This window comes from Perognathus longimembris, chromosome 9 (assembly GCF_023159225.1).
Source record: "Perognathus longimembris pacificus isolate PPM17 chromosome 9, ASM2315922v1, whole genome shotgun sequence".
NCBI lineage: Eukaryota > Metazoa > Chordata > Mammalia > Rodentia > Heteromyidae > Perognathus > Perognathus longimembris.
The window spans coordinates 4,800,744-5,089,101 of NC_063169.1; the positions used below are offsets into that span (position 1 = coordinate 4,800,744).

The 288,358-nt window shown below is 43.5% G+C and overlaps 3 protein-coding genes and 2 long non-coding RNA genes across 7 annotated transcripts; 3 read left to right on the top strand and 2 right to left on the bottom strand.

Moving 5' to 3' along the window:
* Positions 1 to 48,589: 48,589 nt before the first annotated feature.
* Positions 48,590 to 205,807, bottom strand: Bckdhb (branched chain keto acid dehydrogenase E1 subunit beta). 2 transcript variants are annotated; one of them, XM_048353645.1, is made up of 10 exons: positions 205,639 to 205,807; positions 197,815 to 197,892; positions 196,332 to 196,400; positions 167,796 to 167,929; positions 167,497 to 167,652; positions 163,582 to 163,690; positions 152,735 to 152,832; positions 150,177 to 150,287; positions 93,041 to 93,127; positions 48,590 to 48,738 (listed from the first exon to the last, which is right to left on the bottom strand). In XM_048353645.1, exons 2-10 carry the CDS (start codon positions 197,876 to 197,878, stop codon positions 48,598 to 48,600), a joined length of 969 nt encoding a protein of 322 aa, XP_048209602.1. In that variant the 5' UTR covers positions 197,879 to 197,892; positions 205,639 to 205,807; the 3' UTR covers positions 48,590 to 48,597. The 2 variants fall into 2 exon arrangements, with proteins under 2 accessions (XP_048209602.1, XP_048209601.1); XM_048353644.1 differs by lacking the exon at positions 93,041 to 93,127 and having other exon boundaries at positions 205,639 to 205,768.
* On the top strand, positions 73,869 to 83,431 carry LOC125357026. The gene is made up of 3 exons (XR_007212046.1): positions 73,869 to 73,881; positions 75,769 to 75,771; positions 82,498 to 83,431. It is a non-coding gene; the product is annotated as an uncharacterized LOC125357026 (long non-coding RNA).
* LOC125357027 lies at positions 127,259 to 136,138 on the top strand. Its single transcript, XR_007212047.1, has 4 exons — positions 127,259 to 128,134; positions 130,481 to 130,483; positions 133,199 to 133,211; positions 136,128 to 136,138. It is a non-coding gene; the product is annotated as an uncharacterized LOC125357027 (long non-coding RNA).
* LOC125357781 (proline-rich protein HaeIII subfamily 1-like) lies at positions 203,006 to 205,679 on the top strand. Its single transcript, XM_048354700.1, has 2 exons — positions 203,006 to 203,092; positions 204,543 to 205,679. The coding sequence occupies exons 1-2, from the start codon at positions 203,006 to 203,008 to the stop codon at positions 205,677 to 205,679; spliced, it is 1,224 nt and encodes a 407-aa protein (XP_048210657.1).
* A 29,963-nt stretch (positions 205,808 to 235,770) lies between the features above and the next one.
* Ttk (TTK protein kinase) lies at positions 235,771 to 269,636 on the bottom strand. Of its 2 annotated transcripts, none has more exons than XM_048353647.1 (22): positions 269,537 to 269,636; positions 267,968 to 268,119; positions 264,590 to 264,812; positions 263,837 to 263,943; positions 260,241 to 260,384; positions 259,667 to 259,781; positions 259,454 to 259,526; positions 259,267 to 259,361; positions 258,377 to 258,464; positions 257,039 to 257,159; positions 255,113 to 255,252; positions 252,112 to 252,245; positions 251,433 to 251,550; positions 248,361 to 248,450; positions 244,443 to 244,600; positions 244,171 to 244,322; positions 242,899 to 243,023; positions 240,882 to 240,959; positions 238,794 to 238,970; positions 238,349 to 238,433; positions 237,824 to 237,921; positions 235,771 to 236,045 (listed from the first exon to the last, which is right to left on the bottom strand). In XM_048353647.1, the coding sequence occupies exons 2-22, from the start codon at positions 268,104 to 268,106 to the stop codon at positions 235,965 to 235,967; spliced, it is 2,541 nt and encodes an 846-aa protein (XP_048209604.1). In that variant the 5' UTR covers positions 268,107 to 268,119; positions 269,537 to 269,636; the 3' UTR covers positions 235,771 to 235,964. The 2 variants fall into 2 exon arrangements, with proteins under 2 accessions (XP_048209604.1, XP_048209603.1); XM_048353646.1 differs by having other exon boundaries at positions 252,112 to 252,248.
* Positions 269,637 to 288,358: the final 18,722 nt, after the last annotated feature.

The following is a 288,358-nucleotide window of genomic DNA, read 5'->3' on the forward strand; positions in this document are numbered from 1 at the left end:
TGTCTGACTCGAGTCAGGAATGGAGTCCAGTCACCCACAGGTTTACTCGAAGGGACTGGCTAACCCTAACACTTCTGCATCACGTGTTCATTACCGTTCCAATGCTCGCATGGCCGCACTTGCATTTAATTTTCCTATTCCCTCTGATCCCACGCGTGACATGCTTGAATGAGTCTCCATTAGACATCTTATGACCGAAGGGACCTCCGATGGCGTGAGGCCCACGTGATGTGATGACAGGCTCATGAACATATATCAGAATGAAGTCATTCAGACACACGACGGTTTCCATGATAGTCACCAGCTTAGAAACGTATTGGTAGAGAAAATTGAATTTTAATGGGAAGTGAGGGTGTGACACAGAAAAATTATAAAACAAACATGACCCTCCATTGGCCTGGCCTTTAAAATCTGAGTAATACACATTTACACGTGGTCAAAAAGCCTATATATCATTTCTTGGTTCATTAGTTGATAAGCCAATTTGGAACATGAACAATTCTGAAGCTGATCCAAGAAGGAAATTGAAATCCACAGCCCCACTGACTTCATCAGGGAAACCGAAGGCCACTGGACATGTTGCTGGCAAAATGTGCTTTTGGAGTCCTAGTTTCTTTGTCACCAAAGACAGTGTTCCAGTGATGAGGGTTCAATAACACCATGAAAGAATTGTAACTGCTTTGAACTAGATTCTTAATAAGTAGACTTTGACACAGTGGAGAGTCCTTTTCCAGATTCATAGACATACAATTAGCATCACGTTGTATGTTCGGATGTTTTAATATAACATACTCTTGTAAAATTCAACATAACCATCATCCACATGCTTATTTTTGTAGGTCCATGAGGTAAGGGCATTGAGATTTCTTCATACAGAAACTTTTTTTTTTTTTGAGGTAGAGGTTCACTGTGTTGCTCACGGGGTCACATGACCTTCCTGTTTCAGCCTCCCAAACCACTGGAGTTACAGGTACACACCACCACACCTGGCTCTGTGATAGAGTTTATAAACATAATTTAGGTGATAGCTTCCTCTCATCTTTTCTATCACTATCTGAACTTCTGTGCTGGAATGAGGCCTAGTGGTAGAGTGTTTACCTAGCAAGCCCTGGGTTCGATTCCTCAGCACCACATATACAGAAAAAGCTGGAAATGGCACTGTGGCTCAAGTGGTAGAGTCCTGATGCTAAGCAAAAAGAAGCCAGGGACAGTGATTAGGCCCTGAGTTCAAGCCCCAGGACTGGCAAAAAAAAAAAATCTAAACGTCCATGTTCCCATATCTGACAGTCTTATTCCCATAAACTTCTAAAAGCCTGCATGTCTTTTTTTTTCTATTACCTTCCAAAACTCTATTCTGTATGTAAATAGAAGAAACATAGGTGCAATATATATACATTAATATGTATTATATATGTATGTATGTGTATGTGTATGTATGTGCTTAGATAAATTCAAAGTAGATAGAAATATATGTAAGAAGAGAAACATACTTGACTTCCTAGAACTCATCTCAGGCTGTGCAAAGAAAGCAGAAATTATCTGGTAGGAACTTAAAGAAATCTACAAGCTGTCGCCACTGGGCTTGCAGCCAAAGACTATCAACCTAGGTGCCTCTGAGACTTTGCCATAGAAGCACACCATCATGCCAAACTACAATCCCTAGTGTCCTCTTCTCGCGCCTTCCTGCTTCGCTTCCACCCCTGCAGTTCCAGCCAGGGCGTGCAGACGGGCTTCCTGCAAAACTGCAGGGGCTTGGCCTGGCCCGCCTCACCCTCAGCGAACTGAGCATTTCCCGCACGAATGCTCACAGACGCACGTGCTTCACTTAGACACTTGCTAGGTGTGTGATCTGCGCCAGAGAGGAGTCCTTGTCCCTGCCGGGAGATGGCCGGTCTAGGCACCCACCTGAGGGGCTCCGCCTGCCCCACGGAAGAAGGCATGGTGTCAGAGATAATCCGGAGGCTAGGCATGAATATCACTACTGATGCTTTATTATATACTGAGTAAAGGAAGGGCACGGGGCAATCATTCAGAGAAATCCTAAGGGATTCGTTCTGTTGGTTTGTTTCAACACTGCTTGACAAAGCCAGGTGGATCACTGATGACTTGGTGACGACACAGTTCCAGCTGTCAACAGCAGTCCAGATGCTGAGGCAGACAGAGAGAGAGAGACGGGGGACAGCTGAGATGCCCAGGTATTTTATGGAGGTAGGCGCACAGAATTTTGGAAGGCACCTGAGACCGTGTGACTCAAAAGCGATACACACACTCATGTGTATAGACAGGTACATATATACCCATATACATAATTATATATAATAGTATCTAGACTATGCACACACATATATAGATAAACACTAAACATCTTCCTAACTAAGGAACTACTTAGGAGGAGAAGGAAAAAAGGGAAACAAAAAAAAGAAAGAAAGAAAGAGGATGAATACTTTTGAAATACATGGCAAGCATGTATACATGAAAACACCATAAAGAAGAACCTCAATGAAATCGGCTGACCATTACAGGGATGTGGCGGGGAATGAGAAACAGTGAGCTCTGTGAGGGGGAGGGGGCACCGGTGGGGGGATGCTGGGATAACAACAAAGATGAGAGAAGTTGAACAGGGTCAACACAGATGGTTTGCAAGTACAAGAACAGAACAGTGAAACCTGTTGAAATTGTTTTGGGCAGTGGAGAAGGGAGACGTCTCCAAGGCTGAGATTGATGGGAATATATTGCAAGCATGTGCGGCAGTATCAAGCTGAGGGAAAGTGGAGAGGAGGCCTCCCAGGACCGTGAGCCGGAGGAGATTACAGGGACTCCACCGAAGCGGAAAGGCGAGAGCTGTCTGGGGAAAGGAGGGGCCCAAGGGAGCAGTGGACGGAAACTGGGTAGAAGATTCCAGGCCTCGGCAGAACATCTGGACAGGGATCGGGGCTTACGGATGCGTGCTTTGTGCAGGTGTCCTTGACTGTCTCCATTTAATTGTTCCCAGAGCAGTGGGGAAAGTTTGGTATTATGGGAAAGAGCTATAAAAATAAATGAGCTAGAGGGCAACAGCGGCTCCTGCTTGTAATCCTAGATACGCAAGAGGCTGAGAGCTGAGGATCAAGGTTCAAGGTCAGCCAGGGCAGGATAGTCTGTGAGATTCTCATCTCCAATTAAGCACCAAAAAAGCTCAAGGCTCAGCCTGGAGGAAAAAGCTGAGGGACAGCGTCCAGGCCTGAGGTCAAGCCCCGGGACCCACACCAATGCATAAATACACAGACAAACAAAGAAAAATGAGCTAGCATGCACTCAACCATATGGCATACAACTTACATACAGTAGTTGTTTTACTATTAAGCCTTGTTTATGCATGGAATGCACAGCAAGGGCCTAGAGAATCCAATCATTTTCAGACTTGAAAAACAATTATTGAAAACTGTAACCTCTCTGTACATCAGTTTGACAATAAAACTTTTTTTAAAAATCTACCATAGACTACTTTTGACCCTGTTATAAAACAATTTTAGAAACATGAAATCATAGGCCCTTAAATACATTAATGTCCGCTACTGAATTGTCATCTGTGAAGTTAAATCAATTAGATAATTTCCAATATTCAATTTTCCCAATATCTTGTTCTTCAGAATAAACCATGATTTCATCAAAATATGCTGTGTGTCTCTCAACAGGAGGAAAATAATAATAATAATTTTAAATTTATGAAATAAATGTATAAAATTTGAAACCAATTGTTCAACGCCATTTTACATATTTCAAAACTATTTTGAATATTACATCCTTATCTTTCCTAAGCCATATAGTTAATAATTGTACATTGACTCAAAACTGGATCATTCCATTCAAAACTCCTTTTACTTCAAATGTCCCCTTCAGGTTTTGGCAGTATTAGGGATTAAACTAGGGGCCTCTGTTTGCTAGGTGAAGAGAGGAGAGGAGAGGGGAGAGGAAAGGAGGGCAAGGGCTGGGAGAGGAGGAGAAGACAACAGAAGGGGGGAAGGACAGGAGGGCAGAAGTGGGGAAGGGATGGAAGAACAGAATACCAACAGTCACAATTTGTGTATGATCCATTTATATACACTGGAAAATTCCCAAGAAAGAGAAAGAGCAAAGGACATATCTTAATAATTCTAAGTTTTTCTGTAAAGCTTCTATCTAGCAAATTTGAAAGCCTAAAGTTTATCCCCACCCTGAAACTACTTGCAATCAATGAAACGGTCCCCTTGTTCTGATTTGCTTTCTAAGATTTAAGTTGTGTCTACATTAAATGGTATTAAGTCAATGAAAATTATGTGTCGGGTAGCACTATACTTCAGATGGCAAGTTATACATGCATTAAATTGCCATGAAATATAAAAAAAACAATTATTGATCATCAAAGTATAAGAAAATTAGCTCAGTACTAGTGACTCACACCTATAATCCTAGCTACTCAAGAGGCTGAGATCTGAGGATCAGAATCTAAAGCCAGCCTGGGCAGGAACGTCGATAAGACTGTTATCTCCAATGAACCTTTGGGGTTTGATCTATCTATCTATCTATCTATCTATCTATCTATCTATCATCTCTATCCATCTCTCTACATATGAATCATATATTCAAAAATATATTCACATATTTGAAAACCAGAATCTCAGAGGCAGAAAAATTAGAGTGTAAGCCAACCTGGACAGAAACACTTTGTAAGTCTCCATCTCAGTCAATGAATGAACACAGTCATGTGTGCCTGTAATTCCAGCAGCACTGGGAAGCGTTCGTGAGAGGATTTCAGTCCAGGCCTGACAGAGCATAAGGTGGGGGACTTCATCTCACAAATGACCAATATTTTAAAAAGGACTCGAGTGGTACAGCACCTACCTAACAAGTCCAAGGGCTTGAGTTCAAACACAGTATTAACTAAAAATACAAATCTCAAAGCTTTTGGTTGCACTTAGCTCGCCCACTTGCTTTGTCTGGGGGTGAATTTCACTCTCAATCCGTTCCTTTTCCCCACATCTCCTTGTGAAGGACAACAGCTTGTGCGTGAGTCATTTGAGGTCGACAAAGTCAGGAGAGTCAAGCGTCCCTTAATTGCCAAAGAAAAAGATGTTGTCAAACCCACACGCAGATTGAACTCAGATGGACAATGCTTTAAATTCTGAGCAGTTTTTCACTGTGACTGGACAGCCTAGTGTCCCCTCAAAACGCAATATTTTCCAAAAGGGTGTGGGGCCGGGGAAATGCAGCCGAGCAAAGCCTCCTCTTGCTTCTCACAAAAGAGTTCAACAAAAACGGCTGTGTAATAACAAAACCATAATTCAGACCAGATTACTCCAAGTATGTTTACCCATATTGAAAGCTCACACATAAATCCAATTGAGGCAAATACGGGACCGTCAGCTCCTCGCTCCTTCGTCCTCCTTCCTCTTCCTCCTTTCCACGATGGGCCAGTGGCACCGCCAGCCCTCTACATGGTCCCGCGGGACTCGGGAAAGCTGGCGTGGCTACTGAGGACGCCTTCGCCGCGCGCTGCTCCCAGCTAGCACCGCGCAATCCCGAGAGGCTCCTGGCACCGCTTCAGACAAATCCTCCCAAGGTTCATGCAGAAGAAGAGGCTTTGTGGAAATAGCAAGTCCTCTTGGCAGTCAGTCCCTCGCCACTGACAACCTTGATTTCATTCCCACCAAGTCGCGGAGCATGAGGTTCCAACGTTCTGGATTCCACATGAGTTCCCAGAGTCACGAATTGTGGAGTTAAGTAGTTGTCTGGCTACATAGACAGTGGGTACAAAACACCTCCAAGAATCGTGGAAAGCCTGTCTGTCCTAGAATTGATTCAGGGGGCAGAGCGAAGCCCCCTGGGACACTTGCAATGGGCTTTAGAGCCTAGTTTGTGACCGTTACCGCGTCCAGTCAATTGTCCCCCATGTCTCCCTTAGTCCTCTATCCAGGATGGATGGAGCTATGGAGACCCAGTGCCTAATGCCTCCACACAAAGACAAGGCCATAGAACCACCTGCTTGGCCTGGGTTGTAACTGAACAAATAAGTAGTGCACTCTGTGTGTATCTATTGAGTATCTGCCTGTACCGAGTTCAGGGGGAAATGTTAGGGATGAGACACTGAAAAGGTAGACTCCCTTCCCAAACAAGTCATGGTGGGATACAGGTGAGTAAATCAACATGGAAGATATTCTCATACGTGCCACGGAAGATATTCTCATACGTGCCAGCGATACTGTAGCATTTATGTGAGTCGGATATAGATGTGAAAAGAGCTAACATGATGTGTGGGAGTCAGGCAAAGAGGGAAGAACAGATGGTTCCCACAGAAGGAAAAACAGACAAAAACCCCAGGGAAAGGGAAGAAGACACCCCATTCATAGGAGGATGGAGTGAACAGGAGGGAGAAGAATTCCAGCCTCAATGAATGCTGTGGATCTGTAGGGGTTGATGGATGTCTGGAAAGAGAAAGCAACAACAGAGAGGGTTCTTCTGGGCAGTAGGCATGCACATCTGAAATACCACGACGAGTTAATACACATTCAACGAAATGAATGACAGGCAAGTAAACCAGGCCCCATTGGGAGGGCAAGAGGGGAGGAAAGCCCGGGGAGAGAGGATGAGTGGAGATGAAAACAATCAACGTGATCTGAAGCTAGGACAAGAGGAGCTGTTGGGCTTGGGGTGTGACGTGTTTAAGAAAGTGGAGTGAGTGGCTGGGGATATAGCCTAGTGGCAAGAGTGCCTGCCTCGGATACACGAGGCCCTAGGTTCGATTCCCCAGCACCACATATACAGAAAACGGCCAGAAGTGGCGCTGTGGCTCAAGTGGCAGAGTGCTAGCCTTGAGCGGGAAGAAGCCAGGGACAGTGCTCAGGCCCTGAGTCCAAGGCCCAGGACTGGCCAAAAAAAAAAAAAGTGGAGTGAGAGAAGGGAGGGAGACAGAGGGAGACTGGTCAGGATACATTGCACATGTGTGTGCATGGTAATGGCCCCGTGCAAGCTATTTTACATAACTCAAACATGCTACTAATAAACAATAGACTATCCCATTCAGCAGCTTCAAATATCTCATCTATATTCTAGTATATTGGGTACAGAGAGAACGTGAAGACAGCGAACGCTAGGGAGACTAAACAATACGTAAATAAATATTTTACAGGAACACGAGTCTCTGGGACAAGTGTCTTCTGATTCTCACCAGTGTGAACTTGGTAGCGATGGAATTGTCGGGGGGCTCCGGTCCTGTCGAGCTGCTGGGCGGAGCTCCAAAGCCTGAGGAGAGGAGTTGGGGAGCTCTTGGGGCCAGGGCGGATAAGCCAGGGGGAGGAGAGAGGTGGAGACAGACGGAAGGACAGAGCGCTGGACATGGAGGAGCTGAGGGCGAGCGCGAGGCGGTGTCAGTCACTGAAACGAGAAGGTGAGGAGAATGGGGAGAACGGAAGCGAGGCAGGGAGCAACGGGCTCACTCGCACCTGCGACCCTCGGGGAAAAATCTCGTAAGGCCAGGTGCTGGTGGCTCCTTCTGTAATCCGAGCCACTCGGACGGCTGAGGCCCCTCAGACGGAGCCGAGGATGGTGCTTCAAAGCCGGCCCAGGCAGCAAGGTCCACGGCACTCCATCTCAAGACTGTGTCTCGGGCGGTAGAGTGCTGTCCTTGAGCAAGAAAAGCTCAGGGACAGCAGCGAGGCCCTGGGTTCAAGCCACCAGGCGCGCGCCCCCCTCGTCAGGAGCGAGGAAGGTTTCGACCTCTGGAAACACAGACTTCCCGCCCTGTGTACAGTGGTTGGTGCCCTACGTGTGTGACATCACCAAGAGACTGTGCAGGGTGTATGACATCATCAGGTCAGGACAGGAGGACAGGAACACCAGCTAGGAAGCTGAGCTCGAGCAAGAGCACAGGCAACTTGGGGGTCTCGCCGCGTTCCCGAGGTCAGACGGCAGAGCAGGCACGCAAGACAAGGCCTGCAAGGAGTTGGCTTGACTCAGGGCAGCCGCCAGCCAAGCAGGCCGGGCCTGTTCCAAAAGCCTTATCTCCGCCGACCTTTGATTTGCTCAGGAGCGGAGCTCATCCACTAACACCAGGAACAAATCATTCCTCCTCTCCCAATGTACCGCGTAGGGCTTAGCGCGCCAAGTGTCTCCGACTTCAATGTGTTCGGAACAAACTTTAAAAAAACATCAAAGTGAGCATTCTCTATCAGGGTCTGTTTTATTCTCCGCCCCCCCCCCCCCCATCAAATAGTGAGCCAATTCTTACGCAGCCTTTTGCTCAAGGATCTCATAAATGCATCCACCGTTTAGGGTGGGGGTGTTTCAGACAGCTTTCCTGCTGTGTACCCTGGAAACGAAGGTCAAACGCAGGCCACTGGGAAATATCATTTAAGCAAGCGCTCCTGCCCTAGTGTTCATATTTGCAATAGCCGTTCTGTAAACAAAGAATACTTTTATCAGAATTTTCTGTTGAGGGACAGCATGCACAATTGGATCAGTGGTGTATATGTGTAAGCTCTGATGAAGAGCTACCTCACACACACTCGTGATCAGTCCTGCTGATATCCCAATCAGAAAAGTTAAACGTGATTCATTTCCCAGAAACGTCAAAGCCTCTTGTTTAAATTTTTTTCCTCACATTTCACTGACAAGGGCTAAGCGTATTTCTTAACATTTTTCAAGTACAGAAGCTACCGAGTTAAAATCATTTGTACTTCATTTCTCAGTATGAAATAGCCCTCAGAAATGATGGGGGCTCGTGAGAAATGAATCATCAGCCAACGTTTTTAACCTAAGTTCCACTTCTGCTAAGAATAGATGAGCTTTATCTATTTGGGATGGCTTGGGAAACAACTAATGCATCCAACTTGTCACTATGAATTGGGATCATAGAAATCATCAACAAATGTAGTTACATAAGCTTGAAATTCAACCTTTCAAAGAAAGTCAGTAGGAATACTGGATACATATGTGGAAATTAAAATGATGCAATAATTCAGCTTCCACAAAACCCCACATGCCAACTGCCCACAAAATAAAGCACACACAGCAATCCAAAGAGAACACATATAAAACGTCAGTAGAGTTTATTGTCTTAACAATTTCATTACATTACAGACATTTACTATGACATCTACCACATTTTTTTTACAATACACCATCGTTGGTGATGACCATCCTGTTGTTGTATAGTGGATTTCTAGCTTCGCCTTGCTTGACTAAATCTTTGCACATTTAGTAGTTTAAAATTCCCCCGGGCCCTGGTAATGGCCATTCGTGTCCTCAATTCCATCGGTCCAGTGACTTGAGGTATGTCGCTTATGTAGACTCGGTGTATTTGTCTTTCTGTGACTGGCCTATTTTCTTTTGCATAATCTTCTCAACTTTCATCCATCTTGTCTCATACTTAAGCAGTTTCTTTCTTTCTGAGAGTGAATAATATCCAATCTATACTGCATCTTCTTTAGCCATTCACCAGTTAGTAAACTGGCAATTTTTACATCCTGATTACTGTGACCGGGCTGTAATACACCTAAGTGTATGAATATCTTTGTATATGTGTATGTCTGGGTGTGGCTGTGTGTGTACGTGTGTCGATACTGGGTCTTGAACTCGGGACGCATGCTCTTCCTTAGCTCTTTCACTGAATGCTTGAGCTGTATCCAGGTTTTTTCTGGATAATTGGAGATGGGGATCTCATCCACTTCCCTGCCCCGGCTGGCTTCGAAGCAGATCACAGCTTACTGAGTCGCTAGGAATACAGGCCTGGGCCATCAGTACTCAGAGCAGTGCTAATACCTGTGTAAGACCGAGATTCCAGTTCTTTCAAGAAACACCTAGAGGTGAGACAGTCCATTAAGGATCTGTTTGTCTGCCTTTCTGTGTTTCTTCTTGACCTTCTTTCTTTTTTTTTTTTTTTTTTTTGTCCAGTCGTGGGCCTTGGACTCAGGGCCTGAGCACTGTCCCTGGCTTCTTCCCGCTCAAGGCTAGCACTCTGCCACTTGAGCCACAGCGCCGCTTCTGGCCATTTTCTGTATATGTGGTGCTGGGGAATCGAACCTAGGGCCTCGTGTATCCGAGGCAGGCACTCTTGCCACTAGGCTATATCCCCAGCCCGCCTTCTTTCTTTTTTAAAAAAAAATTTCTGTGGCCTGGGGCTAGTGCTTTAACCCAGTATCTGGGCACTGTATCTCAGCTTCCATACTCAAGGACCGGGTACTGTGTCTTTGCTTTTACACTCAAGGATGGGTGCTCTACCTGAGATCCACATCTCCACTTGCAGCTTTTTGCTGGAAATAAAGAGTCTCCTGGACTTTCCTACCCAGGCTGACTTTGAACCAAAATCGTCAGACCTCATCTCCTGGGTAACTAGAATTACAGGTGGGAGCCCCTGCGCCCGGCTGACTCCCTGGCTTTCTATCACACAGTCTTGACAGATGAAGCCCCACGGGCTTCTAAACGTGTTGCTCAGACTCCTCGAGCCGGTACCTGACCAAAGCAGGATTCCGCCCCTCGCTCCAGAGCCGAGGTGGTGGGCCTCCAGCTAGATTTCCACAGACAGCACCTCCTCTTCCAGCCGCTAGACAAGAATCGAAACTCCAAGAGCGCCGCTGCACCTCTTCCAACGTGCACGAAGCCCACGGCCACTCCTGGGTGCCCGGATACCTGCAGCACCTTTTCTTTTTTATTTTTTTTTTAATTATAAAACTGATGTACAGAGAGGTTACAGTTTCACACGTTAGGCATTGGATACATTTCTTGTACAGTTTGTTACCTTGTCCCTTATACTCCCCTCCCCCCTCCCCCTTTCGCCCCCGGAGGTGTTCAGTTCACTTACACCAAACAGTTTTGCAAGTATTGCTTTTGTAGTTGTTTCTTTTTTTTTACCCCGTGTCTCTTGATTTTGGTATTCCCTTTCACTTTCCTAGTTCTAATACCAGTATACACGGTTTCCAATATACTCAGATAAGATTACAGAGATACAATCACAAGAAGGTGATACAAGAACATCATCAATAGTAGAAACTACAGATACACATGGGATGTTGAAAGTAGTTACAACTGTGATATAACAATCATTTCCATAAAATGGAGTTCATTTCACTTAGCATCATCTTATGTGATCATAAGGGTATAGCTAATGGGCTCTTGTGATGCTCTGCTGTGACTTGCCTAAACCTGTGCTAATTATTCCCAATAAGGGAGACCATAGAGTCCATGTTTCTTTGGGTCTGGCTCACTTCACTTAGTATAATTTTTTCCAAGTCCTTCCATATCCTTACAAATGGGGCAATGCCATTCTTTCTGATAGAGGCGTAAAATTCCATTGTGTATATGTGCCACATTTTCCCGATCCATTCGTCTACTGAGGGGCATCTGGGTTGGCTCCAGATTCTCGCTATGACAAATTGCGCCGCAGCACCTTTTCTTCAAAAGTCCTTTCTGGCTTCGTGCTTGGCCCAGGGAGTGAAACTAGGATCTTGCAGGCTGACTTAGTACGCACCCCTCCAAGCCAAGAATAACCGAAGCTTCCCTTCGACGTTGCGAAAGTATGTGGAAAGCAGGAGCATGCCCCCCTCCTTGCCACACACTTGGCCTTTGCAGAGCGGCGTGTTCCACGCCTTCCTTCAGGAAGCCTCCCCGAGGTGGCCCTGAGCTGAGCCTACGCGAGGGGCCCAGACACCCGAGAGAGAGGAAGACCACACCCCTTCTCCTAATGAAGACGGCTTTCGTGGGAAGGCCGTTCCCATCCTGACACTCCCGGCGTCGATCGACAAGCTCTGCCAATGACTCCCCACTGCAAGAAGAGCGGCGGAGACACCAACGCGGCGCCTTGCACGTGGGGAAGTCCTTCGTGTGTCACGGGAAGACGCAGATGGAGACAGAAGGGCTGGCTTCGGCGCTCCTGGCCCCGGGCCCTTTCCAGTCTTTGCAGTTTGTGCCGCATCGTAGGAAGAGCGCGGGTACAAGGGGCCGGCAGGGAGGTAGCAGAGCGTGGGAATCAGGGCCTCGCACGCTGGATGTGAACACTCCCAGGCCTCAACCAGGCTGAGAGCTGAGGATGGCGGTTCAAAGCCAGCCCAAGCAGGAGAGTCCTTGAGACTCTTACCTCCAATGAGACAAAAAGCCAGAAGTGAAGCTGGGGCTCAAGGGGTAGAGTGAGCAAAACAGGCTCAGGCACAGAGCCCAGGCCCTGAGTTCAAGCCCCAGGACCAACCTAAAAACAAAAAAAGTCACTGAGTAGCCAGCAGCCCCCATTGAACTCCTCCAGTGGGGCCCCCTGTGTCTCAAGGGTTCTGGTGAGCCAGCACCTTGCCTGCAAAGAAGGCTGAACTGGAACACTGGCCCAGGGCTTGGCCAGGGCCAGCCCCTCTCCGCCACCCCGAGCTCCCGCCACGAACCCCACACCCCACCTGCCTCCAGGCGAGCCACTGCGCTGAGCTGACTTTCTCCTGGCTCCTTTCCTCCTGCGGTCTTGGGGTGCACTCTCGGCTACGCCTTGCAAAGGGGATGTGGGGGGGAAGTTCGTGGAGTGCATTCCCACTAAAAGCTCCAACTACAGGAGAGAGGAATCCCCCCAACATACTCACAGAGAATACGCACGCTCGGGTCCCCCCAACATACAGAGAATAAGCACGCTCGGGTCCCCCCAACATACTCACAGAGAATAGGCACACTCGGGTCCCCCCAACATACTCACAGAGAATACGCACGCTCAAGTCCCCCCAACATACTCACAGAGAATAGGCACGGTCGGGTCCCCCCAACATACAGAGAACAAGCACGCTCGGGGGGCCGAGCTGGGCACACCTAGAATCCCAGACTCTGCGGAGGTGGAGATTCCGGGACCATGGTGCGGGCTGGGTTCGGGCACGAAGCTCCCGGGGGGGGGGGGGGGCCGGGGGTGCACCCCTGCCCTTCCCACGGCAGGGAGGCCCGGGGGGAGGAGCCAGGCCCGCGTGTCCACCCCGTGAAGGGCGAACGCGGGGAGCCCAGCGCCTGCTCTGCCAGGTCACGGCCAGCGGGTGGGGCGCGCGTGACCCCCTCCCGGGGCTGGCGCTGCGCTGGCCCCGCGTGGGGGGATCAGCGAGACAGGGACAGCAAGACCCCCGGGAAGTGGAGAGACCGAGGCGGGAGCACCTGCCGGGCGAGCCGCAACGCCACCACAGCTGTTGAAAGCAGGACGAAGCCTCTCACGGCGCTGATGGCATCGCATGGCGGGTTCGGACCCGGCGCCCAGCGCGCAGCCCGGGGCCTTCGGGGCGCACGGCACCCCCTCCCGCGGGGCGCTGCACACGTGGAAAGGGGGCGCGGGCCACGCACGGTAGAATTGCACGGCTGGCAGCTCACGAGCCTCCACCGCGATGAGGACGGGGGGGGGGCAGGAGGGGGGGACGCACCCCCTCCACCCAGCGGGCAGCCGGCCCGGCTGCGGTTATCCTTTATTCCACACGGGTGACGAGACCACCGTTCCACAGCCGGGCCGGCGCGGCGGCGCACGTCTGCAATCCCAGCCGCTCAAGAAGCTGATCTCAAGGACGGCTGTTCAAAGCCACCCCGGGCGGGAAAGGCCCTAAGATCCTTAGCTCCAATGAACCATCAGAAAACCAGACACGGAGCTGCGGCTCGAGGGGGTGGAGCTAGCCTCGAGCGGGAGGCGGGCAGGGAGGCTGGAAGCACAGGGAGAGGTGGGGAGGAGCGGGGCAAGTGGAGTGCAGGGGGGGGGGGGACGAGCCGGAGCCACACCGCACATGGACCGCGGGAACCCCGGGAAAGGCCCGAAGGTCTGACTGGACTCGCAAAGACCTTGGCTGACCTTGCAGGGCGAGGCTGCTGATTCTGTGTGGTCCAGCGGAGCCATGTGCACGCATGCGCCTGCGGTCTCCTGGGCCTTCTCCTCCCGGGGACCCATCTGGCCAGACAGTCCCGGCCGCCAATGGCTCGCAGACGCCCTCGGCTCCATCCAGGACGCTGAGGAAGATGGGGGGCCACAGGCCTGCACCCCCCACTCTGTTATTTGTGTTCATGAGGCTCAGCCCATTTCCCCACCGTCCCCCCACACGGCCTCACTGCGCGCAGGGCAGGGCTTCCGCGGGGATCTGGATCCCGGAGAGGAGTCGCAATGCCCTCCAGCTCCGTGACCGCACTCGCCTCAGGAGCGTGGGGCCAATGGCTTATCAGGCCGCCGAGGACAAAGGATCCGGGTGACTAACGGCCAGTAGAAAGAACGGCGACCCAGAAGCAGCCTTTCTGGAAAGATGGGAGCCGGAGGTGAAGGTTCGCGCTCAGGCGCCGGTGCGGTTACGTCGGATGCCAGAACCACCTTCCACCATGTGAAAACGGACCCGAGATGGGGCAGAGGCGCCTGGAACCCAGCCCGTCGAGAGGCCTGTCCTGTGAAAGCCACGCAAATAAACGCACTCGGCCGGACAAGGCTCCTTAGACAAGGAAACGCCAAGCAGAGCCACGCCAGCCCACAGAGCACCGCAAAAGGAGAAGCGACTGGGAGACACCTGCTGATTTTTCAATTACTATTATCTTTAAGAAGCTGTACAAAGGGGTTCCAACTCAACAAGTCAGCTTACAAGTACAATGAACTTTGATCAATGTCACCCCTTCTTCCATTGTTCCCTCCCAACCCCACCCTTCAGCTCAGCTTTCCTAATTCCACTTGCATATGTATCTTGAAAGTTATGATTGTAGTTAAAGGAAGAAATTCAGAAAATGCAATAATCTATTGACATCTTTGGGAAAAAATGAGAATGTCCTCGGGTTTGTCTGATGGCCTCCTGCTCCTTTTGCTCTCCGTCTAGCCCTCTGAAACATCGCCAATCCAGGGGCGCATTCCCTCCGAGCTTTGCCTCTTGCTCGGGCAAGGGGCTTACCTAAGCTGTTTAACGTTTTCAGGAGGCCTGGACAGACAGAACCATGTCTTACCAATCATTAATAATGGTCTTGTCATTGTCTTCGGCCATGAAAAGTGAGAGGCGACATATAGCACTTCCCGGCAGGTGCTTTGCGGAAGGAGACATGAAAACGAAGCACGCAAAAGCAATTCGCTTTTGCTATGTTCACCCACCAAACTTGAGGGAGTGTTTGTTACTGTAGCATAACTTGGCTTGTCCAAACAGACACCCACACGCATCGTGTCTGTCAGTTCAGGAAGCCTGGTGTTCTCGTTGTTAGAGGCAATACCTGATAGACGCATCATCCAGTGCGAATTTGTACAGTTAGACATCGACCACAGAGTGCAAATAGGCTCTTGCGAGCTTCCGTTTCCGTCAACTTCCACCACATGGTCTTAGAATCATAATCTTTCCTTTTATTTTTCTCTTTGTGCTCGTACTTAGATTTGCATCCGAGGTCTTAGCTCCTTTGCTCAAAGCTGGTGCTCTGCTACTTGAACCAAGTATCGGTTCTCCCCTTCTGTGGGACAACCCTCCTCCCAGCCTTTACCGTTTGATTTCTAGAAAATGTATTTCCCACTCCACGGGAGCTGGGCTTGCTCTAGACTTGAGTGAACTCCCAGAATGTGAATGGATGTGCTCTCAGCCACCCCTGGAAGACTTGAAAGACATCTCCGCCTTCCTTCAGCGTTCTGCGATCTCCCTTCCATCACCACACCATGGCACAGGGTGACTTCCTTGGTTTCAGAGCTGGGTGGAGAGAGGGCAGACCTGGCCACTCCCGGCCGGGAGCCGCCCTGTGAGTCCCCTGCATCTGTTCGTTGTGGTCGCCCACTGAAATGTGGGGTTTGCTTGTTATCACAGCAGTGCTGATTAATATGCATTCTAAGGCAGATATTAAGAAAGCATAAGAGGCTGGGACTATGGCCTAGTGGTAGAGTGCTCACCTTGTATACAGGAAGCCCTGGGTTCGATTCCTCAGCACCACATAGATAGAAAAAGCCAGAGGTGGCGCTGTGGCTCAAGTGGCAGAGTGGTAGCCTTGCGCAAAAAGAAGCCAGGGACAGTGCTCAGGCCCTGAGTTCAAGCCCCAGGACTGGCAAAAAAAAAAAAAAAAAAGAAGAATCGGACCGATTTTCAAATGTTGTTATTACATTTCATTGCAGCAGGAGCTGGGAATAACAGAAAGGCACAGGTTTGGCATCGAGACGACATCAAAAGTTCACTCTGTGAATTGCTTCACTTTGGCAACTATGCAAAGCTTTCCCCTGTGAACTTATTTGTCCATGGCCCATTGTATCGGAGCAGTGTTTCCCACCCTCTCCACTCAGTCCCCACTGAGGCTCAAAAAGACGATTGACTCTGATCCTTTGAAATACATGATTATATGAGACTCCATGAGATCATTACAAGACTCCAAATAAAGAAGCCAAAAATAAACTCATTAGTCACCATTGAGATCACTCTGGCACCAACTCTCTCCCTGGAAACTAGGGGTGGGGGAGAAACTCTAAATATTTCAATATGAACTATTTTTTCAATAAAAAAAATGGCACTGGTGTATCAGGGAAATTGTTCTTTACAGAAAAAAAAAAAATCCAGAAAGTAAGCACTAAATGCATGGTGATCCCAGTCTATACCCGTGCTCTGACTACTAACCCGTCATAAGTGAAGCATTTCAACAAACAAGTCTTCACAGATCCAAGAGCCATTTGGTGAAAGGTTTACAGGAAGACGCAGGTTTACAAGGCCCAAGGTTTTAGTTACAGATAAAAAGGGAAATACCCATGCGTACTAGAGGATCGGATCCTCCGTGCTGTTGTCTCTAGAAGAAAAGTGGACTTATGCCCCAGGGGCAATCAGCAACACCGCCATGTCTTCCTCTTCCTCGGCTCACTGTCCTGCCCCTCTTTTCCTCCTTCCACAGAGCTGCCCTTCTCTCCCGACTGAAGCTTCCCAACTTCCTCCAAGCCCAGGTCCAGACTCCCGCCTCGCTCCCAAGTCCCTTCAGTCTGGCTCCGCCTTTCATTGTTTTTCATTCCCCCCCCCTTCCCCGCTCCTCCCTCAAAGAAACTATCTTTCCAGATCACTAAAATTCGTGATTCGCAAACATTTCTAGTGGGGTTACCAATTACCCGTATCTCAATCTGGAAAGTAAATGAACGCACAGTTTATGTTGGCTGCTAGCAGTAGCTAGCAGGGGAAAGCACTTGCCAATCTCAGGCATGCTTCATCAGTCTTAAGTAAGTAAGTTCCAGTTTAGCTGGCCCCAGTAGGCACATCATCTTTCAGATGGCCCAATAGATGGGATCGTACGCAATTGCCTTTGATACAAGTTGTCAACAAACTTGAATGGGTTTCAGGTAGACAGACAGTCAATAAAGAAATTGATAGATCAATAAAAATAAAAACAATTGATAGATCAATGAAAATTGGAAAGATAAATAAAAATTAGGAAGTCTATGAAAAAATATGATGGAATGTGACTTGGCACAGCTTATTTTGAATGGAAAGAGAAACAAGGAAACAAAGGAATTATCAATTTAACTACTCACTGATGACGTGAATTAGAAGCTTTTTCTGTTTTCACTCCTACATCTTCATGTTTCATTCTCTGGAACAAAGATGGGACATTTTGGTGTATGTTCACATCCAAGGAGATGGAGGTAGACCCAGCCATTTCCCTTACCTTGTCAAGCTGCAAAATCAGCTGAGGCTCAAAACCAGCCCCGACAGAAAAGTCCAAGAGACACTTATCTCCAATTAAGCAGCAAAAAGCCAGAAGTAGAGTTGTGACTCAACTAGGAGAGCACCAGCCTTGAGTAAAAAGGTCAAGTAAGAACTGGAGGCCCTGAGTTCAAACCTCAGTACCAACACACACACACACACACACACACACACACACGCACACGCACACACACACACACGCACAGATTCAAAATAGTTGAACAAAAGTTCACCCAGAAAATGCCACTGAGGGTAATCCCAGCTTCTTGCATGCCTGCTGAAATGAAAACAATTCATTCAACTTTATAATGCACCCTTTAAAAGATATCCGTTGCCCGACCTGGGCTCATTCATTAAGGAGAAGTGTGTTAGAAAACAGTTTATCCTCTGCTTCACGAGAAGTGAACATCAAGAGTATACTGATTGGAGGCCAAGGTAGCAAGACCCGACATTAACAAACACACTCATTCTCCTGCCCAGGAAGGAAGCGAGAGGAAGATCCTGACCCGAGGACTCCGGGCCAAAAACAATGGCAGCCCACCTGAGGAACCATTCAAGCTGTGGTGGGGCCTGAGCCGGTGGGAGAATTGTTGCTTAGGAAGCGCAGTCGCCAGCTCTATTTGTAAAGCCCGAGTTCAAGCCTCAGTATAGCCAAAAAAATTCTCAAAAGAGGGAAAGAGAGAGAGAGAGAGAGAGAGAGAGAGGAGTGATAGGCAGATAGATGGATAGATAAATCAGACAGATAAAATAATAAAACTTCTTAGCCAAATATCCACCTAGTCTGCAATCAGTGGAAAGGAACGTTGAGGCAGGAGCAGGGGCCTGGCGACGGACACTGGTAGCTTTCTCGGTGCCCCTTCAGAGGTGACCAAGGGGCTTCCGTGTGACACAGTGGCCTTCGCCATGCCCTCTGTCCAGCCCGGCTCTGCTGATTTCATTTCACGTTCTGGAAGTCTCTGCACCCCATGGTCTTCATGCCCCAGTCCACAGGGCGGTGTCGCTGCATCACGCGTTCACTCCCAGCCTCTGTCTTTGCTGTGGGGTTTCTCTTTACCACTACAACTGCCTGTGTCCACATTACTCCCAAATAAAGAATGTTCTGGAAAGGTGACGCTCGGCGGGGGGGGGGGGACCCCCTTCTGCCACGTCATATTCTATTAGGGAGTTCGGAATACGGAACTATCCTCCGGAGATCTGGAAGCGAAATTGAGCGAAAGCGTTTTGACTCTTGGGGTCCAGGGCCCCAGGATCTCAAAGGCGCTCTCCGCCCCCCGCCAGCCGCCTTGGGTTCCATCAGAGGGTGGGTGACAGCGCAGGCGTGTGTGTCTTCAGCAGAGTCCCTCTGCACCTCTCCCTCTCACAAGGCCCCGGCCTGAAGCCGCACAAGCCCAGAGCCTCGCTCCTTCCTCCTGGCGCGTCCCCACTTCAACTCCATCCTCCTGGCAGAACCCACAGAGCGGCCGGGGACACCTCTGCTCCGGGAGACGACAGGGCTGTGTCCCCCGCGAGCCTCTGCTCCAGGAGACGACAGGGCTGTGTCCCCCCCGAGCCTCTGCTCCGGGAGACGACAGGGCTGTGTCCCCCGCGAGCCTCTGCTCCAGGAGACGACAGGGCTGTGTCCCCCCGAGCCCACGCCCGAGGGCCAGTGCAAAGGAAAAGGCCTTAGAGCTTCTCTCCATCCCACTTTAAACAGCCAAAGCTGCATGTGCATTTTCCTTGCATTCTTTCTAGAACAATCTCACACTGGAGACTTCTAACCTGGCTAGAATTTTGCCTGCATTCCTTCTGGAACAATCTCCCATTGGGGAATATTAACCAGGTTAGAATTTTATGTTCTTGCCCACACTGGATCTAGTTGCATTATATGCACATATAGCAGCTTTTGCTTTGCTTCTCTGGTTTTGTCTTTGGAAGCAATCCTCAGTAATCTCAAACACTGTGTTCAAATGTTGCCTCCTCCGTCATTCTCAACTTAGACAGTTTTTTTCCCCCTGCACCTACTTTGCAACACCAAGGCATTTTGGTGGTGTGGGTTACGGTGTGTGTCTGGTTATAAATGTTTCACTAATGGTCTATGTGGCCTATTCATTGAGAGAAATCTGTAGCTTATTTCTCTTTCTTTCCTTTTCTATGCAGGGGTCCATGTATGCATTGATGGCATGATTTCTTTTTGCTTGGTTTTTTTTTTTTCCTTTTCTCATTTAGAAAAGTATCTTTAAGTGGTTGCACAAAGGGCGTGGTTGCTTTTTCCTAAGGCAATGCGTTCCTTTTCAGCACTGGGGCAATGCAAACTTTGGGTTGATATCACTGCTGTACTGAATGCTTTCCCAGATCTGTCTAGAATGATTCTTGCCAAGTGTTGGTATTTTCCAGAGTAGCCTGAGGAATAACTTTTGGGTGTAAGCTTCATTTTAGTTTAGTTCAGTCAAATTGTTTTAACATTCCCTCCTCTACCATTAGATCAGAAAAGGAATCGTTGGGTAATATTTTGGGAACCTTACTGGTTATGAACACTTACAATCACATTTGATTTGGTATAAGTGAGGTTGAGCTTTTTATCCTCTGTAGTTGTATAAAGCGGTCGCACTTCAGCAAGTTCATTTGTGAGTTAAATGCCTCGTGTTGGGTGTCATCCCTTCCTTCCTTCCCCCATCTCTCCCAACTACCTCCCTCCCTTCAAGCGACCTGGTTCCATCTTCACCTCCATATTCTGAAATTCATGACTGTACTTGCCCATCCCTTTCCTTCACCTACTCCCACCTCTCGAACTCACCCCCCACCCCAAGTTCCAGCTTCCTGCTACTCATTCTGTTAGGCTGTAAATTCATGGCTCAGGGGAGTTGCCCGCCCAAATCTGCCCCTGTGTACCCCGTACTAGAGCTCAGACATTTCTGTTTGAACTTTCAAACCTTGTGAATCCTGTTGTCTCGGAAGTGCCCACTTCATAACCCGTCCTGGATGAAAACGCAAACGTACTGCACAGCTTTTAAAAATCCTTCCATGGTTAAAATAATGATGTAGAGTATTACTATAGTTGAATGCTTTTTGTTTTGGGAAAAGAAGGCTGACACCATTGTTCTCCGTGTGCATTTACTTAGTTGCATGAACTCGGGGTCTCAAGCTCTCATTTGGCTGTGTTGCCCAAAGCTAGTGCTCTAGCCCTTGAGCCACAGCTTCCCTTTTGGCTTTTGGCAGTTCACTGGAGGTCAGACTTTTCCGCCCAAACTGCCCTCAAATCGTGATCCTCAGGTCTCTCCCTCCTGAGCAGCTGGGGTGACAGGCGTGAGCCTCCCGCACCCGCTCGCTTGCCATCCCTGAAACAGGACATCTGCGTGTTGGCGGGTTTTCCTGTGATTAAAAGCCAGTCCGGCTGTTTGCAAGCAGCCTTCTTTGCCCGAAGCAGCCTGTGCGGGACGTGCCAGCTCGCTAAGCCGGTGTCGTCTCCGGATTGGAAGCGGCCATCCCTAACCACAGCCCCAGCGTTCACCCCCGAGGCCCGGCCGCGCTTCTCTCCACCAGCCCCACATTCACAAGCAACAGAGCCACCGCGGTCTCGCAGAATGGCCAAGCAAATGCCCCGAGAGTTCCAGCATCCGTCATGGTTTCCATTTAGATGTGGATTTCTTCCTGAACCGGAGCTTGCCTTTTAGATCAAGTCTTCATTTCTTTGAAGCCTGCGGTTTGGAGATGATAAATTCCAGGACAGCACCGGCAGCTGCCATTCTCCATCGACTCCTCTGCTACACAGATTCACATCCAATACGTTCACTGTTCTAGAAATCTCCATGTTACGGTATAGCGTTGAGGCGAGGCGTCAGGAGCCGCCTTAAAAAGCCAAGTGAGAGAGAAGCGCGCTACGCTGGAAAACGCTGGCTCGTGTCACTCTATGACCTTTGCCCCAAGTCCCCCTGCCTGGCCAGAAGAGATGCACTGCCGTCTTCTCCGCCGGCCCTGGGGTCTCGCCTGCCTGCCCAGTCGCCTGGGTGCAGCCCCCAGAAGACACAACGCTCGTTGTATCCGGGTCAGCATCTGGCTCCTATTATATGTTGGATACTGCAGATAATGAAGAGGTTCAAAGACAAAATTGCACTCCTATCTCAGCATTGGTTTCTCCTCTGATCTCATGCACGCACACACACACACTTTTTTTTTTACTTTTGCTCGTTGTTGTATAACATGTTTTTCTTCTTACCCCATCTTCTTACTTCCCCATTTCAGAACATTCCCCATCTTCCCTAGCAAGGATCTCATAGTACGGAACGTTTGATAATTGATGGAACCCTTCCTGTCTTGGCCTGTTCATACATTATCCTAACACCAAGCAACCTTTGACATGCATACCTTTTCATTTGTAGGTTTTTGTACATAGGCCCATGTCTCTGTAAGGAAAAGAAGAACCCAAAATATACACATGGCTTTATTTTCCACATACATCACCAAGTATTTTCCAAAGATCCATGAATAGTTACATTCCACATTGTGTGTAATTCCAATGTTCCTCACCAACAGTGGAAAATAAATGAGAACTCCTTGAATCATAAATATATATATATATATATATATTTCTATTAAGATGTATCACTAGACAGAGAAGGAACATTTTCAAAGTCTGCGTGCTACTAAAGTCTCAAAGCCGCTCAATTTGCAATATATCCAGCACATATAACTAATGAATTGGAATTAAACTGGGAGGTACCTGCTCTAAAGGGAGATGCAAAGAGCGTGCCTTGCTGGATCATTCTGTCTGGTGTTTTGGTGTGTTGGCTTGCTTGTTTTCAGACAGGGCCTCGAAGTGTAGTCAAAAGCGGGCTCACGTTCACAGCCTCCCTGCCCCCGAGGAGACGCCATGCCAGATGGCTGAACGAACCCTAAAGGTGGTGAAGATGGGCTCTCTCTCACGCCACAGGCCCGAAACCCACAACTCGGCCTCAAGCGGTCATTCAGAGACTCGGGCTCCTGCCCTCTCCCCGATCTCCATCCACCCCAGGGAAGCCAGGTCACCCTCCCCGGAGGAAAGAACGCTGGGGCCGCTCACCTCGCGGTACCCTCTGGGCCCGGTGAGCCACTTCTGCGCTTGCTCGGTGACCACGGACTTGGTCACCCAGCTGCGAGGGAGGCTGGCAGCCGAGGTCGGGCTCAGGAGCGGGTCCCCGCCGCAGCCCCGAGGGCGCGGGAAAGGAGGGCAGGCTCGGGGACGGCACCCAGGCCCCGCGTTCAAGCCCCGGGGCTGGCACAAAATGAAAATGTGTGCAGTCAGGTGACCAGCAGCACATTGCCATGCGGAGCAGCTCCTGAGCCACTAGCTCATTCCTGCACACTGCTGGGCGAGCCGTGGATTGGATAGCTACCATTCGCCTGTGCACCTATTGCAATTCATCTGGAGGATTTCTGGATTTGTGGCTGTGCTTGGAACAGTCACGCGTGGGGCTTAGGCTTTAAGTCACATAGAAATCTTTCGATAGCGTTTCCTTTTTGCCTGTCCTGGGGCTTGAACTCAGGACTTAGGCACTGTCTCTGAGCCTCTTTGCGCTCAAGGCGAGCACGCTACTACTTGAGCCGCAGCACCGCTTCCAGCTCTTTCTGGGTAGTTCATGGAGATGACTCTCGGGGACTTTCCTGCCCAGGCTGGCTTCAAACTGCAAACTCAGATCTCAGCCTCCTGAGTCGCTAGGACGGCAGGCGCGAGCCAGCAGTGCCCGGCTTCGAGAACAGCGTTCACCTGTTTGCCTCCATCTTGGGCCGCGTAAAGCAAGGGACGACGTCTCCTGAGGTTTTCCAGACTGTCACGCCTTGCACCAAACACAGAAAAGCAACACTTTCTAATGGCTTCCATGCATCTCCTTCATTCTCTCAGAACACACGAGCTCTGTGCAAAAGGCCCGGCTGCAGAATTTTCTCTTTTTAACTCTTTCCATTATCTTTAAGTAATCGTACACAAGGGGCTCCACGCCATGCCAGTCGCGGGCACGATGCCACCCTGCCATCCCCCCCCCCCCGTCCCGCCCAACTCCACGCGTCCCCGCAAGGGACCTGCGTTCATTTTCCCACGCGGACCTCGAGCAGCACGGCTTTGCCCCCTCTCCTCTCCCCGTGCCTGTGCCCCTGACCTCTCCTTTCCTTCCGTGGTGCTGGGTGGTTGAACCCAGGGCCTGGTGCCGGCGCCGCGGGTTTCCCACTGAGCCACACTTCCAGCCCCCGGGCCACCATGGGAAGGAACGTCTAAAGGAAGCGAGGTTGTAATGACTTCACATCCCGAGGGCAGCCAGGAGGCCGGAGGAGAGGCGGCTCTCGAAAGCACCTGCGAGGGCGCAGAGGGGCCGGGACCCGCAGCTCCCTACGGGGCAAATCCACGGTGAACAAAGGCCTGCCTTTCACTTCCTTGCCATTCCAACACTACTCTTTCAAGACCCAGGCCCTGCCCCCCAACACCCCCCCCCCCACTTCCCTCTGGTTTTCTGGTGGCTTGATGGAGGTAAGAGTCTCACAGACTTTCCTGCCGGAGCTGGCTTTGAACTGCGATCCTCAGGTCTCAGCCCCCTACGTAACTAGGGTTCGATGCCTGAGGCACAGGCGCCCAGCCAGTCCCCTTCTTTTTAATCTAATGCTGGACGTCTTCTAACAGGGAGACCTTCCAAGGGAGCCAGGATGGAGCCCGCCCATCTCCCGCCCCTGTGGCCCAATTCAAATCCAAGTCCAGGTGCCTCCGCCGAGCCGCAAAGGCACCTGCTCTGGGGCTCATCCGGTCCCGACCCCACGCAGGTGGGCTTCCCTTGAAGCGATTAGGGTACTGAAACAAAAAGCTACGTGGTTCCCGACTGTACGTTCACATGGCGATGCTGACACTTAAAATAATGGCGTCCCTTGTAAACGCACGGGATGAACATAGTAGAATCCGCCCTGTCACGCAAAGGAAGCCAGAACGCCGCATCCGCTCCCAATGGCTGAGCTGGTCAGCCACCCGAAAGAGCTCCTAGGGAACGGCTTCCATTGTCTCCGGGCACCAGCGGAGCGCATTGCCTTTCCCTCCTACACACCGTTCCTTGGGTAGCAGACGCTTCAAAGCCCGAAGTGAGGCGGAAGCCAAATGGGAAGATGGTGACGAGAGTCACCTGACAAGGCTCTCCGTTCTTTGATTCTCAGAGGCATATTAATGGCCAAATTAATACGGTAATGTTGGAGGATCGCGACTCAAAGCCGGCCTGGGCAGAAAAGTCGTGAAACCCTCATGTCCGATTAAAGAGCAAAAAGCCGGAAGTGGAGGTGTGGCTCAAGTGGTAGAACATCAGCCTTGAGCGAAAAAGCCAAGTGCGACCTTACGGCCCACAATGCAAGCGCTTGCACCAGCACATACAAACACCGCAGTGACACAGCTACGGGCACTGTCCCTATGCTGCGACACGCGTTTCCGTCTCCGCCACGGCTGTCCACGGTCCACGGCATCGGCTGCTGACAAGGCCACGCATACCTTCATGAACAAAGCAGGGCAGGAAATGCACAGGATGGGGGGGGGCCGGGGGGGGGGAATGTGGGGACACCCAGCTCAGAAGCACCTGAGGAGGAACAGACACGTTTAACAGCGCATGCGGGGACACCAGCTTTGACTGCATTTGCTTGTTTGTAGATTTTTGGCTGCTGTGCCTACAGGACCAAGCTCTGGGAAAGACTCGAACTGCCCCCAGACGCACCCAAGCAGCTCTGGACGTAGAGATCCTAGGAAGCCCGTGCGCTACAATCACACGCTGCGAAAGAAAACAGTTACACTCTAAAGGAGACGCAGAGAGGCCAACGTGGACAGAACGTAGAGCGCCAACGTGATCAAGAGACAGAGAGCACACTGTGAAGGATTCCGGTGAAAGGAAACTTCTGGAAAGGATGCCACGCTGGGAGTGATGGGACACACTGAACGCCGGTTCCTCGAGGTAGCCCAGGAGGAGTGCGGACTGAGGACAGCCGGGGTAAAAGCACAAGCCCCTACCCGCAAAGAATGAAGAACTCAAAAGGGCTGGGAGCGTGTCTCAGGTGGAACAGGATCTGATTAGCAGCCAGGAGGTGCTGAGTTCAAAATCTGGCTCTGCCTTTACAAGAGAGGCAAAAGGCGTAATGAGCAAAGAGGCTATCAATACTAGTTGCTTATGAATTAAATATAATTACAAGGACGAATTAAATTACAAATGTAAATTAACATTCCCATAATGAATACCCTCGACACCTTTCAAGAATGAAGAAAATAAACGTTTCTTTCCCTCCAGTCCGTGAAATCCCTAGCAGATGCCACGGACTGGCAGACGGCTCTGTGTCAGGGGTCGTTCAGGGCCAGCGGGCGACCCCTCGCACTGAGCGTCCAGTTCAGGATCGCCGACCACCTCCACCACCACGGGGCCCGGAGGTTCGCACGCGATGGGAAAGGGCCACGGGATTGTATCGCCACATTTGTATGGCCAGGTCTGAAGCCAATGTGGATCAATCCTTCATATCTTTTATTGGCAAACTGTGACTGCCTGGACATATTCACCTTCAAAAGGGGCCGAAAACATTGTCTACTTGATCTCTAAGAGAAAAGTGAAACAAATACTGTGACCTCCTAACCAGTGTCCAGAACACGAAACCCAAAAGACCTACAGAACGAAAGCCATGAGTGATAACCAAGTGGGAAGAGATGAGTGAGACAAAGAAGAACCTAGTGGAAGGAAACAACAATACGAAAAATTAAGTTAATTTTTAAAAAAAGAACAAGAGATTCAAAAGAAAAACCTAAACAGGCAGAATGTCAAGAAGATTTATGAAGCCTGCCTAAGACACAGAAGAAGAAGAAATGACCTGAAAACAGCAAAAAGCTGTGGGGATGAAGAAAAGGGACCTGAGGGCGGGCATCTTCATCTGTGATTTCAAGATTGCTTTGGGGCTGGGGAATGCAGCTTCGTGGTAGAGTGCTTGCCTAGCATGCACAAAGCCCTGGGTTCAATTCCTCAGCACCACATACATAGAAAAGGCTAGAAGTGGCGCTGTGGCTCAAGTGGCAGAGTGCTAGCCTTGAGCAAAGAGAAGCCAGGGACAGTGCTCAGGCCCTGAGTCCAAGCCCAGGACAAACAAAAAAAGATACAGGGGGCACTGGTAGCTCCTGCTTGTAATCCCAGCTACTCAGGAGGCTGAGATCTAAGAATTACAGTTCAAAGCCAGCCCAGGCAGAAAAGTCACTGAGACTCTTATCTCCAATAAAGCACTCAGAAAACTGGAAGTGGTGCCGTGGCTCAACTGGTAGAGCGCTAGCCTTGAGCTGAAAAGCTCAAGGACAGTGCCCAGGCCGAGTTCAAGCCCCATGACTGACAAAAACAACAACAACAAAGAGATAGATGGGCCAAAGAACAGAAAGGCATTCCTCAAAATAAAACCATGTAAATATGGTCCACGCATCCTTGACAATGGGCCAGAGATGTGAAATCCAAAGACAGGAATATTTTCACTAAATGTTCTTCATCAAATTTAATATCCTCCTACAAAACCATGAAATGAGACTCATATTTCATAGATGAAAATCAATTCAGGGCTGGGCGCTATGGCCCATGCCTACAATCCTAGCTACTCAAGAGGTGGAGGTTCTGATTCAAAGCCACGCCTGACAGGCAAATCCAAGAGGCTCTTATCTCCAATTACCTGGTGAAATACTGTGAGTGGAAATGTTTCTCGAGTTGTAGGGCACTAGCCTTGAGTAAAAATCAAGCAAACAAAAAACAAGCAAGAGCTCAGTCCCCAGCACAAGCACACACACACACACACACACACACACACACACACACACACGAGGATGGATAGACAGAAGAGAGACAGATAGATAGATAGACAGACAGATAGATAGATAGATAGACAGACAGACAGACACATACCTACCTACATACATACATGATAGATACATACATAGATACATAGATGATAGGCACATAGTAATAGAGATGATAGAATATAAGTATTAGCAGATAAAATGTGATTGTCTAAGTTATTTCAAGATCTATCTAAATAATTATCTTCTTTCAAGTGACAATTTTTTTCACCTTCTGAGATGTAAAACATGAATGGGAAAACTATTCAAAAATCATTGGATCATTTTACAGAACACAATAAGAAATGAGTATATGTTTATGTGTGTGTGTGTGTGTGTGTGTGTGTGTGTGTGTGTGTGTGTGTGTGTGTGTTGGTACTGGAGCTTGAAACTTAGTACCTTCTGCTCTTACTTGGATTTTTCACTCAAGGCTAGTGTGCTACCACTTGAACCATATTTCCACTTTGGACTTCTTGCTTGTTAACTGGAAACAAGACGCACAGACCCAATGCTTAGAGCTTGGCTTCTTGAATAGCTAGGAAGATGGATATTTGGAGAAAATAGTAACTTAGATATTATCTCTCATCACAAACACAAAATATAGTGAGCACTTAAATATAAAATTTGAATCTATTAAACAGTTGAAAATTATTTTTGAATTAATGAGCTGCATTACTCAGGAAAGAATTTGAACTACAGTCATTTGAAAAACTCTTGAAGTAGTTAGGTAGTTGCTTACATAAAAATTCACTTTTCTGTATGTCAGAAACCAAATTGTTCATAAACTGAACAACAAAAATACCAGGAGAACGCTTAGAAAACAAGCATAGAGTTACTAATCTTATTATCTGTCAGTAACTCTTATAACTATCACTAAGAGAAACGCTTTTAACATTCTTTTCTTTTCCAAGACTTGGTAAAGGACAAGAAAAAAAATTTACTAGGGAAGAAAATGAATTGAACATATGGACAATAGTCGGCTACAATTGAAGTCAAAGCCCTGCGGCTCTAAGTATAAAAAGGATGACTTTTCCGTGCGTGAGGTTGTGAAATGGGAAGGGGAATGGTGTCTCGAGTCTGCCGCTGGGAGCACAGGGCAGCCGCTCCGCACCTGCTGCGGGGGTTCGAGGGCAGCTTAGCATGCTTCCTCTGGGTCACAAATGCTACGCACATTAGCTTCCACTACAGGAACTTACCCGCGGACACGGTCGGAAGACCAAGATGAAGGACACTTAAATTGGATGCAACCGACGCCTCAAAACCAATAGTAGGGACCCCAAATCCTTTCCTTTCACTCTTGGTGCTGTTCGTCTAAAGGAGAAGAGAATAAACACCCAAAGCCACCGGCATAGAAATTAGAGCCAGGAAGTAGCACCCTCACCTCGCGGCAGTGACCAACGTGGACAGAAACGAAGGTGTCCCCTGCCCCTGCTCCTCTGTGCCCCAGGGACTGGGGGGCTGTGGGCGGGCAGGGCGGGAGGGCGGGAGGGCGCTGGGGAAGGGAGATGGTGGAGGGCAGGGGTGGGCAGGGGTCGCTCACCACCCCCACCCCCCACCCCCACCCACCCCCACCCCCCACGTGCACGCTCAGGCTGCCAGGTGCTCCTGGAGGGAGGGCAACCCGCCCCAGGCCCAGTGCCCGGCCCGGGCGGAGCCTTCTCCCCGCCAGCCTCCCTCGCCTTCTCACGCCCCACGCAGAGGGACACACGCGCTGTCACCAGCATCACCACCCGAGGAACGCGGCCTGCTCTTTCACTCCGACCTCCAAATGACAAAGGCACCGGACAGACCAACGCGGACCCTTAGCAAACATGGACCTGAGGGGAACACGGAGTCGGGTCGTCATAAACCCCTGGGATGTACATGGTTGTGTCCATCACACAACGATCAAACACAGAATGGTAGGGAAACCCAGATGGAAATATTAAGAAAAAAAGACTGGGGGCTGGGGATATGGCCTAGTGGCAAGAGCACTTGCCTCGTATACATGAGGCCCTAGGTTCGATTCCCCAGCACCACATATACAGAAAACGGCCAGAAGTGGCGCTGTGGCTCAAGTGGCAGAGTGCTAGCCTTGAGCAAAAAGAAGCCAGGGACAGTGCTCAGGCCCTGAGTCCAAGCCCCAGGACTGGCAAAAAAAAAAAAAAAAAAAAAGACTGCAAGGCATTCTAACACGGAATGAAAGAATGGATTAAGCACTATGAGAGGGAACTGGCAACAAAAATTCACAGAGAAATTATGACTACAAGTCTGCCCTATTTGTAAGAATCTCTTGATTACATTTCATCGACGGACACGTTAGTTCTTTGTGCTTTCTAAAGTGAAAGATCATTTCACATTAAACGCGGCTGCTTTCTTTCTTTTTTCTAAATGTGTTTTCAAGATAAGGGAGATTTTTTTCCAGGCACTGGGGGAAAGAAGGAGAGCTAGAAAGTGTCTAATGCCTTTCGGGGCAGAATGGACTTTTGAGTAGATATAAAAGGTACAGATAAGAAGAGCAGGTTGATTGCTTTAGCAGAGCATCTACAGGGAAGTCGAATTCAAGTAGAGAGCACAAACATCGACTGCTATCTCTATGGGATTTTCAGTTAAGTGCATGCAGTAGTAATTAAAACAGCATGGTATCGACATTAAAAAGATAAAACAGATTCATCAAACAGAAGGGAATAAAGAACCTACACGCAAATCCTTTATTTTTTTCCATCTGATTTTCAACACAGATGCTAGTACTAAGAGAATTGGATATCGACCTGCAGAAGAATGGAGCAGATCCCTAACCTTCCCCAAGTGTAAAAGTTAAGTCAAAGTAGATTGAAGATTTAAATGGAAGACTTAAACCTATAAAACTATTCTAGGAGAACATATGGGAAGTGCTTTGGAACACTGGACTTGGCAAGTATATTTGGACAAGACTCCAAAAGCACAGGAAATAAAAGAAAAAAAAAAAAAACCCAAAACCCCACCAACCTGGGATTACATCAAACTACAAAGTGTCTGCCCTGGAAGGAGATGATCCTCACAGTGAAGAGACAGCCTGCAGAATGGAAGAGAGTCAGCTTCACGCTGTACAGCTGATAAAGGGCTCATGTCCAAAAGGTGCAAGAAATGCCCAAAGCTCTACAACTGACAATGATTTTTTTTAAAAAAAAAAGGCCTGTTTAGGGGCTGGGGATATAGCCTAGTGGCAAGAGTGCCTGCCTCGGATACACGAGGCCCTAGGTTCGATTCCCCAGCACCACATATACAGAAAACGGCCAGAAGCGGCGCTGTGGCTCAGGTGGCAGAGTGCTAGCCTTGAGCGGGAAGAAGCCAGGGACAGTGCTCAGGCCCTGAGTCCAAGGCCCAGGACTGGCCAAAAAAATAAAAAAATAAAAAAAAAAGGCCTGTTTAGAATTAAATAGATAATTCCCAAAAGAAGACATACAGATAGCCATCTGGTATGTTTTTAAAACATGTCCAATATCACCAGTCATTGGGGAAATACCACAAAACCACAAGGAGAAATCATTTCACACGAGTAAGAATCATAGTCATTAAAAACTCACGTGTGGAAGGTAAGCGCGAGTGAAGCTGTGGAGAAAGCTTATGTCAAACACTTGGGGGACGTGTCACCTAGGGCCCCCCTAAGAAAAACAGCACTGGGCATTGAAACTACAACTACTAGAACAGCCCAGCACTGGGCATCCACGCAGGAAAGTGAAATCAGTTGTCAGAGAGCCAGGGCATTGCAGCACTGCTTCCCATACCAAGAAATGGAAACAACCAGGACATCCATGCATCAACTCATGAGTGGAACACACACACACACACACACACACACACACACACACCCCACCCTTCTGCCACGAAAGGAATGCGGTCATGTCAGACGCAATGATACAGATGGGCTTCAGTGAAGTCAGCCAAGCCCAGAAAGACACGCGTACTGCCTGATTGTACCAATGGGCGGATTCTACAATGGCCGATCTCGTAGAAGTTGATGTGCATGGAAGTGACCTGAGGGGGAGGGGAGGGGGAGGGGGAACTTCAGAAAAGCTTGGCACATTCAGGTAACAGCAAGAAGTCCTGTTAGGTATTTGCCCACAAGGTTGCCTGTGTACAATAACTCTGCACTGTGCACTTCAAAAGCTGCAAGAGAAGATTGCGAAGGCTGTCACACACACACATACAAAAACAAGTGCTCGAGGAGACAGATGTTTAGCTGGATTTGAACGTCACACAGATAGGCGGGCGCCAGTATTTCATCCCTGTAATCCTACCTACTCCGGAGACGGAGAGCCACTAGATCAAGGTTCAGAGACAATTTAGACAGAGACGCCCACAAGACCCTATCTCCAAAATAACTAACAAAAGGCTGAGCTGGATGTATGGCTCAAGTGGCAGAGCACCAGCTGAGTCAGCATGAGGCTGAGTTCAAACCCCACTACTGCCAAAAATATGGACACATGCACGTATGGACGACCTTCCGTTTCTACCAGGATGCAGTTTGGGATGGAAAGGTTGATTCTGGGGTTTTTCTTGGATGTGGAAGCTTTCTGGGCCACTCTTAGAAGCCACATGTTACTTTGGCATTGCTCTGAATTTATAAATACAAGCAGCACATTATTTCCAGGGTCTGGGCCATCTGAAATAAGTAAAAAATCACCCTTGGTGTTGCAGGCGGTTAATGACTTCAATGAGCCCAGCCAGTCAAGGAAACAACTCTAGTCTCTCTACAATGCTGAGCCTAAAGCAAAGATGACTAGAAATGGAACAGAAGGTCCCACAGAAAAACAAGAACTGACTTGAACCTCACTCGATGGAAATGAAATATCATCATGAGCTTTGAAATTATCCAAACCCCTATCTTTCTTTATTAGTTCTGTTTATCTGTTTTAAAATTGCTGATGTTTTAAAAATATGTTTTGGCCTTTACTAGGTCCTAGTTTAAACGGGGAAAATGTTAGAAAAACAGCACACATATTGCCATTGTATTTATGGCCTAACCAGAAGTGGGAAGCAATGGAGGGATGAAGACACCATAATTAAAGTCCAGCAAATTATGATTTCTGTAAGAAAGAATGCCAATAACAAGACAGCAGCCAATGGGGCTTTGCCGTGGGTAAAGTCTGAGGCCCACTGCTGAAGTTTCTCACACACACACACACACACACACACACACACACACACACACACAGAGAGAGAGAGAGAGAGAGAGAGAGAGAGAGAGAGAGAGACTCCTCTGGAAATAAAAGTTAATAATGAAGAAATGAAAGCACCACTTATTTGGGAGTGATTAAAAGGCAAAATTGGTAAATATATAACTATAAACTCTACTGAAAATCCTACCATCCCTTTAAGTCATTCCTGTGAACGCTGCTGGGTAGGGCTGAGTAGAAGTGGGCGGTTTGGTATTCCTGTCATTCCTTACCTCTGTCCAACACCTTGAAGACAAGTCACAACGAGTTAATGGGTAAAAGTATAGCAAAGTCAATGACGATTTGGACACCTCAACTCCGAGCAGGCAAGTGTTTTCATTATGATTGGCAGCCATTGCTCTTGGGTGGGAGGAGGATTGCTCTGTGCTGGTCCACACGTGCAGACAATGCATGCCGGCCATCTCCCTCTCCATCGTTCTCCCTCCCCACTCAGCCTCTTTCCGGAATAAGAGCAGCAGCTGGCACTGCAGACAATCAAGCTTTGCTTCTTAACCAATCCATGCCTAGAAGCAGTGTTCCAGTGTGGTCCGTAAGTCAGAGTCCATGAAGCTATTATCAGACTATCTGGATTATGCGCATGGCAAGCCAAATGACTGAGAATTTTGGTTCCAGAAACCAAACCAGGAGAACAGAGTTAGGGGACAATGTCGATTGTATTTCAGATGAGACATTCAACATGCCATAGGCGATTCAGAGCCCAGGAAGAAGCGGGGAGCAAGACAGGTAGATGAAGTCTAGGAAGAAAAGATGGCGATAGACCTAAGCGTGAAACTGGCCAGGTAGACGCCATGGAACCGAGAAAGCACAGAGTCCAGGGCCAGCTTCTTACAAGGTCGCTGCCTTACCAGAGGCCAGAAGGAAAAATGTCCTGTGATTGTGCACTGAAAACCTGCAGAACCAGGAGCGGACATCCTCCTCTCCAGCGGCGCCTTGTCTCGGGCATTGTGTTATAGTAACAGAACGCTGGCTAACACAGGTGTCAGCTGAGCTCTTTGCCACAATCCTGATTGCTTAATAATCCTACCTGTGAGCATGTGTCCCGTAGGAGAGTTGTAGAATACAGTGAGCTGTGTACATTAAGGGGAGCAGTATGTGTTGGGCAGATGTGCACAATGCCTTCCTAGTCAGGTGCTGCATTCATTATGTTCTCACTGTGGGTGGCAATCCAGTGAGACATGGGGTAAGTACAAGGAACACAGGAAAGCACGCGTTCTATCTTAATGTAACAGCAGGAAGGGCAGGGGAAAGGGCTAAGAACCGGGAGAGACCAGAGCTTGCTGGTCTGAAAGTCAACAGGGGCATCGTAAGAAACGTGGATGGCAGGAATGCCTCCATGTTCTTTCTTGACTCGAGTGTTCTCTGCAGAGCCCAGACTCACACTGAAGATGAGGACACAGGAGAGAAAAATAGCAACCAGAGCCGCATTTCCTTCTAGTTCTTCCTCACCCCACAGGAAGCCAACAACCGCATGGGTAAAATGTGCATCAACAAGTGAACCCCAAAACCAAGACTGTTTTGTGCCATCATTCCATTCCAGTAAGGACAGAATAGGCGTTAAAAGGGACAAAAATAATAATAGTATGATTTTGCTGATTCCACAGAAGACCTGAATGCTTTTAAATGTCTGTTTAAAATTCACAGTGCACAATGTAAAGATAGATGGAAAGCTCATGCTAATAATTTATTATACCACTTTTTCCTAAAATGACATTAAATAGCAAATTAAAATGTATCAGGACAAATCAAGAACCACAAAAGAAAGAAAAAACTTTCTACTTGAGAACCACTAATGGAATGTTCTTACATTTCTGAGAGAGAGAGAGAGAGAGAGTGTCTGTGTGTGTCTGTGTGCGTGTGCTAGTGCTGGGACTTGAACTCAGGCTCTGGCTACTGTCCTTGAGCGCCTGTGTTCAAGGCTAGCACTCTGCCACTTTAGTTACAGCTCCACTTCCAGCTGTCGGCTGGTTAATTGGAGACAAAGACTCTCACAGACTTCCCTGGCTGAACTGACTTTGAACCACAGTTCTCAGAACCCAGCCTCCTGAGTAGCTAGGATTACAGGCGTGAGCCACCAGCCCCCTGTAGTAACTTCTAGTTTTTAATTGGCCCTAGGCTCCTGAATGATTGAGCCAGCCCCTGGAGAGTCTTAATCCTTCAATTACTTGTTTGAATCCAACCCTGTCGCTGGGGTGGGGGCTTGGAGGAGAGAACTTTCTCCAGGAAGTGCTCAGCGTCTGGAAGTGTTCAGGGGATTTGCCTCCCTCCCAGCTCCATTTTTCTTTCCTTCCATCCAAAGACTGAGGACTGAGAACAGATATTCATGGATGTTAAGTGGCTCCTGGTAACATCCAAGAAAGGAAGATATGGAGAGTTCTAGACTAGGAAGCTGGTTGCAAATTTCTAACGACTGAGTAAAGAGAATATTAATTCATCAAGGATAATTTACACTCTCAGAAATTGTGTTGGAAGGGAGGAAGGGAGGATGGATGGGAGGATGGATAGATGGGAAGATGGATGGATGGATGGATTGGAGGATGGATGGATGGATGGATGGATTGGAGGATGGATGGATGGATGGATGGGAAGATGGATAGATGGATGGATGGATTGGAGGATGGATGGATGGATGGATGGATGGATGGGAAGATGGATAGATGGATGGATGGATTGGAGGATGGATGGATGGATGGATGGATGGGAAGATGGATAGATGGATGGATGGATTGGAGGATGGATTGGAGGATGGATGGATGGAAGAATGGGCAAACTGACTTATCCACTTTACTATATTATGAAACAAGAATAGGAAATATTTATAAGACATCAAAAAGCTGAGACTAACACTTGAAGATCTTGTGCAAAATATTCTATGCTGAAAAACAGCAAAAATAAATTTTATCACTTGTAGTTCAATAATCCACTAGTATTATAAGTCAAAGTTTGCCTTTTTATTCTTTTATAAACACTTTAACAATGAAAGGCAAGTATTGCCAACTCTGTCTACGGAGATGGTGGTCGTTAGCAATTGGCCATCCTTGGTGCTTTCGTTTCCAGTTACAGTTGCGAACCACAGGACACGAAGCCCAAAATATGTCCTCAAGATGGAATCGTGTCGCTGGCCAGGCATCTGCCGCTGCCTGGAGACGGGAATTCCATCTGTGTCGTGGAAGACATTTCTCTTCCTAGGAAGCCAAGTGGCCCCCGTGGGACTCAGCTCTTCAACTGTGGCTTCACGAGCAGCGCGGGACTCGAGTTCCAGGCCTAGCAACAGGAAATGGCAGCTGCCATGCTCCCCCGTTCCAGGAGCAGTGCTGGCCTAGCGTGCAAACGGCCTGCAGAAAATCGACACACACCCCGCACAAGTAGGGACGGCAGCTTCACACGTCACAGGACGGCTTTGAAAGACGGCGCCAGTTGGACTGAGCTCCTTTGCCTTTCGAAGGCTTCCACGGAGGTCCCGTGAGCCCCACGGGGGGCCGGCGACACCCTCCCAGGCAGAGGCTCTCTCTCTCTGGCCCACCTTTGCTTTGAACAGGTTCGCTGATCGCACAGGAAAGCCACCGGGGAAGCAAATCATGTCCCCATGCATTGCTAACGCTTGTTCCTGTCACCCCAAGTCTGTTTCCACCCTGTGAGTAAGTCCGGGATTGCAGCTCAGCTGAGAGTCAAAGTTCGGGGCTCCCTGCGAACCAGGGGCTCCCTTGCTGTGGTGCGTGTGGTTCTAAGAGACAGGAGACAGAAGAGTGAGGGAAGGAGACGCACTGTGTGTGTGTGTAGGAGTATATCTCTATAGCTATAGATGTCGAGCAGAGAGCTGGGCTGGCTTCTCACCAGCACTTACCGGCCCAGAACCTCCGCACCCCACATGGGAGCGGGGAGCCCTCCTCCCTGATCTCGAGCCCTCGTGTCCTCTGCAGACCCAAAGCAGTGCTGGATGCAGTGACCAGCGAGGTGAGCCGCGGGGGGCTCTCGGGGGCCAGGGTTCTGCGTCAGAAGCCTGCTCTCAGGCTGCCAGCTAGCTGTTTGCCCTCCCTCCGTGGGTCCTATTCGGTTCGAGGCCATTGCACGTTTGAGTTTACTGTAACAAATAGGAATGTGTCACTGAAAAATATTCTCTAAGCCCTACTACACATGATTAATATTGATACATGAACTGGAAGCCAGGAAGGAAGGAGGGAGGGAGAGAGAAAGGGAGGGAGGGAGGGAGGGAAGAAGAGAGGAAAGGAAGGAAATTGGGGAAAGGTAAAGGAAAAGGAACAGAAAAAGGACAGCAGGGCTGGGGATATAGCCTAGTGGCAAGAGTGCCTGCCTCGGATACACGAGGCCCTGGGTTCGATTCCCCAGCACCACATATACGGAAAAACGGCCAGAAGCGGCGCTGTGGCTCAAGTGGCAGAGTGCTAGCCTTGAGCGGGAAGAAGCCAGGGACAGTGCTCAGGCTCTGAGTCCAAGGCCCAGGACTGGCCAAAAAAAAAAAAAAAAGAAAGAAAAAGGACAGCAGAAAGGAGGACTTTCATTAATCTCATGTGGTAATTTAGGATTGCAATCCCAAAACTCTGGAGACTGAGGCAAGAGGAATAGTAAGCTCAAGCTCAAGATCAGACCAAGATACATAGCTAGCCGTGTAATATATATACACACACATACATGTATGTGCATATACACCTGGAAAGAAGGTAAGCAGACAGGGAGGGAAGACTGAAGGCAAGAGCAGAGAAAAGAGAAAAGAGGAGAGGAAAGAAAAGCTGTATCAGTAAATACAAGGTTGCGCAAGTGCTGATCACCTCCATTCTGGGTTACTATCCACATTAGTACAATCTTTAGACTTCTAATCTCTCAACATTTTATGTGGAGCTTCTCAGACTTTTAATGTAGCCTGCCAATTCTGAAAGACAACTCGAAGACGCCGCCGTCTGCTTTCACTGGCTTGAGCGAGCGCTGGAGAGCATGAACTTGCTCCCACATTGCTGGTGTTTGTCCTTGGCCCTCCGCCCTCCGCCGGGCTGGCTTCTATTAAGACAGAATGCGGGCTCACGGGATGAGGTCAGCCCTTGTAGCTTCAAGGAGCTTAGTACAGGAATCCTTTTCTGCACATAAAAACCTGGGCAATTCAAAGTATTAAGGAGAATGAGGGGAACGAATTCCATGCAAAGCTCCTGGGACTCCAGACTTGCACATCCTGTGGGGCCTCTCAGTTGAAGAGACCAGGAAATAAATGTCTACGAAGGACAGGTTCTCAGAAAGGGAAACAAGGACAGTTCCTTGTCACCTAAAACATTAACCCTTGGACTCCTAAAAGGCTGCCTTTTTGAAATGCCTCCATCAACTTGCTCAGAAGTCACCTTCTGAGAAGGACGCCTTTGTGTTGGGATTCGAGGAGCTTTCCCTGGGCTCTCGGTGAACATTTTCCCCAGTGTCTTCAGCTGAGAAGCGGGGGCACGTCGGTATGGTTTGGGGTCGAGTAATTGCCATCCACGGCCTACAAGCGTGGGTAAGCTCGCCCTGAAATAAACCACCCGAGCCCAGGACGAACCTCCAAATTGTAGGTGTAAGGAGCAGAGTGGAAAATTGCAGTCTGGCAAAATAGCTACATTTAATTATGTCAAATTACATAGAATTTTTGTCTCCCTCCGAGGTGCTTGATTTAAACCTCCCTCTGAAGGCGCGTCTCTGCTCCGCGCAGCCTTCGTTTCCACTCAGCGAGCTGACAGATCTTTTTGTTTTTCCGTTTAGGAGTCAGGCACTGCCTGACGCAGTGAGCCGGCACTAAGGGAGGGCACTTGCTAGCTGGCTGGAGGGCAGGAACTTCAGATGATCCCCTGGGGTGCGCGGCCCACCCCGGCCCCTGTCGCACCTTTTGGGGGGAAGCATGTTTAGTGGAAGCTCTCCAAGCAGATTCCAGGGGACTCCTGGAGCCAGGGCTGCTGGCTGCGTGTGCTCTAGTCCAAACGGGACCCCAGGTCACCTGCCCCGCAGGCTGAAGGCAAGAGAGGAAATGGCGCATTAGAGAGCAGAAAGAGGCCGTTCAGACACGCAGCCAGTTCTTGCGTCTGTCTTCCCACCCAATCTTCAAGTCTTCCTTTTTCAAGTTTATGTATTTATTCACTTATTTGGGGCATTACTGAGACTTGAACCCAGGTCCTCACTCTCTTGCTTGGCTTTTTCTCTGAAGGCTGGCACCCTACCACTTGAGCCACGGTTTCCATTTGGGCCTTTCGCCCAACTGGAGATAAGAGTCTCCCAGATTTGTCTGCCTGGACTGGCTTCAAATCACGATCCTCAGATCTGGGCCTCCTGAGAAGCCAGGATGACAGGCGTGATGACCAGCACCTGGCCGCCATCTCTCCCAGGAGCTTGCCTAGAATTTCATCTCACTTCCACAGACCTCAGAAAAGGCTTCGTCCATATATGAAGATCTACGTAAGTCACAATGAAGCGCGGCTTTCATTGCGTAGTTTCCAGAACCACTTTTCTAGGCACGATGTGTTTTCCCCTTGGAGCAGCCCTAGCTCTTGGCCGGCAGGGCGTTGGGACATGCTTTGGGGGGGTCTGTCCCCTCCCCTGCTCCATCGTCAGCCCGCAGCGTGTGACTCCTGTGTGCAACATGGCGCCCAGAGAATGTGAGAGGAGGAGGGTGCTCGGCCCTGCGCCCTGGCGAGCAGAGCCTCGCCCGGCCTGAGCTCCGTGTGTGGGGCGTAGTGAGCTCCGTGTGTGAGGCGTAGTGAGCTCCGTGTGTGGGGCGTAGTGAGCTCCGTGTGTGGGGCGTAGTGAGCTCCGTGTGTGGGGCGTAGTGAGCTCCGTGTGTGGGGCGTAGTGAGCTCCGTGTGTGAGGCGTAGTGAGCTCCGTGTGTGAGGCGTAGTGAGCTCCGTGTGTGAGGCGTAGTGAGCTCCGTGTGTGAGGCGTAGTGAGCTCCGTGTGTGGGGCGTAGTGAGCTCCGTGTGTGGGGCGTAGTGAGCTCCGTGTGTGGGGCGTAGTGAGCTCCGTGTGTGAGGCGTAGTGAGCTCCGTGTGTGGGGCGTAGTGAGCTCCGTGTGTGGGGCGTAGTGAGCTGTCAGTGTGTGGGCGGCTGCTGGAGACACCGTGCTGCCGTGGACACCCAGCCCTCTTCCCACCCGCTCACCAGCCAGGCCCGCACGCGGCCCCGAGGAGACCCCGCAGACCCGCACGAGGGAGACCCCAGGAGACCCCGAGGAGACCCCGCAGACTCCAGGGAGGGAGGCGGCGCGCGGGCGTGGAGATCAGAAGCCGCTCGACGGTCTCTCTCTCTCTCTCTCTCTCGTGCAGAAAGCCCCGCGAAGCTGCGGCTCTGGGTGCTGCGGCAGCGTTAGCAGCTGTGTCCCCCACGCGATTCCCCCTGGGCCGTGCCGGCGCCCACCCCGCCTGCTGCACGGTCCCAAACCCCCCCCCCCCAACAGTGCAAACCATCAACCACGACCGGAGCTGGGGCTCAAGTGGCAGATCGCAGCCTTGAGGACGAACAGCCAGGCGGGATCACGGAGGCCCTGAGTTCAAGCCCCAGGAGCACCGCAAGCAAACGCATGCACGCATGCACGCATGCACGCGCACACACACACACACACACACACACACACACACCCAGAAGCCCAGGGAGAACCCGCGGTAACAGCATCCACGCGTGAGAGGCTTCGAGAAGCAGGGGCGTGGGCTGCAGATGGCTCCCGGGCTGGGAGGAGCCTGAGGTCTCGAACCACCGCTGCTGGCCGCCCTCCTGACTTCAGGGAGGCGGGGGTAGAGCCAGAGAGAATCTCAGCTCCATCTCACTCCAGCCAGCGATTCCAACTAGGGAGACCAACCAGGGGGAGTTACTTGTAATCCTAGTCTTAATATCCTTCTAAGCTAGGAAAGACAGGCTAGGAGGATGGTAGTTTTCGTGCCATGAATAGACAGTGTACTGCTCTCGGACTTCTTAGACACTTTCATTTAAAAGAGGAAATAATGGCCCAGTGCTAGGAGCTCACACCTGTAACACTAACTCCTAAGGAGGCTGAGATCTGAGGACTGCAGTTCAAAACCACACGGATCAGGAAAGTCCCTGCAACTCTTATCTCCAGTTAACCACCCATGGGCCAGAGGTGGGCTGTGACTCAAGCAGTAGAATGCCAGCCTTGAGTTTAAAAAAGATGCCCCTCAGTAGACGAATGGATCAGGACAATGTGGTGCATATACACAATGGCATTTTATGCCTCTATCAGAAAGAATGACACTGCCCCATTCATAAGGAAATGGAAGGACTTGGAAAAAATTATACTAAGTGAAGTGAGCCAGACCCAAAGAAACATGGACTCTAGGGTCTCCCTTATTGGGAATCATTAGCACAGGTTTAGGCTAGTCACAGCAGAGGATCACAAGAGCCTAATAGTTATACCCTTATGATCACATAAGATGATGCTAAGTGAAATGAACTCCATGTTATGGAAACGATTGTTATATCACTGTTGTAACTACTTTCAACGTGGAATGTGTAACCGTAGCTTCTATTGTTGATGATCTTCTTGTATACCCTTCCTGTGGCTGTACCTGCACTATCTCTGTATCTTTTCTGAGTACATTGGAAACCGTCTATACTAGTATTAGAACTAGGAAACTGAAAGGGAATACCAAAATCGAGAGACACAGGGTAAAAAAGACAAACGACTACAAAAGCAATACTTGCAAAACTGTTTGGTGTAAATGAACTGAACAACTCATGGGGGGGGGGGGGAAGGAAAGGGGGAGGGGGAGGGAGGAATGAGGGAGGAGGTAACAAACAGTACAAGAAATGTACCCAATGCCTAACGTATGAAACTGTAACCTCTCTGTGCATCAGTTTGACAATAAAAAATTTTAAAAAACAATAAAATTCAAAAATAAATAAATAAATATAAAATTTGGAAAAGAAATAAATAAAAAGTTAAAGGACAGGCTCTGAGTTCCAGCCCCAGTACCACCAGCACAGATGGGGGGAGAGGGAGAGGGAGGGAAAGGGAAGAAAGGGAAGGGAAGAAAGGAGGGAAGGAGAGGGGATAAAAAGAAAAGAGAGGTGGGAAGAAAAGAAAGAAGAAAGAAAGGGAAGGGAGAGAAGGGAAGGGAAGGGAAGGGAAAGGAAGGGAAGGGAAGGGAAGGGAAGGAAAGGGAAGGGAAGGGAAGGGAAGGGAAGGGAAGGGAAGAAGGGAAGGGAAGGGAAGGGAGGGCAGGGGGAAGGGGAAGGGGAAGGGGAAGGGAAGGGAAGGAGGGAGGCAGAGAGAGAAGGGAAGGGAAGGGAAGGGAGGGCAGGGGGAAGGGGAAGGGGAAGGGGAAGGGGAAGGGAAGGGAAGGGAAGGAGGGAGGCAGAGAGAGAAGGGAAGGGAGGGGGGAGTGAGGGAGGGAAGGAGGAAGAAAGACAGTACTCCTGAAGGCTATTTTACAGCTGTGTAGTTGTGTTTAACCACAACGCTAAGGTCTTCATACTAATCCTCCAAAAACCAAGGTTTCTAGCACACAGCTGACTGCGTACTACCCATCTTCCTAAGGAATATGACCAGCATACCATTTTCAGGCTAAAGGTCAGAATCCACTTGTTTTATGATGAAAACACTTCACATTAGCACAGTATCTGCAGCTAATTTGTGTCGCAGATAAAAAGGCGATGCCCTGTGCACAAACAGATCCAAAGGCTGGAAGTTCCCTCAAGTACGCTTTATTAGAAACATGTGCATGCACGACATATTCCCAGCATCCCAATGGACGAATTGCAAGGCTTTGAGTTGAAGGCAACAGAAACCCAACAGGAAGGCCAGGGGTGGTTTCCTGAACTCCTGGGGCAATTCCGTAGAGAAGGAAAGGAAGTGTACGCGCGTGAGGGTGGGTTCCGGGCGGAAGTGGAGCTGGCCTGAGAGGCGACGGTTCTCGAGGCTGGAGTCCGGGGGGGACGGATTTGTGCCCCCCCCCCCGCCGTGCAGTCTCGCGCTGCAGGTCTGGCTGGTCGCCTTTGTCCGTGGGGAACGCGGTGACAGTTCATTCCCATCTGATCACTCAAAACACCCTGAAGAACGGCCCGCTGTGGTCAGTTTCCATCCCTTCACCAGAACTTGCGGCCAAGGAGCCAGGTGTCAACACTGCCCCGCCTCCCGCCTGCAGGCTGTACCCCCAGCCAAGGAGGGGCGGCACGGCCGGGACGGCTGGGAAGGCGCTGCAGACGCCAACTCTTCACCAGGGACAAGAACAGAAAAGCTGAAGGCATCGAAATCCGACTCGGTGCTACCGTCCTCAGAGGAACGGTTCAGAACGAGCACTGACTACGTCCAGACACTGAGGAACACACGGCCGTCACACCAGCACACATTTGAACACGCAAGTTGTCACACAGCCACATAAACAAACACGTGCTTCGACATCTACCTGAAGCAACAGGCCTGGAACATTCCGAAACAGTGGCCTCCCCCGGGGACCAGAGGCCAGGGGGCTCCGTGGAGAACTGCTTCTCTGTCTGAAATTCTTTGAGGAATAAGCAGACCGAGCATCCATAATGCAAACATCTGCAATACAACATGCTTCAAGTCTGACACTTCTCCACCCCATCCTGTATTCTTCAACCTTACTTTTCAATTTATTTTTTTGTGCTGGCACCGGTACCTGAACTCAGGGCCCGAGAGCTATCTCGTAGCTTTTTTTGCTCCAAGCTGGCATTCTTACCACTATGACATCTTTTCTTTCCTTTTCTTAATAAAGGAATGTTTACACCACCAGCCTCCCCACATTAGTTATTTGAGAGGAGCTCTGTTGTGCCATTTCCACACATGTACAAAAATACATCCCAATCTACCTCACCTCTTTTTCTCCCTCACCCCTTCCATCTCCACAAACAGAAATCAACTACTTAGACCACATTCATCCTCATTAATCGTCTGCTGGACTCTATCCCCCTCCCCAAAGCACCAGTCTTATTCTATCATTTTTGTTTGTTGGGTCATGGGGCCTGAACTCAGAGCCTGGGTGCTGGTCCTTCAACTTTTCTGCTCAAGATTAGCACTGGATCACCTTGAGTCACAACCCTATTTCCAGTTTTCTGGTGATTACTTGGGGGGGGGGGTAAGTTTCATAGACTTTCCTGCCCAGGCTGACTTCAAGCCCCGATCCTCAGATCTCAGCCTCCTGAGCAGGTAGGATTACAGGTGTGAGCCACCAGCACCCAGCTACCATTTGTTGGTGTTTTTTTTAACGTGTATCCATTGCACCAAGACCTTTTAGCAAGTCATTCTGGACATGCAGGTTGTGTTCAGGATACCTGTCTCCGTTGCCTTCTCTTCCCTCACACCCGCCACTCTACTGATCAACAGTTGTCTTGAAGCTCTCTTCACATATGATTGCAATGTACTTTCAAATTATTCAGCCATCATTTCCTTTTCCCTTCCCTCATCCTCCTAAATAGTCCCATAGTTAGACTTGTGTGTGTGTGTGTGTGTGTGTGTACTTGTACATATCCATTGAAAGTGCACGCTATTCAGATCCAACTTGCACATGTCAGTAAAAACATATGCCACTTAGCTTCCTGAGTTTGGTTCATCTTGCTCAACATAACGTTCATCAATTCTGCATTATAGAATTTTGCACACTATATGATTTCGAGAGGCTGAGTAATAGTCTATGGTATAAATGTGTCCTATCTTGTCTATCTGTTCATCTGTTGAGCGCACTGGCTGATTCCTTGTTTAGCCCTTGCCAACAGGACTACAGTAAACATAGGTGTGCAGGTATCCTTTCTTCTCTATTAATTTACACTCCTGTGGACAGACCCTAATTATAATATGGCAGGGCCCTAAGGCAGGTCTAGTTTTACTTGTTTGAGGGGCGCCATACTGGTTTCCACAGTGCTTACATTAGGACAGATAAGAGCTGTAAGACCATTATTCCTCAACAACAGTCCTGCTCATACTCCAGCTGAAATTCTCAGCAAAAAGGGATATTGATGACACATACGTTTCCCCACAAGTAACTTCCTTGGTTCAGCTGTGTGAGCTGGGCTGATTGCTAACGAGTAAATAAGAACCCACTTTTGGAAGAGCAGGCCTGCCGCAGTGAACAGAGGCACGAGACGGGGGTGTGATGAGTTCAGCACGAGGAGGGCGGAACCGCTTGCGGAGCTGGGCCAATGGCCACATGTGTAAAGTCATTTCCACTCCCTTGAAGTAGACATGTCATTTTGTATATATGCAGATAACATGATTCCATAAAACCACGAGGCACATGATAAAATAGGGATGAAAGAAAATTATTTTCATGGGGGGAAAACCCAACTTTTCTGCATTTGGAACATTCAGCTTGCAGTGGTGTGTGTGTGTGTGTGTGTGTGTGTGTGTGTGTGTGTGCGCGCGCGCGCTAGACGTTTGAATATTTTAGTTTTCTTCTTTAAAACACTTAAAGTCTACGAATTTATGCCTGCACAGGCTCTTGACTGACGCACCTCCGCGATCTTAGACTTTAAATATTTGGTAATTGCTTTTACATTTTCTATCTGGTTTCTCTTTCCAAGATGCTGGAGTATTGGCCATGACTTTGTGATGTGGTCAGAAGACATGGTGCTTAGGAATATTCCTTTGGAAGGTCAATGTTATTTTAATTCGTGCCCTGGGATCTAATCAAGTCTTAAGAGCTTGTGCGCACTTTAAAAGCATCTACATTCTCTGTGGAGACATAAAAGCTTAAAATACGTATTTCTTCTGATTCAACTCTATTGCTTACATAGTTAAAGTATTCTATCATCTTTTATTATGATCCACTTGTATGACTAAACTGAAAGTAGAGTACTAAGTTACCTCCCACACCTGTTTTGTCCATATCTCAATTTATGAATTATTGCTTACATTTTAAAGCTATATATTTGGGATACAAAGGATTTAACTGCATACCCTTGCTATAATATACTGATATTAAATGCACATTTCCTCTTGTTTTCTATTTTGTCCAGTACAAATTGTGACACATTTGTTCATTTTCATCTAAGATTTTGCACATCTTCAAATTTTAAGCTTTCTAGATCAGCTTACTGGAAGATTCTTCCTGATGAATTAGCTGGATTTTGTTTCTTAACTCATTCTAGTTGTTGTTGTTGTCTTCTTCTTCCTCTTCCTTCTTCTTTCCTCCTCCCTCTCCTCCTTCTCCTCTTCTTCTTCCTCTTCTTCTTTCTTCCTTCCTCTTCAGTTGTGGGCCTTGAACTCAGGGCTTTGGCACTATCCCCAAGCTTCTACTCAAGGCTAGCACTCTACCACTTTGCACCACAGCCCCAATTCCGGTTTTTGAGTGGTTCATTGGGGATAAGAGTATCATGGAGATTTTTCTGCCAGGGCTGGCTTCAAACTGCTATCCTCAGATCTCAGCCTCCTGAGTAGGTGGGATTACAGGCGTGAGCCACTGGCTCCTGGTCTAGTCTTTTAACTAGGGAACTTATCCTATTACATATCAACACACGCACACACACGCACACGCACACACACACACACACACACACACACACACACATACACCTTTAAGTTTTTCCAACACACCACCAACTTGGCCATGAAAAACTAAACCGAATATAAGTAAATTAGAACATTAGCATTTGTAACTATTTTACTTTAATACTTTAATTCAGATTCAATTAATATGTTAACAATCAATTACTTAAAAAAAAAACTTTTTTATTACAGGACAAAGAGGATACACACAGCCTGAAGACAATTGGACTCTGGTTTATTGAATATCATCTGGCACCTATTTATAGACATGATTGAGCAAAATTTATAAGAGTACTGTATAGAACATTTAAAAAGTGAATCAAAAACACCCCTAATGGGAATCATTGTGTCATCATTTCTATTAATACAATAATTTTTAGCTCTTCAGCCAATATCCATGATAGTTCATTTCATAAAAATTATTTTCAAAGAGGTGAGTCTGAAGAAATAAAAAAAATTCAGAAAAGTATTTCCATATCTAGTCAGAATCTTCCTGTTTTTCTGTAAAAGAAATTACATAACAATTATAAACATTCTTTGTTGCAAACATGACTATGTTCTTTAAGAACATTTAATTTTACAGCACAGAAAAGCTTTCCTGTTCATGTTTTTAGATGTTAAGCATCTTCCTTATGTCTAAAAGCAAATGGACAATCCAAAGTTAAACCCAACATCAAAACACTACTTGAAAAATAGTGCAACGGGCACAGACATCACCTCACACAAACTCTCCGCATGCATACCACTGGGGCAGAACACCATGAGTGCAAAAGTACAGACCACCAGTCTGCTCGAAGTGTGACTTGCTGTAGAAGCTAGCTAGCTGTTCTCCCAGGCTTTCTGAGGACATCAGACAAGGACAGGCCTGCCTGTCACAGGACACTCTGGGGTACAAGGACTGACAGAGCTAACCTACAACATTAACTTAGACCTCTAACGGTACCCCCAGGACACAAGCACCGAAACCAAAGGACCTGGTCATGTACAAGCAGACCTTGTTTTCTCCGTGCGCACAAACTGAAAACACACAGGATGTGTTATTTTGAAAGCTTGCAGTGCTTCCAATTTTATTGCTATTATTTTTGACAGTTTAGATGTTCAAATAAAAGCATCAAATTCTACCCACTCATTTTGAAAACTTCAAAATCCGAGTGACGGTGACAAACAACTTCTGTCTTAAGACCCGGAAAACCAAATAATTCCTAATGGAATTTTTGTTAGAACATCCCTAATAAAGAGTTTGGTAGGTATGATTTAAAAATCAATATGAATAAATATCATTTGTAGCTCATACTAAAAAATCAATAAGCCAGCACTGTGGCACATGCCTGTATTCCTAGTCCTCAGGAAACTGAGGCAGGGGGGCTGGAAATGTGGCCTAGCGGTAGAGTGCTTGCCTAGCATGCATGAAGCTTCACCACCACATACACAGAAAATGCCAGAAGTGGCGCTGTGGCTCAAGTGGCAGAGTGCTAGCCTTGAGCAAAGAGAAGCCAGGGACAGTGCTCAGGCCCTGAGTTCAAGGCCCAGGACTGGCAAAAAAAAAAGAAAGAAAGAAACTGAGGCAGGAAGATTACAAGGTCAAGGGCTGGGCTTTCTAATGAGACTGTCACAAACAAACAAGAAAAAAAAACATTTGGCAAAACTGTTCTAGGAATGGTAGGTATGCTGGGTGCGGTTATTTGTTTTCTGGTTTGCTTTGAGTTGTTTCAAGTTTCTCTTAAAAGTTTCTGCTCAACCAATCTATTTATCAGACACTATAAAGGTAAATTTCAGAATACTATGGATCATAACATACGAAGTTGTAGCCTAAGCTAATAGTGCTTAAAGGATCGTTTTATTTATTTTATTATTTTGCTAGTGCTGGGGCTTGGGACTCAAGGTCTCAACACCTTTTGCTCAAGGCTAGCACTCTGCCACTTGAGCCACAGCACCACTTCTGGCTTTTTCTGTCTATGTGGTGCTGAGGAATCAAACCCAGGGCTTCGTGCATGCAAGGCAAGCACTCTCGCCACTAGGCCGTAGTCCCAGCCCCTATTTTGATTTTTCATTACCTCCAAATAGCTGTGCAAGGGGGTTTCAATGTAACATGCCCATTTTTGTATATGGTGCATCTTGATTGGAGCCCCGCGGGACCCGCCATCCGCCCCAGCCCTCCCCGCCCCCCCCCCCCCCCCCCCCCCCCCCGCCGGTGTGAACTCGGAGGACTCAGTGCTCATGAACACTCCCTGGAAAGTGGGCCTCCCCCCCAGCCGTCAGGACGCGCTTCCGCGTCCGGGTTCTCATCTGCTCAGCCATGTGCTCCGTGCTGGAAGGGACTTCAGTGGGTGTGCTGGGCAGCTCTTCACGGAGCAGCAGGGCTGCGTGGTGGGCTCGCACCGGAACGAGCGCGTCGCACACACGCACCGCATGTTCCACTCCGGGTCCGTGTGCTCGAGGAGGCTTGCCTCCAGGAAGAGTGCACGGCGCGTGGGGCACGCGCTCACGCACGCCTACCTGTGTGCTCAGTAGTTGATCATCCTCCGCAGGGCATCGTAGCACTTCCATTTGTCAGGGATGTAAAACGGCTCAAAAATGTGAGGGAACGGAGTGTCGTAGCCACACACTCTGGATATGGGGGCCTCTAAGTTCAAGAAACACTCTTCCTGAAGAGAAGAACGAGACAGGCAAACTTAACATGCACTTTTTATATTATTATTAAGAGAAACCAAACAGCGCAACTTACAATACTCGGGTAAAACACGAGGAGAGGAAGGCCCTGGAAGGCCCTGGGGGCTTATGCCTACGGTCTAGCTACGAAGGAGGCTGAGACCTAAGGACTGTGGCTCAAAGCCAGCCAAGGCAGAAAAGCCCCTAACGCTGCTCGTTCCAAATAGCAAGCAAAAAACAAAACAACAACAACAAAAAAAACATGAGGCTGGGAATGTGGCCTAGTGGTGGAGTGCTTGCCTCGCATACATGAAGCCCTGGGTTCGATTCCTCAGCACCACGTATATAGAAAAAGCCAGAAGTGGTGCTGTGGCTCAAGCAGTAGAGTGCTAGCCTTGAGCAAAAGAAGCCAGGGACAGTGCTCAGGCCCTGAGTTCAAGTTCCAGGACTGGCAAAAAAAATTTTTAAAAATATGAAAACTAAAAAGTTTGAAAACTTTAATGACATATTTTTAAATTTAAAGATATATATATATATCTTTAAATACATAGTTTTATTTATTTTTAAGGTAAACAGAGTAAACTTATTTAAAAGTGAAAGGAAAGAAAGAAGAGTTAGTGACAGCAAACTCTCCCAAGAGAGGGGAGACCCAGGTGTGCAAGCAAAACATATTATTTTGCAAAACAAAAATTTAAAGAATGCATATCTTTAAATACACATACAGGTATCCTCAAAAATTATTTATTCTGTGTATGTATGCATGTTCTGTGGCTTGAACTCAGGGCCTGGGCACTGTCCATTAGCTCTCTTGCTCAAGGCTGGCACTCTACCACTTGAGCCACAGCTTCACTTCTGGCTTTCTGCTAGTTAACTGAAGATGAGAGTCTCACGGACTTTCCTGCATGGGCTGGCTTCGAACCATGATCCTCAGAGCTCAGCCTCCTGAGTTGCTATGATTAAAAATAGATATTTAAAAATATCTAGTGATTGCTCAACTGATCAGGAGAGATGTACCTAAACTACTTAAGGGAATGTATTAAATTTGTGTTTATTACTTGAAATAAAAGCCTGGGTTTTAATTTACATATTACCACACTGCCTTGTTTGAGGAGACTTAAGTGTTCTTGCACCTTGTACTATTTCTTAAATCACTTGAGCAGACATTTTACCTGAAGGAATCCTGAAACCTCACACTCAATCTCTATTCCCGGTGTGATTTCTTCCCCACTGACAAGTATTTCCAATGCACACAAGACCAGCCAGCGCCCAAGGACACAAGGTGGGCATGGCCAGGCCCCTCCCCCCTTCACCCACGACCTGCTGGGCCGCACATCGTCCACCACCAAGTAAGAGCCGTACTGCCCAGCCACCAACATCTCCACAAACACCACCAGAAGTTTGAATGCATACAACTTCAAGAGTCCCCTAGGCCATCCCACAACTCCCAGGCTAACTCGAGACGACACTGGGTGGACTGTTTGCTCACTGTAACATATAATTTTAAAGCGCCTGAAATGGTCAATTTGGGATTAAGCAGATTTATTTCTTAAACTGATACAGGCTGTTTTTCCCATTGTCCCTGAATATTGATTGCTCTGTTCATCTATGAACACTGCAAAATACAGAAAACTCAAAGGCAAATAGTTCCCTAAACACTTTTAATTTTCCACCTGTTTTAAAACACTATTCTTGCAAACCGGTAACTTGGAAAGCGGGCCTACCATTAAACAGTCTGTCGTCTGCGTTGCATTCGCTGCATTAGCACGATGACTAACGCCGCTGGGCTGAGTTTCTGAGGCCGACACTGCTCCTGACCCTTCGTGAATGTGGCCCCCCTTCCCCAGGACAGCTTTAGTTCAGGTTTTATGAGACAGGAAAAATCAAATAGAAATGAAATAAAAGAGAGCAGTGAAAACCTGATTTGTGTGTGTGTGTGTGTGCGCGCGCGCGTGCCCCAGGGCTTGAACACAAGGCCTTTCATTCTTGCTTAGTTTTCTTGCTCAAGGCTGGCATTTTTGCCACATGAGTCACACCTCCACTTATGGCTTATTTTTGGCTAATTGAAGATCAGAGTCTCTCCGATGTATCTCCCCTGGGCTGGCTTGAACCACAATCCTCAGATCCCAGTCTCTAATGTAGCCAGGATTATAGGCGTCAGTCACCAGCGCTCGGCTAAAGAATCATTTCCGTCTGTGAAGTTCTACTTTATGTTGCCTAAGTCTGTGATTTGATGAGTCGGGTTTCCTTACTTCAGAAACAACTATTGTAAAAGATGTAGAATTAAATGACTGTAAAGTATTCTTAGAAACATATAAAATATACTGAAAAATCATAAAAGAAAATTCAAAAATACACCGCAGGAGACCATGAATGGGTTTTTCAATTTTATAAGGATTACCTTGACTAGTTGAAACAGTTTGAGATTCGAAGTCTTTGCTCGCGAAAGCACATTAAAAGAACCTTTAGTTATTTCTTCCTTGGACTTCAGTTAACACTTGTTCTAAATCAACTGGAAAAACTAAGCAGTTGCAAAGTTCCTTCTCGCTGCATTTGTTTCCATGCAGTGGTACTGTATGTGATTTTCTTTGAGCAACCATCAAAACTGGGCACCCTTGTTCAGACTTGGTTTTTCCATGTGGAAGCTGCATACACACACACACACACACACACACATGCATGTGTGCGGCGTGCACACAAACACACACACACAGAAAAATACTTGAATCTCATCGCAAGATTTACACATTCGGGCCCAAATTTAATCCTTCCCCAAAATACTGCTCTCTCCTGTAAAACCACATGACAGTGTGACTGCACTTGTACACAATCCAGATTAATCACAGTCATGTGCTTCTCCGGTCGTCCAAGGACACTCGTGTTTTAAAAATTCTGTGTGATGATTTTCTTGGTTCAGAAATGGTAAGTGCCCAGGAATCGAGCGAGGGTTTGGGGGGACGCGCGCGGCGTGGGGAACGAGCGGGGCTCGGCCGTTCTCTCCCAGGCCCGTGCGGGGACGGGCTCCGCTCACTGACGGTGGAACGTGGGGAGGAGCTCCGAGCAGACAGAGCAGAAGCCACGCAGGAGTGGACACCATCACTCCTCCAGGGACCTGGGGTTCACAGTTCCAGCCAGGAGGTGGTGAGAACAATCCAAAGCAAACCCCCGAACCCACGGGGGAGTAATGACGCCCTACGGTACTTTGTGGTGTGACCCGTGCTTTCACCTGATCAGGTTCCGAAAGGAAACCAGATGTTCCTTCCAAAAACTCCGTGTGAGATCCCAGACGTGACACCTGAACTGCCTTCTGAACACACCTCCATGGGACGCGGGGACTTGTGTTTTCCTAAACAGGACAACAGTTAGGTGGGCGGCTGGGCCCCTGGGTCAGAGGGGCTGGCAGGGAAAGAGGCTGGTCACAAAGCCGGGCCGTGGTGCTCCCACCTGCAATCCTGGCTATTCAGGAGGCTCAGAGGTGAGGCTCTGCAGCGAAGGCCAGCCCGGGCAGAGAGGGCCCTGAGGCGGTGTCACCTCAGATTAGTTAGCAGAAAGCCTCAAGCGGCGGAGGTGTGGCTCAAGTGGGAGAGGGCCAGTCTCGAGTGGGGAGAAAAAAAAACCAGGCAAGAGTGAGAGGCCCTAAGTTCAAGCCCCAGTGTCTCTGCATGTGCGCGTGTGTGCATACACACTAACAGCAAACTAAGAAGGGAACATACAAAGCAAAACCCAGCTGGCCCTGAGTACTAGGAGCTATACTAAATGATTTATGTAAACATAATTCAAACTGTTTATATATTAGCCATCTGGATGGCCATGCGCATGACAGCCAGAAAAGGAAGCAAGCAATGTGAACTAATTCCAAATCATTGTAATCATGGACACAGGCAAGATAAATTATCTTCATCTGCCTATTTTCCATGAAAAATACAAATTTATGTTTTGCTTTGGGTTTTGAAAACAAAATGTGGCCAAAAGTAGACAGCACAAAGAGTCTTCAGGTTTTCTCTTTAAAAAAAAAAAAAAACAGGTAAGAAAGAATAAGTACAAATTAAGAGAATTTGATCCATTAGTATTTAGGAGAAATAAAATATTATTGAGATTAAAAAGCAAGTATATTGCTTTTATTCTTACATTTTTATAACTGTAATAACTTGAATGTACACCCCAGTGCTCCTATGCTGGAAATTTAGCTCCCTCATTCCTATGTGGGTGTATCCAGAAGATGCACTTCCGGGAGCAGCCGAGGGCTAAAGCCCTGTCTCCCGTAGTGGCAGTGTTGGCTTTATTAGAAGAAATGACTTTGCTCAGTGTCAAGATGTGAGCCAAGAGCCTTCACCGAAGGCCAAAAGGGTGCCCCAAAGAAACTGGACAACCCAGCCACCAGAACCAGGGGCCAAATAAACATCCCTTCTTTACAAACTGCCCTGTCCTCTGTACTATAATAAGAGAGAGCAGGCTAAAACAATACTATGTGGTTGATGTACTGTGAATGTAGTCAACACACAAAATCCCCCCATGCCTCGCAATTCCTAAAGTCATTCCTGATACTGAAACATCGAGTCCACCCATCCACCATTAATTTACCTGTCTCCATGTCACAGGAGTTCTACCCCAGAGGGAATCACTGTCTCAGACATTCCACACGGGGCCTTCAGCCACCCTGAGCAAATTTGTTTTTACGACAACAATGGACAATGTAATTGGCATAGCATAGAATGTGGAATTCTATATGAAGGAAATTTTTGTTCTACTATGAGTTAACCTCTAAAAAGCTCTCTCCTCTATTTACAACAGTGAAAGGAAGAAAAGAAAGCAAGAGAAGATGGGGGGAATGGGAGGGAAGGAAATGAGGAAGGGAGGGAGGAAGCGAGGAGGGGAGGGAGGAAGGAAGGAAGGGAGGGAGGGAGGGAGGGAGGGAGGGAGGGAGGGAGGGAGGGAGGGAGGGAGGGAGGAAGGAAGAGACTTTAAAATTCTGTTACTGGTTTTTGCTGCTTTAAATTTTGGTACCATGTAAAAAGCATGGTTTTGTTCCTGACATGTCATAGTAGGTAGTAGCCACTAGGGTTTTTCCTTCAGCTAGAGATTTTCCAAGTTAAAGGAATCCCCTACTTATAATACAACACAGGGCATTTGAAATGATGGAGCATGAATGTCGTCATTGAAGACAAGATTCAGGAAGCAAAACAGTCAAGTCTGAGAAGTAATATCCCTTATAAGACAGTACCTGAACCTACTGAACATTTATTAAGCCTTAAAATGTGTGTTTTTTTTTTTAAATAGTATTAAAAGAAGATGAACCACTGACTGGAAAGACAGAAGAAAGACCACAAGAGTCTCTTAGACCACAAGAGTCCAGTGCTGCCCCCTAGTGGAAACAGGGGAACTTGGGCACTAATTGCTCGTTCCTGCAGGACAAAAAAATATAGATAGATAGATAGATAGATAGATAGATAGATAGATAGATAGATAGATAGATAGATCAAGGCAAAATCAGGAACTTTAAAAATAGTTAAAATATTCCCCACTACACACACACACACACACACACACACACACACACACACACACACAGCACATACTTCCCATGCCATGATACTACATATAACTCACATGGCAGCTACCAAAAAGTTACAAGAATCCAGTAGCTTAAAGGATACAGTCAGATACACAAACTTTGAAAAGTAGAGTCAAGAATAAAGACCGCACACTACCATGCTATATTCTTAAAGCAGTTGTTTCCTTTTTGTTTATTTTTTAGTTTCAATGTAATTCCAGGCTCATATTTCTTTCTAAGAACCATTTTGGAACAGTTTTTATTTTGTTCTTCTAATGACAGAAAGTTGGCTACTGCCCATTGAGCAAGACTACAGACCATCTTGAATTGGAAAAGCCGTAAGGAAAAGTTCAAAATGAGAGCAAAAAATTACAGATCTTTCCTAGCCTAGACATCTCTCCTTTCTTATAAATGACACAGGCTGATAAAATTCCTTTCTTTTTCCTGAACAAAATTATTAGCTATTTTTTAAGCAATTAATGGAAATAGTCAGAAAAGGTAGGAAACTTCCAAACACAAGTCAACATAGGCCTATGCCGCCTGTAGTGTTATGTGAGCCTCAAGATTTTGTGTTTCTACAAGGAGAAACACCCCTCCACAAGTTCATTTCAAAGTAAAAACTCACAGAATTAATTTTTAGATTATACTGCAAATAAAAAGGGCTAGCTTTGATGACAAGTAATCATGGTACTACTGTAATAATTTAATTGATGAGAGTATATTTTCTTTCATGGGAAGGAGTAAATTACGTCATATAGTAACCACTGTACAGGCATAGAATTAGTGTCCCCCTCCCCACCCTGGAAGAAAATAAATATGAGGTACATGATGTGTAAATATGCTAGCCTTAAACCTAAATCCTATCATCCCGTAGACTTTGTCAATTATTAAATAAATAAAACTACAGAGATTTTACTTCTAGTTGCTAAAGAGGTAACTTTTTAAAAATATAGGAAGACCTAGGCTAGTATTCCAAAATGACATAACTTTGATGGCGTTAAAGGCAATTAACTTAGAGACAGATATTTAGTCCCCATTATGTAATAAGGTTCGCTTTCACTCGGCTTCCAAATATTATCACAGAATATTTGTTTTAAATCTGCCATGAAAACTTGCCCATAGTTAAAACACAGATTTCAGCAGATGAAAAAAGAAAAAAAAAAAGCAACTCTCATGTCTTGAATCACGCTTTCTCAGTGAGTGAGTCAGCCACAGGCCTGAAGAGGCAGAAGGTACACAGCTCCTAACTCATTTCATTACTCAATTTTATAAATACAATGTCACCAGCATGCAATACTATGTTCGCTTCAGTTAATGGGCTTAGACATGTGCGTGTGTCCCGATCTCCACATATACGCACCTATTCATTTAATTATAAAATTAACGTTTCAAAAAGAGAGAATCTAGAATCAATAACATGCTGTCAAACCAATAGGATAAGTCCCCTCGATGATAAAAGTTATTTGGGTTTTATTTTCTAACATAATACATATGAAAAGCAAACCACAGATGCTTTTTGATATAAGGTCTGGTATTTTTTAATCACAGTTGAGGAGGTAGAGGTGGAGGCAGGTGGCAAAGGACCAGCTTTGAATGAAAAAGCCAAGGGAGACCCTCAAGGCTCTGAGTTCAAACCCGGTATCAGCACTACCATGAAAGAAAAATAACCCAAACACTATTGGGCCAATAACTAAACAAAACAATATATGGATGATACGATGTTAGCCAGACTTGTATAAAACATTACTGTAAAAGCCAAGCTATTTAGGCCAAGCTTCTAGGTGTAAAATTATAATCTTGACTATATGAAAACGTGTCATCTCTGTTACTTCACTTCACCAAAATACTTCCGTGTCTGCTGACTTTTCCAACTTCCATTTCTCTCTCTTTAAATGCAAATTACTGGTGAGTTCATATGATTCTTTGCTAAGGTTTCTTTCGGCTAGCTAGGGAATGGAACTGAATCAGAAATTAGGATTTTTCATTTAAATTCAGTTTCCATTTTTAAAATAAAAACTTCTTTTCTGAAGTTTGAAAAAAAAACATTATTTCTGCCCTAAACGAGTTCCCTGGACACAGTCTAAATACGCATAAACTGGCTTCACAATCTGCTCAGACCTGGTGTATGTGTTCACATAAAACTGTCTATGAATTGACAGATACATTGCCTGTTGAAACTAGAGTAGCAGAAATTTTTAAGTAGAAATCTAACATTAAATCAATACTTCACTTATTAATCTAGAGGTCACCGTTAACAGTTACAGAGATTGTGTCTCAAAACTAGTTTGCCAAATTTCGCCACTTTAAAAATAAGGAAAAGCGAAGTGAAACTTACTCCTGTCATTTGGAATTTTATTTAAACTTGCTTTAAAAAAAAACTATATGTTTCCCAGGGACTATACTTAAATATTTTAAAATATTTCACTCCCTTCCATTTTCCTAAATCTTAAGTTAGCAATCACCCAGGTAAAGTCAAGCAATGCTTCGAAACCATTTTGGTTTCTCAGGTTAAATCTGTGAAGGTTCGCGGCTGCTTTTCCATTTCCCCCCCCCATACCGTCCTGAGCCCAGGGCTTCGACCCGAAGAACAGAAGCAGCGGCCGCCACTGAAGACGCATCTCATTACCGCTTGCTGCAGCACACCGCGCGCATTTACTCCCACCGGCCTCTAAGATGTCTGGGGGCTGCGAACGGTGAAAGCAAGCACAGGCTTTCCATTCCTGAGATGCCCAGGGCTTAAGTGTTCACAGTTTAAAACCGTCTGGGGCTACGAGGCCGTAAAGAAGGCAATGCTCTCAAGTTTCCAGAGACGCAGAGGCTTCTGGAGTTTTATAGCTGAAACGCTTCCTCTAGGGGAAGCGAAGGCGAGGGCTGGACAGGGGAGCTGCCTCGGGACGCGGAGGCCGGGCAGCCCCGCGCCTCGGGAGCAAACCCCCTCTCTAAGGTAGGGTTTCTGGTTTCCTGGGCAGCAGCGCTCTCAAAATACTCCTGATAAGTGACTGGGGACCATCCTACCAAGAAAACTGCTTTTCTGCTTGTCTTTACACAAGGTTTTTTCATGTCGCACCACCAAACGGTGCTCTGAAGGCAGCGATCGCTCCTGCCCAGGGCGACCTGAGGACTCCTTCGTCTCCTGCCAGGAAATCCAGTTTTCAGACGTGTGCAGGGCTGAGCCAATGTGAGGAGGATTGCTAGGAGGCTCTGGAACGGCCCTACCTGGCCCACCTGCCTTTTAGTCTCAAGCCCAATTACAAACCGAAACTGCTGCTACGAGAGAGGGATGTCTAACTCTGGACCAAGTATGAGAGAAAACAAAGCAATTAAACACTTTTTAAGGTGGCTAAGCTAGTTGAGAAATCATACTTTTGATACGATGTGGTTTTTTTATAACTGTTTTTTCTTCAGTTTAAACATGTGACATTTTTGCACTGCCGTTTATGTTTAAAGGAATGTTGAAAGAGCTTGCTAAACATACAAAGGGGGGCGGGGGAGGTCCATTTTCTTCTATAGAATGACAAGGAGTATGCTGGTGTTCTGAGTTCACAGCCCTGACCTTTCAAGTTTGCTTTTGCTGAATGAATTAATCAAGGTCGTTTTCATGAGCTTAATTCTGATCACTAAGGACTGCAATTTCACTAACAGAATAGAGCAAAAATAAATGTTAGGTGTTATCATGAATTGTTATGTAAATGTGGTCAAAACTTTGACCCCCCCCCCAATACTAATTGTTAATTGAATACCATTGGTAAATTTATCTTTGAAGTTTAATAACTGAACAAATTAATAAAGCAAACAAGTCTGTGGTAGAAATATCTGATCTAAGTAAGGAAGGCTTGTAAAAGTTCTCACTATTTACAATTATTTAAAGATTTTTTTCAAAGGCCTTGGCTGGGGTGGGGCTTGGGGGAGTCCCATATATTTTCTTCTTTACTATCTTTATATATAACCTATGATTTTTGCCTTTAACAAGGTTGGTACTTCTTCAGAAGGAGGCTTTGGGTTTGAAAGTTTCATGGATTTGTGTATATATACATGTTCAGGCTGGAATTCCAAGCATCAGGAAATATTTCAGAAGCCTCCTTTTTAAATTCTTCCTGGGAAGACGCTGCGTGGTGTGTGGACAAGATGAACTCGGCTCCGTAAATCTTTTCAGTTTGTTTTGCTGTTTCAGTGTACACAATGTCTAATAAATGTGGTAAAACACAGACTCTTGACAAAGGGCTGCTTAGTGTCTGGGAGCTGGTTCTGGATACTTTGACTAAAATTAGAAATGCCTAGAGGCACTGCTAATGAAGAAATTTAGATGAGCTAAATTTATAGCTCACATAAAAAGGTAATAATCACATAGTTTACTTAGATGGACCAGAGCATTTATTTACTTAGAATTATTTTGTGGACTTACTTGATCTGAAGCACACAAATGCAGCCAGGTCCTTGTGAGTCTCACAGCACAAGCATGAAAATTGTAGTCATTTATCTATTTGTCATATGTCAAAGAAAATTCACGCATGCAAGCAACCACTGCGACACTCAAGTAAACCAGGGTATCATCCACACCTGCTAGCCTGGGAAACCGCACAGAAAAGAGTTATTCAGAGACAGAGTGATCCAAAGGCATCTGGGTTGAAAAGAAGTATTCGCACAGATACAAAGAACTGAAAACAAGACTAAAGAGTAACCAGATGACAGAATTTAATAACAAGTGCACAGGACTGTTATGTCATCTCATTTAATCCTTTCCACACCTCTGCATGGCGGGGGTAACTGAGGAATCACACCTGGCGAGGCGGCCGAGGGACGCTGGGCCGGCTGAGGTGGTCAGGGCCACAGGTACATGCCGTACACAGGTCTTTGTCTTTATTTAGACTTAAAGTGTTGGGGACTCTGCTGTACAGAAGTCAGTGCAACAGCTGTATCTGCTGAAAAGAAACTGGTACCACCATCCTGCTGATCTCAAATCCAGTCAAGATCTCTAAAGGTTTATGAAAAGGCTGGGACTTCGGTGCCTCGGGTGGGGAAGAGGATTCGGGCAATGGGGAATGGACGGGTCTCTTTCCTCAGAATCACAGTGCATTAAGTGTGCACTTACAGAAGGGGGAGAGCAACATTCCGGGATGAGGCGCCTCACATGGAAAGTTGCTTTCCGTTGATTCTCAGCAGCTCACTTAAGTGGAGGTCTTATGAGGCCACGCGAATTCAAAAGCTGATTTTGAATTCAGAAAAACCTAGATGTTCAACATCATTACAGTGAGCTGTAAGTGGAAGCTTTTCAACTATTAATATTGTGTGTGTGCGCGCGCATGTGTGTGCATATGTGCACGTGTGGGTGTCCCGGTACTGGGGCTGAGTACTGGGTACTCAGGGTCTGGGTGCCATCCCTGAGCTTTTTGCTCAAGCCACGTGCTCTACCATTTGAGCATCCACATCCCGCTTAGGAGTGGTGAGTTGGAAAGAAGAGTCCCGTAGCCCTATTTTGCCCAGGCTGGCTTTGAACCGCAGTCCTCGTATCTCAGCTTCCTGAGTAGCTGGGATTACAGACGTGATGACAAACAGTGAAGTGCTTCATTAAGATATTAAACTTCCTCATTTACATATTTCTTCACCTGTGATGAATCTACATAACTGTATGCAACTAGGCATATTGATAAAAAATACAACAGCTTTCTGATAGACTAGAGAAGTAGCTTAAGTAACCATAATTTTGAAATCTTACACCTAGTCTAACTTCAACTGGAATATTAAATTTAATACACACCTCACAGTAACATTTAATAAATAATTTTAAAGATAACTCATTTTGTAGTACTCTAATACTATAGAACAAACATTTTTTAATTAAATCAATATCTCAAGAGTAAAATTAAATTCCCTATTTTGCAATTCAAATGGCAACAAAGAAAGCCATTGCAATTAAATCTTAACTTAGAATGTTAATAAAGCGACAGCGCTGGGCCTCACTCTGTGGGTCTGACACAGGTTTCAATTCGTGGTTGCGCACTGGGGTGTTTATTAAGGAGCGGTGCCCTGTCCTCGGAGGTAGAATTGTCATCAAGTGCGCGGGCCACACACGGAAGGCTCAATCCCCACGCATGGAAGCAAATGAGTGCCAGGTGTCTGGGACAAGCACTTCAATCTGCCCTGGGAAAGTAGAACTTACGAAAAGTTTACTAACCAAGTATACATGTACCAAAGTGGACTGCCCGTAATGCTAACAGCACAGGAGGCTGCAACCGGAAGATGGTAGTTCCGGGTCAGCCCGGCAGGAAAGCCTGTAAGACTCTCATCTTTGATTAACCACCATAAAGCCAGAAATGGAGCTATGGCTCAAGTAGTAGAGCATCAACCTTGAGCAAAAAATGTTCATGGACAGTGCCTAGGGCCTGAGTTCAAACCCCAGTACTGGGGCATGTACACATGCATGTGTAAGAATGCATCAGGATTTATGATACATTCAAATTGCATCATTTTCAATGCCCAGCCCCCTCCTCAACAAGCATGCGTACATTTGACCTAACAAATCACCAAGCCACAAGGATTTTCCTCAGGTTTCCTCCAATGCTAATTATGTAGCAAATCTAATTAAATTCATATGATTCACTTCAGCAGTAGGTACTTCAGTTACGGCAGCGCTGCCAAAGGGGATCTGGAGCGCCTCTTCTCCCTCCAAAACAACCAGAGTGCGCGCCAAACTGATAACCGTTACACACAGCTGCAGAGCTAATGTACGTCTTGGCCCAGCAAATGCACTGTTCACACATCAGTCTGTGCCTCGAGCAAGTTCAGGCTTGGGACCACTGACAGCAAGCTCAAATTACTGTGACATGAGGTATATAGAGACAGAGACAGAGATGGGTATGAAGTTCTTTGTTTCATCCAACACAGCTGGGGTAGGCTTTTATATGCCCTGAGTTCCCTCTATTTAAAAATTTATACTAGCCGGGTGCTAGTGGCTCACGCCTGTAATCTTAGCTACTCACAAGGCTGAGATCTGAGGATTTGAGTTCAAAGCCAGCCCAGGAAGCAAAATCTGTGAGATTCTTAAATTTCAATTAATCACCAAAATTGCAGGAGTGGATGTGTGGCTGACGAGGTAGTGATAGCCTTGCGTGAAAACAGCACCTAGGCCCTGAGTTCAAGCCCCAGGGCCAGTACCAAAATAAAAAAAGTTTTCTTGAAGTTTACTGAAGTTCTGAAATTTTCCCAGTATTGACAAATGCTCTGAGCAACATCTTAAATCTTGTCCAGTTGGCTCAATAGCTCATATGAATGTGTGTTGGAGAACATATTTAGGGGAAAATTACCATAATATAGTTAACATCATTCCTAAAGAAAATCACAAAACTGCCATTATTATAAAGACTTTGCTTTTGTTTTTGCAATCTGTAAGAGTAGAAAACAAACTTAAGGCTGTAGAAACAAAATTTTTATTTCATTATTTCAGATAATTTTGCATGGAAGGAAGTCCTTTTCCAGAGGGGCTCTACCGAAGTCCATGGTCAATTTCCCTCCAGAGACCTTGGATCACTATGGCAACTGCCCTCCTCTATCAATACAGACAAGCTACAAGGGCTAGTATTCTGGAGGGGGAAAAAAAAAAAAAAACGCTTCCTTTTCTGTGATGATAACAACATGATCTAGTTTCAAGACTGAAATGTACGTCTTTCTTTCTGCAAAACAAACAATAGATTTGCTGACTGTATTACTGCAACAAGATTCAGCCAAAATGGTGAAACCAGTCATTGTACTCCGGTTTCAAAACCAAGTGAAATCAGTCATCTCGCAACAGTTCAGTTAGTTTGAGTGGGTGATGTGCTTGAAGTCCAGGCAGAAGAAAAACGGGTATACAGAGAGCAAAGGACTGTCAGCAGCTAAACAGCAAACGCTTCCTCCATGTTCCTGGAGTTTCTTGAAAGAAACAAACATTTCAACGGGTACATCACGGGGCGGGGGGGGGGGGCGCCCCCGCGGGGAGGTTTTATGCTCAAGTCTAGAGCTCTTTCACGTGACTACTTCTAGCTTTTTTATGCTTAACTGAATAATGTAGTTGCTTCTAGATATTTAATTCTTAATGTGCAAGGAAATAGAAACCTTGAGTTCCAAATTAAAAAAAAATATGGATTTCCTTTCTGCCCCCAAGTATCAAAAACAAAAACTCTTAATGGTATCTCATTGTAGGTATGCAAACCACTGCAGGAATCATAGAGAGCTTTCTGATATGTAAATATCTGCGAAGTGCATACATGAACAAAGTGTTAACCGATTTCAGCTTGTACTTATGTTCTGTTTCACTTTGGGTCATTAATGAGCTTAGTTACTAAATAGCCCCCCCAAATTAGCAAGATAGGAACGGGGTGCAGAGATTCTTAATGCTTAGCAATTTCGAGACACCTCTCACTCACCCACCAGAAACTACAGCATTGCCGCTACAACCACGTGTTGAAAGGTTTGCCTGACTCCTCCACACTTCTTATTTAATAGGTCTGCCTGCATTCAAGCTCCTTCCATTGTTCTAAATCCTGCTATGTCCAGACTGTTTACCTTCCAAATTCTGCTGGAAAGCCCTTCTGCAGGAAGGCTGGTCAGTTTTTTTTAAAGTTACATTTTGTTTATTTCCAATCACAGTTTTGTGGTTGTTTGTTTTGTTGTTTGTGCCAGTACTGGGGCTTGCCGGGACCGGAGTGATGTCCCTATGGTTGTTTTTTGCTCAAAGCAGGCACTCTACTACTTGAACCAAAGCTCCCCTTGGGGCTTTTTGCTGGTTAGAGGTGAGTCTCTTGGACTCTTCCGGCCTGGGCTGGCTTTGAACCGTGGCCCTCCGATCTCGGCCTCCTGAGTAGCTGGGGTGACAGGCGTGAGCCCCCGGCCCCCTGCGGAGCCTTGTCCAGCCCTCCCAGGGAGGAGGCGCGTGCGCGCTGCCCGGGGTCAGCCGCAGCCCCGGGAAGACAGTGACAGGGAGCTGGAGGCAAACTGTGTGCCCAGGGTGGGCTCTGGAAAGGGGGCCGGGGGGAGCTGGGAGAGCGCCGGGGCCGCTCGCACAGCGGTCTGGTGGGGGGAGGCAGCCAGGCCCGAGGGGCCCGGGCAGGGAGAGAGGCAGCCAGCCGCTCGAGGCACAGTCGGCGCGTCCTGCAGGACACGGGCAAGGGCGGCCACGGAGCCTGGCGGGGGCGTGGGGCGCCCGGGCGGGAATCCACAAGTGTCACCAGATATCGACGACACGCCAGTAATTAAAGAGAAATACATGACAGCTGCTGAAAAGCTAGGTGACGAAATAAGTCTAAATACGCAACACAAACAAACTTCACATCATTCTGTCATTTGAGGAAAATACGAGATCCCACAGAAGAAAATTTCTAGCTGGACACTAAAAAGGCCGTACAGAAGGTGAATTACAATTACGTTACGACGGAAAGGGCTTCACTACACGCTAGTTTGTAGCTATCCAGACTCCCTTCTTGGCTAGCGTTCAACTATCTTTTCTCTTCTTGTAATCGAATATATTTATTACTGTGTCCATCACCATAATGATAGCATCAACCCTCCGCTTCCTCACGCTGCCGCTTTCCTCTGAGTATTTCTTATGTCTCTCTCAGTGCACTTTCATTTTAAAGGCTTGCATGTTGTAAAGAAAAAGACGCATAATGGAGTAACCTAGCAACCTACACAAAGACCATATTTTATAAATGTGTCTATTGTTCCTTTGACTGCAGAGGAAAACAGATTTTCATATGCCTTATCTGACAGTAGCAGAGAAGAAAACAAAAAAACAAAAAAAACAAAAAAACTTTTCAACCCCCGCTCTGGGTTTCCAATCACCAAAGGCGGATTTACAACATAACAAATTCAGAGCAAAGACCATAATAAATTCACTACCCAGACACTGGAGATGATTATTAGGTAGTCTAGAAGGGAAGGCTAAAATATAACTAGAAAGTTTTCTGTGTACCCAATTATACTAAGTGCAGAAGAACATGTTTGGTTTTTTTTTTCCTTAATATATATTTCAATTCTGAGTTACAAAAATTCCTGTTGTTGAAAATTCTTCAAAATTAGATTATTTCTTCCCTATATAAGCACTCACTTCCTTAAAAATAATTAAAATTAATTGATGATTAAACAACTGAAATAAATTACAATTAACTATTTTTTTTAATGTTTAACCTGATGGTCCAGCCAGAAGCTGGTGGCTCAAACTCGTGTAATCCTAGCTGCTTAGGAGGCCAAGATCTGAGGATTGCAGTTCAAAGCCAGCCCTGGCAGAAAAGTCCATGAGACTCATCTCCAATTAAGAAGCAAAAACCCAGAAGTAGGCAACGGGGTTCAAGGAGTAGAGCACTAGCCTTCTGTCTTCCTTTTGTGAAAAAGAAGGATGAAACATCTCAGTACTGTTGTAGGAAAGAGAAGACTGCAGTCCTTGCCACTGTCAGGCAAATGACAAGGCGATGGGACTCTCTTTGTTCCCCTGACCGCCGGCTGCTAGCTAGCACCATGATGAAGGCAACCAAACTCCTGTGGCCAGAAGACCACACCGCACATCCTTCCGGAGTCCCGCTGGCAGAAACTAAGCTACCACGCACGAGACAGCACATGGCACGCACGAAGCAAATGAAGGTTTACCTGAAGCTTTCCACTTCCCACTCACCTGCAACGTCTCCTGAGCCTGGAGAACATGAGGACCTGCAAGTCTGTAGTCCTTCAGGACTCACACAGATGCCAACATAATTTGAAAAGAACTGCAGTTCTGAACGCTTTACAAAGCTCAGACTCAAAAGGTTGTCAGGTGACTCTTGCAACAGGAAAATGGCAACAAACAGAATATAGATCACAGAATTCGATCGTTATAGTAATGAGACCACAAAGTACTTTAAAAATGGCAGAAAATGGTTAAAACAATTCTAAAATCATCAACAAAAAGGGGACGGGTGAGTCCCCTTTAATATTTCCCAAAGGGAAATATTAAATTTTGATGTACACCAGAAAGCAGTCAACAGTGCCACTGGTGTTCCAACTGTTTAAAAAATTGATCAGGGACCATGAAAAGAAACTCGTGCTTCATCGAAGAAAAATATCTAAACATCGAAAAACTTAAATATTATGAAAAAAATTGCAAAATATAAAATAAATTTAAAAAGGAAAGGAAACTTTGAACCTTATGTACCGAGCAAATGCCAGGTCTAGCAAACAGTGCTAGTCCTAAATTACTTGATTTAAAAAAAAAAAAAAACCTACAAAAAATAGTAAAATATAAAAACAAATTAATGTTTTATAGACCCTGGGAAAAAGAATTTTCAGCAAAGTACAAAAATTTAAAGCATTGCTTTCTTTAATTTTGTAATTCTTTACTGTGGAATAGCTCAGGATGTCAGTTCTAAGTAACAGAATTGATAACTGTGCGAGGAAACATAATTTGGATTATATAATTCTTGCTTTAATAAAATTCCTTAAACAGTGAAAAAAAATCAAAAATAAATAAATTTTGATGTACAGGAAGTACAGAAATGGTGGAGAAAACACCATTTCTTTTGGAGGAAAAAAAAGTTAAGTTTGAAAAAAAATCCCTACAGTGAAATCTTAAAGATAGTCTCTAAGGGTCGAAAAAGAGAAGCCATTGCTTCATGAGAAAAAAGTAATCTCTAGGAAATGCTAAGGTGTTACAGATTTAGAGGGGAAAAAAGCACAGGATAGACTAGAAGCAAATATTTGCAAACCAAAAAGTATGACAAAGTCTTAACACATAAAATATGTAAACAATTCTCAAAACAGTTTAATTAGAAAATGAGAAAAAGATGGGGACATCTCACCAAAGAGGAACATGAAAAGATGTTTAATACGATTAGCCAATAGAAGAAACAAGAATGAAAAATCACATATTAGAACAGAAAAAGAGCGATAGTGAAGCATCAGGCACGAGAAGGCTACGGCGAAGTGGAGTTGTATGCGGCAGCAGAACCGGCAATGGAAACACCACCCTAGCAGAGCTGGCCAGTTTCCTAGAAGACGAACCATGCACTTCCCATAGGAACTGAACTCCAGGCCATTCATGGCACAGAAATGAAAATGTATGTCCCCAGAAAAACGTGCGCACAAACACGCATGACATCCCTTTCGTTACAGCAGAATACTGAAAGCCGTGCAAATGCCCCTCGACCAGTGAATGGTTTAAAAATTGCAATGTATCATACCATTCAAAATGAATCAACAATAAAAAGAAATGTGTTGCTGGTACCTGGATGGGTTCCAGGGCACTGTGCTTGGCAGAAAGAAGAAAAAAAATGTAAAGGCTGTCTCAGCCACTGGTGGTTCACGCCTGTAATCCCGGCCTCTTGACTGAGAGGTAAGGATCACAGTTTGAAGCCAGCTGGGAGAGGAAGGCCATGAGATTCTTATCTCCAATTAACTACCAAAACAAAAAATAAAAAAAAAAAGCCGAAATGGAGCTGTGGCTCAAGTGGTAGGACACTAGCCTTGAGCAAAACAGCTCAAAGGCAGCACCCAGGCCCTGAGTTCAAGCCCCAGAACAGGCACCAGAAAGCAAAAGACAAACTGGGGGTGGGAACTGCTGGGAACACATAAAACTACAGAGATGGAAAAAAGACTCGTGGAAGCCAACAGGCCTGGACTGTGTGGGTACAATAGCTAGATAAGTGTAGCATGAGAGAGTTCCTTGCGATGAAACTATCCTGCTTGGGATGTCGCTATAAAAACCTATACATGGCATAAAACTACACACACACACACACACACACTCTCTCTCTCTCTCTCTCTCTCTCTCTCTCTCTCTCTCTCTCTCTCTCTCTCAACAAATGGTAGAAACTGAAGTTCGACAGTCTAAGTTATATTCTTCTGTCAATATCAAATGTCTCTTCCAGGCTTCGATGCGGAAGTGCAGTTACATGGAGAAAAGGTAAGTGAAGGATGCAGAGGACTATTAAATACTAATTTGTTGGCAACTTAGTGAATTCCACAATCATACTGCAACTTTTAAGCCTTTTTGTAGAGCACAGACACAGGTTGAAAGCATGTTATTCTTGCCCATTGTATCTTCCATGCCCAAAGCAGTTTGTTCCTCAGGAAAGAAAATCAAGGAGGCAGAGTCAAGAAACCCCTGGGGCTCCCCTGCAGTTTGTGGGGAAATGGTAGGTCTATCTCACAGGCTTCTAAAAACTAGATGTCAAATCTAGTCCAGGTTGGGTGTATATTGGATGCTGAAGGAAAACATATTAGTTGTCTTGTTTCTTTAACTTCTACCACACTACAATGAAACACATAGAAGGACGGACAAACATATAAACAGGAGGTCATAAACCCAACCACTCATTGTCTACTAAGGAAATGCAAAGAATAAAAGACCTCTTGCTTCATTCAAAAGTCATGAAGGCGTGGCTGCAAAAATATTTTGGCAAAAACTCATTTTTTATAATAACTCCTTATGTCAGGACATTGTTGAATGTACAGAAAAACTGCCACAGTAATAGACAATTCTCACAAATCCCACGCTCAGTTTGCTATTATTATTATACATTAGTATGATGCATTTGTCATGTTAATGAACCAATAGCGGATGCACTGTGACTCACTAAAACCCAACTTTTATTCCGATTTCATCAGCCTTCTCCTTATGTCCTTTCCCACTCCAGAGCCTCACCCCAGATCCACAATCCTTCAGACTTCTCGTTTCCCTGGGATCCCCCAGGTATAACAGACTTTCTGCATTTCTGAGGCTCCTGAGAGGTTGGAGCAGTACTAGCCATGTATTCCATAGAACGTCATTCAACCAGGATTTTTCTCTCATGATTGAACTGGGGTTATGGGGATTTTGCTCAAATAATGAATCCCACACTTTGGTTCTAAGATGAACAAAATTAATTTGACAATTTATAAATCCAGAAACAGGCAAGAAGTGGTTTTCTACTCACTGTCCTGCTGAGAAACTACTTTGGGACATTAAACAATTTCTTCATAAAAAGTCACAACTAGCAAATGGATCAACTCCAACTTGTCACGCATGTTGTTCAGCAAACCATCATAAACAGGATAGTTAGGAGCTCGAAATCACAGCCTATTCAAATTCTCCTTGGCTTTCGTTCCATTAAGGGACTGGCACAGAAGCCACATAGTTTGATAAATTACCAAGTAGAAAGGAGCAGCCACACAGCCATGTGTCTGCCTGATCTGCTCCAGAAATGCCAGGAGAGGATCACAGTTTTCTACCACAAGAGCAACTCAGACGCGTTCCTTCAGACATGACACAGTCTGCCGCGGGTTGCTGCATTGCCTAAGAGTAAACATCAGTGTGACACCGTACACTGCAATGTGGTACCTACCACATTATACACTAAGCCATCACTGATAAAAGATTTTCCCTCAATTATGTGAAGCTCAAAAACAGTCATAGCATGACATAAAAATTTGCTGTATGCTATTCAAGACGATCCCTATTAAAAAAAAAAAAAAAAAAGCACCAGGAACTTGCACGTGTAAAACGATTCCTTTTTATGGAACCGGCAGTGCCTTGTGCCCCCTCAGCACACTGTCATCTCCACGTGGATCTTAAGGGTGGCTGGATTCCCCCAGTTCAAAAGCCGGCCTCCCGTGACTTGGTAAATCAAGTGTATTTCATACCCCTGACCTCTGCGTTGACTGAGGAAACCACCAACTGGGATATGATCCACTCAAGGTGAACCTAGAACTCGTGCCTAGCGCGACAGGAGCCACCGGGCCACCATGAGGACATAGGTAGCTACTGTGCGGCACCCTCCTGCCTGATCTAGGACAGAAAAGAATGTTCTAGTAGGGAAGAGGCATGGCAGGACAGGGAGGGAAGGCTGGGGAGGGCAGTGCATAAAGGAAGACATGCAACAAAATGACAAGGGAGCATCTGCAAAGTGTAAAAGCTTGCACGAACCTAAACTGGTGATACACCAATTACAGTGAAGAGTGTCTGAGACTCAGTGTCCTGTATGTTAACCTGTGTCAAGAACATGCTAGATTTCCTACCACAGCTACTTGGATAATGGTCTCATCGCCCTTAACCCTTTCACCACAAAAACTTGTCAAAACGCTAACCTGCATTTTCAGTGTTGATCTCTTACACTCCCACTCATCCTGGCAACAATTTTACCATTCAACATCAGCACATTATGAACACACAAAGAGCTTTAAAAACGGACTCCTAAATCCCATCTGCAGAAACTCTGATGAAACTGGAGTACGGTGAGGGAATCAGTGTGTGTGTGTGTGTGTGTGTGTGTGTGTGTGTGTGTGTGTGTGTGTGTGTGTGTGTGTGCGCGCACGCACACGCAATGCCAGTCCTAAGGCTTGAACTCAGCACCTAGCTTCTGTCCCTGAGCTTTCTCACTCATGGCTGGCACTCACCACTTCAGCCACAGCTCTACTCCTAGCTTTTTGCTGGTTAACTGGAGATACCAGTCTCATGGACTTTCCTATCTAGGCTGGCTTTGAACTGCAATCCTCAGCAATGAGCCTCCTGTGTGGCTAGGATTACATCATGAGCCACCAGTACCTGCCTGCTTCAGACTTTTTTAAGACCAGGAAATTGCAATGTACAACCAGGGCCAAAGTAAGTCTATGCTCAAGAACTGTGACGAATAACCTCTCAATGAATGACATCAGTGAGTTATTCTCAGCTGCCTCTACCTTAAGCAGGAATGGGGGAGAGGGTGGAGAGGCCAAATCCATACGAGAATCATTTATCTCACTCTAACACAAAGTTGGGCAAAGAAGAGGAGCAACTACATCCATCTGAGGAAATGAGCTGTAAGAATAAGATTATTATGGCTGAAATTCTTTTAAAGAACATTATTATGGCTAAACTGTGAGAAATCTAAAGGAAAAGAAATACCAGAAGAGAAATATATGCCAGATGAAATGGCAAAGAGAAAAAAAAAGTTTGAAAATTTTGCTGACCTGCAAATTCCTCACTAGTACAGAACAGACGGAATGAGGGCTGTGCACTAGAATATAATAAACCCACTTACTACTTTCTGATAAAGAAAGGTGACTTAATGAGCGGGAGTGTCTCTTAAGACTCTTATATGTTGGAAGGTAGTATATTTGTGTTTTAAAACTCCAAGCTAGGACTGGGAATGTGGCTTAATGGTAGAGTGCTCGCCTTGCAAGCAGGAAGCCCTGGGTTTGATTCCTCAGCACCACACATACAGAAAAGGCTGGAAGTGGCGCTGTGGCTCAAGTGGTAGTGTTAGTCTTGAGCAAAAGGAAACCAGGGACAGTACTCAGGCCCTGAGTCCAAGCCTCAGGACTGGCAAAAAAAATAAAATAAAATAAATGAAACTCCAAGCTAAGAGAATGGCGCTTTCAGTGAAGTTTCTGAAACAAAAACTATAATTACTAATAAAGGTCAATTTGTATTATGCATTCATTCACACAGTACTTCAAGAAATAGCACTAAGCTGGGTGCCAGAGGCTCCTGAATGTAATCCTAGATCTCAGGAGGCTGAGAGCTGAGAATCAAGGCTCAAAGTCGGCCCAAGCAATCATATCCGAGACGCTTATCCCCAAGTAACCGATAAAGTCAGAAGTGGAGGGGTAGTCCAGGCAGTAGGGCACCAGCCTTCAGCGTAAAGGTCAAGCAAGAGCGTGAGGGGCCCTGAGTTGGAATCCCTGTGCTGGCACGCACGCGTGTGTGCCTCTCCCCCCCCCCCCATTACTAGTAGAAAGCAAATTGAGGGAATGAGCCTCTGTAACACTAAGAATATTGTTACAAATAGACCCAGCACTGGTAAGGAGCACAGGGCAGGTGCATGTGTTGGATCATCGGAAGCCTGAGGAGGAGGAGGAGAAGCCTCCCTACCCTCCCTTTGGAGAGGAGGGAACGGAGGCTCCCGGGGCACAGCTAACACACGGCCGGACTAGGTTCTATACCATTATGCTCCATTATCACTTAAATTGGAAATGATTCATCAGAAACAGTTTACATAGAAAAATTCTAGGCAGTATTCTTTTTTAAGTTATGAGGCAAATTAACACAGAACATTTTAGGCAGAGATGGGGTTTTACCTCAGGTGTAAAATCCAGAGCCAATCACTTAGATTATCTTTATAAATGTCTATTGGTGATGATAGATGAGTTCTACACATGCATACGTATATAATATACACACATACATGAGTTCATACATATCATTTTATACACATAATTTTATGTATATGACTATTGAGACAATGACTCTTGGGTTTCATTTACACACAATGGTAAGTCATGAAGTCAGTCTTTTTTTGTTGTTTATTTGTTTTGTTTTTGTTGCCAGTCCTGGGGCAAAGACTCAGGGCCTAAGCACTGTCCCTGGCTTCTTTTTGCTCAAGGCTAGCACTCTACCACTTGAGTTACAGCGCCACTCCTGGGTTTTATCTGTATATGTGGTGCTGAGGAATAGAACCCAGAGCTTCATGTATACGCGGCAAGCACTCTACCACTAGGCCATATTCCCAGCCCATGAAGTCAGTCTTTTCTGGGTTAGCTTCTATCAACTTGACAATGGTACCATTATCATGAATAAAGACATGATGGCACTACCGTGCATGTGTAATGGCACTGTTATCATTAATGAGGAAATGATGGCACTTTGGTGCATACGTGTCTAACTCCTACTATCTCTTAGTTGTTATAGAATATGTGTGTGCATGTATGTTCTATCATAAAGATCTCTTTCCTTAAACAGGCGCACCTAGAAGGCAGGAACCACGATCTGTTCATCCTGGCTTCTCTTCCTTCAGCCTGAAGTGTCCTCTGTCCACCATGTGTAAACAGACTCAAGGGAATATCTGCTGACTTTCTTTATGAGTGACAGTAACGGAAATACTACAATACACACCTGAAATACAAAAACTCACTTGACTTGATGATGTATTTTCCCTACTGGAACTTGCCAATATTCCCATTTTACAAATGTAATTGGGAGTAGAGAACAATAGGAAATCAGGAAAGGAACATTTTCATGGTTGTTACTATTGAGTAGTAAGAAATCTGGAAACTATTAGATGTTAATTTCTTGTTTTATATTATTAGCATACATTATAGATGATAATGTCAGAATGAAGAAATTTCATTTAACTGATATTCCTTTTTATTAAAAAAAATTGGGTAAATTTAGGTTCTCTGAAAGTGTCTCTATCTAGGGTCAAGAAAGTACTCATGGATATGGTCAATGAAAAATATAAGCCCTTCAGTGCACTGGACATGGCGCCTTCACCAGGCTTGTAAATAAGGAATAAGCTGTCTCTGTGACGGCACGGATAACACATTGACCTTGTTCAAGTGGCTCAATTTCCCCAGCCCTCCATGGGGGGCCGGGCAGCCAGTGCTCCCGGGCAGAGAGAAATGGAACCAGCTGGGAGAGGGTGTGCAGCAGAGCTACAGGAGATCCCAACAAGCAAGTACGAGAGTGAGAGGCCTACATTCTCCAGGAGCCTTCCCCCTGATGGACCGGGAAACGGATGCTTGCGAAGACATGGTTCCTCTTAGCCTACGGTCCTTCCCACTATGGACCCTGACAAGTTTTTACCAACAAGGACAGGGCTAGCATGTGAGGTTAAGCTGTCAGCCTTAGATAAACTATATTGTTAAATTCATGATTTGTTAAAATATCTCACTTCCGTAATATAAGCTTAAGTTACAAGACAACCTACCCTGGATATTCTGTCTTTTGCAGTATATATTTTACTCATTCATTCATTCCATCAGTTTGGGGACCGGTACTGGGGTTTGAACTCAGGGTCTTGTGCTCCTGCCTGGCTTTTTCACTCAAGGCTAGCACTTGAGCCACACCTCCACTGCTGGCTTTTTATTATTATTATTATTATTGGTTAATTGGAGATAGGAGTCCAATGGATTTGTCTACTTGGGCTGGCTTTGAACCAAGATCTTCAGATCTCAGCCTCCTGGTAGCAAGGATTACATGTGTGATGAGCCCCCGGCTCCCAGCTTCTGAGTAGTTTTAATTGGACTAGTACTAATTTCATAATTTTGAGTCAGGCCACATCAGAGACATGGTGAGAAAATACCTCAGTTTTGTACATGGAGGTTTAATCAATGGTTACCATGATATCCATACTACACTTCTGCAAGCATTTCAAAAATATAGTCATTGTTTCATATGAATAAATGTGTAAGAAAATATGTGCATTATAAAGCAAGAAACAAGAAGAAAACTCTATAAGGGCATGTTTGCAATTATTCACTGACATTAACAAACTAAAATTAAAGATATAAATATCCTATGGAATTTAGTAGAAAAAAGGAGTTAATCTTATAATGACTTTATAAAAGTTGAATTCATGTTCACTGTGATATAATTCAAGTTCCCTTTTGTTCATTTGAAACTAATATAAAATGTTCATATTTCATGTATCTTTAAAGTTAACAATATTTACACGTAGCAACACTTACAGAATGTTTCCTATTTAATTGAAGGTTTATAAGCAGATGTAATGTGCCTATAAGCCAACTTTGAAAGGAGGTGATCATTTATTTCTTTCTCTAAGTATTTAAAAGAAGCTCCTTTTAATCAAAGATTATATTTTCCATTAAATTGCCATTCTTCAAATTATTTCACAAAGTTTAAAGACCATATGTACACAATTTAAGGAAAAGAGACATGTAAAAGGATCTTCCTGATGCAAATTAGGCACTATAAATTATCAGGATAGCAAAGTGCTAACTTCCACACAGGAATACACACATCCCCACATCTGGAAGTTGTATCTGCCCCTCTGCTTATGCAATATAACCAGGGTGCCACAAGTTTCCTCCGGCATCTGGAGAGAACTCCTCTACCGTGAACATGAGAGAAAATCTGGTCTGAATTAAGAAATTTATCTTGTATGATGGTGGCAGCAAAAGGGCAAGACTGATGATTAATGGTGAGGGCCAAATGTTTCTATCATTTTCTTCAATGTTCTTTGTACGGCAGCCTCTTTCTAAGAGCTTAGCATTTCCATTCACCCCAGGCTCAGCATAAGCCTGTGGCTAGGTAGGACCAATGAGAAAACTAAGGACTACAACGTGAGGACATTTGTACAAAACCATACACATAACAGGCATATAGTCTGACTCCTTAAAACCAAGAGGTAAGGAGGAAAATGCGGTGCCCGTATTCATTTCTACTTGAAAGGCTTCACAAGCTGAGCTTTTTCCACGAGACCGTGTGAACAGCGAGGTATCTTGCTGGCAGCGGTGTGCCATGGCCCCCAGCCGGTGATGTCACTGGACAGCTTTGCCCAGGTGCCTGCAGTAGACCCGAGGGCTTCTTATACCTTGTTTGTTTCCACTAGGCTTCCCGTGGACATATGTATGTTCTCACACAAATGCACTGTGTCGTAAAATGCAAATATTCTTACATCCTGCATATCTGAACAAATAACTGAATCCATCTGTAGTCTGGTTTTAGAAGCCCTAGATGGACTGTTGAGCTTCCATCACGGATGCTATAGAGAACTGCAGCGTGTCACTTGATACAGGGGAGTTGCACAGAGTTACAGAAGCACAACTGCAGGAGGAAAACACTGTGGAAAGCATCTCAGGAATAAGACCTAAGGCCACTGGGGGAAAGTAGGAGGCGACAGCCAGAGTCCAGTCTGCTAGCTGAATGCAAAGATCTCGGCCCGGAAGCTGGAGGCAGGGGCACCCACCGTCATAAGGAGAATGCTCACCTCCTTCGGGACCACAGACTCAGATGGCTAAGGAGCACAAGAAGGGATGGCCGTGGGCGGCGTAATGCCCTACCGTGTCCATTCCTCCGAATCCTTCAAGCCTGGCCACCAGGAACGTGCAGGTGTGACAAAGAGGAAGGACTCTGAGATGGGAAGCGAATGTTCTGGATTATGTGGGTGGGCTCAGTCTAATCCTGAGTCCTTAAAACTGGACCATTTTCTCTAGCTGTGGCCAGTGAACAGGCAGGTCAGAGAGATACAACAGCTCTGAAGATGAAGAGCCATGGACCAAGGAATACAGGCAGCCTCTAGAAGGTAGAAAGAGCTAGAAACAGCTATCATAAGAGAATCTTCTAGAAAGAAGCAAAGTTCTGCCCACACCTTGACTTTAGCCAGTGAGATGTATATCAGACTCCAGACCTACAGAAATGTAAGACAACAAATCTGTTGCTTTAAGCTACTACTTCTGTGGCCATTGATAGAAGAGAAAACTGAGACAAGTATCTTGAGATTCTAGATCAAGGCAGCCCCTTTTAATGGCTCCAAGTGAGAGCTGGAAGCACAGCCAAAAGAGGAAGGCCCCTCCTGAGCCAGATGAAGGAACTAGAGAGCAAGACAAAGAACACACCCAGTACACAAAGCTAATCAGCTAGTCTTCATCTCTGGAGAAATGCGGCCCGAACGCTAAACATCACCCCAAGATTCTATTCTGAGCCAACTTAGAAATCAGAATAAAAGCCACACTGTTGGGTGCACCTCGGTGGTTTCTGGCCTCCGTTGTAGTTAAAGGTCAGCAGGTCTGTGGGGAAAAACAACAAGGCCCTCCACAAAGCCCGGCCAGGCCACAAGGAATAGAAGCGGGCCATTATCGGCTAGCAGAGGAGATCCGGTCTGTCTGGTTTCTCCTGGAACCTCCATGCAAAGTCAGCGAGAATCACAAGACGAACGTGCTAGACACTGAGCTTACGAGCTTGCTACAGAAAGCATCTTGATTTCATAATGTTCTCCAATAATTAAGAGCAAAGTCACATTAATAAATGGGTCTCAATAGATGCATTGTTACCCATCAATCACTCACTTGCTAAAACCTTTTTGTGGTTGTTGGACAGGAAAAATCTGAAGGAAATGCTGAACTTTTGTTTGTTTATTCTGTGCCGATCTATGGGCTTGAACGCATGGCCTGGGCATTTTGCGTTCAAGGCTGGCAGTCTCTACTTAAGCCATAGGTCTGCTTCTTGCTTTTTGGTGGTTATCTGGAGATAAGAGTATCATGGGCTTTCCCACCCCAGCTGGCTTCAAACCATGATTCTCAGAACTCAGCCTCCTGAATAGTTAGGTTTACAGGTGTGAGCGAACAGTGCCCCGCATTATCTCTTTTTAATCTTGTAAAGAATTAGCAAAGAGCAAGAATCCAAAGTATGGCTATAAAATTAAAACGAAGGGTGTAGGGAGCAATGAGTGAGAATGTTGAAAGGGGGGGTGACTGATCCAGGTAGGTTGTATTCATAAACTGCTCTGTTAAATCACAACTCCTTTATACAACTTTTTTTTTTTTTTTTTGCCAGTCCTGGGGCTTGAACTCAGGGCCTGAGCACTGTCCCTTAGCTCAAGGCTAACACTCTACCACTTGAGCCACAGCACCACTTCTGGCTTTTTCTGTTTATGTGGTGCTAAGTAATCGAACCCAGGGCTTTATACATGGCAGGCTAGCACTCTACCATTAGGCCACATTCCCAGTCCTTTATACAACTATTTAAGATATTTTTTAATTTTTTTTAAACCATGGAGGAGGAAAAAAGAGATTGATGTAAAACAAAATAAAAAGATTATACTAAAGTTTCACTGAACATTTTGTTACATAATACAGAACTGAATTACTTTTTATATACAAACTAAATCATTATGATTTAAATAAAATCTAAGATAAGTAGAGCTTAAATTCTTAAAGTGACTGGTCTTCCAATTAAAAAATAATTCCTTGGGATTTACAAGTGCTTTAGCATCTGTTTTATGATTTAACTGCCAAACCTAATTATCCTAAATCTGAGACAGTACTACCTAGCAATGCTTACAAATTACTTCCACCATTCCAGAATCCTGAAATCACAGTCTCTGAGTGAGGCCTTAGAACTCGCCCTGGGGTGGCATCGCTGACAGATGCAGGCACTTAGAATCGTTCTTTATGGAATCTTCTATGGACCAGCTCATGCCTCTAACTTGGTGTGCAAATAGGAAGGAAGGATGTGGCCATTTCTTAGGGCATACTATGAGGCCCATTATAAACCAAATACTTAGGTTTGTGCTGCTTTATATTGATTTCAATATCTTTCTCTGAACAACATTTCCATGAATGACTATGAAGCTCATTCTATAACTGCAGTAAACAACAAGGTAAATTATAGTATTTATACTATTTCACTATTTACACTTTTGGTGAAAAAAATTCCAACTCCTTGTTGCACAAGTAAATATTTCAAATACATACACACACACACACACACACACACACACACACACACCACACACACACACACGGGCACTGTCCCTGAGCTTTTCTGCTCAAAGCTGGTACTCCACCACTTGAGTCGCAGCTCTACTTCCATCTTTTTGATGGTTAATTGGAGATAAGAGTCTCACAGATTTTCCTGCCCAGCCTGTCTTCAATCTGCCATCCTGGGGTTGCAGGTGTGAGCCGCTGGCAGCTGGACCCCCCCCCCCACACCCCTTTCAAGCTCCCTGCACAGCTGGGGTCCCAAGTGCATACCAGGCATCTCCCCCGCCCCCCTTTCTCACTCCCAGTTTTTACTGATAGAGAGCGGTGTTAATTTTCTTCGCAAGTTGGCCTCACACTGTGATTTCACAATCTCCATCTTCCTGTAATTTTTGTGGTAAGTTTTGGCTAAAGAAGTTGTATCCAAAGCATTTGGGTAAAAAGAACTTTCTAAGAACGTCTTCCTTTTCTTAATAATGGGTACTAAAGATGACTGAATAAACTTTGCTGCACGCAGAGGTGATTGTGCCTTTTAGCCAGTCAATGTTATAACTTTTACTAATAGATTATATGTTAAGTGAATTAATTCATAATTACTGGAATAAACTTGAACCCAAGATTCAGTTGTGCTAAGAGTGGTATAGCTATGTTCACAAAAGAGATTTATCTACCAGTTTCTCTTCTTAAAATAGTCCTTAACGGGTTTTGAAGTTATACTAACTTCCTAAGATAAAATAAGTTTCATATGTGATTTTTCTTTTCTTTTGGTTGATCTTTGGGCTTGAACTCAGGGCCTGGGCATGTCCCTGAGCTCATTTTGCTCAGGGTTAGTGCTCTACTACTTTGAGCTACAGCATCACTTCTGGTTTTCTAGTGGTTACTTGGAGATAAGAGTCTCCAAGACTTTCCTGCCCAGGCAGGCTTTTAACTGTGATGCTCAGATCTCAGCCTCTTGAGTAGCTAGGATTACAAGTGTGAGCCAGGCTTAATAAGTTACTATTTTAAAATGAACCATTTGCCATCACCATTATCATTCTCATCTTTAGCAAAATACACACTATTTCTTAAGCCTTGTTTCCTCTACTAGCCCTTTATGCTCATATTAAAAAAAATCTTAAAATTCCACTTGCTACATTTCTCCCATTAAATTATGAATCAAATTTAAGAAAGGTGTGATTAGGTTGACTAGAGCTATGATAATAAGTGCATGCCTCCTTTACTCTTCCCCTTTTGCACTGGTGTATACTGAGCAGCACGCAGTAGAGGGCTGCCTCATGACACGTCCACCCTCAGCTAGGAACCTGCATACTATTCAGCCCTCCATTGCTCCTCTCAAACCCCCGCTTCCCTCTAGGCCTGTGTTTGGCATCAGGTCTCACTTCTCACTTGAGCACACATCTGATCCTTGATACACCCGCCTTGGGCTTCTGTCCTAGCTGGTATTACAGGCGCACCCACTTGTGTTCACCTTCCCTCTGTGGGGGTGGGGTCTTGTGGGCTTTTCGGCTGGGGCTTCCCTCAACCAGTCATCCTCCAGTTTTCAGCTTCCCAAGTCACTAGGGTTACAAGTGGGAGCCACCAGCACCCAGCACTCTTCTATGGAAAACGTTAACTCACATTCTCTAGGTGTGTATTCTCCCACTTCTCTTTCCAGAATTTCCAACAAAAGAAAATGTGATAAGCACACCCAAAGGCTTCTAAATCTTATTCCTGATTTACACGGAGGGACACCAAACACTTAATTTCAGTTAAAAATGAAGTGTAAAGTAGGAGGGGTGCAGTGTGGAGGTGGGAAGGGAAGGGAAAGAGGGGCACATGCACTACGCCCCTGAGTGTCGCTGAGCAAACAAGTGCCTCAAGCTGGAAGTGGCGTGCGCGTGCATGCACACTTCGCAGAAGAGACGTGTCCGCTCCCTGCACTGCCTCTCCAGCCGGCTAGCGGGGCCTCTCTGCTGGGCACTGACACAGAGCAAACCATTGCACACATTTTATTAGAATACACTTTTAGCACCCATTTGACAACACAGGCGCAGGATTTGGGCATAACTCCTGTGAATTACACCGTGATTACAGAACTAAGCATTCTGAAAAGGGAGGTATAGCACATATGCACAAGTTTTGGACAACTACTGAGGACCTGAACACTACTAGGAGGATTGTGGTTTGAGGCCAGCCTAGGCAAAATGATCAGACCTCATCACAATGTTTCCCAAAGTAATTCAGCACAGTGGTTTTAATTATATAATTACTGTTAAATACATTTCGATACATGCAATGGTTTTCTAGTTTTCAACATACCTGTCACATACATGTTTCTGAGGTAGATCACTAAAGCAATATTAATTTAATATTAATGTAAATTTAAATATTATGACTACAAAAATCTATAAAAATATATTCTATTGGAATTTTTAAACAGGCTTGGGAATTATTTGCATTCTACAAACAGAACCTTTCTTTGACATATTCAACCTTCTAGATACAATAAAGAACTCACTTTAAAAAAAAAGGTTTTCATTTCCTCACAGAACAGAACAAAGCACTGGACATAACAGGCATTTTTAGTGCAGAGTAACAAAGTGGCATCCCAGAAGAATGTAAAATAAAATTTATTCCTTAGAGTCCTATTACACCTCCTTTCCACAAATAGCCATTCAGTTTCTGGAAAGTTCAAATCAATGTATGGTATCTTTATAGCACAACAAGAAAGTTGTTTTGGTTTGACTTTTGCTATCTGTTGAAATACTAGAGAGACACTGCAGTACTGGGGCTTTAACTCAGGGCACTGGTACTTGCTACGCAGGCAGTCTGCAACTGAGCCAGATAGCAGGAAAAAACTACATTCATCAAAAACACAAGCACAGCTTATTTCAACTTGAGAACTGACTGTATCAGATGGATGTAAAAATCCATAGTCACCAACGAATGCTAAATAATATTTTTAAAAGAATCGGGGACTAAAAATTAATTAATTAAAAAGAAGGTGTATTTACACAAGCACGGGCATGTTCTGATCCTAAAAGAGAAAGACACTAAGCACAAGCACTCCCCTCCTATCTCCCTGCACCCCCAAGTCTTACTCCTGCCCCTCCATGACACCGCCTCAGAATAATTTGTAAAAGGCTAGACCGGTTCACAAGCATTTAAGGAAAAGGATGCAAGAGCGTGCAGTGAAAGAGCACCCTTAAGATAAAACCCAGAGCGTGTAACACACCCTTCTGGAGAGCCCGTCCAGACACTTGCAGGCTGCAGCAGTTTTATGAACTAGATGATCCTTCGCAGGTGGCGGGCGGGCAGCACGCCTGCTCCGTGCCCGTCGGGAAACCGGCCCTCGTTGGCCTTGATGGAAATCCATCCTAAGCGAAGCATATTTCCACACGTGTTCATCTGCTTCTAAACTACTATTTTCCATGACATCCTGATCTTGGTTTTTCCTCAAGGTGTTTTTCTTTTTTTTTTTTTTTTTGGCCAGTCCTGGGCCTTGGACTCAGGGCCTGAGCACTGTCCCTGGCTTCTTCCCGCTCAAGGCTAGCACTCTGCCACTTGAGCCACAGCGCCGCTTCTGGCCGTTTTCTGTATATGTGGTGCTGGGGAATCGAACCTAGGGCCTCGTGTATCCGAGGCAGGCACTCTTGCCACTAGGCTATATCCCCAGCCCATCCTCAAGGTGTTTTTCAAACACATGCGCCCCAACGTCAGTAAGCTATTAAATAAATTCTTACGCCACAATTTCAGACCCTTAAATATCATATAGTACACTAAAAATCACATTTGCTGAAAAAAAGAAGCACACTGTAAAGGTTAACAATTCCCCACAGATCTTTCATTTGCCATTAGAGAACACCGAGATTTACCCATTTAGCAATCATTTCAAAAAGCCAGACTCATAAAAATCGACAGTTGCTACTAATAAAAAGGACCAGGATTTTTACTGATTTGAAGGCCGCTAAACAGTGTATTAAGTCAGGAGTGTTTCTGTACCATCATTTTGTGTACAATCCTAACCACTAAACACTCAATTTGTGAAATAAAGTATAGAAAACTATTTTACTTCAAATCCACTGAGGAATTATTAACATTTTGAAACCATCAAAATGACTTAATTCTGATACAAGTAGAAAATCATTCAATTCCATGACTCTTGGTTTGTCACTAAGTAAAAATAAGATACACACATAAACAAGAGCCTCCAAGAACAATAATTCATTTCAAATTCTTTGACATATTGAAAAGAAACAATAACAAAGAAAGAAGTATCATTAATCTTCACTTTTTCTAAGTTCTTGACATTAAGATACCGTTTTTTGTAATATTTTGTAACAGCATTTAAACTCAAGACCTTGTGCTTGCTAGGCAAGCACTCTACCACTTAAGGCACAACTGAAGCTCTCCTGTTTCCTGTATAGCTGGGACTACAGGCAGGCACCATCACCACCACATCTACTACTTACTCTTTGAGATAAGTCCTTTCTAACTTTTTGTCAGGGCTGGCCTTGAACTTCCATCCTCCTATCCTGCGCAAGAGCTGAGATTACAGGTTTGAACCACAGTGTCTGTTTCCAAGAGACCTAAACACAATTTATAGAAATTGCTACTGAGGGGCTGGGACTATGGCCTAGTGGTAAAAGTGCTCGCCTCGTATACATGAAGCCCTGGGTTCGATTCCTCAGCACCACATATATAGAAAAAAGCCAGAAGTGGCGCTGTGGCTCAAGTGGTAGAGTGCTAGCCTTGAGCAAAAAGAAGCCAGGGACAGTGCTCAGGCCCTGAGTCCATGCCCCAGGACTGGCAACAACAAAAAAAAAAAAAGAAAAAGGAAATAAAGAAAAAAAAAAAAAGAAATTGCTACTGAGTTGTAACTCCATTGTTACGGATCCTTCACTTCAAAATTAATTGTACAATAAGCATGCTGGATGACACATTTTCACAAAGTAGCATATTATGAGGGCAATTATACATCCTGGTTACATGGAAGAACCCGATCTACTCCAGTTGGGAAGATAAAGTAAATGCTGAACTATTCCATGTATAGTTGAGAGTCTATCTGTCTCTCTAACAAACTTTCTCTTCAGATAAACACATGAGAAGTTCAGATATTGGTGGGGATGGGAAAGACTTGTGACAGATAGACTAGCAGAAAGCGGGTCTAATTGCCATCACCCCAGCAACCAGTCCATTCATTCCTCCTTAGTATGATACAGAATCTGTCCTAATTTACATGTCAGCTCTATCTGGCATCCAGATGATGAAAGGCTCATAAAAGCACTGCAAATATGATAAAGTCACATGTAAAACATGTGACATGCGTATATCATGGAAACATAAATGTGTTATAAAAAATCTGGCCTTCACTTACCATGAAACCATTAACTATACTATAGATTATCATATCCACTTCTACTTCACCAGAAAACAAACTTTTAATAATGAGAGGTTTCACTGATAGCAAAAACCTTTGTATGTTACCCATAAACTATTTGTCAATGTTAAACCAGATGCCAACAGCTCACAACTCAGAAGGCTGAGATCTGAAGATCATGATTTGAAGCCAGCCTCAGCAGGAAAGTCTGTGAAACTCTTATCATCAACTAATCACAAAAAAAGCTGAAATGGAACTGTAGCTCTTGAAGTAAAGTTCTAACCTTGAGCTTTTAAATAAGCTCAGGTGCAGTGTCCATGCTCTGAGTTCAAGCCCCAGGACCAGCAACTTAAAACAAAACAGCCAACAACAAAAAATGCTACTGATACCTTAGAAACAACCTGTTATATAGCAAAAGCCAAGATACCATCAATAGCAGGATACCATTCAGGGTTTGAGCCCACCCATCCTTCCCTTAACTCAAAAGAAACAGCCACATGTAGAACATAGAATTCTAGCCTCCCAAGTATCTTTTTTTTTGCCAGTCCTGGGGCTTGAACTCTGGGCCTGGGCACTGCACCTGAGCTCCTTTATGCTCAAAGTTAGCACTCTACTTCTGACTTCTTCTGTGATTAACTGGAGATAAGAGGCTCACAGACTTCCCTGCCCAGACTGGCTTTGAACTGCCATCCTAAGGTCTCAACCTCCTGAGTAGTAAGGATGACAAGTATAGTATGTTATTTTAAGCTCAGAATCTCCCTGAGCAAAAATTAATTCATCATCTGCTTTCAGTGAGTACAGCTGTTTGAAAAGGGAACTTTTTAATTGAGATAACACAAGGAATGCATTTACCTACATCAAAATCACTAGTGGAGAAAGGTATAATTCATAACTTTTTAAGAGGAAATCTAAATCCCCAGGCTTGAAAGAATGCTTTGGATAACCACCATTTCAAAATCCACATTCATATCACAATGCAATTATGGTTGTGCTATTGTTTAAGAAAAAAGCTTGATTACTTTATATCTTTTGATAGGATTGCTTCGCTTTCTTTTTTTTTTTTAATGGTACTAAGGAATCAAACCCAGGGCTTCATACATGCTAGGCAAGCACTGTACCACTAAGCCCAGCCCTCTTTGCTTTCTTGATAGCTAGGTTTCTTCATTCCTTTTCTGAATCAGGGTTAATCCCACCTTCAAACAGTGAGAGTATTAAACACTTATAGAGATACAGTCAGCCACATGGTGTTTTAGTTTTCCCTGAGATGGTTGTACTTTGAGACTGTTTTGGCATGCATATGGACCTTTACAGAAAAACTATAATTCTTTCTCACCCTAGAGAGTCTTAAGTGTTCTTTGAGGGTAGTTGTGCTTATGGAGGCTTTTCTATGCTACCAGGAAAAACACAGCAATGCCTATAATAATAGATTAAAGTTAGAAAGTGAGTTTGAGTGATCAAAAATAGTACTCATATTTTAAAATCAGAAAAGGCCAGGCTGAAGCCCTGGTAGAGTACCAACAGAGTGAGCAAAGAGTTCAAAGTTCAAACCCCAGTACTAGCAAAGTGAATAATAAAGTTAAAAATAAAGTCCCTTCTTTTTTTTAACATACCATAAAAGAAAAGAATCATTCATTTCCCAATCAAATGCAAACTATCAGACATTCCTGCAAATTAAGATGACATCTTTAAAACTTACATTAATATTGATAGATCTAAAAAATCAGAACAATTATAAACTAGATGATTTGTGCTTATAGCTTTCACTTGCAACCACTAGGTTTTTGGAATAACTGTTGATTATAATTTTCACAAGGGATGAAATTCAAATTGAGTAGAAAACTCAATAGCTCAATTAGTTTAAAAACTCAGTTAGTTAACCTCTATTTTAATATCCACTTTAAACTGAAACGTGTGTCTGTGAGTGTGGACTCATTCCTGAGAAGAGACAATGTCTCTTACAATGAAACACCAACTAATTTGATCACTAAATTTAACTGTGCTAAATCACCAAGTTGAAATGAGCTTTCAACCTTAGGAATGATGCTGTCCAGCAAAAAGGCAAAACAAACCAGACAGGTTCAGTTCTGTCGTCCAGGACGGACGGGGTCATGGGTAAACTGTCTGCTACCTAAAAGCTTGCTATACAAAAACCTAAATAAATGAATTATAATCTGACAAGTTAGAATGATGTTTCATAATTAATGTATAGAAAATCAATATCTGTTTAAACCCAATAAGAAAGTGGGGAATTTTGAGTCAATTATAATTTTCTTTGAGGGTACAACTAGACTTTGATCACAGCACTGAATCAAAATTACAGCTCTTTTGAGGCCAGTGGTGGTGGAACAACTAATAGTTTAATAAAATACCAGAATACTCCTGGGAACAGCTAATAGTTTAACAAAATACCAGAATAACAAAAGCTGAAGCGTGGTTTGTCTGTCCGCGGTGAGGTCAAGGGAGAGGAGTAAAGGAAGGACGAAAGGAGGGTGGAGGATGCAGTCATAGCATTCAACGCACACATGTGGAAATGGAACCAGGGCACCGGAGGGGAGGGGCGGGGAGAGATGGGGGAGGAGGACGGAAGGGGCCACACTGATCACTCACGAGTTGGATTGAAACTCCTTTGTGCAACCACTTAAAGATAATAAAAAAAATAAAATAAAAGGAAGGTACCAAGCCATACACATCACTGGAACGTTAAAAAAAAAAAAAAGGAATCTTTTCTCCTTCAGAGAACCTATTTGACTAGGTACTTTGTGGCACTTCGAGAGTGAATACATAAATACAAGCTTCTTCCTCAGGCTCACAGGAGAAGGAGGTTTTCTACTGGTGACTTGGAGATAAAGTGTCACAGACCTTCCTGCCCAGGCTGGCTTTGAACCACAATCCTCAAATATGAGCCTCCCGAGGAGCTAGAATTACAGGCGGGAGCTGCCAGCACCTCACTTCTCCGACAGCTTTAAATATCAATAATAACTGTGAACAATGGTTCTGCTTCTTATTACGTCCCATCTGTCAAGAACTTTGTAAGGTATTCATTTGTTTGTGCAGGTCCTGGGACTTGAACTCGGGGGACCTGGGAGTTCTCCCTGAACTTTTTGCTCAAGACTAGTGCTCCATACCACTTGAATAAGAGTCTCACAGGCTCTCCTGCACAGGCTAGCTTTGAACCATGACCCTCAGATCTCAAACTCCTGCGTAGCTAGGACGGCAAACGTGAGTCATCAGTACCCAGCTGTAAGGTATATTTTCAATAGAGTAAGTGGGAAATGTTGAAGTTTATCTCCACACCAGTTAGTGGTCCTTTGTCAAATCTATTTCCTCCACACACATAAAGATACGATGTTTAGTATACTGCTCCCTCCTTTTGGTCCTTAGTTTATGCTACTCTGCAACCGTACCAAAACCACTGTGACTCCTAGCTAGTGACCACCTCGTGTGCCCTTCCTTCGCCCTGGAATACCAACCCACCTTCACTCCAGCTTTGAAGCATTGACTTAGCTGTCACATCTGGTTTAGGTGACAGTCCTCTGAATATTGTATCCTATAATTATCAGCTTGTCAGTTTATTTCCTCTAATAGATTCCAAGTGTCTGAAACAAGGACTCCATTTCTTAGACCAAATGCCTTGAGGCAAGAATGAGTGCCGATTCAGGAAATGGCCAGTGTGATCATCATGCTGAGTCAAGAATGGACGAGAGAAACATTACTGGGAACACAGGCTCAGGCAACCCAAGCTCAACAAGGCGGACAAAAAGATAGCGCTGTAATGAGAGGCACACCGAGACGATCAAGCCGAAAACGAAACAATAAAGTGTGATGTGTGTTTAAAGGAAATAATGGATAATACTGTGTCAAGAAGTAAGAGGCAAAGACAAAGGTAAGAAGACAGTTACAAAGGTCCAGAAGCAAGGTGATGCCGGTGGCCCACACCTCTAGTCCTAGCTACTAGAGAGGCTGAGCTCTGCGATTGTGGCTCAAAGCCAGCCTGGACCACCTGTGAGACTTCACTCAAGTGATCCCAATCAACCAGCAAAAGCCTAGGACTGGAAGCATGGATCAAGGAGTAGACAAAGGAGCAAAAAAGCTAAGTAGAGTGAAGGACCTGAGCTCTAAATACAGTACAAGCACCAGGAACGAACAAACACAGACACACACAGACACACACAGACACACACAGACACACACACACACACACACACACACACACACACACACACACACTGAAGAAATAGCTGCAGAAAAACGAGTTCTTCTTGAGAAGTTGATTTTGATAAACTGACAAACACTAACATACTCCATTCCACCAATCACACGGCTTCCTGTTGAAATCCTTCCATACAACCATTTAGAGTATCAGTTTTGCCTCTCCAACAAAATTAGCAAGAGGTTGGAATTTTAGTCTGATGCTCAACAGTAGAGTCAAGAGCAGCCATGGGAAGGGCTGAGTGCCCTGGCGAGGCTAGGGGAAGACAGGGCTGGCGATGGCAACTTGGTCACGCTTATACTAGCAAGCAGAGAAACTGACAAGAGACAGACCAGCCCAGGGTATGAGGATGGCAGGGGTTGAACACAGCCATAAAACAACCCCATTCATGGAGCCTCCCCAGAGAGATTTAGACTTTAATTCCTATCTGTGGCCCAGAAAGCCGTTTATACAACAGTCAATAGAATTCAAGCCTAATTGAGTTTTTTAAAGGCTGGCCTGCATCTGAATATTCTCTGCTGAATTGCTTTTCTGATACTCTGGCTCCATCTTTTAGCAAAGACAAATACTTCTCCTATTGTTTTATTTGCTGTTGGAAAATGGTTTACATCATTGCTCAGATTTTTTTTTAAATGAAATGACCAAATTGTAATAAACTTCTCATCAAATTATTATTCCAGTGTTTTTTGTGCCGATTCTTAATTTATCAACATAGGTCATGTAAGTAAATAAACATGGCAAAAAAAAAAAAAAAGCCCTCAAGACTGTTCAGAATCTTTTTCTTTCCCCACGTTCAAACTGATGTATTTAACACTTCACATACTTTGTACTTTGAGAGGCTCTCATGGCTCATGCCTGTAATCCTAGCTTAGATGTCAGGAGGCTGAGATCTGAACACCGGGGTTCAAAGCCAGCCTGGGTAAGGCTGCAAATTATTGCAAATTAACCAGCAAAAGCCATAATGCAGTTGTGGCTCATATTGTAGAGTACAAAATGTGAGCTCAAAGGCAAAGGGACACTGCACAGTCCCCGATCTCAAGTTCCCAGTACTGACACACAGACAAACACATACACAAAACAAGCAAAGAAAAACAGTATTTTCAGAGACAACTATAAACAAAATCCCACTAACTAAGCCTTTCACACTTGACAGGGCGAGAAAAGCAAAATTCCTTTCCTTGGAAGTTATGGAACTTTCCTTTTCCACAAGGATTCATGTAGTCCCTATTTAAAAAAAAAATCAAACGATTGGAATCTGATTACCTTAAAATATCCATATCGGTACGCGCCATTTCGGAGTTTTTATTCTCAGAAAAGAGACCGCACAGAAAGGATAAAACAATGGTATGGAAAGTTACCATCCTCTCCAACTGGACTCTTTATTGCAAACTTATTGCTTCCATGTGTTTGAGAAAAAGGAAAAAAAAAAAAAAGAAAGAAAAGAAAAATCCCTCAAACCTTAAAGCCAACCACAATCCCTAAAATTTTTGGCACTTTTATTGAGCATTAACTCCAGAGAAATAAATAAATAAATCGTTTTTATGATCCCACAGTTATATCACACTGAAGACTTAACTTATGTAAATGTCCTACCCATTTAAGTAATAAGGATGGTAGGTTTCTAAAATGTTTGACGACACTATGCTATTTCAAGTTGCTAAAATACCACAGATCAGTTGGCATTGACATTTCATAATGCATATGTTGAAAATTGCATTCTAGAAAATCTATGAATCAATTTGGGGATATTTTAAATGGATGACATTGGAGATTTTTTTTTGAACAGTCAAAAAAAAGACATTTTCTTTGAAAATCTGTGGTTATGTAAAGCTGAGCAAGACAAGCATGACAAAAACTTATTTTATGTACTTTTCTGAAACAACAAAATCTTTGCTTAGCCTACCCATTGAAAAAGCCAATCGGTGAACTGCTGAGCCTGTTGTCTGCATCTTTCTACAAAATCATAATGCAAAATGTAGGATTCAAAGAAGTACTTCAAGTTTCAGTATGTGTCAAATGAAAGAAAAGAAGGGAAAAGTTCTCTCACCCCAAAGTGAGAACAGATGGGAATGTAAAAACCGATGGAAAGAGACAGTGAAGCTCTGGATGGCCGACCAAGAAATCGTTCCCAGAGGGGACCACACGGAGCAGACCTCAGCTGGTTCTGCAGCCCAGATCACTTCCACGTTAAACCCACCCAAAATGCAAAGCGGTGCCGGTTCAATGCTATTTTCTTTTATTTTGCAAGCGCCGATTTATCTGTATATAAACAGTAACTTTAGTTGGAATTACTAAGAAATATGTAAAATTGCATGTGTGGTAATCAATATAACTCAGTCAAGTCAGTTTTATGAAATTTGAATTACTACATGCTATGTTAATAATAAATGATGTTAAATAAAATAAATGACTATGAAAAACGAGCAACAGGCCTAAGGAGACTCAGGATATAGACAAGGAAGAACCATCTGCTGTAAATTAAAGAGCTATGTAAATAAATTATGACTATATTTTACATTCATTCTTTTCATATTTTATCTGCATAACTAAAAATAATATTTCAGTAGTAATTTCAAAAACATAGTAGTAACACTGTAAAATATGTTCCACTATTTGATATTTAATTCGGGGTAGCTTTGAACCAAAAGTTGCCAATTTTAAAAACTTAAAAGGATATTTATTGCCTCAACTACTAGCTTCTCTTCAATATTTTTAAACTTATAATTGGATTATAACTTAAAACTGGAGTAAAATGGAATATTTCAGATTTTCAGGGGTTCTCAGATTTTAATGTACCAAAATTCTGCAATTCTACTATTAATAATCATTCTTGTAAAATATTATGAATAATTTTGCACTGCAATCCATCAGATTAGCGAAAGCTATCAACATCTTCGACAAAATGGGTTCTGTGAACCACTTTTTTTTAAGTCATTCTCACAGAAAATTTAGACTTATTTGATACAACAATGAGAATAACTCAACTCTTTCACTGATAATACCCAGATTTATAAATCATTCTTATTTATAATTTCAAGCTTCTTTTCCTAGACAACAACAAAAAAATGTCCTTCATGTATTCTTTGCTGCCACCCCAGAAAGCTAGCTTTCAGTATCTTAATGCTCCTATATCTTTTTTTTTATTCTTACAACATCTAGACAACAAAAACGAAATAGAGAAGTATAAAAATGATTGCATTATCATATTCAAGTGGTTTCAGTTTAAACAACTCAGGCTCTTGGTAACTTGACACAAGTGTCATTACAAATACAGAAGTGAGGCCAAAGATCATGCTATATGCAGCCCACTGCATCTATGTGAATACGTGCACAAAGCTCATCTACTGAAAATAAAATCTACCTCTCAGTGGATAAGTAGGAAAAAAAGTGAAAAGTAGAATTTATTATTCAGCGTGCTCAAAATTATACACAAGCTTTTTACTGGAAAAGAAAAGAGGAATTCCAAGTGTCTGGCTTTCACTCTGTATCTCCCTTATCAGTAGATAAAAGGCATAAAAAATACAAACACTTTGGGATTTTTGTGCTCATTAAATTTTACTATAGTTCTTTTTTGCCCACTATGCAAATAAATGTGAACTAAGTAAACACCGCAAACCTTTTTCAAATTCATCTTCGCATTAATAAATCTAAATTCTAATTACCTGAAGTATTAAATGCAGATTCCTCCTACACATTTTATAGTATTGTGGTTCACTGGCTGAATAATTTTGCCATGGAGAACAACTTTATAATGAATCCAAACTTTCTATCTTCCTCTTGAGAGCAAGCGGACTTTGAATAAAGAATGCCTATGTATACGCTCAACGTTTGCTCGCTCCAGATTCCTGGACCAGTTCCAGTCTGTGTGACTCTGAGCAGGCTATGCAGAGCACTGTGGATCACAAATGCTCGTTAGTGAAAGGAATACAGTTGATTTAGATCACCATTCTCAGATGCCTGCAAATACCTGAAGGCATTCTTGAGTGTCGCAGAGTGTTTCAAGGCATCTTGTTTTGGTGTTTGGATGAATCTCTCTGACATCTTTCATCATCAACTGTGACAGAGTTGCAGGATCTGAATCTGATACATTTATGATGTTTGGTGTTGGCTGGTTATAATGACTGCGTTTAACTCTTAACACAATGTTTCTCAAAAAAAGGATTCTCTAATGTATGCTTGGGACACAAGGCAGGGCTTTCCATAAACATGAATGCACATATTATACAAAACCAAGATACTCTCGATGAGGTCATCTTCCCAAGTCTTTTCCAGTTTGAAATATAAGTCAGATTCTACTGCACCCTACCAATAATTTATGGGGGGAAAAAACAAATTTTAAAGCATACTTAGACGCACTTCTAATTCTACTTACGTTCTAATAGAAATCCTTTCACAATTAGAACAAATGAAACTTTTGCTAAAACAAAACGCCGCCCCTGGCTGAAATACAGCCAGGCTGTCAGTGTCTATGCTCAGCAACCACTGCAACTTCAAATGGTTCGTACACTACGTATTAACCAGGATTCAGAAAAGATCGTTTCTTCTCCTAGCTTTGCCACTGGCCAAGTATTCAAGTGACTCATTCTTTGAACTCTCGTTTCCTACAATTTTAGTACACTAATTATTCTACCAGATGAATAAAATATATAATAAATAGTTGGTACTCACCACATTTAAAAGATACTAATTGAATAAATAGGAAAACAAAATATCTAAAAAACTCCAGTGATTGCTTTCGCTGTCAATGATTATACGTAACATGAAAATAACAGCATAATTTTCAATTAAGTACAGTTATAGATTATTTTGATCTAGTTTTCTAACACTGTTTAAATTTGCTACATAATGATTTTAAAATGTAGGCAAGTTTGCCAATTAGTCCTTTAAAAATTTATAGGTTAAGGGGGGTATGAGGGACAAGGTAACAAACAGTACAAGAAATGTATCCAATGCCTAACGTATGAAACTGTAACCTCTCTGTACATCAGTTTGATAATAAAAATTTGAAAAAAAAAAGAAATTCCAAAAATAAAATAAAATTTTCCACTAAAAAAATTATAGGTTAAAAATATTTATTTTTGAAAGGTTAAAGATATTCCTACATGTCATAATTTTATTCTTCTGATTACATATTATAATTTTATATATCAAGTTATTAAGCCACATACTGAAAAGAATTCTCTACTTATACCTTAGCAATGAAAGCACCTGACACCAGTAAAGAGAAGTACCAGGTTTGCAAAGTGAGAAGATACTCTGAATTTAAAACACATGTCCTTTTCATGCAAAACACATTTTAATTTAAACGTTAGAGGAAAGAAACTTAAAATGATGTATGTTGCATTAGGCACTTCAGAATCAACCCATTTTACATCAGTTTAGGTTTATTTTTAAGTTTGTTAAAAGAAAATAATCAGGTTAAAATTTAAAGGGGAATAAAAGTTTTAAGGGGAAAAAAGCCTACAAAAAGAAGTACACAGGAATGTTTCTTGATATGCAGTATCTTGAGAACAATTTTTTAAAGTTTTAAGTCCTTTCTACAGCATTGCCAATAATATTATAAATTTTCTTCAGTAAATTAAAGAATTATTTTTAATTACTTATTGAAATTAAATTACTGACTTTTGATAAAATTAATTTTTAGAAGGTAATAGCTATAAAAATCTAACATCAATTTCATAATCAGTGCAACTTCATAACAACCTTCACGGGTTTTTACAGAAAATGATTAGGTTGAAACCTAAGAATGTTTTCTTTCCCTGTTAACCGAGCAAATTCAACTGAAGTTATTCATTTAGTAAACTCATTTCAAACTTTCTCCTTTCCGTAAGGGATTTTTTCTACTCGTATTAAGATTTCTTTTCTAGAAGATAGAGTTACATGATTGACTGAAGGACAGTGTGGTCCAAATGGAACGCGTGCATTTGCGCAGCACGCACGAATGCACGGCCGTCAGTCACTCTTTCCTCTGGAACAGGCAGGACAGTCTCACCGTGGTCGCCCTACCTGGACAGTGGAGCTGATCTCGGAGGCAAAGCCGCCCGTCAGAGGAGCCTCATGACTGATCAGGAGTCGGCCCGTTTTCACCACAGACTGAAAAAGAAAAAGACACTCCGCTATTGAAGGGAATGTGCATCTCAAGCATACGATGACAACTTTCATTCAGTAATAAAAAGAAATTATTTAAATTCAATGAATCACACAAAAACCATTGTGCTGATGCTTAATAAACTCACAACTCCCTCTCAGCCAGCATTTTTCTGAGTTTAAATCTGTGTGAAAAAAATGTTCAATGTAGTTTATAATCCCAGTACAAAAGGAAAATGAGATTTATAATTCTATGTAGCAGGTAATTAAGTATACACCTATTTTAGGATGGGGGGGTTATGAATGAAATTACTGTTTCATTATTTCCTATCTCATTATCAATTTTTTTCTTCATATTATTACTATAGGAGTGAAAGTACTTTTTCAGTTGGGGACAATTTTACATATAGATAGCAAAGGTTTTTGGAAATGGAATTTGTGGGAAAGCCATGGAAACCCCATAACAAAGGGAAAAGATCAAGCTGACTGACACTCAATAGAAGCATCCTAAGAAAAGTAAGCTAAGGCCAGGGAATCAGAAGGGGCTGACTCTATTCCAGGAGAGCAAAAATCTGCTAAGTGACCACAGCTCTATTTTAATGAAGAAACCATCACAAAGGGATATATTCACATTGCTAAGTACAATAATAAATCCAAAAGCACACCTATGATATCACAGAGAATGCCAGCTGTGTTGAGAGGAAGAACGATTAAGATCAACAGCAAGTTGCAGCTTATAATATATTGTGCAGCATTACCACAGGGAAATGACCACTTCTTCCCTAAGTGTGTAACAATGTATGATCATCTCTCTTAGCGTCTACATTACTATTTTATGAATATAAAATTAATCTTCCAAGGAAAGATGTAGTCCATCTTAAGCAGTTATACTTCAGAATGTAAAAGGTATGGTAGCTGTTTGAGCCAGCAGATGTTAAACCCAAGATATGGCCAGAAGCCATAACAAAAATAAGTTACTACATTTACCAAGAAAATAGTGATGGAAGAACATAAAGTTTTATGAGCACCTTAATGAATTCCATCATACCTCCAGTGAAACATTACTATAGGCATTTTATTTTCTATGACTGTTCATACATTGTGCCGTTTCCATCGGTTAAACTTCAATGTATTTAGAAATATAAATAACCAAAATGTTACACAATCAACAAGAGACACATATGTTTTTAGTGTTCTCTAAAAAACATTCTTTTAGCCAAGTGCCTGGGGACCATGCTTGTGATCCTAGCTATTCAGGAGGCTGAGATCTGAGGATCATGGTGAAAACAGAAAAATCCACAAGACTCTCACCTCCAATTTAACAGCAAAAAGCTGAGAGTGGGGGCTGGGGATATAGCCTAGTGGCAAGAGTGCCTGCCTCGGATACACGAGGCCCTAGGTTCGATTCCCCAGCACCACATATACAGAAAACGGCCAGAAGCGGCGCTGTGGCTCAAGTGGAGTGCTAGCCTTGAGCGGGAATAAGCCAGGGACAGTGCTCAGGCCCTGAGTCCAAGGCCCAGGACTGGCCAAAAAAAAAAAAAAAAAGCTGAGAGTGGAGGTGTAGTTCAAATGGTAGAGTGCCATCCTTGAGCAAAATAGCTAAGGGAGAAAGCAACAGCCCTGAGTTCAAGCACCCCCTCCCCCCAAAAGTTCTTCCTTTAAGGTTAGGCAACTTAAATAATCGGAACTTTCTTATTTTTTTTCTTTTGCTTCTATTTTTTTTCTTATTTATTATCAAAGTGATGTACACAGAGGTTACAGTTTCATACATTAGGCACTGTATACATTCTTGTACTGTTTGTTACCTCCTCCCTCATTCCCCCATCCCCCCTCCCCCTTTCCCTCTCCCCCCATGAAGTTGTTCAGTTGGTATACACCAAACAGTTTTGCAAGTATTGCAAGTTTGTCTTTTTATCCTGTGTCTCTCGCTTTTGATATTCCCTTTCACTTCCCTAGTTCTAATACCAGAATATACACTTTACAACGTACTCAGATGAGATACAGTGATAGTGCGGGTACAACCACAGGAAGGGGATACAAGAGGATCATCAACAATAGAAGCTACGGTTTCACATGGCATGTTGAAAGTAATTACAACAGTGATATATCACTCGTTTGCATAACATGGAGTTCAGAACTTTCTTAACGTTCTTAACCCCAGAGCTCTGCCAAGGCGGAAGTGCTGAAGAGGAACTGGACCCCACACCTCAGCCAGATGGTGCAGATAAAAATAAGAAACTTGCCTCAAAATGTTGCTGTTATGCTAAAACTCTACCCTAGCGGTTAGCCCTATGGAATGAACTGAGAACAGCAAATGTGATGTCCCAGGACAAAAGCTCCCCCCCACCCCACCCCCGCCTCGCTCTGGGGTTCCAGCAATACGACATGTAAGAGGAAGAGATCCGCAGGCCCTCTGCAGCGAGCAGGGCAGAGCTACACAGACAAATGCACTTCAAGACCGTGGAGTATCATGCAGACATAAAAAAGGTCGAGAATATGATTCCTGAGTCCACTGCTAAAATCAGCTGCAAGACAATGCAGCATCAGTGTGTGTGTGTGAGTGTGTGTGTGTGTGTGTGTGTGTGTGTGTGGTGGGGGAGGAGGGGACGACACCACAGCAGTAGGCAAACATATGCAAACTCATTCCAAACTATTAATCACTGTTTCTCCTGCAGAAACTGAAGGAAATCTGCAGAGGGTCTTTTGCCTCTATATAATTTTAGATTATTAGAAGTATTTAAACTGACATGTTGAATTAAAAACCCTTTAAATAACTACTTAATGATAACTTTTTAAATAAATTACTCCTTAAATAAGATTGGAAGTACAGGCGTCCTTGTCGTATCTGGGTTCCTCTTGCTCAGGGTAGATGCCTACAAGTGGTATGGCTGGGTCATAGGGTAGGTCTAGGTTTAGTTTATTTGAGGACCCTCCAGACTGCTTTCCAGACTGTACTAGTTTACATTCCCCCAGCAGTGCAGTAGGGTTCCTCTTTCTCCACATCCCTGCCAACATTTGTTGTTGTCTGAATTTAGAATATAGGCCATTTTGACTGGGGCAAGGTGGTATCTTATAGTTGTTCTTTGTTTACATTCCCTTTACCAGGGATGGCAAACATTTCCTCATGTATTTCTTGCCTTCACTTCCATGTTCATTGCTGCATTGTTCACAATAGCCAAGATATGGAAACAGCCCAGATGCCCCACTACAGATGAATGGATCAAAAAAAAAAATGTAGTACCTATATACAATGGAACTTTACACAACCATTAGAAATGATAAAATAATGGCATTTGCTGGGAAGTGGATGGAACTAGAACAAATCATGGTGAAGGAGATAAGCCAAGACCAGAGAGACAAACAGTGCAAGGTCCCCCTGATATGTGGGTGTTAAATGTAAAACTCAACAATATAAAACAAATTAAACAGGACTCAAGACACCAATACACAGTGAGGCCAAAAGAGGAAAGTCTTGGGAGAAAAGCACCAAATAGTAAGACTCAAGCACCTCTTCATATGTACATAAAATAATATACAGACTTAGAAGAACCCCAAAGATGAGGAAACAAAAGACCTCTTCTGAAATTGCCTCATTATTTTTAGATGACCCTATATTCTTTACCTCATATATGGTGTATACGTGTGCACATCTGAGGGAATCTGGGAAGAGGGCACAGAATGAGTGGAACGAGGGTGAAAAATACAGCACTGGGGCCCATCAGCAATATTAGACATCGATGAAAGTGAACTAAGCCACTCAAGGGCAGTAATGGGAGGGGATGAATGAGAAAGAGGGAACAGATGATTCTCAACGAAAGGAAGGAAATGTAAATATCACCCAATCTGGAAGAAATGGTTTTATTATTGAAGTTCATAGAGTTCCTAAGCTTTGCAGATTAGAATGATGACTTTCCTCATTGTGAAGGTTAAAATGTGTACTGTGAAATATATGTAGTTACTTTTTAAAAAAAAGATTATTGGAAGTATCCTTGTTAAGTTTACAACAGGTAAAAATAAATGAAAAATCCTTGGATTAATACTGCAAGTAACAAATATGTTATATTGCAACTGTAATCTAAAAAAAAAAGCAATCTATCTATCTATATCTATCTATAGATAGATACAGATACAGATATAGATATCGATATACACCGAGAGAGAGAAAGATATAGATACCGATACAGATACATAAAAAGAGATCTCCGCCTCCTGAGTAGCTGGAATTACAGGTGTGAGCCACCAGCACCCAGCTCAGAATGATATTTTTAATAATTTAAGACTAACTTGAGAAACAAAAGCTTAAGTGTCGCAGACTCCAATAGAAGCAGGCACACTAAAATTATGGAGTCCAGTCTGCCCTTGCCACTCTCTCTGGGATCTGCCAGGACCATACCCAGCTTCCCATGGACGCCGCAAGCTAGTAGACCTGAGAAAAAAGGAACTAACGGTATCAAAGAAAGTCAAGTTCTTCAACACTTGTCTGTGCCATACTTAAAATTTCAGTTCTCAAGGAGGAATTATACTGACAGACACAGAAGGAATTTCTAAAGCACCAGGAGCTAGTAGGGAGATAAAATGGCAAGTAATCGCAGTGGATGTGTGGAAATTGACACTTAGCACAGCAAGTAAGAGAGAGTGTGGAAGAGGAGAGGAGTCCGGGTAATGACCGGCACCGGGAGCAGCATGCATACTCTCAGCGGAGGATTTCAACTTGGAAAGCACTTACGTTTCATTTTTGATTCTTAACAATAATCTCTTATTTCCAAAAAGCATGAAAATGCATAAGATAACACAGATGTTTTGATCACACTCTCAAAGAATTTTCATATATTCAACTGTCTCTAAGTACAGCTCAACACTTTTGAAATATAAAATAGAAATTCTATTTGTTATGTGGTTTTTAATTTACTAAAACTCCTAAAGATTGCTTTTATACCAGTTTAGAAATTAATACCTATTAATACTGTGATGAGTTCATTAAAATTTATAAAACTGAAGAGGACTTTACACTTTCTATTATTTGTATTTCAATTTAAGATCATGAATAAATATATAAATTATATTATAAACATCACAATATAAGTCATATTGTGTTACATATATAATATTCATATTATAAATATTACAAATACAATATAATATATTTTACACTAATGCCTGCACTGGGGCTTGAACTCAGTCAGGGCTTAGGCACTGTTCTTAACTCTTGCTCAAAGCTCATGCTTCATCACTTGAGCCACAACTCCACATATAGCTTTTTGCTGGCTAACTGGCATTGAGAGCCTCAAGAACTTTTCTACCCAGCCTGGCTTTGAACCACAATTCCCAGACCTCAGTCTCCTGAGTAGCTAGGATTATAGGTATGAGCCACCAGCACCTGACTAAAATAGAGATGGTCAACTCTGACAGGCTTTTAAGGTTCCTAGGCAAAATAACATACTACTATCAGGAAATCTCTCTAACCAATTTTAACATTTGGATGAAATTTAATAAATGTTAATACGATGTTTTTCAATAGGCAGGGCCATCAACCTTTTGAAAATAAACAACTGCAGATATAAATACTCATCATACTCTAAAAGTTATTTTGTTGGAAGAAAATATTTTTAAGTTGTCAAGTTTCATTCTGAGATAAATGTATTTCTCCACTTGAAAAATATTTTTAAGAGTTTAAAGAATTTTCAATCTGACGCTGAACCAATCAAAGCCAGGAAAGATCACATAAGGCCGGATTTTCCAAGGTCTCTTCTCTTCCAGCTTCTGCTTCTGGCTTCTTTCTGGGCCCTAGCACACGAAGCACCGAGGATCTGGAGTCCGAGGTGACAGAGGGCCCCAGGGACAGTTCAGCCAATTAAAGAATAGCTGCGAAGAACTGTTCTGTGTGTCACCTACCCCAAATCAGAAAAACAAAACAAAACTTTGCTCCTCTCAAGGGTTTAAAAGTTCTGTCAAGAAAACTTTCAAAACAGCCCCAAATGGCTACTTTTCACACTTCCAAAACATTCTTTCCCGAGCACATCAGTGAAATCCCAACAGCAAGCACACCGCGTCGCAAGCAACACCAGGACTAGTGTGGCAGGAGGATGCTCACCCGCTCCACGTTTGGCGACTCGTTCTCTGACTTTGCCCGCTGCCCACCCTCTGCACAGACATCTTGGTGTCTGAGATACCTGAAAGCCGACTTTTCAGAACACCTAGTACGATGCTCTGAGAGTGACAGATAGTGCAGAAACACCAACAGATACAAATCCATTATCACAAGTCCATGGCATCCTTTTTATTTCTTTACATTATTATAAAATGCATGTTTTAGGATATGGAAATACATTTCAACACATCCTGGAAGAATTTCGAATAATACTTCAGAATAATTCAGTTATGATAGAAGACTTAAAGTGGGTACTTTAGTGTAGCTTTTCTTTTTTAATTTGAATCGATCCTTAACGGACACACAGACATCAAAGGTGTACCTACCTGTGGGCCCCTGGGACCTTTCACCCTGCGAGCACGGAGGGAGCTCTAACAAGAAGCCACCTGGGGGAATGCAGGGCTGGTGAGTTACACACTCTGTGCAACTGATTGCACAGACTTTGGCTACCCAAACGTCGAACATATGTTTTAGTGAATGTAGCCTTTAAAGGTTTTAACACAAGCCAACCAGGAAAACTATTAAGCTGTCATTCTAGGGGGAAAATGATACAGACAGGGAGACCATTTAGCCTGCGTGCGCCTGGTAGGGCATTCAGAAAGCAATATATGTAACATTTCTTACAATCTAGAGCATAGTTTTCTCCCTTCAGATAAATGAATCTTACCAACAAAGTTTGGCAACTATTTGACTGCTGAGAAGATATGGTAAGATAGGCCATTAATAGCACTGTTAACATCAGCTATCTAAATAAAAAGCTAATGAAAAGCGAATAAAACATCAAAGCTGCCCTTTACCAGCCACTCAACTATATTAAACATATACAACTAATGGTAAAATCATAACAGACATTTCATTAATTCATGGAATATATTTAATCTATAATTATGCAATCTAAAATCATTAAGGCCATGGTATCAATCAACTTCAAGTATCAATGAAAATAGATTAGGAAAGTATTTTAAAATATTTTCATGTTTGGTTTGGCCAAATACCTTTGGCAAGTTAGCCAGAAAACCCTCATAATTATTCCCAGGCTGACAAATGCACTAATCCGTGGCTAATAACTGTTATGAATGGGCAAGACTCCACATCTGACTGGCAAATGGCTGATGTTCCACGGGAGAGATACCAAGGTTGCAAGAAAAAGAGCAGTCCACAGCTCCAGAGAAAGTTCTGAACAGTCTGATTTGGCAAGGATATTGGCGATAGGGTTACAAATATTTTAATATCGTAGGGGAGTGGCGTAAATGGAGAAAAGCTAAATCCTCAGGGCTTTATCACCCACATGGAAAAAGTAGCTAAAGGAGCAAGCAGAGCACAATGAGAACCAAATCAACTCGAGAAGAAAAATAAGCAAATAACACTGGCCCAAAAGGAAATGTTAGTTAAATTTTCAGATCTCTTCACTGATTTCCTCTTTCCTCCATTATTTATATGATCATAGTTGAAATACTCAAGAAGCTAAGAAAATCCACTAGACAAGATTAGAAGTAGATATCTTTTGAAAGCTACTTCAAAATATTCTAGTTAGCAGGGCTCCAGTGGCTTATGCCTGTTCTCCTCGCTATTCAGGAGGCTAACAAGTCAAAGGATCGCAGTTCAAAGTCAGCGAGATTCTTATCTCCAATTAACCACCAAAAAAAGGCCAGAAGTGGAGCTGTGGCTCAAGTGGCAGAATGCTAGCCTTGAGCACAAAGAAGCCAGGGACACTGTTCAGGCCCTGAGTTCAAGCCCCAGGACTGGCAAAAAAAAAGAACAACACAAAACTCATTACCAAATACTCTGCCCCTAATAAAATATATGATGTATAATTATGCTTGTGGTGCTTACTGAATGTTGTTTACATTGTTTATATTGACTCAGTAAGAGTACACAAGTACACAGTGATTTCCATAAACTGCTCTCAAGCCACCAAGAGTCTGGTGTCTTCCATCTCTTATGAAAGGGCAATAATGCTTTCAAGAACGTCGAGAGTGCAGCCCTAAAAGTTAAGTAATTACAGTACTGCTTCTCACAGAGATCTAGCCTGGCCTAATTAGTCTCAAACAGTTTTTCTACTCCATATTGGCCTTACAATAAAGTGTGAGCAGTATAAATCGTGTTTTTGTTTTTATGTACCTTTTTTTCAAATGCAGTATTGTAACAAATACAGAAAGGCAAGGATGAGTGTGAACATGAGTTTCCTTTTTATTCATGAAAGGTCAACATGTTTATAAATAAAAGCATCATACTGAAGTTGTAGGCATTATTAAACATATGAATAAATGGTACAGAAATGTGGCTTCAAAGTTTCTGGTTGATGATGTATATTTGTCTTGTTAGTTTAGCCACCATGCAAAGTATCTCCACCTCTAGCTAGACAACTTTTTTCCCTATCAAAATTGCTTTATAACTACTGAGATAGCAATTTCTCAAGCTTTCTTTTTAAATCTTTATTCTCATTTCTTTCCTATCATCTTAGAGGGAAGGGCAATAATTAAGAGTAAAGAATGCCAACTAAGGAAGTTTTAGTCCAATTCATAGAAACCAGAAAAGCCCTTTCATCATCACCTTATTTTAGCATATACGTAATTTCTCAATCAACTTTGAATGTTGTATAAATGCTCAAGGTCATCAGTTCACATTAAAAACAAAGTCTTTGGGGTTGGGGATATGGCCTAGTGGCAAGAGTGCTTGCCTTGTATACATGAGGCCCTGGGTTCGATTCCCCAGCACCACATACACAGAAAACGGCCAGAAGTGGCGCTGTGGCTCAAGTGGCAGAGTGCTAGCCTTGAGCAAGAAGAAGCCAGGGACAGTGCTCAGGCCCTGAGTCCAAGGCCCAGGACTGGCAAAAAAAAAAAAAAAAAAAACAAAGTCTTTAGTCACTCACATGAGCTAATACTTGGGGGGATGGAAGATGAGTTAACTCGGGTCTCTGAAGGGTGGTAATGTGAGTTCCCACAATGCCCCAAGGCAAAGCATGCACAGAAGAGAAACTTAGCGATTGTTTACTTAAGTAATCATAAAGCACAAGGAAAGACAGAATGCTGATATTTGTAAAATCAAGGCAATTTGTTAAAAAAAAAAATCAACACATTTGTTCCTTTCTAAAAATAACCCTGAAAAAAACCTGAATTTTTCTCTCTCCTGAAACAAACAGGAATTACGAATATCTTCTCATACTTCATACGTCTCCACTTGGCAAAGCTGGGCTCAAGTGTTGACAAAGGGGGAAATAGTAAGAGTGCTAACGGGTAGAAACTGACATCATTCCTCGCATCCCAGGCTTCATGTGAATAAAAAGTGACCCTCGCCCAAACCAAGGTCGTCAGCCAGCTACTTCGGACACCGCTGTTTTAAGCACGTATCAAGGGTACAATTTTCCAGAAAGCCAGCTGGTTCCCTACCAAGGTAATACTTCTCTAAGGAAGGATCAAAAGCATAAACACTGCTACACTCCTGTATCACCATGGATAAATGCTTTGATTTCCTAAAACCCAGTCCAATGCTATTGGAGTAAATGGATTTTTAGTCAATTACGAAACAAAAATCATGTGTAGTTCGTAATACATGGGCAAGGCTAAAAATCTTTTGAGTTCTCTTTTTGGATGTGACTCAAAAAGGGCTGCAGTAAAACTCATAGAATGTTTCAGCAAAAAAAATTTACACATTGAGTATATAGCCAAGGTGGCAGATAGATAAATTATACTAATTTCATACTTTTATTATAACTAAGATCATGGAGAAAGTTATGTATATGACAAGCGGATACAGGAAAAGTCTTTTAGTAGAAATGGTAATATTTGTCCATGACACATTCATTGGTTTTTTTTTGTGTGTACATAAAAGAAAGAAGGACACAGAGAAAGAAATCTCAGTCAAAAAGTGTAGTGCTAGTTAGGTGCTTTTCAGAAGCTTATACTTCAGGAGATCGGAAGACCTGAGGATCACAGCTCAAAACCAATTCAGACAAATCCAACAGACTCTCATCTCCAATTAACCAGCAAAAAGCCAGAATTAGAGGTATGATTCAATGTATGGGCAAAAAAGCTAAGCAAGAGCTTGAAGTCCTAAGTTCAAGTAGCAGTACACACACACACACACACACACACACACACACACATACACACGCGCGTGCGTGCACAAACTGTACTGTCAAATTTATCACTGCTTTGATAAATGGCAAAAAAAAAAAAGTCAATACATATCCTAACAAGTTAAGGAAAGGAGAAAAGAGGTGGGTTGGGGGGAATGGGTTAGAATGTTGAAAGGGGTGACATTGGTCAAAAGCACTGTATTCATAAACTGTTTTGTTGAATGGCAATTCCTTTGTATAACTATTTAAAGATAATAAAAATAGTAAAAAATAAAATAAAATAAAAACCTAACTCATTACTACTGGAATTAGAAGCTATCACAATAATAGTTTTTCAAACTATTATTCAACACTTAAAACAATTTATATGTAGATTTAAATGATTCATTTGTGATTGATTTATAATTCTGCAACATGTTATAGTTTAGTTCTTATTGACTTACTTTATTATAAGAAGCTGGTCATTTTGTTGTATCACATATGAATAAAATTATTATGAATAAAATTATTCACTGCTCATGGATGAAAATGGTTTATCACTCTAATACTTTCCTTATAGTTTCTAACTTTCATAATAGATCATATAATTATTTAAAATAATTTTAGAAAGAAGAATGAAGTGAAACCTCACCCATTAAAGTCACAAAACGATTAAAATTCTGGCATGGGTCAAGTAAAATCTTTTTATGTTGCTACAGGCAACATAAACTGGCATAAATTTTGAAAAATATTGTGGGAATATACTTATCAAAAGCTACTAAATGTGCTGTGCCTCTTGTCACATAAAATAATATTTATCTAAATGAATTCCAGGAAATGAGGGGTTTTGATTTGGTTCCCCCCCCTTCCTTATCTGTCTCTGGGAGGGTAAAGCAGGAGCAAGAAACGGAGGAACAAAAAGCAAACAAATGCAACAGTGATACTCAGTAGATAAGTTAAAAAATGAGGTATAAAACTTGTGGGCATGGATGGGAGGGAAAAACTGGGAGAGAGCAAAGGAAGGGGTGACACTGTTCGCAAAGAAATGTACTCCTTACCTGACTTATGAAACGGTAACCCCTCTGTACCTCACTTTAATAATAATAATTTTTAAAAAGAAATGTATTCATTACCTTACTTATGAAATAGTAATCCCTCGGAACATTACCTTTGTAATATGCTTTTGAAAAAAAAGAGCTACTAAATGATCAAATCCCTGGAAAAAAAAAAAGGAACTTCTAATCTGAGCCACATTACTCTCAGGAAAGAATCCAAAAGATATAACGGACAGGGTTACTAGCTCAAAACAGTCATGTGCTGGCATCTGTATGTGTCACCTGGGCCAAAAACAAGTTCAAAAACACTTAACAAACTTGTCTTCAGAGCCAGGGCCACACACTAAAAACCCAAATACTGCATCTGGACATGAGCAATTCCCTTTTTTTTAGTTTTTTTCTTTTTATTTTCTTTAAGCAGTTGTACAAAAGGGTTGGCACTGAACAAAAACAGTTTATGAATACAATGTATCTTGATCAATGTCACTCCTTTCAACATTCTCACCCATCCCTCCCTCACTCTCGATTTTGTAGGATATACACTGGATTACTGATGGCATTCTCCCTCTCTTTTCCTCTTCATTTATCTACCCTTTCCCCCTTGACCTCACCTTACCCTTTCCTGGTGTTTTATTTTGCTGAACTGACTTTCTAAAGAATTACACTACTTGCATTCTCCCTTGAATCTACTATATTTCTGCTAATACATTATTTTGCATACCTTCCAATGTATTCTTTTTTAAGTTTTTAAGCTACATCTAGCTTCCACATATATGGGAAAGCATGCATCCTTTGTGTCTCTGGGCCTGACTTACTTCACTTAGTATATTTTTTCCAGGTCTTTGCATTTCTTTACAAATGGTACACTATAATTCTTTCTAATGGATGAGTAAAATTCCATTGTGTATATACACGATACTTCCCTTGATCCATTTTGTTTTAATGCTGGCACTGGGGCTTGAACTCAGGGACTCCTTCTCTCTCTTGGCTTTGGCTCAAAGCTGGTATCTCTACCACTGGGGCCACACTTCCACTTCTGCCTATCTGCTGAGTATCTGGAGACATGAGTCCCATGGACTTTTGTCCTCAAAACTCAGTTGGGTTTCAGTAGCTCAGCCCTTTAATCCTAGCTACTCAGAAGGGCTGAAATCCAGAAGATTGAGGTTCTAAATCATCCAGAACAGAAAGCCGATGAGACTCCATCTCCAACTAATGAGTAAAAAGCCAAGCTAGGTGAGACCCAAGTAGTGGAGTACAGAGCCATTCCAACACAAACCCCAAAATTGGATCCAAAAAAAGAAAAACAAACATTAATATACTAAAATCATGCTTTCAGTACTTAAACAGGCACAAAATAAAGATATAAACTCTTTGTGCAAGAAGCTCATATAGATCCACAAACCCAAGAAATCTCAAGGCATATACCCAGAAAAGTTCATAATGACTATTAGATACCAGTGGCTCATACTTGTAATCCCAGCTACTCAGAAGGCATAAATCTGAGAACTGACCTTCCAATCCAGCCTGGGCAAGAAAGACCATGAGAATCTTATTTCTAATTGACCACAAAAAAAGCCAAAAGTGGAGCTATGACTCAAGCGGTAGAGCACCAGGCATGAGTGAAAAAGACAGGCAAGAGCAGGAGGGAGAGTTTAAGATCTAGTACCAACCCCCCCCACCACACACACACACACTGTTAGTGATTCTATTGATTTAAATCACTACCTTAGTCTTAGATTTTGAGAACATGGCAAAGTGAGGAGCTAAAAGAGACATTTTATACTGTGTGAATTATGGAGTTTTAGTATATATAATACATAGATGTATATATAAAATAACATATGTACATACTGTATTAAGCATAATCCTGATATTTTATATGTTAAAAGAGAAAGGTCAGCAAGAACCTGGACAAATAAAGACCTAATAAAGCTGGCAGATTGTGGCCTCAGCCGTGCTGGGCCTCCTCCACGCCTAGCTGCCCAGAGGCTAGGAGACAACCCCCGCCCCCGAGGTCACCTTCCAGCTGCCATGACCTTACAGATAGAAATACATGCAAATAAATACATGGGAACATGCAAATAAAGCAAAGCATAATTAGAGGCATAATGGCATCTCCTCTAACGAGAGCTTGGAAGAAGTTTGGGAGGGAACTGGAGTTATTACTTGAGGTGTCTGTACGTTAGCTTGAACTTCAGTGACAGGTCTCCATGAGGGCCACTAACTTTGTTTTTCCTCTAACTCAGATCAAAACACATCATGGATAAACACCCACACTGGCTTCTCACTGTTCATACTCCTCACCAGAAATCTGCTTAAGAAATAACCACCAACTCAGAAACCAAGAGCCACGCTGTCCTGGTGTTTGGTGAGGCTTTGCCCCTGCTGGCTCCCCAGGCCCTACTCTTGAGGCTCAAAGTTTCAGACACATCCTTTCCTACTGCACAACATTTTATTGAGCAGCACTACAAGTTAGTGTTGAACAGATAACTGACATAGCTGACTTTCTGTTTTGTTTTTAAGGAAAAATAAAGTTTCGCTGTAGGCTTTCTCTGGTGCCTTCTAAAATCATTGCTATGTCTTGTGTTTGTAAGTAGAGTCGTGCTGATTTTCTGCAGGTTACACCAATCAAGACCTCAAGTGCCTAAAAATGTGAATCCTTGGGCAGGTGAGGGGGCTCTTCCCCTTAGGCACTTGTCCTATGAGAAGGTGACCAGGAGCTGGGGAAAACAGGACTGTTGCCAGTCTCTGAATACTTCTGGACTTTTAGGGGAAACAGTTCCTCTTATAAGATACTGTGTTTTCAAGCGTGAAAGAAGAAAATTATCTATGGAAAAACATATAGTTTCATATGTATAATGTCTGTATATAACTATAAACTGTATGTGTATGCATTTGTATATATGTATGTATAGTGTATGTACCTATCTATATGGAGTGTCTATGTCTGCCTGTGTGTCTGTCTGTGTTTATAGAGGCAACAGATAGTAAAGACAAGAGAAATTAAGACAGTGAAATCTAAAGCAGTTGAACACCGGTGGCTCAGGTCTGTAATCTTAGCTATTCAGGAGGCTAGGTTCTGAGGCTTGGGGTTTGACTCCTACTTGCACAGAAAAGTTGTAAGGTTCTCCAATTCATCCCCAATTAACCAGCAAAAGGCAAGAAGTGAAGGTGTGATTCAAGCAGCACAGTGCCATCGGTGCATGAAATAAGACAAGCAAGGGTAAAGGCCCTGAGTTCAAGCCCCAGAGCCAATGTAATACAACTTAAAATACAAAACAACAACAACAACAAAAAAAGAAAAAACAGAAGCCATCAATCAGCTGGTATGGGTATTTATCCACTTATCTACAGTGGTCCTGAGTCTCAATACATGAAGTCATTTATTAAAGGGTTAAACATTGCCATTCCCCCACCCCCTTTATAAAGTGATCTCATGTCACTAATGTAAAAAACAAGTATAACTACAGGAAATTATTCTTAACAATGTAGATATTCGTATGTGTAAACAACCATAGAAACTATGAAACTGCATCAGGAAACTCCTGGATTCTGAAGCCAAACCATCCAACAATAAATACATAAATTTGAAAACATCCTTTCCTGTTACCCAGTAATTGTCTAATTAGAAACCTCTGTTTTGAACTACAATGCTATTTTTAAATATTATGTCCTACAATACAACTACATTTATTATGGCTAAATATTATCAAGCATGATGGTTTCTGAAAAGCTAACTGGTAGGAGGTGTTAACTCTACTATAGTTAGTTCAGAAAGTACACGTAAACTCAATACAAGAAATTACCAGACCTTACCAGCACCAGAAAGTACCATGCAACTGAAGCAAGGGACATGAGACTATTTTCTTTACAAAAAAAAATGTAGCCTATAAAAACACCCTTAAAAAATTGGTGATTGTTGTGACCTTAAATCAAAATGTCCTTAGATAAACAATTTGTGTGTGACATTTAAAGAAAGTTAAATAACATGAGATGGTTTTACTGACTTTGAGTTTCACAGATTTAAACTTACTACTTGCTACCAGATGCAAAGGGGATTGAGCAGTTTCCCCCTCAAAAGCAAGTGTATAACAGAGCCTCCTGCCTTTGGGAGTAAAACAAACAAAGGGCCAAACATCAAGGTGTAAGTCACTTCCTGATGACAGTCAGAAAACCAGAAGCCAGTAGTCAGATGTTCCACTGGCTTCTATGTCAGCAGCTGTCCATATAAACAATTTCAGTAAGCAGTAATATAGTTGACATTTTTATGCCCTTTGCATTTCCTCTAATAAGAGTAATGATGCCAGTGTCTCGTGCTTATCCTATGTACTCAGGAGACTGAGATCTGAGTATTGCAGATCAAAGCCAGCCCAGACAAATAAGTCTGAACAAATCTTATCTCCAATTAGCCATCAAAAAGCCAGAAGTGGAGCTGTGATTCAAGTGGCAGAGCACCAGCCTTAACAATAAAGCAAAGAAACAGGGCCTAGTCCCTGAGTTCAAGCCCCAAGCATGCAAACATACACACACACACACAATTAAGACAAAATAGACTCAGTATATTAGAGATACTCTTTATATTCAGGAAGCTAAGAATGTTCCACAAAGAATCACACCACAATCTAATGTGGGAAAATAAATTCCATTATTCTCTAATCACATGGAGCCAATCCCATCTGTTACCCACTATGAAAACTGACTGGGTTTGTTTCCTCCCACTGTACAGTAACGGCAGGATCCTGACTGGCAAACTGCTGACAGTTGTCAGAATTTCTAAAGAGTTCTGTCTGCTCTTTGTTTTTTTGTTTGTTAGTTTTATTTGTTACTGCTAGGGTGGTGGTAATCCCAAACCTAAGGAAGCAGAGACAGAAAGATTGGAATTCCAGGCCCATCTTGGATCTTGGAATCCTGTTGGCTCTGCATAGAGATAGATAGATAGATAGATAGATAGATAGATACATACATACATACATACATACATACATACATACATACATACATACACAGACAGATCTATTACAGATAGATATAGATACAGATCATATTACCATCATAGTAAATAATGATAAATTTGGGAGGAAACAAAATACATATTTCCTCTTCAGCTTTAGTTCATTCCATGTTTTTAAATACCATTTAAATTTTTTTCTAGCTCTCTATTAACTTCATAAAATTAAGTTCGGAAAAAACTCTTAAAATAACTCGCTACCACTCACCTTGTTTTCGTAACTAAGGTGTGAACTTGTGAGGAGTATGGAATGGGAGCATGCTTTTCGGATTCACTGGCAGCCATATCCGGGTCGTGACTCAGTCTTAATCATCAAATGCTAATGAGAACTATAATCTGATGGTCTCAGCAATAACACAGTTTGGCTTAAAACTGTCTCCAGTACACTCAGTTTGCCACATCACTTGATATGGACAAAAAATAAGTGTAATTTAACTGTAATATCATGAGGGACATTTTGTTATTGAAAGTACAACTTTAGAACACGTGTAGATTCTCATATACCTATAATCCCAGCTACTCAGGAGGTTATAGTCCAAAAATTGCAGTTTGAGACCAAGCTAGGCAAAAACGTCACAAGACCTCAAGGTGACCAATAAAATGCTGGGGGGGGGGGTGCCTCTCACCCCACCAACACAGGAGAACAAATGCTGGGCCGGGGGGAGGGGGGTTCTCACCCCAATAACATGGGGAGGGGGCACGAATGCTGGGGGGGGGGGTAATAAATAGGAGGCTCACAGTCCAGGACAACCTGAGTGGTAAGTAAGACACTAATTGAAAAATAACTAAAGCAAAAAGGGGTAGGACCTTGGTACAAGTGGCAGTGTGTCCACAAAATGCAACAAATTGAGAACAAAATTCAGTACCACTCCTCCCCTCCACAAAAGGAGGAATATAGGCTTTGGAATTAAGAGTTTGAATTCAATTTTTAACTGCTATGCTATCAGTAAGTGAGCACTTAAACTTCTCTGTGACTTAGTTTCCTTATTTTAAAAAAATGGAACAAAAATCCACCTTATTAGTAGAGTGGGGGTGTTGAAATGAACTATAGCAAAACCTGAGGTTTTATTATGTCAAATTATGTTCTCTGTTTACAGGAGGTTTGGGGGCCAGGTGATGAAGGCTCACACATGGAACCCTACTTACCCAGGAGGCTGAGATCTGAGGGCCCTGTGCAAAGCTGGCCTGGTCAGACAAATCCAAGAGACCCGAATCATCAAGTAGCCGCCCAAAGTGAAGGCATGACACAAGTGATAGAGTGGAGAAGGCCAAGCAAGAGCACAAGGCTCTGAGTTCAAGAGCCAATACCACCTTCCCCCAAAAGAAAGCACTCTGTGTAAGGTATTAGATATTAAATTCAATAATTCCCTCCACATTCCCTTACAAACTTAGGTGTGAAGAGAACCAACCAATCACAGATGCTGGTTATTACCAACACTATGAACAAACAGAAGTACATAAAACTACTAGTTTTCCGGGAGACTAAAGAGTATACTGAATGATATTTGAAAGTGGAGGAACAGCTGTTTTCTCCTCACTGTACATAATCGCCTTGCCTTAGAAAATAAGCATATGGCAGAAAGAAAACTCTGAGTACAGACAGCACATGGTTAATACTCAGTTTGCAAACAGATTTCTCAGAAGAAGAGCACTGCTAAAAATACTACCTTAACAGAATTCTGTCTTCCTCACGGGCCCTGTGACAGACTGTAAGCATACTCTGATATCATCTTAAGTAAGTTTATATTAACTTCCAACCTTGACCAGGATCCTTTGAGGTATAATTAAACTGCAGATTATCAGCAAAGTAAACTGTTCTATTTGCATGTACTTATCTGAGAAATCACAGGATTTGTGAAAAGCTTCATATCAGCATGAATATTTTGACAGATGAGTCAGAGTTAATAGGTTTGTTTGTAAGAAAAAAATACATAGGTCTATGTATCTACAAAAAAAACAACTTCGGCACAGAGAAGATGAAAGGGCCATTTCAAACTTTTGGAATAAAGGAATCCATGGTCCATAGAGTTAAATAATTTAAACAAAGAGACTACCTAATTAATAATAAAGACAAAGAAGAATTCTAAACTCCTAGAACAAGCAGAAAAACAGTTCTTACTAAATTATCACCTAATCATGGAGCGGAATAAGCAATCATGAATCCACCATTTAAACCACTGTGACTGAGCAGGTCTGTGGTTATCACAAAAGATGGAGAGTGAACAAAGAAGTTCAGTGACTGCCCCTTAGCCCATGAGAGCTACTAATTCAGCCTCACTGAGCTGGTTGCGTCCTCTATGCCACACTGACTCTCATGGGACTGATTCATACCCCACACACTATACCCACTCCATCTCCTCCACTCGGCACTATCTTCACCCCAAGCACAATTCTTCCTCAAGCCCCAAAGTAACTTATGTTTATGCTGGTCCTGAGACTTGAACTCAGGACCTGGGCAGTGTCCCTTAGCTGTTTCGATCAAGGCCAGTGCTCTAGCACTTAAGCCATACATACCTCCATTTGTGGCTTTTTGTTGTTTAACTGGAAATAAGAGTCTCATGGACTTTGCTGCCCGGGCTGGCTTTGAATTGTGATCCTCAGATCTCAGCCTCCTGAGTAGCTCAGACTACAGGTGTGCGTGAGCAGTGCCTAGCAAGGCTGAGTTTTAATAGTTACAAAGTGGATTTATTCATTCCTATAAGTAGCAGCGGAGGGGCTGCGTGCATGCCGTAGAGTCCTTGCCTAGCATGGCAAAGGCTCTGGTTTGGTTGCAGCACTGCAAAAGCCCCTATCTCTGTTGGCTCTCTAGATAGGACTCTTTTTTTTTTCTTTTCTCTTTTTTTTTTTTTTTTTTGCCAGTCCTGGGCCTTGGACTCAGGGGCTGAGCACTGTCCCTGGCTTCCTTTTGCTCAAGGCTAGCACTCTACCACTTGAGCCACAGCGCCACTTCTGGCCATTTTTTGTATATGTGGTGCTGGGGAATCGAACCCAGGGCTTCATGTATACGAGGCGCGCACTCTTGCCACTAGGCCATATCCCCAGCCCTAGATAGGACTCTTCTGCATCAAGATTTTTTTTTTAATCAGATATTTTATTCCTTTCTCTCTCTTCCTTCCATTTCAGTCAACCAGAGGCTTTGATCAGGGTTTAGAAGCAATGACTAGTCTCTTGGTGTGGACAGAGTGCACATAGCAAAGGCTACAATTCCTTTATCTTCCTTCCTCCTCACACTGAGTGTGGAGCTGTAGCTGCAGCCACAAATCTATCAGCAATGCAGAACACACAGTGAGAATGGGTGTTAGAAACAGGACTCGGCAATGGGTCTTGTACCACTAGGGGGAAGTCCTAGGCATCACCACCCTCCCCAAATTCAGAGCCAAGAACACTAGCAGGGTTGGGCAATGGGATCACACGTGTCGTCCTGGCTCCTCAGGAGGCTGAGACCTAAGGATCAGGCTCCAAGACCAAAAACTCCATGTGACTCTTATCTCCAATTAACTGGAAAAAAGGGGGGGGGAGGGCGGGGAGTAGAAGTGTAGCTCAAGTGATAGAGCATCAGCCTTGAGTGAAAAAGCCAAATAAAAGCAGGGGGGCCTGAGTTCAAACCCAGTACTGGCATGCACGTGCGCATGCATGTGCACGTGTGCACGCATGTGCACACACGCACGCACACACACACACACACACACACACACACACACACACGAATGCTGCTAGCAGGGATGAGAAGGGGAGGGAAGCAGCAGGCAAAGCCATAGGGAGACAAGAGGCTGTCTCTGATTTGAGGTTGCGCCCCAGCCCACTCTGCCCACAGCACACGGTGACCCGGGAATAGGGCAGGGTGTGGAGACAAGGTCGAGATCCAATGAACAAAAGCTCTGCACTCCCAGAACTCTATTTACTCTAACAGAACAAGTAGCGCTTCAGAACAATACACATACAGGACACCAACAATGTCCTTGTAAAGAATTCTTCACAACTTTACATTACCTCTGTCTCTGGGCTCTCTGTGGGGCCAGCCATGGGAAACGATGCCCCCCAACTTCACACCAACTGCAAGCACCGCGTCCTTGCGCATACCCCTTCCCAAGCACCACTCGATTCTGCACGTAATTGGCACTTGATTAAAATATTGAGTACTACATACCCTTTTTCTGTGTCTATGTTCCAGTACTGGGGCTTGAACTCTGGGCCTGCATATTGACCCTCAGCTTTTCAGCCCAAGTTTAGTACCCTACTACTTGAGGTACAGCTCCACTTTTGGATTTTTGCTGGTTAACTACAGATAAAGAGTCTCACAGACTTTCCTGTCTGCGCTGTGTTTGAACCACAGTCCTCAGATCACAGCTTCCCGAATAGCTAAAATTATAAGCAGAAGCCACCAGCAGCTGGCTCCTACTAACCTTTTATAAGCCAATTTATATATGATAAAGACTCGAAAGTCCCAAAAAGATAAGAGGAAATAAAACAAAATCATGAAGCACAAAACATAGTTCAGACCTTAAAAAAAAAGGTACATATTTGGAAATGGATCCTATACTCAAACACAAAAATATTCTTGGACCCAAAAAGAGCCAAGGAAGTCCCAAGACATGGCTTGAAATTCACAGAGAAAGGATGATGCTGCAATGTTAGAATGCTGACTCTAAGAAGATAGTAACTTAAAAACTGATCTACGTAGACACAAGTATCCCCAAGCATTGAGAAAACAAAAAGCATATGAAAGCGACACAGTGCAAAACCCCTCCTGAGAATTACCGCACCCTTGCACAGACAGAACTCAAGTTGGCAGCACACACAAGTAGGATTTCTCTCTTGGAAAAACTCAAGCAAGCAGGCCTGCTAATCACCAGGCAATGCTACCTGGGGCTCCCGTGGGGCAAACGTATGGGAGGGGTTTTGCACAGCAAAATGGCAGTGGCTATGGATCAGTCTGAAGGCTGAAATGCACACTACCAGTGCCAGTACTCCAGTGGACCTTATTACCCTACAGCCATCCGCGAATGGAGCCGCAGCAGCAATTCACCGTGGTGATTACCCAAGGAGCTGATTTAGGCACTGAGCAAGGCCACTTCGGTGGCCATTTATATTCATTTCACACCTCTGATAATAGAATTTGGAGACTACTGACATCCTTCCAGAAAGTCTTCAAAAGTACAGACAACGATATATTTTAAAGTGAGTCATCATACCTATTTTAGGAGATCAGGTTTAAATAAATTGTAAAAACATCCGAGTGATTTGGAAAAGTCAGAGCTAGAACTTTGACAGTTTATTCCTCTACCATTAATATACCTGCAACATGCCTTTGAAAACTTGATGGTTCTGTTTATAAATATACACAGAAATCATCACACCCACATTTTAGTGTCGGGGATACAACTCAAGTCTAAGCAATAAGAAAGACTGAGCACGGTAGCCAAGCCCTGGTGGCTCATGCAGGTCATCCTAGCTACTCGAGAGGCTGAGACCTGAGGATCAAAATTCAAAGCCAGCCTGGGCAGTCCATAAGACTCTTACCAAAAGGACAAAAGTGGAGGTATGACTCAAATGATAGAGTGCCAGCCTTGAGTGGAAACAGCTAAGGGACAGTGCCCAGGGCCTGAGTTCAAACTCCAATATTGGTACAAATATTTTTTTTTTTTGGCCAGTCCTGGGCCTTGGACTCAGGGCCTGAGCACTGTCCCTGGCTTCTTCCCGCTCAAGGCTAGCACTCTGCCTCTTGAGCCACAGCGCCACTTCTGGCCGTTTTCTGTATATGTGGTGCTGGGGAATCGAACCTAGGGCCTCGTGTATCCGAGGCAGGCACTCTTGCCACTAGGCTATATCCCCAGCCCCTGGTACAAATATTTTTAAAAATATATTGTACACACTACTACTGGTGAAATACCTGATTTGTATTTTCAGTTTTCCCAGTCTTACTGCTACACTCAGCAAAGCTGAAACAACTTCAGCTTCGGGGGCAGACAAATAGAGCCTCGAACAAAGATGTTATTCTTCAGCTGTGACTTTCCAAATAGAATCTTTAAAGTGAGATCAGTAGAAATAATTGCCTTGAAATCCCCCTCTGTGTTACAAGAGCTTGAGAAAGGAGTCTGTTTGTTTTGATGGCCCAAAAGCACTTGGCTTGGGACATGTAGCCGTGAGAGTTTATACGACAATGACTCATGGAGTACGGCAACAGCACAACATACCACAGAGGTCTCTCTGGCTCAAGGACAAAAGACAGAAGTTAGAATGGCTGGTAGAAGAGGTAAGGGCCAAAACACCTAACTCAGGCTTAGATGCGGTCTTATTCCCTTGATGGGCAGGCAGGACGGTCAGTAGGTGATATGCGGAGGGGATGGACAGAGGTGGGGTGGTGGGAAATTCAGACAAGCTGAGGGGGAAAAGCACTCATGAGGCTTGATCCCACCTTCTGAAATTATTGGGAGAAGCACTTGGATGGGTTTGATGGCACGAAACACCAATGGAGAGGTAGCATGGCAGGACAGCTGGCAGAGAGCTCTGTCCTTCCTTCCCTGTCTTGCTGCACTTTGGTAGAATGTCAATGGGGTCTCCAAGTGTCTCCTTCCCCATCCTTCAAGGGTGGTCTGATAGGTTTGGTCACAGCAACATGGAAAGCTGTGGGGCCAGCTAAAGCAACAGTAAGTGTTGGACGTGCTTTTATCTCACCATAAGATGCTCCAGAGGTCTCACAGCAACCAAGGATAGCATGAGAGAGGCAAGGCAGAAGGAGACAAGACAAAGCAGGAGCAGAGGAGCATGGGTTGCACAGACCCCTCCCTTCCTCACCAGTGCTCCTCCACTGAGGAGGAGCATGTTTCTACATGTCTAAAGGGGCGGGTGTGTGCATGCGCGTATACGCACTTTGTATTGCTTTTGCCATTTTCACAGGTCAGGCAATCAGGTAGTAATGCCACACAAACTCTGTCAGGGGGTTAGCAGCCAGACAAGGGAGGGTTAGCAAGGAGAGTGAATGAGGATGAATATGCTCAAAGTAGATTCCCTACACGAATGGAGATACAGCAATTATATCCATAGAAACTGTCTTAAGAATGGCAGGGAAGCCACACACTGGTGGCTCACACCTGTCATCCTAGCTACTCTGGAGGCTGAGATCTGAAGATCATGGTTCAAAGGAAAGTCCATGAGACTGATACACCTAATCAATTACCAAAAACAAAGGAAGTGGGGCTGTCGATCAAAGTGGTAGAGTGCAAGTCTTGAGCAAAAGAGCTCATGGACAACACTCAGGATCTGAGTTCAAGCCCCAGGATTGGTGAATGCACACACACACACACACACACACACACACGAATGAGAGAACAGGATAAAAGAGAGTGATAGAGGGGGCAGGTTGATTGGAACACCTGGAACATTGTACACGTGTGTGGAGGTGTCACAATGAAGCCCCTCTTATACAACTAATAACGCTAATAAGTAATCTTTAATTAAAAGAAATTTTCATATAATTCTAAAGTATGGTTCTCACAAGGGGTCATAAATGACTTTGCTTCCTTTTTTTTAACCAGAAAATATTAAGCTCTGTTCTTGTTTATTCTGCTTAACTAATACTGACAAAGAGCCACACAAAAATGGTTACACAGGCCAGTGCTGGTGACACATGCCTGTAATCCTAGCTACTCACAAAGCTGAGACCTGAAAACTGTGGTTCAGAGCTAGCCTGGGCAGTCAAATCCAAGAGAGTCTAAGACTCTCAATAAGTAACAAAAACCTGGGATGGGAGATGTGGCTCAAGTGGTAGAGTGCCAAACATGAGTGAAAAAGTCAAGGAAGAATGGGAGAACCTGAGTTCAAGTCCCCATATAAACACCAAAAAAAAAACATAAAAAAACAACCAATAAAAGGTTTGCACATCACTCTTCTAACCTAACCCAGTGTTTTGTCCATCAGTATAGAGAAATACCTTATACAACAGGCACTTGCTATTCTAATTATTCTCTTCCTATTAGACTCAAATGGAGTCTACAGTTGAGTAGAATTTAGCTGGTTTCCATTATTTCTAACAGTGTCTGAAAAAGGTAACCCAGCCAGGTATGATGGTACATGCCTATAATCCCTGCAGAAATACATACGTACATATGCACATACATACATTCACATACATATATACATACATACATACACACATACATACATGCATATACACATACACATATATACATACATAATGCATGCATTATCTACAAGAAAGGAAGCTCAAAACTCTATGAATATGTCCAGGTATCTGACTTTGTCTACTTTCTGAAGATTCTTTTTTCTTTCCCTACAGTAAAATTCTCTCAAATTTTCCTCCTGGAACCCACCCCCTAGGGTTATTTGCAGGACCTCTGTGTTCTCACAGCATCTGGTAGATAAACAGTTTCTTGGCCTTTCAGCTGCTTTCCCACTAAGATGGTCGGAAGAGCTTTCAATTCCCAGTCCCGCTGAGTCAAAGGGGCAAACAGAGTCTTAAGTACTTGACATATGTTAAATATTAGAAAAGTAGAGTCATGCATTAACATGGGCTGTCTAACTCCAGAATAAAGGTTCAATGAAAATGTGTAGAACTGGTCAGGTATCGGTGGTTCACGCCTGTAATCCTAGTCACTCTGGAGACTGAGATCTGAGGTTCTTGGTTCCAAGCCAGTCTGGGCAGGAAAGTGTATGACACTTTTTTCTTTTAATTCAAAGAATATGTATTTTTTGCTTTTAATCATTATTATATTCATATTTAACATATATACCCTTAAAAATCTTTAGATTATTCATACTTAATAAAATAGAGTAAATGACATCAGAATGGCAAAAGACCATAGTTGTGATTTAAACGTTATTTTCCTTTGCTCTTTAATAGGCAAATAAGTAGGATAAAAATCAGCAAGAAATATCTCACAATTAACAACTGAGTTTCCATTGTAGGAAAAATGGATGTCTGAACAAATGTGAACTTTCAGATGCAGTATTTTTTTGTTTGTGTGAGAAAAACTTCAGTGCTCCAATTTATTCCTTTGTGAGAAACATGTGGCCTTTGAATAGTTCAAATTTTCAGAAATTTGAGTGTTCAGTAAATATGTTTTACATAATTAAAAATTAAACAGTAGCTACATCACTCAGCATGAAGTAATACATTTTGTGGCACTACACATTTTGTAAAATAAAGAATCCTTTTGCTCTTCTAGTGGATGGAAGAATTTTAAAATGATATGCTGAGAACGACCCTCGATACCTGACTGTTAAAGAAGTAACTTACCATCCAACTGAATGCAACAGAGATGTTCCTGGGGTCCCCAAGACAAACTGGGTTATTCATGTGGTTGATTCCCCTGATATAAACACCTTCCCGCTTCCAGTAAGTTGGAGCAGACGCAGTATTTTAGAGGAAATTCACACTCTTATCTCTAATTAACCAAAAAGCCAGAAATGGAGCTGTGGTTCAAATGGTAGAGTGTTGCCTTGAGCAAAAAAACTAACGGCAGCACCCAGGCCCTGAGTGCAAGCCCCAAGACTAGTGCGCGTATGCATGTGCATGCATGCACACACATGCACGCACACGCACACGCACACACACACACACATACACTTTGCTGAATTGAATTAAACCCAAGTGTAAAATACAAGATCCACAAATCCAAATTCCTTTCTTTTGGATTCTGGCCTCAGTCAGCACATTTGAAAAGAATACCCCATGAGAATTCAGTGAACAAAAAAGAAAAACACTGTATCTTTTGTTGAAATAATTTGTTGTGTTGTGTTGCAAGCATCTTTCTTCTGCCGCCACACGCCTTTACTTTTTCCAAGATATCACTATCTTCTTGAGCCAAAAGTCATTACACTATGAGATCTTTGTCAGCTTCCATAAAGCCAGCTTTTCAGTAAAGAAGGGCCTAATTCTTTCCATGAGCTGTTAGAAAGACCTGATCTATTACTGTAATTGTACACACACACATACATAAAGAACCAGCCACACAAACACAACGCCTGTTACCCATTTATCCCTCAGAACAAAGACAATTCTGTTCCCAATTTAAATAACAGGAATATTCTGATGCCTAATTCTTTTTAACAGTAATTTATTTTTTTTTGCAGAACTATTTTTTCTTATAATCGTGTTAAGAGCCCTTCAAAATTTGATTTATGAGCAACCCCTTTGAGAATCTCTATGGGATATTACCTCAAAAGGAAATTTAATTTTCTAATGAATGTTTTTTAAACCATTCATTGCATAGTTATTTCTTCTGCTCTCACACACTTCTGACCACAATGTTTTATGACTCAAGACGCGCGCTCTCTCTCTCTCTCGCGCACACACACACACACACACACACACATTCTCTCTCTCTCTTCTCCACACCTCTCCAGCCCATCAGTCATCCCCACCCCACTCTTTCCCACACTTTAATAGTTAACATATGTTTCCTGACGTTAAAAAAAGAAAAACAACACAGTAGCCTCTGCTATCAAACTTTTATAGACTCCGGTTTACAGGCCAGGCATCAGGAAATAAGGTATTTTCTCAGATACCTTGTTTATAATCAGAGCTTGTGGTTTGCGGAAAGAAAAGGCCAAGCAGGCTGTCCATCATCTTCATAGACGTCATTTCTTGAGAGAGCCACACATAAACATAGCCTTCTCAAATCTGACCCCTTATGCTTACATCAAAAGTATTTAAAAGGCATCTAAAAAACACTTGAAGACCTAGCCCCTTATTTAATTTACCTTAGTTTAATCAATATGTATTTTCAATGTGCTTCCTGGTTACGTTGAATCTTGCTGTATTCAATTTATCTTGACTGGGTTTCTGTCTCCTCATAAAGGAGCCTAGTCTGCTGGAACTTGGAGCTCTGCATTTCTTCCTCCTATCTGTTCCTTGATTAGGACAGCCCACCTTTGGGTTCATATCCTCTGGCATTTCAGCCTCCAGGTTGGAACAAAGGAATAAAACACGTCAAGCTTTGTCAGTTGTCAGTCTCCAGCAACCTTGCAGTTCTTGTTGAGTCTCAGTATTGGACCAGACACACTTTGACTTTGTCTATTTATATATACTTTTTTCCAGTTGCCCAGATTTTCAGAAACTAGATTCTGCCCACGTTGTCCAGGTGGTCTATGTCTAGGATGTGGCTACAGACTTCAGATGCTTTCCACATCTGAGAGATTTTCCTCAAACCCCTCATTGAGACATAGAATCTGTTTCCCAACCAAGAAAGCAAGGTTCACCTCCTACCAAGTTACTTCTAATCGGATTCTATCTGAATACTCAGACTACACATCTTCCTGTGTCTTTGATTGACGGGGGTCTCTAGAAGCCAACCCAAATGTCACACGTCACCTGTCCTCTTCCGTTTCACTTGGCCTTCCCTTATCTCTGCCCCTCACACAGACTCCAGCTTATTATTACTGTACCCTAGGCTGCTCCTCAGTCACTCCTCACCAGTTACTTCCTCCTTCCCAATGCCTACTTGCTGTAATTACAGGTGAGAGTACCATGTACTATACTATATAAGTGAGATGTCTTTGAAAGAAAGGGGAACGGTTCCTGAGATACTAACTATGCTAGCCAATTTGAGATGTTCATGATGTGAACAAGGTCTGAAGCAATGGTGAATGTCTAGCAAAAAAAATAAAAACATAAAAAAATAAAGCAGGCCCAGACAATCTGAGGGCTGTCAATTTTGATAAAGATGATGACAGGTGAGAGGGTCAACTCCATCTACAGCTTGGAACTTAAGACTATAGGACAGTTGCTAACTGGTAAATGGTGCTACAGTTGAAAAGTCGTGTGTTGAAGAAGCAAGCATCATCTAGAAGCTGCTCAATGGAAAACGTAGAACCAAACAAAGACCACCAACACACAAATCTCTCTGCTGAAAAGCCATGAGAGCAGGCTGTCCTGCCAGACTCTGCGACAGGACCTCCACAATCCCACCCCTCTCGCTCAACCCACTGCAGGGGTTTCCTGAGCCGAGCCAACACCATAGATTCTGGTCATGAAGCCCAAGTCTCTAGGAGAAAAATGAACTTTCACACACCCCTCCTCAGCACTTTCTCTTACGCATGCGATCTTGCTGAGTGAGATATTCATTTGTTATCATTCTCCTAAGACCTTTTCTTCCCAAGTTCACTAAGCAGCAAGCTCTGGGGCAAGCCCCAGACAATCATGAAACCAGCCTCAAGTTCTCATTTCACGCTGACTGAGGCTACCCACTTCAGCCTCTCACCAAGCTCTCTCTCCCCTTTCGGAGGTTTTGCTCTGGCCAACTGCCCTTTCCATTACTAATCCACTACTAATACACTCATCCTCCAGATAGCTCAGGATTTAACAATAATGTTCTTCTGGACCACTAGTAGGAAAAGAAATAGTAATTCAGGGAACAAATTATATTCATCAGAGCAATTAAATCTCTACAGTATCTTGGAAAAAAATCTAACTAAACATGAGCAAGAAGTTTGTGGGGAAATCAAAACAGGGTTATGCAGAACACAAGATGGCCTGGCTCGGTGAAGAGATAGGTTATTTGTGGAAAGGAAGAATTAATATTGCCAAGAATATTTTCCAGATTCTCCAGCGGTCTGTAAGTTAGATGCAAATTTGATCAAAATCCCAATCATTTGTGTCACATGCATTTTTGTGAGATTTGTGAAGTTAGTCTTCCAATTTCTAAAGAAAATAAAAAAGATTAAAAGTGATTAAACATGTAAATATGAACAGTAAACATTTAAAACTGCTCAATGGAATATAAAAGAATACCTACATACACTTATGATAAAGAATTTCAGGGAGACTAAGAAAAAAAAATCAAAAACAAAAAAACCATAAGTGAAAAGATGAATAAATTTGACCATCTAAGTGGGGTACAGTGGCTCAAACCTATTATTCTAGCTCCTCTGAAGGCAAAGGTTGAGAGGATCGAGGTCTGAGGCCAGCCTAGGCAAAATGTTTGTCAGACCCCTTCGCAATGAACAGCTCAGTATAGCGGCAGGCCCCTGTCATCTCACCGACACAGGAAGCTAAGATCAAGAGGATTTGCTGGGCAAAAAAGTTCATGAGACTCCATCTCACCAGAACAAAGATCCATGCTGTGGGGCAGGTAGGCCATTCCAGCGATGTCGACAGACAAAAAAAGAGAAGGATTACCAACCAGACAAGGGCTCAGACAAAAGGCAAGAGCCTCTCCCAAAGATAACGAGCACAGAAGAGGACAAGAGGCATGGCTCACCAGGAGAGCACCTGCCTAGCAAGCGTGGGGCCCCCCCAGGTTCCGATCAGGCCCCAGTAGCTCATGCCAGTAACCCTCACAACCCAGGAGGCTGAGGTGAGGCTCACGTTTGTCTCCAATTAACCATCAAAAGTGGAGGTGCAGCTCAAGTTGTACATTTCCAGCCTTGAAAAAGAAAGCCAAGGGAAAACCCAAGGCCCTGTGTTCAAGCTGTAGTATTGGCGCTACTCTGTTTTTCCCCCAGTGTTACTTTCATACATACTATATAATTTAATTTTGAAATGCTTATTATATGTTATTGGTCTCCTCTAGCATAATAGGGCCAATGGCATATGTTTAGTTCTACTGGTATATCCTAACAATCTAAACAATGTCTAGTACAGTTTCAAATGTGAAGTTATATTCCATTTTTTTGAAAAAAATTGACGCAAACAGGTAATGTAATAAACTTATCAGTGCTGGGCACTGGTGTCATAGAAGTCAAGAGTCTAACCTATGCTTTTTAAACATTTTAATTACTTCACACTTTTAAGGAAAACAGGATAAAAACAAATATTAAAGGAAATATACTGATTTGTAAATATAATTTTCCCACTATTAAGCTTTTAGTTACTCCAGCTAGGTGCTTGGACCAATTTTGTCCAAAATTATCCACTGGTAACATACTGCTACTCAATTTTTAATTTAAATAAATTAAAAGTCAGTTTATCAACCACACTGGCTACCCATCAGTTACTCAGGTGTCAAGTACAGCTATGGGCTGCTGTGCTCATCCATCTAAGCAGCCTCTTCAGCACCACAGGGGCATCTAGACTATCAAAACAAATGGAGACTCTACAGTAATACTCTGCAATTCACTGAATGCCTAACAGGCTAAGGAGGGTTAAACTGCAGGGTTGAGTGTTGGCTCATGCCTGCAATCCCAGTTCCTTGGGAGGCTGGGACTGAGAGGATCACAGTCGGAGACCAGCCAGGGCAATAAGTTAACTGAGGCTCACATCTCAATCAGTGAACACGGAGTGGTGGTACATGCCTGTTATTCCAGTTATGCAGAAGGCAGAGGTAGGAGGATGGTTTTCCAAGGCCAGCCTCAAGCAAAAAAACTAAGATCCGACCTCAAAATAAGTAAAGCAAAAGGGTTAGGGATATGGCTCAAGTAGTAGAATAACGGCCTCCCAGCATGAGCACTTGAGTTCACGCCCTAGTACTGCTCCCCTCAACCAAAGTAAAAGAAGACAAAAAGTGAGAAAAAGAAAAGAACTCCACACAGACATGTTCTTTATGTCTCTACCTATTGAGAAATTCTAAATAATCCTGTGGCAGGGGAGCCTAATTAAGATGAAATGGATCCAAGCTTGCTTATTTTTATTTCTTTACTGCTTTCTGCGTATACTATTCCCTCAATCTTAACTGTGATCTTTGGCATTCTTTATTCCGCTTATTCTAGTCGACTACTGATGCTTTCTACTGTTTTTTTTAACTTATTTTTATTTGAAACAATGTTTGATCATTTGGAATCTCAATTTCCTTGCTCACTTTCTTGTCCACGTTTTATTTTTAACTTTTATTGTCAAAATGATGTACAGAACATCAGTTTGATAATAAAAATTTGAATTAAAAAAATGATGTACAGAGAGGTTACAGTTTCATACATTAGGCATTGGGTACATTTCTTGTACTGTTTGCTACCTGCTCCCTCAATTAGTTCATTTATCTGTTTGTCTGAATCTTTTTTGGAGTCATTATTTCTCAAAGTAAGCTCTTATTTATGTATTATATTTTGTCCAGAATTCCAGCCATTTACCTATCATAGGATGGATGTATTGAGATGCTTTCTAGTATTTGGAGGGGTCACGTTGCACATTTTCATGACTTGTGTTTCTACATTACAATTAGTATATATGTTAATCTGGATATCTCTTTCATCACCACTCAGAAAAGAAAAGGCAATAAACATAATGAAACCAATCATTCAAAGCCAAACCATCTATTTAAATGAGGTAGGAAACAATTGTAAATATCAGTTACTCCAGCAATTAGATTATCAGTGAAAAGGAATTAGGATTTGGGGGGGATAAAGGGTTGGTTTGGAGGGGAGGCTTTTTTAGGGAGGGGGGTGCTGATCCTGAGGCTTGAACTCTGGGCCTAGGCGCTATCCCTAAGCTTCCTTTATTCGAGGCTAGTGCTCTACCACAGCCACAGCTCCACTTCTGGGTTTGGTTTGGTTTTGCTGGTAGTTTAGTAGAAGTAAGAGTCTCATAGACTTTTCTGCTTAGGCTGCAAACTATGATTCTTAGATCTCAGCCTCCTGAGTAGCTAGATTATAGGTGTAAACCACCAATGCCCAATTGATAAACTAGAGTTTTAAAACAGTATTTTAAGTAGGATATTGATAACTAAAAAGAAGAGAAATGGGGAAAGAAAAAGAAAGTAAGCAAGGTATGAAAGAGAAGGAAAGCATATGGTATGAAGTTCTTATAAATACTAGTGAGAGAAAAGAGTAGGAGAGAAAAGGGTGGAAGAAAAAAATGACAAACATACCAACAATAACAGCTGCAGAAAGAAAGGGGAAAAGGGAAAAAGAAACCCTGTGGCTCCTCTTGCTGAGAAAGTGTATTGGATCTCCTATCTCCCCCATGTTTTATGTGGGGTGGGGTGGCGTTGGGTTGGATGTTTCCTGTTTTGTTGGGGGAAGGGTGTCTTTGAATTCAGGACGGGTTAGACTGCAAAGGTTGTCTAGGTTAAGGATGTAGCTCCATGGAAGACCACTCGCTTGCAAAGTCCTGAGTGAGATCTCTAGCCCAGATGTTGCTCAGAAATGGTGTCGGCAAGCTGAGCAAACAATAAGCAGCCATCTCCCTCCTTCCTCCCGGCGGCTCTGACTCCTGAGTCTCCTGCCCAGTTCATTCCCTACATGTGGACTCTCAGTCTCCTCTCAACTGCACGGGTGAGGAGCAGCACCACCTTCTCTGACTCCTGCACACTTCTAGCACAGGCCAGATGCCCTCCAGACGGCACCCAGGGCCAGCCAGCACTCACTGGCAGCTCTGAAGAGGGGGACTCACACACTCCCATGATTCTCATGGCCTTCATGATTGGCAGGGACGCCACCCAATCCCCACCTGTTCCCCACTTGACTTATACCAGATCCCACCCACCTGCAAGGGTTGCACACACTCTCCTGGTTTGCGGTTTTAGGTCTCTAGTCAAAATTTTCATCAACCTACATTAGTGTTGATTTTCTATGACTTGGAAGGATTTCTTAAGTGAACCTGAAAAGAGTTCCACAGTGCTGTGCCATTATAAATTTATTTTTCCGTGATATCTGTGTTTTCCTACTTTGATAGTGCTTCTTCCACATGAGTCTACTTGAGGACATTCTGAGGACAGAAACTGTATCTGAGGACAGAAACCACATTTGAGGACAGAAACCACTTTTGCTGTGTTAACCACAAATTGGGAATATTTTAATGAATTACTAGAAATTAAATGTGTTTTGTTTATCCTGTTATCATTCTAAGTGATTTGAAATACCACCTTTGTCATATGTACTATTTCTGTACACTGCTTTAATAAGTTCACCAGTTGGCGAGCCACAGTGGATGATCAAATCTGGTCACATCTGCTGTCGTGAGAAGTCAAGGCAGAAACCACATGACCCTCCTAAGATCAAACTGTTAGTCTAGGCCTCTAGAGAAAAGGTTCCATCCCTGCTCCTCCCCCGGGCACCGATCAGTTCCCAGTCACAGATTACTTACATGCCAGTATACTACATTTTAATATCAGCTAATAGAAAAACCTGTGTCTTGGCTAGTTGTGAGCATTTGTTCTTTTTATACATAGTTTCAAATATTTGGGGCAGTTAAAAAAATTAAGACTCCTTTGGGATTCAAAGTGGTGTTTTATTAAAGGGTGTTTATGTGAGACTGCATTGCATTCCAGAAACAGGGTATAGTTGATTCTAGTTTTATGGCTTTCCATAAGATTTTATTCTTCATACATCTACTATCTTTCTTATAAAATGTATTCCAACATCTTTTATAGTGTCTTTCAATTATGAATTGGATCTTTTTGTAATTTTCCACTTCTGATTATTTATTGCTAATATGGGAAAATACTATAGATTTTATAGTCATGATGTAGCAAATTCCCTTTCTTTATTTTATTTTACTTCATTCATTTCATTTTAGAAGAGTCTTCGTATGCTGCTGAAATTGGTCTCAAACTCCTACAGTGAAGTGATCCTCCTGCTTCAGCTTCCCAAGTGGCTGAGACTATAGGTGTATACTACCCCATAATGCTCTAACAGCTTCTTTGGTGAGTCCCCTGGGCTTCTCAAGGGGATAGTCACATCTTTAAAATATAATTTTATCTCCTTTTCCATACTTATCACAAGTCTTTAATTCTCTAATCTTACATCATTATCAAACTCTCTGCAACAGTGTTGATTTATAATGAGAAAAGAAAGTAATCCTATTTTGTTTCTCATCTTGCAACTGGATACTTCATAATTTTTGCTCACTCTACTTCAATCCCACCAACTTTTCTTTTTTCAACTACCCAAGAGCATTCCTGCCTCCAGCCTTGTGCTCACGCTACTGATGCGGCTGACTGTTCGTAACACAGAATTCTTTCAAGTCCTCTTTCATGAAATATCTGCTGAAAGTCAAGAACTCCATGTATATACCACAAAATTAAGAGAAGTAAGGAAAAGGGTAAGTTGAAGGGGGGTGAAAATGTTGAAATGAGTGACACTGATCAAGAGACAGTGTGTTCATAAACTGCTTTGTTAAATGGTGCTTCTTTTGCTCCACTACTTAAAGAAGTATCTGCCTAAAAAGCTTCGAGCAATCATCAGTGGTCAACCACCTCACACAGTGTTTCCATTTATGCTGCTGCGTCATTTGTCCTTCATAGTATTTACCGTGACCTGATCTGACATTTATTACTATATAGTTTATTGACGGTCTCCACAAATAGAACCTGAGCTTCCATAGAACAAAATACTTTGTGTTCTCTTCACTTCCATGTCCTCCCTATCTGAAACACATGCTTCTCATTACCCAAAGAACATGCAGAATGAACAGAGTTTGGATGGGAATGCCTTCAAGGGATCCTACTACTCACTTCAGCTGCCTTGTGGAGTATTTTGGAGCCCGGTCCTTACACTAAAGAACTATGAGGCAGGTACCAGGCTTCTGCGAGGATGCTCCACCTCCCAGACCCAGCTCTCTCGGGCAGCACTGTGGTCCGATCCCTCACATTGTAGCCCTCCAGTGTTCATTTTCTAACTCTAATCCAGCAGAAAAGAGAACCAAGTTCTGAAATGTTCTGAGGGTCCAGGAGGACCACACACAAGAAGTTCAACTCAGATCTCTGCACACATGGTTCAGGTCTAGTTTGACCAGCCACACGGATACAAAGCCCCACACGGCTCCTAGATCAACAGAAGACCGAGAGCAAAGCATGCATATACAAAGAAACTGCTGTCAGGACAAATCTTCCAGCTGTACCTCATCGTAGAAATTCGGGGCTGGTGTTTTTGGAGACCCAGGTTTAGATTGCTGCTTTCAAAAATTCCTTTAGGAAACTGATTTCTACCTATTAGGTATAATAATGTAATACAAACAATTAGATCAGTTACTAAATATTCAAGGAAATGAACCACACCTCACTGCATACTCTGCTTATATAGTCTCTGAATCTTGGAAACAAAAATTAAGTGACATTCCAAAGAGACTTCAGCTCAGTGAAGCCTTTCATTTCTATCCACACATTTTCTAAATAATTTAGACATCATGAAAACAAAATTTAAATGAACCATTGTATGTTCTCACCTAGAACTGGGAGAGGGCTTTGCATTTTCTAATGGCATGACCACATTCCTGGTCCCTTCAAGCATTTCCAGACTTTCCTGTGAGAGATCACTTTAAACGTATTCTCAAGTGATGGAACATTACATCTGATGGGGGAAGATGTCTTACAAATTTGTGTTATACATTATTTGGAAGGTCATTGCAGCTTGTTCGGAAAGCACCAATGTCATTCCAAAGGGCAGAGAGTCATGGGGGGTTGGCAACAGCAACTGCTCTCAACCCAGAATCAAGAACAGCTCTGCTTCCTGCCTTAGGTCCTGTCCTTGGCTCAAGTGAATTAAAAAGCAAAAGAACAACAGTGACTCACAGGGAGGAGATAGTGCCATCTTTAATCCAATTCCTTTACAAAAAGATTCTCAAATCAGGAAGTGGAGGTGTGGCTTGAGTGGTAGGGCACCAGCCTTGAAGGAAAAAACAAGCAAGAGCTCAAGGCCTTGGGTTCAAGCGCTAGTACCAACACAAAACAAAAATAAAAAGATTCGGGCTGGGGATATGGCCTAGTGGCAAGAGCGCTTGCCTTGTATACATGAAGCCCTCGGTTCGATTCCCCAGCACCACATATACAGAAAATGGCCAGAAGTGGCACTGCAGCTCAAGTGGCAGAGTGCTAGCCTTGAGCAAAAAGAAGCCAGGGACAGTGCTCAGGCCCTGAGTCCAAGGCCCAGGACTGGCAAAAAAATAAATAAATAAAAAGATTCTCACATCAGACTACAGGAACATTGTTACCTCAAGCACAATGTTTTTAAGACCATTAAAAACATACGATTACCTACAGGACATTATACACTCATTTAAGAATAAGTCACAATAAAAACTTTAGAGTAGAGTACAGACTGCTGAAATCTACTTGTCCAGAGGCTCAGATATGACAAGGGGAAGGCTAATTGGGCAGCAGGATTTTAAAGAGATCCTTGACTTTTGAGATATTAAAAACTAGAATTAAGTATATGTATACAAGAAACAAAAATTTTTCCAGAGTCAACATTATTCATCCACTACTTAAAAAAAAAAATCAGATGAAAAAGTGAGAACATGAATCATCAAGACTTCTCCAAAGAGTTTAAGGGCTCACTGGATTCAGCAGTCCCTCAATGTCCTCTGAAGTCCTCAAAGTCCATAGCACAATTTTCGTGGACAATATAATAACCATATTGCTCTCCCCAAAAAAGAGATTGACAGAACTTACATCTTTTGTTTAACATAGACCATCTAGAATACATATCAAATGCATTTTCGGAGCATTTTTGCTTCGTTTACTTGAGTAATCTAGGAAGCCATCCCATCGATACAGTGTATCACTCTCCTGATCTGCATTGTTTTTTGCTTTGTGTGATTTCATGTGCTCATAATCAACTGAAAGCATGGTTTGATGACCCATCTCCTCACACACAGTTGGAAGTTCAGCAGAAGCCCAGCCCTGTGTTACAGTATGTGTGGCATTAACCTCACTTCGTCTAAGCATGTACATATGGGCACGGGCATCTCATCTTATCAATAGATAAACTACCAGCAGATAATTTAAAAGAGAGGAACTACATCCATATAGCTTACAACAATGATCTTTTGCTATGGCTAATTAATAAATTAAACTCTGTCCCAGGTATGCTCTACAGGACATAAGTTGTACTGATAGAAAAGAGTACTGTCCAGAGTCAAGCCTCCCCTTGAGAGTCTGGGACTATTCCTCCATTGATAAGGGGGAGCCACTATACTAACTGAGGTATGTAGATAAATGCTAATTCAATCAAGAAATTCTTAATTACCCTTTCTTAAAGGTTGTAAACTTTCATTTCTTAATACTAGGGAGAAAAAAAAGAGAAACATCCTAATTTTATAAAGCAAGAAAGAAAATGGAAAAGGAGACTGACTCAGTCACCAAGGTCATCCAGCACCAGTGGGAAAGTCAAGTCTAGAGATTCCTCTCCATGCCTAGCACTCTGCTTTCCAACCAGAGCCTACAGCCTGCCACAGTCGAGGGGCCCACAAAAGCCAGTGTGATATGCTTAATGGTAGCACAAGAAGGAAGGTGTGTGTCAGGCTATGCTGAGAAAAGGCTTTGGCATATCTGCTACAGGAAAAAGGACAACAGCTCCAGCCGCAACTCCTTCTCACTCCTTCACCCAAACAAGGCAAGTGATCCAAGCAAAGTCGAGCCCTAATTGTATATTTCTTGTGAGAAACTTTGGGGAGACAACTGGTTAAAAAAAAATAATAAAGAGGGGCTGGGGATATAGCCTAGTGGCAAGAGTGCCTGCCTCGGATACACGAGGCCCTAGGTTCGATTCCCCAGCACCACATATACAGAAAACGGCCAGAAGCGGCGCTGTGGCTCAAGTGGTAGAGTGCTAGCCTTGAGCGGGAAGAAGCCAGGGACAGTGCTCAGGCCCTGAGTCCAAGGCCCAGGACTGGCCAAAAAAAAAAAAATAATAATAATAATAATAATAAAGAATAGGAAATATTCATGACTCACACTTTATGCATGTCAAAGGACCCAGGCTACCACCCATCCAGTCCTTCCAGCTTCATTTTCATTAGTGAGCCCAAAAGCAAATGGATCATTCCTTGATAAGATGGCACAAGGCCACAATTCAACAAGACCCAGCATGTTCTCTATCAAGATTAATAGTCATGGAAGTTTCCATGAGCTTCTTTCCCCAACGGTGGAGCTGTCACAGACCACAATTTACTTGAGATATTCTGGCTTTATAATATCCTCTCTTTGAAACACAAAAAGCTTCTCACTCAATACCCTTATGTACAACATATTATTGGAGTCGATAGCTCACTATAGCCACATTAAAAAACAAAAAAACACTGCTCACTAGATTGAATATTGATAACATGTCACTAAGGAATTACTAGACACCAGTGGCTCATGCCTATAATCCTAGCTAAGAGGCTGAGCGCTCTGTGTTTCAAAGACGGCTGGGCAAGGAGGTCCATGAGGCTCTTATCTCCAATTAACCTCCCAAAAGCCAGAAGTGGAGCTGTGGCTCAAGTGGTAGAGCACTAGCCTTTACAAAAAAAAAAAAAAAAACTAAGTGACAGTGCTCAGGCCCTGAGTTCAAGTCCTAGGACCAGCACACACACACACACACACACACACACACACACACACACACACACTTTTACTGACATAAATTAGCCAAACTTAAAGTATCATCCATATACATGTCAAAGGCTTCATTTTTAAGATTCCCTTTACAAATATATAAATTTGGTAAATGTCTGATGGTATCTAACAGAGATCACCTTGTCCTGGAAAATACCCAACGTGAGCAGTGGGTAATGGCAAAAATTATGCTTAAAACAAAACTGAAGTTCTTAAAAGGTTTCCGAAAGTTTACTTCATCACTCTAAATGTTGACTATACAACAGAGTAAGTGATTATTACCTGCCAACAGAGAGAAAATGTATAGCTCTATCATGATGATGTGAAGAGGGAATTCCAATGTTATTTTTGTGAAATAAAAGTTTTTAATCAGGGGCTGGGGATATGGCCTAGTGGCAAGAGTGCCTGCCTCGGATACACGAGGCCCTGGGTTCGATTCCCCAGCACCACATATACAGAAAAAACGGCCAGAAGCGGCGCTGTGGCTCACGTGGCAGAGTGCTAGCCTTGAGCGGGAAGAAGCCAGGGACAGTGCTCAGGCCCTGAGTCCAAGGCCCAGGACTGGCAAAAAAAAAAAAAAGTTTTTAATCAAAGAGGCAGTCTTTCACACATGCAAAATATGTCAACAAGTTCATTCAGAAACTGAAAGCATTAAAATGTCCCTTCCCAGGAGGAATATTTCACTTGGGTATATTCTACAAAGTATACACTGCAATATGCCCTACATTTTATAAGTGATACTGCAGGAAAGAACTACAAAAATCTCATAGCCACTTTAATTGTTTGGTAGGACACGACCCTCCCAGTGCATTCGCTACTAGGTGGTACTTGTAACATCCCTGAAATACATGCATTTGCTTAATACACTCACTGACAAGAAACTCACTGCCTTCTCAGCATTCCAAAACAGAAGCATGAAAAGCACAGATCTCCATGCTAGGTCATGATGGCAGCCAGGCCTCAGAAGAAACAGCCTGCTAAATAGACAGCTAGTCGGGTCTCATCTAACCAGCCATTTTTAAACCCCCTCTCGGTTGAAAAGGTCTCTGGCTATTGAGAGTCTGGCCAGGGAACACTAATCAGAATTGTGAGGAATGTGGAAACCAGCAGATTTAAACAACAGCTGAAAGGAATGATGGGATACAGTGGCTCCCCCTCCTATCCTGGGGACACATCGGAGGAACCCAGTGCATGTCCAAAACCAAGGGAAAATTCCATATCTGAATTCTTCATAGAGTACCATTTTTCCTACATACCTCTGGAACAGTATACTGACTCAATCCTTCCTTGTGTATGCTATATCCTGGTGTCTCAGTCGCTGCTATTCTCATCTTCATTAGTGTTATTATCAAGTAAAATAAGGCCTAATTGAACATAAGCACTACAATTAATATGGTCCAAGTAATCAGTGACTAACAGGTTGGATGCACGTACAGTACGAATAGTATTCAAATCATATCATGAATAACCAAAAGATGATTCACGTCCTGGGTGGGACAGAGTAGGACAGTATGAGATTTCATCATGTTACTCAGAAGGATGCACAACTTCAAACCTCTTCATGATTTCTGGAATTTTCCATTTAGTAGTTTCAGACCACAAGTATCTGTAACCACAGAAAGGGAAAGCAAAACCACAACAAAAATGGACTGTGGTGACTGGCCTAGAAATGAGAAGACTAGGAGGAGACTTGGGAGCTGTCTTCAAATATTTGCAGAAGGTTTGTGCAGAAACAGCTATACACATAATCACACAACAGGGAAGAGTAAGAACCAGTAGGTGGGCTGGGAATATGGCCTAGTGGCAAGAGTGCTTGCCTCATATACATGAGGCCCTGGGTTCGATTCCTCAGCACCACATATACAGAAAATGGCCAGAAGTGGCGCTGTAGCTCAAGTGGCAGAGTGCTAGCCTTGAGCAAAAAGAAGCCAGGGACAATGCTCAGGCCCTGAGTTCACGGCCCAGGACTGGCCAAAAAAAAAAAAGAACCAGTAGGTGAGAAAAACAAGTTTCTGGTCAATATAAGAAACAACCAGAACAGGGTACCACAAGAAAACTTGGTTGTGTCATTCTATGGGAAAAGTCCAGAAGGAGCTGAGTGGCCAAGTGTCCCATGTCCCACTGCAGGACATGTCTAGCTCCCCTTCATTATTTTTCCAACGAAAACCAAAGCAATACAACCCATGCACCTGACTCTCAACACCAATATGGCAGCATTGTAACTTTATGATGGTATAGGCTTGGAAGCAAATACAGCAAATATACCCCTAGGCCTGGGGCAAACATGGGTGGCTGGATTAAAATGCAGAAATACAGGACGGAAGAGTGAGCATCTTTCAACATGCATGGCATTGACATTCCATGTGTAGCTGACCTGACAGCAGGGGTGCAATGACCCATGTACCCAGTTCCCCAACAGCAGTGTGGCCACTGGAAGGAAAGTCTGGCTCCAACACAGAGTTGTGAAACCTTTCTCAATTGCCAAAAGTTTTCAGCCACATGGAAACTGAAGTTGTCAGACTCCCTTAAAATTCCATCCTTCAAAATAAGCTTCTCATCATCCCTAGAGAGACTAAGTAAAAACAAACTACCCTCTCCCCAAATCTGTAACATCTCCAACCCATCTATCCTTTTGCACAGAACGACTAATGAGAAACTAGACTCACAGATAAAAGACTATTTGACAGATCAGTCAATCCCCCTCCACCCTCTGGAAGGAGCACCCAGGTCCCCTGGAAGAGCTCAGCCACACTGAGAGACATCAGAACTGTCGCAAGTAATTCACACCAATAAGATTAATCGTTCCAGTCCCTAGCACTGGAACTTGTCGTACTGTGACTATATATGGTATCTGTCACACCTCAATATCTCAATCCAAAAAAGGAAACAAAGAAAAAAGAAAAGAGCACTAAAGAAAAGAGCACTAGGGGCTGGGGATATGGCCTAGTGGTAAAAGAGAGCTTGCCTCGTATACATGAGGCCCTGGGTTCGATTCCCCAGCACCACATATACAGAAAACGGCCACATATACAGAAGTGGCGCTGTGGCTCAAGTGGCAGAGCAAAAGGAAGCCAGGGACAGTGCTCAGGCCCTGAGTCCAAGGCCCAGGACTGGCAAAAACAAAAAAAGAAAAGAGCACTTTTTCCTCCCTACCAATCCAGTGAAAGAAATGTTTGGAAAATGTCAAGCTACAATGAAATAGTATCAAAATTTGAGGTTCAGTGATGCTTCAGCTAACAAAAACTCCTAAACAAGGTATGGTTGAAATGAGCAAAGAAATAAACAGCAAGCACCAAGAAAGGGATCATTTCCAATCTGATTGTTTCCCAAATCTAACATCAGCAATTTAAAATTAATAGAAAAATAACCTTACGGAAGACAAGTTAATGACAAGATTAGTAATGTCATTATAATCCAAGGGAAATTAATGATTAGAAGCAAAGTGCCCAGCAGCTTTCAGTAAAGAAGAAGAGCAAAAGTTCATTTATCTAACAGTATAGGGGGCTAAGCTAGGTGATGTCTGAGAGTTTGCTCCACTCATTGCTTTAAGGAGCAAGATTGTATTGCAAGCACACCATCTGGAATAGACATGAATGTCTTCCTAATGCTGAATATAATTCAGAACATCAATCATAATATCATGTTACAGGGTAAGTATGTATGTTGTTTTTACAACAAAAGAATACAAGGGGGGGAGGAGGGAGGAGGGGGGAGGAGGGGGGAGGAGGGGCGAGGGAGGAGGGGGAGGGGAGGGGAGGAGGAGGAGGAGGAGGAGGAGGAGGAGGAGGAGGGAGGAGGAGGAGGAGGAGGAGGAGGAGGAGGAGGAGGAGGAGGAGGAGGAGGAGGAGGAGGAGGAGGAGGAGGAGGAGGAATAGGAATGATCTGGGGGCCAGTAGCTCACATCAGTAATCCTAGTTCCTCAGAAGGCTGTGTGTGATATGAGGATCCTGGTTCCAAGTCAACTAGGGCAGGAATGTCTGTGAGACACTCATCTCCAATTAACCTGCAAAAAGCTGGAAGTGGAGCTGTGGTTCAAATGGTAAAATATCAGAAAAGGGACGGCATCCTGGCCCAGAGTTCCCCAGCACCAGCATGTGTGCGCACACACACACACACACACACACGCATGCACATGTATACACACACACACACACACACACACACACACACACACACACACACACACCAAGCTCTGAAGTGGAAGGAGTCAAAGCAGACTCCAGGAGAGAATACACAAGGAGAAAAAGTGGAAGGCAACCTGAAACTCTAGGAAAAATAAATCCAAAAGGACCTAGAAGAATGTTGTGGCCAGATGTTGGTAGTTCACGCCTATAATCCTAGCTACTCAAAAAGTCTGAGATCTGAAGATCACAGATCAGAACCAGCCCAGGCAGGAAAGTCTGTGAGACTCTTATCTCCAATAAACTACTCAAAACAAACCAGAAGTGGTGCTGTGTGGTAGAGTGCTAGCCTTGAGCAAAAGAAGCTCAGGGACAGCACCCTGAGTTCAAGACCCAAGACTAGCATCAAAGAAAAGAGAATGTTGTGGCCCAAAATAAGAAGCATGTAAATTATGGCAAGACTTGATTGAACAATAAAGAAAAAGCAATCTATTTGATCATGATACCAAGAGCATCTCCTTTTATGGCACAAAAAATTAAAACGTTAGTCATCTGGTCATTTGGGGAGTAAAGAAGACTTGTTTTTCCAAAACAATACTTGAATTGTTAACTTTGGGAATAAACTATAAATATAGAAAATATAATTATGATTAAATAACAATATAATTTTATCTACCTTGGCAATACATACACAGTAGGCAGAAAATGGACACTGGAAAGGAAGGGAGACAGGTGAACAACAGGAGTACAGGGTGTTAATATCACATTTTGACATAACGAGAAGTCAAGAGGTACTGAGAAGTTACTGGAACAACCTGTTGAGAATAAGACAAGTAATTTAAAATCAGGAGTTAATCAAGACTGGTGCAGGTACCTCACATCTATCATCTCAGCTACACAAGAGGAACAGCAACAAAGCTAAGCGACAGCACCTAGGCCCTGAGTTCAAGCCCTAGGAACAACACAAAACAAACAGAAAGGTGATCAGAGGAAATACACTGAAGAGACAATAGGCACTACAAGTACATTAAAGTAAACTATGTTTTAATATTGAATAAGTAATATGCAAAGTTGACCAGTCAATAGGCACGGTGGTAAAAACCCTAGACTTTGAGAGGCTGAGCAGGAGGACCTAGAGTGAGAAACCAATCTGGAGTGCATAATGTGAAAACCTGTCTTAAGAAAAACAACCACCAATTGAAACTGATGAAAGATGGAGACACTGATGACACGGATACTGAAGCACACACACGTGTTTGTATGAGCACGAATTTCTCCTGAGTTGACCTCTCTAACTTGTGAACAAACCTTTTAAACATATTCTCCATGTTTTAATAATAGTTCCCTAAGTATGAATCCTACTTCCTCTAGGTAACATAAAAAGGAAACTGTTTTCCAGTCTCTACCATAGCCAAGGCTCTTTCAACCAAATCTGCATAGGCGAACAGACTGGTCAGGGTGAGTGCATTTTCCTGGCATACGCATAAAACGTGTTTTTCATTCAGAGGAGGCAGCAACTAACCAGGACGTGTTGGCAAATCCTTGCAATTTGCCCCAGCACATTCATGTCTTGTGCCACTAGGCAACAAAGTACAAGGCAATGCAGAACCACAGCGCTGACTCCAGCCCTGGAGGATGCAGCCCCATCCGCTCGGCCTCTTGGCTCACACAGGCCCATCTGCTCTGTTTTAGAAGTGTTTATTACATGGTTCCCCCAAGTTTGATGAATCTTGCCCTTAACTCCGTAACTCAACAGGCTCCATCCATCCTGACTCCAGTAACAAACCCTTTCTTACTCTCATTACAAAGTTGTGGAGATTTTAAATGGTCTGCCCAACCTAATTTTTCCCCCATAAACCCTGTAATTTTTACTGAGCATTGGTAGAAACGTCAAGGCTTGGCACAAAAAATAAACACACACAGCACATCACATACACACACACATACATACACATACATGTATATTCACACATACACACACACATATATCATTATGGCAGAAAAGGCTGTATTGTTTAGAAATAAGGAAACTAGCCATCAGAAGAATAAAATACAGAAATGACTAAAATGACTAGTTAAGGGGTAGAGAAAAGGAGGGAAGCTTTGGCTTTGCATAATAACATAGCTCTTACTATACTCTTGATTTTATGCTATAGATTTTTAATTTTTTTTGAATTTCACTTTTGTGTGGCTGTGTGTGCCAGTCCTGGGGCTTGAACTCAGGGTGTGGGTGCTGCCCTGAGCTTTGTTTTTGCTCAATGCTAGGGCTCTACCACTTGAGTCACAGCTCCACTTCCAGCTTTTTGGGTAGGTTAGTGGAGATAAGAGTCTTACAGAGGGGGCTGGAAAGGTGGCTTAGTGGTAGAGTGTTTGCCTAGCATACATGAGGTTCTGGGTTCCATTCCCTGGTACCACATAAACAAAAGATAAATAAAATTAATTTTTTTAAGAATTCTTAAAAAAAAAAAAAGTCTTACAGATTTTCCTGCCCAGGCTGGATTCAAACTGCGATTCTCAGATCTCAGCCTGAGTAGCAGGGTTACAGCTGTGAGCTACCAGCACCAGGCTTAAGTTTTACTTTTAATTTCTTATATGCCATCCTCAAAAAAAAAAAAAAGAAAGAAAACAGGAAAATTATAATAATTTATAGCATTAACAATAAGATATTGAAAAGTTGGAACAGGTAAATTGCTCTCTTGCCTGCACCACTGATAGGTCACGCCTGTAATCCTAGCAACTCAGGAGGATGAGATCTGAGGATCCAGTTCAAAGCCAACATAAAAGGCAAGTCTTTAAGACTCTTTTCTCCAATGAACCAGCAAAATGCCAGACTAGAGGTACAGCTCAAGTGATAAGAGCACCAACCATGAGCAGAATAAACATGAATAGTTCAAACCCCTTGCTGGCACAAAACAAAAAAAGAAAGAAAGAAAGAAGAAAAAGACAGAGAGAGGGAGGGAGGAAGGGAAGGAAGAAGGAAAGGGAAGGAGGGAGGGAGGGAGGGAGGGAGGGAGGGAGGGAGGGAGGGAGGGAGGGAAGAAAGATGCATATAACAGAGCTCGTTGTCATCATTAAAGAGTACTGGGGCCTCTTCAATCCCCAGAAGCCCATCCCATTCTACTCCCACGGACAAAAAGAAGAGAACTGTTTAACAACTGAAAAAGAACATAAAATAAGTGGAGAGATGAACCAAAACAGGAAGGAAACATTCGAATGGGGTGTCAGGGAGGGCAGATTACTTCTCCATGACTAGTAAAATGTTTCCAATATTCAAAGAAATTGCACAAGTAATTTCCTTTTTACAGAACCTTCCTAGACCTAATTATCAATGGATATTTAATCTAAATTATCTCTGACAATAACAAAAAAAAAAGAAACTAGGATTTGATTATGACAGGAAAAGACAAGAAAACAACCTTCCCAGCTACAAGCTAACTGCTACAGTTTTGTAAGTGTAAGCACACTTACAATGGAAATTAAGTGGCCAAAGAAAAGAACAAAAAGTTGACGGATCTGGATTGCTTACATTCTACCTAAAATGCTTAACTAAGTGCACAAGCATACTTTTTCACCGAGGAAAAAAGTAACCGATTTCTTTTTTCACGGCTATATTTACGATCACAAAAGCAAATGATTAAAATGAATTAAAAATCTTCAGTCAAACTCAAACAATTTAAGTATATAAAGTGGCACCTCAAAAATGCATCAATCAAGATTAGAAATAGAAGTAACTGTACAACTTAATTTTAGTTAATCCACTTCCAATGAGAAACAAAAAAAATATAAAATATAAAAAATACTAAGTGAAAGAAAACATGGTAGTTTGATTTACAGGGTTTATATAACATTTAGGAATGTCATATACATTTTTCTAAAGCATTATACAAGTTGGCAAATGTAAAAGAATCACAAACTCAAATTTAGAAGTATATCATCCATAAAACCATCACATAATAATTTTAATGCATAAAATAATTTATTTGTAAGATAAACATTCTAGCAAGAGGCCTTATTATATTATGATAATATCAAGTTAGGAATTTAAGACCTAAGGTTGAGCCTACTGACTTAGGGAAGTTTCTAACCTTTCTTCAACTTGATTTCCTTCTCTCTAAAACAGAAATAATAATTATTAGCACATACTGTAACTGAGAGGACTAAATCAGAACATACATGGTTCTGACCAAACACTTGGCAAAGTAGACATAACCAAGAAGTACCAACCACCCTTTCCACTAACACATTTTATTGCAAATAGCTTTTATATTTTCACAATGCATTCAAATCAGATTCCAAACCAGTGATTGTATCACATCTAAAATAACTGCAGAGTCTGTACAATCTTTGCTTGAGAAACTTTGGGCTGTAATTTTTTTCCATTTAAATTTTACTGTAAAGGTGGTTACTGAAGGGTTAGTTATGTAAGTAAGGTGATGAGTACATTTTTTTGGAACAGTATTACCCCTGTCCTCATTTCTCTCACTTTCCAGCCCCCCCAACCTCCCAAGTTCATTTCAAACACAGTATCTAGTATCACTGCTGAATTGGTTCACTCTTTGTCCCACCATTTCTGTGATTCCACTTCCCTTCCCCAAATCAGATAAATTTATATACATGACAAAGGGTACAGAAATTTAAAAAATAATGGCAATAGGGAATAAACTAAAGGAGAAAAAAGAATGAAAATAGAAATAACTGCAGCAGTACAATTAAAAAAAAATTCTTGCTTCCATATCTTGGAGTTCATTTTGATAAGCATCATTTTATATGCCCAAATGCACATAGCTATAGAGCCACTATGACCTCTCCTAAGAATATCCACAAACCAGCCCACACTAATACCGCCAGCACAACCATGTTCACTGCAGCATTACTTACAATAGCTAGGTATAGAATCAATCCAGATGCCCCTCAGTGGAAGAACGAATCAAGAAAATGTGGTATATATGCACAATGGAATTCTATGCTTCCATCAGAAAGAATGCCATTGTCCCATTCATAAGGATATGGAAAGACTTGGAAAAACTTATGATAAGCAAAGTAAGCCAGGCCCAAAGAAACACAGGCTGCAAGGTTTCCCTCATTTGTAATAACTAGAATATGTATATCTACAAATTAATCCAATAGCTAGTATAAAAAACAAATAATGATGCTTGGGCTACAATTTAACAAAACAAAACAAAACAAAAAAGCCAAGGTCTGGTAGCTCACACCTATAATCCTAGTTACTCAAGATGTTGAGATCTAAGAATCACAGTTCAAAGCCAATCTGGGCAGGAAAGTCCTTGAGATGCTTATCTCTAACCAGCAAAAGGTGGGAATTGGAGCTGTGGTACAAGTGGTAGAGGCTAGCCTTAAGTGAAAAAGCTAAAGGAAAGCACCCAGGCCCTGACTTCAAGGACCAGTACTGACACAAAAATAAGTAAGTAAAATGAAATAAATCACATAAAGGTAGGTTCAGTCTTCTTTAAAATATAAGCCATATCAACAATAGACTAGTTGACAGGAGAAATAACTTTCAATGTTTTTGTTTTTTCCTACAGAAATAACTAATATCTTCCTTCAGTTTCTTTTACTGAAAAAAATTAAATACTACAAGTTACATTTTAAATTCCACAAGCTCATTCAGGAAATACATAAGGAGCATCTACTATGTTCTAGGTACCATTCCCGAGCATCAAGGGTCTAGCAGTGAACGAAATACACAAAACTTCCAGCCCTTATACCTTAGGAGCAACTGAGCAGGGCAACAAATACCACAGTCACATGCCACTGCAGTATCCAGGCGCCCAAAACTTGTTCCAATTAATTGGGTGCAATCATGACAAACACAGTCTACTGGAAAGATGACTTATCCAGTAGGATCAAGGTCCAAATTCACAGCATTACTACTCTGGAAAGATCAACAGACTGTTCTTATCAGACAGAATAAGTTGTTCTACCCAACTTCTTTAGAAGGTCAAGCTACTTTAGAAATAGTGCCAAATAAAAATACATTGATTTTCCTAACTCACCCCAAATACTAAATCTAAAAGATTTTTTAACATTCTCATATGGGCTTTTGACAGTAGAAAGCTTATTTTTAAGATGTAAGAAATATGTACAATTTTCAATGTATAGCTTAAAAAGATCTTAAATGAGGCATACCACCAGAAATATAAACTAGGCAACAGTTAAATACAATATGTTAAAGCAATCATTTTAACCCAAATATCTTTGTGTTGTAAATGATACATTTAATCTCATATAGTAATATTCTACAATTACTCTTACTCAAGGTTTATTTAGAGAAGATATTCTTTTTTTTATATAATAGAATATATTTTATTTTTTTTTATTTATTTTTTTTTTGGGGGGGGGGCCAGTCCTGGGGATTGGACTCAGGGCCCGAGCACTGTCCCTGGCTTCTTCTTGCTCAAGGCTAGCGCTCGGCCACTTGAGCCACAGCGCCACTTCTGGCCATTTTCTGTATATGTGGTGCTGGGGAATTGAACCCAGGGCCTCATGTATACGAGGCAAGCACTCTTGCCACTAGGCCATATCCCCAGCCCCTAGAGAAGATATTCTTATGTGTTGTTTACAAGCAAATAAATCATCAGTTGTTCCTCTATGGGAACAAAATGAAACATTTAGATCACATCATAACACATTCCTTGAAGAAGAAAAAAAAAAACTACTCGGATGGTACTCAGAATAAAATGTGCTTAATTTACAGTGACAAAGTCAGTCCCTACTATGGAAACTCAAATGATAGTAACCATGAAACATGGCCTAAGGGAGGCCTCTAGTGGATCTGGGTAGTTACTAACTCCCAACCCCACCCCTAGAGTGTTCCTGTTCTTCTCTAGATTAGATAAATAGGTAGGTAGGTAGACAGACCCACCATCTCTCTCTCTCTCTCTCTCTCTCTCTCTCACACACACACACACACACACACACACACACACACACACACACAGCCCCAAGAAAATAGGTTGTATTCAACCACTGAACTATTCAGTTTAGAAAACAAAGTGTCTTTAAAACTATATAACCAGGGGAAGGGATGTGGCTTGGTGGTAGAGTGCTTGCCTAGAATGCATGATGCTTGGGGTTCCAGTCCTCAGGACTACATACACAGAAAAAGCTGCAAGTGGCACTGTGGCTCAAGTGGTAGAGTGCTAGCCGTGAGCAAAAGAAGCTCGGGACAGTGCTCAAGCCCCAGACTGACAAAATTTAAGAAAAAAACAACAACTATATTACCAGTATTGCTTACCATTAAGGAGTCTCTGAAAGCAAATCTTTCAACTTCCCAGGATACCACAGCAAAGCCATTTAGTACAAAGTACAGACCCCTAATATTAGATTAATTCACTAGTGTTAAGAATCTTACTTTTTATAAGTACTGCGCGCTAACCGATTGCGCCACTGGTGCTCCAATCTTACTTTTTTATGATAGTCTAAATCATATCCATGAAATGTAAAAAAAAAAAAAAAAAGACTACAAATTTAGAATTAAATTTCAAATTGATGGGTGTTCACTGATGGTCTTCTAAACTATGTTTCCCACTCTTAACAAATATACTGGCATTTCTGTAAATGCAAAGAATAAATACACTGGTCCCTTTAGATGAAAGCACCTACTCACTACTGATTATTGAGGTTTAACTCTTTCCCAATTCTGCTTCTATAATATTCCTTTCTTTTTTTGCTGCGACCTCTGCTTCTAGAACCTTCCTATCACTCTCTACCCTGTCAACCTTAATACCTATATTACCTTTGACCAGTGAGGTCTTTTGTAGCAATAAAGGAAATGGGGTTGGGAATGTGGCCTAGCAGTAGAGTGCTTGCCTAGCATGCATGAAGCCCTGGGTTCGAGTCCTCAGCACCACATGAACAAAAACAAAGCTGGAAGTGACACAGTGGCTCAAGTGTGAGTGCTAGCCTTGAGCAAAAGAAGCTCAGGGGCAGTGCCCAGGCTAAGTTCAAGCCCCAGAACTGTGGTCCCTCCAAAACAGGAACAACATAATGACTCCCCTCCCAGAAATGGTCACACCCTCATCACTGCTGAGATCCTCAGGACTTCACATTGAAGTCTGTCTGAAGCTTTCCCTGCTCCTATGATAAGCTGACCCTAAAATGCTCTGCGTCTATAGGTGTCCCAAAATGTAGCCTGGGAATAATCAGTCCATGTACAAAAACTCTCATCTTCTGCTATGTAGTTAGCGTTTAAAAGGAAAAGGGTTAAAGAAAAAAGTGGCCAGAAGAATATACAGAATATCATATCCTAATTTAAATACTTCACACACACACACACACACACACACACACACACACACACACACACACACACACACCCCAACCCATTTTCAAAAAAGAAACTCAAAAAGCCAGGTACCAGTAGTTCTTGCCTGTGATCCTGAGGATCTGAGATCTGAGGATCTTGGTATAAACCCAGCCAGGGAAGAAAAGTCCTCAAGATTCTTATCTCCAATAAGCCAGCAAAAAAAAAAAGCCAGGGCTGGGGATATAGCCTAGTGGCAAGAGTGCCTGCCTCGGATACACGAGGCCCTAGGTTTGATTCCCCAGCACCACATATACAGAAAACGGCCAGAAGCGGCGCTGTGGCTCAAGTGGCAGAGTGCTAGCCTTGAGCGGGAAGAAGCCAGGGACAGTGCTCAGGCCCTGAGTCCAAGGCCCAGGACTGGCCAAAAAAAAAAAAAAAAAAAAAAAAGCCAAAGTAGAGCTATAATGCAAGTGGTGGAGCACCGACTTTAAGCGAAATAACCAATCAAAGCTCTGAGTACAAGCTGTACATGTACACGTACACATACACACACACAAAAGTAAAAATTTTAGAAATACTGACATTCAAAGGCTAAAAATGCTTAAAAGCCACTCCAGAAATAGTAACTCTGATCTAAGCAGAAACTGGAATTATCTATATAAACTCACTGCTTAGAAATTATGTACAACTGAAATTTAGCCTAAACTTAATTTTGCTTTACATTTCATAGAAGACAAAGTGATCCTATTCTAATGAGAATTCAAATTTTTAAAATTTCAATGTACTTTTATTTTAAAATGGACAACTGTTAAGAAAAACAAATCATAAAGTCAAAGTAACATTTAAAACAAATAAATGTTACAACTTAAAATACATTATTAAAATGAACTCACAGAGCAATATCTAGAGCAGTGTTTTATTTATATTTTGTTTGTTGGTTTGATTTGAGACAAGGTCTTGTGTTGTCCAGGCTGGCCTCAAAAACAATCCTCCCCTCTCAGCGTGTGAGTAGCTGAGATTACAAGTGTGTAGAAGCATGAAGGTTTAGAGCTCCTTTTTTTTTTGGCCAGTCCTGGGGCTTGGACTCAGGGCCTGAGCACTGTCCCTGGCGTCTTTTTGCTCAAGGCTAGCACTCTGCCACTTGAGCCACAGCGCCCCTTCTGGCCATTTTCTGTATAGGTGGTGCTGGGGAATCGAACCCAGGGCCTCATGTATACGAGGCAAGCACTCTTGCCACTAGGCCATATCCCCAGCCCTAGAACTCCTTTTTAAGGTTTACCTTAGCACAAAGAATAAGGGCAAAGCACCAAATTCAAACATTTTAGTATTATAACAGTTTGGCCAGCACACCATCAAACTGTCTCTTGCATCCTTGATTGTAACCTCATAAGTATGTCATATATGAGGAGAGGAGAAAGGAAGAGGAGTGAGGGAGGGAGAAAAAAAAAGTATGTCACATATCATTAATAATCCTAGAACTGCAAGAGGAAACCTAAATGATGTTCTTACATGGCTTTTGTACCTGTCCTGTCCCCTCCTCCCAGGAAAGACCAGAGGCGCTGATAAGTATCTTGTGACAGACAACAGACTGGTCAACTCCTTGTCATATTAAGGAGAACAGCCAGAGGCTCAGGAGATCACCCCACAAGCAACTTGTTCCTGGCTCTTGCTGCCCAGTGGTACAGTGGTAACAATTCCAGTCCAAGGAGGGGAAGTCTGAACTAAGACCAACCGGACGGAACCTGTAGCCCGGGACTGCATTTAAGCTTTCCCACCCACTGTCTCCAATTATCCCTATTTAATCTGTACCAATGTCTGTACCCCTGAAGATGGTTGAAGATGCACTTAATGTCATCTTCCCCGGGCTGCCATGCAATAAACCACCTTTGCTCTGCCCTTCACCATGCATGACTCTTTATTTGGCACATGAGGGCTAACATTAGTCCCACCTAACACGGAACTGAAACTGGGATTTTAGACCTCAGGCTCAAAGTCTAGCAGTCCCAAGTTGCATGTAGCTGCTCACCCCCACAGGCTAGAGGGGTGAGAAAGACATGCATAGTAGTTAGAACAGGGTCAAGGCACAGGTGTGTCCTGGCTGACCTGTAGCTCAGTCTTTGTACGGGGAGGAGTTGTGGGAAACTGTTATCACTTTACTCCCGGAACAAAACAGGAACTAGGTGGCCTCCTATGCTTTTGCTGTTTCCTTAAGGTGGTAAAAAAATATTGCTTATTAGAGGAGCCGTTTGCCTTCCATGGGAGATGCTAGTCATTGAATCTTCTCTTTCTTCCTGGAGCTCAAGGTGATTGCAAAAGGATTCAGAAGGGAATACCTCCACTGAAAGAAATTTTTAACTGATACACAGGACCCAGCAAAAGCATCTTTTAAGTTGCCTCTTATAGTATGTTGGACTTTGGGCCTCAGCAGTAAAGTCTCAGTTTCAGAACACCTAACACTTGTGTGCTTATCAACAGGAGGACTTTTTTTCTAGCTCTTTAGGCAACACTCAAAAGCTCTGCTAATTTCTGTCCCCAAATTACACACACACACACACACACACACACACACACACACACACACACAAATATATGCTAAATAATGAACCATGACTAAACAAAAACTATGAGCCCCTCTTCAACTGTCCCAGTCATTTTTACCATGCACAGCATGCTAAGGCATATGGTCAATAAATCATTATTGCCTTTAATAAGCTCTTCTCGATTAGGCATAACACATGATGGAGAAAACCAAGTAATCCGATTTTGTCCTAACACAAAAACAACTGATGAAACACAGCAAACAGAAAAAGATTACAAACACAAATTTTGATTGCTACAGAATTCATACAAATAAAGAAGAAAGATTAGCTCTACTTAAACAAAAACGAACAAAAAAAAGAGCTTTGTGTTTAATATGAATGTGTGGCTACAGGGCCCTATTCTTTCAAAGCATATCTAAATCTAAGGGTGAAAAATATCAAAGCACTAAATATTTTCTCATTTGATCCATGAAAGGAACAGAACATGTACTAGCAGCAGCGAGGAAGAGAGGCACAGACAGACCCAAAGTAATCAAGAAACGACAGCTGGTTCCCACTGCAGGGTCATCAGGTGGAAAACAACATGGGAAAAGTATCTGAACACAAAATTGATACTTGGAAGTGAGGCGGCTTTCTTGTCTTCTACTGAGCCCTCATCTCTGCTTTCAGCTTCCCTGGTACAACAAACAGAACCCGGAGGACACTGGGTCTGGATTCCAAGACCACACAAATATGCAGCCAGTATGTTTAATAAAAGAAGCAAAAACAAACGGATATAAACACAAACCATTTCCCTCGCCTTTCTTCCTTGCTCCCCATTTTGCTGTCATGGTAACCAGCTTGAGGTTTTATTATATTTGTGTTCTGCTACAAAGTGCTATGCGTGCTTTAGGTAGGTGCCATAAAAACGCACAGGTCTCTAAAAGTGAAATCTCTGAACATATCCCAGCACCCCACTATCCTAAGACAAAACACCACATTCCCACACAGAGGCACTATCCACACAAAAAATACAAACCCATGTCAGGCACAGTGGCTCACCCCTGTAATCAGAGCTACTCGGAGGCTGAGAGCTGAAGACCTGTGAGACAAATCCATGAGACTATCGCCAAGTAACCAACAAAAAGCTGGACGTGGGGCTGGGAATATGGCCTAGTGGTAGAGTGCTCGCCTTGTATACATGAAGCCCTGGGTTCGATTCCTCAGCACCACATATATAGAAAAAACCACAAGTGGCACTGTGGCTCAAGTGGTAGAGTGCTAGCCTTGAGTAAAAAGAAGCCAGGGACAGTGCTCAGGCCCCGAGTTCAAACCCCAGGACTGGCCAAACAACAACAAAAATAAAAGCTGGAAATGATACACGGCTCTAGGCATTTACAAGCAGTGAGACCAAAGAAGAACTCTTAGGAGAGGAACACAAAGGTACAGTGACTATGTGCCTCTGATCATATAAATAATATTTACTGAAAAGAAACCTAGGAAATGGAAACAAGAGGGGTTTTTTCTTTGTTGTTGTCTTTTTCTCTTGTGAGAAGAAAACTCTTTGTTCATTTATCTGACTTTGGGAAGGAAAGGGGGACACAGAAATGGAGGGACAAAGGGTGAACAAATGCACTGCGGCACCCACTAAACACTATGTTGAAAATGAACTATACAACTTGTGTCTGGGAATGGGAAGGAAAAACTTAAGAGAGAGTTAGGGAAGCAGTGACATTGTCCAAAAAGAAATGTACTCTTTACCCCTCAGTATACCACCTTTATAATAACAATAAAAAAATTATTTTAAAAATATATTATCAGGGTTGGTAATGTGGCTTAGTGGTAGAGTGCTTGCCTAGCATGCATGAAGCCCTGGATTCAATTCCTCAGCACCACATATACAGAAAAGGCTGGAAGTGGCACTGTGGCTCAAGTGATAGAGTGGTACCCTTAAGCAAAGAGAAGTCAGGGCCAGTGCTCAGACCCCAAGTTCAAGTTCCAGGACTGGCAAATAAATTACACACACACACACACACACACACACACACACACACACACTCTCAAGAAAAAAGGTGGAGAGGTATGGCTAAAGTGGTAGAATGCCAGCCTTAGATAAAAAAGTCAAATAAGAGCACAAAACCCTGAGTTCAAGACCCAGTGCTGGCACACACAAAAATTCATTCATTCATTCATTAAGGTTTAAAAAAGAAAAAGAAAAAAACCCAGTCACAGATGATGCAACTGTTGGAAAGAAAAAGCCAACTTTAGGGTTAGCTATAACCTTGGACATTTGGAAATTTGAAAGAAAAGCTGATGTCTAACTTGGTTTGAAAGTGCTTGTAAAGAAGATTAAGTTGTTTTATGTTATTTTTAAATAATTAAATCTGAAATTCTTAATTACGTTCTTAATTACGGCAAGTACAAATGTAGACTTAAAACGTTGTTAAAGCCACCTGTAACCATGTCAAGTGCTTTGATGATGTCAAGGGTCTCCCAAAACATTTATCAGAACAAGTCTTAAATTCCACTGAAGTACAAAACAATCTTACCTGAAAACACATTACCCTGTACTTGTACAGCGAAAATATCTACTCATTATTCTCAGATAATTAGCCTAAGACATACCTCTAAAAGCCTTTGAGAATGCCAAAACTCTAAAATACATATATATATCAAAATGAACTACTCTAGGTGCTAGGACTTACTTGTTAAAGCAAAAATCTAGAAAAAAATACATGTATATAATTTCTACTGGCATCAATAGATAAAGCCATCAAAACAAAGAGTCAAACCTTCATTATAAAATGAACTGAAATACATCAGTATACTCAACAAGTATATGAGAACTGAACTACATTCTTAAGAGAAGAAAGTGTAGATTCTGTTAGTAGTAAGAAGATGACTGACTTAATCAGGCCAAACATCAAGAAGCTGCTTAGATAGACAGGAAGTAAACTAGACTGGACATGGATGGCTCGTGCCTATCCTCCTAACTACTCAGGAAGCTGAAATCTGGGGATGGTGGTTCAAAGCTAGCCCAGGAAGACAAATCTCTTTTCTCCAAATAATCAGTAAAACACCAGAAGTAGAGCTGTGGCTCAAGAGCTAAAGCACCAGCCTTGAACAAAAAGAGCTAACAAGAGATCAAGGTCCTGAGCTCAAGCCCCAGTACTGGCAGGGGGGAGGGAGAGGGGAATCAGAGCAGCCAGGATATCAGAACCCAACACTCAGACCTCATCCATACATTAAGGGTATATAAAGAGTGGTTGTTTTCTTAAGTATTCATACTACCCATTTTGGAGAAAAGATGCATGCAATTTCAGCCAAACCATAACTAAATGAAGCCATACTGAACCATCACCCCCCCCCAAAAAAATCAACATTACAGATATGCCACTTCCGTCTCTACTACTCACAGAACTCAAAGGGACTGGCTGCAAGAGAGACACAGTTTTGTAGTATGTTAAGTAGGTAAAAAAAAAAAAAAACTACTGGAGGGAAAAGAAACCTGAATATAAACCTGACTGCACAGTATTGGTAACTTTCATCCTGAAAGTAGGGAAGCTTTCTGTGAAAATGCCCCTGCAGCTCAGTTACATAACAACTATCCAACAAACTTGTCCCCAGGCCTTGAGAAAATGACATTCTATCCGTGTTATCTGTGTACCTTGCAAACTGTGTCCATGTCCCAAGGTAGGATGGTCCTCAGATCAATAACTTCGCAAGACACCCCAAGCTTTTCTCGTGCCATAGAAGCTACCTCCCGGATCACATGAACCTGAAATGAGGGAGAGAGAATGAAGAGTGTGGTTCAGGCCTGACAGAAGCTGACATTATTCATAACACTGCTTACTGTCAGAGGAACACAACTGCACGGAAAAACCGTAACCTCATACTCCACCCAGGCAATCAAGTAGGCAGGTCTAGAAATCAATCGGTTGGAAAGGAATCTTAAAAGAACGTGAGATGAGCCTGTGTTAGAGAGAGAGTCCAGATACACAGGAAGGTAAATAAAATCACAGACGGTAGGAGCATTTCTAAGGAAAACATATCGAGAGAAATAAATGCCAGGCTCTGGTGGCTCAAGCTGTAATAATCCTAGCTACACAGCAGGCTGAGATCTGAGAATCCTGGTTCAAATCCTGCCGGCTCAGGCAGAAAAGTCCATGAGCCTCTTTATTTCCACATAATCAGCAAAAAGAAGTGGAAGTGTGGCTCAAGTGGTAGAGAACCAACCTTGCATAAAAATGCCAGGCAAGAGCTCAAAGCCTTGAGTTCACAAGCCAGTAGCAACACAAAAAGAGAGGGGGAGAGGGGAAGAGAAAGCCAGAGAAAAAGAAATCAGGGAACCCTGTTGATCATCAACTGTTAAGAGGAACAAGAACAAGAGCTCCCTAAAGTAACCAAAATAGCTAAAGAGATAGAAGAAAACCAAAACAGGAGTCCATGTATCTCAAAACTTAAACAAAAAAGTTCACAGAAAAAGCAATGTGTCTATATCCAAGTACAAGTATCCATACCAAAATACAGCATAACATGGGTTTAACAATTAAAGACTAAAGGTTACTAAAAACAGTCATAACTAATTGGTGCTATAACATGCCAGTAGTTGCCAGAACATAAGGAAATTTAGGAATTAAAAGACTGTTGAAAAGAGTTGCAATAAGTCTGATGATAACAGAAATAGGATGATATTGTTATATTTACAGGTAGGAATTCTTTATACAGTGAAGAGATAGACACTTTTCTGATAAAAAGCAAGATAGAAAGGAAGGTCAGAGGATGTAGGAGAGGGAGGAAAGAGACTCTGGGCCTTGCCAGTCAGCCAGTCTCAAGAAGGTAAAATGGAATACAGCCTACATCTCTTTTTCAAGGACCAAGGCCCATCACAGAAGTGATCACAGAAGAGCAAGCTGTGGGAAACAGTATCTCAGACGCTACCTAATGTCACTATTAAAGAGAAACAAGGTCATGTGCTAGATGACATGGCTGGGGACTGAAAAGTAGAGTGAGCTGGGCACCAGTGGCTCCAGCCTGGGATTCTAGCTGCTCAGGAGGCTGAGAGCTGAGGATCTCTGTTCAGTCTAAAAAAAGTCTGTGAGACTTATCTCCAATCAACAGGCAGAAAGCTAGAAATAAAGGTGTGGCTCAAGTGCTAAAGCACCAACCTTGAGTGAAGAAGGCAAGGGAGGGTGCAAGGCCCCGAGTGAAAGCCCCAGTACTGCCACCAAAAAAAAAGTAGATTGAAAGAGGGTAAAAAAGATTCACCATAAATACTGTGGGCCTTAGACCTAGGCTATGAGCAACCAACAACACACTTAGCCCACTGACAATGAGCGGCACAAGGACCGCAGACAAGACCACAGGATTCCACACCCTATAAGTGGTTTATCATCTTCTTTATAAAACACACATATAACATGCTGTCTTAAATTTTCTAAGATAAACCATTTCCTTCACGCAGAAAAAAGAAAACTGAAAATTTCTTTAAAGGGAAGAGAAAGAGAAATATCTAAGCTAGAAGTCCACAGCTCCAGAGGGAGGGGGAGTCTTGAGCAAATGCCTTGAGAGGAAGAAGGATCACTGGAGCCCAAGAGTTTGAGAACAGCCTGGGCAACATGCTACGACAACATCTGAAGAAAAACGTTTTGAGGCGGTGAGATGTGACTACAAGCCCTGGGGAAAGATGAGCAGATCAGTGGAGAGAATCACTGGAAAAGAGAAGGAACAGAATTCTCTGGTGGATGAGCCCATGAGAGATGGCAAAAAAAAAAAAAAAAGACATAAAGAGCCTAAGTCAAATGTAGTAACAAATCATAATACATACTTTACCAGTGTTTTAATAAATACACTTTTGTAAACTCAAACATACTCATGCAACCTCACCATATCCTTATCTGTCAATAGCAAGGAACAGATGCCTCGCCCCAACCCAGAAAGCAGTAAACAGACTTCCAGTTATGAAATGAACAGACTCTAGGCGAATGCTGGTGGCTCGCACCTGTAATTTTAGCTACTCAGGAGGCTAAGATCTGAATCGCCATGTTGCACGCCTTGAATATATATTTTATCTGTCGGTTATAGCTTAATAAGCGTGGAGGGGACTCTGCATCGGTAGCACCAGACTTTATCTGTCTGACACATGAAGGAAACATCACTGTCAGGATTAGGAGTGAGACCATCCAGACACCACACGGCCTTTCCCACGGGGACAGTGTCACTGACCTGAGTGCCCCAGGCCACGAGAGTCACGTCACTCCCTTCCTGTATGACTTCAGCCTGCGACAGTGGGATGTTGTAGGGTTCCACAGGAACCTGTTCCACTACACACAAAACAGGAGAGGAAAAAGGAAAGGTTCATTACTTCTTCTGATTTATGGCTTAGGAAATATAAGCATCTCATGTAACCAAGTTTTACCTTTGTTTTTTCTTTCCTCAGTTCCATAACTTGCCCAAAATAGGAATAGCATTGACTGTCTGCCTCTGTGACATTACTACATAAATAAGTATATCAAAAAGGTAAAAAAAAATACATATATATAACAGGTTCTTGGAATAGAAAAAATTGTAGTCAGAAACTAAGAAACCGGTAATAACACATGGACCTTAGACAATAATTATGTATCAATATTGGTTCATTATCACAAGGGTATCACACCAATGTAAGTGGTTAATAATAGGAAAACCAGGGTATGCAGTTAAAGGAAAATTCTATACTGTCTTTGTACTTTGGCTGAAAACTTAAGACCATTCTTTGAAAAACTTTATAAAAATTTTAATATGTCTGCTAAAACTTTATTGGATGGAATTAAGATCTCAGACCAATTTTCTATCAAGCAGCAAATTTATGGGGGTTTGGAAAACAAGGAATAACTCATAGTAAGATCAAAGTTTTAAGTGCATTTTATTTTTGTATCTAACACCTATGATCACTTCATTAACAGTAACAGCTGCCAATATCTTAAGCTTCCAAACTAAATACTGTAGACACAAAAGATAGATATACCAGGACAGATGTGTATGATCTTGGCACACAGAAGGCTGAGCAAGAGGGTCTCAACTTCAAAGCCAGCTGGCCTATGTAGCAATGACTTTATCTTAAAATTAAAAAATAAAGTTTCTGCTCAATCAGCCCCACCAAGCCAAAAGGAAGAATAACCACTGGTATCCTAGAGAAATTTGCTTCAGTACCTTTGGGTACAACCAAGCACATGCAATAGGAATTGACAATCGGACAGGATTGATAGTAATTCATTATATTATTGTGTGTGCATTTCAATCCAAGGACACATCAATAGTCACTGCCAAAAAATGCTGAGTAATCTTTTAAATGATTATGGTCTAATTTTTTAAAAAGGCAATAGTGAAACCTATAAATCTTCTGAGGGTAAATTAAGGTAATTAACAAACCTGAGCCATAAATAAGGTTTGTGGTAGAAAACTTAATAAGCACTAAAACATTATAACTTTTTCATGTATGCTGGGACTAGGGCTTAAACTCAGGGCCCTAGACACTGTCCCTTTGCTTTTACTGAGCCATTAGCTTTTTCCACTCATGGCAGGTGCTCTACCACTTGAACCACACCAGTTTCAGTATTTCTTTGAGGGAGTGGAGTTCACTGGAGATAGAGTCTCATGGCCTTTTCCTGCCCTGGCTGGCTTAGAACCTCAATACTCAGATCTCTGCCTCCTAAGTAGTTAGAATTACAGGGATAAGCCACCAGGAACCGAACCATTTTACTAACTTTTTAAAATTTTTTGCATACCACACAAACTATGTAAAGTCACTGTCTAAATCAGAGATGAGGAAACTACAATTTCTAGATAATCTTTTCTATAAACAATATTTTACAAAATGGCCCTGCAGTTCATGTATATATTTCCTATGACTTGTTCTTATCCCACAATAGCACGACTCCGTAGTTGGACCAGAAAGGATGTCAGCAAATGTAACATATTTACTGTTCCTCTACAGAAAATGACTGCAGCCACAATAAACAATGCTTCAGAAATTAATTTTAGCCCATTCACTTATGGTCTACAACAAACACTGGATGGATGGATGGATGGACATACGGACAGGTGGATGGATAGATGACAGACAGATGGACACATGGATGAACGGACAGATGGATGGTTAAATGAACAGACAAGGGAGACATATTCAAGTGAGATACTATATTCTGCTTAGCAGTTAACCAGTATGAGAATCAAGAGCACACTGAAGATAACTGGCCAAGGTAACACATATGCTCTGTGCTATCTTCACCTTCCCTGCAGAATTTGCAGGCCTGTAGACAAGGCTCAGAGCCAGTTCACATTCTGCCTTGCTTGCTGGCTACCGTTCAAGTTCTGTCTTTCCCGCCTTATAAATCAGTTGCCAGCAAGTGATTAGCAGAAAGCTCTGGAAAGCAAGACTCTAAAGGCTGGCACATCAAAAGAAATGGGCTGGCAACTTGGCCCACCTCCTTTGAAAGATTGCCAGTAAGTGTCTGCTTTGTTGTCTTCAATGAAATTACCCAGAGTAATAAGACCTCATTTTTTTAACAATTAATTAAGGGAAAACACAGCAAAAATAAAGCTTTATTCTCTGAGGGTTTTTTTTAATATCATGGAGGGACTTTTGATGCAAGTTAAGTCCTACATTAAGAACTATGAAAGAAGGAAAGAAACTTCAGAGATTTGCATAAATTTATTCCTGAGGAGATTAAGAATACAATTTTACTAAGATCACTGACTTAATCTTGGCAAACACATCACCTGGGGAGAAGGCTAAATTCATGCATACTACTTTGCAGTTACATTAATTTAAATAATAGTCATGGCAGAAGAAGGTTATGATTTCAAATCAGGGTTCTTCCATTCCTCCCCCATGGCTGGGAGCCTCCTGAAAGGAAGCAGCAACAGGAGTGAGAGCCCGGCCTCCAGGGGGGAAGCCCATCAGATCCAGTCACATTACAGGTGTCCAGCTAACTGAGCCCACTGCACCCACTACAGGCTGAGCCCATTAAACCCTTAGCACTAACGAGCACCCCACAGAGAAACCCATCAGCACAAGCTACACACTGATGCAATGTACAATTCTGAAAAATGAGAAAATATAAATGAAATTTATGAAGTAGGACAGACATCATAAATGGGTATTATAAATATTCACTGTATGTCTTATAAAACTAAGAAAATTGAGAGGATGGGTGGGGTTGGAAGGGATGGGGGGGCATGATGAAAGGAATGATATTGACCAAGATGCACGGTACTCATAAGCTGACTGGTTGAATTTTAACCCCTTGTACAACTACTTAAAGAGAAGAAATATGATTTGAAAATAAGTGGATTCCATACCCTCCACTTCACTAAACGAACTTACAGGCATAATACACATTCATGTACAAGTTAATTAGCTCCCATCCTCCTCTTCCTAACCATTTCTTTCCAATAAACCATCTTAAATAAATCTTACATACTAAAAGAAATAAAATATATAAATACATACGCCATATATAATATACATTGCATCAAGTAGTAATGCTTATGTATCCCATATATTCCAGCTTCATGTGAGATGCCAGAAGGAGGAACTGAAAAAGAGCAGACTCCACTGGGAATGACAGATGGGAAAACATTATCAGCCAACAAATAAAAGCGTGATACTGGCAGGAGGAAACAAATACTGTCCTGGAAATACAGAGAGGCAACAATCTGATTATAGCAATCAAGGAGGTTTGCACCAAGCAAGAGACAATTAATGGAGATCTTCAGAGACAGATTTTGACACAGAAAAAATAATAATACAGAGGGCCTTTCCTAAAGACATGGAGGTGAGAGAGTGTGTGTACACTCTGCACAGATCTAAGAAGCAGATTTGCATGATGTTTGAGGTAAAGGTGAATACAGAATGTGTAAATGATATTCCATATCCTAGGAGAGCACTTTCCACATATTAATAACTTGTGTGGGAAGCAGTTACAAAAACATAGCCACTTGCTGGGAGTGATGGGAATTCCTCCATGAAACCCAAGCGTGCTTCAGAGGTCATTTCCCCTGCCTAGCAACTGTTTCCAAGGCTGGTCCCCCTGCACCATGCATGTTGCATTACACATGCCAGAGTGAGCACACACACATGTGAAAGGAAGTAGAATATACTTCTAAGATACTGCCTCTTGCAGTGGTATGACTACTACAGCACACTCAAGTCTGCATACTTGAGAAGTCTACCTCTTTTTCTTTATTCATTTTCTTGTCCTGTTTTGATGTAAATCCTAGGGTTTGACCTCAGACTTGAGCTCTTGCTCAGCTTTTTTGCTCAGAGGTGGAACTTTCCCACTTGAGCCACATCTCCAAACCAGGTTTTTAGCTGCTTAGTTGCAGATAGAGCATTGCAGACTTTTCTGTCAGAACTAGCTTTGAACTATAATCCTCAATTTTAGTAATCTGTAATCTGTACTCTCAGTCTAGCTAGGATAACAGATGTGAGCCATTGGTTTGTAGTTTAATGTTCTTTTTTTTTTTTCTGCCAATACCAGGGCTCAAAGTCAGGCCTCCAACTCTTGCTTGGCTTGCTAACTTACCTGTAGACCTCTCCCACTGAAACCACAGCTCCAGTCTAGTTCATTTGTCAGACTCTACAGCCATTGGAGGAGAATGGGAAATGGCACAAATCCAACCAAAAGGAAGCCCACTTCGGGCCTTATCTCTGCATCTAATGAATTTGGTGGTCTCTTTTGTACTCTAGAAGCCCACCAGTAACCACAGAAACATCAGAAATGCAGAATGAGGGCACAGCAAATGAATCACCAAAGACATCCTCTTTGTTCTGAGGGGGAAAAAAAAAGCGTAAGAACTTGAAAGAACTCAATGGTACAGTCATTGGGCTATAAAAATTTTTCTATGAAATTTTTAATTTTATTTCTTCTGAACCTCAGGAGTAATTCTTTTTTGCTAATTTTATTTATCTGAACTTCAATTCAGTGTCTACCTAAGTGTCTAGTGCTTCCTGCTCAGAGTCACCCCTTCCCGTACCTCCCCCACCATTCCATCTGTTCCCTCTCCCAGACTCACCTGAAGAGTTTTTCTTATCCTTACTATCGACAGTGTGAAAAATGACACAGATCTCAGCTCCTGTAATCCAAGATACTCAGAATACTGTGATCTGGGGATTGTGGTTTGAAGCCAGCCCAAGCAGACTCTTATCTACAATTAACCAGCAAAAAGCTGGAAGTGAAAGTGTGGCTCAAGTGGTACATCACTAGCCTTGAGCAAGAGAAGCTCAGGGACAGTGCCCAGGCCCTGACTTTAAGCCCCAAAATGAGCAACCCCCCTCAAAAAAAAAAAAAAAAAAAGATACAGAGCCACTGTAGATTGTGATCTTTCCTTGTGAAACAAATTCTGTTTAAGCTAAAGATAATGTAAAGAAGTAATTGTATTTTCCTTAGTGTTGATTCAAAAGGTCATTTTTTCTTATCACTTGAAGTAACATGGGAAATACAACACCTATTTTTTTTTTTTTTGCCAGTCATGGGGCTTGAACTCAGGGCCTAAGCACTGTCCTTTAGCTTTTTTTGCTCAAGACTAGCACTCCACCACTTGAGCCACAGCACCACTTCTGGCTTTTTCTGTGTATGTGGTACCAAGAAATCGAACCCAGGGCTTCATGCATGCTAAGCAAGCACTCTTCCACTAAGCCAAACTCCCAGCCCCCACCTATTATTTTTAACTGAACAGCAAAATGAACTTCTGTTCACTATACCTTCACATATCTTCATATGTCCTCTACTACATTATACTTAACAGGTTAGCAAATGTTCTATGCCACACATTTACAGTAGACCCTTCTGAATTCAAAAGTACTCTAGATTATTTTCCTTTAACCAGTACTTAATTGGGAAATCCAATATTTCAACTGCCATAATAAAAACTCATTTAAAATGTTACTATAAAAACCCACATTTTTCTTTTTTTTAACATAATGAGATAAACTAGAGGTCTTTTCATAATAGTTGGCAATATATAATAAATGCAATAATGTAGTAAAACACCTTAGTATTCCTTATAAAATGTTCAAAAGAGCCTCATATTTTCCAAGCTCATTTAATGTGCTCTTTAAAAAAGCTCTTGTGAGACTGATATTCCATAATATACATACTGTACTTCCCAGATGCACCACAGTTTAACCACATTTATGACTTGTTTAATCTTTGCAACTACTCTTAGAGGTGTTCCTTCATATGAACTCTAATATGTTATGTTTAATAGGCTACCAAAAACTTGACACCATCCATTTACTAGCAATTGCTCATTTTCTTGCTCAATGTATTTTAACTACTTTAGTAAATCCTTTAGCAATGCATTTTCTTTAATCAAGAGCTATGTATGTATTTTGTACAGGCTAAGAACATATAACTCAACTCTGAATTAAACAGCAACATTATAAAGCTCTGCACATAAGCACATGGACAGTTTAAAACAGGGGGAAGATCAGCTAATAAAAGAAGTACATTAAGAGTTTTTTAAACAAATACTTTGATTTTCATTGTCAACTATAAAATATATCATTACTTTATGAGCCAGTTTTTAAAAACCTGCCATTTAAAGTTATACACCTTTTAGGATTTTAATTTCATTCTTAAGGGAAACAAATGAATCAGATGGTTTGTAATTAGCTACCACCCTGATACACAAAAACAATAACAAATTGAATACATATATCATATATGTGAATATCACAATGAAAGCTCTTTTTCTGGTTTTATTTTTTCATTGCTTTTGGTGCTAGTACTGGAGCTTAAGCATAAAATCTCACACTCGTTGTCTTCTTCACTCAAGGTCAACACTCTGCAATCTGAACCACATCTTCACTTCCTGCTTTTTACTGACGAATAGGGGAAAAAAATGTCTTGTGAACTTTCCCACCAGGGTTGGCCTCAAGATGCAGCACTCAGATCTCAGCCTTCGGGATAGCTGGGATTACAAGGGTAAGCTACCAACACCCAGCCGTGCTGCTATTTAAAAATAAAATATGGAGAAACATAACTCAAGAAAATTACTAAAAATAATTATTACCTACTTATTTTATTGTCGTCCTTAATAGTTTAGTTAGCAAATAACTGAACTGAAAGAAACCACCTGACAGCTGCAACCAGGAAGTAGGCGTGGCAGCACAGAGTTGTGACTACAAAGTCTAGGCACACCACGCCCAGGGGTGAGGGGCTGGAGAGGGTGACAGGTGTTGTGGCAGGGACATTGCTGTTCCCTCACCAGAGTTCCTCCTATTTTCTCCTAAACACAGGAAGGCTTCCACTTCCTTCCGGTCCTTCCTGTTTGTGGCCATGGAAGTTAAGTCCCTGAATGACTGCCTGGCCCCTGAATGACTTCTAAGCCTCTCACCTGTTTCTATGGCCATCAGAGAAAGAAACTAATCCTATGTCAGGAGAGAAACCAACGCAGTGCGCATCAGACATGGGCTCCACCCCACACAGGGCTGTGCTATGGAAATGCAGGACTATCGGTGGTGCAAGTTCTCACTCAGTTAGAAAAGCACCTCTTTTAAATTCTGCCAGAAAAAAAAAATTGAAGTAGTATATTTTCAGCATAAAACTGAGACTCTGGAAGATGTTGCATGTTTTATCTATGTTCTACATAGCTGCAGTGGGATGCAAAATGGAGTGATATCAGGAAAAGGCCACATCCTGAGATCAAACATCACAGCTTTACAAGAGAAAGGCAGGGAGAAGCCATTTTCTTCAGCTCAATAAACTTCAGCTTCCTCGTATGTCAAGAGGAGACGTAGGAGGCTGGGATCTGAGGACTGAAGTTCCAAGCTATCTTCTACAGACAAATCGTGAAACTTTTATCACCAATGAACTAACAGCAAAAGGGTACCAGGGCAGTGTGCCTCAAGTGGTAAAGGGACCCCTCGATGAGAAAATGCCACCTGAAAGAGCAAGGCCTGGCATTCAAACCCCAGTACTGGCATTTTCTTTCTTTCTTTCTTTCTTTTTTTTTTTTTTTTGCCAGTCCTGGGGCTTAAACTCACTGTCTGAGCACTGTCCCTGGCTTCTTCCCGCTCAAGGCTAGCACTCTGCCCCCTGAGCCACAGCGCCCCTTGTGGCTGTTTTCTATATATATATGTGGTGCTGGGGAATTGAACCCAGGGCTTCATGTTTATGAGTCAAGCACTCTTGCCACTAGGCCATATTCCCAGCCCAGTATTGGCATTTTCTAAAGTGTTGTTCAACCTTCTCAGCAACTTTATAAACTAGGATTGTGAACAAACCACTGTGATTTTATGTCAGCTGTTAGAATATCATCATTCAATTATGAAAGGATGTGCAATAATTCAGGAGTGTGGGGGTGTCTTCAGCTTAAAAGAAAAGCATCTTTTCTCTAACCAAGAGCATAACATATATTGGTTAAGCTTTCTAATACATAAGTAAAGTCTATTGAAGGAAGACTGAGCTCTAAATAGGTTAAAGTTAAAATGAGATAACCTGGGAGGAGCTGGGATAACTCTACTCACTCCACAGGGAAGAGAAGGAGAAAGGTTCAGGGACCAGACTCCCATGTTCTCAGGCAAACCACCCATGAACAGCACAGCTCTGTCTCCATAGAGAAAATCCCACATGTCAGAATGGCTGGCCCTCAGTCCTGTACACTCATGCTGGGATTGCGGAGGCTGGCAATGATGAAGGCAGTCCCTTCCGAGCCCCGTAGGATGAGGGAGGGAGAAACAGAGAGCTTGGGAAGAATAAAGAAAAGAAGGGACCAGCAGATACTAAGATTAGAGGGAGGGCTTATTTAATTATTGCAATCTAGAGTAAAATTATAGATGGTAGCTAAGTTTTTAACATCAACAAGTTATAGATGCCAAATATTTTGCCTTCCAAAGAAAATCATTTCCCAGAATCCTTAAGAGTCTTCATGTTGGTAACTGTGTATAGAATACTACCTCAGACTTGGGAACATAGCTCTTCCTTGATAATAGGTGGAAAACAGTCCTCAAAAACTGAAAATAATAATGGGCACTTGTTCATCAACAGAAAATTAGAAAAAGCAAACAACCCAGTTACCTGGGCCATAAGTAAATGAATTATGTTCATTTAATGAATATCCATTAAATGAAATATGATTTTCTTATTCAAACATTGTCAGCCAGACACTGGTGCAACATACCTGCAATTCTAACTACTCAGGAGGCTAAGAACTGAAAACAGAGACTCAACGCCAGCTCAGGCAGAAAAGCCTATGAGACTCTCATCTCCAATAAACCAGCAAAAAGCCTAAAGTGGAGGTGTGGCTCAACTGACAGGGCACCAGCCTTGAAGGGAAAAAGCTAAGCAGCAGCAGTAATGCCCTGAGTTCAAGCCCTCATACAGGAGTGCTCTCTCTCACTCGCTCTCTCCATCTCTCTCTCTCTTTCTCTCTCTCTCTCTCTCTCTCTCTCTCTCTCTCTCACACACACACACACACACAACTGTACATATTTTGGATTTTCAGATTTTCCTTCCCATAGCAAAGAAGCATGTATTTCCCATTTAACTCATTAACAGGCAGAATTCAGAGACACAGCAGCAACATAATAATGCTCTTAACAGCTTGGTAAAAAAGAAACAAAGTAAGCATTTCTCTTTAGTAGTTGACAATTATAATACTTAGAAAAATAAGAACTAGACAACTTATTACTTCTTAGTAGTAATAATAACAATGAGCAAAGAACATTCACACAATGGAATGCTACTCAGCAATAAAATAAAGAATATAACTACTACCACAGCAACAACACTAATGAATCCCAGGAACATTAGGCTGAGCAAAAGAAAGCAAGCACAAAGATTACTATTGTGTGTTTCCATTTATCTGAGGCCCCAAAACACATCAATTAACCTAATAGCAATTGGAAAGTGGCTGAGTTCAGAGCAGGGCAAATGCATTGGCAAAGGAGAGAAGGGAAAAGGCTTCCTGGAGTGATGAAAATGTTTATCTTGTTTTTCTGGTGCTTACATGAATGCACAGGGCCATCCCAAACCTATCCAATTGAACACTAATATCTGTGCACTATTATGGTATATAAACTACAGCACAATAAAAAAACAGGCTTTAAATTCAACTGTTCAAGAATAAAGACTGACTTGCCACAGTAATGTTCTTGAACTCAAAATACACTTTAGTCAGAACAAATTGTTTGGTGTTTAAATTTTCCATTACAAGTGAAAAATAAGCAGTCACAGATGTGTGCTTGTACAATTATGATTTTGAGCTAAAGGAGGGTGAACCACCACCTCAGTTTGCTAGAAAGACCTCCTGAGTTAGACATGACATCACAGCAAACCGTGACGCGCGCCTCCTGCACTGCTGATGCCGGCGGCTCGCACGCGGCATCCCAGCTACTGGGGAGGCTGAGAGCTGAGGATCGAGATTTGAAGCCAGCCCAGGAAAAGTCCATGAGGCTGCTATTTCCAATTAACCAGCAAAAGGCCAGAAGTGGGGCTGTGGCTCAAGTGGTGGAGCACCAGCCTTGAGCAAAAATGTCAAGCCAGAGTGCACAGCGCAGAGTTCAAGTACTAGCATAGACACACATGCACACGTGCACACACACTCAGTATCCCCACTGAGAATACCTTCACGATCCTGGCCTTTATAGTCACTTTACCTAAGCAGCATTTTGACATGATGGACTACAACCAGCTCACTCATGTTCTCACTCAGTCCACAGCCACTAAGTACCTGCTGCACAGATAAGCAAAGCCCCGTGCTCTTCCCATGAATTCAGATTTCTTCCTTGTTTCCACTATCAAAATATAAAGCTAGCTGGCTTTTCCCTAGAATGGACACCCAAAGACAAACTCAAGACAGTTTGTTCCCTACATGGAGCATATATATATATATATATATATATATATATATATATATATGTCAAACTTGTGGGCAAGATTGAGATTCTCTTTGAACTGTAAAAAACAGATAGACAAACAGACAGATGATAGCATAGAGATAGACAGATGATGAGTGGAAGACAAACAGACAGATAGATGCAGAGATATAGTGCTAGATAGTCGCAAATATAAGAGAAATGTTACCTGCTGCTCTGTAAAGTATTTTAGGTTCAAAAAATATACAAGGATTTTTATCCTGGATGCAGGACAAGAGAAGTCCCTTGGCCTGGAAAGGGCTTCTGGGTATGACCACCTGAATAAACAAATTCAAAAACAAGTTAGTAAAAATGTATCCCCAGCAAACCCACTCATAAGGGTAACTGATTTAATTAAAACAGAGAAGTCTGGTATGTATTTTAGCATAATTACCACTTAAGATAAAATTTCCATGTTCTAGCCCAGCCCCCAAACTTGTTTTGCTGAACAAATATTTATAAGATACCTTCTGTGTTCTGTTAGCTAAGACTTATTCATCCCTTAAGGAGTTAAACTTACCTATATAAAAATACAACTGCAAACAGTGGCAATCAAAGCAAGCAAAATTTTTTTACAGATTGTCAAGACTTACCTGCATTTACTTATTAGTAAACCTTTCTAATACTCTGCCACCTCTTGTAATGTATAGATCACTATGTTCTCCAATTTCAACCTACTCAAATCTCCTTCCTTCCCATAATATATATATAAATGCATACACATATGTGTATGTATATATATGCATACACATATATGTGTGTATATATATGTGTACACACACACACACACACACACACACACACACACACACACGGTCTTAACTCCATAAAGGGAAAAGCAATTCATTAACTTTATGATTCAGGCAATGGAATGTCCAATTAGAGCAGAACAAAATGTATGCCTAATACACCCTTCTCATTATCAGGAAAGAGCTTTAGGACCTTCTTGAGATTGAAAATGAGGATAGGGAAGAAGACAATAGCAGAAAACACCTGTATTAATTTGGCCAAGGTTTCCATGTGAATTAACTGATCTACTGTTCCTAGTAAGCCTAGGTATAGTTAAGTACCTTATTAGGTACTTACCTAGTAAGTAGGTATTTTAATTTTACTACTTAAAAAGAAACAAAGGCTTAAAAAGATACCAAGAAGCCATGGCTGATCCAAGCCACAACTATACAGCTCCTGTTCAGCTACGATTATAGCTATAGAGGAGGCTGAGATATGAGGATCATGGTTCAAGGCCAACCCATACAGAAAAATCCATGAGAGTCTTATTTCCAATTAATAAGCAAAAAGTGCAAAATGGAGCTATGGCTCAAGTGGTAGAGTGCTAGTCTTGAGGGGGGGAAAATGAGAACACAAGACCCTGAGTTCAAGCCCCAGTACTGGAAAAGAAGGAAAAGAAAGGGGAAAGGGGAAAGGGGAAAGGGGGGAGGGGAGGGGAGGGGAGGGGAGGGGAGGGGAGGGGAGGGGAGGGGAGGGGAGGGGAGGGGAGGGGAGGGGAGGGGAGGGGAGGGGAGGGGAGGGGAGGGGAGGGGAGGGGAGGGGAGGGGAGGGGAGGGGAGGGGAGGGGAGGGGAGGGGAGGGGAGGGGAGGGGAGGGGAGGGAGGGGAAGGGGAGGGAAGGGAAGGGAAGGGAAGGGAAGGGAAGGGAAGGGAAGGGAAGGGAAGGGAAGGGAAGGGAAGGGAAGGGAAGGGAAGGGAAGGGAAGGGAAGGGAAGGGAAGGGAAGGGAAGGGAAGGGAAGGGAAGGGAAGGGAAGGGAAGGGAAGGGAAACTCTACCTGAAAAGTAACTAAAAAGGGGGATGTGGAGACCAGGGCATGACTCAAGCCATGCAACAGTCTATCAGGCTTGAGGCCCTGAGTTCAAACCCCAATACCACCAGAAAAAAAAAAAATGAAAAGAAGCTTGCCCAAGTCACACTGCCTGCTAGACAAGAGACTCTCTCTCAAGCATGACTGTTTCTAAGATGCAATCTCTTAACTTCTATACTGTTATCTCAGATAACAAACATGTGTCTTCATTGTAAAATAACTACATAAAGACACATATTGCATAGGAAGATTCAAGTAAGATTTCCTAAAGCAAGATACATATGGCTTTCAAAATCATTTGTATCCAACTTTTCTTTATAAAATAGCAGTACAAATCTCACTATTTTCTGCGGATTTCTGAACTCATTAATCAACGTATCATGCAAAGTCTTTATCTTATGTTTGTACTTCTTAGCTCCTCTTTACGTGCTCATTTATGTATTTACTTTTAGCCATTTTTATTTTATGAATCTTTCCACCTAAGATGGAAAAGTTTAAAAAAGAAAGCAGATAGGGCAGAAGGAAAGGGAGAGGAGAAGGTAAGGAACTGAGAGAAAATATCTGCTATGAAACACAGTGAGTAATGTTAGGAGATTAAGTACAAATGAATCACTGTTAGACTCAAACACAAAATAGCTGCTGGGTCAAACAATGCTCCTGTCCCAGCCTACCACTTCTAGCTACCCTAAAACAGCATATGCCACTAGTGAACTAAGAAAAACAAGCCGAGCACTAGTGGCTCACACCTGGAATCCTAGCTGCCTATTCTTAGATTTAAGGATCACAGTTCAAAGCTAGCCCAGGCAAGCAAATCTGAGATTCTTATCTCCAATTAATTAGCAAAAAAACAAAAGTGAAGATGTGGCTCAAGTAGTAGAGTGAAATAAACAAAGCAAGGATGCAGAGCCTTGAGTTCAAGCTCCATTACTAGTGTGCGTGCGCGCACGCACACACAAACAGAGGAAGGGAAGATAGGAAACTTCATAACTTTGATCTAATAGAAAAACAAATGGGCCAAATATAAACACAATCAATCTGTGTGGTCAAAAGCAGCTATGTATCTCTGATTGAAATGTCTGTGAGTTCTTATAACAATTCTCTGGAAAGCTGTTCAGTGAGTAGAATAAGAAAAGATAAAGTATTAAGACACAAAATATTCAAAATAGCCAAGCACTGGTGGCTCACACCTGTAATCCTTGCTACTCAGAGGCTGAGATCTGAGGACTGCAGTTTAAAGCCAGCCTGGGCAGGGAGATTTGTGAAAATATTATCTCCAATAAATTACTGAATAAGCCAGAAGCAGAGCTGGGGCTGAAGTGGTAAAACACTAGCTTTGAGCGGAAAAGGCTTAGAGATAGCAACTAGATCCTGAGTTCAAGCCCCAGGACTGGCACAAAAATAATAACAATAAAAATAACCTCAAATTATCTTTAGTATCAAAAGACCTGAATATCTAGACAACAAAGAGCTTTTTCTCAGTCTAGAAAGAAGGAAGGCATGGGTGGGGTCACTCATGCCTGTAACTCTAGCTTTTGGGGAAAATGAAGACTGGGTGATCTCAGTTCAAGACCAGCATGTAACAAAGGCTCACAGTCCCTGCTCAGCCAGTAGCTGGATGTGGAGCTGTACACTTAGCATCTCAACAGTTCAGGAGTGGGAGGAGGGCAGTCTAGGCCAGCTAGGACCAAGTGCAAGACCCTATTCAAAAAAGGAATACAAAAAGGGGTAGGGGAACGGGTGAGAGGTGGTAGAGTATCTGTGCATGAAGCACAGGCTCTAAGTTCAAATCCCAGTACTAAAAACAATTACAAACACTAAAAGCAAAACTCCCATCCTTCCCTCTTTAAGGGAAAGATGGACCAAGCTGAAAGTGTATGAAAAGCACTCCACAATCAGTTAGGTGAGGAAGAACCCATTGGGAAGAAATGTAGAGTCTTGGAAGAGTGGAATGATGAACCAACAATATCCATGGTCCTATTCTTTGAAGTCTATGAAGGTAATTAACACCAGCATCAAGCCAGTGTTGCTTCAGGAACATTCTAGAAAACTTAGCATTGGGTATTTGATTTCAAAGAAATGCTCCGCTCCCGTTTTTAAGTCAAATTCGGTCCCCACGAATTTCACACACACACACACACACACACCACCACCACCACCAACACCACCACCACCACCAATACCACCACCACCCCAAATCCTTGCTTGTCTTCTTCCAAATAGCAACCGAAATGGAAGCACCAAATAAATGAGCCGGGAAATGGGGCTACCTTGATTCCGGGGCAGTGGGCGAAAAAGGCTTCGGGGCACTGGGAGTGGTAGAGGGCGCCGTGGCCCACGCAGCCCCAGGGGGCCCGGATGGTGAGGCTCCCACAGTTAAAGAGGTCCCCCGAGCGGTAGCGGTACTTGGCGGCTTCGTTCACAATCTGCAGAGAGGGGGAGAGGAGGGGGACGGGGGGAGGGTGGGGGTATGCCCAGAGAGTTCTTCCTCCCCATCCTGCCCCTCCCCACCCAGGCCCTTCCGCCAGATCTCACTCGCATGAGGCCCCACCGTCGAGGAGGCGCTCACCTGATCAAAGGCAGGGAAAATATAATCTGCAAACTGAATTTCTGCGATGGCGGTTGCACCGGTGACCGCGATGCCAATCCCAAACCCCACGATCCCTTGTTCACACAACGGGGTGTTGAAAACTCTATCTTTCCCTTTAAAACACAAACAAAAAGAAAGTAAGCTTAATATGGCAATTAATAATGGTGGGATGCAGAAAGGCAGAACAGGTAGGGGAAGTGGATGATAAATAATAGCATAGACGATTTCTAGCAAGCAGTTTATTCAATGTAAGTAATCTAAATATTGCAATAAAAAAGAAACACTGTCACACTGGGATTGAAGAAAGCAAAGGTGGAACTGGAGGTGTGGCTCACGTGGTCAGGTGTCTGTCCAGCAAGCCCAAGTTCAAACCCCAGTACCACCAAAATGTGAAAAAATGGGCTGGGAATGTGGCCTAGCAGTAGAGTGCTTGCCTCGTATACATGAAGCCCTGGGTTCGATTCCTCAGCACCACATATACAGAAAATGGCCAGAATTGGCGCTGTGGCTCAGGTGGCAGAGTGCTAGCCTTGAGCAAAAAGAAGCCAGGGACAGTGCTCAGGCCCTGAGTCCAAGGCCCAGGACTGGCAAAAAAAAAAAAAAAAAAAAAGTGAGAAAACGGCAAAGTACAACTTCTTAAAAGAAAACATGGTGACATGAAAAAAACTGTAAAAAAAAAAAAATGAGGGGGGGAGGAATACAAATTAAAAGCCTAAGCTGGGCGCCAGTGGCTCACACCTGTAATTCTAGCTTTTCAGTAAGCTGAAGTCTAAGGATCATGATTCAAAGCCAGACAGGGCAGGAAATACTAAAAGTTTTCATTTTATTTCCAATTAGCCAGCAAAAACCTAGAAGTTGTAACTCAAATGGTAGAGTACTAGCATTGAGAGAAAAAAGAAATAGCATCCAGGCCCTGATTTCAGCCTTAGCAGTCACACACACACACACACACACACACACACACACACACAGTCTGGATTGGAACATATCAAATTTGAGACAGACTTTTAAGTATCCACACAGAAATGACTGGGGGAAAGGGAGACTGAATGAGAACAGCTGAGGAAAGGTGGTAAAAGAACATTCTGTGGACTGGGGACACAGACGAGGAGAGCAGCCAACAAAAAGCTAAAATAGCAGGTCTTGTGAAGAAAGAAGCAAGAGGGATTCGTGCAGCCTTGTGAAGGAAAATATTTCAAGACAGAAGACAAAAATAACTTTGTCAAGGAACAAGGACTACGAATCTAGAATTGAACTTGATGACAGGACCAAATATTTTTGGAAAAAACTAATTTAAAAAACTTTTACTCGACTAGTTGATGAGAACAATATTAGCGTCTTGGTTGCCTGAAGGAATAAGTACATGCATTAGTGGTACTTAGGAAGCAGAGGTGAGGAGGGTCATCGTTTAACGACAATCTACTTGAAAAGTTGGCAAAACTATCTCAACGAATAAGGTGGTTGTAGTGGTGCATGTCTATAATCCCAGCTGTGTAGAGGTATGAGGAGGAGGAATGCAGCTCAAGCCAGTCCTAACCAAAATCAAAACAAAGCATAAGACACTGACTAAAGCAAAAGGGGGTGGAGAAACAAAAGGGGATGGTAGAGTCCCTGCCTGTCAACCTCAGGCCTTGAGTTTAAACCATAACACCCAGGTGCCACTAAAAAATGAAACAAACAAAATGAAAAATAAACACCCAAAGCAGGCATAAACTAAAGGGAACTTGATCCTTAAAAGAAAGGACCACAGGGCTGGGAATATGGCCTGGTGGTAAAGCGCTTGTCTCCTATACATGAAGCCCTGGGTTTGATTCCTCAGCACCACATATATAGAAAAAGCCGGAAGTGGCGCTGTGGCTCAAGAGGTAGAGTGCTAGCCTTGAGCAAAAAGAAGCCAGGGACAGTGTTCAGGCCCTGAGTTCAAGCCCCAGGACTGGGAAAAAAACAAAACCAAACAAGAAAGGAACACAGTGGATGAGTATGACATTCGTAAGGCTTGCCTAAAGTGGCTCCATCGATGTTGGGAGACAGCTACAGTTCAAAAAAATACTTACTGGGGTGTCAGAGACTAGTGCTGGGTGCTGTCAGTGTGCGGAACTGAAGAAGCAAACCCCATAAAGAAAGGCATCACACTTTGTACTTATAAACTGACATGTGGATAGGTTACACTCTTGCGCAACTACTTAAAAATAATAAATATATAATTTTTAAAAAGAAAGGTGTCGGGCTGGGGAGATAGCCTAGTGGCAAGAGTGCCTGCCTCGGATACACGAGGCCCTAGGTTCGATTCCCCAGCACCACATAAACAGAAAAATGGCCAGAAGCGGCGCTGTGGCTCAAGTGGCGGAGTGCTAGCCTTGAGCGGGAAGAAGCCAGGGACAGTGCTCAGGCCCTGAGTCCAAGGCCCAGGACTGGCAAAAAAAAAAAAAAAAAAGAAAGGTGTCACAAAGGGGGCCCCAAAATCTGTATAAACCAGCCAGGTATGGTAGTACACACCTGTAATCCAACCTACTCAGAAGGCATAACTAAGAAGACTGCATCTCTACGCCAGCCAGGCAAAAAGTCAGTATGATCCTCATCTTAACACACAGAGAGGGTGTGGTGGGTTGTGTCTGTGATCCCAGCTACATGGAGGCAGGTGGAGGAGAATCACAGTCTGAGGCCAGCCCAAGCAAAGGCTGGAAAATCTTACCTGCAAGATAACCTAAAGTCAGAAGAGCTGAGGAGGTGGTTTGTGTGGAAGAGCACCCACCAAAGAGAATGTAGAGCCCAAAATTCAAGCCCTAGTACTGACAAGAAATAAGAAAACACAACCTGCACAAGCTACTTACTCTCCAACCCTGCAGGACTTTCCACAACCACAGTACAGAAAATCTCTACAAGCAGAAATCACAGAAGAGGAACTTTATCTATGCTCAATAAATAGTAAATGTATGTTAAGAAAAATACCTTAATTTTTTTTAAAATAGGAGTTTCATAAACCCCCCAGACTTCTCACCTTGAACCCAAAAGTATCTTATCATAACACTCAAAATGTCACCACCTGTCATCTTCCAGTGGCACGCCATGATAGATTATGATCGGACCAGATACCAACAGCAGCCATGTCTGACTGGGGTTCCAAAAACTTAGGAGTAGATTTGCTGCTCATATTCCATTTCTGCAATCCTGGGATATTAGTTCTTCAAACACAGAAATTATCTGCCAGCTATGATTATGAGCCATCAATCAATTGGGAAGGTGCTGGGGAAATGCCAACTAGACATGTCACATTTGGAGTTTCCAACACTAAAAGCAGCTGCAGAAACTGAAAAGCATAATTGGTAACCCAACATGATCAGAGAGTGACCTCAATTTCCCACCATCCACTACAAGACTGCAAGGAGCCTGGTAATTTTCACAAGTTTACAATTCCACCAAACTAAGAACAATCTCGTGGTGGAAAATAAGCACTCATTACAGCTGCCTTGAGCAGAATCCACACTCCAGAAATGCCTCTGCCATCTTCCACAAACAGGCAACCAACCTCCTGTTCTTGCTGCCTCAACTTTACAGAGGGCAGAGATATGAGGATCTCCATTTTAAGCCAGCCTGGGCAGAAAAGTCTGCAAGACTCTTACCTCTTCTCCAGCAAAGAACTAGCAGTGTGGTTCACATGAACTAGCAGTGTGGTTCACATGGTAGAACACCAGCCTTGAGCAAAGAAGCCAAGTGGAAGTGTGAGGCCATGAGTTCAAAGCTGGGTAGTGGCACATATATACAGGTGTGCACACACACACATACACACACATACAAGAAATAAGAGAGTCAAGAGAATGGGATGAGGTGGCAGCCCTGATCAGGTGAGGTCTTGTAGACCCCTGGTAAATACTGACTTTTCCTGTGAGCATGAGTCAGAAGGCAGCCATGGAGCAAAGTCGTGCCATTCTGAGTTGCATTTCCACAGGGTCCCTCTGATGGTATTTTGTGCCTGGCCTGTAAATAACAAATGAGGGCACAGCAAGATTGAACACAGGATCCTGTAATGTTGCTAGTACAAGAGGATGATGTGTAATAGCACAGGGGGTAGAGAGAATGTGTAAGACTCTGGATGCAGTCTAAAAATGGAGCAGAGGGGTTACTGATAAAATGGATGTGGCGCATGAGTCAGAAATGCTAAGGGAGATCCAAAGGCTTTTGGCCTAAATAACTCAAAGGACAGAGTTACCAATAACTGAGAAAAAAAATGATAACTACAGAAAAAGCATGTTGCACTGAGAAACTTCAGGAGTATAACTTTGCAGTTACTTTGAGATGTGCCAGGTTATCTGGCTAGTAACAAGATAGACGAATATTGGAGCTTCACCATAAAGGCTACATTTTAATGCAGAGGTGGTTATTCACACCCCTAATCCTAGCTACTTAGGAGGATAAGATTTACGGATCAAGGTTCAAAACCAGCCCAGGCAGTCTAATCTGAGGGACTCATTTCCAACAACCAGCAAAAAGCTAGAACTGGAGGGGATGATTGGTGATAGAGCACCAGTTGTGAGCAAAAAAAAAGCCAAAAAAAAAAAAAAACAGCTTGAGGCCCTGTGTTCAAGTCTCATAATATATACACACACACATACACACAAAGACATACACACACAAACACATATACACACAAGACAGCACTTAATGACATGAGATAAGATTACTTAGCAAATTTACAAAGGACATACAGAGAAAAGCAGATAGGTAAGGCTGGTCCCAGATACCATAATATTAACAGAATAACCAGTTGGCAACCTTGAAAAGAAAAAGAAGAGCCAAGAGTCTGGAGAAAAAAATAAGAGAAGATTCTGTCCTAGAGCCAGATGAAGAAGAAGTGTTTGGAGAAGAGAATGAGCGACTCCCGTCAGTCAGTGATGTAGGGAGATGGGAGCTAAGGATCTGATCACCAAGAGCCCAGCCAGGACAGTGCCTGCACAGCCAAGGAAGGGAGCAAGCAGACGCTTAATGACTGATTTCAAATGGAAACAATAAGTTGTGACAAGTACGTGGAGAAATTGTGCCACAAAGATAATGGGAGAGACTACTAACTGGAAAGGAAAACAGGAAAGACAGAAATTTTCTTTTCTTTTTTTTTTTTAAGAATGAAAAAAACACCATTACTTGCAGGGTGATGGGAATGATGGGGGAGAAAGGGAAATTGTTTTTAGAAAAGCAATGGAGCAGGAATAAGGGTTGCAAGCGTGCATGGGAGCCAGTGACAGGGCATCCCGAGTCCAGTGTGGAGAGAGGTTGATGGGGACCCGCACAAGCACTCAGGGTGCACGAGGAAGGGAGCAGAGGAGCACGAGGGCCAGCGCGTGGACACCCGCAGCGGTTCCAGCCTCTCCTACACTCAGTGGCATTTCCAGTTGAACGTAAAGCTAGATCTTTCTGTTTTGTGATGATGAGGATTGAATCCATGCATCAAGCTTATGCATCATGCTAGGCCGATGTTCTACCACTGAGTGGGTATGTATACCCACCCCACAAAACTACATTACTAGCACAGGGAGGATGGAGGCAGACGTTTGAATGAAAACAAAAAAGTATAAAAGAAGCGGGGCGCTGGTGGCGTATGCCTCAGGAGGCTGAGATCTAAGGATCATGGTTCAAAGCCAGCCCAGGCAGGAAAGTCCATGTGACTCTTACCTCCAATTAGTCACTAGAAAACTGGAAGTGGAGCTGTGGGTCAAAGTGGTAGAGTGCTAGTCTTGAGCAGAAACCAGTACCCAGGCCCTGAGTTCAAGCCCCATGACCTACCTGAAGGGGGTGGGGATGGAAGGAAGGAAGGACAGGCAGGTGGGCAGACAGACAGGCAGGGAGGCAGAAATATAAGAGTCACCCAAGAAAACAGAAGGAACCAGGAACCTGCCTGGATGGCAGACAACAGCAATGGATGTTAGAGGTTACTAGGATTAAACTCAAGGGCATACAGGCATGTTTTGAACCAGTGACATTCAACTGCAGTGACACTAAGATTTAGACAGAGGGACAAATTTAACTATAACTGGATTTTGCCAAGCAGAGAGACATGAAATGCAAGCTGGGTATAAATGGAAGGCCATCAGACACGACAGAAACAATGACAGGGTATTGAAACCCATTACTTTTAAGAACCAATATGGAAAGCCAGGTACCATGGCTTATGCCTGTTATCCTAGCTGCTCAGGAGGTTAAGATCTGATGATCTGATGTCAGGTAGACAAATCTGACTTATTTCCAATTAATCAGCAAAAAGCTAGAAGTGGAGCTGTGGCTCAAGTAGTAGAGTTCCAACCTTGAGAGGAAAAGAAGAAAAAAAAGAGAGAGATAATCCAAATAGGGAAAGAAGAAGTGAAACTCTTCTTCTGTGCAGACAACATGATCCTGCATTTAAAGAACCCCAGACTCCTCCCCCAAGTTACTTGAGCTAATATGAAACTTTGGCAAAGTAGCAGGGTATAAAATTAGCCCATAAAAATCAGTAGTTTTTCTATATGCCAACAATGAGAAGAGAGAGGCTGACATCAGGAAAGCAACTCCTTTCATAACAGCCTCAAAAAGAATAAAATACCTAAGAATTAACTTAACCAAAGAGGTGACGGACTTCTATGATGAAAACTTTGAAAACCTGAAAAGGGAAACTAAAGCAAATTAAGGAAGTGGAAAACCTCCCATGCTCCTGGATTGGGAGGATTAACATCATGAAAATGGCAATGCTGCCCAAAGCTATCTACAATTTCAATGCAATACCCATCAATATCCCTACAACATTCTTTAATGAAATAGAAGAAGCAATCCAAAAATTCACAGAGAATAATAAACCTCAATAACAAAAACAAACCTCAGAAGGAAGAACAGTACTAGAGGAATAACACCAAACTTCGAACTCTAGTATAAAGCCATAGTTATAAAATCATCTTTGTGTTAGCACATGAACAGGCCTGAGGACCAATGCAATACAACTGAAGACCCAGAAATGAACCTACAGACCTATGGCCACCTAATCTTTGATAAGGGAGCCAAAACAATAGGATGGAAGAAAGATGGCCTCTTCAACAAATGGTACTGGCAGAACTGGCTTGACACTGAAATTAAATCCTTATATATCACCCTGCACCAGAATTGATTCCAAATGGATCAAAGACCTCAAGGTAAAAGCAGATATCTTGAAGATACTAAAGGAAGGGACAGGGGAAACAATAGGGCTCCTTGGCACAGGTTGAAACGTCCTAAGTAAAAATCCAGAAATACAACAAATTAAAGAAAGGTTGGATAAATGGGACTGCATTAAACTGCAGAGCTTCTGCATGGCAAAAGACATAGCCTGCAAGACAAATAGAGTACCCACATATTGGGAGAAGATCTTTACTAGCTATATCAAAATATATAGCTCAAAAAGTTAACCCCTCCCCAAAACAAATCATTAAAGAAACAATAACCTCATTAATAAGTAGGCTAAAGATTTAAAAAGAGACTTTGCTGGAGAGGAAAGAAGAATGGCCATTAGACACAGGAAGAAATGTCCAACTTCTCTGGCCATAAAAAAAATGCAAATCAAAACCATATTGAGATTCTACCTCACCCCAGTTAGAATGGCCGTTATCAAGAAAACAAATAGTAACAGATGTTGGCAGGGATGTGGCCAAAAGAGAACATTAGTACACTATTATTAGTGGGAATGCACACTGGTTCAACCACTCTGGAAAGCAGTGTGGAGGTTCCTCAAAACACTAAACACAGAGCTCCCCTAGGACCCAGCAACCCCACTCCTGGGCATTTACCCAAAGGATCACACAAGACCACATTAAAGCTATCAGCACAACTATGTTCACTGTAGCATTATTTACCATAGCTAAGATATGGAACTAACCCAGATGTCCCTCAGTAGATAAATGGATCCAGAAAATGTGGTATAAATACACAATGGAATTCTACACTTCCATCAAAAGGAATGACATCACCCCAAAAGAGTGACATAGTCCAACAAGAAATGCACTCCTTACCTGACTTATGTAACTGTACATCATCTTGCTCATCTGCAATCCCAGCTACTCAGAGGTGGAGATCAGGAGACAAGTTAGAGGCAAGCTTGAATAAAATAATCAGTGACACCACGTCAACAGGTTAGCTGTGCTGGTTCGTGCCTGCTGTGGTCCACACCTCCCTCAACAGGGAGTCATGACAGGAGGACCACAGTCCAACCCCAGCCCGGGCTGGAGACACAATCTCAAATGTAACTAAGAAGAAGATAAAAGAGTTGTGTACATGGCTCAAAAAGAGAGCACAGAGAATATCCTGAATTAAATATCACTATAAAAAGGGGGGGTGGCAATGTAGTTCAGTGATACAGTGATTGAGCATTTGCTTAGCATACTCAAGGCTCTGGGTTTAATCCTTAGTACTGAAAAAATAATAAATAAATCTTTTAAGTATTTTTAGAAACAAAGTATTTATGAATGGTATGATAGGGGAAAGCAAAGGAAAGGTTGACACTGTCTAAAAAGAATCACACTCATTACCTGACTTATGAAACAGTAACCTCTCTGTACATCACCTTAATAATAATGGCATTATATTTTTAAAAAAACTAAACGTAAGCCAAGTGCTGGTGGCTCATGCCTGTAATTGTAGCTACTCAGGAGTCTGAGATCTGAGGACTGGGGGTTGAAGCCAGCTGAGACAGGAAAGTCTATGAGACTCTTATGTACAATTAAATCACAGGGAAGGAAAAAAAAAAAAAACAGAAGTAGTGCTGTAACTCAAGTGGTATAGCACTAGCCTTAACAAAAGGAGTTCAGGGACAGTACTCAGGCCCTGAGTTCAAGCCCCAAGGTCCACATCAAAATAAAATTTAAAAAAAAGAGAGAGAGAGAAAAGTTTTGTTTGATTAACTGAAAAGAAACAAAGGTATTATTGGAGAAATTATTTCATTTGAGTGAATTTCTTAAATTAAAGGCCATTTGGGAAACATTTCTACATTATTTCTCTTGGTGAAAACAGAAATTCAAAACATTATCTACAAAGAATCCATGAGGGGTAAAAATACGTTCCTTCAGTATATCAAAAAAGGGAAAAGCAGGGCTGGGGATATAGCCTAGTGGCAAGAGTGCCTGCCTCGGATACACGAGGCCCTAGGTTCGATTCCCCAGCACCACATATACAGAAAATGGCCAGAAGCGGCGCTGTGGCTCAAGTGGCAGAGTGCTAGCCTTGAGCGGGAAGAAGCCAGGGACAGTGCTCAGGCCCTGAGTCCAAGGCCCAGGACTGGCCAAAAAAAAAAAAAAAAAAGGGAAAAGCAGGCAGACATTCAATGAAATAACTTCATTGTCTTTAAAAGTTACAGGTAGGCATGGGGAAATAGCAAACAGAAAAATGTGGTAATTACTAATTACAAAAATGACCAGCTCCTAGCACCATCCAAGGCTTCACGGGATCCTTCTTTACTTAAGCGGTATATTCACAGTGCCAGAGGCAAGCGCAGCCCCCTGAACCAATGCCCCTCCACGAGGAAAAAACAATTCTTTCCTAAATGCCAGTCGCAAACTACTCAACTCACAAATGCCAAAACATATCAAATTAGTCCTTAATTATCTGGTACCCCAGCCACAGATACAAAATAGTTTTTAAACATGCAACCCATCTTCGTAGACAGTGTCATAGAATTCCCTCAGATGTTTCTCCAAAAAGCTAAGGCAAATAAGATAGTTTAAACTTTCACAGTCTGTGACCTAGTTACCAGCAATGAAATAAAATGAAAATCCTCTTTAAAAACAAAGTGATAAAAATAATGGTCAAAGACTTAACTGAGAACATGTTTTGAAAGACCTCGTTTGCTTCAGACTCTGAACCAATCATTAACTACACAGCAAAACAGCACTGTGGCTCAGTAGAGATGTCTACACTTCTAATCTCTAAAGGCAGCATAAACACTCCGAAGCGGTAGAGAAAACTAAGATATCACTAGTCACAAAGTGTCCGCTTGTTTTCACACAGTCTACTTCTATAAGACAATGAGTGGGCTAGGTGTGATGGCCTATCCCTGTAATCCCAGCACATTTGAGGGTGAGGCAAGAAAACCTTGAGCTCAAGATCAGACTGAATAACATGAGGACGGTATCTCAAAAATACATGATTTTCCTTTAAATAGTCACACAAACAAGTTTCGATTCACCATGTCAGTTTGTAAGGATAATGCATCTTGATCCATGTTACTCCTCCCATCATTCTCTACCCAACTCTCAAAAAATATATTTCTTTAAGGGACAGAGGTTATGGTAAGGGAAACAAGTAGTTATAAAAGATATAAAGAAAACTTAAGTCCTCAAAATCAATTCAGAATTATGGAAATCTCTATTCTAAGATGTTTATCAGTCTTACACTTAAGCAAATGATCTTTCTTGGTAATTACACTGTTATCAAAAAAAGAAAAGACAAAACCCTTTCTGAAACACAGTTCAAAGCCAGCCCTGGCAGGAAAGTCCATGTGATTCTTATCTCCAATTAATCTACAAATAAATGCCAGAAGTGGCGTGCTGGCTCAAGTGGTACAGTGCTAGCCTTGACCAGAAAAGCTCAGGAACAGCAACCAGCATGGTCACATTCAACATTTCCTGCTTGCTATTCTCATAAAGTTAGAAATAAGGTCTTAAAAAAAAAAAAAAAGATTAGGATTCTTTTTTTTTTTTTTGGGGCCAGTCCTGGGCCTTGGACTCGGGGCCTGAGCACTGTCCCTGGCTTCTTCTTGCTCAAAGCTAGCACTCTGCCACTTGAGCCACAGCGCCACTTCCGGCCATTTTCTGTATATGTGGTGCTGGGGAATCGAACCCAGGGCCTCATGTATACGAGGCAAGCACCCTTTGCCACTAGGCCATATCCCCAGCCCAGGATTCTTTTTTAATAAATTATAAAAGAAATCTTAAAGGATAAAAGAAAATTATTTGGGTACATAAAAGTTGGGTCTTCTTTTCTTTGCCAAAATATCCAAGTACTATTAGCAATTATCACATGAGAGTATTATTAAAAATATGGGATGTTGGAATAAAATTATTTCAAAATGAGCAAAGTGATCAGCTTACCACAAATTAGATAAGATCTTTACTGAACGACTTGTCTGTCAGGAGGGGAATGAGTTCAGGATGTAATAATAAGAAAACAATATTTCAAGCATGCCTTTCTAATCTAATCAGCTACATGTTACAATCCCAAACTTCCAAATCACCTTTGGCCACCACAACAAATTCTAATTCTGATCAACTAAAAAATAAATAAATAAGTAAATAAATAAAATAAAACACCTGGAGCCAGACTTCAGTGGTTCACAGCTGTAATCCCATCTACTCAGGAGGCTGAGAGCTTATTTCCAATTGACCACCCAAAAAGACCAGAAGTGAAGCGTTAGAGCTGGGAATGTGGCTAAGTGGTAGAGTGCTTGCCTACCATGCGTGATTCCTCAGCACCACATAAACAGAAAACACCAGACGTGGCACTGTGGCTCATGAGGTAAAGTGCCAGCCTTGAGCAAAAAGAAGACAGGGACAGTACTCATGCCCTGAGTCCCAAGCCCCAGGACTGGCAAAAAAAAAAAAAAAAAAAAAAGAAGTGAAGCTGTAGTTCAAGTGGTAGAGTGCTAGTCTTGAGTGAAAAAGGCAAAGGAAAGAACTCAGGCCCTGAGTTCAAGAGGCACACATACACACACACAAATTACTTGATATGATCTTTCACCCATTTGCACACTGTGTACTTGACTGTGTACAAGACAAATGTACACGAGATAAATGTTATAAACTATATAGATATAAATGAGACCCTTGCTGTCTGCAAACAGCTTACAATGTTCCAGGTTCATAAGTCACATGTAAATATAGTGAAACACTATTACAGGAGATGGGAAGAAGGTCTCAAGGTGATGACCGGATTGATCAAGGCTCACCTGATCTAGTATGGAGAGATTTTTTTTTTTAGAGTTTCAAGAAAGACAAGGCACTAAGGAATAGACTGAAGTCTGACAGGCCCAGGTAGAAGAGGGATCCAAAGTCACAGCGCAGGAATGAAAGCTCAAATTCAGAGCTGGGCATGAACCAGGAAGGCTGTAGAGACAGGGGAGTAGAAACAGAACTGGAGGTTTGCTGTAGGTGGTTTGCTATGTGGTCGCTTCCTAGTCCAGCTCTTGAAAGTTGGGGCTCTGGCAACAGATGAGGTTATTCTGATTAAAATACATTATGTGTGAAATCCCATGGAGAAACCCCTTGGCATAATTAATATACACTAAAAAACAAAACAGAGTCAAACAGGCTCTGTTGGGGAGCAAGGTACCAGCAGGAAATAGTAGGGTGAATGAGAGTATGGGCAGAATACTTTCTGTGCATGCAGGAAAATAAAACAATGAAATCACTTTAAGTGGAGGAAAATAGAGATATGAAAATGGAGAGAAGTGGTGATGTTGATGGGTACAATTTGTGCATGCATGGAAATGTCACAATGACATAACCAACAGATGCTAATATATTAGGCACTGCTGGCTCAAGCCGGTAATCCTAGCGACTCAAGAGACTGAGATCTGAGGATCTCAATTTGAAGCCATTCAGGGCAGGAAAGTCTGCAGGGCTCTTATCTCTAATTAACCAACAAAAAGCCAGAAGTAAAGCTATGGCTCAAGTGGTACAATACTAAGGGACAGCACGCAAGCCCTGAGATCAAGCCCCAGAAGTAACATACATACATAGATAGATAGATAGATAGATAGATAGATAGATAGATAGATAGATAGATAGACAGACAGACAGATGGATGGATGGATGTAAGAAAGAAAACAGTCCATTTGATCTTTGCGGGGAGGGCTGGGATGGGCTGAGGAGGGGCAGGCATGCTGCTCAGTGGTAGAGCACTTGCCTCCCAAGTACAAGGCTCTACCTTTGATTGCCAGCACCAAAAACAACTATTTTTTCAAGACAGCCTTAAGCCCTTAAGAGATTAAAGTTCAAATTTAGAGAGATACACATGGAAAACATAATTTCTCAAATAAATAGTGTACACTTAGCTAATGATGAATAAACAGATTCCAAAAAAAAAAAAAAAAGAATGAACACAAAGAGCTCTTCTGAATAAACTTATAACTACTTCATGGTGGTTGAATATAACCAGCACTGTCTTTCCATAAACTCAAGAGGCGTATTTTTATCATCCTTGTGATGGCAGCTGGAATTTAAGGGCGACCAGTCCACATTTTTCTTTTTAATCTTCCTCCATTTATATGGAAATGAGAATGTTTCCTAAAACATATCTGTACCCAGGATCTACGTCAACAGCAGAGCTCAGAGCACACAAATTCCCCTAGCTGATCCGACTGCAAGAGAAAACATTGAGCCAGCCTCCCCTCAAACAAGTGCGTCATCCACCAATAAGTTCCCATTAACCTGCCTAGCTTTATAAATAGCCTTCATCTCCCTATCCAAACAGGTTGGTACTCTTTTCTCAGAAGCGAAAGGAACATGACAAAGAAGTAGGGAAAATAAATGAGCTTTCTCCTTTGTAAACAGGAGAAGGTTGACAGTAATCCAATTGGGCATCCACACTGAAGAGCTATTAATACAATAGAACTTAAGACAATGAAGAATCAGAATTCCATGGAAAGCAAACAAGATCCTCAGATTGATCCTCAAACAGCTGTTTTAAAGGATCTGCCAGTCAGTCTCATAGCAACGGGGACTCACCTACAGGCAGAGCACACAAACAGCACAATGTAAATGTCCCCAAACCATTGATGTTTGCTCAAAACGAAAACCAATCAGATTTGAAAAAAACTAATTACATTATTCTCCTCGAAATCTGAAATGCTTTATAATTTTTATAACATCATCATTTCCTATGCTAGTTCCAGATATTTCTTCCTCTACAATCAATTAGAATCAACAGATCCTACACCTCACAGCAACAGAATTATTTGTATACAGCACTCTCTGGTACTCACTCCAATGTACAAACAAATACAGAACCAGAAAATGCACAGACAGAATTGATCACAAAGTAGAAAGTAGCTGGTAGAGACATTTCATCATGACAGTAATTCCATTAATGCATCTAACTACTAATATTCCACTGGGTAGAAACCTGACTGACTCATACTAATTTCAGGCAAAATACATGTGAGATCATGTGTGTACATAAGCACACATACATCCATCATCCAGCCAGTGCTTAACAATGTCATTCAAAACAGTGTTATGTAACACAGTGATATCTCGAACACTGGTTAAACAGATTTCAGCTCAACTAAATAGCTAGGACACAATCAAGAGCTAAGGATTATGTTATACAAAGAGTCCTGAGCTATGACAAAGTTGGTCTTGTATGCATACTTAGAAGAAGTCCCTTCCCCTCAGTCACAGCAACTTCAGAAACTTCCATGAGAAGGCAATCTCAATATGCAATCTACTTCCTACGTCAGCTAAATGAATCATCATCTTATTTGTACAAATCACTAACATCTGGCTTCGATTCTGCCATCATTCAACCAGTCTTGGTGTTTGGCACCATTGTGGGTATCATGGGAGCTAGGACAACAGATGATATGCCTAAGTTAAAACATGGTAGAAAATAAATATAATAAGCTATAGATGCAGCCCAACACAGAGCCCCATGAGGTTAGGGAGGGGCTCCCCTGAGGAGGAAAAGGCTATGAGGAAGACGCACACCGTCTGGGAACACGGGCGGCCAGTCAGGAAGCAGAGAGAGGACTTTCTGAGGGATAGGAACAGTGCAAGAAAGGCAGGAAGAATGGATGCCATGATGGGGACTGCGGGTGTGTGTACTCAAGGACGGGGGGCAAAGATGGAAGCTGCCAGTAAAATGTGAAAGCGGAACACTTTAAATTGAAAGCGAATTTAAAGCTTAGAAAACTGAAACGTGGGGCAGAATTTTTCAAGAAAGTATGGATTGTAGCTGTATTTGGGGAAAATGGATCTTCTAAAGATGCACGATACAGACTAGACAAGGAAAGCAGAGTGAAAATCAAGAGTCCTACAACTCATTCTACGGGCATTCAGACCAAAAAGTAATGGGAGTGGAGGGACAAAGGGTGACCAAATGCAGCAGGGGTGCTCACTGGGCACTGTTGAAAATGAACCAGACAACTTGTGGGTGGGGGTGGGAGGGGAAACTGGGAGAGCGAGGGAGGAAGTGACGCTGTCCAGAAAAAAAAATGTGCTCTTTACCAAACTTATGTAACTGTAACCCTCTGTACATCACCCTTACAATAACAATTTAAAAAAAAAAAATTGTAAGTAATGAGGGGCTAGGTCTGGTGGTACCTGCCTGTAATTCTAGCAATTGGGAGACTGGGGCAGGAGGATTTTAAGTTAAAGGGCAGCCTGAGCTACACAGCAAATTCAAGGCCAGCCTGAGCCACACTGTAAGACCCTAAAGAAGGGAGCGAGGGAGGGAGGGAGGGAGGGAGGGAGGGAGGGAGGGAGGGTATTTATTATTTTGTTGACCATAGGGAAAGGAATGAGAGAGACCCGCGAAACTTGCCATCAGTCGTGTTTTAAGTTAATGCACAAGCAAGCTTCAAGAGGCAAGCATAGCTTGAAAGCCACCATACAGAAGAAAATGAAAGTCGAAAGCATTCCACATCAACCTCAAGCTAATAAACATACGCAAGAGGATATGTTTCATCTGAAACAAAATACAGAGACACTTTTTTTAAGTGTCAGATCCATTTCTAAACAAAAGATCAGGGAAATTCCAGAAAGTATCATTGCGCATCTTATTTGGCCCAAATTAGATGGCTAGCTCAAATAAACTGGGTACCCAGCTTACCTCAGTGTTCCAAAATTAAAGGAATATATACTCATTCTATCTGCTATTACCCGCGGTAGTCATATCTCCTTGAGGTCTTCATCTTTTCATTTATTCCTGACCTCATGTTTCCATGCAAATTGCTCTTATTTAGGTCAGAAAGTAGCTATTTGCCTTCTAAAAACAAGTCAAGGACAATGATTCAGTCTTTCATTTCGTATTTTCACTCCTCACCATTTTCCTAGATCCTCTCTTCTCCACTTACTAATCCACAGCTCCAGCTCTGTTTCCCCTACCATGACAGCATTCAAAATACATGAGCCTCTTTTAAGCTGAAAAAATTAAAAGACCTCAAATGTTAAATGACATACATTCTAGTGCTTGAAATGGTACAAAAAATTGTAAAACAAGCCAGCACCTCTTCATATTTACTTATTGAGATATATATCACAGAAAACCACCCCTCATAATGAAGAGTATTACTGATCAGCTTCTTCTATCTAAAATACATTCACAGTGTCTTAACCTCTTGGTGCTCAGTTTCTATCGCTGGTAAACTGGGATAATGAGAGAATTAACTTCACAGAATTGTGAGGAGTTAGGTGAGTTACTGTAAGGTTTCTGTGTGTGTGCATGCGCACGTGCACACACAAGCACCAGTACTAGGGCTTGAACTCAGAGCCTAGGAACTGATCCTTAGAGTTTTCACTCATTGAACCACACCTCCACTTCCAGCTTTTGGTGGTTAATTGGAGATACAAATCTCATGGATTTTGCTACCTGGACTGGCTTCAAACCATGACACTCCGAGTAACTAGGATTACAAGCGAGAGTGACAAGTGCCAGATTTAGGTTTTAGAAGGAAGATCCCTGGCCACTTCAGTGGAGTTTGGAAATGGAGCAGAATGGATGCCTCCACTCAGTGGTGTCCTTTACCTGAGGTCTCGGTGCCTTTTTCAACTAAAAACACTGGGTGTACCATTTCAATTCACTCTCCACTCTTTAAATTCTGGCCTACATGGAAGCAACAAAGTTCCCTGGCATTTCTTACATCATTTTACATGGCTGTTTCCATCTTGCACTGTTTCACTCCTCAAGTAATTTTACTTTGGCCTATCCAGTATACCAGGACTTCCTTGAAGGCAGAAACAGTATCTTAAAATTTTTAGTATGAACTAGAACAGTACTTCTCAACCTTGGCTGCACATTTGAATCATCTTGGGATTTCTGAGACTCTAATACTATGGCACCACACACAATACCCGTAACCCAGAATCTCTAAGGTAAGCCTAAACATCAGTAATACTGCATAGGAGCCAGCCTAGGAGGCAGGGTGAAGAGCATGGTAGCTGTCTGGAGACTGATTCTGAATATCTGTCCCATATCTGTATTCACACAACGGTAAGGTATCTATATTCCAACAGTGGCATAACCAAAAACATAACCTGAGTAATCCGAGAACACAGTAAATAGACAAAGAATAGACAAAGTTCAATGGTGTTTCTTTCTACTCATGAGACAATTCTGCACTATCAACTACCTCCTTCCAATGCCCGCCTTTCAACTTGACAATGCGAAGTCGATGCCAGCCTTTGTCTGTTGAGTGGACTCAGTCCATCACTGCCTTCTGACTGGTTCACTGCTTAAATGCCCTCAGCAAAGCACCTGTAGCATATACTTGAAAGGAACTAGGGCTGCTTTGAGTAGATACCTACCAGTTCTGCAGAAGCTATAAAACTGACCAAGTAAACAAAACTCTGCCAGGCAGCAGAGCTCCAGAATATCCACACAGAAGGAGTTTAAAGAATCTCCTGGGGGGGGGGGAGGGAAAGGGGGGTAGGGAGGGGGGTATGAGGGACAAGGTAACAAACAGTACAAGAAATGTATCCAGGCTGGGGATATAGCCTAGTGGCAAGAGTGCCTGCCTCGGATACATGAGGCCCTAGGTTCGATTCCCCAGCACCACATATACAGAAAATGGCCAGAAGCGGCGCTGTGGCTCAAGTGGCAGAGTGCTAGCCTTGAGCGGGAAGAAGCCAGGGACAGTGCCCAGGCTCTGAGTCCAAGGCCCAGGACTGGCCAAAAAAAAAAAAAAGAAAAAAAAAAAAAGAAATGTATCCAATGCCTAACGTATGAAACTGTAACCTCTCTGTACATCAGTTTGATAATAAAAATTTGAAAAAAAAAAAAAAAAAGAATCTCCTCTGATGGGAATCTGCTGCTACAGCCCACTGACCATGCTCCCCTAGGGAGGCCCTCCCCAGCAATCTCCCCCTCAGGGAATCTTATCCAAATCCCTGTCCCCAAACTGCTCTCAGTAGAACCTCACCCCGGCCTGACCTACAGGTTCAGGGCCTTTTGCCACAACTATGAAGACATCACAAACCCAAAACAGGACCTTCTGCTACAACTACAATGACAGGACAGATCCAAAGCTGCCATACTCAACTATATTTAAAACCTAAAAACCCCCGGGCTCCTCACGCCTTGCGTCTTCCACTCTGTTTGATGCTACTTGTCCCCCCTTGATGATGCTTAATCCCTGATCTGACCTGCTGAGGCCTCTGTCTCTTCTTTCCTTTCCTCCACTTGATCTTTCCTAACAACCTCCAGTTGGAAAGAGAAGCCAGAGCAATGTTACTTCACATCTTCACTGTTGCCTTCGTTTAGGTCTGTTGTCTTTACTTAGACTTGAGGAAGACACAAGGTGGTTTGGGAGAGGTGATAGAGGTAAGAGTCTCCTCCAGCCTCCGTGAACTGCAATGTGAACGAAGGCGGAGACCTAGGTCCACATGTCACATGGCACCGAACCACCGACAGAAGTCTGTTCATTACTGCTATGATTCGGCCTGTTCATCAGAGGATGGACATCAAATTTTCCTTATGGCTGTGCAGAGAAGTGACCAGAGAGGATAAACATGGTAAGATACTGACCAACTGTTACACCCTCCAGAAGAGGAACTCAACGAGAGAGAGATTCCATGTGGTCTGAAAGGAAGCAAATAGGGTCCAGCACTAATTGCAGGAACTAATCCTTCCATGGCCCCACAGAAAGCAAAGGCGATCGAGCCTAGAGGGGTAAGGAAAGCCTGATGCAGTGGACAAAACTCCCATGAAGGCAGTGTGGATGACATACAACTTCTCAAAACCAATCCTCCCTGCTCTCTGAGCTTGTAGTTTCGTGGATCACGGGGACTGTTCTAGAGGGAGGTGGGAGAAGGATGTCAATGATGAGAACACAGCACTGTACTGCCACAGGGAAAACCTGGCAAAATAAATATTGGCCAGCCAACCAACAATCACTTAGGCGGAAGAACTGGGATGTCAAGCTGTTCTCTTTGCATAGCAAGAATTACTGAGAACAGAGCTCAAACAACGTTGGATATATAAGCACAGGATAATTAAAAGCTAAATGTCCCATGGGAAGAGAGGTTCCTTATTTAACAAAAGAAAAAGTGAACCTAATGTGGTGGGCCTATACTCCCAGAACTTAGGAGGCTGAGGCAGGAGGACCCAAGTGCAATCTATAGCTTTGGCTAAAGACTGAAACCCTACCCACTCAAAATAAATAAGCAAACAAACAAACAAATAAAAGAGGAAAGGAGGAGGGAAGAAAAGGAGGAAAGGAGGGGAAGAATGAAGGGAGGAGGAGAAGAGGGAAGGAGAGAGAGAGAAGGAAAAGAAGGGAGGAAAAGACAGAGAAGAGTGACTTTAGGCAAATCACTGAATTATGTAACTAGGACTTGGGATAGCTACAGAACTTTATGGAGGTTTTCTCTTTAATGGGTTTATTTCATTTCACAATCTTTATTTCTTCCTTTCATAAAAAATAATTGAGATGTTTGTATATAAAGCTTCCTTCCACTTTAAAAAAGAAATTTAAAAAAAAATTAAATGCTGCTAGGAGCCAGTGGCTCGTGCTTCTAATCCTAGCTACTCAGGAAGGTGAGATCTAAAGACAGCAGTTTGAAGCCAGCCCAGGCAGAAAAGTCTGGAAACTCTTGCCTCCAATAAACTACCCTAGAAAAGCCAGAAGTGGCGCTGTGGCTCAAGCAGTAGGGCAATAGTCTTGAGCAAAAAAAGCCCAGGGACAGTGTGCAGGCCCTGTTCAAGCCCCAGGACCACCACCAACAAAAAAAAATCAAAATGCTCCCGGGTTACTGGTGGCTCAAGCCTCTAATCCTAACTCTCAAAAGACTAAGATCTGGGGATCACAGCTCGAAACCTGCTCAGGCAGAGAAGTCCATGAAGCTCTTATCTCCAATTAACCAGAAAAAATCAGAAGTAGGGATGTGACTAGAGAGGTAGAGTATCAGCCTTGAGCAAAAAGCACCAAGCAAGAGTGCCAGCCCCAGTACCAGCACACATTCACACAGCCTTAAAGTTCGAGGTATGGAAGATCTGACTACTTAGGAATGTAAAAGACTAAGTTTTGAGTGTTGCCTTTTAGCTCTCTCAGAAACAAGTCTCTTTGTTTCTGCTTGCCTCTATTCTGGCAAAGACCAGAAAAGAGGACGAGATGGGTTAAGTGAACAGTCTGCCCAGAAATTGAAAAGAAATTCCTTATTACTAAAGACAGAGTTTCCAGGGGCCAGCAGTCACTACAGAACAAGAATTCTTTGGCTAATTTACTGCTGGCGAGATGCCACCACCCCTGGCGGGCAGCCAGAGGACCTGTGGGGGAAGATGGCAGGACGCCATGGAGAAGGTCACGCACTCCATCGCTAATGCTGCCTTTGGGTGTAGCCACTCACCAGGAAACTGAAAACTTTTGGTCCAACAAGTTTCCCGAGTGATTTCTTAGCACATAATATTTGCCAATCTTTACCTAACTGACCCATCATCAACTCTGCCAATCAAAGCAAATGAGACATCTACGTATACTCCATGGGAACAGAAAACAAAGCAGTAAGCTCCAGGCCTCCAGGACTGCTCCGCCGGCGTCCCTCCAGCAAGTATCTGGCAAGGACATGAGTGCTGTCCTTCACGCAGGGCTGTCCATACCAGCGGCTCCTACTCCCACCAGAGAATTCTTTTCCCTAACGAGTTTAATAAGTGTAATGGGTATGCGATTTTATAATTGTGTGAAAGGCATGGAACGGTGAGATTCCAACTTAGAATTAGAGGCATAGAGGATCTGGCCATCTAATAACCTGCCCATTGGAGATGAACTTCCTGAGAGTGTGAAGAGGTGACTTCATCAACTCAAGCAGTGACGAGATCAACTCAAAGACATGCTACGCTATGGCTTGCCACAGCCATTAAGTACGCAACATCCCAGGATGAGATTCAGCAGACCCAGCAATGTGCCTCAAGTTGAACAAAATATGGTGGGATGGTGAGAGAAGGCAGTCATAATATTTAGTGTGCACATGTGCAAAAGGAACCAAGTCACTTGAGGGGCTGAGTGGGGTTGGGAGAGATGAGGGAGAAGGAAGGAAGGGTGACATTGAGCAAGACGCATTGTACTCATACACTGACATGTTGGATTCAGCCTCCTCTGTGCAATTACTTAATGATAACAAAAATTATGTAAATTAAAATGTTTAATAAAAATAGTAGCAATAAAAACTTACTTAAAATGAGAAAAAGTTTAAAAACAGGATGGAAGATCCAGACATTACAGACCTATCTCAACTGTTCTACAAAAATCATTGTACTGGGCTGGGGATATGGCCTAGTGGCAAGAGTGCTTGCCTTGTATACACGAGGCCCTGGGTTCGATTCCCCAGCACCACATATACAGAAAATGGCCAGAAGTGGCGCTGTGGCTCAAGTGGCAGAGTGCTAGCCTTGAGCAAGAAGAAGCCAGGGACAGTGCTCAGGCCCTGAGTCCAAGCCCCAGGACTGGCAAAAAACAAAACAAAACAAAAAAAAATCATTGTACTGATCACCTGCTAGCCCTAATGCCTTAGGAAATCTAAAACTGCTATAATTAATGGTAGTCTTTACTAGCTTTTTTTTTTTTCAGGAATTGTTTAAATGGATAAATCATCCAGGAGTGCTGATTTAAGGAACACATAATGCTATTACAAGAACAGTTTGCAACTACCCTACTCGAAACCACTCTTTGACTCTCCAAAATAGTATGATAGTGAGTCACTTTGAATTTTACTACCTATGACTTTTCTTTTAAACAAAAAAAAAAGAAAGAAAGAAAGAAAGAAAAGAAAAAGGAAAAGAAGGAGCCAGTGCCAATGGCTCTCAAGAGGTTGACATCTGATGGTCAATTTGAAGCCTAGGAAAAGTCGCTGAGACCCTTATCCCAAATAATCTACCCCAAAAAAGCTGGTACTAGCCTTGAGCAAAAGCAGCTCAGGGACAACACCTAGGCCCGACACCAAGCCCCAGAACCAGCACAATAAAAAATAAATTTTTTTAAAAAAGGAAAACAACTGTGACAAAAAGCAATTGTAAATTACTAAGAAGCACAAAAGCAACTATTTTTGATACTTCCACCACACCAGAAACAGTATCAGAACATGAAAATCAACAGGGTAAAGAATAGGCCGGGTAGCAAGGCGCCAGTGGCTCACACCTGTAATGCTAACTCCTCAGGAGGATGAGCTCTGAGGATCACCGCGTAAAGCCAGGCCAGGCCAAAAAGTGCACGAGACTCTTATCTCCAATTACCCACCAGAAAACCAGAAGCGGCCCTGTGGCTCAATTGGGAGAGTGCTAGCTAGCCTTGGGCTGAAGAGCTCAGGGACAGTGCCTAGGCCCAGAGTTCAAACCCCACAAAGGACAAAAAAAAAAAAAAAATAGGCCAGACACTTGTCGTTCATACAGCAAATCCTAGCTATTTGGAAGGCAGATATGGAGGATCAGAGTTAGGAGGACAAAATTGTGAGGCCCTATCGCAACAGAATTTTGGGAGTCAGCCCACCTGTGTGACACCTGACATTCAATCTGAGTATTTATGAACTATTCTCAGTGCTACTCTCTCATTTATCCTTTTAGTGAATGTCACTTGATGGGGGATTTTAATAGACCTTTGTTTTTTATCTGCGTATGATTGCCTCTGGTTGGATGTTTGGAAGGCCAGAGCAATGACATCCCACTCCTTAATTTTAAGACTCATATCAATTATTGACCAATAGAAATTTAAGTTTCACGCACCCGTTCTCTCACAGTTTACGGCTGCAATGATTAAAGAAAGAAAAAAATAGCCTTAATTTGAATCAAATAAGTAGCAATTCTCAATACATAAAAGGAAAAGGAATCATTAGCCTCAGTGAGCAAAAAAAGACAACTGTAACAAATAAAATAATTAGAAATGATCAGGTACGAGTTGCTCACACCTGCAATAAATTCTAACTATTTAGGAGGTTGAGAGGTTGATAGTTAAAGATCATGGTTCAAAGCCAACCTGGGCAAGAAAAAAATATCTGTTAGATTCTCATCTCCAATTAGCCACCAAAAAGGCAGAAGTAGAGCTGTGGTTCAAGTGGTAGAGTGCCAGCCTTGAAAGAAAGAAAAACCCAGGGATAGCACTCAGGCTCAGAGTTCAAACAAATAATAACTCCACTGCACACTAACTGAAGAAACAGTAAAAATTAAAGAAAAATATATTATTATTAAAGCTATCTTCTATTAAAGCTTATTGGAATGTAAAAGGCCTTCAGAAGACTCACCCCCAGATGTGGGGAGCTGATTCAACAGCACCCCTCTATGTGGACATGTGAGATAGGACATATTTTACTCCCTTACTCTTTTTATTTTACTTTTTTACTCCCTTTACTCACCTTTACTCCTTTTATCTTTGTTCTCTCCACGTTATTGTTTGGCAGAAATGGGGCTAGTACTCAGGGCCTCAAATCTGCTAAGCTAGAACCACACCACTTGACACACACTGACACACACACACACACACACACACACACACACACACTCTTTGTTGCTTTACTTATTCCGAGGACCCTCATCAGACTAAGAATTTCTTACCTATGCCTCCTTGGGAGCTGGGACCACAGGTAAGCACCGCCATGGCAAGCTTGTTTGTTGAAATGGGAGTCTTTTTTTCCCCTCCTGCATATTTAGGATTACAGACATATGCCACCACACCCAAATGATCTTCCATTCTTTTAATATGCATTGCTATTAACAAAAGTACAAGTAATCTTATTTTTCTAAGTCTTAATTGTGAAGTTGAAAGAGATTTATGAATTTGTTTTGTGCCATCTGAAAATAATGACCAAGAATCTAATTTTTGTTCTCATCAATTCAGATCTAAGTCCAACTCTCAAATGTTGGTGCTCATGCCAAGGCCAAAAACAGTGAGAAAATACTGACTTAAAAGGCTTCATGGTCCAAGCAATGCTTAAAATGTCCAAGAACACCTGTTGACAGCTCTAACACTTACTGGTTATCAATTAAAGGAGAAATATAAACGTTAAAGCAAGCTAGGTGCCAGTGCTTTCTGCCTGTAAGCTGCTCCAGAGGCTGAGATCGGAAGATTGTAGTTCAAAACCAGACCAAGCAGAAAAGTCCTTAGGACTCTTATCTCTAATTAATCAGCATAAGGCTAGCAGTGGAGCTGTGGCTCAAGCGGTAGAGCTCTAGCCTGGAGCAAAAAACCTAAGGGGCAGAATCCAGACCTGATTTCAAACTCCAGGAGACAGACAGACAGACAGACAGACACAGACACACAGACACACACACACACACACACACACACACACACACACACACACACACACGGATAAAGAGACTCATCAAGTTTTACTTAAAACCCTCAAATTTAAGGGCTGGGGATATGGCCTAGAGGCAAGAGTGCTTGCCTCGTATACATGAGGCCCTGGGTTCGATTCCCCAGCACCACATATACAGAAAATGGCCAGACGTGGCGCTGTGGCTCAAGTGGCAGAGTGCTAGCCTTGAGCAAAACAAGCCAGGGTCAGTGCTCAGGCCCTGAGTTCAAGGCCCAGGACTGGCAAAAAAATAAATAAAAATAACAAAAAAAAAACCCTCAAATTTAAAACTTACTATACTGAACATAGAGCTGCAGAACTGTTCTTTCATTGTTTTCTTTTCTTTTTGGTAGTACTGGGGATTTGAACTCAGAGCCTTACACTTGCTAGGCAGGCACTCTACCACATAAGCTATACCTCCAGCCCAAAGCTTCTTAAGAGAAAAATGAAACACCTAAAGTAGACAGGCCATGGTTCCCAAATGGTATAACAAATGTTATCTTCATAAACCTGTAAAGTCAAAGGGAATGGATGCAGGAGGAAATTGTGCTCCTTTTCATGAGAAAATAAAAAGCACAAAGACGACATCCATGTGCTGCTCCTCTCCCTTCATCCCACTGATGAGGCCAGGAAACCCCCAAATACTGTCACATCACAGAAGTCTCCTTCTCCTAGTTTTCTCCTGTCCTAGTTTTCCTTCCTGACCTCAGCATGCTAAAGTCTCTGGTTTACACAATTTCTGTGAGGTTTACATAAGAAAATGAGTGGTTATATTCATTTCCCAGGCTGCTATGAGAGCCAGCCTGTGGTATACGGGAATGGATGTAGTAATGGAGAAATCTCAGTTCAAGCCTGCGGAAAGGCAGATGTTCCAGCCCCAGATGTGGTCAGCAAGCTCCCTCCTGCTTCTTCCTCACCTACACTTCCTGCGATTAGTCAGGAACATAGAGAGTGTAAGAATCACAGATTCGCAATGCTTTTACTAGTACAGTGTTGAATGAAAATGCACCTTGACCCTAACACACACACACACACACACACACACACACACACACACACACACACACACAGGCCTATATTGAAAATGACATTAATGAGGACAGATTTTGTATATCCAAAACACATGCAGCACTCACCATAAATCCACACATTCCCTGCAAATCAAATAACTGGAAGAGCCTCCCCCCGGCACCTCGGCCTCTCTGCAGGTCCCCCACCCCCAGCTACTGCTCCTGACCCACAGAGCTCAATACCTAGACAGCTCGCAGCTAGCTGCCTTTGGTATTGTCAGCTGTTCCTTTCCATTCTCAAGCACTCATGCTATTTTCTTCCCTCAAAGGACAGGGAAAGGCAGAGCTGGGGCTCACTGCTCCTGGTCAGCCCTGTCCCCCCTCCTTCTGCTGTAGCACAGCCTCTAATGGAGCTACGTCTTCTTTTTTAAATTAAGTGGTATTCAGCTTTCCAATAGTAAGCCTGCAACTCCTCCCATCCACTCTGCCTGCTGATGGGATAGGAAACGCGCCGCAATTCCAACGTTCGGGTCTAATGCCAGCAGCAGGGCTCACTGCAAAGGACGTGCTGCCACCTACTGACGGTGCGGGCTCCCAGGCCGCCTCCTCTCCCCCACTACCGAAGGCAACCATTCAGCTATGTCATTAGGATTTTTTTCTATGTTTTCATGTATGCAGACATGTGCAAGTATGGCCCAGAAGTGTGTGTATGTGTGTGTGTGTGTGTATGTGTGTATAAATGTATAAACTTCTCCAGACAGAGAAAACTAAAAATCTACTACTAGGGCAGTAAGAATGGGAAAGAAGAAATGATAGGACTAACCACATTTGATGTATACATGGCCAATTTTTATATTTCCCTTTCAACCTTCCCAAATTTTCTATAATATATATGTATTACTTTTTCAATCAAAAGTATGTGTTTTCTAATTTTTTAAAGTTCTCAAGGAGTCTGAAGATAGTTGTGCTGGGAATGTGGCTTAGTGGTAGGGTGCTTGCCTCACATGCATGAAGCCCTGGGTTCAATTCCTCAGCATGACAAAAACAGGGGGGCAAAAAAGCCGGGAGTGGTGCTGTGGCTTAAGTGGTAGAGGGTTAGCCTTGAGCAAAAAGAAGCCAGGGACAGTGCTCAAGCCCTGAGTTCAAGCCCCAGGACTGGCAAAAAATAGGAAGATAATTGTTCAACTATCTCAACTCAGAACTGTTCAAACAATGACAGCCAGGAGAAAAGAAGAGGACTGGAACCAGAAACTCAACATGCTATGACTAGAAAAGAATGAGCTAAAAGTTTTCATAGGGATATGGAACATGACCCAGCCTCTTAGATTTAAGAACAAAATAACCCCAGAGACAGAGCACAAGGAAAGGAACAACCATTTCATAAAACAACTCCTCAAGGCTTTGTTCCTCATCCTGGGCACACCTGCACGCGATAGGCAGGGGTGGAGGTTAGAAGTTGGGAAGATGTCACCTCCTCTTAGCCATAAGCACAAATACTGTGCTTCTTATAAGACTGAGAGAAGACGGCTGGGAAAGTGGCTTAATGGTAAAGGGCTTGCCTAGCATGCATGAAGCCCTGGGTTCGATTCCTCAATACCACATAAACAGGAAAAGCCAGAAGAGTTGCTGTGGCTCAAGTGGTAGAATGCTAGCTAGCCTTGAGCAAAAGAAGCTCGGGGACAGTACCCAGGCCCTGAATTCAAGCTGGGGGGGGGGGGTGCGAGGGGGTGCAGGAGTAAGAGGAGGAAGAAGACTATAACAATGGACTACAACTAAGAGGAGAATAAAATGGCAAAGAATAGAAACATATTCCTTCGTAGGCCAAAGGGGTGGAATGGGCCAAAATGCCTGCTGAGGGTGCTAAGCCTAAGAAATGAGTAAATGCAACAGGTAAATCAATCACACAAGGAAAAGTCGCAAAGCAGGCAGGATGAAAGCTGCAGATCTTTCCCTTCCTCCCCAACAAAAAATACTGTCTGCTAGCAGAAACCAAAGAGGTAACCGGATGGAGATGGCCTAAGACAGGCAGCAGTAAGACACCAAAAGTTCTTGGTGGGGGCTGGGAATATGACCTAGTGGTAAAGTGCTCGCCTCATATATATGAAGCCCTGGGTTCGATTCCTCAGCACCACATATATAGAAAAGGCCAGAAGGGGCGCTGTGGCTCAAGTGGTAGAGTGCTAGCCTTGAGCAAGAAGAGGCCAGAGACAGTGCACAGGCCCTGAGATCAAGCCCCAGGACTGGCAAAAAAAAAAAAAAAAAATTCTTGGTGGTTAACTTGAAGTCAACCTGGCTAGGGCATAAGGACCAGTTATTTGGCCAAATAGAAGACTAAATTTTGCAGTGAAGGTATTTTTTTTAGATATGAATGAGTTTAAATTCAGTTGCTTTGAGTAAAGCAAATTTACACATTAGAATGTGAGTGCACTTCATTCAACCCATTCAAGGCTTTAAGAGAAGAGTCTGACATCACACAGAGACAGACAGACAGACAGAGAGAGAGACAGAGAGAGAGAGAGAGAACTATCTTGTCCTCAAGTCTGAAACATAAAAACCCTACTTGAGCTTCCAACCTGCCAGCTCTCTTCATGGGCTTACCAGCTTCTACAATCACAGGAAGCAATTCTTTACAAAGCAGATCTCTCCCTCTCTCCCCCAGCAAAAATTCCTCACTGCTAACAGAAATCAAAAGGCACAATCTTGAGCTGGAAAAGTAAACCAGTAGAGAATGGCTAAGGCAGGCAACAGTAAGACACCAAATGTTCTTGGAGGAGTGGTATGATAGTATATGTAGCAACACTTATTTTGGAATCTATGATGTGTATAATACTGACTCCATCAGAGAATACTAGAGTCAGAACACACTGAGAAATCTCAACCAAAAGAATTCGGCAGGCAGTTGCAGGCGGGGAAAACAAGAGTCTAGCCACACACAAATAAGACAGCCGTTGAAAAGGCTTATTTTAAAATTTTAAGATCTTTAAGTAAAAGTTCTACAGGGATACTGTTCAGTTGATATAACTTACCATATTTGTCTCGCAAGCCAACAGTACATCGAAAGACTCCACCGAAGGCAACATCTTCACCAAATATTACTGAAAAACAATGTTTCAAGAGTATACTTCATTTAGTACTCTCTAAATAATACTAACAAGATGAAAAAGGTAATTTAGTATTTATACTTTAAATCACAAAACAGAAATAGAGGCTAGGCACTAGTGACTTAGGCCTATAATCCTAGCCACGCAGGAGGATGAGTATCTAAGTATCATTGTTCAAAGTCAACCTGGGCAGACTTATCTCCAGTTAACCAAAAAGCCAGAAGTGGAGATGTGGCTCAAGCGGTAGAGCACCAGCCTTAACTGAAAAAACTAAAGGACAGTGCCCAGGCCCTGAGTTCAAACCCCAGTACCAGCACAAAAAGAAGCAAGTGAGGAGAGCTTAGACTGTTGAAACAAAAGTATGTCAGGCATAGTAGAAAAGAAGGAGGGAACAGAAATTAAGAGGAATTGAATGAAAAGGCCAAACAAGAGTGAGAGGCCTGGAGCTCAAATTCCAGTACAGGTGCCAGAAGAAATATAATATGACATGTTTTTCTGGGTTTTTTTGTTGTTATTGGTGGTGATGGTGGTGGTGGTGTTATTTGCTTTGTTTTGGTTTTTTTCTTTCTTCTTCTTCTTCTGGAGAGAGTAAGGGAAGAACACAGAAAGGAGGAAAGAATAGTGAACAATGCAATCATGCTATTACAGTATAAAAGGATGTAACTTGTAAGCAGGGATGGGAGGGAGAAACTGAGGTAAAGTAAAAGAGGAAACAGTGTCCAGAAAAAAAAAGAAAAGAAACATACAATCTGATGTTGGTGGCTCACACCTGTAATCCTAGCTACTCAGGAGGCTCAGATCTAAGGACCATGGTTCAACAGTTCAAAGCCAACCTACACAGAAAAGTCCATGAGACTCGTATCTCCAATAAACTACTCAGAAAAAGCCAGAAGTGGAGCTGTGGCTCAAGTGGTAGAAGGCTAGCCTTGAGCACAGAGAGGCTCAGGGACAGTGCTAGCAGCAGTAAAATAATCTTTAAAAAGATAATGTAGATATATGCATGCGAACTAATCATGGGTAGATTAAAAATGTGTTAATAGTATAATTTACCATTTAATCTTACTCATTCAGGGAAGTCTTTTTAAAAATGAAACAGATATAAAGTTAACTACTGAACTCGGGAAAATGTCACAACCCCATCTTCTGGAATGAACACAGCAACAACAATCCATCACAAATGGAGTTTACCGGGCTGGGGATATAGCCTAGTGGCAAGAGTGCCTGCCTCGGATACACGAGGCCCTAGGTTCAATTCCCCAGCACCACATATACAGAAAACGGCCAGAAGCGGCGCTGTGGCTCAAGTGGCAGAGTGCTAGCCTTGAGCGGGAAGAAGCCAGGGACAGTGCTCAGGCCCTGAGTCCAAGGCCCAGGACTGGCCAAAAAAAAAAAAACAAATGGAGTTTACCTGCAGTCGGATCCGTGGCCAGTGAGTTATCCAAGGCACTCGTAACTGCCTGAAAAAGGTTCATTTTCTGAGTTTGCCCTGTGGAACGCAAAAAGAAACAGCAAGATGTACAGTTTTATACATGGTAGAAAATGTAAAAAAAAAAATCACTTTCTCAACAGCTTTACTAAAATCAAAGTACGAAGAAATACAGCTCAGTGGTATAGCTTGGTGACAGAGGACTTGCCCAGCGCGCATACAGCCCATCGCAGAGGGGGGAGGGAGGGAGCACAGCACCGGAATGCACTGACGCGTCCCCCTGATGCTGGCTCTCTGGAGGATTTACACGCACCCCTCTTCTCCAGAAGCTTGCTTATAAAGCAAAACACTCATTTTGTTTTTTTTAGCTGGTACTGGAATTTGAACACCAGATGGACCTTGCTGCACTTGCTCACTTTGCTTGATCAGCTGGCACTCTACCACTTGAGCCATGCCTCCAGCCCAGTTTTGTACTGTATAACTTAGAAATGGAGTTGCGTGGACTTCTCTGCACTGGCTGGCCTTGACCTATGACGCTTCAGATCTCAGCCTCCTGAGCAGCTAAGGAAGCAATAGCAGGACACACACATGAGCCACTTGTGCCCAGATAAAACACACACAACTTAAGAAGGTTACAGATAACTTGGTTTTTAGAATAACTGAAGGTATACAGACAATAAAAACTATCCCAAAGTGGCATTGTGGCTCAAATGGTAGAGCACTAGCCTTGAGCTGAAGAGCTCAGGGACAGCACCCAGGCCTGGAGTTCAAGCCCCACAACTGGGGGCAGGGGGGGGGGACTATGAGTAAAAAGGTATATGAGTAAGAGCCACAGTGACAGGGGTCTGGGAGAACATTCTAGACCAGTGTGTCATTCACCAAAAGTGATTGTGGCACACAAAACAGTGAGGATAAACAAAAAGATGAAGTTAGTGCTCAGAAATGCTAATGTTTGGACACCCAAACATAATCCCATGCTTAAGCATGTCAGCCTCAGTTCTTCCTGATGTCTTCCTGGTTAAGCAGAATCTCTGGAACCCAATGCCTGTCTCCAAAAGTGATGTTTAGGGGCTGGGAATATGGCCTAGTGGCAGAGTGCTAGCCTTGAGCAAAAACGAAGCCAGGGACAGTGCTCAGGCCCTGAGTTCACGGCCTAGGACTGGCCAAAAAAAAAAAAAAAAAAGTGATGTTTAGATGGGAGAAATTATAATAGAAATTGTTATATATAACCATTAATTGTTATATTGTTACAATATAATTGTTCTATATAAATTCAATTTAAATTATAATAAGTTATAATTATACATATTATACATGACGTACCTTCATCAGTACCTGACACAGTGAGAATAATCTATGTTACATTCTGGGTCTTGCCCATGTCCTTCCTCTTTTTTTTTTTAAATTTAATTTATTTATTAATTGAACACAAATTTTTTGACAAGGTGTTGTGCAAAAAGGGTACAGTTACATAGTAGGGCAGTGTGTACATTTCTTGTGATATCTTACGCCCTGTTTTTCTATTCCTTCTCTAGGTCAGGTAGACATATATACAATATACAATGTATCAAGAACATAGACAGTAGCCACGTGGCCACGCCCAAGAAAGTTTGCCTAGGGCTTTAAATGTAATGTCAATATTAGACCATATGTCAACAGTAGTCTTTTTTTTTTTTTTTGGCCAGTCCTGGGCCTTGGACTCAGGGCCTGAGCACTGTCCCTGGCTTCTTCCCGCTCAAGGCTAGCACTCTGCCACTTGAGCCACAGCACCGCTTCTGACCATTTTCTGTATATGTGGTGCTGGGGAATCGAACCTAGGGCCTCGTGTATCCGAGGCAGGCACTCTTGCCACTAGGCTATATCCCCAGCCCCAACAGTAGTCTTATATGAACGTGCAAACATAGCTTTTGAGCTATTGTATTCCCCTGAGAGGTCAATTTTTGACCTTTATATGTTGAGTAATTGTTTGGTTTTAGTTAGATACTGTTGGGTCGCTGCCCCAATCCTGTGGAGAATACTATTTGACAAGCAGTTTTTGGTTTCACAGACTTGGTCTCTACTGTCTCTCCATCTCCCTTTGTTAACAGTCATATATCAGGGAGATCATGCCCCTTTGTTTTCTGTGTTCTAGGCTTGTCTTGCTCAACATTATTTGTTCGAGTTCTGACCATTTCCCTGCGAATAACAATATTTCACCATTCCTAATCGCTATGTAGTATTCCATTGTGTATAAGTACCATATTTTTTGGATCCATTCGTCTGTGGAGGGGCATCTGGGTTGTTTCCATATTTTGGCTATTGTGAATTGTGCCGTGATAAACATGGAAGTACAAATGTCTTTTTGATATCTTGGGGTTTGCTGTTTAGGATAGATGCCTAGGAGTGGTATGGCTGGGTCATAGGGTAGGTCTATATTGAGCTTTTTGAGATGTGTCCTTCCTCTTAACATTAGCATTACTTACAGTATGTGGCACAGCAAGGCCTAAAAGAGTTCCAAGGTTTTCACTAGGAAACATCTTGATGGTGGAGCTTTGATTGTAGCCTCAGCACTGCCTAGGGCCCACAATCATTCTAGAACTTGCAGACAACTCCTCCCAAAAACACTGTTCAGAGCACAGACAAGATATGTGATCCAGAGACCCAGTCCCCGCCCGGCCGCTCTATCAGTCCAGTTGGGGTCACCTGGGCTGCTGCTCACCCTGGCCACTGTCCCATCCACTGCCGTGCTCTTAGTAATGTAGTAGGTCCCCAAAGTCAAGGTCTATGTCCAGACACCGATGGCTCACGCCTGTAATCCCAGCTACTCAGGAGGCTGAGATCTGAGGATCACAACTTAAAGTCAACCAGGGAAGCAATCTGTGAGCCTCCTATCTCCAACAAGGAGCCAGAAGTACACCACCAGCCTTGAGGGGAAAAGGAATGTAAAACAAGAGCACAAGGCACTGAGTTCAAGCCGTGGTACTAGCACACGCACGCACGCGCGCGCACACACACACGCACACAGAGTCAAAGCCTAATTTCCAGTGTGAGTCCCCAATCTCTACGGCTGTTACTTCAACTCTTTAACCTTTCTTCAGGGGCCGCTTCTCCATCCTCTGCCCTAGCCCCAAAGGCCTCATAGCACAGTGGCCCTCCATCTTTCTCCTTCCATTAGTCTTGGCCAACTGGGCCTCTGACATTCTGCCCACTAGGCCTAAGTGTTTCACTGAGCCTTTGAATAGCGCTGATGGCCCAAGCTTCAAACTTTGGCAATCCTCTACCAGAAACACTCCTGCTTGTACTCTCACTTCTAGTGGAAACACAAGTTTATTCAGGAAGGCACTATGTTAAGGGATCTACAAAGTTACTCTTCCTAGTCTAGGGCTATATAACTTAATCGATTCTTTACTTAAATACCTCTCCATTCTGCAAATTCTACTCTTAAATCATTTATTGGTAACTGATTTCAGAAAATAATGGTTAATAGTAAACTGCTTTCCTCACCTTTTCCACATTTTTCACCAAAAAGAATATATTCATATGTCTGTTGTGGATTTTCATAGTTAAGAATCGTGGAGGCTGGCAGACTTGCTCCAGTGGTAGAATGTATGCTTACTAGGCACAAGGTCCTGAGTTCAAAGCACGATATCCCCAAAAAATAAAATAACCAAAAAAATGGGGGGCTGGGGCCTTGGCTCAAGTGTAGAGTGCTTGTGTAGCAAACATAAGGCCCTGATTTCAAAACCCAGTGCTACAAAAGTAAAAATGGAATAAACATCTATAATGCTGGGCACTGGTGGTTCACGCCTGTAATCCTAGGTATTCAGGAGGCTGAGATCTAAGAATCATGGTTCAAAGTCAGCCCAGAACGAAAGTCCATGAGACTCTTATTTTCAATAAACCATCAAAAAGCTAGAAGTAGAGCTGTGGCTCAGGTGGTAAAGGCAACAGCCTTGAGGCAGGGGGTGGGGAGGGGGAAGCTCAAAGATAACACCCAGGCCCTGAGTTCAAGCCCTAGAACTGGCACCAAAAACAAAAAAAGAATCTAGGAAAGCCAGGTGTGAGTGAAATCCTTGATGCTTGTGGGTCTGAGAGGAGGAGGATCACGGTTCAAGGCCAACCTAGGCATTCACACGAGACCCCTTCTCAACCAATAGCTGAGTGTGGTGGTACATGACTGTCATCTCAGCCACATTCAAAACCGTTACTGGAATAATCACGGTCTTCAAGGCCAGCCCGGACACAGACGCCACCTTGATGAAAAGAGACTGAGCATGGTAGTGAACACCTGCCGTCCCAATCTCAGCCACGACAGAAAGCCTAAAATAGGTGGATCATGGCGCAGGCACAGGGCTAGCTAACCCTGAAAATCAGGACACGATCTGAAAAGTAAGTAGTGCAAAACGGAGGGCTGGGGAGGCAGGGAGGCAGGGAGGCACAGATCCACAGCAATGCGCGTGCCTAGCAAGCACAGGCCTGCGCTCAAACCTCGTGAGAAAGCATCCTCATTTAACTCAGGGCAAATAAAAACGCCGAAACATCTAAGCTGGTATTCATTTCAAGTCTGCTGACTTGTTGAATTATTACTGAATGCTTCCAGGACAACTGATTCAATGAAGTTAATTTTTTTTTTTTAGTACACAAAGAAAAATGTGCATAAACAAAAGAAAGGAATGGGTAGGATTTTTTTTTTAATCGACCAATGTCAATTTAAAATAGGACATAGAAAAAGGGGCCTGGGGCGGGGGAGGGGCGCGCATGGTATGCCACAGCACCAGTCTAGTGGACTCAGGGTTGAACAGATGGAGAAAAACCAGGGTTGAAGGTCTCGCCACTGGCTGCAGGGGTCGGGCCTCCCGTGCACTGCCGGCTTCGCGGCACAGGCCTGAGAACTACAATACTCCCTCCTCCTGGTCTCAACGGAAACCCTGGCATTCCACTCAGGACCTAACACAGGTGGGACAGCCGTGTCTGCTCCCGGCAACATGGTGGATAGATGACATCGAATAGATGACATAGATGACATCGACTGCATTGTTGTCATCAATCATGCTGCCCACCGAGAAGATAGCTCAACAACTAGCTATTTTCCCCAATAAAACTTTTCTTCCTCATCTCCAGACTCACAAGCACTTCCTATTTGCCCTGGATGTCGCTTCATCCATCCCACCTCCCCTTAAAGGATATCGCAATGATGACTGCCTTCCCACCACACCACACTACCAACCCATGGCCTGCTGAGCCTTCCAGATGTGGACCAGCCAGCAGCCAGGAGTCTCGTGTACTCCTGGGCCCTGAGCCACTGTGTGCTGGCTCTCTGCTCAGCTTCCCTATTGGCCCTGGGAGCTGCAAGCGGTTCCTGGCGTGTTCTGTAGAAACAGGGCACTAAGGATGAAGGGACACTATAATGGGTGAAAGGAAATTCTTCTTGCAGCTGGATGCAGGTGGCTCATACCTGTAATCCCAGCTACTCAGAGGGTGAGAGCGAAGGATGGCTGCTCAAATCCATCCCAGACAGGAAAATCTATGTGATGCTTTATCTCCAATTAACCACCAGGAAACCAGAAGTGGCGCTGTGGCTCAAAATAGTAGAGTGCTAGCCTTGAGCAAGAGCTCAGGGACAGTGCCAAGGCTCTGAGTTCAGGCCTCATAATTGACAGTAAAAAAAAAAAAAAAGGGCTTCTTGCAGGCAGAAGACCAGAGCTGCAACTTCTTGGCCACCTCCTGGGGGAGGTGTATTTAAAACAACACGCCTTCACACAGTTATACTATTACACAGATGGGTATAAATCAAAGGGATATATATAGTATGAACTGGTCATTTCAACTATGAACCAAAACTATACACCCATTAACCCATCATGTCTTCGATTGAGAAACCCAGCCCTTGACATTCTACCCTGAAGAAATCATCTCAGGCCTCTCATTGGTGGTTCAAACCTGTAATCCTATCTACTCAGAAGGTTTAATTCTGGAAATCGTGGTTCAAAGCCAGCCTGGGTAAGAAAGTCATTGAAATTCTTATCTCCAATGAATCGCCAAAAAGGCAGAAGTGGAGCTGTGACTAAAGTGGTAGAAAGCTAGCCTTGAGTGAAAATGCAAAAGGACAGTGCCCAGGCCCCGGGACTATTTGTCACATGCCCTTCCTATGGCTTCTTCTTCCTGCCACCTGCATGACTCACCCTGGGGACTCCACGACAGCAAGGCCCAAGGCCCAGGGCCCAAGGCTCAGGGCTAGGCTCCAGTAGGAAACCTGGATTCTTTCCCATCTCTAGGAAGAACCTGTTCTGTGTCCTTGGGAAAAATCAATTCAAGGTTTATTCTTACTTCCCAAATGAAAAATGGATGACCAAAACAAACAAGGGAGGGGAACTCCTTCTAAAGTCGCTTCCCAAAACTAGTGGCCCAGCCCCGCCCCCCTCCCTTCTCCCTCCTGAGGGTGGTTTCAGCAGGTGAGGGGGGTTCAAACCCTGACCCAGCTGGTGCTGGCAGGGCCGGAGAGTGGGGAGGGAGAGGGAAAGGGGTGGGGGAGGGTGCGGGAGGGCCACCCAGGCTCACTGAATCCCCGGACCCCCAGGTCCACCGCACCCCGCGGACCCCAGATCCACCGCACCCCGGGCCCTTCAGGGTCACCGCACCCCCCCCAGCCCTTCAGGGTCACCGCACCCCCCAGATCCCAGGTCCACCATACCCCCTGGACCCCAAGTTCACCGCACTCCCGGACCCCCCAGGTCCACCGTACCCCGGACCCCTCAGGTCCACCGCACCCCGGGCCCCTCAGGGTTACCGCACCCCGGACCCCAGGCCCACCGCATCCCCCGGACGCCAGGTCCTCCGTACCCCCGGGCCTCTCAGGGTCACCGTACCCCGGACCCTTCAGGTCCACCGTAACCCGGACCCCTCAGAGTCACCACACCCCGGACCCCCAGGTCCACCGCACCCCGGGCCCCTCAGGGTCACCGCACCCCCGGACCCCTCAGGGTCACCGCACCCCCGGGTCCCAAGGTCCACCGCACCCCCGGGAACCCAGGTCCACCGCACCCCCGGGAACCCAGGTCCACCGCACCCCCAGGTCCCCAGGTCCACCGCACCCCGGGCCCCTCCGCGTCACCACACCCCTGGACCCCTCAGGGTCACCGCACCCCCCGGGCCCCCAGGTCCACCGCACCCCGGACCCCTCAGGGTCACCACACCCCGGACCCCAGGTCCACCGCACCCCGGGCCCCTCAGGGTCACCGCACCTCCGGACCCCTCAGGGTCACCGCACCCCCGGGACCCCAGGTCCACCGCACCCCCGGGACCCCAGGTCCACCGCACCCCCAGGTCCCCAGGTCCACCGCACCCCGGACCCCAGGTCCACCGCACCCCGGACCCCAGGTCCACCGCACCCCGGACCCCAGGTCCACCGCACCCCGGACCCCTCAGGGTCACCACACCCCGGACCCCAGGTCCACCGCACCCCGGGCCCCTCAGGGTCACCGCACCTCCGGACCCCTCAGGGTCACCGCACCCCCGGGACCCCAGGTCCACCGCACCCCCGGGACCCCAGGTCCACCGCACCCCCCAGGTCCCCAGGTCCACCGCACCCCGGACCCCAGGTCCACCGCACCCCGGACCCCAGGTCCACCGCACCCCGGACCCCAGGTCCACCGCACCCCGGACCCCTCAGGGTCACCACACCCCGGACCCCAGGTCCACCGCACCCCGGGCCCCTCAGGGTCACCGCACCTCCGGACCCCTCAGGGTCACCGCACCCCGGGCCCCCTCAGGGTCACCGCACCCCCCGGGCCCCCAGGTCCACCGCACCCCCCGAGGCCCCGCGCTCACCGTACTGCCGGGACTCGGGGTCGGGCTGGAAGGTGAAGTGAGCCACCCTCCGCCCCGGGGCCGGCCCCGGCGGGGCGAAGGCGGGCTCCAGGAGGCCCCGCGCCAGCCCCGCACCGCGCAGCCGGCGCCAGGGCCCCGCCGCGCACGGCCTCAGCCGCCGGCCCGCCGCCGCCGCCGCCGCCGCCGCCGCCGCCGCCGCCGCCGCCATCCCGCTCGCTCGCTCGCGCCGGGCTCGCAGGCCCCGCGGCCCCACGCTGTCGGCAAGGGGGTGGGCGGAGCCCCGGGAGGCTTCCTCATTGGTCGAGGGGAGGGGGCGGTGCCGCTACACGGCCCAATCGGGGGTGAGGAACCGGGGGGCGGGGAAGGTGGCGTCTCCCGGCGGTGCGCGTGCGGGGAAGGGACGTGGCTCGGGAGGGCGGGGCTTCCAGAGTCCGCGGTGCGCGGGGCGGGGGGGGCGGAGCCGGAGCGAGAGAACCGGGGAAGAAACCATGAAAGAATGAGTAAGAACGTCGCGGAACTGCCAGGCGCCCGAGTCACCGCGGAGAGGAATGTGACTGACACCCGGTCCACCTTTAAAATGGCAGCGGGAAGCGTGAACACCTGGGTTTTCAGTCACCTCCCGAGCCCCGGTGGAGAAGGTCGCTGTACATCGGAGTCTTGCGGTGACCCTGAATGACACCCGGCCCTGAGCTGGACCGCCGGGCTCGCCTCTCAACCCCAGCTTGCCCTCGGAGGACCGTCTGCCAGAGCCAAGCCACGTGACCGCTTTACACCCCGGCACGGACCCCACTCAGAGTCGCACGGAGGCATAGAGAAAGACGGACAGTAAGGCTTTTGAAGTGTAATGGGTTTTGAAACTGGCCTGAGATGCAATCATTTGAGAGACACATTTGATTAAAAAAAAAACAACAACAACAACAACTGGTTTCTGAATAGTTGGCCTCAAGAACCTGAATGACTTAGGGCACAGAGTTTAGGCCCAAACACCAGGTTAGCCAGACATCCGTGGCTCACACCTACAATCCCAGCTACTCAGGAAGCTGAGCTTAGAGAATCTCAGTTCGAAGCCGGCACGAGCAGGAAAGTCCTTGAGATTCTTCTCTTCCAATTAACCACCAAAAAAAACTGGAAGCAAAGCTATGACTGAAGTGGACAAGCACTAGCCTCGGGGACAGCAGCGCCGAGGCCCTGAGTCCAAGCTCCACAACCAGCAAAAGTAAATAAACAAGTAAATAAATAAACAAGGTTGTGCTGGCCATGAGCCTGGCTCCTCCACCCGTAACTGTGTGGGGGTACCACCACCGAGAAGAAAGAGCCAAGCACCCCGCTTTGTCAATGAGCCTGGAGGAGTGAGCTGACATCGCGTGTGGCATTGCATGCACAAAAGTGCTTCTCCTCGAGGCCCAGAGAGACGCAGAGGCAGAGCACAGGTCCAGAGGACTTGAGGAGACTTGAGTCAGACTGACGAGCGTGCGCGCGCGCGCGCGTGTGTGTGTGTGTGTGTGTGTTCAAATGGGCAATGCCAGGCCTGAAAGTACATACTCAATACTCTGGAGACTGAGGCAAAAGGGTGGCAAGGTCAAGGCCAGCCTGGACTATAGAGTAAGACCCACACACAACTATGGAAAAGGAAAACAGAGAAAGAATGGGAGGAAGAAAAAAGAAAGAGGGGAAAAAATAAGGAAGTTAGACAGGAAGGAAGGGAAGAAGGAAGGAGGGAAGGGCAGGAGGGGGAGGGGAACAAAGAGCTATCTCAGTATTTTAAAGTCAGCTATTATGCCCCTTGGTATTTGCTCAAATGAGTTGAAAGCTCATGGCTACATGAAAACCTGCACAGAATATTAATGCAGCCGTATTCACATTTGCCAAAAACTGGAAGCGTGCCTGATGAATGAACCCCAGCAGGCAAGTTAGTAACTATGGGACTTCCAGACAACAGAACGTTATTCAGTAGTTAAAAAATACCTACCCAAGCCAGGTACCAATGGCTCGCACCTATAATCCTAACTACTCAGGAGGCTGAGATCTGAGTATCGTAGTTCAAAGCCAGCTAGGGGGAGAAAAGTCCATGAGACTCTTATCTCCAATGAACTTCCAGAAAACCAGAAGCAGAGCTGTGCTGAAAGTGGTAGAGTGCTAGACTGGAGCAAAAGAGCTCAGGGGAAGTGCCCAGGCCCTGAGTTCAAGACCCATGACTGACCATAAAAAAAATAGATATACGTAACTCAAAACCACTGTGAGGTGCCATTGTACATCACCTACCATGAGAGGGATCAAACCACATCTGCCCAGGTGCAGATGGCTGATGCTGCAATCCTAACTACCTACAAGTCTGAAATTTGAGAATCACACTCCAAAGCCGGGCCAGGCAAAAAAGGCTGTGAGACTCTTAGCTCTAAGTAACCACTGAGAAGCTGCAAGTAGCGCCGTGGCTCAAGTGGAATAGCACTCCTAGTCAGAGAGAAAGAGAGAAAGACTAGATGCAAAACACTACAAATACAGCTGAATTAAATAAGGAAGGTAAATTTAAAATAGCCATGAAAACAAAAGTAAAAGAATGTCTGACCACAAGGCCAACATTTTAGAAGACACTTAAATCCTACACAGAAGAGGATGACAAAGACAACCACAGAAACACTAGAAAAGATTTAAAAAAAAAAAAAAAAAAAAAAACCTTTAGATAGGGGCTGGGAATATGGCCTAGTGGTAAAAGTGCTTGCCTCGTATACATGAGGCCCTGGGTTCAATTCCCCAGCACCACATATCTAGAAAACGGCCAGAAGTGGCACTGTGGCTCAAGTGGTAGAGTGCTAGCCTTGAGCAAAAAAAGAAGCCAGGGACAGTGCTCAGGCCCTGAGTCCAAGACCCAGGACTGGCAAAAAAAAAAAAAAAAAAAACCTTTAGATAAGAAGAAAAGCAGGGGCTGGGAATGTGCCCAATTAGTGGTAGAGTGCTTGCCTTCTATACATGAAGCCCTGGGTTGAATTCCTTAGCACCACATATATAGAAAATGGCCAGAAGTGGCGCTGTGGCTTAAGTGGCAGAGTGCTAGCCTTGAGCAAAAAGAAGCCAAGGACAGTGCTCAGCCCTGAGTTCAAGCCCCAGGAATGGCAAGGAGGAGGAGGGGGAGGGGAGGGGGAGGGGGAGGGGGAGGGGGATGGGGAGAGGGAAAGGGAGAGGAGGAGAGGGAGAGGGAGAGGGAGGAGAAGAGGAAGAAGAGGAAGAGGAGGAGGAGGAGGAGGAGGAAGAAGAAGAAGAAGAAAAAGAAGAAGAAGAAGAGGAGGAGGAGGAGGAGGAGCTGGGGATATGGCCTAGTGGCGAGAGAGCTTGCCTCATATACATGAGGCCCTAGGTTCGATTCCCCAGCACCACATATACAGAAAACGGCCAGAAGTGGCGCTGTGGCTCAAGTGGCAGAGTGCTAGCCTTGAGCAAAAAGAAGCCAGGGACATTGCTCAGGCCCTGAGTCCAAGGCCCAGGACTGGCAAAAAAAAAAAAAAAAAAAAGAAGAAGAAGAAGAAGAACAACAACAACAACAAATGGAGGGATGGGCACAATCAAATGCTCCAAAAAACAAAAAAACATGGCAGGAATTATTACATACCTTCCAATAGTAACTATGAGTGTTAATAGTCTCAATTCTTTAGTCAATAGACACTGACTAGTGGACTGTATTAGAAAACAAGACTCAACCATTTGTTGTCTGTAAGAAGCACATCTCAGCGGCAAATTAGGCTTAAACTGAAAGGGTGACGAAAAGATATTATAAGAAAATAGAGCCCAGAAACTAACAATAGTAGTCATCCTTATAACTGACAAAGTAGACGTCAAATAAAAACTAGTCGAAACAGATGAAGAATGTCATTCATATTGCTAACGTGATCAATTCATCGATCATGTACAAGTTTCCTCCTATTTAGGGGAAGGACTTGCCTCTCTGCTCTTGGCCCAATCTTCTTATGTATCTGAAGACGGAATGTGAAGGACTGACCTCCACCCTATCATCCCAGGCGCATACAGACGTCAGGCAAAACCCCAGGTATGCATGGACGTGCTTGACGCAGGCAGGGCCCTGGGACCTACGCCTGCCTCTAGACATGCCACTGCGGGCCTAACCAAAAGTCCCCACCTCCCCTGCCCCCAACAGCCTTTCCCATAACCTCTGGCCCTGGGGGAGGTGGCTTGTTCCTCAATGAACAGTCCTCACCTGCTGAGATGGAGAGTCTGGCCTGTTTCTTTTCTTTCTATTTTTATTTTGATCACTAAGCATTTATTCTACCAGATACTATTTTCCAGAGTTAAGAAGGTATTAGAAAATATATGAAATGCTATTTTTCAGTATTTGAGGAACTTAACCTTCTAGTTGAGTAAAGAGGAAAGAAGGCAAAAATTATAAACACAAAACATTATCACGAGTACTTTCTCCATTTTTCTCACATTTAGGACAGCGTTTGACAGGGTTTGTGAGATATCACCCTTATTATATTGAAATATATTCTTTTCTTTTTCCTACTTTCTTCAAGCCTTTTTTTTTAACATGAAGGGATGTCAAGGATTTGTCTGCATCTACTGAGACTCATGTGATTTTTGTCCTTTGTTTTGTTGATGTGCTAGATTACTTATTGATGTGTGAATGTTGAATCATTCTTGCAACCCGGGGATGAACCCACTTGAACACTTAGCCTCAAAGATTAGAGTCTATTATCTTTACAATGTGTTGGTGAATTCAGTTTGTCAGGGGGTTGATTTTTGCTTTTGGTTGTTTTTGGGGGTTTTTTTCTTGCCAGTCCTGGGGCTTGAACTTAGGGCCTGAGCACTGTCCCTGGCTTCTTTTTGCTCAAGGCTAGCACTCTGCCACTTGAGCCACAGCACCACTTCTGGCCATTTTCTGTATATGTGGTGCTGGGAATTGAACCCAGGGCTTCATGCATGCTAGGCAAGCACTCTGCCAGTAAGCCATAGTCCCAGCCCCAGTTTTTAAGTATTTTGTGGGGAATTTTTACACTTTCCAAGATGATCATCAGGGAAATTTATCTATAATTTTCTTTTTGTGTGTTCTTATTGAACATAAGTATCAAGATAATGCTGGCTTCACAGACTTTTAGAAGTAGGCCTTCCCTTTCTAGTTTATAGAATCATGTTCTTATAAAGTTCTGACAGAATCTGGCAGCGAATTGGTCTAGGTCTGGGTTTTTTTTTCTTTATTAGATGACTATTAGTACTTCAAATTCAATCGCTTGACATAGATCTGCTTAAATGATTTATGTCCTCTTTATTCGGTGCTGGTAAGTAAAATAGATCTGGAAATTTATCAATTTCTTCAAATTTTCCAATTTATTACATAAGAAATAGAAGTCATCAAAGAATTCCCAATTAATCCTTTAAATTTCAACACTGTTTGTTGTGATGCCCTCTTTCTCATCTCTAGTTTTGGAAATTTGGGTCTTCTTTCTTCTTCTGGTTGTTTGGCTAAAGGTTTGTCAATAAACTATTTCCCCCCACCCCCACCCAAACGACAGAAGTGGAGCTCTAACTCAACTGGTAGAGTGTTAGTCTTAAGCAAAAATGAAACTCAGGGACAATGCCCAGGACATGAATTCAAGCCCCAAGATCAGCACAGAAAATTTTGTTAATCAACAAACCTTTATTTAAATTAGCCAAAAAGAAGAGAAGAATCCTAGAAAAGAAACAAAAGGAAGGACATGCTATCAAATGAAAGGAAATAAAAGGGTCAGATAAGTTGTTTTTTTTTTAAAAAGGGATAAATGAAATGCTATAATATTTTTAAATTGCTTAATGATAAAAGATGACTATTTCAAGAAAAAATTATGTTGTCTAGTGATGTTTATTGTATACTTAGAGGTAAAACACATGACAGTAGTATAAAGAATGGTGTCAATGGAATTGTGCTGTTCAAGGTTCTCCCAGTGGATATGGAATTATCCTATGTTAGATTGAAGTAGACAGTAATACATTAAGAACGAATATGTCAATCCCTGAAGTAACCCCCAACAGCCTTCCAAAAGGGAATAGATAGCCAAGTGCTGGTAGCTCGTGCCTATAATCCTAGCTACTTAGTAGGCTGAGCTCAGAAGGTGACAGTTCAAAGCCAGTCTTGGCGGGAAAGGTTGTGAGACTCTTACCTCCAGTTAACAGCCAGAAATGGAGCTGGGGCTCCAGTGATAGAGTTCCAGCCTTGAGCACAAATGGTCAGGGACAGTGCCCAGACACTGACCTAAAGCCATAGCACCGGTCAAAAAAATAAAAAGGGCACAGATAAAAAGCTAATAGGAAACCTTAAATGGAATAAATATTCAGGTTAACGCTAAAGAAAGCAACGGTGTTATAAAAAAAAAAGTACTGATAATATTGTTTCCTTGAAAGCAGCATCTTACAAAAGAAAAAGTGCTACACAGATCAATTAAGGTAGACTATTTACTATAGAGGCCATGAGAGAGCTATTAGTTTAAGGTCGGCCCTTCCATTTCTAGATGAATCCTCAGGTACATCATTTAATTCCCTGAGTCTTATAGAAAAACAATTAAAATTCATCTACAAGTCAATTCGCAGCCCTGAATTCAAACCCTAGTACTACCCCAAAAATCTAAATATTTTTTTAAAATTTGTCTAGAGAGACGTCACAATAACATTACATACTTTATAAAAGCTACTTGTATATAGCAATTGCTCAATAAGTATTTGTTGAGATAATTAACATGTAACATAGTAGTTTACACGTGCCTGGCCTATGGAAAAGAAAACAGTAATACTAGCTATGATTATTTTTATTAATCACTGTTATAGGTTGCAGTAACTTGAAAAAGACACCAGGTGGCATGAGATCATAAAAATTATCACCATTCTGTAACGCTATTCAGGATACAACTGGATAATAATTTGTAGGCCACATAGGTTTATGAAAGGTTGAGATGTACGTTTCCTAAATCAATGTACAAACTCCAAAATGTCTTTTTATTAACCTTTGAGAGCCTTTTGTTCCATCTTCAATACTTCAGAGTCGTTGGGTTTGCTTTCACCAGGTAAAAACAGAGTACAACCTGTCTGTGATCTGTTGTTTCACTTAATCTTGAACTCTTCTAGAACGCATGTATCAGCTTCCATTGATAAATGAGGAAAGGGTGGCTCATGGAGAGAAATGGGACTCAACCCAAGGCTTGACCAACATGGCTCTTTGAATTACTACACTACTGTGCTGCATGTTCTTTTATGTTGCTTAATTCCTCTAATCAAGTATAAGTAAGAAAATAAATGGAGTACCTCTTTAAAGCTGAGACTTGTGTTTTTGTTTTTGTTTTTGTTTTTTGGCCAGTCCTGGGCCTTGGACTCCGGGCCTGAGCACTGTCCCTGGCTTCTTCCCACTCAAGGCTAGCACTCTGCCACTTGAGCCACAGCGCCGCTTCTGGCCGTTTTCTGTATACGTGGTGCTGGGGAATCGAACCTAGGGCCTCGTGTATCCGAGGCAGGCACTCTTGCCACTAGGCTATATCCCCAGCCCCGAGACTTGTGTTGTTGGGTGATGAGACGTCAATGGTACATATGTGAAAATGTACATACGTGAAAGTGTACATACGTGAAAATGGAATTGGATAACTGGGGGGGACAGGTAGGGTTTGGCAAGATAGGGGAGAGCAATGGAGGGGTGACTTTGATCAAGATAGTTGGTACTCATAAACTGACATGTTGGAACTGAAAGCCTTTTGCACCACTAAAGATAACTTTAATATCATAAACGTAATAAACTTTTTAAAAACGAAACTTCCAAAGCTTCAAAGATTATAGGAAGCTATCATATCAAAAAAAATGAAATCCTCATAATTCTATGCGAATGAAAAAAGCATAAAGTAGCTTTCAACCACCATAAAGAAACAAGCTTCAAAAGTGACATGATAATTATGCATCTGCATGTGGATAAACAGAATTAAATTTAGGAGACATAAAGAAAGGATAGGTGAACACATACAGTATAAATGTCTGTACATATTAATATTGAGCAGGCATGAAGTATGTCATAGTTTATATTGAGCAGGCACAAAGTATGTCATACTTTAAGACAACTGGGGTGTGTCATTGATAGGCATCAATCTTTCCATTTACGAAGGGAAGCAGCGCAAGTGGAGATCAGCTCCCGACCTGTCTTGGAATTGGTTTCAGAGCATCCAGCTCTTCATTTTCCCAGACCCAAGAATCATTCATTTCATCTCTTGGCTTCAACAAAAAGTTGCTACTTCCTGCTTTGGCTGTGAAGACTAGCCCTCTAATTTTTAAAACCCTGGTACACTAAAATGTTCATTTCTTTGAAATATGTGCAAGCGAGAGCAGTTATACAGTCATTGCTCCAAAGATTATTCTGCAATCCACAGAATAGGAAATATGCTCATTTTCTGGGATGGGGGCTGAAACCCACATTGTATTATTATTATCATTATTATTTTTATTTATTTATTTTTCTTGGCCAGTCCTGGGCCTTGGACTCAGGGCCTGAGCACTGTCCCTGGCTTCTCTTTGCTCAAAGCTAGCACTCTGCCACTGGAGCCACAGCGCCACCCCTGGCCTTTTCTATATATGTGGTGCTGAGGAGTCGAACCCAGGGCTTCATGTATACGAGGTGAGCACTCTTGCCACTAGGCCATATCCCAGGCCCCCCCACATTGTATTTTTAATCGACTACATGAAAATTAAATAGTGGAGATGGCTTTGTACTAATAGAATCAGAGAGAACCTTGTAGAGAGAGTGGCAGTGCATTTAAGCCTTGAATATAGGGAAAGAACATTCCATATCCATCTGTAATGGCTCCCGAGAAGGCAGAGCGAGCAGTGTGTAAGAGCGGCTTCCTATGAGGTGGAGGATACACAACAAGGAGTGCAGTGGGACCAGTCCCTAAGCTCACCTGAGGAAGACGGCAGAGATGACACTCATAACTCTGGGCTCGGACTCAGGGAGTTGGAAGATGAGTCCGAATTGGGGTTCTATTGAAAAGCAACGACCTTCGCCAAGGGCACTGAGGTGCTACGCCATGTCCATCCATCACTTTCTTTTCCATCTTTACAATTCTATCAAGCTCCCAATCTGCCTAGCTACTCAGGAGGCTGAGATCTGAGCATGGAAGTCGGAAGCCGGCCTGGGCAGACAAATCCAAGTGACTTGCCTCCAACGAATCCACAAAACATCAGAGGTAGAACGGTGGCTCGAGTGGTAGAGTGCCAGACTTGAGCAGAAAAAGCCAAGCAAGAGTGACAAGTCCTGATTTCAACGCTCAGTACCAACACACACACACACACAATTAATTCAAAGAAGGAGCTTTGATTTGAAAGCATCAGTAAATATTGCGATAGGAATGTTCACACTACATAGCACTGTGGTTTCAATTAAACGCTGCAACATAAAATTAAAGGATTACAGACTTGAGCCACTGGACCCATTACTATAAAATTAGGCAGTGCCTTGGTTTTGGACTTCCAAGCCTCAGAACCTTGCTAAATAAATTTGGGTTCGCCCATACCAGTGGTTCACACCTATCATCCTAGTTACTCAGGACCCTGAGATCTAGGTCATGGTGTGAAGCTAGCCCAGTAATGCAATTGCAACAAATAATACTAAAGATAAAAATCAATTAAGCAGAAAAAAGACACTGAGAATCGAATGCTCTGAGATGAATAAAAGTGACAAACATCTGTGGAGTTTCCATGAAAACTTTGATTTCATAGAATAGAGAACTGAAGTCCCAAGGAATTCATTCTCCATGGCTCTCAATAACTGGCCTACTCCAGGGACCTGTCACATTTAGAAAGAAAATATATAAAATTACCTAACTTGGGCTCCCTAACTCTAGTGCCCACATCTTCCTCCGTGCATTACTTTCCACAATTATTTTGTCTGTAATTGAAATCAGAAAACATGGTTCCTTTACTAACCAGCTATATGACTATATTTTACTAATCAGCCTTGCAACTCTATCATCAATATGGCTATATGACTATTCTTTTACTAATCAGTTTTATGAAGCTTCCTTTGCCAGGTTTGGGGAGACTTCATGCTCTGTACTGTAAGGCTGGCTTGTCCTTTCCTATCTCATACTACCAACTCAACTTCAACGACTTGCATTAGGGTTCGTGTAGAGAACAAGCTCTCTATCATGGTGGACACGATTGCTACCAAATGTCTAACGAAGACTTTCAGCCTTCACCCATGGCTTCCTATGCTCTTCAGCCAAATAGATAGCTAACCCATTTCGTACTTGATTTGTAACTTTATCTGCATGATCTCTCTCTTTTCCTAATACCACTTCTCCAGAGGCTGTTTACCCTAGGAGAGCCAGCAAAAACCATGTTTTTCAACCAAGCCTTTCTGGATTTTTCCAGAGAAGAAAAAATAGTACATTGTTTAATACATTAATAGTTTTATGAATAGCATATTAATAGGTCTAGGTTGGGACTATATTTACCATCTAACCACCTGTGCCAAAAACTTGTTCTCCTCACCAAATGGCTCTCTCTCTCTCTCTCTCTCTCTCTCTCTCTCTCTCTCTCGCTCTCTCTCTCTCTCATTCCTTGCTAAGAGTAACTTTGGAACTAGTTCTAGACAATGGGTAAATTATGTACATAGAATGCATCCTATTCCCAGGCCAAATAACCTAAAAATTATTTCCTTCTCTCTGCTGTGGCAACTTGGGCTTAAAGTTGGATGTGTTTAGGTGTCTATTTCACAAGGTCTTATCATATGAAAGACATAAAGAATAGTTTGATTAAGCAAGAAAGATTTGCTAGCACAACACAGCTCAGTCTGTTCTGATTCAGGGCACCTCCACAAAGAAGGCCAAGGGTCATGTGTCCAAATGCCATATCTTCAGCTGTACCCCAAAACTATCAACTGCAGATTGGTGTATCAGAAGTATTTCTTACATGCACTTATTTGCAGTCCATAATTGTTATGATAATCTACGTGAATAGTTATTAGGTACAAGAAGGTATACGTTATATTATCAAACATATTTTATGCATTATTTATTACCAAGTTCAGTGGATTCTTTACTACAATTTTAGTAACAAGGTTTCTAAATAAAGATAAGCACTAAAATGAGATACTATAGTCATTTTAACCTAAGAAAAACAGCTTTTGATTTAAAATGTAAAAGATGTATGTGAAGGGTTGGAGGCATGGCTCAGCTGGTCAAACCCCAGCCAAGGAACAAAGGGTCAGGTTCTGAGTTAGAGTCCCAGACTCCCAACAACAACAACAACAACGAACAGAAAAGGCATATTTGATTGTCTGCTCTAAGTTAGAGGACAGAGGCCCAAAGACTTCCTGTCTGGGAAACCACATGCCATCTGGATTTATTTCATGAGAGGCTCAACCTACATTTATAATCTTTGAAAAATATAATAGCAAAAGTAAGTATGATAAGAACAACTTGCACCAGGTGCCAATGGCTCCCATCTGTCATCCTAACAACTCAGGAGGCTGAGCTCTGAGGATCCACAGCTTGAAGTCAGCCCAAGCAGGGAAGTCCATGGGACTCTTACCTCCAAGTAATCACCCAAAGGCCTGAAGTGGAGCCGAGGTTCACATAGTACAGAGCAAGCCTTGAGTGGAAAAAGCTCACAGACAGCACCCAGGCTCTGAGTTCAAGCGCTGGTACCAAGACACACACACACACACACACACACACACACACACACACACACACACACACACATGCTACGATTTGCAGCCTGTATATTCCTGGGACTGTCATTCAACCTTAAATGTACATTTTCTCAGCTCAGAAAGGAGGTTCACACAATAATGCGGGAAAAGTGGAACTGCCCCTAGGGACAGGATACAGGAAGAGGAATACGATGTCTCCTAAAGATGTCACCCGTTGATTACTGTAATCTCATTTTTAAATAGGGGTGAAATCTGCCCACTTCTTTTTTAGCATAAAATTTCTGCACAGAGGCTTAGCCCCAAGCCACCCAGGAGAACGAATCAGGAGTTGGGGACCTTTTGATTCCCCCGGGAGGAATCGTGTGGCAGACCAGCAGGAGTGCCATGTCTACCAGATCCGAGAGAGGCCTCAACAGCAGTGGAGAAAACCTGAGCACAACCCCCAAACCAAAGTTTAGTCGAGGAGAAAAACTTTCTCCCTGCTTTGGTTCTTAAAACAGCACAAAGCAAAATAACCTCCGTATTTGTATGGAAGTGTGGGTGTATAAGTGTGTGTATATGTGAGTGTGTGTGTACTAGGGCTTTAACCTCAGGGCCTTGCACTATTGCTTGGCTTTTTTTTTCTTTTTTGCTCAGAGGTTGTTCTACCACTTACCACACTTTCGTTTCCCAAGTATTCTTTCTCAAGCAAATACAACTCAATCCTGTGTGTAGTGTTAATCCTACGAAAGACAAAAATTGGGTTTTCAACTTTCTTTTATCAGTTTTTTAAAAAGCACATTTTGTTTAAAAGTAATTTAATCAAACTACTAGGGATAGGTGGCTCACGCCTGTGATCCTAGCTACTCAGAAGACTGAGATCTGGGGATCCTACTTTGAATCTAGCCCCGGGCAGAAACATCCGTGAGACTATTATCTCCCAATCAAGCAGCAAAAAAGCTGAAAGTGGAGCAGTGGATCTTGAACACCCATCTTGAACAAAAAAAGCTCAGGGATAGTATCCAGGTCCTGAGCTCAAGCCCCTGTTCTGGTGTGCACACACACACACACACACACACACGCACACACACACACACTTTTAAATGTGCCAAAATGACAAAAACCTTATGCAAAATTACCACATATCTTCTATCCTGAACCTTGAAATGTTAGCTTCTCCGCCTACAATCAAAATATAATAACCAAACCCAGAAAAACGAGTTCTCAGATTTAGTATTTAGTCTGCAGATGCTCAAGTATTGTGCACGGTGCCCTTTTACTTTCTAGATTCCAGTTTGAAGATAGAGTTGGACAAATATTGAGGGATTGTGTCACCTAGATAATCAAGATCATATTGTGGCACCCTAGTTTTGTCCAGGACTGGACAGTCAATATTTATGTTCCCTGGGCCAGACCGTCTATGAGAACGAGTCCACTCAGCCAACAGCAGCTAAGAGGCATTTGCCTATGGGCACCGTCACTGTGTCTGGCTTCAGTTGCGCTGACCTACGGTGGCTTGACGATATTAAACGGAACGCTTCAGAAAGAAGTAATCCATGCGTTTTCCAGTGAGTCAAAGGCGATCTCGCGTTGTCTCTCTGCGTCTCGAGCGGGAGGTCGGTCGCTCCTGCGTCCAGCGTGTGCTGACTGCCCTCGCGTCACCCCAAGCCATCTCGGTCATCAATCAGATCAAGAGCCGCAGTGTTCAAGGGCTGCTGTTCAGCTCTTCTTTACTCAACCTTTTTTCTTAATAATAGCCCCTGAAGGGCACGTCTAAGTGATGTTGACAATCCGACCCGGCCAGTGAGTAACTGCTGATTAACTCCCACCATCACAAGAAGAATCCAGTAACTACAGAACAGTGAGATAATTTGGAGAGAGCGAAAGAGAGAGAGAGAGACAGAGAGAAAGCACTTTCACTCTCGGGTAACTTATTTGTTTTGCCAGTCCTAGGGCTTGAACTCAGGGCCTGGGTGCCGTCCCTGATCTTCTTTTGCTCAAGGCTAGTGCTCTACCACGTTGAGCCACTGTACCACTTCTAGTTTTCCAGTGGTCAATTGGAGATGAGTCTTACAGACTTTTTTTGCCCAAGATGGCTTTGAACCACGATCCTCCGATCTCGGTCTCCCGAGTAGATAAGATTACAGGTGAGAGCCACCAGCACCTGCCCTCAATATAACTTTTATTATAGTATACTATCACTGTGATTCTATTTTATTAAGGGCTGTTGTGGTTAATCTTAGTATACATAGTTTATATAGTGTACATAATTTATTATAATACTCTACATAATTTGTTATTGTCGGTATACATGCTTAGAAAGAACATAGCATATATAGGATTTGTGTGTGTCTAGTTCAGATAGTACTCTATGATATTATAGAGAGGGTATGCAATCCATAATTCAAGCATCCGTGTGGGATCTTGACAATATCTCTCGTGTAGGCAGAAGCAGACAACTGTACGTAGTAAACAAGTTGTCAGGTGAATTTTGCCAGTGAGCCATAGCTTGCCTAATATGAACCACTGGGTGTTGAAATGTGATTCCAGCTCACTAGTGTATGTACCATGTAGGAACTTGTTCAATATGCAGAGTTTGGGACCCCATCCAAGACATACAAATCAGAAACTTGGAGGGTGAAGGGTAGCAATTTGTGTTTACTTTTAAAACAAATTAGCTTTCCCTGGGCATTTATGGTACATGCCCATAATCTAAAGCACTGAGCTGGTCTGGGGTAGAGAGGGAAAAAACACTGAAGGGCATAATTCTTTGTCCTTTCTTCTTCCAAGACTTTACAATTTGGGGGGTCATTTACTAGCACACTCTTCAGTTGGGTTTCATAGTTGCACATGATTAAATTGGGGTTACGGGTTTGGGGGTTTTTTCTTCAAGAGTACTGTGGTAGTTAACATGGTGCTAACCTCCTCCTGCATGGCCTGACCACAGGAACATGGTGTTCATTTGTTCCCTGAACACTGAGGCTTAGATCGCTGGGTTTGCTGTTTGTGATTATTGAGCATCTTGGGGCTGGGAATGTGGCCTAGTGGCAAGAGTGCTTGGCTCATATACATGAAGCCCTGGGTTCGATTCCCCAGCACCACATATACAGAAAACGGCCAGAAGTGGCGCTGTGGCTCAAGTGGCAGAGTGCTAGCCTTGAGCAAAAAGAAGCCAGGGAAGGTGCTCAGGCCCTGAGTCTAAGCCCCTGGACTAGCAAATAAATTCATAAATAACTTGGGTGAAGCTCAAATAATTGTTACCTGAACCTTTATTTCTATCTCTTCTTTGCACCGTTTTTTTTCTGAATCTCTACTTATTCAAAACCTTTTTAATATCTGCATGCAATCATGGATTTTTATTTTAGTCAAAGCTTAAAATCCACTTATAGCCATTGATTTTCCTATTTCAGTTTGCATAAAGGGAGCCTTTGTCCTTCTGACGTGTCCTTGTGATGTTTTTTTATTTTGTTTTATTTTGTTTTGTGTAGGCACTGAAGCTTGAACTCGGGGTCTGATTGCTGTCCCCCCTTTTTGTTCACGGCCGGTACTCTACCACTTGTGCCACAGCTCTACTTCCAGGCCTTTTGGTGGATAACTGGAGATAAGAGTTTCACAGGCTTTCCTGCTTTGGCTGGCTTCAAACTGCCGTCTTCCTATCTCCGTGTGCTGAGTGGATAGGGTTACAGGTGTGAGCTCTCCGTGCCCAGCCCCATCGTATGTTGAGGCTTGAGAATAGAGTCTACTTTCTGCATCCCACCGCCTTGAGCATTCCAGGGATAATGAGCTACATTTATTTGTATAAAATTTCTTTGAAAACTTGAAGAGAAACATTCAGAAAAGATAAGATCTTGGCACAAGATGAACTCTGCGTTGTAAGTGTGTTCATGGAAGGTCATCTTCCCAATGTTTTTAACTCTCTGTACCTATAACTAGATACATTTGATCATCTTCCAATGTGTAAGGAATGATCAAAGGGGCTTCCTAAGCAGAGCATTGCTAAGGCCAGAATCTGACAACCAGAAACTCGAGTCTCCTTTCAAATGTCCCATTCTAGGAGTGTTCTCCTATACCATACTAAATGTAGATTCCGTGGACCTGTAATTAATTTGTATCTCTTTTTTTCCCATAATTTTTCTATTTCTCTTCAAAACGGCACCACTCCGGGAGGCTGGGAAAACCTATATTCAGAAAAGCAATTGTGCTGTGCCCATCTTTGCGACTGTTTTGACATTCCTGAGGACACCGTTGCAACCTTACAGGTATTAAGCAGGTGGAAGGCCACGGGGTCACAGTGCTGCAAGACTCAGGCCCAGCGGACTCGGATTGCATCAGAAAGACCAGGCTGACCCGAACGCCTACTGCTCTGTGGCTTGGGACATGGGTGAAAGTTCAGAAAGGATAGGAAGGAGAGAGCAGCTCGGGGAGGAAGCAATGAGGGCGGAAGGGCTCGTCTTTCATTACTCAGAATTGATGGCAACAACAGATTGGTTTCCTTAAGTGTTTACTTACTCCATTCACTTATGCAGCACCTACAAGGTTCAAGGCCAAGGTTTCGTCCTAGTGTGACACTGAATTCTAGGAGACCAAGGTCATTGCTGAGAAGTAAACAGATTTAATTAACTAAAGAATGATCATTTTTTTCCTTGAAGAAAAATATTGGGTTGAAAAGGCTAAATATTAAATCTAGGGCTGGGGAGTAGAGTCAGAAAGAGCCCTGATTCAGTCCCCAGCACTAAACACACACACACACACACACACACACACACACACACACACACAAATTGTCAGATGCTTCCCCATGTCATCTTGCTCTTTGCTAGCTCAGTGGCCAAATAACCTCATAAGTGTTTTGTTTTGTTTTTTTTTTCAGAGAAAAGCTCAATATCTTTTTTCAGTAGATTCTGAAATCAGTCATGATACAGATTGCACTGATGGGCAAAGCCAATCATAAGATTAAAAGCTGGAACAGAGATAGAGAAAGTGCCACAGTGTGTGTGTGGTTGTGTAACAAATATCTCAAATAGTACAGCCAGATTGCAAACGTCTATTACCAAATGCTTTCTGTGGGTCGCGAAGTGGGGAGTGGGGTAGCCCAGTGGTTATGGGTCACAGGCTCCCAGGAAATGGAGCCAAGTACATTGGCCAGAGCGCCTGTCATCTGGAGGCTCGGCTCTTCCATCGCAGGGTGGCTCACGCAGATCCCTGTTGGCAAAAGGCCCTGGCTCCCGAGGGCTGCTTCTTGCGTCTCTCTGGAGGTTTCCCAGCTCAGCAGCTGGTTCCCAAAACAGTGATCCAGAAGAAAGCGAGATGAAAAATAACACCATGTCTTCAAGAACTAGCTACAACTGGAGGCCGGGGGCACGCCTATCATCCCGGCGGCAAGAAGGCTGAGACAGGAACCGCTCGGAGTTCACAAAGCTGGCTGGTGGCTGGGCACGATCCTGTGTCCAAAAAGGAAAACAAATAAGCACAAAAGAGAAGTCTCTCCTTCCACAGTGTTCCGATTGGTTTCCCGGATCAATTGTATTCGGTACAGGTGGAAACTGCGCGGGGTTTATCACCAACAGGTAGAAATGCTGGCAGGTCCTCTTAGCCATTGGCCACCACTAAGGGTACTGGAGGAAGCTGGTAACCATGGTAACGTACTCAGGTGCAGGGAAGCATGGGAAGACTTCTGCTTTAGTGATTGGATCCACACGAAGCCTCCATCGATGTGGACATCAGCAAGAACCCCGGGGGAATCTGTGGTGGAAGGTTCTGGCTTGCAACCCGGGGAAAGGCAGAGTTGGACAAATAGGTTAAGAGCACCCCATGTCATCTGATGATGAATGAAGGTCACAAGTCACAAAGCCAGTGTCCTAATTGGATGCAGAAACCCCAGCAGTCTCCGAGTAGGTGGACTCAGGGAATGACTGTCTTGGTTTGGATCCAAAAAGTGATAGGGGACACTGAGCAAGTCACCAGACTTGTGACATGTTACACCTGAAGTCAGGCTGCAGGGCTCATTGCTGTAAAAGTTGTCTTCTTTCTAAAGCACAGCTTTTAATAGGCCAAGCAAACCAGATTTGACCTCAATGCAAGCATTCTTTGAGCCGTGGCCAGGCTGGTGAGAGCCATACAGTCTTCCCAGGAAAAGGCCTTCTGTTGCAGTGTTGTTACATTTTAGCGTAGACTCACATTTATCTCTTCTAGAAATGTCTTCTTTTCTTCTTTGGTGGTGCACTACTGGAGATGGCACCCAGCACTCACGCGGGCTAGGCAAGTGCTCTACTAATCCCTAGACTTGTTTTGGAGGCCCAGGCTGGACTGAAACTCTTGCTCCTCCTGCCTCTGCCTCCGGAGCAGCTGGGAGAACAGGCTGCGTCGCCGTACTAGCTGCTACAGATGACTTCATGTCGTCTAGAGAGGACGCAGCAAAATAGAAGTCAGAATAGAAATCAGGGCGCCTAGCCATTTGGTCCGAATAGGCCTTACACACTCACGTAAAGAGATCTTCATAAGTGTCTGTATAGATTCTAAATATGCTTTCTTGGTAGTAGATGCCCATGCAGACATTTTTAAAAAGGAGGTTTTTGGCTACTGATAACTTCCCAATAAACATGGACCCAAGATCGCGTCCTGCTAAAAATCAGTCTGGAAACGTTCACAGGTAACTGTTACGCATCGTGAGGGTCAACAAAAATCAGGTTTCCCAGTCAGACAAGAAAATGCTTTTGTAAACTCGAGTGCTAAGCAGGCATGCTGTATAAAATGGCATCGACACTCCTTCAGATCAACTTTTATTTAGATGGAAGGGACCCAGTGCAGTTTTCCCAACTTTAACAGACTGCAAATCTGCCAGCATTACAATATAGGTGGACTAGGTCTGTTTTCCCACCGGTACGATCACAAAGCGTATGCCATCCTCCAGCAAATACATCCAGGGGCTGGTGGCTCCGACTTGAAATCCTAGCTATGCAGGAGACTGAGATCTAAGGGCCATGGTTTGAAGCCAGCCTGGTCAGGAAAGTCTGTGAGACTCTTATCTCCAATTACCCACGGAAATGCTATAGTGGAACTGTGGCTCAAGTGGTAGAGAGCTAGGGCTGAGTGAAAGAACTCAGGGACAGTGGCCATGCCCTGAGTTCAAGCCCCACAACTGACAGAAGAAATGTTTTGGAAAAAACTGGGAAAGAACTGATTTGTCTAAGCAGAACAGGTCATTGTATATCATTTAGGGCACCTCCAACAACACATAACACGATACCTTTCAATGTGGCTCACATGCGTGTTGCTATTATTCTTAGCATGATTACCTCATATACCAAGAGTGGCAAAACCAACACTTGGCAGGACAGCGAGCCCACCACAGGTGTGAGCACTCAGCACAGGGGAGTCAGGGGAGGGAGCCGAGGGGAAGGAAGGGGCTGCTGGGGGGTGGGGGTGGGAAGGGGAGCAAGTAGTGTCTGAAAGACAGCAAAGAGGCGATGCTCTAGGAAGATGACCATAGCCAGAGCTTCACCTCAAGCAAAGGGCACCCGACCAAAATGTCGGCAGCTCTCTGAAGAACATCCCAAGAATGGAGCCAGGTCCGGTGATCACACTTTGTCTTCACGGCGCTGCTCTAGGAGGCAGGGGGAGGAGAATCACAAAGCCCAGAGCAGCCTGGGAAGGAAAACCAAACCAAAGCAAGCAAGCAACCAACGAACAAAACCCACCCACGTCTTGTGACCAGCAGAATAAAGAGAACAAGGTACATGTATTCCTTTTCATGCTAGGAAAATATAGCTACCTTCAAGGAATTGTTTTCCTTTTCTTTTCTGAAAATGCTAACAAACAGAAAGGGTTACAGTTATGTAAGTCAGGGAAAGAGGACATTTCCTTTTGGACACTGTCTCCCCTTCCCTCTCTGTCCCCCAGGTTTCCCCTTCCACCCCACCTATAAGTTGTGTAGTTCATTTTCCACGTAGTGTCCAGTGAGTACCACTACTTCAAGGAATTGTTTTTAAGAGAAGTTTCTATTCTATCTCCAATATTACTAACTCATTTTCTAAATAGTCTCTAAACTTTTCTCCAGTTTCTTTTTCATTTTTAAAAATTGCTCCAAACATCAAATATATTATCAGTGTCCTTGCTCTCTTATTGTTGGCTATTCTTTTTAATATTTGAATGGTTATGTTCTGTAGTGTTTGACCTCCAACCCTAAGAGACATAATGCAGGGGTGGTGGCTGAGGGCATGTCCTTTAGATGCAGAAAGCATATGAGGATCCTCTGCCTGGTCCCCAGTGTCCCCTCTGCCTATCACCAAAGAACTGAGAGAGAAAGAGAGGGGGGAAGGAAGGAAAGGATGGAAAGAGAGAGAGAGAGAGAGAAAAGAAAGAAAGAAAGAAAGAAAGAAAGAAAGAAAGAAAGAAAGAAAGAAAGAAAGAAAGAAAGAAAGAAAGAAAGAAAAATAAGGAAGGAAAGGAAGGGAGGGAAGGAGGGAGGGAAGGAGGAAGGGAAGGAGGGAGGGAGGGAGGGAAGGGGGGAGGGAGGGAGGGAGGGAGGGAGGAAGGGAAAGGGAAAGAAACAAGGAAGGAGGGAAGAAAGGAATGAAGGGAAGGAGGGAGGGAGGGAGGAAAGAAGGAAGGAACTTACTTGAAGTATAGGCCATAAGGTACCAGGTCTGATCTAGAAATGGACAGATAGAGTGTTTCTTTTAGAGTCCAGCTTTGCCAACAAGAACGGGTCACATCTTCAAAGTCAGAAAATCTCAAGGCCAGTAAGTATAGGAGAAAATGAATAATGATAACTGATATTCATTGAAATTTTATGCTCTTCCAAGCCCTGTACTAGCACTGTTTTTTTATTACCATAATCATTCCTCTACAAGGACCAATGGCTAAATACAAGTTTTCTTTGGTCTGTTTTGCCTTTTCTTTGTTGGTTGTGTGGCTTGAACTCAGGGCCTAGGCACTGTCCTTGAGCTCTTTTGATCAAGGCTATCACTTTGAGCCACAGCTCTACCCTGGGTTTTGAGGGGTTAATTGGAGGTAAGAGTCTCATAGGAATTTTTCTACTCAGGCTGTCTTTGAACCACAATTCTCATGTCGTACAGCGAGAAAATACAGAAGCTACATTTTGAGAGGTCGTATTTGGAGCCTTTATTGGCATGTCGGTCATCTGCAGATGGGCACAAGGAACTGCTGCCCAGTGATTGCACTTAATACTGTCAGAAAACTGAGCCATGAGAGCCAGAGAGGAAAGAAAAAGCAGAAAAACAATACCAACAGATCAACTTGACGGGGAGCTGAAGTGGGATGCCATGTTGACCAGGAGGAGTGCCAAGGGACATAGACACATGAACACAGAGACAAGAGGCACGGCATACCTGCGCCTGAACTGGTCAGGGCCCAAATAGGGTCAGGTAAGGGGGCGGGGCCACAGGAAGCTTGAGAGTCCATGACCCAAGACTGGCAGGTCCAGTAACCTGCCCCTGCCTCTAGGAATTCAGGCATGCCCTTCAGCGGGGAGGTGGGACTTCCCCTCCTCCACCATAAAGACAAGACGGTGCCAGTTAAACCCAATACCCTGTCATCCACCACGTGGCCAAGACCCGTTCTCACTGAATTCAGATCTCAGTCTCCTGAGTAGCTAGGATTACAAGTGTGAGCCACCAGCTTCAGCTTAGACACAATGTTTTTATCTGTAAAATGGGCATTTGAGCTGAGGAACTGAGCAGTTAAATAACATTCCTAGGATCACACAATCAATAAGTGGCAGGATTCAAATTCAGACACCACTCTTTCCATTAGAGTGTCTTTTTTTTTTTTTTTTTTGGCCAGTCCTGGGCCTTGGACTCAGGGCCTGAGCACTGTCCCTGGCTTCTTTGTGCTCAAGGCTAGCACTCTGCCACTTGAGCCACAGCGCCACTTCTGGCCGTTTTCTGTATATGTGGTGCTGGGGAATTGAACCCAGGGCTTCATGTATACGAGGCGAGCACTCTTGCCACTAGGCCATATCCCCAGCCCCGTGCTAAGCATTTTTCAAGCCTCATTGCATGTATGCTTCAGAACAACCATGCCCGTTTTTATTATTACCACTTCATGGGTAAAGAAACCAGGCAGGGCTATGAGCATGGTTCAAGTGGTGGAGCACTTGCCTAGTTGTTGGGGTTTTTTGCCCCTCCCGGCTCGGACTCTTACTTCTTCCTTTCCACCCTCCCTTTCACGCCCTCTCCCCTAGTCATTCGACCTGCAAATAAGCTAGAGTGGAACGGAGGAGATAGCTCCGACCTGGCGCGCACGTGGTCTGCCGCAGATATGTGCTCGCTTCCTTACGCTAGAAGTCTGGCGTACACATGCAACGGGGCCGGCTTCTTAGAGCGAACTGACTTTATTGAGAGAACGACAAGGGGAAATGGTTCCGAGGGAGGATGTCGATAGGCTGAAAGGTATCACCTGACCCCCAAGGGCTAACGTCACTCAAGCACTCCGAGCCAGGGCGGGGTTGGTGGGCGCCAGGCTGGCTAGGGAGTTGGGGGCTGTTTGCCCAACCGGTTTCTCTGGATTCCAATCCAGAGGGGGTAGCAGGGCCGCATTCCCCAGGGCTGGGGGAGGGGCATCAAGCCCCTTCCATCAAGGGGAAAGATGGATCCCAACACCTAGTAAGTGCAAGATCCTGACTTCAAATTCCAGCCTTGTGCCCCCCCCCACACACAAATAAAATAAAACAAAACAGTGAGTAAATAAGAAAAAAAACTAAACCAAGCCAGGGACTGGTGGCTCATGCCTATAGTCCCAGCTATTTAGGAGGCTGAGATCTGAGGATCATGGTTCAAAGCCAGCCCAGGCAGGAAAGCCCATTGGAAATACCAGCCCAGAAAACCACATGGACCCACAAGTCGTGGACAGTGGAAAGGAGTTTATTGTTAGCTGAAGCTGACAGGCTAGCTCTCTCTCCTTGAGAAGGACGTTTGGTTATACAGTACCAGGGAGGCTGAGGGCGGGACAGGAAGGCTGAGGGCGGGACAGGAAGTACTCTGCAGCTGGACAGACCTGGGTGGACAGCATTCCACTCATACAGCTGGAGGCTAGAGATACCTGTGGCTTTGGGAATGGGGTGGGGGTAACAATTATGGCCAGGCCTGGTCACCTGATTTCAGGAATAAGCCAGAAGACCTAAGATGGAGGCAGTCAAACCAAAATGGAGATGCTAACACCCATGAGACTCTTTTCCAAGATTTATTTTTTGTTGGTGTCAGGCTTGAACTCATGGCCTGGGTGCTGTCCCTAAGCTTTTCCACTCAAGTCTAGTGCTCTACCACTTGAGCCACAGCTCCATTTCTGTTTTACTGGTGGTTCATTAGAGATGAGAATGTCACAGACTTTCCTGCTTGGGCTGACTTTGAACTGAGATCCTCAGATCTCAGCCTCCTGAGAAGCTAGGATGACAGGCGTGAGCCACCAAGGACCAGCTTCCATGAAACCCTTATCTCCAAGTAACCAGCAAAAAGCCAGAAGTGGAGCTGTATCTCAAGTGGGAGAGTGTCAGCCTTCATGAAAAGGCCAGGGGCAAAGCTCAGGTACAGCCTAGGAAAGAAAAAAGAAACTAAGATTTAGAGAAGCAAATGCCTACTTACGAGAATATTTATTAAATGCTAATATTAGGTATCAAGCAATTATGATTCATAAGACATGACTAAAACACATTCCTTTTGTTAGCTACAGAAAGAGGCTGAAGCAATGCATGTTTTATAAATCGCATTGTTATTATCCTTAAGTACTTCTTTAAGGAATTACCATCCCACAGGTCCTTTTCTGAGAACAATGCATCTTGACTGGCATCGCGCTTCTCTCGTTATCCCCCTCCACTCCTGTTCCTCAGCTCCGTCCTCTCAGTGATGCATTCCTCAGCAAATCGTTGGGCTTCCCTGGCTCCATCTGCAACTTCACAGGCTGGCCTGCTCAGTTCTAGAAGCAACAGTGCCCTCTTAGGGGCGCTTCATCTTGGGAGAAAACAATGCCCGGTGCCATGGTCCAGGGATGGCAAAACCACTCTGCTGGGAGTCCGAGAAGGCAAAAGGACTTCCCTCTCACAACCCATGGGTCAGCCGGGCTCCTGCTGCCTGCCCCCTTACAAGATGCTCCCAGGAAATGGCCCTTTCAGTCATTAAGAATCTGTAATTATTCTTGTTTGTTTACATAATGTCCAGCCTTTTGGTGCTTAATTGGAGAGAAGAGTCTCACAGACGTTTATGCTCGAGCTGGCTCTGAAGCTTGAGATCCTCAAATCTCAGCCTCCTAAGTAGCTAGTATTACAATCATGAGCCACCAGTGCCTGGCTTATTTATCTGAATGGGAAAGACATTATTTAAACAAACAAACACATTAAAGACTTGTAATAGAATATTCACTATTTAAACAGATATCAAAGATAAGATTCTTATCCCCAATTAACCAGAAAAATGTCAGAAGTGGGGTTATGGCTTAGGTGTTAAAATGCCAAACCTTGAGTTCAGGCCCCACTACACACACACACACACACACACACACACACACACACACACACACACCATGGTTGGGCACTTTTGGTTTCCAGGTGTGTTTCCTAAACTTGTGCAATAATGGGAATACTTGATGCTTATTCTCAGGACTCGCCCTAGAGATCCTAATTCAGAAAGCCTAGGTGGGCCAGTTTTGCAAACATCTGGAGTAAAGGATAAGGAAACACACAATTAGGCCTTGTGGAAGCAATACAAACTTGTATATTAGGAAAACCTCAAGAAGCTTATCATCTTTTTAGGGAGGCTAGATCCACAGGCATGAAATAATGACAACTCAAGGTAGAGTGCGCGTTAAGGGATGGATGCATTAGGCTTCAAAAAGTCATGAGCCCAGAATACATTCTGAGAGAGGAAGCTTAGAATGAAGACACATCTGTGTTGCTAAAGAGGCTCGGGGCCTCAGTACGTATGAGTGGCACAGGGAGGAGCCCAGAATGGCTGGTATGTCCAAGGGAAGGGAGGAGAATTGGAATAAAGGAAATGTAAAATGCAGCTAATACGATTGTGGAGGGCCTGGAAGCCCCCCTCGCTTCAGGCGTAAGTTTGACCTCAGTCCTGTAGGGAATGAGGGGCCCTTCAAGATGTGGGTGCTGAAGAGGCAACTCATGAAACCCTAGTTTTAGTAGGTGACTCTAGTCATCCTATTCCTCAGTGGCTCAGCGCCACGTAAATGATGGCGCCCCACCCCAAAGTTTCAGCTCTAGGAGGTCATGAAGCCTTTCAGAGTTTGCAAGTCTTAGCAAGTTGCTAAGTGAAACTTGGGACACAGGAGGGAGGGGCCCAGGGGCTACACTTGGGAGAATTAATTTGTGTGTGTGTGTGTGTGTGTGTGTGTGTGTGTGTGTGTACTGGGACTTGAAGTCCCGCCTTCTTGTGCTCACTTGGCTTTTTCCTCTCAGGGCTGGTCCTCTACCACCTGAGATGCGCTTCCATTTCTAGCTTTATGGTGGGTGATTGGGGGAGATAAGCATCTCTGGGGCTTTCCTACCCAGTCTGTCTGCCCAAGATCCTCAGGTCTCAACCTCCTGAGTGGCTAGAACTACTGGCGGCAGCCTCCAGCTTAGTGTTGCTCTTACTGTGTTACAGACCACTGTGAAGGGTGAGCACGGAGTGCCAGGTGAGGCGGACGGTCTGAAAAATGGCAGCGCAGAAACCAACAGAAACCACCAAATGGAATTGCCCTGTGGCTGGAAGAGGGCAAGGAGAAGTAGGTAAAAGTTCAAACCTATGGACCCAAAGAGCAAGAACAAAGGGGCAGGGTTCACCGTAGTGAATTCCGGGGTTGAACAGAATCCTTCCAGCTTTCTCCCGCGTTGCTTCTGGTGAGAGAAAATTAAGCAGCAAGCCCAGCTGGTGAGGGAGGACAAACTGAATGAGATTGGCAGGGGTGCAAGAAGCATGCTCTGGGCCTTCACAGGATACATTGGGCAAGCTGTGACTGACGTCCAAACTAACCTGACCCACTTACACGCCTGTCCCAGACTGAACCCTGTAGCACTGTTTCAAACCTGCCGTTTACACAGACTCCACACCTAGACCCGAAATTCCTGCTCACTGCCACCCTACACACGCCCACCCTGGGGCTGCCTGGGAACCAGCAACCTTGACTCACTAAGCCACTGGATCCCCAACCTGGGATGGGCCACACCCCGGGCACTTCCTGTCCTTACCACCAGGGGGAGCCCATCCCAGCCCTTTGGGTAAGCCAAACATGGCGGGGAAATCACTCCTGTTATGTATAACAAGAGTCCTTGAGGACTGCCCCCCCCCCACAACAGGGCAGCCAGGCGTGGCCTCTGAGATGGCAACAGGGTGGAGAGGGAAGGGATGCCCCGGCACCCCGCCCTCACAGCTCTCGAGGACTAAGGGCACACACGTGCTCCAGGTGTCTCGTCAACACCTCTGGACTTACTGTAGCCTCCTGTCAGCAAGGGTCAGAGGACAAATGCCAAGACATGGGTGACAGAACCACAGGCACACCAACCAACCAAGTCCTCCTCCGCCTCTGCCTCCCCACAGGAGGAATGAAAACACTGAAGCAAGCACTTGGAGGACAGGAAGGTCAATTTTGCTTTTAGTTGAGCAGGGAAGTGCTTCACTTAGGACCATGCATCCTGTTGTCTCTCCGTGGACAGGCAAAGCCCTCATTCTGTACATTATGCACTCTGTCAAGGACATTGGACGGAGGACCCAATCTCTCATTTCTAGAATCTCAGAGTTGCAAGGCAGGCCATCGGGAAAGATCAGGCCTCATTCTTTTTGTTTGGAACATTAGAGGATTTTCTAATGTTGCTACTTATTGCTTCTTTGTAAAATAAAACATTTTATCATTTTTGGGGGGGGGGCAGAGAGGAAGAGGCAATACTGGGGCTTGAACTCGGAGCCTTGCACTCACTCTCACTTGGCTTTTTAACCCGAGCCTGGCATTCTATAACTTGAGCCATACCTCCAAATTGTCTTTTGCCAGTTAATTGACGGTAGAGTTCTCTTCAACTTGTCCACCCGGGCGGGCTTTGAAGTACAGGTTTCTAGATCTCAGCTAGGATTATAAGCATGAGCTACCAATGCCTGGCGCATTTTTTCTTTTCTTCTTTTTTTTTTTTTTTTTTTGCCATTCCTGGGGCTTGAACTCAGGTCCTGAGCACTGTCCCTGAGCTTCTTTCTGCTCAAGGCTAGCACTCTACCACTTGAGCCACAGCACCACTTCTGGCTTTTTCTGTATATGTGGTGCTGGGGAATCGAACCCAGGGCTTCACATACGCTAGGCAAGCACTCTACCCCTAAGCCACATTCACAGCCCTGCCTGGTGCACTTGATGATTCTTATACAAGGAGAAAGAGCTTGAAGGGGATAGGGAGCATACTGGTACTGGGGCTTGAAGTCAGGGCCTCTCACTCTTGCTTGGCTTTTCACTCTAGGCTGGTACTCTGCCATTTGGGCCACATCTCCACTGCCAAGAAGGAGCTTCTTATTCAAACAGAGATATATCAAGTCACAACTATAGAAGAGACGTTGCACTAAGTACCACTATATAGTAGTGAAGAAGCTAGGGAAGAAGTTTCACAGGCTGGGTGTGGCGATGAGGCTGAAGTGGTAGTGCACCAGCATTGAGCCAAGAGAGGGCAGGAGGCCTGGAGTTCAGGGCCCACTACCAGCACACACCACACACAAACCATGTTTTCCAGGGTTGGCACAGCCAGTGAGACGACTGGCATTGCAATGAGAAAAGGCGAGCAGTAAATCAATTACAGAGAAGGCTGAAAAGGCGAATCGTGTAAGAACAGTAAAGGAGGTTAGGGAAGGTTGTGGCCAGTCTTGCGTGAAAAAGCCAAACAAGAGTGCAAGGTCCTGAGTTCATGCCCTAGTATTGCTCCTCTCCAAGAAAAAAAAAATTATTAGTAATATTAACTATATGCCCTTGAAAGAAAATGTTTGAATGAACACATGGAGATGAGGGAAAAGGCCAAGGGACCACTGAGGGGAAAATATTCTAGAAAAGTCCAGGGGCCACAGGCAGTGCGCCGGACTCCTTCACCATGCAGACTACGAGGCAGGAGCGGCCCTGAGCACTGCTTCCAGAGTCCACAGGCCTTCAGTGGGGCGGAGCAGTCAGGTGATCTGACTTGTCTAAGCAAATCCCTTAGTGACTCAGTCTGGAGAGAGAAGGGTGGAAAGTCAAGTCCATTTGGCTGTTAGGACAATGGCCCAAAGATACGCGTGGTGAACAGATTGAATTCTGAATTTATCTCGAGTGGAAACATGCGAACGTTAAGTAAATAAAAAAATCCTCAAGGGTAGTCACCACCCTGAGGACATTTTTAAGAGATAACAGAATTTTTTTTTTTTAAAGCTAATCTCAGCCAAGTGCTGGTGGTTCACTCCTGTAATCCTAGCTACTCAGGAGGCTGAGATCTGAGGATCATGGTGTGAAGTCAGTTCAAGCAATGAAATCCAAGACTCTTATAAGAAGCCCATCTGTCGGGATCTGAACGATCCCCTTCTCCCCGATCCCACGGGGAGAATGGTAACCCCAAATCTATAAAAGAGCATTCGGCCTTGTCCTCCGCCGGCGGAAGGCCAAAGGCGTACTCACATGAACATGCGCTAAGTTGAGGAAAGGTTGCTGAAGCCTCCCCTGCCCCCAGTCCCCTCCCATGTTACCAAGAGCGGGGGCGAAAAGGAAGGCATCAGGGACACGCTACGGTGGTGGGATGCGTCTCAAAAACTTTAATAGGGAAAGGCACTTATATAGAAGTAATGGCAGGAAAGAAAGGGGGCTGGCCAAAGGGCCAGTCATAGGCTAAGGACCATGTCCATCAAGTGACATCACGAAACTTCCTTTGTGGGCAGGACGACCCCATCATGGTGGCACGCACGTGTTCACCTCCCAAGGGGCGGAGGCCAGAAGGTGGGAGGGACTTCCATTGTCCCAAGGCTGGTGGAAAGGCAGCCTTCCCTCAAGGCCATAATAATCCCCAACACCCATCTACAGCGGGGCAGGGGCTCTGTCCTGTTGTTCCTGAGGGCCGTTCATCATGAAGGCACCGCGGTCGCTCCTGTCCTGCGGATCGCAGGGTGCTTGCTTAACTGGGCAGCAAGCAAGTAGAGACAGTAGGCTGTCAGAACTGGGGGTTGGGGACAGACCCAGAGCGTTGTCAAGGCAGTGAGAGGATTCTGGGACGGCAGACATGACATTAATCTAGGATGTGCAGCAGCAGTGATGTTCCCTAATAGACGCCGCGGGTGTTGGGGTTTAATGGAGGTTCCTGGATTCATACATGCAATCCTCTAATGTGAGATGCTGACGCAATGATCAGGTAAGGAATGTACAGGAATTCTTTACTTAGGCACAACCTTATCACCAGTCCAGACTGCCAGCGTCAGCATCCCACAGACATCTTTTGTTTGGTTTTGGAAAATCTGTATAGATACAATGAAATTCCCAGAACAAGAACCATAACGAAACTTACGTCTCATTATATCCTACTCACAGTCTAGTGGTAATTTTATACAGTGTTTTTGGTGTCTGTGTTTTGACTGCAATCTATCACCTGGGCAGTTTTAAATTGTGTGTGTGGGTGTGACTGTATGTAGGGAGATAGACAGACAGACAAAATGGGCTCACAATACCAAACTAGGCATTCAAACTGTGCCCTACATATCACCCACCACAGAACCCAGCATGATTCCAAAAAGCGACACATACATGAAACCAATAAGCACTACAAAGAATCACAGGCAGAACTGAAGGAACCATGTGAAGTCCTAAGATTAAGGACTTCCTCAGTACCATCATTAGAAAACCTATTTAGAAATTCAGACACTGGGAATTTCTTTTAAAATGTTCTTCATACTTAATATAAAATAGGATCTACCTATCAATTGATCGAGCAATCAATAGAGATCAAAACAAACTCCAAGATATAGAAGCAAGAGATCTTTATTTAAAAAATTATTTTTTTGATGATTCTATCTTCTTTATGTATGGTGCATTCCCACATATATCTTGGGGGGAAGGGGGAAGGTACAGAACTGGAGGAAAAAGGTGAAGAAGTTTATCAGTGTCTCTCACTGGACACGGATGAAACTTGTGAATGGAGAGGGAGGGAGGGAGGGACTGGGAGAGAGCAGGGAACAGAAGACACTGTATGAAAGGAAATGTACTCCATGACCGACTCACGCTGCAACCCTGCTGTACATTACCACTACAATAACAATAAACTGATTAAAAAGAAGTTTACTTATTAAGGTCTAGTCAAGTTTTCCCTTTGGGTAATTTTTATTAAGAACCGGGTTATCCTGTCAACAATAGATCTGCCACAAGAAAATAATTTTACCGCTTTGAAATTGTAGTGTCACTGTAGGCCACAAAGCTTTATTTACACAGTCCTTCAGAATGTATTGCAGTTGTCCACACGTAAGTGTGAAATGCTGGCAAATAGATTAGATTTACAGGACAGCAAAAAAGAGAGAAATAAACAAGTCTTTAATTTAATATATACAATGCCATCGGTAGTTGCTATTTTACAGTTTTCTCTTGAGGATCATCTACAGAGTACTTTGTACAGTTAACATTTTCCAGAGATTTCCAGAGCGCAGTGGGACTGCCCCACATATGTTATAGTGTTATTTGACAGTTTATGAGTAGCTGCTTATCATTATTTTTCCCACCGGTTTTCAAAAGTTTTGGATGAGGAAGAATCGTGACTTTCATCGCTATTATAGCGCTCATATAAAGTCTGAAATGAAAAACACAAATCAGTTTTATAACCTTTTTTTCAACGTTACCCTCATATCCTAAGGTAAACTAACATATTTTAAATCTAAAACTAATGGAGCTAGGGATTCTCAACTTAACTTGGTCTTAAGAGCTAGCTATCATAAATGGTGCTCAGTATTTCCAAAAGAGAATATAGCTACTAATGAACACACATGTAAATTGTCAAGGCCTTCTAAAGTCCCCTTACTTTTTCTTAAAGTTTAAGCTTTCTAATTCCTATGTGGAAAACATATTCATTAGGAAATTTCGTATACTTAAATTGAAGTAGGGTGCTAAGTTATGTGCACACGTGCACATACACACACATCCTCTTACACACTTACGTCAACTCCACATTACTAGATTACGTACAGTAATTCATACAATGTGAACACGACACAAATCATTTTTAAGGAAAACAGCAAGAAAACCTCTCCATGTGCGGCACACAGCTATTTGTGAACTGTGGCTGGCTGAATCCACGGCTACGAACCCACATTAAAATCTATGTAATTTCTAGAAACACTGAATGATGGATTTAGCCAACATCTCATTTACAAAGATGACTTATCTTACCATCTAGAAATATGTAACTTCAGTGATTAAAGTGTAATCACTTTAATATACCTTATTTATATTTATAAAAGTATTTTGAATAGGCTGGTATGAATTTACAACATGAAGATACAAAACACAGAGCAATTTACAAAACACACTTTGTCCAGTGTCAACTTCTAAAACAAATGATTTAGCCATTAGCACTTGAGAAACTTTACCTCATATTATATAAAATGCAAACCTATTAATGAATGTGTAATGAACTGATTTAGAAATGTACTCAAGCTCTTATAGCACCTTAGGGTGACTACTCTTAGCATTAAGAATGTTAGCTCAAGCCTCCATAGCTTCAGAATGTTACAAATTAAACATACCAGTTAATCAGCTGACTAATAAACTCTCACAATGTTATTTATACAAATGACTGGGGGGGATGTGGAAAGTAAAATACAAAATTAATGGTATAACAAGTTTTAAGGTGGGAGTTTTGGGTGTCTTTTTTTTTATTAGTGGTGGAATTTGAACTCAGGGCCTGGGAACTGTCCCTGAGCTCTTTAAAAACGCTCAAGCCTAGCGCTCTACCACTTTTGGATTTTTGCTGGATAATTGGGAATCAGTGTCTCATGGACTTTTCTGCCCAGGCTGGCTTCCAACCACAGTCCCTCAGACCTCAGCCTCCTGAGTAGCCAGGACTAGAGGTGTGAACCATTATCAACAGGTATTTTAACCATAAAAAGGTTGAGACTTGTGATCTGGAAAAAGTACCCATTGCTATGTAGAAGCCGCCATTACATCTGACAAATCCTGTCATATCCCTAAAGTTTACTGCATATTGGTATGAAGAATGGTGCTGAGACAGAATGCTTTAAAAGATCAAAAGACATTTGATAGCAACCTTTTCCTCCTTTATTTCTATTACCGTGAACTAGCTGTACAAAGGGGTTTCAATTCAACATGCCAGTTTGTGAGCTCGATGCTGACAGCATCCTCTGAACTGTCCTATCTGCACAATGAGAATACAAATTAAAAAGATCTACAGTTGTCAAAAAGGCATGTGTTAAATGTCTCAATATGGAAATGCATTTTACAACTGCTGTGATTGCTGGACCAATTTTCCTTTGGGTTACCTGTTTCTTCCAATGCTTAGTTCCTTAAAATTGATCAGGAGTTAAAAGTGGTTGTGAGAACACACACACTTACTTTAGCAGCTTTCAGAATGGAGTTTGGAGAATTGAGGCCAACAAGCTGACCCAGAACCTGTTTCATCTCATCAGTGCTCCCCTTCATTACTTGCTTACCTGGAGATAAATTTTAAGGTATGTAAGGTATGTAATCAACACACGGGCACAAGAAAAATAAAAACGCACTCAAAAATAACACATTCTGGAGGCAGACGGAGGATCACAAGTTTTTCTCTGCAAGCTCTTGATTAAAACAAACAAACAACAACAAAAAAACCCACTAACAAAATACACATTCTGTGGAACAGCACAATGACATGCACGGCCCTTACCTCAGGTAAGTACAATGGAGTGACAGGCAATGAAGAAAGACCATTTTGTTTACCACTTGGACAATAGCCATGGAAAGGAGGGAGGAAGACAGGGAGGAAGGGAGGGAGGGGGGGAGGCTGTGAAAGAGTAGCCGCCTTGGCTTCTGGTGTTGGTTCTAGCTAGCAGGCTGCTCGTCTCTGGGACAGGGAGAGCCCCGGGCAGGCAGCAGTACCTGCGTGGGCTTGGATCTGGACGTAGGGATGCGCCAGGAGCTCCGGAATCGATATCCTCTGCTTAGGGTCTCTTACCAAGCAACACTGTAAAATTAAGATTATTTGTAAAAAGGTTTTCTCATGTGGTACTGGAATTATTCTAGACTATAACGTATTACAGAAATTGCACGATAGGTATCCCACTCAAACAGTAATAAGGGCTTTTTAAAATTTCAAGTCACTTGTGCAAAACTGCCAAGTATTCATTACATTTGAAAAAGCAACTCGAAACTAATTATACTTTAAAACCCATTCCAGTCAGCAATTCTTTTCAGTGGACCAGCTGTATTTAATCCAGTTATCTCATTCCAATCATTTCCACTAATTCTTTAAAAAAAAAAAACAACAACTATGAAATGTGAACTGCTATCTTTTGTCTCTACCATCTCCATGTACGGTTGTTACCTTTAATACATCCTGAAGGTCTTTCTCTGGAATATCAGGAAATTCGATTTCATGATTAGGGTCGATTATGGCTTGTAATTTTGAAATCTGATTAATTATATGCTGAAATGGAGTTTTCCCATAAGTCATATAATACAAAATGCATCCCAAAGACCAAACATCACTTTTTGGGCTTATCTGAACAGGGAGAAAATAAGAAAGTTGCTTTAATATAAAATATAAAAGCACAATTCCCACACAGACATAGTTAAATCTCAATGGATGTGAAAGAAAGTACTAGATGATGCATGAGATAAAACATCTTTTTCTTATCTCATTACGGATGTGTTATACTTTAAACCTTTGAACAAACTTATTATTTCAAATGAAATAAAATGCTAAACTTTGTTCGTTTGTGATAATTCAAGACTGAAAAGCATAAGCACAATCGTTTTCTATTATATATATATATATATATATATATATATATTTTTTTTTTTTTTTTCCCTTCCCCCAGTCCTGGGCCTTGGACTCAGAGCCTGGCTTCTTTTCACTCAAGGCTAGCACTCTGCCACTTGAGCCACAGTGCCACTTCTGGCCATTTTCGACATATGTGGTGCCGGGGAATCGAACCTAGGGCTTCATGTATAGGAGGCGAGCACTCTTGCCACTAGGCCATATCCCCAGCCCCTCTATTATATTTTTGACAGTCTACTTGCTACGAAGGCCAGCGTCAGCCGCCGGATGCTAGGAGTACAAGCCAAGACCCCCGCTCGCCTCTGTAAGTTCTACTTCTCCTAAATTATTAGACTATACACATTTGTACACAAATGCACAGTATGCACAGATCTTTTTATACTTCTCAAATTGGACATAAGAACATGAACTGCAGAACTAGCTAGCACAGCTCTGTGCCCTCCTATCGCTAGCTGAGAACCACACGAGGCTGTTTATTCCTTTCTAAAACACAAGAGTATATTCTAGAAGAGCAACGGGGCTCCAGAGGACCAAGAGTCAATGCCAGCGGAGGCACAAACGTCTGCAGAACGGCATCTCCGAAAGTAATCGACAAAAATCCAGGCTGGAGGCACGGCACACGTGGTACAGCGCTGGCCGAGCACGCAAACAAGCACAAAGCATGGAGTTCAATCCCTGGTTGCACGGGGAAAAAAGTACATTGTCGCGGGACAGGGGAGTCTAGCTCTGTTTTAGTCCCTGAGTTCGATCCCCAGCACAGGAAAATAAATGAAGTGCATTTATCATGAGCACTAAATAACAATGCATACAGTTAATCCCAGGTAATAGTTTCTGGTAATAACAAGATAAATACAATTACTAGTTTTTTTCAGGGGTCAGTGCTGAGATGAAACCCTGGGCTCCAAGTACTCTAGGCAAGCACTCTATCACTGTGCTAGTAACAGTCAATACGTAGTACTCACGGCAGTAAAACCACATTAGGAATAAGCAAAGCAATATGGCCGCCCGTAGACCTCAGCAAGGCCCGACCCAGCAGGACCTAATACAAGTGGAAGGGGGACCCTGGGTAACAACAGACCGTGTAGCATCCACTTGCTTACACTGCTGCTGCCGCGTTGCACTTGAGAGTGGGGGTTATCTCTCCCAGACAAAATGGGCCCCCGATTGTGAAGGATGGCATGAGGGGGTGGGGGGGGAGTTGCCACGGAAACTCGCTCCAAACTCAGAGACGGAAATAAACCAGTGGGAGAGAAGCCAGTGGCAGGCCAGGGAAATGACATGTCCAGCCGTATTTGGAAACGTAGAATTCACCAGTGAACAGGTGGCTAAAAGTAAAATGCAAAATTCAAAGAGACAAAACAAAAAAATAAAAAAATACTTGAAGATTATTTGTATGTATCTAGGTCAAAGCTACTTGGTTAATATTTCCATTAATTTTAGAATTGAAAAAAGAGATAGGTGGTTCGTTTTTTCTTTTTGGGGGGTAGGGCACGAAGGATCATAGTACCGGAAGAACAATGTTAAAGAACACCTTCAAGTCGATGAAGACACGTGAGACTGAACCCCATGAGAACTTAGCGCCGATGGCGAGCGCGCTGACGCCAGGCAAGTTGGAGATAGCATTCAGAATACCTTTGACTTGGATTTCCCCTCTCTTGAGGAAGACATGTCCTTGATGGCTTCTGGAGGCATGTAGTTAATTGTGCCAACCTATTTACCAAGACACGGAAAACACAAAGAAATGAAAATACTTCAATCTGCCTCAGATTATTAAAACACAAATGAATGCTAGATCCTTGGAAACATGGATAATTACAGATTTCAGTGATATACTTGAAAACTTCAAGGAATTGCCAGCAATGAGAAGGCAAACTGACTCCTTTCAGAATGCTATGCCTTTTCTATAATTTTATTAGACAACTAGAAGTATCTATCTTAAAAACTACCCAGCGGGGGCTGGGAATGTGACTTAGTGGTAGAGTGCTCGCCTAGCACACACAAAGCTCTGGGTTCGATCCCTCAGCACCACATACACAGAAAAAGCCAGAAGTGGCGTTGTGGCTCAAGTGGTAGAGTGCTAAACCTTGAGCAAAAAGCAGCTCAGGGACAGTGCTCAGGCCCTGAGTTCAAGCCCCAGGACGGGCCAAAAAAAAAAAAACCCACCAAAAACAAATCTACCCAGCTAAAATTCTATTAGTGGCAAGCAACTCTGAGAGACTTTATTATCTGAATAGACTCGACATGTTTGACCCCATGAATAAACAAACCAATAACACATAAACACACAAACAAACGTTGAAAAAGACCCTGTGTGTCTCCCGCTCATCTCTGGTCCTGAGTAAACTGCAATGGGTTGGGCGTGGACAGCACACGGGAGCTTACAACAGAATGAGGCCCACACCATACTGTGCCCCTCTTAAAATAAATGGCTCGGCTTCGGACAAGAAACACCTGCGCTTTAGTCTTGCTGATGTACAACTCCAAGTTTAGCCATACTTTCTTTTTTTTGTTGTTTTTCGGTAGGGGGGGAGGCCCTGGGGTGCTGTGCCTAAGCTTTTTGGCTCAAAGCTCCACCACTGGAGCCCCTGTGGTTCTACCGCTGGAGTCGCAGCTCCACCTCTGGCCTTTCGGTGGTCAACTGAAGCTAAGATCTTCCCAGACTTTTCTGCCAGGGCTGCTTCCAACCAAGATTATCAAATCTCAACCTCCTGAGCAGCTAGGGTTATGGGTGCGAGCCACTGGCACCCAGCTGGATGGTACTCTGTATGTAAAACGTAATGATCATTCAATAGAACGGGCTGCCCACCTACTCCTCCCACTAAGGTCTGTATCTTCTCCCAGAATGGACACTGTATATTAGCTGCAAGAAAGAGTATTTTTTCAGGGCTGGGGATATGGCCTAGTGGCAAGAGAGCTTGCCTCGTATACATGAGGCCCTGGGTTCGATTCCCCAGCACCACATATACAGAAAACGGCCAGAAGTGGCACTGTGGCTCAAGTAGCAGAGTGCTAGCCTTGAGCAAAAGGAAGCCAGGGACAGTGCTCAGGCCCTGAGTCCAAGGCCCAGGACTGGAAAAAAAAAAAAAGTATTTTTTCAGTTAAACTGGTTATCATTTCCTTAGCTCTTATGAGGCAAGGTGATTAAGTTTGCTACTGCTGCTGAGTACGATATTTATTATGGCATTTCCGCTATGAAGACTCTTTTAAATACCTTTTACAATGCAAAGGGTAGGAAGAGCTTTGCTTCTCTTAAAGAATAGAAAATTTCACTTCAGGCACAATGACAAAACACCTAAGTTACAATCCCCTTTTGTTGTGACCAGGAAATGCAGCCAATTTTCAGGTCAATTTTAGATCATGACCCAAAAGATTTCCAAGGCAGGTCTTGACTGCTTCTCTACTTTAGCAATAGGCAAATCATACAAAATTGCTACATATATTCCTATCTGATCGTGCCATTCTTTTCTAAATCATACTGGCCATGATGTTCAATCTGTCCATGGTTATAGCATCTATTCTTAGTAAAAATATTGCACGTGCTTTGCAGAATAATACAGGTAAGAATATAATACTGACTAGCAAAATTATACTTCACAGTTGAGAGGAAACCAAACTCTCCTGCGCAATAACCAACCACCAAATGTCCTACCTGAGAATCCTTAACAATGCTTGTCGTGTCCGGTTGCATTTGGTTTGCAATCCCAAAATCTATTAGCTTTAGCATTCCATCAACGATCAGAAAGTTGGCAGGCTTCAGATCACTATGAACAATGCCTTTAAAATAAAAACCCACTATGTTAGATAATGTGAAACATTTAATACACAAGTTCACGATGGTTCTTTCAGCAAGTCAACCAATTAAATATCCATTTATTATGTATTCTTGTTTCTTAGTCCTTGTAGACTGCCAGACACAACTCTAACTTTGTTGCTAATAATGAACCATTTCATCCTCAAATAATACTAAGTACCATTATTATCCCCATTTAAGGTAATGAGAGTTTGAAATAAATGTTCAAGGTCACAAGGCCAAAGTGACAATGTCACAAGTTGAAGCCAGGCAGGTTGGTTTCAATCTCTCATTACACACTATGGTTCACTGCCCAGTAGACAACACTGGAAATTACATTGCTATCAGATGGTAATAAACTTTTAATTTACAGGAAAAGAGAATGAGCAGGAGACATGTAAATACCCAGGTTAAGTTTTTTGTGGGTTGGTGTTTTTTTTTTGGTATTATAGATAGGCTAAAGGCATAGAAAAGTTCTTTAAAAAAATAAGGAAAAAAATATAAGCCGGATGCCAGTACACCTGTAATCCTATCTACTCAGGAGGCTGAGATATGAGGATAGCAGTTCAAAGCCAGCACAGGCAGGAAAGCCCATGAGACTCTTATCTCCAAGTAACTACCAGAAAACAGGAAGTGGTGCTGTGGCTCAAGTGATAGAGTGCTAGCCTTGAGCTGAAGAGCTCAGGGACAGCTCCCAGGCCCAGAGTTCAAGCCCCATGACCAACAACAACAACAAAAGTAAGAAACAGAGGCTAACAGTAAAAAAAATAAAACCTGTCCTCACACAGAGCACACAACACAAAATTATTGAGAGAATGAGGGAAATAAATATCTCATATTTTTTACAAGTCCTAAACCCTAGAGTCTCAGGTCTACTCCAAATATTTTGAAGATAAAGATCACAGATTACACTGATACAGAAAGACACAATTTGCATTATATAGGAATTTGAGTTCCCATATTACATTCTTTGGGTTAAGAGATGGCTTTGTTCCTTATGTTTTCTTAAAACAAAACTTCCAAGAACGTATTTCATGTAGTTAACGGTACCAGTAACATTATAGGTACTCTTTCACTGAGATGACATTAAGACGTATGTAACTTCACATATAGGAACAGATGTTAAAATACCATGCTCATGGATTGTGTGCACTGCTTCCAACATATTTTTCCAGTAACTCTTGCGTTCCCACGGATTAATGGATTTTTTCTTTTTCAGCCAACTGTTCAGGTCAATATTTCCACATTCCATTACCATGTAAATGTACTGGTCAGTAATTTCACTGTAATGAAAACCAAACAAAAGCAAGAAAACAATAACTGTCAAGGCTTACTGAATACATATCTGAAAAAGTATAGAAAAAAAAGCTTCCTTAAAAAAAAAATTTTAAAAAAATGCTTACTAATCAAAAAGTCGGATGATCTTATCACTATGCTGTTGCAGTTTATTCAAATAAGCTATTTCATTCCGGTAACTATGAATAGTTTGGTTTTCTGCTTCTTCTAGGCTCACATATTTTATAGCATATATCTGTTTCTTCTCATTCAATACCTGAAATACCTATACAGGAAAAACCAAGAAAAAAATTGAGCATACATCATTTACATATTATCACAATGCTTCCAGATTAATTTCATTATCTAGCATTAAGAAACACTGAGACAACATTGAGTGGAGAAAGAAAAAATGATTGTGATATGAAAATAATAGCCCATTTCCCACCACATAGGACCATGGACATTCAATAATTCAAAAAGTTTCTGATATCATAACAGAAGCAAAGCAATTTAAATTTGACATGTCCATACAGTGTTGGCTAACCAGGTAAATTAATACAGAGGAAAATGTCAAGGACGACGAAGGCTGTGATAGGTAATTCACTTTGTATATGGTGTTGTTCCACTGTGTCTAGAGGTGCCAAGAAAGGAAACACATTCATGAGATGTAAGCCATCGTTATGTTCAGTTGTGCAAAGGAGAGTAGGTCTCATTTTCAAAGTGGGCAGAAATAAAGATCCCAAGCATATTGTTTGGCTCTCTAATACAGGCTCTCAGATTCTAAGTAATAGTGACACAATGGACAACATTCTATAAAGAAGAAAACATGGTAAAGTGCCTTTGCTTTTAGCAACTATGAAAGAGGGATGTTGCTTCAAGACTTCAATAATTCAAATGCAAAATGCCAATGTAGATAGGAAAAATTATATTCACTTAGCCCCTTTGTGTGTTAAAGTCTATAAAGCCATTTGGCCTTGTCTAGCTCCACAGCAGATACTCAGCAGGAAGAGAGAGTCTAGGTGTAACAAGTAGACATGAGGCCCGTGGGCTCAAGCCACACAAACCCGTAAGATCTGCCTCTAACTTGTCATCCTTCCTTGGTGCACTGGTTTTACTTAGACACACAGCAAGTTAGGAGACAAGACATGAAATATGAAAGTGCAAGAGGCAGCAGAAAATAACAACAAAGGAGATAATGCTAAAGCAGCAGCATAAAGCCAGAGAGTGTACAGTCTCACGAATCTGAATGAACACAGAGCACCCTGGCTATGGGTATGACACTACGGCCAGGGTCCTGAAACCAGTCATCTACCCAATGTGTATTCTCTGCTCGTTTAAGTATGAGGGACTATGACATACCTGTACCATAACGACAGGACTTAAAGCTTACAGAGAAGACTGCACGTTCTCTCTCACACACACACACTTATAAAAGAGGAAAGCGAAATGTTTGCATTTGAATTCCAGATCTGCCCCATCAGTGATCTAACTTGAGCCAGTTCCCCAATCCCTCAAAAGTAAAATTCTTGCTAAGCACTGGTGGCTCACATCCATCATTCCAGCTACTCATGAGGCTGAGATCTGAGGATCACAGTTCAAAGTCAACAGGGCAAGAAAGTCTGTGAGAATCTAATCTCCAGTTAACCACCAGAAAACCAGCAGTGGCACTGTGGCTCAAAGTGGTAGAGCACTAGCCTTGAGCAAGAGCTCAGGGACAGTGCCCAGGCCCTGAGTTCAAGCCCCATGACCAACCAACTGACCAAAAAAATACTCTTAGTACCTACTGCTCAGAGCAGGAAGGCTGAATGAGGGCTGGGGTGTGCACTGTATTCTGTAGCATGTCCAGAGTGTAGCATCAGCTATCTTATTAAAAACACAATCTGAATAGAAAATTTTAAATGTTGAAGTTGTCAAGTATGTCAGAGAAGAAATTGCATGAGCCTTTCTTCCATTTCACAGAGGCCCAGTGTCAGTGATTTGGGTTTCAGTGCTTTCTCTTGCCTTGTTTTTAAGGTGGCTCTCCCCAAGCTGTCAGCCTAGCCTTGAACCCCTAAGGCTCAAGTAGTCCTGCAACTCAGGCTACCAAGAACCTGGGATTATTTTGTTCAAGTAACTACAGTACATACTAGGGCTAACACCAACGAGAAAAATCAAGCACCAGTATCCTCATGGAGTTCACATTCAAGTGCAAAGGGACATACATAACAAACACATTACAGAGCACATTAAACAACAGGATACAGAAAAAAGCAGAAGGGAAATGAGAACATTACAACTGGAAGGTTGGGAGTTACAGTTTCAAAGCGTGCTCAAGCAAAGTCCTGACTAATACACTGGAGCAATGACAGGAGCATGCTGAAGGACAACGGGGCTTAAAACAGACGAGGGGCCAAGGATCGTGTCAATCAGACTTGTTAGAAGAAACCCCTGTAGCACATCAAGTGAACAGACGAGAAGAGCTTGAATCAAAGCTGGAATACTAGTGAAAAGCAAATTTGGGGGATACTGATGTAGGACAATAAGACTTTGCTGACTGGTTGGTTGCATGCATGAGAATAAGAGTAGTCGCTGGGTTTTGGGCCCCACAATTAGAAAACTGGAGTTGTCATTTCCTGAAGTGGGAAAAATTATGGAGGAAGACCTGTGTTTATGTACAGTGTTTCAAATGCCTGGCAACAAAGATGAAATGATAAACAACCAACCTACACCTGTAAGTTCAAATTCCAAAGGAGAACTCTGAACCAAAATGTATATACACAGAATGTATATACACAACATTTAAAACCAGAAGACAATAGTAAGTCTGGACAGAGAATGAAAGGCTGCAAAAATTGAGTGCTAGGATATTACACAACTAGAATCAGAAAGGGAAGACTGAAAACAAACTGTCAGCCTGGGAGAATCAAAACAGAAACAGTAGGAAAGAAAACATGTTTCAACAAAGATTAAAAAAAAAACAAAAACTAATAAAAGCCATAATTAAGCCAGGGGCTGGTGGCTCACACCTGTAATCCTAGCTACTCAGGAGGCTGAGATCAGAGGACCTCAGTTTGAAGTCAGCCCAGGTAGAAAAGTCCATGGGACTCATCTCCAGTTAACCACTAAAATTCCAGAAGCAGAGCTGTGGCAAGTGACAGAGTGCCACTGTTGTGCAGAAAAGCTCAGGGACAGCACCCAAGCCCTGGACCTGTTCAAGCCCCAGGACCAGCGCACACACGCGCGCGCACACACACACACACACACACACACACACACACGCATAATTACCTGTACCGAATACTAATTAACCCAAAATTCAAGACTAAGAACTAGATTTAGAAAAAAAACTATTGAAGTTGGTGATCTTGATTACAGATGTCTTGATGAATTAATAAAAGCAAAAGGTTGACTGCCTAGATTTAATACAATAGCTAAGTACGATATATGTGAATAGGTCTTAAGGTCCATTTTCTTTATAAAGAATCATCTCAATTTAGAACTCAGGGCCTGGGAAGGTAGCTTCAGCGGTAGAGTACTTGTTATACTCAGGCCCTGGGTTTGATCTCGAGCCCAGAAAACAAAAACCTCAGGTGAATTTAGGAATACAATCTAAATCTAGTACTAGAAACTCATTCATTACTAAAACACTTTCAAAATAAAACAAACTCAAAATCCAGTAGTGAAAATGTTTGCTGAATAAGCACTATGAGTCATAAAGAATTCACACCAGGTTCTGGCTCACTTGTACAAAGATTCTTTTGTGATGACAACACCCAGGAGTCACCTGCCACAAGCCCAAGTTAATGTTCCAGAGAAGAGATGGACACACAGACAGACACACGGACAGACACACGGACAGACGGACGGACACACACACAGATGTTGAAGGGAAAGGCATGAAGGTGCAAAGAGGATTTTGTCACACAGAGGGGAGAGCAGCAGGAGATGAAGCGGCTCTGGCGGCTCAAGGGCGGCACGAAGGCCTGCCAGAGGACCCATCACAGCTCAAAAAGACCAAGTTCGTAACCGTTTCATTAATTTCTTAAGTATTTAAAAATACTTACCTTACTAGAACCTCCACTGCCTATCTGCTTTAAAATGGAATACATTTTTCCTTTAACCGAAATGCATTCATTCGTTGAGGATCCTGAAAACTAAATAGTTAAAACACGTGAATAAAGATGCAGAGAACACGCGTAAGGAACTAGCCTGCACTGGGTAGAATGACATGGGCGCGCTTTGAAAAAGACTCCATCTTCTTAACTCCTTACTTCCAGCTCCCAGGCACTGGCACACGGTGAGCCTCCTTCCCTTCTCTATTTCTCCCCTACAGTTTATCCTGTCTTGCTAGATGAATCCCTCAAGTTATCCTGAATCTTAAGTCATGAGACACCTTCTATTTTCAAAAGGAAACTTGTGCTTTGAAAAAACAACCGGGCATCTGTCTATAATCCTGACACTAAGGAGGCTGAGGCAGAAGGACTGGGAGTTCGAGGCCAGTCTGGGCTACGCAGCCATCATGAGACTGTTCTCCATAAACAACCAAGAATATAAAAATAGTGTTAGAGATTAATGCACAAGCTTCTACGATCTTCTCCTTTAAATGGTTTTTACTTCTTACTGTACAAAATAAAGAAAACAGCACTTGACTATGAAACACACAACTCCTAAGCTCTCATTTTTCCCCTTTCTATCCTTTCTCCTTGTATCTCTTTACATACATCAACAGAAACACAATTTCACTTTTGTGTGTTTTCTTTTTCTCACTTGGCACTATACCACAAAGGAAGCAATCAATACGCAATGGTATCAAGAGCTCAAGAGTTATCAGATAAAGGCAAATTTCAGCATTGCACACCTCTTCCTTTGTGCCGAGTGATGTTTGCCTTCTAGTGTTGCAACTTCTCTGAACTCTAACATCACCCCCAGTAAACTTTCAATTGATCTACTATCATCAGTGCCCTTTATCCCTTCCTCGTTCTGCACATGTCTACGCGCACAGGTGCTGGGAGCAGACTGAGTGCTGAGAAGACTAATGCTGACAGCTGAAGCTAAGAGGAAGGGCATCGAGCAAGCAGTAGAGAGCTCGCCTAGCATGTCCGAGGCCCACGCTCAATCCCCACTACCAAAAGAAGAAACAGGGCTGGGGATATAGCCTAGTGGCAAGAGTGCCTGCCTCGGATACACGAGGCCCTAGGTTCGATTCCCCAGCACCACATATACAGAAAATGGCCAGAAGCGGCGCTGTGGCTCAAGTGGCAGAGTGCTAGCCTTGAGCGGGAAGAAGCCAGGGACAGTGCTCAGGCCCTGAGTCCAAGGCCCAGGACTGGCCAAAAAAAAAAAAAAAAAAAAAAAAAAAGAAGAAGAAACAAAAAAAGGAAGAGAGTTTTGAAACAGCCAGTTAGACTGGATCAAATCCTTTAAAAGTTTCAACTTCAGTGTCTTAGTGTAGGTCCCAAACGGTAGAATTTCTCTCCGACAATCCCTGATGGGTCATGAGATCCATTTCCTGGGTCTTCTCGCTATTCCCCCTTCAGAGAGCAGCTTGGTGTCTTTGCTCATGGGCTGACTGCTGGCAGTGTTTTTATTTTATTTTAGGTATTTATAGTGCCACTCCTGGGGCTTGACTTCAGGTCAGGGCCTGAGCTTGGTCCCTGAGCTATTTTGGCTCAAGGCTGGTGCTCTACCACTTGAACCAAAGCTCCACTTCTGGCTTCTTGGTGATTAATTAGGGGTAAGCGTCTCACAGACGTTCCTGTCCGGGCCGGCTTCCAATTGCGATCCTCAGATCTCAGCCTCCTCAGCCCTACAGGTGTGAGCCACTGGCGCAGGGCAGCGTTCTAAATAATTACAGTTTATTCTAATTCCACACCAGGGTAAGCCTTCAGCCAGGAACATCCCTGCCTCCTCAGTCTACCTCCTCATTACGACCAGTTCCAAACTGCTCATCACACCCTCTCCCTCCTCTGCTTCAGCCTCTCTTACAGCTAGCTTCCTATCCCTAGTACGATAGATAGGACCGGAGAGACCCCGCAGAACCTCAGTGCTCTGACCTTCCCTTCCGCGAGCTCCAGCTGTAAGCAGGCCTCTTTTCAGTTCCCTCCTGACATAGGCTTCTTCTAAGTATGCTTCTCCAGCTAGTCCTAATGTATAGGCAAATCTGATCATCTTTCTCCTTTTCTGTTACACCCCACTGTTTCAATCCTCAAAACACCATCACTTCTTTTCATAGTTAATATATAACCGTCTTCAGTACTAGGCAGTGCCATTAAGCACAACCACCACCGCCACCACCACCCAGCTTCAGAACGCTTCCTCGTCCACACGAAGCAACAACTCCCCGTCTTCCCTTCGGCTCGGGAACCGCTCTCCTACTTTCAGTCCATTTTCTCAATTGGTTTTTTATAGGTACTTGTTCTTTTTCTCCTGTTATTATCTCCTGAGTGCCGCGTCCTGCTTGATGAGCCACTCACTAATGTCACTTTACAGATGCTCTACAGGCAAGCAGCTTCGTTGCGCCATTTCATTAGGGTGATGAAATGGGTGCAAAGAGTTTGGGCATCTTATAGAAGTTGGGACATAGCATGTCTCCCGGTGGTGAGGCCAGGATTCAAGCCCAGGGGCTCTGTCTACAAGGCCACGTTTCCACCACGACCAGGCTGCCTCCCACAGGTGAACTGGACTTACTGTTGTCGTTAGTGTCCACTACCAGCTATCTTCATAGATTGTCTTTTTCTTGTTGTTAGTTTACAATGTTATGCTCTAGCAATACATTATATTGCCGATAGCCTCAAAGAGTTACTTTCCCAAATGAATCATTAATCAACAAATGACATGAAGACGATGAGGAATGGCTGGCTTGAGTACGTAGAAGAGAAACTTCAAGAACAAGGGAAAATGGATGCAGAGGCTCATAAAGCACTTGGTCCTGGTCACCGAGAGCAGCCTCAATACCTGTCTTCAATAATGAACTGAGTTCTCAAAATTCAGGACTCATCCTTGGGTGGGAAATCAGAAAGGTTTTTGCCTTCTAGGAAGGATGGACAAGACCTTACTGACAACTTGATCTTACAAATACAACACCTATGAAACTGGCTGTACCTTATTATAAACACTAGGAATAAAGCTCATCAAACCTGTAAGTGTTGCAGAGGAGTCGCAGGAACTTGCTGCTGGAAACAAGTGCGCTGGCCATAAGGGGTGGACGATGGACAGGCTTGTGGCAAGTCATTCTTTACAACCGGAGTTCTAAAACTAGAATGATTTCTTCATTTATAATTTGATTTTTTTTAAAAAAAAAATACAAGCTTCTTTTAGTCAGGACTGACCATTCAATTTCTCCACTATCCCTTATCCCTATGGCTTAAGGAGTCTTTAACTCCTTCAAACACCTTCAGAACTATGTGAACCAGACAACGAGTCTTCCCCGAAATCATCACTTGCCAATGAACACTTCCAATGCCAAGATACTAATAAGACGTTTCCACTTTGGATTCACTCTAGGAATGCGAACCTCCTTTAAGACCTTTCTCAAGATGAGGTCTCCAGAGAGCGCTGCGTGACCGCGGGGATAGCGTCCACTGCTCCACACGTTGTAAATAGGGATTGCAAACATCACCAAGACTACATCTGTTGCAATCTTTAAAAACATGGATTACTGTAATCACTTTCACATGTCACGCATGACAAAATCAAATGCTGAGAAAGTGACCACTTGGAAAGTGCTTAAAGCACGTACACATCTATTTGGTTCCACAGCCTGGCTTTTTCCTGTTTTACCACTCTGAGCTCCGAACGGGTGCAAAAAGTAATTACCAGCTCATATAGTCATCCAACTTATCTCTACTTGGTGTTTTACAGATAGACTTTGGATCAATCCATTTAGGGGCAGATATTGATGGTGACTGCTTTGAAATGGGCAGGCCAGGTTGTTCAATTGTGGCACGTTTCTGCTAAAAGAAAAAAAATTTTAAATCATAACCAAGTTTTCAGATTATTCACCTACACAGTAGCACACATAACCATTAAAAGAAAATAATAAAATATGAATAACAGAAGCATACCACAACAGGTGGGCCTACGTACTTTATTGACTTTCAATAACGCTTTTTAAATTTTTTTTTCACTCCAAATTCTTAAACCTAACAGACTGCTCAAAATGACTACAAGCATTAGGAAAGCCCAGAAAAACAAAATAAGACCTAAGGTCATCTCCTAATCAGAGGTATTCTAATGTGTATTAAACTTCTGTCACCTAAAACAAAAAGGCTTCACTCCGTGGGACAAAGGTCTATTAGCATTGGTGAGGGCCGGCCGGGGTTCAATCCCCAGCAAAACCCAAACTCCTTAGTAAAACTACTTTCCACTTCAAATGTGGCCAAATAATAATTATTCAACCAAAAAAAAAGGGACAGAAATGGTAGATGGCACTGTGTGCTCCTCTGGTAGGAGACGCACAGCCCGCCGCTTTCAGCTTGGTACACACCACGTCCTCCATCTTTCAGCTTGGTACACACTGCGTGATGATGAGGCTCGTGGTCTAGCCTGCAGGCTGCACCCGGCCCGCCACCTATTCTGCAAACAGTGTTTGGAACGGGGCTCTGCCCATTGGGTTGCATAGTCTGTAACTACTTCATGCTCTGATAACAGAGGTGAGAAGTTACATGAAACATGCAAAGCCCACTAACCCTCAGTTTACCAATCCCTGCTCTACAGCACCTGAAATACTTAAAGAGTATTTAAACGCCCTACTGCCTACAGATGTTCACTTTAATTTGGGAATCATTTTAGTTATTAGTCATTGCAGCTAAATTAAGTCACTGATTTCTGCTTTTTTGATATGCTCTCAAGGATCACAACAGATAAATCTATCCTGCTTTCTACAACGAAGCCCTCAGTTTTGAAGATAGCTGATAAACCTCTTTTCTTGGGTAAATTTTCCCTTTCAGATGTGTGTACATAGACGTACATCAGAATTTTGTGGTATGTGATTAAGAAACTTTAGAAAGTTAAAAGAAAATAGAAAATACAAGAATAAGATAGTTGGGGGGGGAGGGCTGGGAATGTGGCTTAGCGGTAGCGTGCTTGCCTAGCTTGCACAAAGCTCTGGGTTCGATTCCTCAGCACCACCTAAACAGAAAAAACCAGAAGTGGCGCTGTGGCTCAAGTGGCAGAGTGCTAGCCTTGAGCAAAAAGAAGCTAGGGACAGTGCTCAGGCCCTGAGTTCAAGCCCCAGGACTGGCCAAAAATAAAGAAAAAGAAAAAGAATGAGATAGTATTTAGCAGTCAGAAGTGAAAATATAGGAGTGGGTAGATGATGGGAAATTAAGGGAATGGTCGTTAGAAGGAAGAAGTTAGGGGCCAAAACCATGGCAGCTATTGGGCTTTGAGTGACCCACAGCCTAGTTTGAAGGAATGATGAGGAGTCACTAGGATTTTCAGAGGCTGCAGCACTGAGTAAGGAACCGGATGAAGTGATCTGGAAGCTAGAAGCCTCCAAGAGTGGGCTGTTGGTAAGAAAGGGAGAATGAACTAGGGTGGAGTATATATAGGAACTCAAAGCTAGAAGGAAAGCGAGGAACAAGACAAAAATAACTTCCCCTTGAGACAACACTACTGGACAAGCAATGGATTCAAGAAACTGGTTATTATTTTTTATATTCTATATGTTCTACTAGAGTTCTCCTAGTCACCACCATCTAACTTGAGAATACTTTCATTACCTAAAAAGCAGCCACTTGCCCATTCCTCCCTGTCTCCATTCCCTGGCAACTACCTGTGTACTTTCTGTGGCTATACATTTGCATATTTTGAATATTTATGCAAATAAGTTCTTAATATAATACATGGCCTTTGGTGATAGGCTTCTTTCACTTGGTATTTTGGAGCCTGTGCCAGTTACTTCATTATTAGTGAATAATGTTCTATTCTATGGACTCACCGTATTATACAGTCATCAGCAGATATTTTGTCATTTCTACTTTCGGGCAATTATGAAACTTCTATAAGCATTTATGAACAAAAAGTGTGGGTAAATGTTTTCAACTCTCAGGGGCTGGGAATAGGGCCCAGTAGTAAGAGTGCTCGCCTCGTGTACATGAAGCTCTAGGTTCCATTCCTCAACACCACATAAGTGGTAGAGTGCTAGCCTTGAGCAAAAAGAAGCCAGGCGCAGTGCTCAGGCCCTGAGTTCAAGGCCCATAACTGGCCAAAAAAAAAAAAAAAAAAAAAAAGTTTTCAACTCTCTTGACTATAAACCTAGGAGTGGAGTTAATCAGATCATGTGAAAACTTTATGTGTGCCCTTCTGAGTAACTTCCACATTGTTTTCCAAACTGAATGTATCACTTTCCACTCCAACTAAACTCTCCAGATTCACACCAACACGTATTTGTCTCTGATTCCCACCACCCTCGTTGGTATGAGGTAGTATCTAACGTGGTTTCAGTTTGCACACCTCTAATCACCTACTGTTTTCTTTTGGACACGAGATCCTTTCTGTAAAGAACCATATTTATACAAATGGGCTAGTGACTGGTTTTGGGCCACAGGCTTTAGTTTGCCAACCCCTGAGCCAAACCCATCAACAATCTAGAAACACTACCAGAAATAAATCCAGCTTGACTTACGTTTTCCCTGTAGCTGTTGCTTATCATTGTATTCCAGATGATTTTTTAAAAGGCATCTTATATAAGGAAAGTATCCCACTATATATGGCACATTAAGATTCACAAATGCAAGCATTTAACCAGGTCATCAAAATTCAGACACGCATATGAACAACAGCAAATGTGTACATTAAGGGAAAAGCAAGTTACCGCTGTATCAAGCTTCGGGGCTACTTCAGGAATATGCCGCTGATTTGAAAATACAGGGTTCTGGTTCTCTGACTTTTTCATCGACTGCCAGTGTTTCTTTGCACTTTCTAGAATCTTTGGATCTTGATACTCTTTACCTTCTGAAATTAAAAAGCAAGAATAAGATAGGTGCCAGGGGCCCATGCCTATAGTCAGATACACAGGGGGCTGAGATCTGAGGATCAGCCAGGCAGGAAAGTCCACGAGACTTTCATCTCCAGTTAACCACCTAAAAGCCCAAGGTGGAGCTGTGGCTCAAGCGACAGAGCCCTAGCCTTGAGCAAAAAAAAAAAAAAAAAAAAAAAAAAAAGTTCAGGGATAGCACCTAGGCTCTGAGTTCAAGTACCACCAAGATTGGCACAAAAAAAAAAAAAAGCAAGAATATGTGATAAAAACAAAAATAAGGCCAGGTTTGGTTAGCACCAGCTACACGTCACAAACTCTTATTAGATTTTTGCTGTTAAAAAGAATTTTATGTGGCTGGGAATGTGGCTTATCGGTAGAGTGCTTGCCTAGCATGCCTGAAGCCCTGGGTTCGATTCCTCAGCACCACATAAACAGAAAAAGCTGGAAGTGGCGCTGTGGTTCAAGAGGTAGAGTGCTAGTCTTGTGAGCAAAAAGAAGCCAGAGACAGTGCTCAAGCCCTGAGCACTAATCTTATTCCTTTCATGGTAACAGATAAATTCTACAAAAAATATTAACAACTGGTACACTAAAGATGATAAAATTATATCCAAACTGGGTATTCCTAAATTCAAAGTTTACTTATTAAAAATCGATGTAATTTGTCATAACAAAAATAGGGAAAGAAGAGGTATGACTAACCCAACAGATGCAGAAAAAACAGTCACAAAAATATTAGTAGTCTAAATATAAGACAAAAGTCATTAAAATTTACAGCAATCATTAAGATATAGAAAATATCCTTAAAATAAAAACATGACAATGTTGCCTATCATATTTTCTTTATTTTTGGTCAGTTATAGGGATTGAACTTGGGGCCTGAGTGCTGTCCTTGAGCTCTTTTTGCTCAAGGCTAGCACTCTACCACTTTGAGCCACAGTGCCACTTCCAGTTTTCTGGTAGTTAACTGGAGATAAGAGTCCCATGGACTTCGCTCCCTGGGCTGGATTTGAACTGTGACCCTTCGGTCTTAGCCTCCTGAGTAGCAAGGATTACAGGCGTGAGCCATTACTCCTGGCTCTATCATCTTTTCTATAAATCACTTTACGGAGGGTCTTAGCAACTACGACAAAACCATGTACATGTACGTACATGGAATTATCTAACTTATAATAATTCAAAGAGGGAAAAGAGTCTCTTCAATAAATGCTATTGGGTCAAATGGATATCCACGGGGTAGGGGGGGAGGGAGAGTATTAGAACCCGATCTTACACATGTGTAAGTTATTAAGTTCAAGTGAACTATAAGTCTAAATGTGGAAGTTACATTGACAAATCTAAAAAAATGTGAAAATATCTTTATGACCTCAAAGTAGAGAAAAAAATGTTTAAAAACACAAAAAGTACCACAAGGCAAAGATTGCTAAATTAAAAGATATTAAAATTGGGAACTTGTTTTTATTGCCGAGAGTATGGCTCAAGTAATAGAGGAAAGCATCTGCCTAGCAAGCATATATATGATGTCTCTAGAATTTTGTTGAGATGACTTCAGAAACAGTAAAGCTGTTGCCACTAATGAAGCAGAACAAATTACTATTACTGAGTGTGTGTGTGTGTGTATATATATATATATATACATATATATGTGTATATATTAGTTATATATACTCTGATATCACAGCTCCTAGGTGATCTTTTATTCCTCAAATTCTAACACGGTCTTCTTAACTAGAGAAATGAATCTACTGATTCTAGCACTTTTACCTTCTAATTTAGCTAGAAGAGTTGACTCGGTTTTAGTCTTTATGGTTATTGAATCAGTAAGAAATTCAGCATTCTTTTCATTTGATACCACAGGTTCCTTGGGATGGATATTTTGAACAGACTGTATAAAAAATACGAAAAAGGATTTCAAGTTAAGTACCACGAACAGTGAGAAGCAAAATTGTCTATTATATTTACAAGTAGACTCACAAGCTGCCAGCAAATGAGAACTACCTGAATTACCAAATAGAACACTAGCAAGATTGCAAAGATGAAACTGGAACATTGGCTTTGCAATAGACATATTACCCAATTGCTAAATACTGTTTGCTAATTATTTCACTTAAAAGAGAAAATATTAGACAGGTAAGAGTCTCACAGAAAGTAAGACTCAGGACAATAACACATCTAAGTATTTTTGTTTATGTGAAAGTACTTTTGCTTTGTCCTTTCCCAGCCACCCACCCACCCACCCACCCAACCGGGTGAGGACTCGGTTACCCGACACTTTTTCACTCACTGGCAGGAGCTCTGTCCCATGCAAGCCAGGCCTCTCACCCCTGCCTTTGTTTACTTGTCATGCTGGAAACTGAGCCTAGGGCCTTCACAGGGTAGCAAGCACTCTACCACTGAGGTCTATTTCCCAACCCAGACAGTTGTTTTATTACTAAAAATAACAGCATTAGTAAAAATTAACATTAGCATAACTCTACGACAGCAGCTATTCAAAGAGTAAACTTGTTACACAATTAAGCATCTCCTCTATGAGAGCCAGAAGTACAAAAAAAAAAAAAATTTAATACATGGGTCACAAAAGCAAAAGGTATTCAAAGATTATAAAACTGAAAAGACTCATATCACTATGTCAGAGGTATAAGCCAAGTATACTAAGACTCCTAGAACCCCAACAAGAAAATAACAAGAAGCAGACAGTGCACGTGAAATTGAAATAATTTTCCATCTGTGAGCCAGGAAGTGAGGCTGGATGACTTAGGCCCCAACACACCCCAACGACCAGAAAATAATAACCCTTGGTAGCAATCGCTCCTCCAGGAGCTCCCAGACTCAAGCCAACTACCCCAGAGAAACACCAAGGCCAAATGCACGCTCGCTCCCTCACGCCCCAGAGGCGAGCGCTGACACTGGCTCTGCGTCACTCACGGCTGAGGAACGGTGGAGGACCTGCGCCCCAAGCCCCACGAGTGCCCTGCACCCCAGTGTCGCCAGCACTGTTGGAAACGCTTAAAACCTCGCCATCCCTGTCCCCAAAGAAAACTGCACCAACGCTTGATCGGGAGGGAGCCCTTGCTTCCTACCAAAACGAAAGAATTCAAATACCTTCAAAACTCTCAATTCATAGGAATCATTTCCATTGGGTTTAGATCCAGACACAATCAAGTCTCGGCTTTCTGATCCGGAACTCTGTCTAATACACAGGAAATACATCATTTCAACATTTAATTTGAAGTCAATATTTTCAATGTGCTATTTTTTTCATCTTAAACCTGTTTGTTTTTTTAAACGGCATATAAACCAGGAGTTGGAACTCCAGGGATGGTTGCTGTCTTTTATGCTTCATGCTGATTTCATTTGGGTTTTTTTTGTTGTTGTTGTTGTTTTTTTCCCCCCCAGTTGTGGGGCTTGAACTCAGGGTCTGGGCACTGCCCATGTGCTCCAAGTCTAGCACTCTACCACTTAGGCCACAGTGCCACTTCCAATTTTTGAGTGGCTAAACTGGAGATGAGAGTCTCATGGGGACTCTTCTTCCCAGGCTGGCTTTGAACCACGATCCTCAGATCTCAGCCTCCTGAATAGCTTGATTACAAGCATGAGCCACCCAGCTTGATTTAGTACTTTTTTAAAACACATTTCCTAATTTTAAATAGCTCCTTTAATAAATATTTCCAAAGAGGGAAAAAACAACGAAAACATTTTCTCCACTCAGATTTTACTCCTGGCAGCACTTAGGAACTCAGAAACAGTGCTGGGCATTGTGGCATATACCCATAATCCCAGCATTTAGGAAGTCCAGGGAAGGGAAGGGGGGAGCGAGTTTCAGGGCACCTGCATTACATAGCAAGACCTGTCTCAAAAAGAACAACAAGGGAAAAAAAAAGCAAACAAAAAGAAACTCAGTAACTTTTAATACTGAAGAAAAATGTAATCACAATTCCTATGACTCAGCTAAAGAAATGAAATCTTTAAACAAAGTTACAAGTCCAACATACCTTTTTGTAAAAGTTGGCACAACTGCAATGTCCGTCTCCCCTCCATAATCAGAGCTATTCAGAAGGTTAACGGGAACTCTTCCAAATGGGCAAGACTGAAATGGTTTGAGAGATTAAGTAACCAGTAACCTGGAGACAGGGACTTAGCAACTATCACCTTCATCAAAGCAGACTCAAAGGAACTTACCAGTTTAGTTTTGTTAGTTTGTTTCAGAGGATTTCGATGACCTATTTCTGCATCTTGTGAGGGTATGTTCTCTCTAGACAGAAAAAAATTACCTCTACTTTTTCAAAGAATCTTGGCATGCATTCCTTTACCGCTACACATCACTATGGCACTTACAAGCAACTGGCTCTGTAGATAACTGACATAAATGACAAGCCGACGTGGTTTTCTTACCCATACAAAAACCTGGCTTTAGTGGTTGACCCTCTGGAGTCTCCGCCAGGGTCCCTATTCGGCACATGCCCGAGAGAACCGGAGAAGGATTCTTGGGCCGGTAACATGGTAGACTCTGTGAAAATGTCAAAGCTATGATTAAGTTTGTAAGGACATTTTTTTTTAAGTACACAAGAAATAACCTTGTTTAAAAATCAATTTACAAGACATAACTGGCCTCATGAGATACACAGACAAGAAGATGTTACCAAGATGATACTGCCCAATGACCTCTTCAAATCCTCAATAAGCACATAATGGTCTCCCCCGGAATAAAAGCAGGCCCTCCATCTAAAAGGAAGAGGCCATCTCTAGCTTCGAGGGAGCTGCTCTTTTAAAGTTTTGCCAATCAAAGTTTGACCAGACACACTCAAAAATTCCAAGGTTAAGGCATGTTTACGTCCATGTCTTCTATCCTTTACCATGTGCAACTTCCAACTTGAAGCCTCCTACGTAAGTGATGTTTTTCTCCGCACCACAATCCCGACCTGTTCCGCAGCTCTGCTTCCCATGGAAAGGCAGAGCTCCAAGTTACCTGATAGGCTCTTCCTCTCCTCCTCTGAAAGCAGCTGCTTTTTCCTGAGGTTGAGGTTACATATGGCAATTTCCAGCATTTCCAGTGGGACTGCTCCACTTTCCACAGCTTTTTGCAGAAGTTGTTTACTTTTTTTGAAATTACCTAATAAAAAGATTTTTTTTTAAAAAAAGAAGGACCTGTCATTTTATACAGCACACCCCAAATGTTTCATCAGAACCTAAGAAACACTTATTTCTTCCAAGATTCATGCACATTATTTCATAGCAAAGGGGCAATGCCTCCCTTCTTGTACACGTAATCAACCCTCTTTGGCTCACAACAATTCATGTTAAAAACAGTAATGTACTGTACGATTGATGGACCTAATTGTGTATTCCATTATCGTGGTCTGCTGTCAGAAGTTACAGAAGGAACAAAGCAGTATAAAAGCAAAGTCCAACTAGAGTGGGTAGAAGAAACAACAGGTAATTCTGGAAGTTAAAGTAGTTCTAAGAACACAGAAAACATGATCTCCCTGATATATGACTGTTAACAAAGGGAGACGGAGAGACAGTAGAGACCAAGTCTGTGAATACTGTGTATGTTCTTGATACATTGTATATTGTATATATATGTCTACCTGACCTAGAGAAGGGATAGAAAAACAGGACGTAAGATATCACAAGAAATGTACACACTGCCCTACTATGTAACTGTACCCTTTTTGCACAACACCTTGTAAAAAAATTTGTGTTCAATTAATAAACAAATAAAAAAAGTAGTTCTAAGAGCAACAACCTCTTACAATCGACTATAAAAGTATCTTTCAAGCTGGAGACAGTGGTACACACCTATCTGAGTGGCAGGGATTCGGAAGAATGACAGCTTGATGCCAGCCCAGGTTAAAAAGAAAAAACACAACTAGCAGGACCTCATCCCAACCAACTGAAAGCCGGTCTTGATGCTATCTACACACCTGTCATCCCAATCACGTGACAAGTGCCAATAGGAGGACCTCAGTCCAGGGCAGCCAGATGGGAAAAAATGAAAAGTGAACCCCTATTTGAAGAGTAACGAAGCAAAAAGGGCTAGGGGGCTGTGGTCTAAGCGGTAAAGCACTGGCCTAGCAAGTACAAAGTCCTAGATTCAAAGCCCAATACCACAAGAATCATTCACAGTAACCTTCAGCCATGAAGACGAGGCTGCCACATTTTGCTAAAAGGAATCATTCCATCAAAAGGATCCTTTGTACAACTATTTAAATGTAATTTTAAAAAAATGATCCATGCAAACATTTTTTAAAAAGTGGTTAAGAGTAACCTTCAGTTGTCAGGCTCAAGTTACAAAACAGCTGAACAACGGTGATTATCATTTGACTACTGATCATGATTAAATCCACACATGTATTGATAGTGATAGGATTCGAATTTTAGGTCAACAAGTTTAGACAAGAAGAGGTGATTTGAAAGTATAATTAAGATCACAGATCCCTTTGAGAATCTAATAAAAATTAAAAGGAGACAATGCATGAGTGTGCATACACACCCCACACACCCAGACATCAGGCTTTGGACAGGATCTCGAGGGTACTGTACATTTCCTAGCAGCCTGTCTATCATCCCTGCTCAACATAATGCCATGTGTGACCTTGCATGTACTACCACATCGTGGTGCGTTATGCTTCTCAAGATGTAAATTGTACGTTACTCTTGAAAGGTTTTAACACTTACAAAAGATTTCTAAGTAGAAAGGAAAGAAGTCTTAAAGGCCTGGCAACCAAACCTAACCACCAAGGAGGGATGAATTTGGGGGCCAAAAAAAGAACAGCATGCCCCCCCCCAACCCCAGTTCTGGGGGCTTGAACTCTGGGCCTAGATGCTGAACCTAGTGCTCTACCACTTGAGCCACAGTGCCACTTCTGGCTTTTTCAGAGTACTTCATTGGAGATGAGTCTCATGGACTTTCCTGCCTGGGCTGGCTTTGAACCGCGATCCTCAGATCTGAGCCTACAGAGTAGCTAGGATAACAGGGGTGAACTACTGGGTCCTGGCTTGGAACACTTTTTTTTTTTTTTTGGCAAGGAGTTGTGCAAAAGGGGTACAGTTACACAATAGGGCAATGAGTACATTTCTTGTGATATCTTACACCTTCGTTTTTCTTTCCCTTCCCTAGATCAGGTAGGCATATATACAATACCCAGTATACTAAAATCATATACAGTAGCCACGTGGCATACGCCAAAGGAAATTCACCTAGAACTTTAAATATAACGTCAACAATAGAGTTTGCTTATCCTTGTCTTATATGATCATATATACATAGCTTTTGAGCTATTGTATTCCACTGAGAGGTCTATTTTTGACCTTTATATGTTTAGTAGTTGTTTGGTTTTAGATACATAATGTAAGGCCGCTGACCCAAACCTGTGGAAATACCATTTGACAAGGAAGTTTTTTGTTTCGCAGACCTGGTCTCTACTGCCCCCCCTTCCCCCACCCTAACAGTCATATATCAAGGAGACCATGCCCCTTTGAACTGCGATCCTCAGATCTGAGCCTACAGAGTAGCTAGGATTACAGGGGTGAACTACTGGGTCCTGGCTTGGAACAGTTTTTTGTTTTTCTTTTAAGCAACTTGATATTACACAGGACAGACTGAAGAAGTGATAAATTCGTTCATGAGTAACCATCTCCATAGGCAAAAGTTCACCATTCTCAAACCATCTGAGTTGTATAATTCTCTTCTCCAACCAAAATCCTGGAGGATATGGGGTAGTGAACAACCCCCATGATTGTGGCAGCACTGATAATGTTTATCACAGACTGGTACCTGGGACCAGAGAAGAGCTGCAGCACCCACAAGGCAGACAGTGGTCTATCCAAAGGCAAAAAGGACAAAAAGAGACCACGTCGGGCATCAGTGGCTCAGAACTATAATCCTAGCTCATCAAGAAGCTGAGACCTGAGGATCACAATTTGAAGCCAGCCCAGGAAGGAAAGTCCACGAGACTCTCCAATAAACTACTCAGAAAAGTGGCACTGTGGCTCAAGTGGTAGAGTGCTAGCCTTGAGCAGAGGGAGGCTCAGGGACAGAGTCCAGGCCCTGCGTTCAAGCCCTAGGACTGGCAAAATAAAATAAAGAGAAAGAAAACTAAAAACTGGCCAGACTAAACATGTCTGAGGTAGGCAGATGTCCTGGTCCAATCCAAAGAGCCCAGACTATGAAGAAACATAAAGTGCTTTTATTGCTGTATATATTTTTCAGAACTACCAATAAATGTTATAGCAATGAAACTATAGCTCTAGGACTATAGTTCTAGCTTAACTTTCCTATGTTCTTCAGAATCCTACATACTCAGGAAAGAAGCAACTTCCCTTTTGATAGTTCCTGAACCGCAGCATAAATACTATGTACACGCTTCTGTCGCTAGACCGTCGCTTATCAACACAAGACCTAGCATAACGAGCCTCCGTATTTGAGAATCACCCTCTTGACACCCCTGACTAACTGTTTTGCTTTGTGCCTGAACTCCACACAGATGATTGAATATGAGGGTGCTAGTAATACAACAAAATTATGCTTCTGTACTGAAAAGTTGGACATTTTCAGATTACCTCGAGAAAGCTCATACTGTGCAAAAGATATGTGCACAAAAGCAAACTTCTTGCAGTTTGCTCTGGCCATCTGAAAGTAGTCGCGTGCATCATCAGGTTCTTGAATACTGGAATCAGAAAGATCAGGGTTAATTTTGCTTCTCCAAAAACAGAAACTGCCACCTAAAGTTGTTCACTTTTCTTTGTTCCCCGCCCCCCCCCCCCCAAAGACCTAAGGTATTCCTTTGTTCTGTGAGTGTAAGGTATTTCTTAAAATCTTCTTTAGGCAGTCAAAAATGTGTAACTTTTTTTGAAACATGCACCTAGCAAAGCTTATATGAGTCCCTTCTAATGTGAGTTAGTTTGCATTAAAAAACAAAGGATTCAGTCAAATATTCACTTGACAAGTCTTCACTTTTCCTCTGGTCAAGAGTTAAAATGTTGAAACTCTTAAGGGTCTCGGGGGGTTCTCCGCCATGCTGGAATCAAACTGTGACCAGCTAAGAATTCTTTTTTTGATTTTTTTTTCTTTTTTCTGTCCTGGGCTCTAACTCAGTCCCTGGGTGCTGTCCTTTAGCTTTTTCCCTGAAGGCTGTAGCTCTACCACGTTAAGCCACAGCGCTACTTCTGGTTTTCTGGTGGTTAATTAGATAAGAGTCTCACAGACTTTGTAGCCCGTTGGTTTTCAAATGCAATCCTCAGATCTCAGCCTTCTGAGGAAGTAGGAATATAGGTGTGAGTACTGGCGCCTGACCAAAGTTATTCTTTACTTACGCTTTTAACTCAGCAAATCGCGTTTGAATGTGAGCAAAACTCTCATTTTTTCCATATTTATCGGGAGGTAATGCTTCAATGGCTTGACTGTAACGACCAATCAATTTATTTAAAAGAGCATCATCTAAGGGGGCACTGTTTCTCTCTAATTTGAGCAAGAAATTCAACCAGTCCTCGGGGTTGTTCGCCATCGTCATAATGTGGTTAACAGTTCCTGAGTTATCTGGAAAAAAAAACAAAATATATCACATCAGAGATGGGCATAAAACAATACCAAATTCCACTTTTCCTTAACCATGGTTAAACATCTGCAGTATCCGTTTCAATGTCCACAAGCTCATTGTAGCAAAGATTTAACAATTCATGTGGGAAATTCTCCATCAATCATTTAATTCATTAAAAATTCAGAAACTTTCTACTCTGGTATTTTCTTTATAGGCTTACCAAATCAAGAGTATTTCCAGAGACCTCAAACTTACTTGCAAAACAACTAAAGAAAACTAGCTTTACAAATGATTAAAGAAAACAACTGATAAGCTATTTTCTCCTAAGTTACCAATGTTTCTCAGAGGGGCCTTGATCATTTTCTGGTCTCACTATGCCCTGGTCTCTATAGATCTTTGGAATTTTTTTTTTCTTGCAGAACCCCAACATATAGAAACCTCAAGAATAAACTTCATATAATTTTTACACTGTAATGCATTCTTACTTTAGTGTTGCTTTAATAACTTGAATATCCAAGGAGTGAGATTTGAATACACTGTAAACATGGATAGAGAAGAAACAATGAAATCCCCCCATAACTATTATATACTTAAACAAAACAAAAAACAACCTTGAATGTCAGTCTCCTATTTGGGATATTTTAGTTATTCCTTGTTTGTTTTGTTTTTTGCCAGTCCTGGGCCTTGGACTCAGGGCCTGAGCACTGTCCCTGGCTTCTTTTTGCTCAAGGCTAGCACTCTACCACTGGAGCCACAGCACCACTTCCGGCTTTTTCTATATATGTAGTGCTGAGGAATCGAACCCAGGGCTTCATGTATATGAGGCGAGCACTTTATCACCAGGCCATATTCCCAGCGTAATTCCTAAACAGCATTAAATTCAGATTTTCCAGAAGCTATCATATCTCTTTACCAGCTTCAATCACTTGAAGCCAAACCTGAATCTTTACTTCTGCAAGCAAAACTAGTTTGTGCTTTCTACTAACCACAGTACATTTATAACTTGGCTATTTTTGTTTTAAATGTAACTTAGTCTGACTGTAATTCAAATTTTCAGTTTTATCTTTTATTGCTTTCCTAACAACTGTTTAGAAACGGAGCAGCCAGTGGGGACTCACTCGGCTAGTTCCCCCGGCCCCAGGGTACCCATCCTTTCCCTATGCAAACACAGGACCTGTGCCATTGTCATGCAAAGTGTCACGAAGCCAGCAAGTGAAAGGTGGCAGTGAAAGCACTGGCTCTCAGCACTGCCCTCCACACTCCAGGCCTAAAAACCTCCATCTTCAAGAGGAGGTTGCTTTCTTTCTTTCTTTCTTTCTCTCTTTCTTTTTTTTGTGGCCAGTCCTGGGCTTTGGACTCAGGGCCTGAGCACTGTCCCTGGCTTCTTCTTGCTCAAGGCTAGCGCTCTGCCACTTGAGCCACAGCGCCACTTCCGGGTTTTTCTATATATGTGGTGCTGAGGAATCGAACCCAGGGCTTCAAGTATACTCTACCACTAGGCCATGTTCCCAGCCCCTCTTCAAGAGGAGGTTAAGTGTTTGCTCATACAGTTTTGAGCTAAGGATCAATGGGGATATGGGCTGACAAGCTGGGAGCCACACTAAAGCATAATAATATTCTATTATGACTTGAGGGGGGAAAAAGACTTTAACACAAAGACTGTCATTTTCCTGTTTCAAAACAAAGATAGGCAACCACCTGATTATACTACACATTCTCCTGCTAACTTACTTCTAATTCCTCAGCCTTGTCATGTTTAGTAGTGAGGAAACACATCCAGAAGTCAACATTCAAATGACCTCACCAATTTGAAATACAATAAAGCAGGCTGCTGCACTAATACTTGAAACAAACCAACAAAAAGCCACTAGTGTATTAAGCTTTGGGCACTTTTACTCTTCATCATTCAGTAGGTTTTGAGTGCCTATAGCATACCAAGCGTCAATCTATTCCGTGTAGCAAAACAGACCAAAAACTATCCCTCCTGGAGTTCATGTCCCAGAAGATAATAACGAAAAGCATCAGTAAATCACATACAGAATGACTAGAGCCATAGAAACAAATGACTCAAGGAAGGACGCACATCAAACAAGTAAGTTAGAGAATGCCTCAGTGAAATGACATTTACAGAGAGACCTGCAAGCACTATGTGGCCCGGGCTAGCCTTGAACTTGATATGCAACCCCAGCTGCCTTAGGACTCTACAGACCTCAACCTGCTGTAATCTAAACACTGCTGCGATTACAGATGAATGCCACTGGCACAACTGATGTGTTTTGTTTTGTTTCTTCCTTTTCCCTCCCCTCTTTTTCCCCTCTTTCGGAGGTACTGGGTTTAGGCCTTGAACTTGCTTGGCTAGCTCGCGTGCTTGGCTGGTGAACAACAGCTTCAACTGTTTGTGTGGGGGTTTCTTGCTTGTCATTTTGGAGATGCAGCTTACTGAACTTTTCTGCCAGGACTGATGTCAATTTGCCACCCTCCAGTTCTCAGCTCCCTGAGCAGCAGGGATTACAGGTGTAAGCCATCAAGTACACAACTGAGTTTTAATCTCTTTACCTCTTTCTCTTGTCTGAGACCAGGACTCGAACTCAGCACTCACACAAAGTCAAACTCCCTTACTGGCTAGCGCTCTACCAACTGGGCCATGCATGCCTCCACTCCCTAAGTTTTAATTTAAGTAACCAGACAACTGTGAAATATTTCTAGACCAACAGGTTAAAATATGTAGTTCACTTTCACATATGAGCATCAATTACTTAGAAAATTATATTAACACAGTTAATATCTCATTGCTTTACTTCAGAGAACACTCAATAAATGTTGGTTTGTTTTTTTTGAAGAAGTAGCTGGGGCTGGGGATATGGCCTAGTGGCAAGAGTGCTTGCCTCGTACACATGAGGCCCTGGGTTCAATTCCCCAGCACCACATATACAGAAAATGGCCAGAAGTGGTGCTGTGGCTCAAGTGGCAGAGTGCTAGCCTTGAGCAAAAAGAAGCCAGGGACAGTGCTCAGGCCCTGAGTCCAAGCCCCAGGACTGGAAAAAAAAAAAAAAAAAGTAGCTGGGTAGTACTTGAAAAACATATTTGAGTGCCTGAGTTATACCCCCAGCATCTCTTAGTAAACAAATGGAAGATAATTTAAAAAAGAGCATACCTGTAGTATCAGCAGAGACTTTAGTCAGGCTCAGATCGTCAGTAAGGCCTTCATTTTTAAATTTATTCTTTATATCTCTCACTTTGCTCATGATGGAATCAATTGTCAATTCTCTGCCACTTCCATCTTCGGCCTCCATTTCTAAGGTGCAACTAGTCTTTTAGAACCCAGGAGGAAAAGCATTAATTTTGTGAGCATATCTAAATGCAGCTATATTACTACTTGTAAGCATAACTAAATGCACTTATTATTAGACCTAATAGAGTATCAGTTATTATTAGAGATTACTAAAAGAGCTATGTGCCCCAAAGTTAACAGTCATGGTCTGATTTATCAGGGAAGTTTCAGTAGGCCAAATATACCTTTTCTTCCCAATATAACTTCAGTGAAGTTACACTCTCGTGCGGGTACTGGGCCTTGAACTCAAGGCCTTGGCACTAACCCTTAACTTTTCCTTTCAAGCTGGTTCTCTACCAGTTGAGTAAGCCACAGATCCACTTCCGACTTTTTGATGATCAACTGGAGGTAAGTCTTAGGGACTCTGCAGCCCTTGTGGCTTCAAACCACAGTCCTCATATCTCAGCCTTCAGAGTAGCTAAGATTAGAGGCGCCACTGGCACCAGGCAACGTTACACTCCTGAAGCCATTGCAAGACACAGAATTTGCTGTCACCCTCTAAACTTTACAATTTTCTTCTATACACTTCACTGCCTTCCTCTCACTTTTTCCAGACTTACTTTCTCTGGCTATCCGCACAATTTGCCATTCATCCATAGATGTGTATGTGTGTGTGTGTGATACATATCATATATATGCATGTGTGTATATGTATGTAGACACACACACATGCCCTATCTCTCTCTCAATAGACAGAATGTTTGCATGGATTCTGGGAATGACAAGTGAGCATGAAGAATCATCTGGACACTGAGATCAATCGTTTCTTTAGTCACCTGGTGTATTTGATTGAACTTCACACTGAAATTATTTCCCCAAAGCGAATATGAACATCACTGCCCATTCCTGGTGATGGAGCCCTCGGCTCATTAGTTCTCGAGTATATTTAAGTAGACTTTGCCTTCCTGCCCTGGCCAGTCCAATACCTGGACCTAAGGTCCTGGCACGTCGGGGGGCACTGGCCGCCGGCCGGCCCGGGTGTGAAGTACACACGGTGCCAGCCATCTTTCTCTGCTCCGCCCCAACCCTGTTATTTATTACGCATCAGCCCCGTGGCTCGGGGTCACCCAGGGCGCCGTCCGCCGGTGCAGTGATTTCACAACCAAGGGGCCGTGGACGGGGCGGCGGAGGGGGCCGCGGGTTCCCACCCGCCTCCGGGGTCGGGCTGGAAGCGTCTCCGCAGCGCCGCGGGCCCCAGATCGAAGCCCGCAAGGCCGAGGGGGGCTGCGGGGCTTTGCAGCGAGCGGCGCGGCGCGGCCGGCCCGGCCCGCCTCCCACGTCCCCGCGGCGCCCCACCCTCGGGCCCGCCAAGCCGCGGAACCCCCGCTCCTCCCCCCCGCCGGCTCGCTCGCCACGTCCCCCCACCCCCCACCCACGCCCCCCGCTCCTCACCCGCTGGCGCTGCCTCCGAGCCCCGGCCGCCGCTCCCGGGCGCGTCCGCGAGGCAGTACCGGCCACCGGGAAGCCGAGGCCCGGAAAAGGAGGCAGCCGCCCTCCGCCCCGTAAACACGTTTGAATTACCCCGCCGTCACCGCCGCGGCCCCCGATTGGTCAGTCGAGTCACGTGGCGGCGTCGGCAGCGATTGGCTCCGGGGCCCGCAGAGCCCCGCCCAGGGAGGTCGCTCAGCCGGACCTGATCCGGACCTGCGCCGGGCCCGGGGCTGGAGGAGGAGGGGCGGGGCGGTGGAGTGGGGCGAAGGGTGGAGGCGCCGGAGCGGGCTGGGGTTCCTGGCGCCACTGGGATGACTCTCCCGCACTTTCTAGTTCAACCGGGGAGGTGGCTGCCACACCCGGGCGTCAGAAAAACCCGCGTGTGAATGGCAGGTCTCGGAGCGCGCGGTCCCGCCCCGCCCTGGCCACGCCCACCGGGTGGCCACGCCCCCACGTCGCTGGCCCGGAGTTACGCCGCCCCTCCCTCCCCGGGCCTCCTCCAGGACCACGCTTAATTCCGGGCAAGTAGGGCTAGAAAAAGTTGATAAACTGATATTTAAGGAATAATGACCCCCAAAGCCCTGCGTCCGGTGAAGATGTAACTTTCAGGAAGTAGTTGTGATCTGCAAGTGATGGATCCATGGATGGGGGACCCCCCCTCCCCCCTCCCCCCAACCCACCCCCAGCAGACACCGAGGGCTGACCTGTCACCCCAGCTACTCAGGAGGCTGAGATCTCAGTGCAAAGCCAGCCCAGCCACAAGGGCCCACGACGCTTGGTGGAGGCCTCAGTCTAGAACACTGAGTTCAAGCCCTAGGTGGGGGCACGGGGGTAGGGGGGGGTGGGGGGGAGGTGAGTGTAGGGAAGGAGTGAAGGAGAGATGAAAACACCTGCCATCTCCCCGTGCTAGTGTCGGCACACCTGCGATCCTAGCTATTCAGAAGGCTGGGATCCGAGAACCCTATGTTCAAAGCCAGCCCGGGCAGGAAAGTGTGAGACACTTCTATCTCAAACCATCCAAAACCCACAAGTGGAGCTGTGGCTTACACTGTAGAGAGTGCTAGCGTTGAGCACAAAGGCCCAGGGACAGCACCCGGGCCCTAAGTTTTGTGCCCAGAACTGGCACAAAAAGAAAATTAAATATCTGGCATGCAATTGAACAAAATATCAGATGTCCAAAATGAGAAAACGTAATTCTAAATGAGGGGAAGGGTACCGATCAATTATAATACAGCTATCCAGAACTGGAACAGACAACAGAATCGGACATCAAAACAGTAAATATAACTATATTTCATAAATTACTGGAAACTATAGTCATGTTACAGAGAAATGCAGAATATGGGGGGGGGAAACAACCAAACAAATGTCCATAGTGAGGAAAAAATACAATGTCTGCAATAAAAACTTACAAGCCTAAGATTAGCAGGAGATTCTTCTCTCGAAAACATGATTGATAACTTGAAAATGCAGCAATACAAATCTATGTGGTGCAGAGAAAAACAAGAATGGATAAAACCGCTGGGAAGGTGGCTTAGTGGTAGAGTGCTTGCCTAGCATGCATGAAGCCCTGGGTTCAACTCTTCAGTACCACATAAACAGAAAAAGCCGGAAATGGCTCTATCCCTCAAGTGGTAGAGTGCTAGCCTTGAGCGAAAGAAGCTCAGGGACAGTGCCTAGGCCCTGAGTTCAAGCCCCTGGACTGGCCAAAAAAAAAAAAAAGAAGAAGAAAGAAATACTAAATATATGGATATGTGTGTGTGTGTGTGTGTGTGTGTGTACTTAAGACGGGGGTCTCACTTTGTGGCCTAGTCTGGAACTTGTAATCATCCTGCTTCTACTTAAATGCTGGGGTTCTAGACATGTGCCATCATGCTTAGCGTACAGAAATAATTTATTTCCGATTTTTAACTTTTTGAAAAGATGATAACTAGGACTAGCAACAACAATAATGTGTTGTGACGCAGAGATGTAAAACGTATGATAATAATAGCAGTCGTGCTGGGAGTGGCCGCAGAAGCAAGCTGTTTACGGTTTTCTTCTCCTGCGTGTGTTGCGTGGCGTTGCTTGTGGCATTCCGTAAGCCTTCTCCATCCTTCTCGGGTGCCACCACCGCTTGAGGCTCCAGAGTGCTGGAAATGCCACCGGTCCAAAATGAAATGTGCCGTAAGTACAAAGCATAAACCAGACATAACATGAAAGATACTACAAATTTTCTAAGTTTTTATGCTGACGTAGATGAAATGATTATTTGCATATATTGGTTTAAACAAAAGTAGTAATAAAATTTCACCTTTTCACTGATTTAAATGGTTTTTTAATAAAAAAATAAGTTGTATACATGGGTCACATTAGCTATCGAGCAAGCTTTTAAAGAAAACTTGAAACAGTCACTGTAAACAACAACAAATAGGAACAATAACCAACAAGCAAACAAGTAGAAACAAAAAATTATACATAGAAGAATAGAGGAAAAATGAAAAATATACAAAATGAAGGAGGGAACGGAAGAATAAAAACAATACATGGTAGATTTAAATCCAACTATATTGATAATCATGTTAAACGTACATGAGCTAAATGTTCTCTAAAAAAAGATAGAGATTTTCAATTGAATTTTAAAAGTCTAAACTGTCCACTCCCTTTAAGAAGCCTAATCTACTTAGTTGGGGCTTTCTTTTGCTTGGTTTCGTTTTCTCTTGATGCTAGTCCCTTTCTCTGTTGTCTAGGCTGGTCCCAAATTCCTAGGCTTAAGAATTCCTCTTGTCCCAGCCTCCCAAGTTGCTGAAATGTATAGACGTGCCCCACCATAATGTTACTCAATCTACTTATGATTTTAGTAGCACATAATCATTGTATAAGCTGGCATTTGATTGGGACATTCTTCTTCACACATATATGCAATGTGCACTAGATATCCAATTTAAATACCTCACAAATAGGGTAAGTATAAAGAATGCAAAGGATAGATGATGCTACACTACTGAAATATTAAAGTCCAGAAGACCCAACTGTCCAGAGTTCTCTGAAACCATTTAAGAGGTGAACCTCAATCCCATGCTGTAGGGTCCAGTCCCATGTTCTGCGTCACGAGTCTTTAGATGACTGTGGCAATCAGCAACGTCCTCTGGCGGACCAGGAGAATGTAGGGCACATTTCATAACCATTGGTTTAACACAGAATTTACCAAGGCAGTTCTAGATAGTCTGGAGTAGCTATAAGCTTCCGGATAGAGAAAGGAGATATAATTAAATGTATTAGTCACATCACTGGGACAAGGACTAGCAAGGTGGTACCAGGATCCATCTTTCACCATGGCCCTGTATCATTCAACCGCCAGGAGAACTGAAAATAAAACAGAGATGAGACAAGGAAGGGAAACATAAAACGCTCCTCCACGACGTACTGGGTTAAAAGGGCAGGTGACACGGCTTCTTGGGTTTCCTCCAGCCACGGTGGCAGGAACCGGCCAGCTGAGCTTCCAGCTGCAGGCGGCAGTGCTTACACAGCATTTGCTTTCACTCAGTGTGGAGGCTGGAAGATCAAGGGGCCAGCACAGTTGGCATATGGTGAACCTGTGCTTAGCTCCCAGACCGGGCCTCTGTGTCTTCATAGCCTTTTTTACGTCCCTGTGGGAGGGTAGAAAGAAGCACCTGCCACCTCTTCCTCTCTCTCTCTTTTTTGAAGGCTACTAGAATTATTGGATTAGGGCTCCACCCTTATGCTGTCTCCTAATCATAATTAGCTCTTCTTATAGGTCTTATCTCCAATTATAATCACCGTGGGTTATCTTCTTTTGGGACAACTCAATTCAGTCTGTAGGAAAATCTATCTAGGGAGTGTGATAAAAGTCAGTCTAGTGTTTGCAAGCTGATGGTCTCTAAGCAATATTAATATTTTTTAATTGTTTTAAAATGCCCGGGGATTGAATCCAGGGCCTTGCGTGGCCGAGACAAGTGCTCTGCCACTAAGCAGCAGACCATTCCCAAGTAGAGTTTATCGAGTAACGAAGGTAGCTGGCCGCCAGTGGCTCACACCCGGAATCCTAGCTACTCAGGAGGCTGAGCTCTGAGCATCGAGGTTCAAAGCCAGCCCAAGCAAGAGTCTGTGAGATTCCTATCCCCAGTAAATTACTCAGAAAAAAAAAGCCCGAAGTGGCATTGTGGCTCAAGTGGTAGAACGCTAGCCTTGAGCACAGAGAAGCTCAGGGACAGCGCCCGGCCCCCGAGTTCAGGCCCCAGAATCAGGAAAAAAAAAAAAAAAAGGAAAAACTTCTGTAATGTACTACACCCTGAAAGATTAAAGCAAGACAAGATTGCAAAAATGCCCTTCTGATTTTTATATAATCTTTGAAATCTCTAATTTTTTTTTATGATGCTACAGATCTAACCCAGGTCTCATTCGTGCTAGATTTAAGACTCCCATCAGTGAGCTACAGCCCAAGTTCATTATTTCTCCTTTTCTCCTGTCATTATTCTATGGTAATTTCCGCACAGGAAATATAATAATACTTTCATAAGTTACTCTTTTCACATTACGGACCTTTCAGAAACAAACTGTTAAGGTCTCTGGTGGCTTTCCTGTATTATTATTATTATTATTATTACTTGCCAGTGCTGGGGCTTGAACTCACTTAAGGCCTGGAGTTCTCACTTGCTTCTTCTCTGCTCAAGGCTGCTGCTACCACTTGAACCACACCTCCAGTTCTCCCATTGTTTTTCAAATATAGCCTGACTTAAGTCAGTCTATGAGGCTCTACCGAATCTGGTCCCTGCCTTCCTCCTGAGCGACATATGAAATCTCTTCCTGTCACTCTTTAGTGTGCTATAATTGTGACCATTTGATTGCTGCTGTGATGAACTAAATCCTTGACAGAAACAACTTGCAGAAAGGAAGATGCATTTGGGTTGACATTTTCGAGATTTTATTCATGAATTGCAGAGCATCCTGACAGCAGGAGCATGGGGGAGAGGCAGGAAACAGAAAGAGGCAGGAAGGGGGCAGGTGGCGAACCCAGGATGGTCAAAGGCATTTCCTCAGTGACCCGCTTACTCTTGGTAGACCCACCTCCCAGTACCTGCCCCAGGGCCTTCCACTTTTAACCCGAGGGCCTGTAGGGCACCTTTCAGATTCAAAGCATCCCACTGGCCATGCTGGGTATCTGGTTTCCACAACAGGCATCCTTCCCACCTATTCTGTCTCCCCTGGTAGAATCCTCCTCATTCTCCAGCATCCACCAGTTGTCCATTACGCTAGTGCTACCTTCTAGTTTAGGTCTCTTTATTGCACTATCTTTGCACACTTGATTCTAGATCTTGGGGGAAAAAAATCTTTGGCCCAGAGGTCGGTTGCTGAGGTTCTAGCCTTAATTCTTGTCTGAGTCTCTGCGTTTCTGGGCCTCCTGGGTAGGAAGGAATTAAACTTACAGCAAGAAAGGCATTTGTAGAGTGAACTTTCTCAGACTCTCCAAAATCGGAAAATGCAAGGGATCTGGACAGAGCTGCCATGGAAACCCTATGTCAGTTTTATAGTCCTTTGCTAAAAAAACACTCGTGGTAGGGTAAGGAGAATGGAAGGGCAGAGAGTAAAGATTAACTGAGCAAATCCATAGATTTGTAGGCCCAATACTGTTTGTCCATCAACGTAAAAGAAAGTATACCAATATAATAAACTTCTGGAGAAAAAAAATGAGTAGATAAAACATGGTATAAAATAGTTTTATACTCAGGAGGCAGAGATCTGAGGATTGCCGTTCTAAGCCAGCCTAAGCAGGAAAGTCTATGAGATTCTTATCTCCAATTAACTACTCAGAAAAAATCGGGAAGTAGTGCTATGGCTCAATTAATAGAGAGCTAGTCTTGAGCAAAAGAAGCTCAGGGACAGGGCCTAGGCCCTGAGTTCAAGCCCCAGGACCAGCACACACATTTAGGCATTATGACAATAAATCATACATATTTAAATTACATCATTGAATGTTTTGACATATGTATTCAATCATGAAACTAAAACCACAACCAAGATAGTGAATATGTCCACACCACGAAATTTTCCTCGTATCCCTTGTCTCTTCCACTCCAGGGAGCCACAGTTCCACTTCAGTGCTGAGTAGTATTCCACTTTTTAGCATCTAACAGTTGTGTCATAGTCTTCATAGTCTCCATTTCCCTGATGAAGCACATTTGGATTGGTTTCATTTGGGGGCTATATCAAAGAAAGCTGGCAAAGGTATGTATAGACAAGTCCTTGAATGACTATGTCACGTTTTCTCTAGAGTGAGCTGCAGGGTGTATCATATGGCAGGTGTATGTGTCGACCCATTGTTCACCAAAGTCACTGTATATCTGGTCAACCAGCATTGTATAACAGTTGCATTCTACATGTTTGCCATCTCTTACTGTGGCTAATCTTTTTAGCTGTTTACTTCTTTGGGGGCTGGGGATGGGGCTTGAACTCAGAGCCTTGGTGCTATCTCTTAGCTTTTTAGCCTGGCACTCTATTGAGTGAGTCACACCACCACTTCTGGCTGTTTTGGTGGCTAACTGGAGATAAGAGTCTCCTGGACTTTCCTGCCCCGGCTGGTGTCAAGCCTTACTCCTCCATCAGAATGACAGGTGTGAGCCACTGGCACTAGGCTCTCTTCAGTGAGGCCTCATCTAATTCTTACCCAAGGTAATGCCGCTGCCTCTCAGTTGTTCTTACCATAGCACTATGATTATTCCCGTCATAGGATTTATCACTATATCTGTAAATAAATAAATGTTTCCTTATTTGTGTGTTGTCTGCTTCCTCTTATCCCAGAAGTCCTGTGAGAATGAGATTCTTGCTTACTTGGTCGATATTATGTCCCCAAATACTGAGTAGTACTTCTTTCTATTATGACTTAACAGCAATTGTTGAATGAGCCAGGTGCCAGTGGCTCATCCTTGTAACCCTAACTACTCAAAAGGCTGAGATCTGAGGATCTCAGCTCAAAGCCAGCCTGGGCAGGAAAGTCTAAGAGACTTCCATCTCCAATTAGTCACCAAAACGCCAGAAGTAGAGCTGTAGCTCAAGTGGTAGAGCACCAATCTTGAGCAAAACAGGCCCTGAGTTCAAGCACCAAGACCAGCACCCACAGACAAAAAAAAAATGTTGAATAAATCTGTAAGAGTTGTGTACCAGGCTATGAGTTCTATGAGAACTGGACAGGATTATGTTTTGCTCACCCCCTCTGCACGTCCACACGGAGGGTGGACTGAGTATGTGCTGAGCAAAAACAAAAGTGTCAAGTGTAACAAAGCAGCCTGGCACTGGTGGCTCTTGCCTTTAATTCTACCTACTTACGAGGCTGAGATCTGAAAATCCTGGTTCTAAGCCAGCCCAGGCCGGAAAATCCAGGAGACTCTTATCACTAATTAATCACCAAAAACTGCAAGTGAAGGTTTGGCAGCAGAGGTAAAGCGCCAGCCTTGAGTAAAACAGCTAAAGAAAAGTGTTCAGGCCCCGAATTCAAACTCCAGTAACAGCATGGAAAAGAAAACAGAGTTATATAGCCAGCGGCACTGTAAACAAGTAAGAGTGCCAGACCCTTCTGACCAGAACACAGGGGAGCATCTCGGCACCCCCAGAGCCCAAGACTCCACCAGCCCCGGGGGCCGTCAGGCTCACAGGAAGACTGCCCATGTTTCATGGCTTATCTTCCTTATCTATTGGATTTTCAACCCCTACCAGAAAGTGCCCTTCCTGGATTCCTGAGCATCCTCAGAGAGCTTCTTACTTGTGATCACAAACAAGTCTGGGCTTGAGTCCACTGCCTGGTAGACATCGAATTCTCTGAGAATTTTGGTCACTGCTGCTTTCCTTATCTCCTTTCTCCAACCATCTAATTCCAGTGTCACTCCTCTGACCATAAGATCTTCATCATACCCCATGCACATCTTTTTCTTCCTTTATTATTATTATTACTAATAATAATTATTGCCAGTCCTGGGCTTGAACTCAGGGGCTGGGTGCTGTCTCTTACCTTTTCCATCTCTACCACTTGAGCCACAGCTCTGCTCTGTGTGTGTGTGTGTGTTTCATTGGAGGTAAGAGTCTCATGGACTTTCCTATTTGTCTGGCTTTGAGTGTCGATCTTCAAGTCTCACCCTCCTGAGTAGCTAGGACTTGGGGTTCATACTTAAGGAATGAGCCACCAGTGTCCAGCTCTTTCTAATTATCTACAAGTAGTTATATGAAGAGGTTTCAATTCAACATGTTACTTGATTAGTACAATACATCTTGATCATTGGCACCTCTTCCATCCTTCCCAACCATCTCTCCAAGCCCAGTCCATCGCCTCATTTGCCTATCACTAAAAGCTCAGAGCAACAAATCTTAATGATCTGTGGAAAACCCACTTTGCTTCTGCTGATCTCCGTATTTGAGCGATGACATCTGTCTTAAAGGAGCCTCTGTCCAGTGTAAACCAAGCCCCAGCTTGATGGGTAAACAGAACAACCCCTCAGCCTCAGCTGACTGAGCTCCTTCAGAGGCCACCAACTGACCAGCCCAGGTGCGAAGGATGGAAATGCGAACACCACCACTGCCACCAGCGGCTGGACTTGTGGTTAAGTGGTCCTTTCCCCCACCTCCTTTCGATCTGAAGGTTGAAACCGGCTCAGTGGACATAGGCATGTGCCTCTGTGCTCTGCAGAGGGCTCGGGGAATGTTGGGGGGGGGGGGATTTTACTCAAGGCCTTGTCTTTGCCTCTGGAGGTCCCAGCTGAGGACAGACAGGAGGACCAGTCAGTCACAACGCTGAACTCTGAGTCTGTCTTCTTGGCTCACTTCCAGGATAAATTTCCTCCCAGGGCACTGTCACCCCCCAAATGCCCAGGAGCCCATGGAGGGGACCAAGCTCAAGTTCTTTCCCATTGGCTTTCCAAGCTCCAGAAAGACGGATTTCCTGCACATGCACACACGGTCCTGCACCTGAAACTTGGTGCACCAGGAGCACATGAGCTCAGCAGCGAGACGCCTGGGGAGACGTGCAGCTAAGGCGACAAGGAAGCCAGCCAGAAGCCACCAAGGATATGAAGTGGTGGGGAGAGCCACTGGAAGACGGCCAAAGGGAAAATGGAAGCCAGCCACCCCACAGGATTCACTGCTAAGAGCAGGAAGGAACTTGGGGACCAGACAATTCTGCCAGACACTTCCCAAGCTGGAAACGCATGCCATTTGTGCTTATCCAAGGATGCATTTGCTAATGGAATTAGTCTATGTGTCTAGATAATACGTGGGTTTGCAGTTATATGTTTGTGAGCCTGGCTGTTCTCAGTTTGTCAGCATGGCGATAACTGATCACTCAAGCCAAGAATGGATCATTGGTTCTTTCCTATCCCTTGCTCACTTTCTGAGTTTTTGTGTTGACATCTTGACACAGGAAGAATAGGTAGGTCAGGAATTATAGCATGGGCCACAGAAAGCTGAGGCAGGGAGTACTCTGGAGGCCAGAAGTTCAAGGACAGCCTGGGCTGTGTCTCAAGACTTCTACCTCACCATTTATAAAAAGATAACAGCAGTGGCACTCACTAGACACTGTGTGGAAAACGAACTATACAACTTGTGGAGGGGAAGAGGTCACATTGCCCCCGAAAGAAATGTATTCTCGGCATCCACACACCGTGAGACCAAAGGAGGATTCTCTCAGGAGAGGAGCACAAAGGTGCAGTGGTTACGTGCATCTGATCACACAAAGTAATAAACAACACTTTTTTGTTTTTGCTGTTTTTCTTTTCTTCTTGTCTTACTGGTTTTTCTACATGTTTCGGGGAGACTAAGGAGAGACACAGAGACGTTGGGGTGAAGAGTGAACAAATGCAGCAGTGGAATTCACTGGACACTATGTTGGAAATGAACTGTACAACTTGCAGGTAGGGACAGGAGGGGAAAACTGGGAGCGAACAAAAGTGAGGGTGACATTTTACCAAAACAGTGTACTTCTTTGTCTGATTGATATAACTGTAGCCGCTCTGCTTTCAGCATTTTCTAATAAAAGTTATTTAATAAAAGAAATGCACTCATGACTTGACTTACAAAACAATAGCCCTGTACATCCCCTTTATAATAACAATAAAAAATATAAACAAAAAGTGAATGCCTGCTAGTGGCTCAGGCCTGTAATCAGGAGGCTGAGATCTGAGGACAGCTCAGCCAGAGCCTCACTTCTTCCAGGCTGATGGTCTCTCACTTGAGCCACAGCTCCACTTTTGGCTCCACTTCCTGAGTAACTAGGATTACGAGCACGAGCCACCAGGTCCTGGCTTTAAGGAGTTTCCGCCTTAAATAATGAGATGTGCATCTTTTATTGATAGAAGTGATGTCAATAATTTCCTTCATATATGTCATACAAATTTTAAACAAAATTGATATGCAAATTAATATATATAGATATAAAATGTATACACACATAAATATATATATATATTTTAAAGCTTTCTGGGGTTTGTTGCACATTGATCACACAGATATAGCAAGGAGTTCCCGCAGGGTGGAGGGCAGAGCCAGCTCCACACAGCCTCTTGCTCAACACAGAGCAGGCCTGCTGAGAATCCTACTTACATGGGACTCCAGGAGTGAGGAGACGCCCGCCTTTATCTGATAGAGCAAGGTGGTGAGGAACTGGCACTGTCAGAACCCACACATGCCTTGAGGGGGAAGAACTGGGCAACTGTTTTTTCAAGAGTTCTTTCCTCTAATAAAACATTCAGGACCAGAGCAGCTGTTGATACTGCAGGGTGGAGATGGATAGAAGGAAAACATAAACTAGGTAAATAATTGCATTTATTTGGACAACAAAATAAATGTTTCTCCTACAGAAAACAAACCGCCGTGTGTGTGTGTGTGTGTGTGTGTGTGTGTGTGTGTGTGTAGTGAGGCATGAACTCAGGGCTTTGCACTTTTGCTTGGCCTTTTTTGTTCAAGTCTGGCACTCTACCACTTAAGCCACAGCCTTTTTTTCTGGCTTGTTATGAGTTAATTGGAGAGAAGAATGTCTTGGATTCACTGCCCAGGCTGCTTTTGAACTTCCACCCTCAGATCTCAGCCTTCCAAGTAGCTTAAGACTACAGGCAGGAATCACCAGTGCTAGCCCATCTGAATTTTAAAAATAAAAGTTGGGGGGGTGTATAAAAATTGACTAGGGAAACAGCACTTTTAAGTTAGTGAGTGAAACTGATGAGGTTTTACAAAATCAACAACAATTAAAAAACCCCAAAACTTTTTTTTTTTAAAGGTAAACAGAGTAAGTTTATTTGAAGGCAAAAGGAGAGCCATGAAAGCACTAACAGACTCCCCAGCTGGGGAGGAAAATCGAAATGGTCTTCTGAAATAGCATTTTGACATTTTGATTTGGAACTGTGGTCATTTAAGAAAGAAATGTATCTTTTAAAAATCATAATTGTTTTATTCTCTGTGTTTAATCCATTGCAGATGACACTTGGAAGAAAAACATCAAATAAAATGCTACCTCATGAGAATCTGGTCATTTTATGCATGAGACATTAGGGCATTGGATCCCACATACATTTGGCTGTAAAGCATTGATGTTTTAACAAGCCACTTGCTTTGCCTTGCAGGCAGCTACTGAGAAGCATGAATTTCTTTATAAAATTTATCATATTGAAATTTTCAAAACCTGATCGTTTGCGCTGCTCCAATTCTCTTGGTTCCACCTCAATACGGGAAAGTTGTGCCTACTGATAGCTGCTGTTATATTTTTTCCAAGAAAGAAATGTATTTTTACTAAGCCCATAGAAATGAGGGCAGTACCAATAATACTCAGTCCTGACTTCCTCAAGGACAGTGTTTCATCTTTGCAAACCACGATATAAATGATCAACACACATGTCATTTGAACTCCGTACTAGATCTGTTCCTTTGTTTTGTGCCCACTGGTGCTTGAACTCAGGGACTGGGTGATCTACTTTAGCTTTTCACTCGTCTGGTGCTCTCCCACCTGAGACAACACTTTGCTTCCACCTTTTTGGTGGTTAATTGAAAAAGAGTCTCTTGGATTTCTCTGAATGAGCTAGCTTCAAATCACCATTCCCAGATCTGTTCAGCCTCCTGAATAGCCGTAATTACAGGGTAGGTGGAAGCCACCAGTGCCCAGCTCCCCTTACTAGTATATGACGGAGGTGGCACAATTTTTCCCCCATTATTTTCCAGGTAAGAGATTGTAACTTAGACTATTCTGCTGACTTGCCTTAGGTTATGTGGCTGGAAAAAGTCAAAAGTGGGGCTGGGCACTGGTGGTTCATACCTGTCATCCTAGCTCTTCAGGAGGCTGAGATCTGAGGATCACAGCTGGAAGCCAGCCCAGGCAGGAAAGTCTGTGAGACTCTTATTTCCAATTAACCAGCAAAAAAAACCTGCAAGAGCACTAGCCTTGAGCACAACAGCTCAGGCAGAGAACCCTGATCCTCAATTCAGGACCAGTACTGAAAAAAAAAAGTGAAAAATGGGAATAGAACTCTGGATATCTGCTTTTCACCCATTTTTATTTTGGGTAGAAAGATTATTCATAACCGTGTAGATGGTGTCACTGAAAACCTCTTCCATTTCTTGTGCACACTGCATCAGTGTAATTCCTGGTACTTGTGCACACCACGTCGGTATAATTCCTACTTGTGCACACTGCATCAGTGTAATTCCTGGTACTTGTGCACAGTGTTCTTGTAATTCCTGCTCTGTTTTCATGCACTGTTGGAATACCATGTAAATCACTCTGGTAAACAGCGGCTCTTTGGATTCTCCAGGAGCCAGACTCGCCGGTGCTGCTTAGTTGGCAGATGTGACTTCGAAAAGCAGCACTTTTACCTTCTCCACCCTTTGACCCAGTTTCTGCCAAGAGTTGGCACCACTGCTACCGAGTGGCATACACTGCGGGTGTGTTGCACCCGCCTCCCTCCTGCATCAGCAACTCTCAGTCCTCCCCAATTCACTGTGCGAAGGGCAGTAGCGGGGAAGCGCATGCGCAGGCCGGGCCAGGTTCATCTCTTCGCCACTGATTTCCTAGATTCACCCCCTCCCACCATGCCCGTGAGTTTACCTGCCAGCTCAGCCTGCGTGCACGGGGGACACTGCTCAGAAGCCACGAGAGCTTCACACCTGCTGCAATTAGGGCTGTCAGTCTCCTCTAGCTTCCCTTTGTGATAAAGACAGACCTCTAAAGGTGGGAGCTCGAGAGAGCGAGCGAGCATGCAAATAGATGCCCAGCTAATCTGTCTTTAAATGTGTAATGAAATATGAATTCTTCACTATGAATTCAAAAACTTTAATTTTACCATTTCAAATTTTAATGTTTAATTGATTATTTCATTGTAATACTTAATATTTTATTTTAAATTTAATGCAAATATATAATTTCAGGACTACTGCTGAAATACTTAAATGTTTCAATGTCAGGGTAACTAGCTGTAAAATAGGACGTGTTTTCTCTGTCTTCTGCAGCCAGGGTACAGCAATAACAAAAGTTATGGTTTTATGTACTGATTTTTGGCAAAATATATTTGGATTTAATTAGTATTTAGCACCTGAGATATTTGCATTCATGATCCAGTTATATATACAGGAATAAGAGCATGAGAATATACCTTTTATGTATTGTATACCTTTTATGTTACCGAGAGAACGGTTTGTTCTATAAAGATATTGTTCTAATTTTAACAGCTGAGCATGGTGGGGCACAACTATAATCTCAGCACTTGGAAGGCAGAGATAGAGGGATCATGAGTTCAAGGACAGTTTGGGCTACAGAGTAAAACATACACTCTCATCTCAAACAGAATCAATGACAACAAAAGGTTTTCATGTAACTTGTACTGCATTGATGGTGGTGAACTGAAACACACAAAAAAATAGTTGTATACAGAGTACAAAATTGAAATGTATTTTCAGCAAATAAGTTAAAATTATTTTACACATATTTTCATTATTGAGAAGTTTGGTGAGGTACCAAAAAAAAGAAGGCAATTTCAGACATATCAGTTCTTCTCTTCCTTACCTCTCTCCTTCATTCTCTCCTGTATTCCTTTCTCTCCTTCTTCAATTGTTTAAACTATCTTTTTTTTTTTTTTTTTTTTGGCCGTCCTGGGCCTTGGACTCAGGGCCTGAGCACTGTCCCTGGCTTCTTCCCGCTCAAGGCTAGCACTCTGCCACGTGAGCCACAGCGCCGCTTCTGGCCGTTTTTTCTGTATATGTGGTGCTGGGGAATCGAACCTAGGGCCTCATGTATCCGAGGCAGGCACTCTTGCCACTAGGCTATATCCCCAGCCCCTGTTTAAACTATCTTGAGGTAGTTGTACAAAGGGGTTTCAATTCATCTACTTCATCTTTCTTCCCTATCTCTCCCAACCCTACCCATCCCCTCAATTTTCTTAGTTTCATGGTCCTCTCTCCCTCCATCCCTCCCTTGCATGTACCATGCTTGAGAGGCAGCAAAACAATAGCAGTTCCCCTTTCTGCACAAAAGCAGTGGTTCGGGGTTGTCCTTTAAAAGATAATTTTCTGTGGGCATTGTGCAGTTCTGTCACTTGCTATGAAATGTCTGAGTAGAGTACATGACATCGGAAGAAAGGGAGAAGTATTTGTTGCCAAGGAACAGCTAATCTGGAAGGCGTTACATGCCTTGACAATTCTATAAGGCAGAGAATAGTGTTCATTCAATATCGAATCAAAGATTAGAGAGTACAACTCACATTATTTTTCAAGAACAGTAAAAACAATGAACAATTTTAAGTTATATAAGTTATATTCGTGATGGCCAAATCTGCACAATTGCTTCATGCTGCTCTTAGTATACTATATACGGTACACCCAAGACTACACTGTAGCATATCTCGGTGACTGTAACTCCTCTCCCTAGTAAGCAAACTATCAGTGCTTATTTCCTGTAGTTTTTTCGAAACATGACACATGATTATTTCATTCAATTATTAATGAAGAGAGATCCGAATATCTTCAAGAAAACATCTCAGCTGCGTGTGACGGTGCATGCCTGTAACCTAAGCACTTAGGGAGCTAAGGCGGGAAGGAGGGTGTTAGGTTCAAGGCCAGCGTGGGCTCCATGGCGTGCTCAAGTCTGGCCTATGGTGGACAGCTCTACCTTATCTGGAAAAGTTTCCATTCCAGTGGTGCATATGCTCTCTCTTGAGTATCAATGACATGGGCTACTTGAGGGCACCTGTACGTGTTTCAGTATTCATCACCTCATTGGACCCAGGAAGGCCTGCGTGAGGTGCACGGGGAAGCCTTCCCTCCACGCTGGGGCATCCGATCAGGAGGGGCTCAGGCTCACCATGCCCAGGAGGAGAATGCACAGCGAGCCCCCTGGCCCGGGCGGGTCTGCCGTGCGCCTGCGACACCCCAGTCCCTTCCTCGTTGCTCTTCACGGAGCTCGCGATCCCTGCGGATAAAGAAGTTCCTCCAAGTCCACGTTGTTGCTTTCCTTTGGGCTTTCCCTTGCATGGCCTAGATCAAAAGGGAGTCAGTGAATGCACACATATATATACATGTAGGTATATCTGAACATATAGACATATGTGTGTAAATATACTTGTGTAAGTCAATACAGATGTATGTATTACGTGCACACATAGTGTAATAACCTGGGAGGGGGCCGCAGGAAGTCCCGCCCCACGTTGTCGTCATTGCCACGCTCCACTGCGGAGCGTAAAAGGAGATCCCGCCCCCACGTTGAGGGGACCGGAAACCCCACCCCCGACTGCAGGAGCGGGGAGGGGATATAAGAGGGCGGGATTTCCGGAAAGAGGAGGAGGCACGGAGAAGGCAAGGTGCCGGGAGGGACCCCGTGTTGCTGAGCAGCGCCCGGGTTCCCCTCAGGCCCGAGCTCCGGGCCTGCGGCGTGGAGAGGCCCGAGGTTGGGCCTGCGGAGGGGAGAGGCCCGAGCCCCGGGCCTGCGGAGGGGAGAGGCCGGAGCCCCGGGCCTGCGGAGGGGAGAGGCCCGAGGTTGGGCCTGCGGTGTGGAGAGGCCCGAGGTTGGGCCTGTGTGGGGGAGGCCGGAGCCCCGGGGCCTGTAGACAGCAGAAGCTCGAGGCCCGAGTCTGGGCCTGCAGAGAATGGAGGCCGCAGCGGCCTAGCTCTCCGCCGGAGGAGAGGCCTGCAGAGCTGAGGCCTGCTGAGAGCCAGAGGCCCGAGGAGGGCGGACAGAGAGGAGCAGCGTGGAGCCGAGCCGGGCCTGCGGAGGAGTCCGGAGCCTTGTGCCTGTTGGAGGAGCGGAGCAGAGAGGAGCCGAGCCAGTCGGAGGAGCGGAGGTGGAGAGGGGAGAGGCCTGTGAAGAACAGAGGCCTGCGGGCAGGAGAAGCCTGTGGAAAGGAGCAAGGAAAGAAACTCGCCCCCTGGGAGGCTGCGACTGCTCAGCTCTGGGGTAGCCCGGGGCAAGGCAGTTGCAAACTGACTCATAAAACCCACTTGTCACCTTGAACAGTGCTGGGTGGGTTTTCTCGCTCCGCAGAGTACAACAGAAAGATGAACTGCAGGCCCAGAGGAAGGAGGAGCTCAGCGTGCTTGAGGGGCAGCCCGGAAAAAGACCGGTGTGGCCGGAGCCACGTAGGTCAGAGCCAGGGCTGTTGGGCCTGACTGGCAGCGAGGACGGCCTTCCCGCCGGGTCGGGAAGCACACACAGTCCCCGGACTTACAGCGGGGGGAGGGAACATGGACAGGTAAGAAACTGGAAAGTGGCACAGGAAAGGCGATGTTTGGCACAGAGGTGGAAGAAAAAAATTCAACGGCAACATTGTGGACCAGAATGTTTCTCCTGTCCCTTCAAACATGGAATCAAGGAAACTTTCTAAAACATCACCTCGTTATCCGTTTATAATCACTTATACCTAATGTGTACCAGAAGAATAAAAATGCAGATCGTCCTTCTTTGCAGTACTGGTGTTTGAACTTAAGGCCTCCTCACCTGAAAGACAGTCTCACCATCAGGCCTCAAGTGCTGCATACTCTGAATATATATTCATATTCTATATTAATACCATTGATACTCTATAGATATATATTCATATTCTCTCTATACATAGTCTATATCTGTAGATATCTAGATGAAGATATTAACCTTTGTATTTATCTATAGAGATATCTATACATATATAAATATATCTCTATGTATAATATTTCAACTAATATTTAACTTTGTAGCCCGAATGTGCACTCATTTTATGGTATTGAAATCTTACCTCATCTAGAATGCAAGAATCTTCAAGACAAAAACAGCCTGGCATACACAGAAAACGCAACACATGTAGACACTCAGTAGCTATATGTTGAATGATCAGAATGATTACTATTTATGATTCGCATTTTAGTTATTACCTTTTCCAGTAAGCCACAAACATCCTCAAAGTTAGCTCCTTTTGCTGTATCCCACTGTACTGCGGTCTTGGTCTTGTCATTGATGTTGAGGGTAAAATCACCTATGTCATCACTCACTTGCTATACTTACTGGATGCCAGAGGCTGGAGTAGTGAGATTAACTCATTTTCCAAAGTGACACAGTATACAAAGAGCCACTTTATTACAAGTGACTACATTTTATCAAATTCCCATGTATACTTACATCTATGACACTGTCCACTCTTGGAAGACAGTGCTTGATCAGAGCCAATTTTGCATCATAACAAAATAGTAGCAAGCAACATTTATTGAGTACTCAAGCTTCTTTGAATATTTGATTTTATTTGAGCACCATAAAAAGCTAATGTTGTAGGTACTATCAGCAAACCTAAAGATATACACAATAGTTGTTTCTCTAGAATACCTAGAAGTAAAATTACTGCAAAAGGCTAAAATTATTTTTTCTCTTTTTCACTTCTTTATAATTTAAAAACTCTATCTTTCAAATTGGTTACAGATATATTTGCAAAGCTAATACAAAATCCCCATATGTCGCATACTCAGTTCCCTTATCACTTACACCACTCAATGTGGTGCCTTCTCCTGACCACTGAACAAATACTGAATCCATATGTTGTTCAGGTCTCCCTCCCTCCCTCCCTCCCTCCCTCCCTCCCTCCCTCCTTCCCTCCCTCCCTTATCAATCCTGGGACTGGAATTCAGGGCCTGGACACTGTCCTTGAGATTGTGCACAAGGCTAATGCTCTAGCACTTGAGCCACAGCTCTGCTTCCAGTTTGTTTGGTTTGGTTTTTGGTGGTTAATTGGAAATAAGAGTCTCATGAACTGTCCTGCCTGAGCTGGCTTCTAACCGCAATCCTCAAATCTCAATCTCCTGAGTAGCTAGGATTATAGATGATTGACCTAACCATTTCAAGGAGTACTGGTTAGTTATTTTGTAGACTGTCCATCAAGTGGAATTTTTCTGATATTTTTCTCATGATTAGAGTTTAGGAAAAGAAAGACTACAGAGGAAAACTCATTTTGTCACATGAGAGGGAAGGTATATATTATTACCATTTCTTATCTCCGTTGACATTGATCATCTGTTTGAGGCAGTGTTAGATGGGTTTATTTGCTTGAACATTACTTTCTTTCCTGTTTCAATTCGGCACATTTAGAAAAAAGTCTATGTGTAGCTCACACTGAAGAAGTTGATAATCTTCACCTCCTTGAAGATAGCATATCTACATAAATTGTTTGGGATTCTCTGCAAAGGAATTTTTTTTTTTGCAGTGCTAGAGATTGAGCCCACAACTCATGCATACAAGGCATGTGCTCTACCATTGAGACCATCCCTACCACTGCAAATGAGATGTCCATCTTATCATCCATCCATCTCTCT

Coding starts and splice junctions, on each gene's coding strand:
- Ttk (XM_048353646.1), bottom strand. CDS start 268,106: ATGGAGGCCGAAGATGGAAGTGGCAGAGAATTGACAATTGATTCCATC. Junction 255,253..257,038: donor TCTTCTAGCTAAATTAGAAG/GTAAAAGTGCTA, acceptor TTTTAATTTCAG/AAGGTAAAGAGTATCAAGAT. Junction 238,434..238,793: donor ACCTTCAGGATGTATTAAAG/GTAACAACCGTA, acceptor TTAATTTTACAG/TGTTGCTTGGTAAGAGACCC.
- Bckdhb (XM_048353645.1), bottom strand. CDS start 197,878: ATGAACCTTTTTCAGGCAGTTACGAGTGCCTTGGATAACTCACTGGCC. Junction 167,930..196,331: donor TGGCTTGCGAGACAAATATG/GTAAGTTATATC, acceptor TGTGTTTTAAAG/GGAAAGATAGAGTTTTCAAC. Junction 150,288..152,734: donor TCGTGGCCTGGGGCACTCAG/GTCAGTGACACT, acceptor CCCTCATTTCAG/GTTCATGTGATCCGGGAGGT.
- LOC125357781 (XM_048354700.1), top strand. CDS start 203,006: ATGACTGCCTTCCCACCACACCACACTACCAACCCATGGCCTGCTGAG. Junction 203,093..204,542: donor CCAGCAGCCAGGAGTCTCGT/GTACTCCTGGGC, acceptor CGGACCCCCCAG/GTCCACCGTACCCCGGACCC.